The following is a 265,801-nucleotide window of genomic DNA, read 5'->3' as shown; positions in this document are numbered from 1 at the left end:
AGCTATCCTCATGAATTAGAAAAGTGATTGACGAATGATACTTGTGAATAGGTAGGAAAAAAAGAAAAAGAACAAGACAAAAAAAAAAAAAGAAATAACCCTCTCTTACCTCCGATAATTGCAACATTCGGGGTTGCCATTACGTCGTCTTAGTTGGACAAGCGATGCTCAGTGAGTTTCGGTTCCTGACTTGCATATGTCTTACAACTTAACATACATCTTCATCAGTAAGAAGCTTCTGATGAGCCGAACAGTCACTAAGAGGTATACTCGTCTTTGTGAGAGCCTCACAAAGCAGATACTCAAACAATGGTACAAAGTACCTACTTTAAGTATTATTAGACAGTTCAATTGTCAATGTTGGTAATTTTCCATTTTTAGAACTTCGGGGGTTATGGACCCTGGTAGAACGCGCCGACTTGGATTTGACGTCGGCGACCGATCGAATGCTTACCTAGGTAGGTAGGTTTTACTTGACCGGGCTAAGAGGCTCAGCAGCTTATTAAATGATGCCATATTTTTGGATATACCTTCATCCTTCGTATATAGGTACCTAAGGGAGAACGTAAGTAAAATATGATTGGAAAAACAATGCCATTGAGTGGCGTCGGCGTCCACGAGACGGCGATATTAAATGCAAACGACGGCAGGAATGATGTCGACCAAAACGACGACCGAAACAACGAGTTCGCCTCGATTATAATCCAAGCGACCTCGACGGTACTTGGCGTGAGTGTGGATGAGATCCATTACACCGCAGATACCATTACCTTCATCAAGCTTGGAGGCAACTCACTATCCGCAATCCTCATTTCTGCAGAATGCCAAAGAAAAGGAATTTTGATACCGGCGGGCGTATTCTTGCGGATATCAACCGTGAAAGAGGTCATAACAACAGCTACGAGCTTGGCTCAGCGTATATCAAGACCTATACCTACAATTATGGTAACGGGGGATACCAGCGACGATGTCAACGATGATATTAGCGGCGATGGGGCATCATCTATATATACCGCGATCACGGCACCGGACCCGGAGACGGAGACAGAAGACTTGTCTCTATTTAGTTGTGGAAAGGAGGCTATCACAGCAGAAAGCCTCCTGAGTAAAATCGACACTACCGAATGGACGGAACCGCAGCTGCTTCTTCTTCGGGAAACCTCTCAAAATCACAAGTTAAACATATTGACAATATACGAATCCTATACAGGCGAATGGAATGCTCAAGACGTCTGCGACGCCTGGTCGAATACGATCCTAGCGGAGCCGATATTCAAGGACCTCCTTCGCGACTTAGATGTTTTACCGCAGCAACTTTTACTCCGAGAGATAATTCAGGTTGAGAGCGAGGACGATTTCCAGAGAGAGATTCGTCATGCTGTTCACGCTACCGGCCCTATATCCAAACTCACAGTCGTACAATCCCCTTCGCCTTCGGCATCGGCATCGGGGGAAACGGCGAATTCTACTGCTGTCATCTGGCGCATACACCATGCGTTTATGGATGGCTACTCTGCTCGAATTCTGCGCGATAAAATTACTCGCACCTTGAAAGGAGGGGAGTTCGGCGTCCCTGCAGGCCCATCATTTAGGGAGATGGTACATTCGCTGCGAGTCTTACGAGAAGAGAGAAGTGAATCCACAAGGCGCTTCTGGGATAAAAAACGCGAGCAGTTTCCCGCCGCAGCTGGCGAGTTACGCTTGAGTCCGCAAAGCATAGCCAAGACCGCAGAGGTCCCCCCTCAGAAATCTGTTACAGTTCAATTTCCCAGCGAACAGCTAGCAGAAGCCGTAACGCGGACGGGATATACCACGACGGTGTTCTTCGCCGCAGCGTGGGCTCTGACACTTGGCAAATTCGTGGATGCGGACCAGATCTGCTTCGGAGTGGTCTTCTCAGGGCGCGACTTGCCGGTTCCAGGAGCTTTTGACGTCGTTGGTCCTCTGATTAATATCCTGCCCCTGTTTGTACAGGTACCAGCCAAAGGCGACGAGACCTCTGTCGAAACCTTCCTACGGCAAATACATGGTGACATTCTTGACTTGAACAATATCCAACATTCGGACACTAAGGAGGGATTCGACAGGAAGTTCCACTCCATCATGGCTACGCAGTTCGAATGCCACGAAGAGGAGGTCCCAAGCACAATGCCGGTAGATCGAAACCGACCCGATATGCGGACCGGAATTCCTCTGAACATCGTTATTGAAGAAGACTGTCGATTGCAAATGCTGTACTCTACTGCTCACTTTGCAGACGAGGACATGAACAATCTACAAGCTGTGTTCAAAAACAGCATGAACTGTCTTCTGCAAGGAAACGATGATACAAGTCGATTAGTATCGAGCGTGAATAGTGCTCTATTACCACAGGATATGGAGAAGATGATCAGAGACTGGAGTAACTGCGCCTCCTTGGAGACATTGGATTCATCCAAGGGGGACGATCTAGTAACGCTCTTCGAAAACGTCGTAGAGAGACAACGGAACGACCCGGCGGTTATTCACGGTGAACTCGAGGTATCTTACGACGACTTAGACCAAGCGGCTGCCATCGTAGCGCGGAAATTAAGCTGGATTGAACCCAATGAGGCCGTCTGCGTCTACGCCGACCGATCGGTAAACTGGCTCGTCGCCATCTTCGGCGTGCTAAAGGCAGGCGGAGTGTACGCCCCGTTGGATCCCTCAGCGCCAGTGTCCATGCAGCAGGCGAATTTCATTCGGAGCGGGGCGCGTGCCGTGCTTGTTCCTTCACGAGCTACATCTCAGCGCGTCGTTTCATCGCGACAGGAAGATGATGATGATGCAGCTCCGTTCCAATGTCTACTATTGGGCGTTGACGACCTGCTCGCAGCAGACAGCGCCCAGGCGCGCAATGGGTTCTCGGCGTATTATTATTATCCAAGGAGGCGTATTGCCCGCCCGGATGATCTCGCCTATATCTGCTTCACGTCCGGATCGACCGGCCAGCCCAAAGCCGTACAATGTACTCATAAGGGCCTGGTGGCTTTTCAAAAGGACCGAGTTGTTCGTCTAGGTGCTTCGAAAGGTGTTGTGGTTGCTCAGATAATGTCTCCCGTTTTTGACGGCAGCATACATGAAATATTTTCTGCGTTGACACATGGCGCCACATTGCGATTGGCGTCGCCTGATCATCAGGGAGACCCTTTTTCGCACCTACGGGATAGCGATGCCGCCATCTTGACTCCCTCTATCGCCAAGGCACTTGATCCAAACCAGTATCCTCGGCTGAGAAATGTATGTAGATACAGTGTGCCTGTGCCTTTAACTAAAGAGAAAGCTAATATTTATCTAGGTCTACCTCGTCGGTGAAGCCGTTCCCCAGTCTCTTTGTGAGACGTGGACTAAGAACCGCTCGCTGTACAACATGTACGGACCGACCGAAGCGACTTGTGGCGCAACAATCAAACAACTGTTCCCGAACGAAGCCGTCTCCCTTGGTCGGCCGAACCCGTCGAGCAGAGTGTACATCCTCGATCGTAGTCTCAGTCTACTCCCGCCCGGTGCAGTCGGCGAGTTGTATATTGCGGGGATACAAGTATCGCGTGGATATATCAAGCTTCCGGAGGAGAATGCGAGTCGCTTCCTAGAGGACTCGATCATGCCCGAGACCGGTCAGAAGATGTATAGAACTGGCGATTATGCTTATTGGAATAGCGCTACTGGGGAGATCTGCATCCTCGGACGGAAAGACCGGCAGATAAAGCTGAATGGATTCAGGCTAGATCTCAATGACCTGGAAGCGCGAGTCGTAAAGGCCATTCCTGGATGTGGCAGTGCTGCTATATTCCGTCGTGACAATCATCTCATAGCAGCGTACCAAACTACTTCACCTAATACATTCAGCGCATTAGATGTAATGGCGCTTGTCAGTAATGCATTACCCCCTTATGCTATGCCCCGGAGGATCGTCGCATTTGACGAGTTCCCTCTTACCGCGGCGGGCAAGCTCGATTACAAGACGATTGAGAAATCCATCAGCGCGAGTCTTGCAGATACTAAGATGGAACCCCAGCCGCAGAAGAGTACTATGAGCGCGACTGAGATTATGGTCGCGGGTACCATTCGCGACTTGATGAAGCTCGACCCGAGCGTACCTGTAGGTCAAGGCTCGAATCTCACGGAGCTTGGCTGCCATTCTATCCTGCAGCTACAATTAGCGAGTCGAATATCATCACTCATTCAGCGGCACTTTCCGGTACGAAAAGTCATCGAGAATCTTGTAGTATCACGCCTGGCATCTGCTATTGATGATACACGAAGGGAAGAGAGTGTGGTCGATGTTGTCATTTCAGGACAAGGGCAATCATCGAGTCTCGCTTCTGACAGTATAAAAGAAAAGGCTCTTGGAGAAAACGGGGTATCGCCTATCGAACGAGATTGGTTTTTGAAATACCAGCGAAATCTTGGGACATCTTCGTTCAACGTATCCCATGTCTCAGAGTTGGACGCGTCCTTTGACCGACATCAGGCATTGGTGTCAGCTTGGAATGTGGTCCTTGCGAGGCATGAGATTTTACGCTGCAGATTTCGTCAATCAGCAGACGGTAGTGTGGAAAGGTCATATGCGGCCGAGCCTCCCAAAGCTATATACGTCCAAGATTTCGATATTCGAGCTGCGATCAACAAGGAATTCTTACTTGAGACGGAAGACCCCATCCGAGTACTGGTCTCGAAACGCCACATGCTGGTTTGCGTAAGCCATATCATATGCGACTATACAACTCTCGACCGCCTATTTGAGGAACTTACGGAGGTATATTTCAACGTTGATAATAATGAATCAGCCCTAGTCTCTCCGAAACGATACCAGGACACGACCTGTTGGAATCTCAACGTCGATAAAGCCACAGCAGATTTCTGGAAGTCGTACCTATCCGGCATCGATTTTGCAGAAATGCCACCATACATGAGAAAGCCTCGTACCTCGTACCACGGTGAATCGCTATTATTCCGACTCTCAGAAGACACAATGCCAAGCCTTCAGACAGTCTCGCGATCGCTACGTCTTACACTACATCAAATCGCGCTAGCAGTCGTATCTATAATACTTCAGACCGATAACCCGACAAAGCAAGACTTGCTTCTCGGCAGCCCTTACCTCGGGCGACAGGAAGAAGATATGCGTACCATTGGACTATTCCTACAACCGCTCCCGATTCGTATCCGGAGACAGTCGGACCATCAAGACGGGGGTAATTTCAAGGAAGCCTCTTTGGCCACTTTCCTTGGGGCCGTGCAAGAATCCTCGCGTTCTGCCCTCGGCCATGCCATCGATTGGAGTTCTCTGATGGATATTCTCGCATCTTCAGAAGATGAGAAATTGCGAGCAGCTGCGGCTACAGAAATCCCCAATAATCCGCTGTTCGACGCCATGGTCACTTTCCACGAGCTCGACACTACCGGAAAATCGTCGTCGTCGTCCACTATTCCCGGGATCCAGCCGTTGGTGAATTGGGCCGAGGGCGCCAAGTTTGGCATCATGTTTGAATTCTCAGCCGTCAGCTCGTCGTCGGTGACGCTCCGCGTCGAGTACGACACATCGCTGTTTTCGTCAGACGAGGTGCGGCTCTTTGTTGCGCGGATCGATGCTGGGTTTAAATATTTCCGTGAGAGCCCGGAATCTTTTAAACTTGGACAGTTGGAAGGCAAACTTTTGGATGTTGGAGTTGGGGGTCTGTCTGGCGGGATCGAGGATGTGGAATTTGGTACCCCTATTGCGGCTTTGACATAGGGGTAGTCTACGGGGGTTCATTAGGCTTAATTGCTACGGCGTTTGGGGTTACGATTAGGCCCGTTTTACAGTAGGGACGTGATACCATTATTCATATTTTTAGAGTAGAGGGCATGATTTATTATGATATTTCTACTGCCTCAAGCAGTCGTCCTCCGTCTAACCCAGATCATCTGCTCCATATCCGGCCCCGTCTTCTCGTCCTTAACCCAGTTCTTCGGCCTCTCCTTCTGCCCGTCCGGAAACTTGAATTCATAGTCGATTAATAACAAGCATAGTACAAGTTTAATCTGCGCACTCGCATACCACCGTCCCGGACAAGCCTGTCGCCCCGCTCCAAACCACGAGTCGCCGGCCGCAACAGAGCTGAATAGATTTGAGGTGTCGACTTTAGTACCGGTTTTAGTTGACGGCGCGTAGAACCGTAGCGGTCGGAACTCTAGAGGTGCCTGATATAGCGCAGGGTCGCGCGAGCGAGCATCGGAGGCGGCGCAGATATGCGTGCCCGCCGGAATAGTGAAACCGTTAGATAGGGTGATCGGTGCCAATACGAGACGCTGGAATGAGACAACATTGGCAGAATTAATACGGCCGCTCTCCTTAAGAAAGCTCTCCATCTTGCGCAGCCTCAGCAGCGAAGTTTCAGTCCAGCCATTAGCACCGGTCTCCTCGAGTGCCTCAGCACGTAGCTCCTCCATGAACTCCGGATGAGCGCAAATATCGTAGAGGATGTGGATTGCGGTGATGGCACTTGTGTGCATCGAAGAGACAATAAGGAAGAGAATTTTTAAGGCGATGGCTTCGGGTCGGGCGTCTTGGCCTTCAGCGGCCTCAGACAGCCAGCGTACGAAATCTTTTGGTTGATCATCAGACTTGACCCCCTTCTTCCCCCCACTAACTTGCTCCTGGCGAGCTTGAATCACAGGGGCCAAGAGTTTCGTCACTTGAGCAATATCGGCGCGAAGTTTCCGGCCGCATTGCAGAGTGTACTGTGCTATGGGACGCAGAGTGGGCGAGATGCGCCTCATGGTCATGGAGAAGATGGCTACTGATGCAGTGAAGCCCATGATAGTCTCGAGCCATACTGGGTCTCGCGATATGGCGGGGTCATCAATAACCCTGCGGGAGGTTATTTGGCCGATTGCAGCAAAGATTATAGAAGACGCTTTGACGGGAGTGAAATCTAGTAAGAAGTTAGTATGATGATAATATTGGTGATATTTTCACTCGGCGTTTTGAATGGATGAGTGACTAGTCGAGTGAGAACTACCTTTTGAGTTGCATTGGCTGAGAACATTTTTCAGAGCTAGATCTGCTTCTTCTTTTATCTGAGGCAGCAAATTCCCTGAGAAATTCCTTATTAGTATATTTCATTCCCTTTTTATAAAACATACGAAGTGGTAGTACCTATGTTCTTAGTTAATTGATGCCTCACGATATCGCGATGGATAGTTGTTCTTCGGACGGCATCGAGCTTGGTGTATTTCCCCATAAAGCGATCCAGGAGCTCTTCCTTGAAGCTGATCCGGTTTTCCGGCAGGTTCTTCAGTTCCTCGATAAACTTGTCCGGAACCACGAGGCGCTCGTTGTCACATGTTTGTATGACGTACGGAGTATCTTTGTGCTATATGATTCTCCCGGTTGGCAAGGAATGGTTAAGAGATAATATTAGAGAGATGTATTAAACGAACCTGCTCGTAACCTTCCTCTAGCAACTGTTGTCCACGGGCATAGAATTCGTCCTTGGCAGCTTGAAGCTGCAGACCGAATAAACCTGGGTCGATCCCAACTCGTGGTAGTCCCTCGAACCGCCTTCTCGATGCTATCCTCTCCCTTACCCAGGCCGCTAACAAAACACCCACCAGAGCAATGACGGCAGAAGTAGCTAACAGCATACTGGTTACAGGTAGTTATGTGCGTAAAGTAGTACTATTGCAATAAATTGGCAGATTTGATGTTTACTACGGCCTTTCGATACTCTAGTATGACGCGTTAAGCGATGATGAATGTCTCATATGATTCACTTACCTTATGCGTCGATATACCAATTAATCCTTTGTCTCATTCGGCGCAGTCGGTATCGCCGCTATGCTTAAGTAACAATACACTTCCGTACACATCTTATTAGCGACACTCATCACTCACATACAAGCCCCTCCGTCTCAAGGATACTCAACTCACTTCAACTGATTATCCTATCGAAACGTTAGCAACTTAAAAAAACCAAAGAAAAACACATATAACTACCGTCATAATGGTCTTCCGCGTATACATGCTCGCCGTCAAGGCTCCCGGCATCACCCTCGAAGAATTCAAGGACCACTGGGACAACAAGCATCTCAATCTACTTAAGGAGATCGCCGGTGACGCCTACCCCGACGTCCACGTCCACCGCTACCCAGAAAAGGTCCAGGGCCCTGCGGAAGCACACTACGATGGCATCGGCTACCTAGAGTTCAAGGATAGGGCGGGATTCTTGAGGTTGAAGGAGATTGCGGAGAAGCCGGAGAACCAGGCAAGGTTGGACAAGGATGAGAGGACGTTTTTGGACAAGACTAAGACTCAAATGTATGTGGTGGATGATGAGGAATAAAGGAAAACCTGTAGTCTCTCACGCGTGTGATGGATGTTACGGAAATGAATATCAAAGAAACGCACAATATAAAATTTCCCTTTCTTGTGACTCGCGCAATCATTTACCTAGTAGTTATGATGAAATAGAAAAGATTTGGGGTTACCAGAGTTCTGATAAACTTGTATTCGTCACAGCGACGTTATAGGAAGTTTGATTGTGAAAATAAAGTAAAATTTCATAAAATGCAGATATCGACGTAAACCATCAATGTGAGAGCTATTCTGCTGTTCTAGCTTATATATACAGGATATAAATATGAATTATGATAAGCAAGATTGAAATGCACGCTCCTAACCAGTTCGCCGTCCCCAAGACCTAAATTTCCAAGGTTCCCCTTTATTGAGCATGATATTGATTTTGAATATATTGCTCCGGGAGACCTTGCGGCTTCCCGCTGGGATGATACTGATTTGTAGCAGTGTAGTTATACGTCGGCCACTGGTTTTCGGCCAGCTTCGTCGTTGAGCCCATGTTCCCCATCGGGATATGGCCCATGGGGTTTGCCTCGATATCTACCGAGTACTCGACCTTGCAGGAGATGCTTCCGCTCTTGTCGCCCTTGGTGCTGCCGAGACGCATCCACGTCGGCCTTAAGCCTGAGGCTTCGGAGCCGCTAGCGGGGCGCCATGTTGAAAAGGAGATGAGCCTGAGAAAAGGAATCTTGAAGATTCGCTGCAGCGCCGCGGGCATGACGGGGAGATACGTGTTGATGATGCCGAGGTTGATCTCGAGTCCGGACCATAGGGCATCTTCGACGACCGTCATGGTGAAATTTAATCTTGCTTCTGGGGTGGAGAAGTGGACCACGTTGTATGTACGCCATGCTGTAGCAAAGCAGACACTGAGAAGGTTGTTAGTCTTATAGATACTATCATGCAAGTAGATGGTATTAGTTAGGTACTTACAAGATACCAAGACCGAATACCACAGTCAAGGCGACCTTCTTGCGCGATGAAGTCGAGGATGGACAACCTCACGAAGGTATTGGCCCACGCTTGCAGGAGCCATGCTATGACGAGCGACTGGAGATGAAGTTCGTTGATGTCGGACAAGAAATGCAAAGGAGTGGATAGGATTTACCTTTTGTGTAAGTGTACGCTGCGGAGGAGCCACTCGTACAAGCGGGAAGCCAACGCCGCCTTGTTCAGCCACTATGCACACCAGTTAGTCGATCGATCGATCGTTCGTTCGTTCATATACAACAGGGGTAAAAAAGAAGTCTTCTTTTGTTCTTACCTAGCCAGCAGATAGATAGATACCCCACCGAAAAGACGGCAGCAACAATGATAGCGTAGTCAGTAAACCGAAGCGAGATCTTCTTTATGCGCTTCGCCCACAGTCGAAGGCCGATACATAGTATCGCTAAGATGAAGAATGTGGTTACGGGCGCTACTAGGAGCACGGCTCTGGGAGGCAGCGACTCTTTCGCCGGGTCGATAAACGGCCCTGTTGGAACCGGCGGACCGCTGGGCTGCTCATTGTGTGGTAGAGCGATGGGGAGGATAGACACGGCGAGACAACGAGCGAACGGCCGGCCAAACGAGCGACTCGGACGAACTGGAGATGAGGAGGCTAGTGTATAACACAATAATTGGACCAGAAGAGTTGGGGATACATAGATACCTGATATTCTTCGAACCCCTCAGCCATACCTGCGAGCGTCAGCCATCTCCATGTAGGAAGGTATGCCATCATGGCACTAATGGAGCGTCCATCTACGGTTCAGTTAACAATATTGATAAGCCTAAAGCGACTATGCATGGTTCTAGATCTGCTTCATATATTCGTACGGTCCTGGCTGCAAGCTCGTTGTTACGGTACTTTTGTACCCTGCCAGACGTATCAAGTACCTATACGCAGTGCCCTCGTGGAGTTAATTCACTACCTACCTAAGGTACCTAAGTTAGTTCAATACTATTAATAGACCTAGCCGCTGAAGATTGAACTCTTGTCGTGAGGCAAGGCTGTGCCCTACGTACATGTATGTAGTACCTATTCGACTGATTAGCGTAAGGGGTTTAAGTAGCAATTTGCTCCCGCACTTTACGACATAAGGTAGCATTGTCGAAGCAGCGTGCGATTGAGCCTGGGGTTGGGAGCAATTGAACCCTTACCACGTTTTTCATAGCTTTCTATCAGGAACATGTGAGTGGCTCAATTGATACACTTGACTTGCTGAAGGATTTCTGGAGTTAAAGGTGATACCTACATGAAATGAGCGCTGCAGTAGGTATGATGAATTGTTATCGCTGCTCTTATAGTCGACTTCTCGTTTGAATGTGAGATACCTATGATATAAGTGAGATTTTCTTGTTCTTTTTGTCTTTTTTCTCATTTTATTCATCATTCAGCTTGTCTTGTGTAACCTCAAGACCAAGCTGAAGAATCTGAGAGTGTCTTTTTGCAAATAAATCATATTCCTCGTCGGACCACGTTCTATAGTAGGAAAAGGTTGAAGAAATTGTAGATCTTGGCGGGGCTAAGTTGGGCAGGTCGAGCGGTAGGGGACCGGGGTGACGGACGAGTTCTGGGTATGATATCACCACGTGGTTTTCCGCACATCTGGTGAAATGAATCTGTGTGTGTACTACCCAGGGACCTGCAAGTAACGGTTGTACATACTATGCGTCATGAATTATTCTGATTGGTAGCCTCGCACACCTGAGGATATTGAACCTCCCGTATTGTTTTATTGTCAGTTTATCGTAAGTTCTCTTTTATTATTTGCTTACCAATTGATTAGAATATTCCCCACGGAGATATACCTTGGTTGGTTAAATTCTTTTGTCAATTTGTTACGTTGTCGCGATTGAAGGACTATTTGACTACATGATTCCTACGGACGGAGATAATGCAGAATTGCGGCGAAGCATGTTTTGGAGAATCTGAGAATTATATCAATTATGATGCCTCCTACATACCTACGGTAGTTCTTGAAACCCCGCAGATCAGGTATGTAGGTTTTTATGTATTACTCTTATGGTGACATTCACTACTTCAGTGGTTGTTGGTATACTTCGTATGCCACTTTAGGCCGCTTTAAGCCGCTATAGCTAGAGAAGGACCACCCAATCGGTCCTTTCGTTCAGCCTCATAAAAGCGGGACTTTATCGGTCTCTATCTGTTGCCAAGCTTACTGCCTTACTACTCTGCTACTACTCTGCTGCTTCATCACACGTGCCGTTAGATTCAATCGTATATAAAATGGCTTAGTTACATATTAACCTTCATTTGTAACACGTACATCAACACGTACATAGATACTTGCCTATTTGAGCCCAATCACGCTAAACTTTAAATAAGCTTAATCAATCCCTCGGGACTCTGAATCGCCTCTTTTCTCCCCCTTTTCTTCATCTTTATTAGTTATCATTCGTAACGCAAATGATAACTTCGAGGACCACTTTAGGATGTATGTATGCAAACCGGTTATGTCCTACGTGCATATTCGTAGGTCGAGCCTCGTCTTACATTGATGCTGTGTTACTCGCCCCCAACGCCCCCGGCTCTATTGCATCGCGCTAGTAATAAATCGACTTCGGCAGCCAATCGCCAGAGGTCTAAGCTGGCTCCCTGCATACCTGTTAGTTTGAATCTCTCAAGTATTCAAGCTCTTGTGTAATTTTCCGTAGGAGCTATACGATACCTACCTATTCTCCCCACCCCCTCTGCGACCCCATCCTAATCTGCCCCCCGGTTGTCCTATAGGCAAACAAGATCGGCGAGGTTAGCGAATAGAAGAGCTCGGCGAGGTTGAAAGACAACGGCCAACGGTTCGGCGCGGTCATCCGTAAGGCTGAGTAGCAATGAGGATAATAAGGATATCTCCTGCTCTCTCCTTCTCTTCTTCTCTTTTTGATCGATCCGTCGAACCATCTCACATTTCATTTGCTGAGTACATTATTGGAAAGTTTTGTTTTTTTTTTTATACTGTATATTCGACCGAATCCTCTGAAACCCACCAAATTTATTTCCGCACTTTTCGTCATCCGTAGCTAGGATTTGTGCTTTTTCTTCCCTACCCACGTCGTCCTCTCACCATGGTTCTCACCGCCCCCCCTGCCGAAGTGGCCATTATTGGCGGAGGTCTTGCCGTAAGTAGTCTGGCGACTGTCTCTAAGCCTTTTGAGTCGATTAGCGTCGATCTACGCCGTCTTGTCGCACCTTCTCCTTACCGTTTGTGGTTGTGGCTTTTGCTGATGCCCCTTACTCGTAGGGCCTAACCCTCGCTCTGGCCTTGCACGATCTGAATATCCCCTCTACGGTCTACGAGGCCCGCTCCGCGGATTTCGACCAAGGGGGTGGTATTATGCTATCGCCCAACGCCCTGCGAGTCCTCGATAGCGTGGGCGTCTACAAACGTGTTCGCGATAACTCGCTACAATTCGACATCCTCACCTTCAAGGATGGCCAGGATCAGACTACTGATGTGTACTACTTCGGCTCTGAGAAGTTATACGGCTACAATGCCATCCGTATCATACGCAAAGAACTTCTAGATGAGATGAGGGCCATGCTACGGGAGCGCAACATCCCGATCCACTTCGATAGTAAATTGACTGCCATCACATCCGATGGCCCTGACAAGGTCGAGTTTACATTTGCGGACGGACGTGTCGCATCCGCTCCTCTCGTAATTGGAGCTGACGGAATCCATTCGGCTGTACGTGGGACCTTCTTGCCCCAAGTGAAACCTATATACGCCGGTTTCATGGGCATCAACAGCGTTGTGCAGAGATCTCAGCTTCGTATCCCTGAAGGATACAGCCTACCTGCGACTGTCTTAGCCAAGCCGGGCGCGTTTCTGCTAGTCCCCCAGAAGCCGGACGGGTCCGAGCTTTTTATTGGCTCGCAGAGGCGATTCCCCGCGCTGGACGCGGAAGGTTGGGAAGCTCTGAGGAAGGATAAGCAAAGGTTGTATGACATGCTTCAAGAGAATAAGTCTGACTGGCCGGATATTGTTCAATCAGCTCTGGAGGCGACGCCAGTAGACCGGATGGGATTTTGGGCCTTCCACATTATACCGCCCCTGGCATCGTGGCTATCTGAGTCCAAGAGAATTATCCTAGTTGGAGACGCAGCGCACGCGATCCCGCCAACTGCCGGTCAGGGTGCCAACCAAGCTTTCGAGGATGTGAGAGCACTAGCCACTCTGCTCTCTAAGCTGTCGCCCGAGGTGCCGCTAGACAAGGCCGCCGAACAATGGCAGACCTATCGCCAAGCACGAGTTAAGAAAGTCCTCGATCTAACTAACCAAATGAACGCAAAACGTCTACCGGAATCAGAGCGAGCTAAGCTGCCCCCAGGCGCTATTTGGAGTGACCAGTCGCTCACACGTGGTGAGGGTGGCGAGTTAAGTTGGCTGTATGATCCGGATTTGGCCCAGGAGGCTGACAAGTGGGTGGAAGAGCTCAAACAGGCTGCTAACCCTTAAAGGCATAATCTGTTGGTAATAATATAAACAACGTACCAACAACACATTATTTGTACATGTTATTGGTTATACCAACCAACCAACACTGCTTAGGTACTGTTACCGAAGCTACTGTGGAGCGGCTGTCGAAGGATTTTAAATATAGCGTTTCCCGGAGGCTAATTCGTTAGTGTACAATACAGCCAAACTCATAACGAGATAACAAAGCAACAAGGGTATGCTGATTCGTTTCTGTTCGTTTACTGAACAAATATCCTCATCGTTACTCGTTACTCGTCACATCGCGCGCATCTCTTGTCAGCGAGCGGATCCACTATACCACACTCTTCCCTGCTGCGCCGCCGTTGGTCTTATTAGATACTCCGGAACGCCAAGCCAACATTGTCGTACGTCAGCTAACAGGCACTGCACGGTGAACGCGAAGGAATCTAGACAATGTCTTGTAGGTCCCGCAGATGAGCGAGGGAGCCTAGGCTTGCATTTTGGCATCACTGCTAGTGTAATTATGCCCCTGTCGACAAGATGATAAATCTTAAATCTACGATTCCATGATTCCTGGATTCCTAAAAGGATACCTATGTACGGGGGAGAATACCTGCACGACGTCCAGCTTGACAATACGCCTGAGGGTCTCGTCGAAGCCAAATCGCTTTACCTAGCAGCAGGAAAGACGACCAGCCTCTTCTTCACATCTCGCTGCAACGTGCTTCACGATGACAACACTAATTGGTGGTCGTACGGTCAATGCATCAAGTGCGTCGCCAAGCACTGATCGCAAAAAGCGTCTAGCTTGCGATAACTGCCATCTCTCAAAGGTGAGTAAGTACCTAGAGACCTAGAGGGCGATGATATATTGTTCAAGGAACATGAAATAAAAGGCAGCTACTAACAACTTACCATAGGTTCGCTGCACCGGAGAGCTTTCTGGCTGCCAGCGCTGTGAGCGCGGGAACAAGACATGCCACTATAGCCAGTCAAACATGGGCCGCACACCAGTAGATAGAGCGAACAGGAGACGCAAGTCAAGCGTTCCGAAGCCCATGGGTTCATACATCACCAGCCCTGCTGGTAGTCACCATCAGCAGCAGCAGCCACACGACTGGAATTCGTCTAACAGCCTATCTAGCGGAGTTGGCGACGCTGAGCAGCAAATTGAGCAGAACGGGTTACAATTACCTAGTTCGTCAGTAGAGAGAAACTATAACCTCCATCATAACCGACCAGCAAGTGATTCTATGAGTATCTCAGACGAACCCAGTGGTCAACAGCAGCGAAAACACTCGGCCACATCCATGTTGCTAGATAATATCGGTGATGAGCTTCAAAGCCCCGGTTTTGACCCGCTCATTCCGAATTTCGAGGATATAGACTTTTCAGATATCGATGATAATCATTTTGAAGTTATCGGAACTCCTTTAGATTTAACATTCCCTCGACTCATTAGCCCTCAGTCTCCTCGAGGTTCACCATCTCGACAACAACAACAGCAGCGGCAGCAGCAGCAGCAACAACAACTTCAAGCAACACAACTCTCTGGAACTTCATCTTCAACAACGACATCAAGCTACCAGGGCCCTGGTTCCGGCCAAACGCCCGGCACGCCGCATTCTTCCGGGGGCGATGTCAATTACTGGACGACGCAACTTGAAGAGCTCTCCCGTAGACCACACAAATCACCCATGCCGCTAGACGAGGTGCTTCATCAGAGCTCACAGCTCCTTCCACGCGTCACTGAGGCTCTCCGCGCATTGCCTTTAGCAGACCCATCATCATCTACGCATATGATTCTCATATTAGTCTGCCTCACGCAGGTAATTACCTTCTTCGAGCAATGTATGCCGTCCATAATCTGCGGCCTCGCAACCACTGGATCATCCGGAGACCTCTCACTACACCTTGGCGCCTACCAAGTCGATCGTGAGGTTCAGCAAGCCTTACAGATGCATATTGTAGGAAAGGAATTATCAACAATCCTTCAAGTGTCCAAGCTGATCAAGCAGACACTGCTACAACCGGATTGGAATAACGTCTCCAAACGCACCCACGATCTTCTACTAGAAGACTTGCAGGTCAGGACGAAGACGTTGATGTATCAGATAAAGCAGAAATGGAGTTCAGCGCGGCGTCTCGTGTTATGAGAGCGATTGCCATGTATGTAAATCAATATGTAAATTGCCTAACCAGTCACGATAACGTACCGTAAATCGGTGCGTAAGGTTACGCTTATTTTTCACTCTTGTCGGCTGCTCCGCAGAAGCAATCTACTATAAATAGTGACTACTAGAATCGTGTTCTGCATAATATAGATAGTGTCCCGGGTTCTCGCAGCTTAGCAATTCTTAAATGTCAGTAGTGTACGTCGGCGTGATGCGTCTTTATTTAGTTCCCGAGAGTTCGGCTCCCGGATCGGCGGCCGACAGACGCTCGGCCCGGACTCCGTACGCCGTAACGTTTGCTTCACACGGTGCGGGGCTCGGAGGAATCAGCCCCTGGATATGGTTCCCGGCACTAAGATAGGATCTGTCTTACTTGTAGTTCCTTTTATCATAGCCCAAGGGGCCTCTTCGTTAATTTCTAATTAGTGCTCGTAATCCGTTACTCCAGAGACTTGGAATATCTATCGTAGTAAGTAATTAGCTGCGGAGTGCTCCGTACAAATTCGTAGAATGTCCTCTTTCCAGGCTTACATTCCCGCCAACGTTCCCTTTCCTATTGAAATTCTCGCTGCAGCCGTCGGCCTTGTCTTCATATTACGAAGCCAAACAATACAGACCTGTCTTAAGTCATTACTTTCCAGGGTAATTAACGTGAGTACTTCTAAACCTTATGTAGTCTTTTCACTTATTCAACTAACAGCCAACCCCCAGACAATCTTATCTCACCGCTACCAAATTAAACATGTGAAAAATGGTTCTGATTTGCCATCACTTCCATATGTATTTCCTAACGGCCAAGGAAACGTCGAAAAGTTTCTGAATGGACGCACAAACAGCGCCAAGTGGGAGAGTGAGCATGGGAGTCTCTATCGCCTATGGTCAGGAATGAAGGGGGAAGTGTGAGTATCCTAATTCTCCCTTCCAACCTCAATCTTCATAACTCAATACTGCTATCAAGATGAATACCAAGCGCATTTCTAACATTTATCATAAGCGTCTTAACCAAACCTTCCCATGTAGAACTTGTATTTCGCGATTCCCACACGCACATCAAGGCCCACGCGAATGACAGCGGCTACCTTATGGAACGTCTTCTGGGATCTTGCCTTGGTCTTATTAGCGGCTCGTCCTGGAACGCCGTTAAGACCGGCGTCGAGGCGCCGTTCCTGCACCGTTCAACGAGCGCGTATGTCGCCGATGTACAGGACTTCACCAAGTCGTACATGCGCACTTTAAGCGCGGAGAACAAGACGCTCAGGGAACAAGGAAAACTGCATCCCGTGCGTGACCTAAAATTGCTCCCATTCCTCTTCGTCGCAAGGGTTGTGTATGGACCGCTGGATGCGATGCTAGAGCGAGAACTTAGGGATTTAATTCCGGATAGAGAAGATTTATTTAAGAACGTGATTAGCGGCGGCATCACAAGATTCCCTATCTCGCGATTCCTCCCTCTCCCAGCCATACGCGCGCTCCGCCACTTCAAAGAGCGCTGGGCCGATTGGAACGACCGAGCATACGCGCACGCTCTCAATGCCAAGGGATCCGAAGCAGCCCCTATTATCGCGATGTACGAAGCCGTTGAAAAAGGAACCATGTCGCGCGAGGAACTGCTGCAAACTCTCGACGAGATGATGTTTGCTAATATCGACGTGACTATGGGCGGCATGTCGTGGACTCTGGTGTTCCTAGCAGCCCATCCTGCTGTGCAGGAAGCGCTGCGCAGCGAGATTCGTGCGCACTCCTCAGATCCGGCGACGCGAAACGCTTACCTCCTCTCGTCGTGGACGACGACACCAACTCTCCTGGGCGCGTGCATTCTCGAGTCCGCACGCCTGCGCCCGCTCGCCGCGTTCTCTACGCCCCAAGCGTGTCCGACGCCGCGCGTCCTCGACGGCTACGAAGTCCCCGCGGGTACCAACTTCGTCGTCGACTCGTACGCGCTCAACATCCGAGACCCGTTTTGGGGCGAAGACCGGGAGCGATTCCGGCCACAGCGGTGGCTTGAGCGGCAGAAGGGCGGGCGCGACTTGCGGTATCGGTATTGGAGGTTTGGATTTGGTCCGCGAACCTGTCTGGGGAAGTACGTCGCGGAGTTGGTCCTGAGGAGCGTGGTTGTTGAGATGTTGGAGAATTGGAATATCGTGTTGGATGTTAAGGTAGGGGGGCAGGAAAAGGAGAAGAAAGCCGGTGGCCATGGAGAGGAGGAGGAGAATATGGATTGGCCGTGGGATGATGAGATGTGGATTCATCATCCGGATCTTTTGTTGCGGTGTGATTCTTTGACGAGGTAGCCTGTGAAGGAGGTTGGGTTGAACGAGAGGTTAAATTTGAAAGAACAGGGTTTGGCATAAGCTATTGGCTACCAGGTACTCATCTATGTAGCTCTAACCATTTCACAGGCATCTGATGTTTCGATTTGTATCCTGCGACTCTCATGATGATAGAATATCATGAAGTAGGTAGTATTCAGAATTTCAACTCTAAAAGTTGGCTTGCTGGAAAGGAGCAACATGTTCTTATCATAGTCCCAGCTTTCCCACTTGCTTCTTTCGCCTCCTTGCCCGCATCCTTCGAAACTCGAGCTTCTCCCTTTAAGATCTCTACCTCACAAGTCCCGCAATCGCCCTCCCGACAAGCCGATTCTGGGCTTTCCCCTCCACCATCTCGTTCGAGAAGTTCAAGAAGTGAGAGCGCTTCAGATTTCTTCCATTTAGCCTCTTTCGTTCGAAACCGGACGACTGATTCCTCTGGAAGATCTGTCCCGTCCGCCGCCGAAACTGATAGATCGTCAGGTTTAAAATCCGAATTTGACGAAAACGTTTCGTAACGTATAGCTGGTGGTGGGACTTTGCAGCGTCCAAGGTAGTCCCGTATGGTATCTACAAAGTCTGGTGGACCGCAGATATACGCGTTGGAGACGTTACCAGGTAGTTCGATTGGAGTGATTCCTAATGGATCGATAAAATACGATGGACTCAACAACGTGTTAAAGAAGTCGAACGTAGGTCGCCCTGTATGGTCAAAGTCTCTACCCTGGACGTCTACACCGGCAATAGGGGAGGTATAAAATGTGATCATGCGGAATAGGTCGAATGATGAGAGTTCTGATTTAAAATGGGATGTATTTTCCTCACCATTCCGGGCGACGTGGATCAGAATCGCAGGTGTTTTCTTTAAAGCCGGGTGAGAAAAGTGAGACTGGACCATGCTAAGAATCGGAGTCATGCCTATTCCCGCGCTGATGTATATCTTACGAGGGGGGAATTCCCGGCTTAAATCAGGGACAAACGACCCAGACGGTGAGCGTGCTAATATCGTGTCCCCAGTTAGGACATTGGAGTGAAGATAACGAGAGGCAGCCGGTCCTTTCTTAACCGTAATGCGGTAATATGGTGGGACTGAGGTAAAGGAGGAGGGCGACCAAGAAGAAATGGACCAGCGGCGGATGTCACCGGAGGGCAATTTTACAGTTAGGAATTGCCCTGGGAGGTAGGATGCTAAGGGCTTGTCATCAACGGCATTCAGATAGAAAGACTTGACAGTTGCAGACTCATCGACCACCTTGACGACCTTTAGAGACCGCCACCCAGCCCATCGATTCTTCCCTGTAACTTCTTTATCCTCAATCATCCCTAGCTTGCGAGCGATGACATGTCTGTTCATCTTTTGCAAGTTAGGCACACGCAGGATACGCTCTGCCAATATACGAGTAGCAAGATCTCCGAGCGGTGAGAACACGCACTGGGCAATGCTACCAGCCGGAACCGTGTATTCCTCATGAGTCGGGATGATTCTTGCTGTGGCACCGGGCGCGATGGAACCTCCGCGCACGACTTTCAGGTAGACACCGCAAAAGCCGGACTTAGCGACCTCGGCTAGCCAACTGCTCGGCTGTCCGCATCGCCATGCGAGCCGTGAACACGGACTCCGTCCCCCTACAACCTCGAGAATAACCCCTTTGTTCTTAAATCCTTTGTCCTTGCTCTCCCCCTCATCATCAGGGGACGAAAATACCCATCGATCCCCTAAATTAATGCTCCACTCATCAAGTCCATCCGCCGCTTTCAAGGTCAAGTTCTCTCCCCAAAAAGCCCAACTCCATTCAGACCGCTCGATATTTAGCCGTGACGTCCAGTAATCATAATGATGGGCAAAGAATGCGTATACCTGCGCATCATGAACAGCAGACTTGTGACCTTCGATTCCTTCTTCAGGGGTGAGTACCAACGGCGTGGTCGAAGGCGATCGAACAATAGCTGTAAGTGTTGGCTGTGAGTGAATATCGTGGGTAGCTGGTCGCGAGCGCGAAACCGCCACTACAGTAAAATCTGAAGAGGTGGAGGAGGATGCAGGCATGTTATATGATGAATGAGGTTTGGTGTTGCTATAGTGTTACACTAAGAAGTAGAGTATCAAATAAGAATAGGGAGCGAGGAAATATATAGAAATGCGCATCCTATAAATACATCCTATAAATATTATAAGTACTAGCAGGTAACTTCGAGGGGCTAATGCTGCCTTGTTTGGAAGGCGATTGGCTGCGTTCCAATGACGAATACTCAATTCTTAAACAAAGAAATAGAGTCCGGGGCACTTATATATAGAGACTCTATATATAATCTAGAGGCAAGCTTCGGTTGGCACCGGATGATCATCACATCTCGCTAAACTGCTCACGCTTTCTCACCACTACCTAGCGTGCCATTCCCCTCAACCTTTACTTCAGTCCCCCTAGCCCTCCTCGACGTCCTTCGTCGGCTCTCCCTGAGGCTTTTCAACCCTCTTGAATCCTAGCGTCAACCCGGTCAACAAAGCAGCACCCGCAAACGCAATAGCCATAGCCCACGCGGCGTGCAATCCGTCCAAATAACTTTCGCGTATTCCTAATAGTTGGTCGCCAGGGAACACGCGTTGGAGGTCAGTAGCTCCAGTGGCGATGATGGTTGCGCGGTCGGCGTCTGGGACACGGATAGAAGCAGCGGAGAGCAAGCGGTTTATGAAAAGGGATTGAGCCGCGGCCACGGACATGGCACCTGATAGCAGTTGAAAGACTGTTGGGCGAAAGTAAGATGGTTTAGTAAGTTTTCTTTATATGACTGCATCTCATGCTCGTAGAGATACTAAGACCGGGATAGGGGTCTGACCACAGAGAAGGGTAGACATTGACGTGGCCAAGTCTTGGGGCTTAGAAAAGGCTTGCACGACCGTAAAAGGGATCTGCTGGCACGCGCCATTACCGATACCGACTACGAACTGATACCCCAGGTATGCTCCTGCGTACGAGTCTACTTCGAGAGTGTAAAGTAGTCCAGCACCAATTGCTGTTAAGCTGGCACCAATGAGGAGGTAAAGTTGATAAAAGGGGAACTTTGTAAAGAGAATACCGCTGATTATAACGGTTACAGCTATCATGTGATGTTAGTGAGTATTGAAAAGAGGGCCTAGAAGACCTTACAGGCAGAAACAATGAGTGGCAGAACTTGAATACCACTCAAAGTCGGACTGGAACCCTTCACAGATTGGAAGTAAAGCGGAAGGTTTTAAATCATCATGAAGTTGGCGCAACTCAGTCTAATTTTCACCTGTTAGTTAAAGTTGAGGGAGTAGAGGGAGTACGTATCTCGATGACACTTACAAGAACATGAAAGCCGCACCACCACATACGTGTCGTTGCGCGAGGATTCGGGGGACGATCGATGCTCGCTCTTTGAGGAACCATTGCACCACACCAAAAGCGATAGCAAGAAGAATCCAGCCGACGAGAGTCCCAACCACGTCCGCGCTGCTCCACGCCTTCGACACGCCGCCCCATTCGAGAGCGAGGAAGTAGCATATGATGGACGTAACCGCAAGAATCGTTCCTAAGGGATCCAACCCTAGGAGCTTCTCCCTTAGAGTTGCTGGCTGGGGCGGCATACTTGGCTTCGGGAATAGAATGAAGAAAATGATGGATGCAGCACCACCAATGGGTAGGTTAATGTAGAAACTGCAGAGCAGTAAGTATCATGACCACAAGTAATCAAAGACAGACGTACCACCACCTCTACGTAACTTCTCCAGTGAAAGCTCCTCCTACCAACGGACCAGCTACACTTGCAATGCTAAAAGCAGCGCCTATACCGCCGATAAAAGCCGGAGCTTTTGCAGCCGGAACAAGATGAGCAATGATAACATAGGTACCTACCGATAGTAATACCTGCGCCTCCGCAGCCGGTGATCACACGGCCCGCGATGAGCATCTGGCTGTTCCTCGAAACACCACAAATCAGACTTCCGAATTCGAATATGAAAACGGAGACGGCATAAGCGATTTTGAGCGGGAACTATTTGTAGATGGTTCCCCATGGCGCCTGAAAGGCTGCTAAGGTCAGGAAGAGCGCCGAGCCATACCATCCAACCTGGTCCAGACTCTGGAATTCTTCGGTGATCTTAGGGATAGCGGTTGCTACTATGGTCTAGGGGTAATTGTTAAGATAAAACTTGACGGATAGAAACATTAAGTAAGGCAGTCAATTGCATACCATGTCAAGCGGTACCTATAGAATAGACGCGGTTAGCTATATGTACCTAATCCAGCCAAGCACTATCCAGCCAAGGATATCTACCCACAAGAAACATAGTTAGCAGCGTCGCGACATAGACGATCCATAGCTTCCATTCTTCTGGGTACACTGCCTGTGGAGTGTCAACAACATCGTCGTTCGCAACAGTAGCAGCCTCTTTCAGATCCGCCTTTTCATTCAGCGACCTTGATAGCGATGCGGGTGGAATAGACGTCCTGGCGCTAGTCGCTTCAGCGTCGGCACTAGTTCTTTCCTGAGACGCGGCCATCATGAATAGCTCTCAACGCGGGGGGGGGAGAGTGGTAGACAAGTCAAAAGAGCGAGGAGCGAAACAAGCGCCCAGAGAAATTATTCTAAGGCGGGCGATACACTAGGACTATACATATCAAGTCAATCCGTGTTACACGTGGGAGATCTACAACATAGAATAGAGCAATGTAGCAGTTTACACCCTATGTGCCTGTTGAGGACCTATAATTAGATGCCACTGAGCAATCATAGCTCCCGACTATAGAGCTTTACATTATGGAGAAGCCAGGGTTCCGTACGGCTCTCGCATTTGGTCGGTTCGCCGATAGATAGCGGCTGCCGATGCCCTGCCTCTTCAAGCTATTAAGTAGGATGGTCTGCCCTACTCGGAGTGTTCACCAGAATAAGCTCCGGCACTTCAAAGTGTTCCTATACTAGAGGCGGCACGGCACGCTGTAAGTTTGGCATGCCGTCGGCCTCGGCGAGGTCGGCGAGGTTAGTCAATCCGCCACGTCGGTGGGGTCCGTGAAGTTCGGCGAGGTTGAACAACGCCAAGAAAACGTATTTGATTGTGTTATATTCCATTTATTGATACTGTATCAGCCACATACTAAAGTAAAGGACGGATAGTGGCTCGTACAATACACTAAATTGAAGTGGCTTACTCCAGAATCCTGACATCGTGGGGGGGTCTTCGAAATCTTGATCTCGACGACGATGATATGCATCTACCCTATGCAGCCTTATTATATGCCCGGGGCCCGTCCGGCTTTTCCGAGAAGCTATTCTAAAACGAATCTGTTAAATTTAAATGTAAATGTAGCGTTCTACCGTGGTCTCGTGTGTTAGGATTCCAGATGAGACATATGGAATAAAGGACTCTGTCAGTACCTAGGTATGTATGGATTGCTAAGGGGACTGATTAAGAGAACTAATCATAGAGAATTAAAGGAAGGCTTGGAATATTGAGAATACGATATCTCTCATGATTATCTAGATACCTTTGTCCTCCCTTCCAAAAAGAAATTGGGGTTAAAAAGAACCTTAGAAACCGCTTACTTGGGGTTCGACGTGACGACAACCTAGGACATACCAAAGCCACTCTAGCTAGACGGCAAAAAAGAAATAAGAATAAATAGACAGCTGAAACCATCCGTCTATATATCGTTTACAGAAAGTAGCAAGAATTTTACCTAATACTGAAGAATCAGTAAGTCGGCTGCCTATACTCGAAGTCGTATGCAACGCCACTCACTCTGATAGATCACCAACGATGCATTATCCGGTGGAACTTTTGAATTCCGCTGAACTTTTCGGAAGAGTTGTTCTTGGGCTCCCGCGCAGGACTTGTTGATGGACGTCAAGTTATCAGAATGGCTGCTCTCTAGGGCTGCTGCTACGGCTAGAATACTACATGTGAGTTACCAGATATGACAAGAATATGTCCATTGAACTCAAATGCCAGCCCAGGTATATTTCATTACTGGGAGACTCTCAATGCGTGATCTCGATAGAATACTCCACAACTACTCCTTGCTTTTTGCGCTCGTTATCGTATGGGTAGAGGTACTATAGTAGTCCCGCCAACCCCCATCCACATCTCACCACATCTAAGCCAGTACGACGTCGTTTAACGAACCCCCGCACGATACGATAGCAGATAAACAAATGGCATGCCTACATGCCTATTCAAGCTAGACGACGCGCAGTATGCAGGCCCCAACGCAACATGGCAGATACGATGTGGTGCGCCGCCAATGGCGTCAGCCCAATACCACGGCTCGTTACCTAGAACAGCCATTGACAACAAAAGAAAATCCCAGACCGGTAAGACTCATCCAGGCACCCCGGCGATCATCGCGGCTGTTACCGAACATTCCTTATAAATCGTGACTTGGCGTCCGTTGATTATTCCCTTCCTGTCTTCCCGCTTCTTACGTGCGTCGTGATTCGTGATAATTGCCTTCACCATGTCTTCCTTCGTGCGGCCGTTGTTGCTCGTAGCTGCGGCATCTCACGGATTAGCTCAGTTCGTTGCGCCACCGACTTCGCTCGAGAAGGTTGTCGGCTACGCTGATATTCCAGTTCGGTACAAAGAGGTGCCTGCAGGGACATGCGAGTTGGACCCTAATGTGAAGAGTTACTCGGGATATGCCGACGTGGGAGAGGACGAACACATCTTCTGGTGGTTTTTCGAATCCCGCAACCAAGATCCGTCAGAAGCCCCATTGACCGTTTGGATCAATGGCGGTCCTGGCTCGAGCTCTATGATCGGCCTCTTTGAGGAATTGGGCCCGTGTCGTGTTGATTACTTCGGCAACGTCTACAACAACCCTTACTCGTGGTCTAACGTGAGCAATCTGCTCTTCATCGACCAACCCACTCAAGTCGGCTTTTCCTACTCCAAGCCAGTCAATGCTTGGTATTCGGACGGCAACATTGTAACCGTGCCAGACGCTACGTGTCCCGACTATGCGCCTGCTGGCTCGTGCGGAACCTATTCCTACCCGAATCTTACGCTGACAGCAAATTCAACTACCAATGCTGCTCCTAATTTCTGGAAGACCCTCCAGGGTTTCATGGGTGCATTCCCCAAGTACTCGCGAAACGGGTTTCACTTCGCGACGGAAAGCTATGGCGGCCACTACGGACCTGTCTTCAATGCCTATATCGAAGAGCAGAACGCCAAGCAGATCCCTGGAGCGAAAGAGATTCAGCTGGAGTCGGTCCTGATAGGTAATGGATGGTATGACCCGATAATTCAGTATCAAGCCTATTACAACTTCACCGTCTTTCCCGGGAACACTTATGACTACGCGCCCTTCAATGCGTCTATAGAATCCATGTTCTATAACAATTTGTACGGACCCGGGAACTGCATCGACCGACTGAATGACTGCAAAGCTACTGGTTTGAACCACATCTGCAGCAGCGCCGACAGCTTCTGCGCTAACATGGTCGAATCCGTATACGATAACGTGCTCGGCCGAGACGAGTATGATGTGCGGGAGCTCGTGCCAGATCCGTTCCCATACGGATTCTACAGCGACTACCTAAACTCGGCGGAGCTGCAAGCCGCAATTGGCGCCTTTACCAACTTCTCGTCGTTCAGCGACGCCGTAGGCCAGGCGTTTAGCGGTACCGGCGACGACAGCCGGGAGATGGGTACGATCGAAGACCTCCGCTACCTGATCTCCAAAAACATAACCGTGGCAATCTACGCGGGCGACGCGGATTACAACTGCAACTGGCTCGGAGGCGAAGCCGTGGTAGAAGAAGTTGCAGCGCCGGGATTCTCGAAAGCCGGCTATACGGACATAATCACGAGCGACAACATAACGCACGGCCAAGTAAAACAATCTGGCAAGTTCAGCTTCACGCGAATCTACGAGAGCGGCCACGAGGTCCCCTTCTACCAGCCCTTAGCCGCCCTGGAGTTCTTCGAGCGAGCCATCAAAGGCCAGGACATCCAGACCGGAAAACAAGTGGTGGACTTGGAGTATCTCACGGAGGGAACGAAGAAGAGCACGTACCGCCAGGGGAATTCCACGATGCAGTGGGAAATTCTGCCGGCGAATACTACGTACGATGTCAACACGAACAAGCCGGGTGGGCCTTGGCAGCAGCAGGCTGTGCTCATGAAGAGGAGCTTGAGGACACGTCTGGGACGCCGAGGGAGGTAAATGAATGTCGCTACAAGATTTACGTGAGATATGAAGCGTATGCACTATCGTGATAGCCTTGATGTCTTAAATAAAGTAATATTATTACAATTTACTACTACATTTTACGTGACGTCTACATTACGATGAACCAACGTAGGGAACAAAATGTCATGAGAAGTATCCAGCTTTGTTCTGTATCGCTCCCTCTCAAGTAATCTGCGGTAACCAGATCTAACCCGATAATTCAACCTTGACCACAAAATCTATATTTATCATCTACCCGTACAAATCATAAAAGCCACCCAAAGTATTATCCTCCCTTTCTTCTAGCCTTAATCTGGGTCTATGGATAGGTATACCCTTAGTATCCCACATCATGCCGAGGCTGATTTCCCAAAATACCCCCTCGTAGCTTTCCACACGCCCTTGGCACCTTTAGCAATCTCGCGACGTCCATCGTACAGCGGATACACCGCGACGGCAAGGAATGAGAAGAACTGCCAAGCGATAGCGACGGTAGTCCACCCGCTGAAAAACGGCTTCGTGAAGATGTAGTCGCGGTACAGCGGCATGGGCCACGCCACGAACGTTACTAGCACGATGAAGACGAAGAAGGCCCATGCGATACGATACCATTTCCGCAGCTCCTTTAACGTTTCTTCGCTGAATGGATGTTGGATCTGGTCGAGGGGGATTGCGGTTGGCTTGTTCCGCGGCGAGATCGTGACTTGAGGCGAGCTCTTCTCCGTATCGCCAGGAGCGTGCTCTGGGTTGTGTGATGGCACTTTAGTTACTTCTTCCGAAGACGATGCCTGGGCTTCGCGAGGCAGGTATACACGTTCAGGAGTAGCTGGGTGTTTTTCATCATCATTTTTCTGGCCGGCATCTTTCTTCTCGTCGCTAATTGACGACTCTTCCGATTGCTCTGCGGAAGATGCGCTATCGGGATCGATCCGGAATTCGTCAGCAAGTTCGATGCGTAGGAACTCGCGCCAATCGAACTTGTAAGGCTTATACTTGGAGATCAGGAAAGAGTAGATTGCCGGCGAGAATAGCGATCCGCACGCCCCGTATAATGCTGGTAGTCCAGCTTCGGTCGTCTCTAAGCTGATAGTACCATACAGGGCTTTCGCCGTACCTAGCCATATAGCGAGGCCGGTAAAGAAACCTAGGACTGGAGATAGGATAGCAGCGAGGCGCGTCTGCCCGGACCAGCATAAGGTCAAGGCTAAGGGGATGATGCCCGGGCACGAGAGGATAGGACGAAAGTAACCGATCCAAGTCATATCCGCACCGCCATAGTTAAGAGCTAGCGAGACACCCGTGATGAAGATGGCATGGGCCACCACAGCCAGATGGCTCACTCTCAGGAGTCGCTTGTCATTTGCCTTGGGATTGATATAGTTCTTGTAGACGTCGAACGACAGGATAGAGCTCACAGCAATCATGGACGAACTCACGGTTGACGTTAACGCCATAAACAACAGCACGAAGAAAGCAACTATACCCTGGTCGCCGATTAATGCCTTGACCGTGTACGGCATGACAAGCCCAGCATTGACTTCGGCGCTCGTGAACAGGCCTGGATACGACGGGAAGATAGGGGTATCGTGAATAGCTCGCGCGGCTAGACCAATAACAGTACCTAGTCCCCAAGGAATTCCGAAGATGGCGACGGCCGCAAGGTTATAGCCCGGCACGGTGGCAGAAACCTCGCTAGCAAAAGACTTCTGCCAGAAGGCCGTGTCCATAACCACAAGGGCCAAGTTGCCAAACTTAAGGATCAGACCCCAGATAATAGCATCCTTGGATTTCATAGTAAGGAGCGAGCCCTCGAAGTTTCCAGGGATGTAATTCTCAGCCGCCGTCGCCATAACCTTGTCGTAGAGACCCCCAAGCCCGCCTACGGCTTCGTGTGTTAGAATGCTCAACGTAAAGTACATGATAAGCACCAGAGCGATGGTAGTATGGATATAGTCCGTAAGGAAGGTAGCTTTAAGGCCACCTACAGCGGTATACAAGACCACTACCAGACGGTTAATCAGTCTCCAATATCCATATTTCAATTTCAACGAGTATAAAAAGAGCGTAGTTAACTTACCACCGAGGGGAATGAGAACAGTGGCCGCGACGAAATGCATGCCCGAAATACCGTATATGAGCTGCGAGCCCGTGAGGATCATGGACGCACACCCAAACACGTTATTAGTTAAGTTCAGCACGATAAACACCACATGCCCAACCCTGCCATACCGCATCTTGATAATCTCGAGCGAAGTATGCGCGTAGGGCACGCGTATCTTAGCCAAGACACCAAGCGCCGCCATCAGCGCGATCTGGAAGCAGAGGCCCGTCGCCCACCACAGCGGCACCGCCAGCCCGAAACGATAACACATGGCCGCCGCGAACACCGTCTCGTTGATCCACATCCACGAGGAAAACACCGCCGAGGCCGTGAGCCCGATCCCGACGGACCGGTTCGCCACCATGAACATCTCCGAGGTCCCCGAGTCCTCGGACAGGTACGCGCGCTGGATCTTGATGGCGACGAGGATCACGGCGCAGAAGGCCACCCCGAGCCCGATCAGCAGCCCGTACCCCGTGCCCTGCGGCACCAGCGTGATGCCGTGCACGCCCAGCTGCAGCTGCGACATGGCTTTCTCTTTTCTTTTTCCGTTCCCTTCCTTTCCTTTCCTAGGTACCTAACATATGCTGGGATCCTCCTATCGGGGCTTTCGTACTGGCTGGCTGGCGGCTGGGAATTGGAATACAGGTAACCTAGTAAGTAAGTAAGTAAAAAACGTAGGTATTAATTAATTACTACACCGCACAACATCAAACAGCTAAAGAAGGAAGGTCGCGACGGTTTTATTTAATCAAGTAGCCAGCCAGTCAGCCAGTCAGTCAGTTCAGTGAAGCCTTCTCCTCTCGTCCACCTACACCTACACCTACATACACCACCACCCTCCACTCCGTTTTCGCCTCCCGTCCGGGATGGGATCCCGGGAACACATACATCTCCGAACCCATGCTCGCGCGCGTCACGCCGTGGGGGGGAAGAATTGCGTTATGGCGATAGCGCAGGGGAAGGATGGAGGGAGGGGCGTCTGCAAGCCACATACATATATGTCAAGCTTTTCGGCAGGGTCCCGAACCGCTGGGACCACTTCGTGCTGTGTGGGCGGGCGGATGGCGTGCGATGCGTGCAGATGACGGAAACAGCCCTGGTTGGTGTATTGGTGGCAAGGGGCTCCAACCGCGAATGGCAGGTATTTTGGGGAGACAACAATTTGGTGATACTACTCTACTAATATGTTTTAGCTCTGGGTATGTATAGTGGGTAGAGTCGAGGGTAATAGGAGGATCTTTTGAGTTGGTGGATGTTAGTACGATAGGAGTTCCTGTAGTCATTGACCAGGAATATGATGTGAAGATAGCTAGCTACCTACCTCCTAACCAGGCACATATTATATATGGGGGCAGATTTTAGTTACTAGTTTCTATGACAGTCACTTCATACCATATAGTAGAACTACTCCAAGGCTATCGTCAATATCGTCAAACAAAACGTGTAGGTATTACACTGGAGGGGGTTTGATAAGAGATAGAGTCATAGTGTTTGGAGTATGAATACGTTACAAGAGTAGCAATTAATCAGCAAGAGATGACGCTGGAGAATCAGAAACATTGGTATCATATTTATATTTATATCTTTATTCATTCATCAGATATAGAGAAGAGCCTGTGAAGTAGCAGCAATATCACAACTCGTCAACCAGGTACTTATCCCTTTTCATACAAATCTTCCTTGCTTAACTGCTAGAAATGATCTTCTCTATCTCATCGGGGTCCTTGATCGCATCGGTTAGATTGATTGAACCGTCCTTCGTGATGAGTAAGTTATCCTCAATCCTATTTCATTCAAATTAGCTCTTATCTCATAACTAGAATAAAAGTAATCTCAGCTCGTTTTCACTTACCTCACACCACCGACGTCCCAGTATTTATCCAACACCTTTTCGTCGATAAATTTGGCATGTTTAGGGTCCTTCAGGTAAGGTCTGATGATAAACTCGCAGAAGTAGATCTATCATAAAGTCAGTCTGGTGAGAGTTTACAAGGGTATAGGTACTCATTTCACTTACACCGGGTTCGACAGTAATCACGCTTCCTGCAGGGAGGTTCGCCCGGACTCGCAAGTACCTAAATATCGGGTCGGGATCCGAATAGTTAGGATGGCCACCGGTGTCGTGAGTATCTAATCCGAGGTAGTGGCCCAGGCCGTGGGGGAGGAATGCCGTGCTTGTCCGAGCATCGAGAATCTCCTTCCTGTCTCCTTTTAAGACTCCTAGAGAAAGTAAGCCGTCAATGGCGATCCGATGCGCTAATAAGTGGACCTCATCCCACGACACGCCTTCTTTCAGAGCGGCGATGGTGTCTGTTTGCATCTGGAGAACAATCTCGTAAATAGCTCGAGACTCTTCGGTGAATTTTCCGGAAATCGGGAAGGTTCTCGTCTAAAATATCGTCAGTCTAACGCATTCTTCTTTTCATCAATGTCTAATAATGTGATAAAATGCTGCACTTGGCTACTCTGGCTACTCACGATATCAGAAGCATAGCAGCTCCACTCAGCTCCAGCATCTAAAAGTAACAAATCCTTTCCAGCTAGGTCTCTGTTATTATGCACATAATGTAGAGTAGCAGCGGCCCGTCCACTGGCGACTATGCTGGGGTACGCTTGCTTCTTAGCCCCCTGAGAAATGCTCGTGCCCACGAATACTCCCTCCAATTCATATTCGTTCTTGGCCTTCTTCACCCTTTCGAGGACGGCTTTGTGGGCAACTCCGCTAATCTCATTAGCTTTCTTGATGAGAGCGATTTCGTACTCGTCCTTGATAACACGGCTCTCTTCGATGGCTTCGCCTAGAACAGTGAAATCTTTGTTGGTAAACTCTAGGAAGGTCACGGCATCCGAGACGCGATCGGCAATGGCAAAGACTGTGGCATTAGGAGCGGCTCCCAGCCTAGCCAGTGTAGGGTTGAGCTCGGTAGAAGGAAGGACAGCATCGACATCGTACGTCGACAGAGCTTCCTCGGGAGATAATGGCAAGCCAGACCAGATAACTGAGTCCGGGTCTATAGGAGGGATAAAGAGGGTCGAGTGCGCGGTGGCTATATCGTAGATGAAGAAGCAGTCGGCAACGTCGACACCGGTCAAGTACATGAAAGCCCTCCGTTGTCTGCGCAGCTTTCGCGGTTAGCGTCGCCCTTGGAAAAGTAAAATTCGGATAGTTTTTTTCGGATAGTTTTACCGGAAAGGAATCGGCTCGTCGCTATCTTCCAATAGCTTGTCTGATCGTCCCTCTAGATACAGAATACCGGTAGCATCGGGGATCTTGGACCTGATATACTCAACCACGCGCTTCGCATGCGCCTTGGCCGGGTACTTCCCCTGCAGTATTTTCTCGACATCGATATTCGCCTTGGACATTGTGAACCTCGCGAACCTCGCTGGCGCTAGCGTTGGCGTTGTTATATGTCTGGTTGCGGGGGCGAAAAAAGCTGTAGGTGGTTTAAGTGGTTTAGATGTTCTAACAGTTCCAAGTGGGATGATTTCGCAATATGAACGTGAATGCGAATGCGAATGCGGGGTAGTTTGAATAGTTTGAATATCCGTGTAGAGCTTCGGCGCCACACGTGCTCTTATGCTTATGCTACTTCTAAGAATTCCAAGGGAAACTGGTAGAGGTATCTTTCTCAATATTCTCGTATCGCACATATTACCTACATGTATACATTCAGGCTAGGTAGGTGCAAGCAGCACAGTGCGCCGTACTTGAGCTCTAGCATCGCAAAAGCGGTATTCCGTATCTTATCTTGGCTAAAATTAGTATTGCCCGGCGCGGCTATCATCGGAATACTATACGGGTCAAACTACCTATGTATAAATCCTTCCGGTCCGTCACGGCCGGACCCGAACTATAACACGTCTTGGGCAAGGGATACTTGATTATAGTTATATCTAAAACCACCAGTCAATAGCTTAGTATGGCCATAGATACCATGTATATAAAAAGCAAGCATCTCGTAAACTCGCCCTTGATATCAACTGAAGATGACCAATACCTCTATTCTCGTAATCCACGCCTCACCAGGCCCATAGTCAATGCAATCCTGAAAACTGAGAGAGAAAAATCCCTTAAATGCTGGAGTAGAATGCTCAATATACTATGTATGAGTAGAAAGAGTCGGGTATCAGGTATGAACGAGTTCTCCACGTATGTCTCCCTTCCTCGATGATGCCCTTCGAAAAAAAAAATGCTTCAGAAACAACCGCCGCCCATATAATACAAACGCTACATAAATATGTCCCATGCGCATATAGACAATAGCCAAAATTTTATCACCAAGGCCCTATATTGTCGCTCCTCAGTGATTCCTGCCCAGAAAACGTCTTTATCGCTTAGTCTCCGCATCGGTTGTGTCTACCCCTAGTATCTACTAGACCTCCTAATCCGAATTCGGGTATAAATATTGTAGCCAAATATCCTCAATCTGAGTACATGGCCTGGTGTATAGATCGTTCTCTTCACAGCAGAGCGCATGTTCGAAACCCCACGTCAGTTGGTTGCAGCTGGTTGCCCGAAGCACGCGTCACGTAGGCACGCGTCGCGCAGCAACGCCCCTTCGTAACCCCTCTCTTCGGTACCCTCATAAGTCTAAAAATCGATTCGACTTTCACCCGCTAGTTAGTCAAATTGAAAGGCCTCGAGCAGCCGCAAACCAATATGCTCTTGGAGGAGCCGGATTCGAACCCTACGGGGGGACTTTTCGGACGACCCCTGACTTTGACTGCTACATACACGACCCGTTCCCCTGCATCGCGGCGAATACCTAAATTGGCGAGGAACGTATCCGGTCGAAACATAATATCCCAGTAATCGAAAGTAGGGAGGCGCAGTAGCTGACACCCGGTGTTAAACATAGGTGTTGGGCTGGGCCGGTGGAAGGTTTTTTTGTCTTCTTTTTGCTCTTATTCCAAACCGCACATTTAATGTATAATGATGGTGCGACATCGCAACATCGCAACATCGCAACATTGCCTAAAGTAATCGCCCAGATCCAGATTTCACCCCTTTTTCGGTGTCTCGTCCAATTTCAAAATCGGTATCGCATCATCGTCCGACTGTGCGAGTTCGAAGCCCACGAGGCCATGGCCGTGCTTCAATGTCTCCCAATGACTCTTCAAGGTATCTTCCCCTATCACCAATTCGAAACTGGTTAGAAAGCAGAAGCTAATTTCTAGCCTCGCCAGCTCGATCTCACTCACTCCACCAACCCGAGCGACCTTGGCGTGCGGGTAACTTAAGTCCTCGAGAGCTTTCATTGCTACTCTCAGACCCGCTAGAAGTAGACGGTGGCAATTCCTCCGCGTGACAACGATGGCCCGCTCCACAACAGCGAGCCGGAAAATATAAAACGATGTCGCAAGATACACGGCAGTTGACATGGGACAGAATCGATGTATCCGCAACAGATAATCCTCGATACTGATCGGCGGAGGCTGTTTGCTAAAGAACTTGCGCGTGATAGCGCTGTGTTGAAGATTGAGCGGCTGCGAGTTGGCGCCGATGATTATATACGGCTCTGGGGTGCTCTTTGGCACCCCCGGGGTTGATGCCTTCTTAAGATGGACGCCGTCGATGGACTGGTTGGGTGTGGCCTGCGCGGGATTCTGAGTCTGAGCTTGAGCCCGAGCTTGGATTTCGGCCTGTTCCCGCAGTCGAACCAGGCTCTTTTCTGAGAGATTCCTGACTATTTCCGCCTTTTCCCGTTGCATACTGCGCATATTAGGAATGGTTGGGCTCGTAGGGGGAGGTGTCGGAGGTATATCGCCTGTAATGTGGACAAGCGCTTCGACACTGGCACCGAGCAGTTTAAGAGCCGCAATAGGGGATAATTTGAAGAGGTCGTGAGAGGAAGGACTCGGGGCGGTATGGAGCGGAGGCGGCGTTCGAGCTTGAAATACCAATTTCGGATCTGCTGAAGGAATGGGGGGTGGAGGAGGCGAAGTCGGTGTCGCGCTGTTACTTCCTTTGTCCTCGTCTACATGAGACGCCGGAACGTCTGACTGGCCATTGTCGCTTGCCATTTGAACTCTACTCGCCTTTCTCCCCTCGAACTAAACAGCTGACACCTAAAACTACTACTACTACTAGGTAGTCCTATGGCGGATCAACCTCGGACGGTACAGGATGACTCGAACCTATCGCTGTCGAAGAAAGTAGTTCGGCAAAACCTAATATCGCTCAGGGTTCGATTAAGCTTGCTAGTAGATAGTACCGGGTGCTATCGAGCTGAAGAGAGCTCGTGATATTTTGATCTCCGGCCCGTTGCTTGACTCATGGTCTCTCATAAAAATAACGAGGCAGGCAGCGCAAAATCAGCTACCAATATACCAAAAGATGTATTACACGCCCTGATCTTTCGGTTGGCTTGTCAAAGAGCTAGGAGCTATATGTTACCTAACTTAATTCGCCGGCTACAGGAGCTTAACAGATCTAATAGATCTGTTTTGATAAGGGATGCGGAACCATATTGATGCCGAGTTTGTAGTAGCTAAGAGATCGTCGGTGGTAGCATCGCCGCTCTTCAAGACGGAGACCTATGTATGTATGAAAGGCGGATTTGGCCGAATTCTATCCTAGTACAATAATGAGACGCGTGGTGGACGAACCAGAAACAACTAGAAACAAGTCTAAACCAAACAAGAATAGGTGGCGGTCGAGGTTAAGGTTAGATGGAAAAGTCAAACATTTAAGATGAGGAACCAGATTCCATTATAAAAAAAAACGAGAAACTAGATTAAAATGATGGGAACTCGGAGAAGTAGCTGTCCGATTTAAGGTTTTCCTCTTTTCCCGCTTTGTCGTAACCCAAGCCTCTTTTTTTAGCCCCTGTAAAATACCTACCTCATATCTGGGAATAGGCTAGTACCTAGAGTATTTCGTACCTGTACCCAACCCCTCTCACGCTAGGAGATTCTAGCCTCGGGCGAAATATGGATTTCAATTCGGGCCTGAAGGGCATAATTGTACATATACCTAATGCATTAAGTACCTAATCAGCTAATCTAAGACTAACGTAAAATAGAATTTGCATTTATTAGGACTCTTTATGTATTAGTTCAGACTGTTATTAGTTGGGTAATCCCTTCAATTATTGATATCCCAATTTCTTACCAGCTCCATATACACTACACTAGAAGAGGCTCTCTATCCAATCGCGCCTCAAGGGTCCAAGAGCACTTGCAGCTTACATGCTTGCTTACATGCTTATACTAGGTACCTAATACACACGTACAATACAGGGGCTTTTCTGCAGGTTCCAAAGACCTGTGACCATATCTAATAGTCCCGAATTGGAAGACCGCAGGACCCCGCCAACCCGCCAACCCACCCAAGTTATCACGTTTATCATTATTGAAGCGGAGTCTGAAAAGATAGGTGGTGGTGGTGGTGGTCGAACAAAGGTGGCCAAGAGTAAAGAGATACGACAAAGATGATTTACAGATTACCAAGGAGACAAAGCCGAATCAAGTCTCCAGTAGGACATGACTCCGTGTCGAGGTATTAATGGTACGTTGAAGCTGGACCGTACCTCTTATCTTGTGGTAGTTATTGTACAATACAAGAGAATTTCCATGTGAATCGCGAGCGTCCAGTAACATGCGCACTAAAAGCAGGTACAGCATCTTCAAAATATATTAATCTGGGAGGCTTATGAGCTATTACTATGTAAGAGAGCCAATGGCCCGAGGTTGGGAAGTATTCGCGTCCAAACGGGTACGAATAACGTGTCCCAAGTCGATTAACGGCTCTATGAACCAATAGGCTATGTTCTATATAACTTGCTCTTATTCTAATAAATACGCGAATACATGTATGGGATGTTACGTTTGTTGCCTCCAAAGGATGCAATGCAGAAGAGAGTAACAAGTAAAATACGACTAGAGGAGATCTACAATTTTGGGGAAACATCTGGACAGGGACAGCGGTAGGCCTTGCGTGGTATTGTAGGGTAGCATTCGGCATGTACCATCGCGTCTTTGAAGTCTAGTATAAAAACGGCATGATAGAAAATGAATAACTTCATGAGAAAGGAAAGATACTTACCTACCTAACGGTTAGGCAGCAGACCAGCTGATACTAAGAGATTTTCGTGAGACGCATGTTCAAGGTCCAGAACTTGACGAGGCGTTTGAGATACCCACTTGAACGATTTAGTCGATGCGTTCTCGATCGTTTGTATCGTCTCAGGTATGTATATCGAAGGTATTACAATAAGAGAACCGGCAGTCTCCGAATTTAATATTAATATCTTCATGTAACAAGTATTAGTAGTACAAGTATAAGCAAACGATGCCATGCCTAACATATCAGATATCATCGGTTCAACATTGACAATTTCATTCCCATAAAAACCACATGCAAGGGGGAAATAATATAAATCCCGTACCTAATTACCAAAAAGACCGGTGCAAGTTGATCCATCCATTCCCCACGACCGTACATACATACATCCCTAACCTAGGCATCATTACATGAACAAACCAACCAATATAACCCATTCCCCTATCCCCTATCCCACGAAAGTAAATCATAAAGCATACGATAGCCCCGCGGTGTCCGCCCAGGCTACGCTTGGCATTACCCCAGACGTACCGGTGATCGACAATCTCTCCAGCGCAAACCCCACGGCAGCCTGTATGCGTTCTGCAGGGCTTAGCCTATAAAAGATCAGAGGTCATGTTCGGTCGCGGCATGCCATTACCTAACAAACCAGCAAACACGCCCAGTTTCCATATTATACGCCAAGACCGTAGATCAAGCGCGGCGTGGCTACGTCCATGTTACCATCATATAAAGACTAATAGACATAACCCTAGGTACTCACTAACTCACATCCCCCTTCACTTCTTGACTAACTATATAAAGTCAAATCGTGACATATCTCAGGCAGAACATCCATATCAACTCCCTCGTTTGCACGTCACTACAGCGTCAGCTATGTAGAGCACGGCTCCCTGCGGCAGGACCCTTCTTGCATGGATAAGGATCGACGCGGTGATCCTTCGGGAACACACAGGTATAAGACTCGCATACCTACAAGTCCAGGTGACTCGCTCCAACCGAAAATACCCTATCAGCACGAATACCTACCTAGGTAGGTACCTAACCTATATAAGAATCCAATAGCGCTAGCCCTAAACTCGCTTGCTTACCGACAACCTGTCGAACAAACAAACCGCCATACCACTAAAAGGTTATTCGGTAACAAATTTTATTCTATTACATTTCATATGTCGGACAGATAGAATATCTAACACAACCTAACCGTTGAGCACGTCCCTTTCCCCGTGGGGAAAAGAGTACCTACCTACCTAGATATGTAGTCCTTGAGCACCCAGAGTCTTATAGATGTACTTGTATAAAGACAAAGTCGCTCTATACCCATATGCAGGTACAATACCAAAAGCTTCTCTATAGCGCAAGCCCGAGTAAAAGGGACCATCCCCGTATACACCATAACATACCTATGTACATAGGTGCCCAATATATATCCACTCATATACACGTTTCTTCCTACGATGGGTTCACATAGTCGAACCACTGATAAATCATACCACGATGGTGTGTCACTACATATAGAATACAAATTTATGTATATGGATCAATTTCTGCTATAACTCGCACCAGTGCACGATTTCCCTGCCCGCTCAATCAGCGCGTCTATAGTATATACCTACGTCCTCAGTAATTCATGTGACATAACGTGATGTTAATCTCAGCTTTCAATGCAGAAGCAGCTGCTCCTATGTATGTATGTATTCCGGTAGGTCTAAGATTAAGATCCAAGATTGACCTTGCAGTCCAAGACAGCACTCTGGCCGCTTTCGACGGCTTTGATGGCGTCTTTGATAGTACGTTCGAGATCGTCTACCTTGTCAACCCTCGCCGCGAACAAGTCGCCTCCGGCAGCCGCCTTGGCAATACCCGCGTAATCTGGGACGGGGTCGAACGAGATGTTGATTTCCTCGTTCGTTGCTGTTGACCCTAGACCGTTCGGGTGTACAAGGAGCATCGACTTTCGAGGGGCGTTCCAGCCTGTTTATTATGATTAGTTTTGCTCACGTGTTATTTCTCTTTGGATGCCTTGTAGGTTTGACTGGGAACTCACCCTTGTTATTTAATACGATGGTTAATACCGGGATATTGTAGCGCTTGGCGATCCAGTATACGCTGCCGGGGACGGAGAATAGGAACGTGCCGTCGCCCACGATTTGTACGACAAATTTGCCTTTGCCGCCATTTTCCGCGTCCGTCGCCAATTTGATCCCCAATGCACCGCCACCAGACCATCCCAAACCGCCTCCACCGCAGTTGATCCAGGAACCTGGTAGTTCCGGCTGGAGATTATCATGCACGAACCCGGTATTTGTTACTGCTTCGATAGCCCAGATCGTATCTTGCGGGCACAAGGATCGTAGGGTTCTGGTGAGATACCCGGTGCCGAAGGAACCGTCCTCGGCTGGCTTTGCATTGGATGCTATGGTATCCAGGCGTTCTTTGTACGATGCCTGAAGAGCCTCCCATTTCTTCGTAGCAACTGCTGTATCGATACTCGAAGCCTGACTTTTGGCTTCGGAGACGATCTGCTCGACTGCGAGTAGAGGCTCCGCGCGATACCGATGCTGAGCCGGCACATAGAAGAGCGGCATGAGCTGCTTCAGGGGGTCGACGTCAATGTGGAAAACCTTTGTACCATCCTTCGGTTTGTTTAACGTCGGAATCCAGGGGACGTCGCAATCCAATATTACGATAGCGTCTGCTTTCTCTATCCATGGGTCGATACCGAATCGAAGGCCGATCCAAGCGGGGTGTGACGCGGGGAAGCACATATCACTACCACCTGTATCAAGTACACGCAGTCCTTTCACAGTGTTAGCGAGCTCTACTAGAGCAGCGGGTATTTTATGATTTCGACCCGAGTATCCGGTAATAAGCAGTGGATTTTCAGCACCGAGCAATGCCTCTGCAATTTGCTGAGGGGCAGCTGGCGGCAAACCACCCAGCTCAACCGAGTTCCAGACACCCTGCTCTAGCGAATACGGGTTAATTTCCTCTTCCATCACTTCTCTCGCGCCTACTAGATGCACCGGGCCCTGAGGAGAGCTCGTAGCGAATTGCAAGGCGCGATTGACCATCTGTTTGATATTCTTGCCCGTCTTGATTTCCTCCGCATATCTACAGTACTGACCGATGATCTGGGTTTGATTAGGAACATTCTGAATCCAGTGGATATATTCGGTTCGCGACCCGCGCATCTCTCCCTCAAGCGTAAAGGGACTCAAGCCCGCAAAGACCAGAACCGGTGCGCGCCCAGTACTGGCGTTGTGGACTGCGGCTCCTAAGCCCTGCGTACCAACATCGACGTGGACAATGACGCACTGTGGCTTACCCGTTAGACGCGCGTAGCCGTCGGCCATTGACATGGCTACCATCTATCGGCGCAGAGTTAGTTTTAATTATTTTGATTGGCAGCGCAGATGCAAGCCAGTCCCATTCTATCGTTACCAGATAGTACCTCTAGGAGGTTAAGTGCCTAAGGTATCTACGAACGTACCTCATTAGGGCATGTAATAATACGTGGGAATTTACCCTTAGCCTCCCTCTGTCCCTTTACCATAGCTTCGATAATACTGGGATGATCCGAGCCCAGGTTAACGAAGCAGTGCGTGACACCTGCCTCCCATATCGCCTCGAAAAAGGCAAACGATGCTGTGTACATGGCGGGCTTAGACGTAGAGGACGCGCGGGACTGCTGCTGTTTCAATATGTCTAAAGTGATGGACTCTTGTTGAGTATTTCCGATTGTTGCTCTGGACCTAGGAAGGCGTTGCGTGAGAGCTTTTGTACTGTATGATCTAGTGCCGGCTGCTAAAAACTTGGAAGCATTCGGTGTAGAAACAAAGCCATTATACAAACTTTTGCTACGGTGGGAGGTCTTATTAACATGGCGTTGACGCACACTTAAGACACTTACTCCACGGCAAGCCAAGTTTTTGCCGAATAGTTCCCCTCCGTACCGATTGCATGCGCTATCGACAGGTGCGGTTTCGGTCCATGAAGTCGGGATGGACAGTGGGAGATCATCCATCCGGTATTCCCGTTGCGGGGATACTGGAGACGCTGGGGACGATAGCGTGAACCATAGTGAGGGTGGAGAAGCAGAAGGACGAGTAGAATAAGGGGTACGGTAAGGTGGGGGAGGGGAAGGGGGAGGGGGAGGGGTTAAAGAGAGGGATGAAGAGTTGGGGATTGGCTTCCGAAGACCGCTTCGCCTGAGCATTTTTGGAGATTTTAGGTTAGGTATTATACCAATATACCTTATACCTAGGTAGATTCCTTCTTAGAGATGCGGGGGAGGGACGCTGGATTCGCTGGTTATTGCTAGCTATGCCGAATACCTAGGTATGCTGACCAGTACGGCGTACCTGTCCGTCCGAAGCCGTTGCAAGTGCCACCGCTTAGCAAAGGAAAGACGCGGCGATACAGAACTGACAAAAAAAAAGATGAAGCAATCGACGTGTACAACGTGTAAATTGTCGAGTGAGGTCTCAGATGACAATAGGGCCAAGTTGACAATTATTTGACAAGATACGGCTCCATTAATCAATTAACATCGAGAGGATCTTTTCTTGCCGATGTCTTCTTTTTGGTATAATTGTTCAGGTTGATTCAATCAACTGTGGTGTGAAAATACGTGGTTTCCGGATCGGTCGTATTAAGAATTTAGAATGGGAATGTTGAAGGAAGTAGAAGTAAATTTGGGGATTCCTGGAATGTGCGTATATAGAATACATTAATAGACTTTATGCTTTAGGTACATAAGGTAAAGAATCAAGTATTAGGTTAGTAACATACGGGCACTTACATACTTTAGGTATAGAGATATAGATGGTTCACCTTCGGCTTAATAGGTAAGTTTGTGTACTACATGTAACACCCCATATTTTATGTATGTGCATCCTTTCCCCGGGTATATGTAGCATGCAGTTGAGGCCATGTTATTTCTGAATAGAGGCTTTTTTTTTGGCAGACGATAAAAATCAAGTAGGTATAAGTCCAATGTAAGTGTTCGCAGATAGTGTGTAACAGGTAGGTACTCATAAACTAGACTAACAAATAACAATATATAAATTATAATATTTCCCCGTCATTTCTATACCACTTTCTTTCCGAATAACTACCTATACAAGATTACTCTACCAACTTCTCTCAAGTATGACATTTATACGTCACTTCTGTGGATATGACAATTATGTACGTAGTACCCCACGATGCGCATGTAGTACATACCTACTAACTTGACATAACTACCGCTTATTATCGGCAAGGTATAGAGTGCCGAGATACTACTATATGTAATTATCAAACAATGGGTCTTTGTTGATGACAACGCGGACCCTCAGGTTTAGTGAGAGGTGTGACATTTGTTTATGACGTATCTAAGTCACGTTGTTTTATAAAGCAATCTACTACAATTGCGATATCTGAGACTTGGTGAACCCCGAGATGCGGCTCTGCGTGACGCATCTTGGCAAATTTAAGCTGCGTAGGTTGTACAGGTCTCTAGGATAATAGATAGTAGGGCGGCGCTAGGTAGGGAGTTTGACTCTAAGTAGATATGGCTAGCAGGTAGCTTGACATATAAATTTATATGCGATAATATAGAACATCAATAGAAAGAAAAACCTAAATACACTGGATTAAAAAGTGGTACCTATTCGAAAGCATGATATTCAGGAGTTCTAAAAGCGTCGACACTCTATACTATCGCATATAAATTTATATGCAAAGCTACCTACTAACTACCTATACTCAGTTAAATTCTTCACTCAGCGCCGCCTTACTGTATGTACCTACCTGGTGTTTTTCGTCATAGCTACCTAACAAACAATAAATTTGTCATTTCCCCCATCCGGTGTAACGTGCCGAAGATATATCGGACAATTGAAATACGTTGTTTTGGGCAGACATATATTCTTAACGAATACGAGTAATATGGAAAGATAAAAAATATAATATAGTACGGGGATGTTGGATTTAACTGCCGTACTCGTCGATTTAAATACTAATACCCCTGTGAGAGTCAACGTTACCCCCCAATGAGGTCATCCTTCAACCTGACGAATCAGAGACGGGCGATCCGTCCCCAGGATACATCGGGGACTTTTGGTAGCTGTAATTGGCTAAATTGGCGCCGGTCTTCAAATTTTACGGCACTTGTGGTTAATGCAGAAAACACCGAAAGATATGGCACGATACTTCTAATTAATACACATGAACACACCGTAAGCCAAAAGCGAGCCGGAAATCTTAGTCGCGTCTCGAGGCGCCTCGGACTGCGAAAGATAAAGCCTATTCTTCTCTGTGGCTTAAGCATATGGCGGCTTATATTCATTAGAGCTGAATGTTAGGTGGGCTCTTTGCTGCATATCTGTCGATAGCTTGATTTAACTGGCGTCCTTCATCCAATCCTGGCGACCCAATGACAGGATTGGCTCGTCGGCGGCGTTGAATATACCAGGGAATCTTACATATAGACCAAGCCATCAAGACATATGACAACGGAATACTAATGATTCGGAGCGGTATCACCAAACACTGACAAGACAAAGTGGTGACTGTGGATCAAAGTAATTAACGCGATGGACTTGGCCGAGGGGCGCGATCCTTGCTAAAGCTCCCTTGAGTCCCTATTGGGCAAGTAGTTATCTGGAGTAACAGGGTAATCATGGTAATAAACCTGGAAACAATCAGATATAGGCAAGGAAGTGTAAGGTAGTTTAATAATAAAAGAATTCTTGTGTGCGACTTCTCTCAAGTCGACAAACACAGCCCTCTCTCTTACTCACACGGGAGTCAAGCTTTCTCAAAGCTCCTTTCGACAAACGTCATTCCTTAAAGACTTTTTCCCTTTTGGATCTGAACATATTCGAAAGACCAAAACACCTCAAGCTTTTAGGCTTGCCAACCCTCTTCACCCTCTTCGCCTAGAACACCTCCCTACCTCTCGTAATAAAACATACCTTACGTTGTATCAGTCTATCTCGGATATAATGGGGCAAACACCAAGCACTCCACTTGCCGACTGTCTCAACGCCGTCTGCAATGGCCGCAACGACTGCGTCGCATTTCCTGACCATCCGCTTTACCAAGCATCTTGGGTCAACCGATATAATCTCGATATTCCGGTAGAGCCGATCGCCGTAACGAGGCCGGATAACGCCCAGGATGTATCGGATTTTATTAAATGCGCCGTTGCGAATAACGTCAAGGTCCAGCCCAAGTCAGGCGGTCATTCTTATGCGTAAGCTGCGCTCCGAGTTATCGCATATTTGCCGTACCGGGTATTACCTACTAACACTTACATAGAAATTTCGGTATGCGCAAACACTAGAGAACACCTCGCGCCGTGAAGAGTGAGAGCTAATACGCAAGAAACAGGTGTCGGAGGACAAGATGGAGAACTCGTCATCGATCTCGTACATCTTCAGGATTTTTCTATGGATAACAACACGTGGCAGGCTTCCATCGGCGGAGGCACTAGGCTCTCTGATGTGACCGATAGGCTTCACGAGAACGGCAAGCGAGCCATTGCTCACGGAACGTGTCCCGGAGTCGGTATTGGCGGCCATGCCACCATTGTAAGCACTGTCGTTTCCGCTTATAAGGGAGCTCTGCTAATACTAGCGTTGCCACAAGGGTGGACTTGGTCCTTCGTCTCGCATGTGGGGATCATGTCTCGACCACGTTATCGAGGTAGAAGTAGTTACCGCAGATGGCTCTATCAAACGGGCTAACGAGAAGGAGAATAGCGATCTTTTCTTCGTGAGTACTTAACATATATCATGATCCAACTTGGGTGTCACTCACTTACATCAACAATAGGCATTAAAGGGTGCAGGTGCGGGTTTCGGCGTCATCACCGAGTTCGTCGTCAAGACGCACCCTGAACCTGGTAACGTTGTGCAGTACTCATTCTCACTATCCCTCGATAAGCACGCCAACTTGATACCTGTATTTCAACAATGGCAGGATCTTATCTCAGATCCCAACTTGGACCGACGATTTGGTACCGAATTTGTCATGCATGAGCTTGGTGCTATCATCACTGCCACATTCTACGGAACCGAGGAGGAGTGGAAAGCTACTGGAATTCCCGACAAGATTCCCGTTGGAAACGTATCCGTAGTTGTCGACGACTGGCTAGCCGTCATCACTCAGCAGGCAGAAGACGCTGCTCTCTGGCTGTCGGAACTCCGCGTCGCATTTTCTGCAAAGAGTTTAGCTTTCCGTGCCGACGAGACGCTGTCCCCGGATACGATCTCTAATCTTATGAACTACATCGACGACGCGAAACGAGGCACACTTATTTGGTTTTTGATCTTCGACGCGACTGGCGGTGCGATCAGCGATATTCCCATGAACGCGACCGCTTATTCGCACCGAGACAAGATCATGTTCGCTCAGGGATACGGAATCGGCGTTCCTACCTTGAACCAGGATACGAAGGACTTCATGAGCGGCATGATGACCACGATCAAGAGCGGTTCCGCGCAGGCTTTGACCACCTACCCCGGATACGTCGACCCGTCATTGACAGACGCTCAGGCATCGTATTGGGGCCCGAACTTGGATACTTTGGGAGAAATTAAATCGAAGTGGGATCCGAATGATTTGTTCCACAACCCGCAGAGCGTGAGGCCGGCGGAAACTGATTAGGAGTCAAAAGGAGAAAGGAGACGACTTTGGCATTGATACCCCCTCTTCTGTGTTCTCTTCTGTGTTAATAATTTGATAATACCTACTTACATACTGTAATCTGCCATTCGTATCAATTATTGGAGTCGCTCCGGCTAATCTGCTCCGTCAACTGATCAATATGACTGATCAATACTGCAAGTCGCAACTAGTCTACCCCGTGAGGCTTTTCGCAGAGATCGCCAGAGACGATCCATCGTAAGAGCATCTCTTTGTCGGAAAATCCCGGGCACTGCAGTAGAGCTCAGCTCGTCGGTGACTCCGATATTCGCATCTCGATGGTCTCGATGGTTCCCTAACGCCTTCGTGCAACTCGAACAAAATGCGTTGTGTAAAAGTATTGTCATGAATCATGATACGACTTGAAGCCCGTAGACCATTAGAACTGCCATCCGAAGCCAAGCATAGATAGTGCTCTCTTCGTCGGGTATTAGCCCCCCCAGCTGAGGCGATTCGACAAAAAGTTGTAGCCCAAGCCTTGCCCAGCCTCCGCATGATCGTAAGAGGAATACCGTCCGCATATACATGCACGACATCCCGTCGGGTCGCACTAGTCTTTTTAGCCGATGATCATGAGCAAAGCCAAGTATCAAATGTATTAGATTCTAAGACAACAATCTCCAACATCTCTATAATATCTTGAAGTGGACTGACTCATGAATATGGATGATGAAGCCCCCTCGGGTGCATATATCAACAGGAATTACTCAGTGGGGCGGTGGTGCCGGTTGGTCAGCGTGGACGTGATCTTTGCCGTGCCGTTCGGCCCGTGTTAGACGGGCTCGGGTCGTACGCGTATGCACGCTGGGTTAGGTAGGTAGTTAGTTATTCAGCTCGCGGTGAGGAGCGGTCTGGTAATTTATGTCAGCAATCCTGTTCGATGAGGTGATTTTTTTTACCGGTATTTAGAATAACGTTTATTGGATTTCACACGTACGACAACCTGTGCTTATGGCGCACCGTCATATGATAGACTATTAACTGACTGGTTGACCGACTGGATGAAGTTTACGAAGCCAGCCAGACATCTACACTACCGACGAAAGGAGAATGGGACGCATGAAGGCGGCGTCATATGCTCAGCCAAGATACGCATGTTTATCTGCGGCTAATCTGCCGCTCCGAGAATACTCCCTCTCCGAGCCATGGTGTGAATAAGCGAGTTTATCGCGAAATATCACCACGATGGCTACCTAGACATTGGGTATGAAGATCTGGTAATAATGGTGTAAGTGATGTATATACGCGGGTGAATAAGCGTGTTTCAAAGTAATGCTTCAGTAGTAGATAAAATCTCAGGGTTGCAGTGGGATTCCGTATTCATCAAGCGAAGAGGTTGCCCAGATGCGACGCTACAATTACCGAAGGAGAAGGCGCCCGTCTCTACGATCTACGTGTGGGCCTGTGTGTCTTGGACGAAGTGTTGGATAGAAATCTGAGAGATAAAAAATACATACACGTATTCCGTTGGGGGCTGGTATGGGGATCAACTTGTTCATACATCTTATTCATATATAGCAATACTGTTATGTAGATGATATCCATTCCAACCGAATATACTCGAGTTCCCTTGTTAATTAGTTAGCCCCCAATGTAATTGTTATTTTGTTATCATGAGGATTAATAGATTGCTACCATTAGAATTAACAGGTAGGTAGGTTAGTAGTTAATAGATTAACATGTAGATCTCCCCTATCCGAAGGCTAAGTTAGTACTTTACATCTTCCGCAGAGTACGTCCAAGATAAAATCAAAGTCAATGCAGGCACGGCAGTGAGAACAGTACGGAATATGCACATACAAAACCACTTCCACATGGCAGATGTGTATCAGAGTTGTAAAGGTAGGTCTGCATCGAAGTGACCCCCAGACTTACTGCAAGACTTTTGAACATTAACTCGCCACCCACCACCACCCATTCACACCTTTTGAAACCCAATTAGGCTTCTTTATTCGCTCGCATTATATTGTTACCGCCTCCACGCGAAACTAGTGTATTTAATATACAGCTGCCGGGCCAAGGAACAACTCACCATCATCAGCCTGGCGAATTACACAATTATTAAGCGAAGGCTTTCTATCAAGTCGAATCGCATAACGTTGAGACATTACACAGGGCATAAATGGAGCAAAAAGGGGGCAAAGACCAAGACCAAGGCCAAGACCAAGACCGGGAGTTCCGCCGTGTCCACGGACATATCCGCCATCTATTTTTGCGCCGGGTTGTCCAAGAGATGTTTCTCAACGGTAGTAGTGTTTCTTGGCGTACCAGGTTACTTATCTCTATCTTATAGCTGAGCATCTGTTTGGTATAGCCATTTATAGTTACCCGACGATTTGCTTATTGGAGCCCAACCCATCCTTACCATGCCTTACCCTCCCAATCCTTGCCTATAGCGGTATGGTGTAATTAATACGTACGTTTCGAGTTTTAAGATCGGAACCTCTCCGTAGTCTTGGTACGGTGTCTGGGTGTCGGACCTGGTTGCAAGGATCACGCTACACTAAGCAAGTGGCTAAGCTGTTAAGCAAATGTCAATCTCTTGTCAAAGAGCCTAACGCTTGCCAAGCATCGTGAACTCGATGATTATGAGCCATCTTGAGATTGAAGATAGTATCATTATTGGTTTATTGGCTCTATAGCTAGGCAGTGCCTGGAAAAGGACAACATGATGTACAAAACACAGACTTAACACAGAGTTGCAATTGGATAGGATTTGAGGCCAAGAAATCAAATGCACATTTGATCCGGTGCCGCAGCCGATCGGTGCCGCGGTGCGTGCCTCTTCAACGTTTTATCCTATCCGTGGTTTCTCTGCGGAGCCCTCATTCGCTCCGCGCACAACACTTTTTTCAACTCGTACGTACCTAAGAACGTAAGAAGGGTTCCATTATCGAATGACACTATAGACAGCGTAAACGCCTAAACAAGACAAGAACGAAGTAAAGTCAAATCAAGGAACTGAATCCCAGGATCCCAGGGTGGATGGCCGATATCGAAATAGCCTACAGATCCATCGTGAGGTGCATCAACGAACGAAGATGGGAGGAACTGCCAAGATACATGCACTCACACTTCGTCAAGGATGGCCAAGACTTCACGGCCGAGGACTATATCGCCGAAATGAGGAAGACTGGCGATGTCGAGCTTACCATCGATGCTGTGACGGTTGACAAGTCTCAACAGTGCATGGGAGCAGCAGTCTTCGTGAGGTTCAAGCCTGCGAGCGTAGATGCTGGTGATGCCGCTATACCCGGCAAAACCATCTCGTTCGCGGAGCAATCGATCAACTGGTTTACAGACGGCAAGCTTTCCAAGACATTCACAGTGGCAGATTATCTCGAGATGCAGCGCCAACTTTCAAACCCCGATGCAAGGTACACGCCAGACCCTATCACCGAAGAAGAGAATCCGCCAAGAGGCTCTCTCGACGGGGGACTATCCGCGCTCGAGCTAGAGAGCACGTATAGGGCATATTGTGATTGTGTCAACGAGAAAAGAATGGAGACGGACCTGCACAAATTTCTTCACCCGCAGACGGTCTTTAACGCCGAGACCCTGACGGAAGAGGGCTACCGACACATGGTACAATCGCTCTTCGAAGCCATCCCTGACCTCGACCTCAGCATCTCCACCATCGTCGTAGACGAGCGAGCGCAGCGAGTAGCGGCGCGGATAGCTATAAACGGGACGCCCACCGACACGCTGGCTGGCGTGAAGCCCAACGGCGGCGCCGTCAGCACCCACGAGCACGTCACCTACCGCTTCGAGAAGGGCAGGATCGCGAGGGTATGGAGCATCGTCGACTGGGCGTCCTACACAGAGCAGCAGATGTCAAATTAACCATTCGTTATCTAGGTACCTACCCTACCCCGTAGCACAAGGAAAAAGAAGGCCCGGGTTTTCTTCTTCGGTATCGTGGTTAAACATGTGCCCCCTGGGGAAACACAAAGCTCCAGACCATCCGTTACATAGTCACTATGTATTGTACAATGTGTAGTACCACACATACTAACTACCTACCTAATGTACATACACACAGCATAGTTAGTTAGTTAATACAATACAGTGTAGGTAGGAGGTAGTCAATACTAACATCAGACATACCATTGTAGATCAGCAGCAGTAAGTAGATTAAGCATGAAGCTCGAGAAGATAAAAATATCTGGTGCGTGTATCAAGAAGCACTCCGAGATCCATATCGTCTGTTTCGCATGTGACGGCTCCCCTGTTCGAATTGGAAAAAGGTAGCGTATCGCATCGCAGGGGTACAGGGGCCACCCCCCTGGTGATGACAACGGCGGCGGCTTTGATATCTGGGCGTACATGCCTGATCCACATGGCTAATGCCTCTTAATCTTTTTTTTTTCTCTTTTTCTCTCTTCCTTCCATGTACATACATACCCTGCTAGCATGTAAGACATGGGCATGAGCATGGGCCTGGCAAGTGCCGAGCGAGGCGTTTCTTCAATAGTGTAAGACCCGATAACGTTACTATCGACGGTACGTATTTTACGTACAGGGGAAGGGACCCAAAAAAATAAAAAAATAAATATAAGAAGAGGTCTTGGCTTAATTCATCCGCTTATTGGTTGCGCGTCCTGCTGCTGTGCTGCTTGTGCTAGTGCCAGATGGTGACCAGTATGGACCAGTATGTGTGTATATCATTCCCATATCTGTATTGTACATCTTTTTTACTCTGCCACTCTGCCTACTGCCACTTTTCTGCCACAACGGCTTAGCTGGGCTGATTCTAGATTGAGCAGTAGAACGTTTGCCACATCGTACAAAAGAAGAGGTGAAGCAGACCAAATAGAACAGAACAGAATATGACAGACCATAGACCGGGACACCTGTCAGATTGGGCATTGCAAAATTTGGCCATTTGGCCGAATCCATCCGATGAACCAATTTTTTATTTATTTTTTCTATGCGATGTCGTCTTGGCTGCCACGGGTCTTTTCGGGTTGCTTCTGCTTCTGTACATATGCAAAACCTGTTACCCTTTCAAGCCCCCTCCCCTTTCCACGTCCTGTTTTGTACAATACCTGAATACGATACGTACCCCCACTGCGCCGACAAGCCAAGAGCACCGCCAAGCGTCGATATCTATCTTCCGTGTGAGGCTCATGCCCAAGCGGACCAGGGCATTGGCCGCTAGATCTATGTTAATTTGGCTTGGATGGCGGCCCACCGGCCTCAATCATTTTCACGTTTGACGTTGCCCAGTAAGAGAAACATGGACAGGGATGACGTTGTTACGGCCCAATAGAGTCGTGGCTTGGTGCCATGAGGCTCCATGGCGATCTCCCTTGCGCCAAGTCGCCGCCTTGTCTTTACTAATAACCAAACGAGATATCGCAATGAATTTTTTTTTTTTCTGTTTCTCCTTTAACGCCCGACTCCTTACTCGTTGCAGAAAGATGAAGCCAAGCTGGGCATGACAGGGCATAGCTTCTATTTTTGAAGTCATCGTCGTTTCCTGTAGCGCTCTGTGGAGTTTTGTGGAGGAAAGGTTTAAACACGTCTTAGTGTACAATACATACTGACATAGTGTAAGTGACCATGTGTAAGTGTCCATGTGTAAGTGTGCAAGTCAGTGGTTCCTCGCACCTTCGTCTGATGGTTCTGCAGGGTGTGCAAAGTTTCGGAAACAGATACTTGGTTATTTGGTTGGGTTAGATTGAATCTCAAATACCAAGACTTTGTATGTATAATACCAAGAAACTTGTATAACTCTATACGTCGGAGGTGTACACTATGTACGGTTAAAAGTGTCTGTGGATCCTACAGACCTGTGTCTCGTCGGGCAGCGTTGAAGATCGCAATGGAAGCTCGGTCGTAGACGGCCGACCTTCATTCGACGATCGACCTTATCGCGACCCTGCCGTGTCATTCGGATCCCGGGAAAGCCCATCATCTTCTATCATTAGTTGTTTCCTAGCTGTTTCCTACTTCCAGATGTCTTCTGCTTTCTTGGCTCGAACCAACAAGGGTGGCTGTAGTACCCATTACTCATAAAGGCTTCGTAATTGCCCAGTCACTCCAGTTCATACCAAGAGCTTCTCCATTTGGGTGACATTTCGCATTTCATTTCTTCTGACGAGGCCGGTACTCTTATTCTCTACTTATAGTTCTTTTTTATTCTCCTATATTTTCCTTGGAACTTTCCCTTTTTCCTCTCTGGTCTGGTTCATCTGGTTCTTGTTTATCTGTACAGTTCTCCTTTCTTCTCCTTTTCTCTTCTTCGCCGTTGCCTCTACGACACGGAACTATTTGTTGGTTATTAAGATTTGTTTTCATCACAATGGAGCGGTCACCGACACACGCTCTCCTTTCTCAGGAGACTCTCTCCTATCCGACATCATCGACACCATCTTTATCCTTTCGCACCTCGGACCCAACGGCAGTACAGTTTCCCGTATTAGACGAGAAGAAACATAATGAACAATTACCGGGGACGCAAACGCAAGCTAGCTCTGCTGCCAACTCGATACTCGAGGGTAAGGAGAACCACACCGGCGACTTGGAGCATGGCAGCCGCGAGCACGGACAAGACCACGTAGATATCTACGACCCAAACCGACCGAAGCTTGGAATCCGCCAGCGAATGCACCACTTCACATGGGCCTGGTTTACCCTACCCATGAGCACTGGTGGATTATCACTTCTTATCTTTGCCCAGACCCATCAATTTCCTGGGCTTAGACAGATCGGTTTATTCGTGTATATCGTCAATCTTATCCTGTTTACAACGTTAACCTTTGCCATGCTATCGCGGTTCTTCCTTCATCATGGTGACTTTTACAAATCTCTGTCGCATCCTCGCGAAGGCTTCTTCTTCCCGACGTACTTCTTATCCATCGCCACTATCATTACCAGCACGCAGCGATATGCCATTCCGGATAACGACACGCCGCTCGTGTGGGCCATTCAGCTCGCTTTCTGGGGCTACGTCGTTATCACCCTAATAGTGGCTATCGGACAATACAGCTTCGTGTTTGCGGCTCACAACTTTGGCTTACAGACGATGATGCCGACATGGATACTCCCGATCTTCCCTATCATGTTGTCGGGAACTATCGCCTCGGTCATTTCAGATACTCAACCCGAAATCTCAGCTATACCCATTGTGATCGCTGGTATGAGCTGTCAAGGTCTGGGACTCTTCGTTGCAATTATGATGTACGCTCATATGATTGGACGTCTGATGTCAGCCGGTACGTACTTGATATATAACAATGATATATAACAAATAACAAAAAGTGTACCCAAAGATAATATGATGAAGCTAATCAAAGAAATAGGTCTTCCTAACCGCGAGCACCGACCTGGTCTATTCATGAACGTGGGGCCCCCGGCTTTCACTGCCCTTGCGTTTATCGGTATGGCGAATGGTCTTCCCGATACTTTCGATAGGGAGATGGACGGGTTCATCGACGTACACTTGATTAGGACTTTTGCTATGATCGGGGCCATCTTCCTGTGGTCGTTGTCTCTCTGGTGGTTCGGTATCGCATTCATTGCTGTAGTCAGCTCGCCCCCTAAATATTTCCACTTGGGATGGTGGGCAATGGTCTTCCCTAACACCGGTTTCATCTTGGCGACTATTTCAATCTCAAACGAGTTCGGGAACGAGACGGTGAAATGGGTGACGACGGCGATGTCCATCTGTTTATTGGCCACGTATCTCTTCGTCCTCTATAGTCATGTGAGGGCAGTAATTGTTCAGGACATTATGTACCCTGGACGGGACGAGGATGTCGAAGATCATTAAAAAAAAAAGAAACACATCAACAATTATTACGTTTCCAGAAGAGGCGAGAAAAGGAGGCTATACAGTTAACGTATGATGTTCTTTTCCTCTTTAAACATAACACACTCTCCCTTAAAAGATTATTCTCTTTTTACATAGACTCTACGGTGTCCGGGCGGGCGCTAGGTTTGGTCGGACACCTAAAACAACTGGCTGGTTTTCCTTTTGGCATTTGAGATATCCCTAGCATATTAGAGAGGCATGGTTCCTTGGTTGGCGCCCTATCAATACACGGGGGCGGGCAAGGACCGAGCCTTTATTTTCGCATAATATACATAGTACGGTTATATAGGAATAAAAATTGTAATGTTTGCGAAGTTTGAGACTCGGTGCTGTAAGTGTTAGTGAATGTTGTAGTTGAAGGGTACGTGCCCTGATATGTGTGAATAAGATGTAATAAAATACACTTGCGCAATGAATATTCCTCTGCTTGAAGTCACTATTAAGAGACTAGTCATATACCTCTGCAAATTCCTCGCGCTCGATCCCGGAAGTCATACAATCCTACCCCGATTCTAAGCTGTGCCGGTTGCGGCGGCAACCCGGCCTCGGGGCTCGTACTCGCGGGAGCACTGCGCCGATTTCATTCTCGTAGTAGGCCGTGCGCATTTTCTAGTCGATGTACCACAGCTTCACAGATCGAGTTGTGTTAAATATAGTCCTTGCATTCTGTGGTGGCGTAATGTGCGCCGCTAGGTGGATACAGTACAAGTATTTACACTACTTAGCTTCCGTCCGTACATAAAGACACTATATTAGTATATACCTTATGTAGGGCTTAAAGTGCTTGGGGTAGTTATCGTTGCTAGCCGCTGGTGGAGGAGGTGGGCTCTATACCTATCTACTCAACAGCTAGCGAGTACTAGGCAAGTATTATATTGAAACTAAAATGCAGGTCCCGTATGTATGCTTTGATCTATAAATTAGCACCAAGGAAATGAATCCATCAATTCGTCCAATCCCGCATCCCGCATCCATAATCGTAATGTTACTATGGTATTATGGGTAAGTAAAACCCCTGTCACAAGTCGTGCGCTAAAATGTGGCCTATGTTGCTACTTTACTTATCATAGACTCATATACGTACAATAGCAAATTCAAAAGATTTCACCACTTTTAGCATTTAAAAGTTGAACTATTAAATTGCTGCTCTTTCAACGATTATTTTGATACAAGTATCATTTTTAAAAACGTATGGGATGTTGATGCATCGATTATTTTCATTTTATTATGATTAAATGTATCTTTTGAAGACCCTGGACAACCTAGTACTGATTTAGTATGATGGCTTGTCTAGCGTATTTTGCGGTACCTGACAGGGTAGTTTTACTTATGCCTGATACCATAGTAAATTCGTAGGATGCGCCGAGACCTCTGGATTCACACGCCTTACCGAGAACAGGTAGTATAAGTCGACGAAAAAGGTATAGCCAGCATCTAAACCACACTGCCTGCCGATGATAGTGTAGTTAGCGGATTTTACCGGTGCGCTGGTACTTCGTAGCGTCTCCCAAATAAGGAGGTCTCCATATTGTTACTGGACTGGAGAAGACTTGATCGCGTGCGTTGTTGGTAGGTACCTATTATACAAGGTCTCCCACGTTGCCTATTTCTTTGTGAGAGCCGCATGGGAGATGTTGTGGCCCGGGGATTCTAGACCTCGTCGCTCAAACCGAGTATAATATGGTGTATGGTGAATATATGCAGTTGTGTGATAGGTAGTATCACGTCGGTATCGTGTTTGCCTCGTGGGTGAAATTAAGTAGTCATTAGCATAAAGCACGACATCGACGGGGTAGCATTCGCATTTTGACCTGGTAGGATGTTAGTTTCTAAACCTCTCCTACCATTAATACGGGTTGTTAATCGGGACGCATTGCCGATGCCCAGACTTTTCTACAAGAACCCCAAGTACTCCAAGCATCATTTCTACAACATATATTTTCTCAATGTCACTATACCAGTTCTTCTCCCCGCATTGCGCGCATTTAACAAACCACAAACCACTACATAAGCAGCGACTCGTGTGTGTAACTTGTGACATCCTGTTGGATTTGTTGCTTCTTCTCGTCTTATCTTCTTTAGCTACGTCACCGTACCACTGGCCAAGTCCCGAGATATCTACCCCAAATGGGCTCCTCGCGATTGTTTTCCAAGAAATGATGCGATTAGACCCCGGACCCCCCTTGCCTTAACTGCTTATCTTGCTCTACCTCATAAAAACGTAGGATGAATAGGGCAAGGCAATAGACTCATGGTCATAAGAGTGAAGAATATATTTGATCGATATTGTAAATATCCCTAACTAACTCACTAGAACGTCGTGTACCTATTCGCCAAGTTTATCAGCAGAATTCACTTGCATCTGATATCTCCGTCTCGCCTCTTTGTTACGGGAAAACACAGATTACCACGAGGAACATGGATATTTCCACCAACCGATAAAGCATTGCCTAGGTTAATTCGTTCCCGGAATCTAGCCCACAATCGGCAAACCCCCCTGCCAAGCTTCTCCAGGTCAAGGAACATCTGTGGCTATCCACCTGCCTTCCCTGTCCGCCCTGCGTCTCTAATACTACTACGGAAGCTGGGTTGACAATGGCGAGCGAGTAAATTGGCCAGACATGTTGAAGGCTTTATCAACCCTCACTTTTATAATGCAACGCGAGTGCGCGGCGCGATGGCACGTCCAATCTTGCATGCGTTGATCCGCCATTTAGCAGGCCATGGTCCCTCGCTGTTCCCCCAGAAGGCTTGCCAAACAGCTACAAATACTCATAGGCACTCCCACCTTTGCTTGGAGGTTTAGGTCCTTACCTCTTCTTAACCCTTCTTCATCGAGTGGTTTGGTGCCCCCGTACCCTCCTTCAGTCTTTCGTTTCTAAACACTCGTTTGCCGGCTTCACCTCGTTGCCGCTCTGCTTGTCCAAGATGGTTCGGGGCTCTTATTTGCTGCCGCTCCTCACGAGCGTGCTGAGCATCTTCTCAACCGAGGCCAGAATAGCGGGAGAGACAAGACATCTTCCTGGGTCTTACATTGTGGAGTTTGAAGATTCCCAGGTACTTTAGCCTGAACGCGTAGTGAAAGATGTGTGAGCCATACTAACCGATTACGACTTGGGGTTAGGACTCGGCGGAATTCTTTAACCACATTGGCTCAAAGGCGAAGACGCGCATGAATCTGGATTATAAGTTATTCAGAGGCGTATCTATCCAATTCCACGATTTGAGAACGGCCGAGGAAGAAGCAGGAAAGCTTGACTTGCTTCCTAGCGTTAAGCAAGTATGGCCAAATAGGGTATACTCGTTACCCAAAGATGAAATCGTCTGGACGGGACGAAGCGGCGGGGAAGACTATATGAAGAACGTCAAGAGGCAGCTTGGAAATGACACCTTCACACCACACGTGATGACCCAGGTGGATAAGCTTCGGGCAAAGGGGATCACCGGAAAGGGAGTCAAGATTGGTATAATTGATTCGGGCGTAGGTCATCATATCCAAATGATACATATCAGCGGCTTACCATCCTTAGGTTGATTATACCCACCCCGCATTGGGTGGCTGCTTTGGTGGTCCCGACTGTTTATTCACTTTTGGTACTGACATCGTTGGCGATGACTACAATGGCGACAATACACCAGTCCCTGACGACGACCCGTATGATGGATGCGGTGGCCACGGCACGCACGTCTCGGGAATTATCGCGGCCCAGGCTAACGAGCTGGGGTTCACTGGCGCTGCCCCCGATGTCACCCTTGGCATGTTCAGGGTTTTCGGCTGCACTGGTGGTGCTGGCAATGACGTCTTGATCGATGCCTACATGAAAGCGTTTGAGGCCGGATCCAACATCATCACAGCGTCAATCGGTGGTTCCTCCGGTTGGAGCGAAGATCCTTGGTCTGTCGCCGTATCTCGAATCGTCGAAGCCGGTGTTCCTTGCACAGTGTCGGCCGGCAATGATGGAGCGGTTGGTCTGTTTTATGCCAGCACGGCTTCTAACGGCAAGAAAGTTACGTCGATCGCTTCCATCGACAACGAGGTCACACCTTTACTTCTCACCGACTCCAACTTTACTGTCGATGGTGGCGAGCAAGAGCAATTTGGCTACGCTCTCGGAGAACCAGGAGAATGGGCCGACGTCAGTCTTCCGCTGTGGACTCCCTCCTTCGATATCACAGAGGCTGATCAGGGCTGCGCGGCATTACCAGAAGATACTCCTGACTTATCAGGTTACATTGTACTGATCCGTCGCGGCACTTGTACCTTTGTCCAGAAGGCAACCAACGCGGCACAGTTCGGAGCGAAATACGTTCTATTTTACAACAATGTCCGAGTTGGGGCAGTAGGTCCTGCTACTTCTGAGGTTACCAGCATCCAGGGAACTGGCATGGTAAGCGAACGAGCTCTAGGTTCCTCTTAATATCTAGCATCGTAGCTAACCTTTAAATCAGGTGACAGCTGATCAAGGTGAATCGTGGGTTACTTCACTAAAAAACGGATCCGAGGTTCTTCTTAACATGCTTGATCCCTCTACCGCACCTGTTAGGTAAGAATTTGACAACGAACTTCAGCGTGTATTATCTAACAGTCAATAGTTTGACTTACCAGAATAACACTATCACTGGTGGATTCGCAAGCTCTTATACGACCTGGAACCCAACTTTCGAGCTGGATATCAAGCCACAGCTCGCTTCTCCTGGCGGTAATATTTTATCGACATGGCCGATTCCTTTGGGTACTTACGCCGTCTTGTCCGGCACTTCGATGGCGTGCCCTTTGGTTGCCGCCATTTATGCTCTCGTCTCGAACGTCCGCGGTACTCTCGACCCCGCTACCCTCGAAAACATATTATCGGCGACGTCGAACCCGCAGTTCTTGAATGACGGAACCGAAACTTATCCGTCGCTCGCGCCTGTTGTGCAGCTCGGTGCTGGCATTGTTCAAGCCTACGATGCTGCTTATGCGACCACTTTGCTGAGCAAGTCCAGTCTTGCCTTCAATGACACAGACAACTTCGTCGACACGCTGAACTTCACCATTAAGAACTTGGGTTCTGAGGAAGTCACTTACGAATTGGGTAGCGTAGGCGCTGCGACGGGATACACCTTCTCCGACTCCATATACCCGGATCCTTTCCCAGGTCTGGAGTTAACAGACGAATATGCCACTATCGCACTTAGCGAGTCTAAAGTGACCGTTCCAGGCGGGGAAGAAGTTGTCGTTTCTGTTACGGTTACTCCACCTGCGCTTAATGCTACCCGCTTGCCTGTCTATTCTGGCTATATTACCCTGAACGGCACTAATGGCGATAGCCTGTCTCTGCCATACAACGGAGCCGTTGGCAGCTTACACAGTACGAGAGTCCTGGATGTCGGCTACCTCTCTATCTCGACAAACGAGAATCTGGACCCCGTCACAGCTCACGCTTCATTCGCGCTGCCGAAGTCCAACAGCACCGCTGTCAACGCCACATATCCCGTAGCCGTAGCGCTGCTGGCATTTGGATCACCCCAGATCAACGTCAAAGTTGTTCCGGTGAATGCTACTGCTTATGCGGGTGTGGATGCCGGCAGCCACATTTTCGGTTCACCGCTCCGCTACGCTTCTCGTGACCCTTTCGCTTTGAATTGGGACGGAAGGCTTGCGGATGGCACATGGGCATCGGCAGGCGCATACAAACTGCGTTTCGAAGCACTGCATATCTTTGGTGACGCCGCCGATCCGGCCGATTATGATATTGATGAGTCTGTAGACTTTTCCATCCGGTTTATTTGAAGATGTGATATTTGTATATTAGAGAAGAAAAGACATAGCGAGCATCGTATCCATTGTCACAAATAGGGCTATATCTTAGCGAATTGATAAAGATAGAATACGGTTCTGACTCCTTGGAATTTACTTGAGATGTATGTGGATTCGGGTTGGAATAGATGATAAGCTAATTGTTGCTGTATTTTTGGACGGTATATCGTCTGATTTTCTGATACTTCAAACAGTTATAGTTGGTAAAAATATTAGTAGGAAAAAAGGTTGAGAAGGGGAAACAGGAAAGAGGAAAGATGATGTCCCAGCTATGAAAAGTTAAGTTTATGCGACTCTATCACCTGGCTTAGTACATATACTTCTCAATGGAATATTCTAGTCTTAATTCCGTATGTTTTCCGTATGTTTAATTGCTTTAGATCGAATGTTCACTTAAGACGTCTAGCCAATCAATGGCCGCGGGATGACAATTACGTAGAATTACGTAGGTACGTACCTATCGATAGACTGTTATCGTGCATTTGGATTTTTAATATGTCGACCTTTGCGATTTTGAACGTAATTTGTAATTCCTAATTCCCGTAATTCCTCAACATCTCACTCACTCAACTCCCGCCTTCACATAATACTGTATAACAGATACGGCAAACCTGATTCCTTACTATATAAACTTCCCTCTGGTGGTAGTCTCTGCATTTCATAAACATAAGGGGCTTGTTCGATTTAATCCTCGTCATGCTGTGTCACCGTTGCCGTCGCCTAGTTGCGATAGCTCCTAAACGAAGCTCTGCCACATTGTCGCGTTACGCCCAGCCGACACATATATCTTCGATACAAACCCAAATACGAACATTAGTTCAGCCAGCCATAAACAACCATTTTAGTATTCGACACTATTCCTCCTCTCCCGATTCTGCAGCAGCAAGCTCAGCTAGCACCCCGCCAACCGAGTCACGTCTCCCCGAAAAGCCAGATTACCTCGACGATGCCGAGTCGGCAATATGGGACAAACTAACAGCCGAGTTTGCACCGACGGAGCTTATGGTTCAAGACATATCAGGTGGTTGCGGGTCCATGTACGGGATTGAGATTGCGTCGGAAAAGTTTCGAGGCGTGAATATGCTAAAGCAGCAAAGAATGGTTAATGCTGTGCTAGGTGATCAGATGAAAGGCTGGCATGGCGTCCAGCTACGCACCAAAGTCCCTTAACTCCGATGTATGAACAGCAGTTGGGCCGCGAGAATTACAGTTCACCTATCATAGGCTTTATACGTGGTGGAGGCAAGCCACAGGGTCTCGGAAGCCTTTAATATCGGACATACTCATAGATGGACATGAGAAGTGTATATTCAGGCATCAAGAGGGGGTGTTGTACATATCTCGATACTAAGATGCGGTTGACTCGACCTCCCGTATCAAATCCAAACTCTCCAATCCTCGGTAATATTGCAGATCAATATCTACTGGAATGAGTACCTAAACACATAATTACCTATATAAAAGTGTACAGTAAGTTGAGCTACTCTTATTCTATAATACCCAACGTATCCGAGCATAATAGGGTACGAGCATGATAATAAGCCAGGGTTCGGATCAATTTCCAGTATTATATTAGTTTGACATGTGTTTGGCTTGAGGCGCCGCCGGCTGCAGCCATATCCACGCCTGATCTTTCCTATATTGCTTTTCAATGAGCTGTAGTATCACATAACGTGATAGCCGCTAATGAATTAGCTCCTCGGGAGAATATTTCTAGAATATACAACGTACGCCAATGTCTATGCCCAAGCTTCGACGATGACGATCTAGGCCCTGATTATTGATATGGGGATGACGTGTCTAATAGAGTTAACATCTTCATTATTTCCCCATATTGCACGCCTTGAATATCAGTGCTGATTGGCTAGTGGCCGCCACCAAAGACACGGAATGAGAAATTCCCGGCGTCGTACAGCATTGTTATAATAGACATACATAGTATGGACTTGACGTTAATATGACACTACGAGCCCAAGGTAGGTAACTCGTATATGCAGCGATATCCACATACGATCTCCTTACTTGCCAAGTGAATATCTGGTAGCTAGCGTGAGGCAGTTATCTAGGGTCGATATTAGAAGGGGAAATGGATTAGAAATATGTTAGGAGGAAAGTCAGAGCGAGGCCAAATTTATCCGGCCCACCCCCTATTTTACTCCATTACTCACATTTGTCACTCTGCGGCAGCTCTTCAAGGATGAATCATAATTCTTAAAATTCATTTCATCTCATATGAAATTGGCCATTTCTAGGCTTGAACATGAAGATTTCACTGTATAATACGTGCTTTGCGTAGTGAGTTTGTTTAGTGATGGTTATGGTATATGCGAGTGAGTGGGATCAATTCATTGTGAACCTGCTTCGTAAAGTAGGACATTTACAATTATAGGTTTTGAAAATAAACCTATAGTAAAATTATCTATAGTGTTCAGCAAGTAGTACGGGTAATTTGGCTGGATTGTTAGGTTGATGTTATCTAAGAAGCATCAAGGAAATCATACTTCAACTAAATATGACACATGACATAACACCGAATTCTTGAAGAGAGTCAAGTCTAGTATTAATTTAACGAACTATTCAATCCACCGTATGCCGAATCATGACTGTCAAGTTAAGTAGAATTAGTTGGTAGAAATGATAGGAATAGTCAAACTGATTTCTTATGTTGTGCGAGTGTTCTTTAAAGAATCAACCCGTCTAGTTATAAAGATTGACTTCTAATAAAGCTCTAAACATCTTGTACACCCACTCCTGCTCTATACCACCTCTATCTTTTCACTTCTACAAGTTAGGTTCCAATTTATCACAATTTCTTAAATCCAAGCGTGCCTCCATAGATGTACAACAGATTTGGTGTTGATTTATCTGGGCGCCCTAGGAACGCCAAATCCACCATCTCGTCGTAGTTTTCGTAGAAGAGACTGCTCATCAGGGGCTGTCAATGTAATGTTAGTATTCGATGTAACACTGATATAATTTGTAGGCTTACATGGAATCTCCGTAGCGACGCTCTGATCGTAGGCAATAATTTGTGTTGTCGTTGTCGACGCGGCGATGATTGCCGCCGCACCATCAGGTGATGCATAATCCATCCGGATGGCACTCACTTGAAGAGCGTAAACGCCGGCATAGCTCACGGCGAGATCGGGGAAGACAGAGTATTCCTTAACTCGGCTGCTTCGAGAAGCGGATCTGTCATGCATACTCTTGCCGGATGTTGTTAGTGTGCCGTATAGTTGGTCCTCGAGGACGCGTCCGTAGGAGTCGATGAGGGCAACCTGTATAAAGTCGTAGGCATCATCGCTCTTGTAGCTTACGACGAGCGGTGGGTACATGACTGCTCCCGCCTGGACTTGCGTCGGTGGTTGGACTTCAACCTTTACCATGGCTGCGGCAGATTTACTTCGTGTAGAGAGGATCTTGGTGCTTTCCTAACTCGTTCGGCTGCAGCGAAACCCGTATGCCGTTGACGCTTAAAAGACAACATCCCACCATCTTTACGGAATCTTGCTCGAGCTTTTAAACCTCGAGTGCTTGAGTGGCACCAGCAAAGTCTCAGAAGCATCGAAACCTTACCAATGCTTTCGTTTACTGTGACATAATCCCTAGAGTCTTAGCAAGGATAAATTATTCCAATGGGGCTCTATGTGACTTGCGGACCTTTCCGCTGGAACAGGGTCTGCGCCTATGTCATTTGTTACGTGTCAACGACTTATGTGTTTCTTTGATATATCACCACAGGGGGTGAGGCTCTAGAAACACGACTCAAATAGTAGCACAGGTATCTACCTATGTTTGATGTAAGGTATCAAGCCCGAACCTCACTCCCAAGGAAATAGTCATTTCGTGTTGTCCCCACCATGAGCAGAGTGTCCCTTTCTTGGACAGGGAGCCTCATATTCGCCTGACAAGGAGAGACGTGACGCCTTGTTCCTTCTTTGGTGTAGAGTAACTATTTTGATATGCTCGATTCCTCCGCGGAGATATTAGCCTAGGAAATGCGTCGATAACTACGGTATGATGCTATAATCACAACGTACGAGATCGAATATTAAGGGATATGCTATGTTCAGGCTTAGGCCAAGGCTGAGGCCTGTAAAACGGGGCAAAGTAACTAGTTTCTGTAGAATGAGATGGTGTAAGACTAGTGAAATATGATCAGTAATCAAATAAGGAATACTTTACTGGAGACGAACGCACGGCAAATCAACGGTCTATAATGGTCTTCCATTGCACACGATCTTTAAAGATCTCGGACAGATCTGAATCGGAGGTTTTCACTTGTCGTTAGATCTTGGGAAGTACAACAAACATGTCGACAAGGGTCAAGGGTAAAAATATTGTGCATATCTACAGGGTTCTTTGCAAGGGTTACCACACTCCTGGGAATTTCCGGGGCGCGGAATACGTCAAGTAGTCCGGGGCTATCATTTACGCTCCCCTAGTCCAAGCCTCACCTAGGCTCGCCAGATCGTCATAGTGTAAAAATAACATCTAATTTAACCTAAAGATTTGCCCTTGAACGTCCAAGACGCGAGTCCTTACATTAAGATCGTGAGTATTTGGCTACGTCACTTTTGATGCGCCAGCACAAATCAGATTATCAGCTAGCTAATGGGGATAAAAATTACGTAGAAATAGAAGGTTACGGGATGGAGAATAAAATCCGCAAGTCCTAACAGGGCCAACAGCCGCCTTGGTAAATGACGCTGCTATTACCTATTGTAGAGCCTCATTTCGCTAACACGGGGCTCACTAACACAGGGGTAAATCTACGCTGTTGACATTAATGAGGATAGACACGCGCCCGGCACGCGAAGTTATTTATTCACGCTTAGATATTTATGAATTATGCATTTTCTAAACTTTCCCATGGCAGTTTATGGGATTCCAGAACACTGTTAGGCGCTCGCATGGCCATCGTCCAGAACGATAATTCGTCGTCTCCCTGACGGAGGGCGTTCCGTTGTGGCTGGTATATGGACACTTAAAATCAATCGTTCCACAACGCCCTCTAGCCTTATGTCTTAACAAAGTCATCTAAAGATATTCGAGGTCGCCAAATCGGAACAACTCGACTTACGATGGTAACCACACACAGGCGGATTTTCGCTGCATACTACCCGAAACATACCGCACACACCAAAAGCTTCTTACATGGACAGACTTATACTTCCATGCAGCAAAGAGGCGCGGCGATCTCGAACGGCTCTTCTTCATTAACTGTATTTTTTGCGGCCGGATGTGCATTAGCGCAATTTATTTCCGAGGCTGATCAGATCCCGAGAAATTCTGAACCAATGAACCAAATCCCGGGCGGTTTTTTTTGTTGAGGCTGTCGATAGTCGATCGATCTACATTTTGTGTAGATCTTGCATAGTCTGCCGGTAAGGTCGATGGCAGGGTCGATCGTAGATAGGGCTGATGCTTTTAAGGTACCTGCAAATAAGCAAATAGGTTAGGTAGATACTACGTAACGACATAGCTGAGTAGAGTTTTCCATCTTACAGATGAGGAAACCTTTTAAACTATCGCTCGGAAAGTCGTGCTGCCGATAGACTAATGGGTTGATAGACGAATCTTTCTCAGCTAACACGATTTTAAGCCTCCCCTATTACGTTCTCGTGGGTAAGATAGATTACAGATCGATACGATAACCCTCATGGTTTCACGACAGGGGACCCTGAAATGGCTGTGGCGTACAAAGCTAGGCGGAAGATTTGATTTGAGCTAGTGATTTTGTGCTTTAAGCCATACATCTGACTTCAACATTTGACTATATTTGGTTCAATTCGAGTTGAGACATGTAGATGGTTGTCTCATCTGGTCTTGTCTTACGAAACGGTCATAGGTCTATTAACATACTAAATGGTGTTCCAAAGTATATTGGGCTCGATCCCAGCCTGAACGTAAGGTTACCCAATATCCGTTGGGCATCGGAATTTACCTACCACAAATCTTAGGTAGTGATACTTTCGGGGTCGGGACGAGCATACTACCGCCACCTAGTTAGACGCCCGGATAATATTACCGAAGTTAGGACCGGAGCTCTAGGTCGACCGTCATCCCGGATACCTACCTACCTACCTACCTACCTACCTCATTACTATGTAAATTTGACTTGATGGATATCATAGGTGGATATTAAATAATTAATTGTTCTCGGTATATCTTTATCCTTAATAACTTCAATTCATTGGTTGTACCTAATAGCCTATCTAGTCTCAGATATATTGTACATACTTTACAGGAGATGAACCACTCGGCTTCTTCCAAACAATGCCGAGTAGTCCTGCTGCTTGTCTAGTCCAGGTTCAACAAACAAGCGTACCATCGCACGCCGGCTGTAGGACCCTAATTCTCCTTCTAACATTACCATATACACTACGTGGCGGACGTTGCTGTCGGGTGCGTATCGAAAGGACAATCTCTCAACCACCAAAAAGTCGAAAGTCCCTTGAGGTAAGGTATTTTTATGGAGAAAGTTGCCTTCTTGCAAGATTCCGAGGAGAAAGTCTGTTCCGGGGATATAAGCGTTGTTGAACGGCTCGTTCCGCACCTCTAGTCGTATAAGCACGCCATCGACAGTCAAAATCGTGTCCTCGAATCCAAGATAACGTAAGATCTGATCGGCCACTTCGTCAAATCGTCCACCGGTACGCCCAGTTGCAAAATCCAGCCTATCGGTATAAGCTATCGTGCCTTCCCATCCAACATATGACCAGGATGGGAAATCTGGGCGACGGCGGGGCTTAACAGCTCGAGGATGATACCACCGCATGGACTGCGGGAACTCTTTCAGAGGTAAACCCCAGATAAATCCCTGTGGCAGAAAAGTCTTTTGCAGAGAAGACAACATGCCTCTGAATGCATTTAGGGAGTCTGAATCATTTGTCATCGTACGGTTCGTATACAATCCAGCCAGCTTGCGAAAAGTAAAGTCCGCAAAGTCGCATTGAGACTCTAAATCCTCGCTGTGTTCCGTGCAGTCGGTCTATAAAAGAATGAGTTACTATTATAGACCTGCGCAATGTTTATGTGTACTGACCAGAATTAAGTTGGCTTGCTTTGCACCTATATCTAGAAGTCCTCCTGGATCAACTGTGTCATCGATCGACTCGCAATAATTTCCAGTATTGCAGAGAAAATGGATCTGATGCTTGCCGAAGAGGATACGGCGACTACCCAGCAAATACTCTTGGAGGGTCCAAGCCCGTGTGAAATATGTTGTCCCAGTTAGCTCCTGTGGTAGAGCTGGAAATAGACTAAGAACCTTGCTACCGTCGATGCTCTCGCTAGCTTGAGGTTCTCTGGGACTTTTCGCACTCACCCCGCGAAGCCCTGCGTTAGCATCATTGCCATCAAGGGCAACTATAGTCGCCCAAGAACAACTATAAATAATATCCATCATGCTCAACTGCTGGGCCTTTTCCGGGCTAGGAGTCTGGTCGATGCATAGCGCATCCACCTTGGATATTTCATCAGTTACGTACAATATTTCATCCCTTACTTCTGGATTGGCTTACCCAAAGATACCCTATCCCGAGAGCTTTGGTGACCGTTATAGCGTCTTCAATCGTCTGAGGGAGTTCTCTGCTCTCTAATGCTCCATCTTTGGGGCTCACGCCACCCCAAACGTAACTCAAGGCAATGTACCGGCAATGTGGAGGGCAGCTAACAATTTGACGAGATGATACATCGATCATCTTGCATATAAGAAGTTGATCTGACCATTCCACCCGACATCGCGGGTGTTTTTGTTCACATCGGCTCATCCAGGATTTCACAATATCCGGTTGCCATGTCACTCCTCTCTCGCGAGCCGAGAATCCCGGTCTAGAGGGGGCGGGTGTCTTGTGAGAAAGGGCGAATGCCAACTCAAAGCCATATACCGCCTGATCTCTAGGTTCTCCAAAATGCCGACTGAGAGTGGACATCGCGTCCTCTCGACTATCAACAACGGCATAAACTGCGTATTTATCATCTGGTTCTTTCGAGGAATCCTCAGGCGGTGCAATACTCTCGCCAAGTCGGTTGTAACTCCGTATGGGCCGTATGAAATACTCAGCGCCCCAGTCCTCTTCATCCTCGGGGATTAGAGGGAAGACTCGAGAGATCATTCGGCAGAGCGAACATGACGCATCTAAGAAAATCGAATGGAGTGGACCTAGGCCTAACCTGCGGCCGGAGTTGTGATTCTTATTCTCCCATCCCTGCGAATTTGCTCCGTCTCTACCAATAACTACTTCATCCCTAATATCTTCGTTTGTAAGCCAGTCTATAATTCGAAATCCCTTGCACCTTTTGCAAAGTTGACTAACTGGACTAGCAAGTCCTCCCGCAAGCGGCTCAGTAGCAAGGTGATCTGGCTCCATTTTAGGGTCGCTATTGTTGTCATGTCCTTTCAGAGTCGGACAATCTAACATTTTGTGGCCAATTCCACGGCACTTAAGGCAAATTATAGCCATCCCAAGATTGCTGTATTAAAGCAATTTTCTCGAACATCAACTTATATTTTGCAAAAGCAGAAACCAAGAACGTAACGTGATAGAATCACCAACTGGATTAGCGACGATAGTAATATATGACACTAATTTTGGCCCCCAACATTAAGAGTCTACTAGGGCACGGATGCGGCCACGTTATTCGTTGGCTATAATAATCTGGACCATCAGCTAAAGCATTGCGCAAAATTACATTGATAATCCTTTACCTAGCATAGATAGCATGTTTCAGGAGCCTTATATTAGATATATCCTATGATCGTTCAAAGAGCTGTACATATTAGCGGGACTACGGGACAAGAATGTCGAAATAAACTCAGAAACGAATGTTACTAAATCCTATTCTGAAATAACGCCACAATTAATCCTTCATGTCATCCCAGTATACCTATATACTTAGCCCCTGGCATCGTCGTGACGAGCGGCTTGAAATAGGTCGAAAGGATAGCATCGGCTGATTGGGACATTAAAACACAATCTACGCATACAAAGATTTCTGAGGCTGTAGTTAATAACTGTGGTTATTAACTGTGGTTATTAGGTACACGTTTTGGATTTCTTATCAGAGAGGATACTTAAATGGATGGCTGCTCAAGTATCAAGATGCAGGCGCCAGGGCAGATGCTGGTCTGTGACCATATATGAATATGTATTGACACTCCCAACTTTAGGACGACGGGAAATTGCGGCAGATACATGAGAGAACTACACTTACCACATGACGTCTTTTCCAAGATCTTCTAATACCTACTACTTAATCTTGATAAATCCTCTAACAGCAAATATCTCCTTAATAAGAAGTTCCCGAAAATAAACGAAGCGAGGGATCTCATGCACAGCCTTTAGATTGATAGTGAATGAAGTACCGAATATTCTTTAGGTTAATCTGTATCCATGGTCACAATGTTTTAACTAGATCTTGTCTCGGTATTTAACGAACGGATATAAGAAATACAAGTACGGGACTTGACATATAATTGACTTATTATATCTGGGGAACCCCATCAGCCCTACATGCCTAGATGCATTTCCCCAGACTTTGCCCAAAGCTGCTAGGCGGATTCTAGAAAAATGTCTTGGGGGAAGAGTCGAGTATATATAATAGTTGGTGAGATCTAGTCTCGGGTAGTTAAGCTGTAGAAATTGTTATTGTAGTTTAGGTACATAACTAAAAAATAACTTAAACAACCAATCCGCCTTTTAACCTTTTAAGATCGGCGTAAAAGGCGGAGATTAGCTTTCGGTATCGTCTAATGATGGATTGAATTGAGTGAAATAACATATCCGCCTTTACGGGTTTATTTATCTTCAACCGGAAATTTCTATTGAATGGTTGGTATGATGGATACTTCGTTCTAGTACGGATTCCGGAATAGCGCCTGTGAGATCTTGCTGGAGTGGAGCCGCAGATGAGCGACGAAGTTGTGTAACAGGTAGTTATATGACGAATGCTAAGGAGGCTTAAGGAAGATGACCCCTTTATTCTTTTTGTGGTTATGTATACGTACGAGAGTGGGCCATTCTTGTTTCCCTACTTTTCTGGTTCCTCTTTTCTTTTTCTATTTTAATCCTTCTCAACAACATGGTTAACTACCTAGGTCCCTAAATAGCTAACCCAGATATATCTTGCGAATTTCATCTTTATCTTCTAGGATGACGATATGTTAATATGGAAAACCATAAAACTGGTGCATTATGGGACTGATATTATGGAGATTGGGATCTGTGCCAGGCCTGATACGGGCAGACCTGAGAACTTGGCAATGCGTTCCGATCTGTGGCCGAGCGTCTTTAACCCCCCAGACTGTTCCCAGACTGTTCTACCCCATGAAGGCCCACGAAGTTGGGTACTGATGAAACACTGCACAGAGCATGACTCACCGCTCTGGTCAATATAAAATTGTCTCACGCTTCTGCAGCATAGAATTAAACGCCCGTTCGCATTGATTTCCTTCCGTGGGCGTGGTATCAACTGTATTACAACTGTATTAACTGTTTGAATAGGGGATGATTGGTTCGGATTAGGTTAAATTATAAGGTAGATAGGAGTGATTTAATACTTTACATTGCTTCTGTCTTTATATTATATTAGAAGTATGGAGTATGGATGCATGTAGTAAAAGATAGGTATTTTAGGTAGTAGTTATAATGTATATAAGTCACAGCACCTGGTCACATGGAGGTTATAAGTGGCGCTTCATCTGTTCAGTTGATACACTATTTACCCCATGTGTTAGGTAAATAGTGTATGTAGTAGGAGGTACCTAATGCGCGTATTTGATAATCCACCACTGTATCGTGAGATAATAGAATCACTCTGCAAAAACGCCCTCTTTCGACCCGATAACAATTAAAAGATAGGTAAGGTAAACATACGATGTAAAAGTTACATAATACTTCAACAACAAGACGTATACATTTCATATGCTGTGCGAATACTCGTAATGTAAAGTATATTCTCGAATTCTGCAGGTATTGGTGGGGAAGGAAGAGACCGACCAGGTTGTCATGGTAGCAGCAACAACTTGTCCCGCGCTAAGCCACGTTCGGATTAGCTCGATGCCGTCTGAAGGGGGGAGACGTTCGGATGTTGACAGTTGAAGAAACCGCCAACAATTCCCATCTTGATTTCTCGGTTCATCGTCAACAACCCGAGTCCATCCTCTTCGACGGACAACAACAACAACGACAAATGGCAAACGGTAAGTGAATCGGCAAACTCGATATACCAGCGACGGCGACAACAACAACTTCGATACCTACTAAGACCTTTTTTCTATACACCCCGACGGATATTCTATTTCGACCTGTTTTTTTTTCTCTTTCTCTTTTGCGACACGACTCATAAACACGTACCCCCCCGACGGTGGAAAATAGACACGTAAGTTTGGGCTCGCATATCTTTCGCATATATTCCTTATGCACCTCATAGAAAGAAGATCTCCGCGAACAAAGAGGAGTAAGTTCTGCTAACATTTTAAAAGAATCAAGTTCATAGTAGAAACCGTCGTATCCATTCACAAGTACCATTATCGAATTCAACCGGGCTTCTAACTGACGACGATACTCTTCAACATTTCATATCTCTTTTGTTGCATTACGATTGTTCATTTAATCTTCTCAAAGGCCGGCACGATTAAAGAAGTGTCGGATAATAATATATCGCGTTAAATCACGACATAAGACTTTTAAATATTCGTGATACCCCCATTCACCGCCGATGCGACAACACCTTTTCTAATCGGGATTGATTTGCGCATACCGCAGTCTACCGAACTAGCAAATAAACATGGCCGAACCGCCATCATCACCTCCGAACGAGTCCGCTACTCCCGAAGAGTCCCTAGCCTGGTACAAGAGACAATATGAATTATTAGGCGACGAGCTAGCAGAGTTTCGTGAATCTAGCCATGAGCTCGAGGCTGAACTCGAAAAGGACTTAGATGCGGCAGACAAGAGGCAGCGCGAACTACAGCAAAAGGCCGAGGCGCTGCAATTCGAGGTTGATGAGTGGAAAGTAAGTATATGTTTGCTGGATCGCATCTTCCTATATTGCCCGTAGGCCTGTAAATCTAACCATGTGCTCCCAGGAAAAATGCAAGAAGGCAAAGGCCGAGGCCAATATGGCACAGAACACTTTGGAGAAGGAGATTACGAATCTCCGTGACACGAACCGTACCTTGCAGTTGAAACTACGCGATATAGAGGTAGCCAATGATGATTTCGAGCGCCAGGCGCGAAACACGACGTCGTCTCTCGAAGACCTGGAGTCCAAGTACAATGTCGCTATCGAAAGAACCGTCATGATGGAGGAAGAGATCAAGATAGGCGAGCAAGAACGAGAATCTCTACGAATCGAAGCCCAAAGATTGCGCGAAGAATTATCCGACCTCAAGGTCGAGGCCGAGATCATGCAGGACAAGATCAAGAAGGCAGAGAGTCGCCACCTATCTACTATCTCTACGGACATATCTATTCCCGAGTCGCCTACTTTCGAAGGCTCGCCTCGTTCCATGGCAAGCTCTCCTCTCATCACCACGCCCCCCGACGATATCATATTGCCTCCTACGGGTAAAGATGCGCCTATACTTAACGAGCCTCCGTCGCCACCCATGTCTGATGCATCGGCACCTCTACCCAGGCCCTCTTCCAAGGCCAAGACACCCGGGCCTTCAGCGCAGAAGAAATCCCGTCTTCCATCTGCGGATCGCAGCATTACACCGAAACCGAAGGGCGCTATTTCCGCCAACTTACGGGCTCCAGGCATGCGCTCCGCTACTACCGCGCGCACGCCCGCGCCGACACGCACTACGAACCGCGCGGCCTCGCACAGAGTTCCACCATCGACGTCTCTTACCCATATCCGTTCCCTTACCGCCCAAATGCAACGACTCGAGGCTCGCGTCCAATCGGCGCGGTCCAAGTTGCCTGCTCCTCTTAACACACCTCCGCGCTCGTCTCCTAGGTCATCGCTTGTGGGAGTAAGCCAAGTTCCATCCACTGTTACGATGCGTTCAAGGAAGCGTACCGTCGGTTCTACTGCTTCCTCGGTAACAGATGAGACACCCACTACAAGCAGGCACGTATCTAGACTCAGTACCTCAGGCATATCAAGATTATCCTTTGGGCCATTACCCAATCGAACCAGTGGCTACGACCCTGATAGCTCTGCTGTTAGCATCTCGCGACCTAGTAGTCGGGCGAGTGTTACGAGCTATCCAAGGCCCGCCAGCCGTACCGAGATTGCTCGTCCATTGTCTCGTGCTAGTTTCTCGAGTGCAAGGACACCTTTGGGAGTGAGACCTAGAAGTTCTCTTACTGGTAGCTTACATGGCCACTCTCAAAGCATAAGCCGCGTCGATCTTGAAGACTTCGATGAACGTTTCGAGGATCGCACCCCAAGTCGCCGAGGAACTTACAGCAAGTTTGATACCGACGGTTCCACTAGCGGCATCCCGACCCCCAGTGCGATTCCGATGCCTAGGCGGCAGAGCGGCGGGATGCATTCGGCTCGTAGAATTAGTGGTGGCGCGTCGAACGAGCCCGCCACTGGGAGGCCCAGGAAATTAAGCGACCTCGGAGAGACTTACTAGTCCAGCCCCCTCCCCCCCTTTATAACATCTTCCCTTTACTCTTCTCTTGTATCTGTTTGAAGTGTCGCGCATATCGCACTGTCGAACGTGGTGTGGGGGCCACTAGCATTATAACATCGCCGCGGCGTTGTGCCGAGGCGTCACGAGTTACGGACGGATTTGCATATCATATTCGCTAGCATGCGTGCTTGCATTTTCATCATTATGGGCAAAGGGGAAATTTTTCGGCTGGATGGTGCTGGGCAACGCATCCTGCTCGGTACGGTGAACGATGGTGTTTCGAGGCAGGCGGGGCGTTACGGAACCCAGAAAGGGGCGATACCTATTTTCTTCGGCCTCTTCAGATTGACGTTGGCCTTTTTTTTCCCCCACTTCTTCTTTATTAAACCACATACCATGGTTGCGGTAGTTGTTGTTGTTGACGATTCCCTCGTGTTGTGTGCGCGACCGCAAGCGTGGTAATGGGGACCTTGTACATATATGTACGGCTTGAGATGAAACGAGATTCAAAGACCGAAGACCGCCTGAGAGTCGGAGGATCGAGACCTGTTGTTGTTGTTGTTGTAGTAGTAATACCAGCCTGAGCGGCAAATATATTCCCTTTGTTAAATTGCACGCATTACAAAAATTTTCAAGTCTCCGACGCTGTTTTAGGTATAGACAATGCTGGATGCGGTAATCTTAGGAATGGCTTGTAGAACACGGTGGGTATATATAGCAAGTGTGCCTGGATAGGAGACCTATGTCGGTGCAGTTGGGTAGCGAAATGTGTATATGTATACTATATCAGGTGTAACTAGGGGATTTGCTCTTTTGATGTTGTGTGCAACAAGGTACTTAGACTAAGCTTAAGAAGAGCTATGTAAATCCTAGAGAGGTATACATATACCTAGGGGCAAATAAACATATCTAGGTATACAACTTATCATGTTTGCAAGGTAACTATAGCTTTTCGTAGCTAGGAAGCGAGGTTTGATCTGAGAGTAAACTAGGGACCTGGTATATAGAAGATACCTAACTAGACTAAGAGGCAAGATGTTTAGATTATGAGGTTCATGAGATAGAAGACAGAACATAGGTATCAGTTATTACCAGTGTTTACTATCGGAAGAGATTCAACTTGGCGAAATGTCTTGGCTGAAGCCGTGTATTAAGGGATATAATTATCTTCACGTACGTATTCAAAATAATATAGATAGGAGTAGATCAATAAGCGAGTGTTAATGATTTGGGAAAGGCTACCAGAATGATATTCGTATTGCCTCAGTTGAGGGAGCTTGGTCTATATGCGGAGTAAGCCCTATGCTATTTGTAGATATTGCATTCCGGTGGTGATAACAACCAGTACGGGTCTACGGCTAGAGTTCATGGAGGCACATATCCGGGCACATGGTCGGCTCTTTTTTTTACCACGTTTGATGCCCTTAGTAGAAGCTATCTGTCGTGTTCTAGAAAAACGTTGCGCATGGCTGCAGAACGCATCGACGATACATACCTAATAGGGATGGCGTAAGGCTGGCATTACTGTAACTTGATACTATTACTATTACTGTAATGGGCAGATGGGGACGGTCCACACGTGATAGACGCAGGCATCTCTCTCTGTTCGTCATAGGTGCGTCTGAGATACCTAGATCGTGGGTGGATCACTTCACAGCTGTGCTGCTGCAGGATGACAATTTCGTGTTAGCAGTAAATCTAGAAGCGGACTCGTCCCGTCGACGTGCAGCGAGAGATGAGCTTGACAAATAGACTATATATCTAAGTGTTTAGACAGACTTCTAGCGTCAAATTAAGGTAGGTTGGAACTAGACCCGACCAATCACTATTATTCGTCACTTTATTCGTCAGATCGTCAGACGGCCGTGCTCTCTCGATAAACACGCCGAGCTAGTCTTGGCCAGATCCAAATTGGCTAACTGACCTTCTATACGGTTCGAAAGTGTATCTCGATGAGGGCTAGCGAGAAGAGATCACTTGTCCTTGGTCCTGTCGGGGAACTGAAGCCCAGTGACGATCTTCTGGGGACGGGCTTACATCCTACAGGAAGTGCTTCCAGTACTGGATAGACTTGTTCTCGGGGAAAGGAACTTCCAACTTTTAATGCTTACCCGGAGACTATATACAGGAGCCGGGTGCCTTGCCTAGCCCCGTACTGATAAGCAGTCAGTCTTGACGGCCTATAATCTTACAGTGGGTTGTTTGACAAGGCCGGATTGCTTCGGTCACCGGGGCGTTTCACTTGCTTGCTGACATGGATCGCGGATGATAGAAGGATCCTCTAGGATTTGCTTAGTTAATCAATAGAATCACGCGGATAATCCCATTGCTTGAATCAAGAGATATTTGATTCAAAATGGAGATAACTGATAAGATACAGATGCACGATTGAGCCGTAAACGGGCATGAATTTATGCATGCTTACGCGTGTAATATTTGATTGCTCCGAATAACGCCGGACATGATGTTGGGGACTTGCGCTTCCAGTCTTTGGTGGAGATGAGAATTCCGAATTCCCAAATTTTGGCATTGGCAGCGGTGGATGGATATGACGATAGACGAGCGAAATAAAATAAATAGTTCAAGAGTTGGGAAATGCCGGCTTGTTGTGCTAAACCGATTTAGCATACTGGCATTATTAGCTGCCCGGTATATTGAATCGAGTAAAACAACAAAATCAAGATCGTGGTTCCACAACTAAAGTTGGCTGTAATTTGGGCTTGACTCGTTTAAGCGAGCAACTCGATAAACTACTAATTCGCCCACAAAATAATTAGCCAATCTGCCAATTCAGGAACCGTAACTGAACCGGACCACTGGAATGACCGACTTGTCGCAGACTATGTGGCTCCCTTTTTTTTAGTGTCGAAGTTTACCCCAACAATTGAGTTCTTTTTTAGATCTGTAACTCGATGGTATCTGGGTACATGCTGAACTGTCTCCTGCACGATGATATAATCATAGTCGTTATTGGTTTAAAAAAAAGGAGATGGAACTTGAAGATTATTCTAGCGTATTTAAGTGTATGTACCTATAATTGACGATGGCAAGTGGAGTGTTATAGAAGTTAGAAAACAAATAGGTAACATACGGTCCCCGGAATATTTGTCGATCCTCCGGAATGTTTGTCAATACAATACGGAACAAGTAAGCAGATTTCGCGATGATGACCCAAGATGATTACGATGACGGATGATGGGCGTGCACTGATAACGCCGGGGGATGGATCATGCACAGTAAGCATTGGCCACAGTCCTGAGGGACCCTAGGGACGTGATTGGGGGCTGGCAGGCTGGAAAGTAAATGGGTGTACATACATATCTTGGGTACCTAGCTATCGAGATATTAGCGGCCCGGCGCCGGCCCAAGGGGAATATGTACGGAACAAAGGCAAGAAATTATAACTAGACTATCATCGAGGAGTAAAATAAAATAGATGATGGGATTCTCACCCAAATTGTCCCACTTCCCGAGGAGGCTCTTACTGGATTAGGAAACATTTGTTGAGATTCGGGTAACAAGTGGAGAGAATCCACCGGGACATCATTGGAAAAGACGTCCTCTTACTGTATTGTATCTTTGATGTAGTTATAGAGTTAAATACTACTACTCTGGTAGAAGTGGCTGTTGAGCGGAAATAAGATAAAGAAGTAGAAAGAAACTTGTGATTGGGACTGGGAAGACGATAGATATATTCGTGGGAGTGAAGTTCGGATATGATGTGTTGGTTATAGAACTATAGACTATGCAAGACAGTTTAGGTAGTAAATAGAGCATCGAGATAAATACACTAACCCTTGGCCATTCTTTTTTTTTTATCTGTCTGCTGAGCCGAATAAACTAGAAATCTGCATTATGTTGGAACTGCGGTGAATGTTATAACTGTAGGTAAAATATAATTCAACACATTCATCATGCATGCACCATGGCATCTAATGACTAAGGGGCTTTTTCCATAACTATCATGTCTTAGCCGGACTTAAGGGACGCCAAGGCCCAAAACAAAATGGAACATAACGTCCCGTCTCGATCCAATGTGACCCAACTAAGTCTAAAATCTTATTCAGCCATGTGGGAAGTTGGGTCTGTACTTACTATGACGGTATCCATCTATATGGAATATATGGGACCCAGGCGAATTTCGGTCTAAAATGTACGTAAAACATGTCCTTGGATTTGTACCTGTAACTGTACCTAACCCGGCCGCACCTGCCGCGCCTGTATGTACTATATGTACCTAAGCAATTGAACCTGACCCGAGACGTACCGGCCTAACTTTAGAGTACACTAGGAGATCCCCAACACCCTGGAGGTAATTATGATTGGTCGAAAGGATGACTTAGGTGTCGATCATAACAGTACGATTAGGTTCATTCTAACGTATCAGCCTCGTTCATTCCCCGAACTAATCGTTAGTCTGTTAGTTTAGTGTAAGCTCCGATCCTCTTTTTTTTTTAATTGTTATTTTTCTTTTGTCTTGGGGCCTGGGGCTTGCTGGGTCGGGCTTGTCTGGGACATGTACATCACGGTATCCCTCTCGTCCAAAAAGGCTTGAACGTCCGGCCAACTTCTTCGCCAGTCCTCTCCGAAACTTTCCAGCTTTTCTGCTTTCCTCCCAAGTTAGTTGTAGTCGGTGCATCAGCGCTTGATGTCTTCTTCCATCTAATCCTAATATCTCGACCAAGAAGTCAATTGCATGGAACTTCAAGGTTAAATCTGACTTTACAAGAGTACTCTATTTATGTGTAAGTGGTAACCCTTGTATATGCATATCCAATGTATATTCAGATATTCACTTATACCCCGACCATTTTACCGTTCCTTTACTCCTGCGGCCGTGTCTCCCCGTTCTTGATCGACGAGGGTAGCACACAAGCTCAACAACGATATTTCGACTGTGGATCATCAGATAGGAACCCAGCAATTCTCGCAGATTCCGCGAGTAGCTGACTTTCCTGCTGACCTTCGCAATTTTTGCCATGATCCTGATATCCTCTATTCCCTAGAACTTCACTCTTAGTTTTTCCTCAACTCTAACATTAACTCTGTGCCTTGAACAGAATTGCTGGAGGTCAGCCGAAACATCTTCAACATACTTTTTACTCTCCTACTCTATCTGACCTCAGCTTCAGCCATAACGCACGTACCACAATCGGAGCCTCCCCCCACTCCGATTCTTCCCCGCCTACGTATCCTTCGTTAAGGCACAATTGCGAGTCTCTGGCGTTGTTCAGTAGCTCGATTAGGGCGTCCGCTGTGCTTTCATGACCCCTTAGACATTTTATTCCGAATCATCAGTCCGGCAACCATCACCTGCGCCGCTGAAGCACCTTACATCTACCTCTCCACATCCCACACAATGTCTTCCACAGAAGTCGCCAATGGCAACCGGACGGTGCCCGTCGCCAATGGCAAGCCCACTTATGCCGAGAAGCACAATATACCAGAGCACTTTATTGGTGGCAACAGGCTAGAAAATGCTCCCGCGTCCAAGGTTAAGGACTTCGTAGCCTCGCATGACGGACATACCGTCATTACAAACGTAAGAAGACTGAAATTGAGTTAGAGGACATAGTGTAGGATTTGTTAACACTTATCTCTAGATCCTGATCGCCAATAACGGTATTGCCGCCGTCAAAGAAATTCGATCTGTGCGAAAATGGGCGTACGAAGTTTTCGGCGACGAGAGGGCTATCCAGTTCACGGTGATGGCCACACCGGAAGATCTGGCAGCCAATGCGGACTATATCCGAATGGCCGACCACTACGTCGAGGTTCCCGGAGGCACAAATAACCACAATTATGCCAACGTCGAGCTAATTGTAGATATTGCCGAGCGGATGAATGTTCATGCTGTCTGGGCTGGATGGTGAGTTTATAAATATTTCGAAGCTAAATTTGTTGTAAAAGTCGAACTAACACGTCATTTCTAGGGGTCATGCTTCAGAAAACCCTAAACTCCCAGAGTCCCTAGCGGCATCGCCAAAGAAGATTGTCTTCATTGGCCCTCCCGGTTCCGCCATGCGGTCACTCGGTGACAAGATTTCTTCTACCATCGTTGCACAACATGCTCAAGTACCCTGCATACCGTGGTCGGGAACGGGCGTTGATCAGGTCGAGGTAGACGATAATGGTATTGTTACCGTGGCCGATGACGTATACATGAAGGGATGCGTTGGCTCTTGGGAAGAGGGTCTGCAAAAGGCCCAGGAAATCGGCTTCCCGGTCATGATTAAGGCTTCCGAAGGTGGTGGTGGTAAGGGTATCCGAAAAGCAATGTCCGAGGAGGGATTCGAGGAGTTGTATAAAGCTGCCGCAAACGAGATTCCCGGCTCGCCAATTTTTATCATGAAGTTGGCGGGCAATGCTCGGCATTTGGAAGTGCAATTGCTGGCTGACCAGTATGGTAACAACGTCTCGCTTTTTGGTAGAGATTGTTCCGTGCAGCGAAGACACCAGAAGATCATTGAAGAAGCTCCCGTCACGATTGCCAAGCCGCCCACATTCAAAGGCATGGAGGAAGCTGCCGTACGTCTTGGTCGTCTCGTAGGTTACGTCTCTGCTGGTACGGTCGAATACCTTTACTCTCACGAGGACGACAAGTTTTACTTCCTAGAGTTGAACCCCCGTCTTCAGGTAGAGCATCCCACGACCGAAATGGTCAGCGGAGTCAACTTGCCGGTGGCCCAGTTACAGGTTGCCATGGGTATTCCTCTACACCGAATTAGCGACATCCGGTTACTATATGGTGTTGACCCGAAACTTAGCACACCAATTGACTTCGAGTTCAAGGACCCGGAGAGCGGCAAGACTCAGAGGCGGCCGCAGCCTCGTGGCCACTGTACAGCCTGTAGAATCACGTCCGAGGATCCCGGTGAGGGTTTCAAGCCTTCTAATGGTGTGATGCACGACCTGAACTTCAGGAGTAGCGCCAACGTCTGGGGTTATTTCTCTGTCAGTACTGCCTCGAGTATTCACAGTTTCTCCGACAGTCAATTTGGTCACATCTTCGCTTATGGAGAGAATCGGGCCGCCTCGCGGAAGAACATGGTCGTCGCTCTAAAGGAGTTAAGCATTCGTGGTGACTTTAGGACGACCGTTGAGTATCTCATTAAGCTGCTCGAAACTGAAGCATTCGAAGATAACACTATCACGACTGGTTGGCTGGATGAGCTCATTACAAATAAGTTAACCGCTGAGCGCCCCGATCCTATGCTTGCGGTTGTCTGCGGAGCCACAACTAAAGCTCACATTGCTAGCGAGGCGTGCATAGCTGAATATCGTTCTGGGCTCGAGAGGGGTCAAGTTCCTTCCAAAGATATCCTCAAAACGGTATTCCCGATTGAATTCATATACGAAGGTTACCGATACAAGTTTACCGCTACACGTGCGGCCGTTGACAGCTACCATCTCTTCATCAACGGCTCCAAATGTTCTGTCGGCGTTCGCGCACTTAGCGACGGTGGTCTTCTCATTCTTCTAGATGGACGAAGTCACAGCGTCTACTGGAAGGAGGAAGTCGGCGCAACCCGTATTTCGGTAGATAGCAAGACGTGTCTGCTGGAGCAAGAGAACGACCCTACACAGCTGCGCACACCCAGCCCCGGTAAGCTTGTCAAGTACACCGTAGAAAACGGAGGACATGTCAAGGCTGGACAGACGTTTGCCGAAGTCGAAGTCATGAAGATGTTCATGCCTTTGATAGCCCAGGAAGATGGTATCGTGCAACTAATTAAGCAGCCTGGTGTTACCATCGAAGCTGGTGATATCCTCGGCATCCTTGCCCTCGACGACCCTTCCCGAGTCAAGCAGGCGCAACCGTTCCTCGGAGGCCTTCCCGAATTCGGCCCTCCCCAGGTTGTTGGTAGCAAGCCGGCTCAGCGATTCAGCTTGACGCACAACACTCTCAAGAACATCCTACTCGGCTACGACAACTCAGTAATCATGCAACAGACATTGAAAGAGATGGTTGAAGTATTGCGGAGTCCAGAACTTCCGTACAGCGAATGGGCTTCTCACCATTCTGCTCTCCACTCTCGAATGCCGCAGAAGCTTGACGCTCAATTGACACAAGTTGTTGAGCGTGCCAAGGCTCGAGCCTCGGAATTCCCTGCTAAGGCACTGGCCAGAACTTTTTCGAAATTTTTGGATGACAACACTTCACCCAGCGAGGCTGACGCACTGCGAACGACTATTGCTCCCCTTCTTGAAGTTCTCGAAGAGTATGCCGATGGTCCGAAAGTGCGCGAGCTGAACGTTATCGCAGGCCTCTTACAGATTTACGCTGAAATCGAGGGACGTTTCTCGGGTCGTCGAAGCCAGGACGAAGAAGTCATATTGAAACTTCGTGAAGAGAACAGAGAAGACTATATGAAGGTCATCAGCATCGTTCTATCTCACAGCCGTGTCGGCTCTAAGAATCATTTAGTCTTGGCACTTCTTGAGGAGTATCGTCCTAACAAGCCCAACGTCGGCAATGTCGGCAAATACCTACGACCAGTTCTGCGCAGGCTTACCGAACTTGAATCGCGGCAGACAGCTAAAGTATCCTTGAAAGCTCGAGAAATTCTCATCCAGTGTGCGCTACCATCCCTCGAAGAACGAACTGCACAGATGGAACACATCCTCCGCTCATCGGTGGTTGAAAACAAGTATGGTGAAACTGGCTGGGACCACAGAGAGCCCAACCTTGATATTATCAAAGAAGTTGTGGATTCTAAGTACACCGTTTTTGACGTGTTGGCGTCATTTTTTGCTCACGAGGACCCATGGGTTAATGTTGCTGCTCTCGAGGTGTACGTCCGCCGAGCCTACCGTGCGTACAACTTGCTGAAATTGGAGTACCACGAGGACGAGTCTGATTCGGCTCCTCTCTTCTTGTCCTGGGACTTCTCTTTCCGTAAAATCGGACAGACTGAGTTTTCGGTTCCTCTTCAGTCGGCTAATCCTTCTATCCCTGGCACTCCGACCTCTGAGACTGGTACCTTCGGCCGAATAAGCTCAGTTAGTGACATGTCGTATCTCAACCGTCGTACCGAGGAAGAGCCTACCCGCAAGGGAGTTGTCGTCCCTTGTCGATATCTTGATGATGCCGATGAGATGCTCCAGAAGGCCTTGGAGGTTTTGCCAACCAGGAAGCGCCCCGGGCTTATCCCCGACCTCTCGGGCAAGCGCAAATCCTTTGCGCAAAAACCTCTTGAAGAGGAGTTGACCAACGTTGTCAACGTTGTAATCCGCGACGTAGAGTCCTACGAAGACGAGGATATTCTCGAACGCATTCACCCTATAATCGACTCGTTAAAGAATGAGCTTGTTAACCACAGAGTTCGTCGTGTCAGCTTTGTTTGTGGCCACAACGATGGTTCGTACCCGGGTTACTACACTTTCCGTGCACCCGAGTTCCGTGAAGATGACAGTATCCGTCATGTCGAGCCCGCTTTAGCCTTCCAGCTGGAGCTTGCGCGACTATCTAAATTCAAGCTTTCTCCCGTCTTCACAGAGAACAAGAATATCCACGTGTACGAAGGTATAGGCAAGGGAGTTGACACTGATAAGCGATACTTTACGCGCGCTGTTATTCGACCAGGCCGTCTTCGGGATGATATCCCCACAGCCGAGTATCTTGTTTCTGAAGCCGACCGAGTTATCAACGACATTTTTGATGCCCTTGAGATCATCGGCAACAACAACTCCGACTTGAACCACATGTTCCTGAACTTCACTCCTGTTTTCCAGCTCAAGCCTCAGGAGGTCGAGCAGTCTCTTCAGGGTTTCTTGGACCGGTTTGGACCTCGCGCTTGGCGCCTTCGTGTCTCTCAGGTTGAGATTCGTATTATCTGCACGGATACGACTACAGGAATGCCTTACCCTCTGCGTGTTATCATTACCAACACATCTGGATATATTATCCAAATTGAACTCTACGCGGAGCGGAAGTCGGAGAAGGGTGAAATGGTCTTCTATTCGATCGGCGGCACAACAAGGATTGGATCGATGCACTTATTGCCTGTCTGTACGCCATACCCTACCAAGAACTGGCTCCAGCCTAAGCGTTACAGGGCGCATTTGATGGGTACCCAGTATGTATATGACTTCCCTGAGCTTTTCCGCCAAGCTGTTGAGAACACTTGGTCGAGGACTACCAAAGCGCTACCGTCATTGAATGACAAAAAGCCTGCCCAGGGAGAGTGTATTGATTACAGCGAGCTCGTACTCGACGACCGTGATAGGTTGATTGAGATTTCTCGTGAGCCTGGTACCAATTCGTGTGGTATGGTTGGATGGCTCATCAATGCTCGTACCCCCGAGTACCCTGAGGGCCGGAAATTCATTGTCGTCGCCAACGACATCACTTATAAGATTGGATCTTTTGGCCCCAAAGAAGACCATTTCTTCAACAAGTGCACGGAATTGGCTCGCAGCCTCGGCATTCCGCGAATCTACCTCTCTGCCAACTCTGGTGCGCGACTTGGCCTTGCAGAGGAGCTTATCCCGCACTTTAAGGTAGCTTGGAACGATCCGGAGAGGCAAGAGTCGGGCTTCAAGTACCTCTACCTAGACGCGGATGCTAAGAAGCGGTTTGAAGATGGTGCTAAGCGCGACGTCATCACCGAGGAGGTCACTGAAAATGGCGAAAAGCGTCACAAGATTGTGGCCATCGTGGGTGCCGAGGACGGACTTGGTGTTGAGTGCTTGAGGGGCTCTGGTCTTATTGCTGGTGCCACAAGTCGTGCATACAACGACATCTTCACAGTTACCCTCATCACATGCCGGTCTATCGGTAAGCTTAACCGTTTGCCCAGTTCATTGAGATTAATTGCTAATTTTCTATAGGTATTGGCGCATACCTCGTCCGCCTTGGCCAGCGTGCCGTTCAGATCGAGGGTCAGCCCATTATTCTAACCGGTGCTCAGGCCCTTAACAACTTGCTTGGCCGTGAAGTTTACACCTCTAACCTACAGCTTGGTGGTACTCAGATCATGTACCGAAATGGTGTGTCTCACTTAACTGCTAATGATGACTTTGCCGGTGTGTGCAAGATTGTCGAGTGGCTTTCTTTCGTTCCTGCTCGGCGTAATTTGCCTGTGCCGATTACGCCTAGCCTCGACACCTGGGATCGTGAGGTGATATACACCCCGCCTAACAAGCAGCCGCACGATGTTAGATGGCTCATTGGCGGTAAGCAAGATGATGACGGATTCCAGCCAGGTCTCTTTGATAAGGACTCCTTCGTTGAGACTCTTGGTGGTTGGGCCCGTACCGTTGTTGTTGGTCGTGCCCGCCTTGGCGGTATCCCGATGGGTGTTATTGCTGTGGAGACTCGAACGGTTGAAAATGTTACCCCCGCCGATCCTGCGAACCCCGACTCCGTTGAACAGGTCAGCAATGAAGCTGGTGGTGTTTGGTACCCCAATTCCGCATTCAAGACCGCCCAAGCCATCAACGACTTCAACTACGGTGAACAGCTTCCCCTTATGATCCTTGCCAACTGGCGAGGTTTCTCTGGTGGTCAGCGAGACATGTACAACGAAGTCTTGAAATATGGTTCGTACATTGTCGATGCTCTCGTCAAGTTTGAACAGCCTATCTTTGTTTATATCCCGCCCTTTGGCGAATTGCGTGGTGGCTCCTGGGTTGTGGTCGACCCTACTATCAACCCTGTCGCCATGGAGATGTATGCTGATGTCGAATCCCGTGCCGGTGTCCTGGAGCCGGAAGGTATCATTGGTATTAAGTACAAGAAAGAAAAGCAGCTGGAAACGATGTCTCGCTTGGACCCTCTCTACGCCTCGCTTAAGAAGCAGATTGCCGACAACAACTTGTCCAAGGAGGAGCATGCCGAGCTTAAAGAAAGGATGACAGAGCGCGAGAAGCAACTGCTACCTATCTATGCGCAGATCGGCCTGCAGTTTGCAGACCTACACGACCGCGCTGGCCGCATGAAGGCCAAGGGTACTATTCGCGAGGTGTTAGAATGGAAGAATACTCGCCGCTTCTTCTACTGGCGTGTCCGTAGACGTCTCAACGAGGAACACATTCTCAAGCGCATGGCTGCTGCCTCATCTTCGAAGGTCATTGACCCGAACAGCGCTGCTGCCATTGAGAACCGTCAGCACCACCTTCGCCTGCTTGCAGCTTGGTCTGGGGTCGCCAATTTCGACCATAACGACAAGGATGTAGTGACATGGTACGAGGAGAACGCTGAGACAATTGAGACCAAGATTGAGCAAATAAAGTCGGATACTGTTGCGCACGGCTTAGCTGATTTGATTAGATCAGACAAGGCCTCGGCTCTTAAGGGTTTGAAGGATATGTTGCACGTGATGCCCCTCAGCGAGCGGGAGGAGATTCTAAAGTACCTACAGTAAACGAGGTGACGATACGTGTTAACGCGGAACGAAATGGAACAAAGGGGGATTACGGATGGTCTAAAAAGGGCCAAGCCTACGTCGTGTATATTTAAGTCTGTTTGGGATCTGGTTTAGGCGTCTATATTCGTTGCGTCGGCCCGGTTTAATCCTCATCTGTTCCTTCTACTTGGTGTAAAAATCCTTAGATAGATCGCTCATCCTATATGTTTGGACATGAGGATGACAATTCAGAGTTTTCCTTGTTTATTTTACCTAAGGTTCAGTTTCCAAAATGGAATTTCCCAGCACCTGTCTCGCCTCACGCTTGGGTAATAATAGTGTTGCTGTACATAGTAAGAAAGAAGTCCTTTTTGGTAGGCTTGTAAGGTGTAAATGTCGATACTGGACTGAGTTGAGGAATACCACTTTACGTTGTTAGATTGATTACTTGCTATACGTATTGATATACTTAGCGAATAGGCGCGGACGTTGCGGAAGATTATGGTTACTGGGTACCTAGGTAAAGCAAGTTGTGTTCGATGGAGTTCACGCAAGTAATATTTCACAAAGTGCTTAAGAAACAACGCATTATTAATTAACGAGGCAGTTCTACCTAATAAGCCCTTGCAAGCAGATTAACTTGAACAGCCATCCGAGGGCGACATACTAGGTAGCTAAGCCGAAGTATAACTTACAGGACACGCATAATGGTGCCGTCCCAACAACCTGTAGAGCTCATCCAACACCCGGGCCGTATCCTGCGGTAAATTTGTCTAGGATGGCATCAACGTAGATATAGTCCCATGTCCTTAGGCCTCCTTTTTCTTTTTTTTTTTCGTCATTCATCAAACCCCTGATACCTCGAGGTCCTATTACTAATATGAAGATAGGTGATCAAGACCCTCGGATCGGTATCGTGTAAAACAAATTGAGCAAAACTGCCGGTATGCTGGGAGATGCTGCCAAATAGAAAATGGAAAATACAATGGGTAAAACCTCCTATTTCTTCCACCCCTGATTGATTGCTTGAGCTAGTCTGTCTAGATTCGGTTCTGTAAATACAGGCTGTGCAATGCACGCAGTCGAGCGGAGCATCTGGTGGACCTTAACTGGATCGAGTTGAGGGTATATAGTCTGCTGGTGTCCGCGAGGGTTTGGTACATCTCCCTTGGTTACGTTGGCAAAGTCATCCAGGCTATTTGCTATACATGCCACATCGAAGAGGCCAAAATCTGCACAGAGAGGCGAATTTCGGCTCAATTCATACTTCGCTGTTTCAATCGTACCCTCTTCGTGCTGGTAGCCCTCAGAGCGATTAGGGTCGTTGTTTTTATTGGAGGGGTACTCGTATGCATATACGATCCATAACGACTTCCTGGAATTGGTGACATCCATAAGCAAGAAGAAATTTGTGCCAATAAGATCAGGTGGTGCTTTACCAACTCGCGGTTGGTATACGTGAATCTCTCCTAGAGGTAATGCATAGCAGAGCGGAGGAGCGAGGACGGAATTCGAAGCAGGGTACTCGACTTCGCAGACGTTGCTGCGATATTGCAGTAGTGAAGGTAATCGCCTCGCATCTAAATGTTGGTCGCCATCGAGGTGTCCACGTCTGTATCGCGGCAGCATTAAGGGCGCTCGCTCGTAAGGCTCATACTCAATGTTCCACCATCCTTTCTCGCTGGTTCCTAGACGTACGAAGTATATCGTACCGTCGTTTAGCGTACATAGACGATAGTCTCTCGCTGTAACTGGCGTGTTGACAAACGCTTCCATCCCATAAGGTGCACGAAAGTCGAGGCTCTTAAGATAAGGCACGAAATTGTCACGGGTAATGGCCTCCAGCTGGTAACTCCCACGGTTGCTATGGTTATTATGAATATTAAAATCACTATCTTGAAGGGGCCGTTCTCCTAGAAAGACAACGTCATCATCACTATCATCGTTGCCGTCGTTAATAGCTTTATCCAGCTCTGGCATCCGTGTTCGCGCCTGGGTTGCTGCGTCTTGGTGGATTTCGGATTCGGTATATTCGTCATTCACGTTGTCTGCCTCGGTGGAAGCCTGCAGATCATGGAGAGTACGCGACATTTCGTGCACACGTGCCTCTAGCTCATTGGTTTGACCCTCGAGCCTTGATAGATTATCTATATCTCGACGCAAGCCGCGAATTACGGCGGCTCTGGGCAACCTGAAATCATTATATGATCTAGTCAGTGATTTGACAAGCGCTTCGAGTTCAGCAACACGAGCGTGGAGATGGTCTGGGCCTGGGCCTCGTTGGGGATTCTGGGCTTGAAAAGAGTCTTGGAAATTATACGTAGGTTCCCTAGGTCTTGAAGGCATTGTGTTTGATCTAAACCGGTAACCGGTATGTGAGGCCGGAGGCGGATTGAAATCATCGTATCTCTCCCTAGGGTATTGTCGTCGAGGATTGGGCAGATAATCTGGCAGATGGTCAAAATAGTCAAAATGGTCGAAAGGCTGCGCGAAAGTTGCGTTAGTTGGGTCCCGGGGCCTGGACGACTGTGAGCTAAAGTGATCAGGATAGAAGCCGTGATCAGGATGGAAGCCGTGATAAGGTGCATCTCTGTTGAAGGTAGGTCTAGTAAAGGGATCGTCGAGAGGAGGGTCTTCATATGTATAGAAAGAGGACGAAGGTCTTGGCCTTGGTCTTGGTCTTTTGGGTGGCTCGTCGTAGGGGTCGGCCGTGAAAGGATGAGCGCGCTTATGATTTGCGTTCGCCATGATGGCTTGACTGGTGGTTTGACTTGTCGACAATTTGCTCGATGGGTTCAAGATTAATTCTGTGACGTGAAGAAGAATGTTGTTTGTTGTTAGGTTTTGAAATAGAAAGGTTGAGTCATCACCACCACCACTACTGCTGACTATTGGCTACTAGTTTAATTCGTAACGACGGCAGTGGGAAGTCGTCGTTACTTCCTTGATATATTTGAAGAGAGATTGGGATGGAAGGCATCAACATCGTTGTTTCCTACATGATCCACAACTTTGGGCCGTGGGAGGAGATACATACATACATACATGTAGGTACCCAGTGCTAGGATACAGCTACTAACCTACCTATATACCTTAATGCGGTTTCAGGTACCTAATAAGATTTATATAAACGTGGCCTACATGATGCACCTGGGTTAGGTAGGCAACTAAAGTTGGACCTAAGTTGAGAATAGTTAGTTAATATACATTACATAGGTATTTTCCCCTATTCCACCCCCTTTTCTTTTTCAACTCCCCCCCACTAAGGTTCTATAACTCTATCACTGTATCTGAACTATTTACCTACCCGTATATACAGTCGTATCTTCTTCTTAACCTAGGTACTTAGATAGACCTAGTAGATACCTGGTACAATCTTGTACTTTACAATGCTCTTGTACTTCTCCCAGTCCTCTCCGTACTTCTTCGCACACTTCTCGTCGTCTCGGCCATCGCGATGAATTAGAAGGACAGCAAAGTAGACAACGTAGAAGTATGTGAAAATCATACCCCAATACTTGGCTGGGCCTTGTATTATTTCCCTCCCGTCGAGTGTCTTGATAGCACCTTCAACATTGCTGCCAGGTGGTAGGATGACATATCCGGCAAAACCAGTAGGCAAAGCATACGGCCACGACTGCAGCCAATCACCGAGATAATTGATGTGTCTCGCGACACCCCACCAGCCCGACGTCATCAGTCGCGAACCTGTCTTGGTCTCGATGTACTTGATATGCGCAACACGCGGGTCGCTAGGATTAGTGCGGAAGATGTTCTTTTGGAGGTTGCTTAACCGGAAGATACCGAAACCCGCAATCAGGAGAATGGAAACCCCCGCAATACCTAGCCAACCGAGAGTCACTGGGTGTGTAGATAGGTACCGTGTTTGCTGGCTATAAATAAAGGGAACCCAGACGAGATCTCCGAAGGACAGCATGAAGCCGAAACCATCGTTGATAATATCAATGGTCGTAAGAATAGCGGGTTCCATGTACACCGCATCCAAACAATAAACGGTCTGTACGATGGCGATGAAGACAATGCTGTCAGTCACGTAGCCAAAGGTACGGTACTGCTTAGCGATGAAAGCGCAGTTTAAAAGGATCCAGCCAAGCATACCGGGGCGTAGCTCCATCCACTCCTTGATATCAATCTCACCGATGATTGGAAGGGTAACACGAGGGTTGAGCTCCCGTCCCATATAGAAATCGTAGATCAGGTTACCAGAGCAGCCACCCTCGGCGAGCTGTCGAAACTGAGGGTTACCCGGCTTCACAGAAAAGCTACGGACGTAGACGAACGCTGCAAGTGCGTAAGCAATGAGGATGTTGGCGGTCAGAATCTGTATGTAGTTGTCGGTAATAAAGGTCCATACGGGAAACTCGGCCCCCTGTGCAACAGTACCGGCAAGGCAGAGAGAGAGGGTGAACATGTGCGAGGAAAAGGCTTTGATGGAGTGTGTTAGCTAGCTCTATCCCGTGAAGATGAAGACCTTCTAAGCTAGAGAATACTTACCGTTGAACCTGTACTTCAGTCTTCCACCCGACGACAACTCCGTACCCTCAACTTCGGTAGCAGGGAGAATACGGTATAGAAGAGCGCTGAAGAAATAGTATGCCAGAGTCCAGCCGGTAGCCTCCCAGCTAGCCAGACCTAAGATACCGTTCTCGGGCCATCCCACCTCAGCCTTCAATTGCTCGATAGATAAAGTTTTTGGACTTAAAAGCGACGGCGCAGGGCAACCGGAAATATCGTTACATCCAAAGGCGAAGATGTAGCAGAGGACGGGAAGACCAAACGTGATGGCAGCGGTACCGAATCTAAACGGTATATATTATTAGCCCTACGCTTCTACCAACTTGAAATTGGGCCTCTAGAATAAACACTCACGGTCCGCCGAATTCATAGCCATGCGAGCCATGAGAGCCATGCGCTGGCTGGGGTTGCTTCGACTTGGGCGACATGTTTGAAGTTGTGTCGCGATCCAAAGGCTAGAATATTGTTCAGAATGTTTAGAAGAGGTGTTTGTGTTGTCCTCTGAGAAGAACTCGGAGAAGCGCCTGAAAGCTCTTTTTATAATCCAACAACTTCCTACCTTGCCCTCTTCAACTCGTCTCGATCTTCAATGCACGTCTATTCGAGGCGGTGCGAAATTATGGAAAGTGACCGGCTCCCGACGTCCCGCATGGTACGATGGTAGAAGTTTTGTAGATAGGAGAGCTTCCCGGACATCTTGGCTTCCGAGTGACACGATTTTTGACTTCGTTACCTACTATGTACCTCCGACTTCCCCAAGCTCATGTGGAGATGTCAGCCACTAATCCAGGCACCTAGGTACATTTGGACCAATGTAATTTTAAGGTTCTCTCGCTTCAATGTCATTTTAGCCAATCAAGGAGAGCAGAATACTAAAGTTCCACTACTAAGCCACCAATGACGAAAGAGTATATCCAGTACGGATTAGCGGCAGCTAAAACGTGTACAAACGCAGTACGTACCACCAATCTCTAGGTACCTGGTTAGAATCTTCCATTTCAGGGGTCCGTGAATGTCGAAGTGCGCTAAGAGTACGCTAAGAATACGTAATAGCGGCTTGAACGGCAAATCGACAACTTGGCTTAATTGAATCTTTGAATTGTTCGAGACAACTTTGTGAGAGAAAAGACACGAACTTTACGAATAAACGAACGATTGAATCTACGCTCCATCGTAACCACTTCGATCATATTAGAAAGCCTCGATATACAATAGTTTATGCCCAGGTTCTTTTCAACATATACGTAGCGCATCCAGCGCATTTTCTCGACCGAAAGGAAAAACCAGCCTATCTTGCAACTATGCGCTTCTCTTCAGCCTCGACGTTTATATATCCGACATTACTCTCCCTCCTCTCCCTCACTTCTACCTCACTTGCCGCCGCCGATGCCGATAAGACGACAACTTCAACAGCGTGCACCGCATCGTCGACGTCGGGCGCCTTCTTCGACTTGCGGCCCGACATAGCCCTCAAGAAGAATCCCGATGGGTCCAAGCCCACGCATAGTAACGGAGCCCCGCTAGTGGACTACCATGCCAAGGGCTACGACTACCCCTTCAACTTCACCTTGAACATCTGCGCAGCCGTGGTAGAGCCTGTTGACGAAGTGATCGGCGTGGAGCCGAGTCAGTGGAAGAATGTCAGCGCGTACTATACCTCCAAGGGCGACGTATATAGTCTGGGTCTGCAGTCCGGCGCTCTAATATCGAGAGGCAAGGAGCTAGTCCTACAATACACGGGAGGATCGCCATGCGGAAAGAGCGTGAAGAGGGAAGCGCATCTTGAGAGTAGGAGTTCTTCTTCTGTCCACGAAGGCGCAGCCCATAAGGGATCCGATTTCGAGCGCGAAGAAGATATACCGGCGCCTACGAAGACAGCTGTCGCGACTAACACCCGGAAATCATCTAAAGAGACGGACGAGCCGAAGCGGAAGAAGTCAACCACCATATTTTTCAGTTGTGACAGGGACGCTGGCGCTGGCGCAGCTCAAGTCTCCTTCATCGCGACAGATCCGGAAGAATGCTCATACGTATTCAAGGTCAAGTCGCAGCACGCATGCGCGGGCGTAGAGCCGCACAAGCCGGGAAGCGTGGGGCCTGGCTCCGTGTTCCTGATCATTTTCGCCATCGCCGTCCTAGTCTACTTACTCGGCGGCATATTCTACCAGCGCACGGTAGCACACGCCCGAGGCTGGAAACAACTGCCTAACTACTCGCTCTGGGCCAGCGTCTGGAGTTTCATATGCGTAAGTGCTTGCTTGCCCCATTCTACGATCACGATTACGATTACGACGGGAAGACGTAAAACAGAACTTGAAGCTAACTACTGCTGCTAAACACAGGATTTCGTCGTCATGGCCACCTCCTCTTGCGCTCGGCTCCTCCCGAATCGGAGAGGGTACCGCTACGTATCGGGATCACCATCCGGAAGAGGTCGAAGTAACCGCGAGGACGAAAACCGGTTGATCGACCAATACGACGAGGAGTGGGAGGATTGATGGATTTCTTTTTTATAGGTTTATTATTAGGTTATGGTTTTCTTGATTGGTTTGCATGTTATTACTACATAACTAGACTCTTTACCAACGTGACCTGGTTGTACTACTAGAACTAGACGTTCGGATAGAAAACACATGGCATATGTTTTATTCTTAATTCTTTTTTTTCTTTCTTTTTAAATAACTACTATGTATGCGTGTAGTTATGAGGGTTTGTATTAGTTAGCGGTCTAGTGTAATCATTAACTGGGATAAAAGGTCACGAAAGGGATGATGGAAAACGTCGGATTCTTTGGGCATTACTTGATTGGGTTGACTGCAGCCGGGCGGCGCAGTTGGATATCTTGGGAAGCTGGCAATTTTTAGCATATTTCAAACAAATGTTTCAAGGTCTCAAAGTGAGCCGCCTCGTAATAAGTTACCTACCTAAACCTAGGTACGTACGTGCTCCTGTCTAATTTTTTATAAATCTATCCATATTTGAGCACCTAAGTAAAGAGTCGGGACTATGGAGAATATCATGGAAAATAATATCGTCGCTAGTTTGCGGTAGTTACCGTTTAAACTGTAGTTAACTCTTAAGCAATTAAAGACTTGTCATATGTCTTTCGTTGGTAACACGACGGCTCGCAACCAAAAAGAAAAAAAGGCGTAGAGGCTACGCCGTAGATAGATGTATGAGATCAACATACCTTGGTAGGTTAACCGTTAACCTATTCGGTCAGGTCGTTTTAGAGGTTTGCCAAGTCTACCTCTCTATATGCGAAACGCCGCAAGTATAAACCTCCTGAAATCCCACCCGCCAAAGTGACCGATCATGGGCTCACTCTAACCCGATTACGCGACCTGATGGATTGATTATTCCCTTTATATGACTGATGCCCAGTGATGCAGGACATCCTTCGCCGAGAAGATGGGATTGCCGTCTGCATTTGTTTCCTTGATTCGTTTCCTTTAGCCTTACTCTCTCAGCTATCATCTATTTTCTTTTGCATTTTTTTTTTTACTACAATCTCACATTCCATTCATTTGACGGCGGGACCTTCATTCATTTCATTCTCGTTCTTCGCCTTTCGACTCTTCTCATGTTCAATTCGTAAGAAGCTTTCATTAAGAAATGTACTTTAAGAAGTCGATTTTCTTGTTGGCCGCGGCGCGTGTTGTCCTTGCAAAAGTTCAATTTCTAGTATGTAGCCACTTACAACTTATAAGACGCTCAACGCTAACATGATATCTCAAGGGTGTTTCTATTGCGGGAGGCGAATTCGGGTGCAAGGACGATGTAAGGATAATCGAAGTTGTAATTGAAGTTCCACGTTAACATAATGAAAGGGGACATGTCCTTTAAACTCTACAAAGCTTCCGGACGATGGAGTTACTCAGATGTGGCACTTTGTCGGAGATGACGCCATCAACATACTGAGAATGCGTATGACCACCATTCAAGATATGTTAGTTAACTTGAATAAGACTAACGAGCCTACTCAGCGATATCATGGCAGTTTCTCGTCAACGACAATTTAGGGGGAAAGCTCGATAGCAGTAACTTTGATAAATACGACCGGTTAATGCAGGCTTGTCTCGCCACCGACGCATACTGTATGATCGATATCCACAACTACGCCCGATGGAACGGCAAGATCATCGGACAGGGTGGACCAACGAATGACCAATTCGTCAATCTCTGGGAACAGTTGGCGGAGAAATACTCTGACAAGGATAAGGTTATCTTCGAGCTCATGAACGAGCCGCACGACGTCGACGTCGAGACGTGGGCGAAGACTTGCCAGCAGGTTGTTACGGCTATCAGAAAAGCCGGCGCGACGAAGCAGATGATACTGCTTCCTGGGTCAAACTCGGATGGCGTGGCGACACTAACTGAGGACGGCGGTGCGGACCAATTGCTAAATATCACGAACCCCGACGGATCAACAGATAATCTGCTCTTGGATATCCATGCATATTTGGATAAGGATGGCTCAGGGACGAACAAGCAATGTTCAACGGATAACACCGATGCGTTCACAGACCTTGCGAAGTACCTAAGGCAAAAGGGGAGGAAAGGCCTCGTCAGCCAGACCGGGGCGTCGCAAGATTCTTCCGTAAGTCTTAACAACATGACTTCTCGTTCTGTCGTCTAGGCCAGCCGTTGCATGTTTCTAATAAGGGTTATCAGTGTCTTAAAATGTTCTGTGCGCAAAACAAACTTATCAACGACAACTCGGACGTCTTCGTCGGCATAGTTGGTTGGGGCGCCGGCAATATCGAGACTTCCGACGTTCTAAGCTTGACACCATCAAAGAAGGATGGACGTCTAGTCGATAACCAGTTGATGTCTGAGTGCCTGGTCGATACATGGGCCAACGCTACGGAAGTAATCAATCTGTCGAAGCCGGAGCCGGAGTCGACGACAAAGGAATTCATTCCTACTTTCACTACTTCCCTGTCGAGGAGCATTGTTACACCACCCGCGCGCACATCCTCGTCTGCAGACTCCGCAGACTTCGAGGAGCCTATTGTTACGGTCCAAGTCCTCTCCGATGTAAGTATACTACAAACAGCGGGACTCCCCACCCTCACGACATTGATAACCGCGGCCGGGTCGCCGAGCGACGAATCTTATAGCATTGCATTGGAGATGCCGACTACCACACCAGTAATAAGCCAGACCTCAGTACCTGGCCCGACGCCGACGGGAGATGCCCCATCGACGAGAGCGATGACGCTCCTCCTCTGGGGCTTCGCACTGCTGCCTCTACTTTTATGATTTCAAAGATCATGATAGTTTAAATTTTGAAAAAAAAAAAAAAAGAAAGAAAGAAAAGTTGACTGCCGTAGTGTCTGCGACCCTATAGATAATGAGGTCAGGACCTCACAACCGGTAGCGTATGATTTCACTCGATGGGAATTTCAATATTTGCGAATGGTCGCTGGAACATGAATCGTCAGGCGTATGAGATGGGCTATTCTTATTTTGGGCTTCTGATCAGAATTTGTGTCATATTAGCCTTGAACACTTCCTTGTATATACTTGCATTGATACACCGATACCATTAACACGATCCTCGCTGGATTGCTGGCAAAGAATGTCTTGGATGAGTTGTAATTTTGAGTGAGATGTGAGAACCGAGAAGTGAACATTGTTTCAATATGAAGTCTTGGGTGAAGTTGACCATTCGGAGTTTCGGTATTTAGTAACTATAGTAAAAGGGGTATGATTATGATTAAGATAGGTTCCTGATCTGCCTACGAATTACTTTGTAGGAGTTAAGAGAAGACGATCACGAACGGATAACTGCATCTTTTTCACACTGTATCTGTATACCTGGAAGTTGCGAGATGCGGGCGCTACTGCAAGGGAAACGCACTTTTTTTGTGGGACTGTATACACTGTTCTTTGTACCTGTTTACACTGTCCCCTCACCCACGTCATTGGAATTACCTACAACTAAGGCTAACAGCTTCCAGCCAGTCCGAGTCCACAAACATCCAGTTTGTTCAACATCAAGCCACAAAGCCTCGTTTCTAACCCGCCGTGTCCATCTCTTACCATAATTACCAATTACCCAATCCACTTCGACGAGACGGCACGCATTATATATTTATATATGTTGCCAAATATTACATTAACATGTCTGAACTGTCGGAATCCATAAAGGCTATACAAGAAGCATCCAAGGAAGATCGCTTCACATATCTCACTATCCTCCAATACCATGTTACCTCTCCGGAAATCTTACCCGCCCTAAATGAAGTCCTCCAAGATGCCGATCTCACGCAAGAAATTGGTTGGGATCTGGTGCAGATGCTACTGAACATCGATGGCTCGGAAACATGTCTCGAGACGGTGGCCCGCTTGGGAAACCCCCGCGAAGTCGTCATCAAGGTTATGGAGGCATTAGAGGGTCTTACTGTCGCCTGGAATGACGAAGTAGTCGTCGATGTGGAGGAGCCCGGAGTCATCCCGGACTCCAAAATACCGGGGAAATTCATCACTCTACTTGGCATGCTCGCGATTCTTCACCAGCGTATCAAGACAAAGTACCCCTCTCGATTTCTGGGGCCATCGCTAGTGAAGGTGTTCGAGGCCTATCAGCCCACACCGGAGATGACTGCCTCCGTAATAAATCTAGTCTATTCGCTCTCAGGCCGTAAAAGGCCGCCTCTACCCTCTAGGAAATCTAGCATTAACGTGGCCAATCCCGATCAGGACGGAGATGATTCTAAGAATGCGCCCGATCCCGAGGCTGAGCAGGAGGATCCGCAAGAGGAAGCCATGCAACAAAAGCTACTGCAAGCTTTTGTCACGTGTATCTTACAGCGATATGTAAATGCATACGACATGCTATGGTCACCTCGACTTCTCGAGGTATACAGCCCGCAAAAGAACGTCCCAGGTAAGAAGACGACAATTGAGGCTTTCAGGGAAAATGAGGAGCTGCAAAAGCGGGACGCAGTAGTAGGCCATCTTGTTGTAAGTTTGCCCACCATCTCTCCTCCTACTCAGTATTCCATTGGAGCTAACATCTCTTAGGCCTTACTACGTGATCTCGGTCTAAGTAATTGCTCAAAACAGTTCGTAAAAAGCATTTCCGAAGGTCCAGTACATAGAGACCCCCTCGCAGCTTTCAACGACTTCTCCTCGGCGGACGATATACACTACTCCCCGGGTGGGTCCGTGTGCCTTATCGCCTACTGGTTATTCTCGAGGGACGTCTTCGGCTCAGATAGCCCTTGGCCCGAGATGCACATATTCCCGGACCACGCCTCGATACTCGGGCGATTTCTCGGCAGGGAAATGCAGTCGGAGATTCTTGCCAGTCCGGGAATCGCCGATGCTTTACTAGCTATCGGACTCGGACTCGAACATCGGAAACTAGTAAAAGCTGAAGATTATACGAATTTAATGGCCTATCACCATAATTTGACCCTCATCTCAGTATTTCATCCCGACATTCAAGTCAGGAACGCCGCCACGTCCTTTGCCGGCATTCTTCTCCACTCCGAGCCCGACGATCATAATCGGTTAGAAATCCTCGAGGATCTATTAGAAAACTGCATGTTCGCGTCCCTCAAAGCATGCGCCATCACGTGGCTAAAAGAAGAGCTCATCGCTGCCAGGCAAAGCAAGCGATCCAATCAGTTTTCTTCCCCTGACGTCATTGAACGACTGCAATATTTCTTATTCCCCGACATGTTGTCTTTGAACGAATCGAGCCCCGAGGCGCTGATTGAGTTTTGGGCTCAAAACAACCTATTCCTCCTACAAGTTGCCAACTTCGCCTACTTTCTATTTACCGGCTTTAAGGAGCTCGTGCCGGCTGGTATGGGAGCAGCGGTGGGGCAACGGTTTGTGGAGCCCTTGGTAGCCGCGGCGGAGAAGCTTCAAAAGGCGGAGGGAGTAGACGGCGAGAATCAGATGCAACTCAGCATACTTACGGATAGACTTCGTAGTCTCGGCCTGCAATAGGCCTTGTGCGGTTTGGTAGTTTGGGGGATATTGGTGGGATTAGCGGGTTGTTGGAATCTTGCGTGATGTGAGGGATGCGTATGATTTCTATTAAATAGCCACGTCTTGATGAGATAAATACTAGTCTTAGCTTAGATTAGATTCAATGATTACTTGAAGTTTTCGATTGCGTACGCGAAATTCATTCTCAAATATCTGGTCGCCGGTTACCAAGCCTGGCGACGACACCGGTTGTCCCCTGCCCCGTCCATTGCCGGGTAGATCGTCCCGACTGATGCACTCTTATAACGAAGCCGTATACATGGATCATCAGTAGGAATATGCTACATAATTATCTGAGTGAACGTCTTCCTACCTGAGTCTGATTGTTCTCCCTAGCCGTTTCGACCGACCAAACCAACTTCCGACTTAAAGTGGAAGAATATAATTATCAGGTATAGTAGGTACCCCTTTTTAAAATGCCGTAGTTAGTGCTCGATAAGAAGTCTTCTATAGATTGTGGCTATCGACGCCAAATATTTATCATATGGCTGATTCGAATTATATAAACTTTTCAAGGGATACTACTAACTATGTAGTACTAAAAGTATATAGATCATCATTGCTTTCGGCGTCTTTCTTTCATCATACAGTCGATGCTCCAGCCAATCAATCATAGCATAGGTCCGTCTGTCTTGGGGAACTTCCGGTAAATATCACCAACTTTATCAATAGGAGCGACCAGTAGGGCCGCGGCCGCCTCGAGCGGCAGAGTCCTAGGCAACCGCGGATGGCTACGTGTAGGGACTAGGGACTTGGTGCGCTCGAAAGAGTTCCTCAGTCGTAACAGCGAGTCTTCGTCGAGCTTGGCTTCGAGTTCTGGTATGTCATGTTCCTCCTCCTCTTTGACGTGTTGCTGGAGATTGGAGAATAGGCTCCGGATCGTCGGCTCGAAGTCCGGATCTTCTGCCTTTAGGTTCTGTAGGCGATATAATTGGTCCTTTATCTATACGGGTATAAAACCACTTTCCGTTAGCACTATTATACGCGAGTTTTGCACACTTAAGAATCCTCTCTCCCTTCTTTCCTTGCTGGGAAGATAGATAACGAGTGGTGACTTGGAACGTTTGCATACGCTCTGATGCTGATCGCGATCTTTGCTTGCTATGTCTCGCCCGTTATTCACGTGTCTTTCTATCGCCGGATAAATAACTATCTCTTCGGCTACGGAGTGCCGTGCTAACTCCCACACGAAGAGATTCCGGTATCTGGTCCGCTCGTCTGCGCTCTTGTCGCCGACGATATGAGGGTAGTATGCTCCTAGCTCGTGATGGTCGTGTTTGAGTATATTTAGGACGGGGCCCCTTGCTACTGCGTTGACAGAAAATGAGCGGAGAGATGGTAAGACTCGTCGCGAGCGTTGTGGTCTTGGTGAGATGGAAGAGAAGCTCAAAAGGGGGGATGCTGGGTATCGAATCATTTCTTGATCAAGTCGTCGGCAACTTGTAATAAATATTTACGAGTTCAGCATTCAAAGCAGGCCTGGAAATCGGGTTCTTAGAACATATTCCTTATTTAATTCACTTATTGGTTAGATACTTTGATTGGTTCTTATCACCTATTACGTCTTGATTAAGTATGACTTACGACACCAATGATGCATACACTATGTGACGAGGAATAGAGGTACACCAACTTGGAGCCAAAATTATTTTTTCTTAATATACTTCTTCAAGCATATGTTCATTAATTTACCAGTTATGTTCGAGTTCTTCAAGTAAATTTCAGAATGATATGAGTTTTCACGTTTTTGCTTCTAAATATATACAATAAAGCTTCGTGCGCTCGTTCAGTGTGAGATTTGCAGGGATTTACGTTCATTTCAATTACATGCTATATAACTATATGATAAAAGGGTTTAATGGCTAAATAACTTATAAGATAATTAATTTGGTTTTAAAAGATTTAATTAGAGGTAAAATGATATTTTGTTATGTTATTTGGATTTTATATCCCTTGTATAAGTGTATGAGTTTGGGTGTAAAACGGGGAGCGCACGAAGACTTTTGTTTTCTCAGTGTATATATATCTAAAACATCTACTTAAGTGGTCTGGTTAAGTCTTACAACATAACGAATATGAGAAATTGAAAGGACTTAGGCAAGCTGGAAATTATCCCACTAGAATGGGGTAGAAAATAGCCACCACCAGGTAAAGCAGTAGCTGCTTGGGACGAACATATTTCCCTGTGCAATTGCGTCCTTTCTATGCTTAAACTGTACTACAGGCCCATGCACCTCACTCACGAGTCGGCAGTAAAGCTGAAACTCGTCTTTTTTCTCGCGACCTTCAACACCTGTTCCCGTTCCTTCTCCTAAGCGATTTTCTGGATCAAGTCTCGGGTCATTCGTATAGCTCTGGGTGTAACAGTTACTATTGAATTGTGCCTCTAACTCACACAATACTATTTGAGTTTCCTATAATAGAGATGTAAAGGAATATATCGAGAGGTCTACCTAGGAGGCAGCTTGGTAGCAAAAAACCTATGTATTATTCTCAGTATATTAAAACGAGACCATGTAATCTCAATGTTTGTTCTAGATAGCCATTAACTAGCAAAAACGAAGTTCCTTAGCCGACTCGGATTAAATTTCACAGTGATTCAAATCCCCTCTAAGAGTGGCCCTGAAAATAGCACTAAGGTAATTGCCTTCTAAGATCTATCCATATCCCACCTAAAAAAAGTATTTATCGTGCTGACTTGTAGTCTTTGTAAGTGAGAATAAATGATATGTCCGATAGCCGCCTTTGTCTAATTATAGGTACATACTATCGCATAAGGTATTAAGTAATGACATTTATGTGATTACAAGATACCTTTTGGTCATGTGGTGTCACAACCTATAGGGTAGGAGGTATATTATTAATTTCTACATACATCTTATAAGCTAGTACAGTATAATAAGCCGCTCTTTTCTCGGCTAGATGATTATAAATATCTACCATCTACCATTAACTACGGCTATCTTGACTACCTGGGTAGTTGATCCTTTCAAAGCCGTATAAAAATATTGCTACTCAGTAAAATCATACGACACAATGGCTCAAATACCCAAGACTTGGCTAATTACCGGCTGCTCCAGCGGTTTCGGTGCTCTATTTGTGCGCCAACTTCGCGAGCAGGGAGACAATGTCATTGCCACTGGTCGCGATGCCGAGAAAAGGCTTGCTCACCTCAAAGATACTGGGGCGACTATCTTGGACCTCGACGTGGCGGCGCCACCAGACGTTATTGCGGCTAAGATGGCTGATGCTTGGAATTTGTACCCGTCCGGTATTGATGTAGTTGTTAATAATGCCGGCTATATTCTAAGCGGCGCCATCGAAGAATTGACGTGGGTATACTTATCATAGATACCAGTGCGATTAATTACACATTGTGACCCGCTGACAGAAGGCAGACAGGAAGACATGGAGAATGTCTTCAAGACTAATTTTCACGGTCCGCTGAACATTACTCGCGCGCTTCTGCCTCAAATGCGAGCCAGAGGAACAGGCACGCTTCTATACATAAGCTCACAAGCAGCGTGGCATGCTGATCCCAGCGCTGCTGGGTATTGTTCATCTAAATTTGCCCTTGGAGGTGCGATCGAATGTCTCGCTAAAGAACTTGCCATTTTCGCTCCGGGATTGAAGTTATTGATTGTCGAGCCTGGTTACTTTCGCACGAGCGCCTTCAAGAACATAAGGAACGTAGACCCACGCCAGCAAGACTACGCCGGCTTCAATACTGCTGTGCGAGCTGCCGAAGCTGGCATAGTCGGCAATGAGCCGGGAGATCCTTCCAAGGCAGTTTCGGTCATGATTGATTTGGTAAAAGGCACTGGCGTAGCGGCTGGTAAGACTGTACCACTTCGGGTTCCTTTAGGGACGGATGCCTGGGAAAGGATCAGGGCCAAGTGTGAGGACATGTTGAAGGTCTGTGATGAATGGGAGGAAGTGGCTAAGAGTACGGATTTGAAATAACCAATAAATGTACCATTTCAGCCTAAGAACCCAATCCTGTCAAGAGTCCTGCTGTCACGAAGTAGAACCAAAGGGATGAAAGCAACTTGGTTGTTATCCAAGGAGCTCTAACCCTTGGTATAGACTCTCAGCGGGTCAGTTTACTTACAACAACATTCGAGGCATCAAAATTGCACATCATATCGAACTCGTAAGTCATACGAAGGGGGAATGAGTCCAGGTGCCGGACGAAGAGAGGTTTGGGCAAGTAAGTGATAGGAGTATTTTATCCACAGAAATATGTTGGATTTTTACAGGACCTAGCCAGGTACTCATTCCTATATGAATGGAATCAATTAAGTCTGCAAGATCGGTTTGCTTATTATATAGCATCTATATATTAGGGCTAACTAGGGGGGCTGGAGGGCGGAATCGCGTCTAGGTACTTTAAAAGGGGTAAGTAGTTACAATAACAGGAGTAGGGATTTCCCGTCCTACCACGATCTCGCTCAGCCTGACCACGGTACTCAAGATAGACACTATTTCCCCCGATCTAATAAGTGATTTATCAGCTATCGGATGTTTAAAATAAAGAACTCTTATCCGATACTTGGCATCATCTTATTGCCTAATCGTACCAACTTGTCTCTTGGAGACGTAGAGATAAATCCCTTAAACCCCTCAACGGTTGTGCCTGCTTCCCGGCGGTTTATTGTTGAGCTACTCGCACCTCATGAATTGACTTATCGTAGATTGCGTGATGACGAGATATAGTCTTCTACTGTTGAAAGCCACGAAAAATGAGTGGCTGCAGGGGGTCACAGCAGATGGCTTAAGAAAATCTTCGCATTAATAGTAACTAAGCTATAGTACGGCATAGGCGAGAGCTTCGACTATGCCATAACATATATTTACGAAATCCTAGGGACTCTGCCTCGCGGATGAATTGGCCTAGTGCATCACTAGGCTGCGACACCAACGATGGTCCGTTCCTCTCGATTTGCTCTTGACTTGTCGATACTAGATGATCGCAACCGAAGCCAGCCTCTGCTGCTGCCAGTATTGTTTCTATCTTATGAATCTCTATTTTGATGTATGTGTGTAACCCTCGCGGTAATAAAAATCTGAGATAACTCTGGATGTACTGGTTGGCTATTGGCCAACATGTCGAGTCCTCTAATATGTGCTTCTCTTTTTCGATGGCGTTGCTGACTGGGTATTCTGCCGCCTAGACCTACGGTACTATCGGCTTATAATGACGTTGAAGTATGGGTGGGAACTTAAGTCTATCTTCTACGGCTACTTACGTGCCTTAGCGTCGCAAGCTTGACTAAATCCTCTAGATAAGCCGTATCCTGCGCGCGATGATTAGACACGTTGTGCAGAAGAAGATAAGACATCCTAGGATGACGAGGAAGGCGGTGATGTTCTCGTCATCCTGGAAAGGAACGTGGACGTTCATGCCGAATAGACCCGTGACGACGTTGAGCGGGACAATAATAGTAGCCAAAAACGTGATCTTGCTCAGTCCTGCATTGGTCTCCGTTCCTTGCGTAATACTATCCATGGTTAACTGGGCGATGTAGTTGCTGTGAGCGCGAGATAGAATCTTCTCGAAGTGAGTGAGGTTGGTCATCATCGTGACGACGTGATCTTGGATGTCGCCAAGGTACATGCCTATATCCATCCGTGGCGTGACTTTGTAGTCTTCATTGCAGCGTTTAGTGAAGCCCTTTAAGATGTCCGCTTTGCCACCGAGTCCTCGCATGAGAGCCAGGGTATTCTTGCGGACGTTGCCGAGTTTGCGTAGGAACAGATTGTTGTCAGTTGGCCGGGCGACAAAGATCGAATCTTCGATAGACATGGTGAGCGACTCCACCCTATCGATCGCGGGAGCGAATGAATCGACGATGTTATCACTGCGAATGATGTCAACATCTCTGTATTTCTATGCCTGCGGATCTTAAGTTACAGCTTGTACTTACATCAGAGCGTAGCAGATCCAATCACTGCTCAAGGAAACGTAATCCTTCAGGCTTGAGATTCTCTTTCGGACTAGAGAGGCGTGGGTGTTTGGCAGAAAGCTGAAACTGAGAGTACCTTCGCGGAAGACCACGACGTAAATATTATACGGTTCGTAGTCGGGACCGTCATCGTCTTGGACGACGTTGAAAGACCGAAACGAAGCAAAATAATACGATGGGAAAATTTCAATCTTCTCGCGGGGCTCCTGAGTCGTGATATCCTCGATCGTTAGGGGATGTACTCCGAAGGCCTTGCATAGAGCCCGAACCTCCTCTTCGGAAGGCCTGTTGACGTTCAACCACCATACGCCATCCGGCTCGTCCCGAGGCAGAGTAAAGAGACCGCGCAAGTCTTCGCCGGGAAGGACCAGGTCTCCAAATTCGGCGGCATGGATAGTAGATTCCCATGCAGAAGAGAAAAAGCTGAAGCGGTTAGGGTCTAGGTGCTCCTTATCGATCGGTTTCGGCATTGCTTCTTGTATCTCGGGCGCCTGTGGCATTTTCTCGTGGTTGACATCCGACGAACCGGATGGAATATTGATGAAGTCGCCATCGACGGTAATCATGGGCGGAGGAGGAGTTACCGTATTCTGTCTTAGATTTGGGAATACTCGAACGGCCTCTTGGGCGTCGAAGCTTTCCTTGCGTGCAGCGTTTTCAGATGCGATGAAGTTCTCAAGGTAGTCAAAATCGATATGTAGCTGGTCGCGGCGATGCTCTTCTTGCACGGGAAAGCACACATCGTCCTCCGCAGTTTTGTTGGTTGCTAAACTGGCTCCATCATCGGCAAGAAAGGTACCAGGCCTACTACGGCCGGAGCGTTGGCTTATACGGCTGTTACGGCTGGTAGAGGAGCAAGTCCGCTGAAGAGTCTCACCCTCCTCAGATTTTTGCGCGCGAGCATCTGTGATGGAGAGGGCACGTTCGCGGCGGCGAGCTTCAGCAAATGCTTTGACCGAGTTCGGGGGAGACACGGCACGCTGCTGTTCGTTGGTAGAATTAAAAGTAGGCCTGCGGCTGTGAGATGTCAACGGGGATACGCCTTCATCATCCTCGTCGAGTACTGCTTCTTCGAAATCTCGTACTCGAACATCGGAAGGCGAATAGGGAGCAGCCGGCTGCAGATGCTGGCGGGACCCATATAGGGTATCAACAGTGCCGCGGCGAGGACGCTCAGGCTTTTGAGCGGATGAAATCTGGTGGCGGTGGTCGTCAAGCTCTGGGACGGGGGTGTTATAACCCGAGCCAGAGGCAATTTCCTCATGATCAGACATGATGCAAAATTATCCCAATTCCTCTACAGTTTACTCGGGGTGCCGAAGCTGTTGGTATGAGAGCGCTGCTCTATATTGATTCAATAAGCTTGACTCGGCCAAATATTGAATACCGGTCGAGGGAAAGCCTTCCGCGTGCTGATCAAGGGAAGGCAGACATACTCAGCCTAGCAGCATCAGTAATCTGCAGCAGGCGTGGCAGCACGCCGACTGCAAAGGTGACTTCGGCGTGACGTTCAAGCCAATGCCGGAGAATAACTGGACCAGGTTCCGGGAATAACCGAGTCGTATTAAAAAAGTGTTGGGCGGATAGACTGTTTAAAGTCAAAATAGCAGGCGCGTCGGTAAAGTTAAGGTGGCTTCTTGTTGACGCCGCTGTAGACCCAGCAAACGGGGCCGAGAAGCGGTCGGGAAAATGAGAACTGATCACAGCTGAGGCCCGCCAATTTGGTGGTTTCCGAGAGGGTGGCGGTATTTACCGCAAAGGAGAGCTTGGTGTGATGAAAGAAATAGCGCAGCTCGTAAAGCCCTCAAGAATCTCGTTTGGTTTAGATAACGTCGAGTAGGTCGTTAACTAGCACGTGTTTGTTTGAGTGGAGGGTAGGGAGATGGATTGTTGTTATGCGACTCGACGAATTCGTGCTGGTAAAGACGTGAAGTCCTTTTTGAAAGTGACCAATGTTAGGATCGACAAAGGGTGTCGCGGATAAGCGTAAATATTATGAGTCTGGGATTGAATTGAAAGCCGAATCAAGAGATCGTCCGATGCGAAGATCTTGATGAAACAGTGTGATTCACTAGAAAAGTAGACCGCATACGCAGTAGTTTGCAAGACGTATGGGAATTGCAGTGTATTGTTTGCTGGAAGAATCTGAGGAAAGAATTTTTGTTGATGTTAAAAGAAGACGTCAAAAGAGAAGGGGTAGGTTAGGTTAAAGCATCTAATAATGAGATGATTAGCTGAGCTTTGGCCTTGGCTGCCCTAAAAAAAATTATTGCCGGGGCCAGTCATGCAAGAGGGGGATTAACGTTCAAAGTTGAAAGGCGAAAATTCCTGCAGGAAATCTCGACTTTTTGAGATCTACTGACCCACATGTACTACACTATGTACATACTATCGTACGGGTAAGGCAGGTAGGGCAGGTAGGGCAGGGGCAGGTAAGGTTGGCATGACTTGCTCTTTATATTTTATATCCACCTTACGTACTGCAATGCCTATTCATTCTATTGGAGATTTAAGCAAACAGTACTTTCTAACCTACAAGATGCTTAGGTAAACAGTAAATTTGATATTGCTTGGAAGATACTGTTCCTGTAAGCGGATAAGATCGTGCGAAAGAATTGATTATTTTACATGAGTTGTTACAGTGAAATTAATATATAGGTGCCTAATTCACAATATAGGAGAGTCACGAAGTAGGAAAGTAAAGAAAAGTCTAGGTTAATAAAGACTCCAGTATGATTATGTCAAAGAGCCAAAGAGATATCAAAAGTACTTGGATCCATTGATGTTTCGATGTGGCTTAGTTACTACATAAGGTAGCTCGTGTAAAGTGGGGCACGGAGGCTAGAAATACATTATCTCCACTTTCTGATTGGATACCACGTATAAGGTCACGTACAAGGTACCACGCACCCCAAACAGCCTCACCAAGTTGCTTCCTGCCAGGTAAGCATCTTAGAAATCCACCACAACGTCAACTTCCGCTAATACAAATTGTTGTTAACCTCCTAAACGGCAAGTCCCTCAATACCAGAAGATGGCGGAACAACTACTGGATCAAGTAAGAGACGCGGTGGATGGCCAAATTGTTCGTAACTACCTAATCTACCTAATCTACCTACTCTTTAATCAATTTGGCATAAGACATTATGATTGACCAATTATTATCTGTAGGACTTTGAAGGCCAGAAGCTAGCCGAAATATTAGCGACAGTTGTCCTCTCGATTGTCGGAGTACGAGAAAATCCGCTCTTTTATCTTACTTATTCCCATTTGCGACAATTAACTAACCATTATTATTAAATAGGGAATTTCGTTTCTCGTCGGCTTCTTTCTCCAAGACATAGCTCTAGCCCTCAAGATCGGCCTTGCTGGTACAGCACTCACCTTCCTACTCGTTGTTCCTCCCTGGCCCTTTTTCAATAGACACCCCGTCAAATGGCTTCCCGTCGGAGGCGACCCGGCAATTACGAATACACAGCAGAACATAGTTATTGATGAGAAACTCTTTACGAAATAAACTGTTGTTTTATTTGCGCCTCGAAGGCGTACTAGCTATGGACTTCTGCCGTTTAGCAGAAACGTACTGGACATAGATGTTGTAGTCCGAGTAATACAATCTATTCCGCAGTACCATTCCGAATCTTTCACATGTGATATGAATGTATTCTTGTGATTGTGATTTCTAGGCGGTGATATCACAACTTTAGGTGGACGGCGATGGTCGGGGTTGCCCGTGCGATATCGACTTCAATAAAATATCCTCCTCCACTTAGCGGCCGTACTTTTGGAATTCCCAGTCTCGGTTGTCCAGTGGACAGACTTGTCGTGCCTTGAGCCATCTTGAGATGCAGTGGAAGTGGAAGGCATGCTACACAGTATTAGTTAACAGTCTGAGAAGGGTAGTTAATCGTTACTTCAACTTACGTTACAGATGCCCCAGGCTACAGTGCACTCCTCACTCGCAGCGGAAGCCTGGTTGGCTTGACACTCGATACACAAATCCATGATATGATTTCGGCAGATAGCGCAGTTGTCGACAACGATATCCCAGGCCCAAAGCGCCACGGCATTCCACTAGGTATCAGATATTAGCCCAAGCACATCGCTAAAATAGTTTAGTTAGATTATTCCTTACCTTCTTTACCTCAAAACGCTTCTTCCCATCATTCTTTCCGTCAGCGTCACCGCCCTTGCGGTCCTTTTTGACGACAGCCGAGGTGCTGGGTGCATCGGTCATATCGACATCAGCCATAACGTCTATATTGGTCCGAAGTCGTTGTGATATGAAGGTGTGTTATCGTGATAGAGCCGGACGTAGTACCGTTGATTGGATTAGATCGTGCTAGATTGCGGGTTCGTGGGAGTATGGAGAAATGCTAAAGTTGAGGTTGCCTTACGGATCTACTAATGCTTTTTGTAGTAAGTAAAGCAGACAAAACAGTAAATACGACTAAGGCTTTGTTCTTTTTTTCTTGTTGCTCCTAGGTTACTTCAATGCGCGATTGTAAGGCAATGTGAAGGTAGAAAGTCCTTGGAGCCTTCAAGGTTGCGGGATAGCGGGATAGCTGGATGCGCGTCAGGGAAGTTGAGCTGTGCAAATGCCCCTCCAGTTATGTACTTAGGTACCTACCTACCATGATGGCCAACGGAATACATAGATACTTTAGAGTTACTTATAATTTGAGTAAATTCTCTAAAGACTTGGAGTAGCGACAAGGTCGATTGATATTACGCTAGGCTTTTACCAATAAAATAGAGCCATGCTCCTTACATCAGCAAGACACATACGTACACTGTGTACAGCCACACATGTGTCACGTTATGTTGTACGAAGGTCCGGGCTAAAAGTCTTGCACATTTAATGTTGGCAAACCACGTGTGAGTTAAAAAGGACCGCACGGTATTACTTAAGCTGTAGTGGCTAATGCCGCTATAAATATAGTGGTAAACCATCTAAACTTAGCGTACGAGCCACTATCTGAATTTTATTTTAGCAGGTGGCTGATACAGTATTAATAGAAAGGGATGACGTTCAAATACGGTGCTAGGAACCTCCACATGTGCAAGACTTTTGGCCCGGACCTTCGTACCCAATATTGATTCCTGTTCTGTGACTGGATGGCTATCGCTGCCGACGACTCCACTGACCTAGTCACTCAAGTGTTTTCCCTGGGAAAAGACGATCCAATTCCAATCTCTCTCTCAATCAACAATCAAACACAAATATGTACAGAAACGTTGAAAATCTCACAAGCCACAGCCTACGGATGTCACACTTTCCATCAAGAAGAACAATTTTCTCGTCAACAATACGCCGACCTCCTGTTTAATCCAAATAGATTGCGAAAGAAGTAGCTAGACAGATTACTTCACTTCCCCTTTGCTTCCCATCTTCGTTGTCTCCACCCCGCATTACGTCGTCGCACTGACTCTAATCTCCTGGAACCCGCGAAGTCACCAACTCACCTTTGGAGTCTCTCGGAACTTTATACTACCATCATCACTACTCCTTTTTCCAAATACATGCCTCCGAAGCATGCAAGAGGGACTACAGCAAAAGCAGACACCTAACCGTCGCCGTCAGGGCGGTCGGAGTCGCAACACCCCCAAACAGACGACCTATGCTTCTGAGAACGATGTTCCCAGATACAAATCCGGCCATGATGGCAACCCTACCACACCCGTCTCAGAAGCAGTCGAGGTGTTGCGTGCCAGTTCGACAAGTCAAAAACAGCGCAGCAAAAAGAAGAAGAAGAACAACAACAACAACAACAAACAGCCCAACGCGAACGATGGAGCTGTTTCGCCGGGCCGAAACAACCCAGACCCTTCGAGTCCCCCGGCTCCTATATTCGCAGGCTCCACATTTCATGCCTCGCCTGCGCCGTCAGCACTGCCAATTCCGAGCTTCCTCAATAAATCGGAGCCCGATTCCCCGGGGATAAAAGCTGCTTCGAGCCCAGAACAAGAGCTTTCTTGCACGACATCCGACTCGGACGAGGCCAGCTCTCCTAGTCCGATCACGCGGGCCACCGAGTCGCCCTTGGAGCTCTTCTTCCGTGCTGACCGAGCCGAGAGAGAGAAGGCCGGAGGACGCCGCGCTAGTTCTTTTCACGCTGCTGCGATCAATATGGGTTCGCCCTCACCATCTCACCAATCTCCAAAAGGATTTTATACATACCCCCCCTTAGGAGCGACACCCAACCAGACGCGCCGCCCTCATTATCAAAAGCGTGCTACCGTCTTGGGCATTTCCGCGGATGAGCTGGACGGAAATCCTGGTGAACCAGTCGGGCCAGCCTTTTCCACCCCCTACCAGGAGCGCATGCGAGCTGCTCGATCAAGCCAATCCTCCGCACGGTCTACCAACAAAGTACTTCAGAGCCAGGACGTTAATCATTACGATGATCTCAAGCGTTATCTCTTTACGGGTCGGCTAGATGGTAACGAGGAATCCTCACGACAACTTTCCGGCCCACCAAGTCAAATTGATCAGAATCATTCTCCGCAACACCACAAGCCATCTAAACAAATACGGCCTTCTCAGGGTCAATCTCCACAATCCCCACCACGTCATTTACCTCGCGGCATGTTTCCCATGTCGGTTCTGACGGCTAGCGCGCAAAACGGGCAAACCACAGCTCCGCCTGTAGATGCGCAACTCACGTCCTACCGCCCCGATGAAGTTACTTCGATGGAAGATGAATTACGTCGGATACTCAAACTTAATTCGAGCCATGCCCTATCGTTACATTAACCGACTTTACTTTCCTCTGTAAGCTAGTAAGCTGAGACTCTCAAACCGGTGTTATAGGCGTTGGTAAACGGACACTGGATCTTCTCCAGCATCAAATTGGCTATGGCCATTCTTCACATTATCTTCCCTTTATATCTGTTTTACAATCACTCATCATCACATATTGTTTTCCTTTTTTGTTCTTGTTAAGGAAGGCGGTGTCAACCCAGCTATGGTACATAGGGACGGTCATGGTCGCGTATTTCCGACATCTAGACTTCATACAGGAAGACGGTCTAGGGAAATGCATTATCAGTCTTTTTTTTTTTCTTTCCCTGTCCATTTTTATTTTCTATTACTTTCATCAATCAACAATGTATTACGGCATATGAGGCCCGAGGAAGGCTCGGTATAGCCTGAGATAATAGCTGGTGCATCGGCGATTTATGTCTTGAACTTTCGGAAACCTTTCCTCGTTGGTGGGTTGGAGTCTTGGGACCCGCCCTACTCGTCGGAATTGGCGTCAGATCTTGGGTTCAGATTCTAGACGGATGGGGATCAGATCCGGTGCACGGAGGTGGCATGGAAACTCGGTACGAAAGGATGCCCAAGTTTGGACGGTTTGTTATCTCGTCATCACTTACGAGACGACGATTCGAGACGGCGGTGGCTTCTAGAGGTTAAACTGAGGAATGTTGTTTGGGCATCCGTAGTGATGCGCCGACACAGCATTACACGGGAGGGGAAAAATGGACAAGTCATAAAAATTTTCTGATGATATATCCCAGTAGCCGCCGGTCTTATAGCTTATTCTATACAGTAAAGACCTGGAGCTATTCAATATAACAGACCTTCTTGGTCGCAATATATCATCAGATACCTATTTATGTTGCACACTCGTGATCGTATGTACCTAATGTAGCCTTGCAGCCTTGAAAGTCTGTCTGTTTGCTTTCTAATACCAAAGCCACGCTCATGCTCAATCAGAATTGACTAATAATTTATTTTCAAATGTTACTTTTAGAAACGGACAAGAATTATATGTTTTCTATACCTGATGTTTTAACTCTGTGAGAATAAAGTACCTAGGTATTCCCCCCCCTTCGTCTCAGGCAACTGACTTTTGAAGTGACGTCATTTTCCAATAATTCAGTGCACGTGATTTCGCGCTCACCTAACGTTTCCGGCGCGATTGATTCCACGTTAACGCGATTCCTAGCAAAATCCCCTTGTTACCCCCCGTTATTCCACAGAATGAATCCGTCTTGCTATCATTATTGGAATGTTTCTTGACTCTCGACTCTTTAAATGGACGGACTTGACGCTTTTGGGGGCGACGAGGATGCTGCTTTGCGCTACGCAATCGCTTTATCGTTGCAAGACGCCAATAATCCCTCGTCTAAAAACCCTATTGAAATCGAGTCCGACGGGGACGATGATGATCTTGACAGAGGACCAAAATATCCCTCTGTTACAAAGGAAATTCAGAAGCAACATGTAAATCACGAATCACAATCTACCCCATTGCCCGAAATATCACCAGTCTCTCAGCAATCTAACTCCACGACTCCATGTAGCTTTACAGCTCTAGGATTGGATAGGAAGAAGATGGAAGAAGAACGACTAGCGAGATTAGGGAAGCGAAAAGTTCCCGATTCAGAGCTCGAGTCTCAGAGTCGCAGGCAAAGGCCAAAGCTCGATATAAAATCCACAGTTACAGCTAACCCTGCTAATAAGAGCGAACTTCATCTTCCATATCCAAAGGGCGTCGTGAAGAAGACGTGGGCGAAGGGCTTTCCTCGCAAAGACGATATAACAATCGAGGAAGTTCTACAAAAAGACGAACTTGAGCTCGCTGTAATAAGCTCATTTCAGTGGGATGAGCGGTGGATGCTATCTAAAATTAACTGCAGGAAGACTAAGATCGTCTGCATTGCTTTTGCTTCAAACGAAGCACAGGTATGATTCCGGATTTGTTGATTCACCTTTTCAATTGTAGAAAGCTAAAACTAATGGTTTGTTGTAATGTTGTAGCAAAACGAGATAAAAGCCAACGTACCCCCTGGGACGGCCATCAAGTTCTGTTTCCCGCCCATGATGCCAACGGGAAGCATGCACTCAAAGTTGCAGTTGCTAAAGTACCCTGGATACTTGCGAGTGGTCGTGCCAAGCGGTAATTTGGTCCCTTATGACGTGAGTTGATAACTATTTCTCCCAGTATCATGTTGTATCATTGACAAATACGAACGCATAGTGGGGTGAAACAGGGGTTATCGAGAACATGGTCTTTCTCATCGACCTTCCTCGACTAAGAGATCCCGGATCACAGTCATCTAGTAAGCTTGGCTCGTTTGGCGAAGAGCTCTGCTATTTTCTTCGAGCCCAAGGCCTAGAGGAGAGCTTGGTGAGCAGTCTAAAGAACTATGACTTTACAGAAGCGGATCGTTATAGATTTGTCCACACAATGTAAGAATCTAATGAGGCCACTCTCTCTTGCCATACACGACTTTTACGACTAACTCAGGGCAGCGTAGGGTCACACGTGGATGACAAGTGGAAGCGAACAGGTAGGCTCTATCTATAAACATTTTGATATCTTTACGCTAACTTCTTCATAGGATATTGTGGGCTTGGTCGAGCCGTAACATCGCTTGGTCTCAACACCACCGAAGACGTCGAAATTGACTTTCTAGCCTCGTCGCTCGGGTCCCTAAACATGGATTTTCTATCAGCAATATATTATGCTGCCCAAGGTAACGCTACGCCCTCGATATTCCCCTCCCTTTCCCCCCCTTGCCTTTTGTCTTTTTATTGATGAGATAGGTGACGACGGTATGAAAGAATATGGGATGAGAAACGCCAAAGGCAGGAAAAGTAAAGCCCCGATGCAAGCTAAGCCAGACTTGAAGAATAAGTTTCGAATCTACTTCCCGTCTCGTGAAACTGTGGTGCAAAGTCGGGGCGGCAGGAATGTGAGTATAAGCTTTTTGACCAGAACTCAAGAGCTTCTAGGACGCAATACTGACTAATGGTCCTCCAGGCTGCGGGCACCATCTGTGTCCAATCCAAATGGTGGGATTCGGCAACGTTTCCTCGTGAACTGATTCGCGATTGCAAAAGCGTCAGATCAGGCCTTCTTATCCACAGCAAGCTCATGCTGGTCCGCCACCACTCTGATTCGAACAAGTCAAAAGCTGCGTTCGCCTACGTCGGGAGCGCAAATTTATCAGAGAGCGCCTGGTAAGTTAATAGTTAATAGTAATGGAATTTTAAAGGTGTTGACTAATGTGAAATTCTGATGTATAGGGGGCGCCTGGCAAAAGAAAGGGGAACTAGCAACCCCAAACTGACCTGTCGCAACTGGGAGTGCGGAGTCATCGGTAAGTTCATGCATATGTCAAAGTGCCCCATAGCCCACTTCATCCGCCTTTGAGCCTCCTCGGGAAATATGGGTTATCAATGGAGCCTTATGGCGCATTATGAATATTGGGACCTTGTGTAAAGGGCGTTTGCTGACTGCCGATTCTATAGTTCCTATTTCGCCTCAACAACCAGGCGAAGACTCGTCTCGACCTTCTAGCGTGTCCGATTTTAATGACTCTATCCCAGTGCCGATGAACATTCCCGGCGAGGCATACGGCGACATCAAGTCGAAACGTCCTTGGCTCTTCCTCGAAAATTGATCCTTTAGTTAAACTGGATTGAAGTCGACTACCTATCCCAAAATGTAAATAGTGTATAATCGGCAGGCCAGTTTTTTAGCGTCTAACGGGCCGGATACTATCCTAACGCCGCGATCGTAGTGCGGATCGCGGGTGATCCGCGCCAGGTTGGTTAGTTGAGTAGCTTCAGCCTTCAGCTCAGGTGATAAAGGTGATCACTTTACTAATAACACTAGGTTATCAGTTCTGAAAACATTGTTTGTCTCGAGGCGCGCCCTACATAGGTATTTACAAACACACAACTTCTAGTCAGTTGTTCGTCGTGCTGTCGCCCTTCTCTAGTTGAACGCACATGACGTGACAGTCCTATTTATTTTAGAGAATTTAGTGATATCGAGTTATAAATGTAGGTCCACGATAATTGCATACGGGATAATCGAGGATGCCCCCCAAGACTTACTAATACTTACATTCACATGGGAATATTTGAGGGGTTTAAGAGTACCTAATGAAGCGCAGGCCCCAGGGTAATACCATGTCGCTCCAGCATCATTAAGGTTTATGCTACTCGTCAGTGTCCTGACTGCTGCTTAGGTCGGCTTGATCGATCCATTGAACCGCAACCGTTCCATACAGATCGAGAGGCTCTCAACCATCACCTATTTAGCTATCAGGTTAGTGATCAGCTATTCCCTTTAGGGGTAATTTTCACAGACACACAGACACATTTTCGCCGAGGGCTGTTCCTCGGTCGTTCTTTGATTAGTCTACCGACCTCTCGGTTGGTTTAGAATAAGAATAAAGTTTTCAGTTTTTCGGTCTTGTACCTGCATTCAAGAGGCATTAACGAACAATGAGCTGTCAAGAGAGATACCGATCTGCCGATAAGGCTAATTGGAATCGGAACTACACTTACTCAACAGCACAAGTGGCGAATGTAGGATATAAACGAAATGACGCAGGAATCATACAGGAATCATACCACAACTATCAAGGATTACTTGGGGCATGTTTAGTATTCGGCTTTTTAGATGCCGGTATAAACATGTGTTCTCTTCGCAAATATGAAATAGTTAAGAGCAAGACACTCCGAAGCAGAGGTGAGATACCTAGTGACTCGCCACCCACACATATTCTAATTCCTACCTAAGTAGGAGTGCCGCCTACATAGGTACTTGGTTCTCTAGAGGTTTAGTCTGCTAATAAGGTTTGTTCCGCCGCCTCCGTTAATAGGGGCCACCTAGTAAGAGAGCCAGAACAGGTCTGGGCCCCGTTCGTCGTCACTACGGTGTATGGGTCATTGATCACATAGACCACTAAATAGAATAGCACCCCTTTTTCATCGATCTTTTATCCCAGGCTGGATATTACCCCATACTCCACGAGATCTTCGATTTCTCCAGTAACCCCATTAATCTTTAATCGTAAGCTCTTCCCCGACAACGGCGACTTTTTTAGACAAACTACTAGTAGAAAGGGAAGACAGCATCCATAAGGCGATCTCCCCGTAGTATACCTAAGCCCTAAGGTAAAGCTTGAACCTTAAGAGCTCCTATTTCTGGGTACCTAGCCTAGACTAGCACTAATACGACCCATTATATCAAAACTCGCCCAATCATTCTAACCCGGCGTTACGGAGTCGTAGAAGCTATAGCGATCAAAGCCTGAGACACATGTTAGGGCTAGCATGGCCAAGTCACAGTCGAGCCTAGGCTTCACGAACGATTGCATAGGAAATGACAGGGATAAACCTATGAGAATTTATATTGGGCTATCGATGACGGGCCTGCGGCAGCTATACGCCGCCTCAAAGGAGGGTATCCAGACTTCTAAGTAGTGGATAATCCACGACGGGTAGCCTTGGTTTATCTGTCAGTAGTCTAAGTGCAAATGTCCTCCTATAAGGATAGCATATCTTTTATCTACCTATGAAATAATATGAAATAATGTTTTAACTTTGGCGGGCCGGATAGACAACATTGACTTTAACTAAGACAGGTACGATTAAATATGCATGGCATAAATATCTGTATTATTATATATACAAGAAATCAAACATTTCCAAGCTCATCTCATTCGAGTTCTTCGATAGATGATTAAAACTAGTCGCTAGAGGAAATATACTGGACGAAACATGTGTTCCCACTTAATAGAAGCTTTTATGTTTTTATTCGATATATTTCCTAAACATTACATATTCGGAAAATGGCGGGTATTAAATCTTGTATATCCTTGTCGGTAGATGGCCAGTCGCAACTAATCGAGACCAAAGATGCCATCGCAATGCCAATTGGCTGGCTGCCCTTTGGGATTTGAAATCAATTCACAAGCAATCATTTTAACTACGTAGAGGATCTAGGATGAGGAACCCATCATCCCTTCGTCACATTGCATCAACTTCATAGTCGTTAAGGCCGATAAGGGGTGGCGGGTACGACTTATCTACCTGACAGCCTGGGCATTCACAACTCAACCGTTGCCGCCCCAAACCCTGGGGCCTCATGTAATTAGTAATCTTTCTCATAATCTAATAAACTACCTGATGGTTGCTTATGGCTCCCCTTTTGTAATAAATACCAAATAGAGAAAGATACCAGGTACCTTATTTTCGCACATGGAGAAAACACCATATTTCATAATGACTATTACATATAATATGGATACATAGAGGGCAGACGGCATACGGCATACTAGTAAATTAGGATATCTCTGCAGCAAAGTAATAGCATGTGATTATCTCAAGTTCTAGACTTAACTCGGACTACCTTAGGGATACCGACTCTGCCTATCACATTTACTTCACTTTTAGCTTGACGTACTCTCTCCACACCGTCAGCCCGTTCGCATCTTGCTCGGCCCTCGATCATACAGAATAATCCGAGGCCGTAGAGTACCATCCATGAGCGCAAAGTAGCCACCTAGGTTAGACGATTGTCAGGATTCTAGATGAGACATCTAGGACAAAGAACATGTATGTATATACGAGCCATGAGCTCGCCAGATAGGCTAGAGTTCCTCGCGGAACAACGAAGTTGTTTCCATGCTGTTTGGTTCCACCTCGTGACAACAATCGACTAGATCGTGCTTCAAAAACAATACACTAAGGAGTTCCCGCACACACGCGGTAGGATTGTTACAGACAAGAAAGGCGATCTGAGCACCTAAGGAAAGTGAGGCATCTCGAATTAGCGTAAACAAGATATTCATATACGGCGGTGGCGATAGTAAGAAATGCATATTAAAGGTGATAGGGTACATAATCCCTAAATCCCTGACCCCTAATAAGATAGTGGGATCCAATATTCCATTCTTTCTGATATGTTAGTGCATTGGGGTAGAATTTCTAATTTAGCGTCCGCGTTTAAGTACTTGTTCGTCTATAGTAAAGTTGTTGAATCTTTGGAGACGGCATCAGGGGAGGGATGGTAGGTTGACAGGAGGACCGCACTAAGATGAATGACAACAGAAATGATGAGCAGTTGGGGGAGGATAGCGGAAGGCGAAAAAAAAAAGCCTCGACTACGACGTGGTCCCTTCAATCGGGGATAGGATATTGGAAAGATTGTTGGATGAGAAGGTATAAAAGTAGAAAAGTGTCACAGCGGTAACTAAAGTTTCTAGCTACGAAACGGCAAGCGCTGTGTGATCTTTCCTTAGTTCTCTTACCATACCTACCATACTTACCTACCTACCTCATAATATACTACAAGCATCGACTACCTGAACGGAGGGACCTCTTTCCTTCAACTAGTTACTTCCTACCTACTTGACTATATCGTTCCATGTTAACAATAGTAAAAGTAAGAACCCTCTGCTCGTCCCTCTGCACGTCCTAAAGAAAAAGCATCTCGCATTTAGCAAAAGCCCCTCCCGCTATGATTGTCAAAGCAAGAACTATCCAGCCTCCTAACCGTCAACTATATATAGGTGTATTTCCCAATTGAAAGTAGCTCACTCCCACCTACCTCGTCTTTTCCTATCCTCTCCTAAACCATTCTTTCCCCGTCTCTATCTATCCACTCTCCTGCTCTCCTGCTCTCCTGCTCTCCTGCTCTCCTGCACTACATGTAGTGTTCCTTCTCAGATATTCAATTTACCCAATTTCGGACATCACATCACGTCACTCTATTTTATCACTGCAACATCGACGTCGGCCAATATATCAGTCGCGTTCCAAGTGAAATTTCACGTGTTGCGATTCCACCTTCTCATTTCTAGGTGCATACAGAAATCGCAGCATAATAGGCACCCAGAAAGCTTCAACTTATATCTCCATTATCCCGATTCCAAGTATTAGCACCAAAAAGTTCCCATTTCGACGACAAAGTTCACAGCCTCAACTCAGTGTCTTTTGACGCCACATTTAACCCCTGGGTTTTCATTCGACCTTCAAATACTACAAGTTGAACCCGTTGTCGGTTTAACGGTTCACTATAGTACCGCTATCCTTCTTTACTATCGTGAAGTTTGACATCGCAGTCTAGATCCTGGAAGCACCTCAACACAAAAACGTGAGTCATTCGATATAGCGCCTAGAGGTCATCGGTTGACGACGCAGGTCAGAAAAGTTGTGCCGCAGCGCGGCAATTCGGGGTCCGTTCCCAAATCCTCTGAGCAACTGAAAGTTTAAAGACGCCGGTGGTGCCACTTGGACCACCACTTGAGCTCACCTAGCTACGCACAGGTTGGGAGGGGTCACATATAACCTCTCTGGTGCGGCAGCCACGAACTCAGTCGTGAGTCCATTCCTGTTAGTCCACGACACGTCTCCCGGAGATTTACCTACCGTCAAACGAGGGCTCCAAGTATACAACAAGACGCCCATAGTCCTAGTCTACCTACCTTCGTTCCCACCTTTATTAAGGTTCGCTCGGGCTAGAAACGCCAATATTCTACAGTCAGGAACGCGTACCAACCCTTCATTGCGTTCCCCCTACTAAGTGAAGCCAAGAGTCATATTCTTTTTTTTTTCTCCATACCGGCCTTCCAGTCTAGACGACCATCGCCAGATTGCAGAGAATATATACAAATCCACGCATATAAGTTAATATCCTACGCTGCGGTTTAAGAAAAGAGCTGCCAAGTTTCAAGCTCAGGAGCGAAGGGATTACACGATATATATAATCCGTATATCGGAACAAGTTCCTCAATCGCCAAGATTTGGTGAACCTTTCTGCCGGCCTAGGTTTCTACGCTGGTCTCACAATAAAGTATAAATACTCAGTCGAGGTAAGATTAAATTTTACTATACACTCTTACCCCTCTTCACTTTCCGTTCAAGCTTGCGATTCTTCCTTGCTTCCCTATAAACACTTACTTCCACAGCCTACACCTTAACTCTCCAAGGCGACTAGGTCTCAAGGTGTAGACTACCGCTTTCTGTTTTTCTATCAGGGCGTCCTGCAGCGTGAACACTTGGTAAACGAAGCAACCCACGTGCCGGAATATCTCTACAGAGATATAGTTTACTTTCACTTCTTGACACTGCTTTTGGCTATTATACGAAACGCTTTCCTCTATTAAGCTGCCGCTTGCATTTCAGCTAACGAGACTCAAATTCTATTGCAGTTTACGCCTAATTTCAAAGGCAATCATGTCTACTGGAGGCATCATGTCAGGAGCTGGCGGCGTCGGGGGTGGGGGGGCCCCTCTACTCCCAACTTTCCATGGCTATATTTCAAGCACTATGGACGCCCTCATATTGTTCGAAGCCTGTCTTAGTGGTCGGCTTAGCCACGTACCAAGACGACCCCACGACAGAGAGCGATCCGAGCTTATCGCCAGCGGTAATGTTTTCATGTATGAGGAGCACTCGTCTGGAATAAGACGCTGGACAGATGGAGTCCCTTGGAGCCCTAGTCGCATACTGGGAAACTTCCTCTTGTATCGCGAACTCGACAAGCCCTTCCAACCAGGCGAGAAGAAACGAGCTATGAAACGACAGAGGACCGATTCGATGATCACGAAATCCAGTAGCCACTCAAGGGCGAGCTCAGTAGGCAACTATGCCAGCGCTATGATCGATGGAGGAGCCTCTATGTCAAACCTTGATAGCACGGCAAGCGCGCGTAATGATGCTGAACGAGCTCTCGTCGGCTCCCTCGTTGATTCGTATCAATTTCGACCTCATGGGCTCATAAAAAAGACGATCAGTGTTACATATAATGGTATACAGCACCATCTTGTTTCGTACTACAACATCGACGACGTTATTCATAACAAACTTCGCACTCCGACCCAAGACCCCAATCTGCGAGACGTTTCTCCTCGCGCGCCCCTCATATCTTCAAGCAGCTTTAGGGCCCCGGTGGACGATAATGAAGTCATGTATGCTGAACCGCATTTCCGGGGTGTTATGAACCCATCTTATAACGGCTTCAGCATGAACGGAGGATCAAGGTCGTTTTCGGTGCCGAGCATGCATACTTTTGACTCGGTATCTTGGACAGGCTCTAGTCAATATGCTCCACCGTACAGTGCAGGCCCAACGTTGCCACCTCCGGTACCTCCGGTGTCCTACACTTCGGCATCTTCGTATAACTATGATCACAATGCTACGATCCCGTACGGCATGGCTCCACGGCCTCCCATGCCGTATCCTCAGGTAGCTATAGTACCCCGAAGGCACTCGGCCATGAACGGCACGAACGGAAATATTGACTATTCCGGACTCTCGCACCTTGATAGAACTCCAATGAGCACAAGCCAGCTCATCGGCAATGACGGTAGTCTCGGAGGCCAGAATCTTCCAAACCAATCATCGTACGCAAATGGGTCCATGTTCGAAACATCAGCTACTGTCGCCGCCGCTGCTGCTGCCGTTGCAAGCGCTCCTTCTAGTTACCACCGAGATACGTATAATAATAACAGCGGCAACCAAAATGATGGTCTTTATAATAACGGCGTCGCCATGAACACATCTTCTGGAATCGACGGCCAAGTAGAGAATGGCTTCGATGCTAGAGCTGCTCATCACGCCTCGCATGATTTCAGCACCTCGTTACCGGAACCCCGCGGGCACAATTCAGTTACTACCAGCCAGGATGATACATCCGCTGCTATGCAGCTCGGACTTGGGAATGCAGATCCTACATCAAATTCCATGACGGATGCCGACTGGGCTGCTGGCTTTATGCCCAATGAGAGTTATGAACAGTGGGTAGATCTGATCTGTAATAGCATTCCATAAACAATCTTCTAACTTCTTAAAGGGACGGGCAAGATGACGATAATGTGGAAGAATCACCTGCCTTGCAGCTAGCTCTACGGCGAATTAACATCCAAGATGCAGATCGGAAACTGATCAACTAATTCATATTAGGATAGCGGCACACCACTTCTTACCAGTGCTTTTGCACTCACGTTTTTATATTGCTTTCGAACCCATTTCTATTCCGATCTCCCAGCATTACGTTATTCGACTATTGTCTTATTGTGTACTCCGGCTCCAGGTAGCGGGGTTTTCAGTTTTGAAGGCAAAGTGCCAGCGACAACTTTGGAGCTCGCGTGCGATCTGGAAGATTAGAGCGTTGGCGTCCGGCGCAGTCAGGGAATATCGCCTTTTCGATAATTGATACCTGTGGTTCTTTTACCACCGCGATCGCATATCGCCACTACAGTTGCCACCGGGCATGACTCGCAAGTAGAAATCCATTTTCTACCGATTATACGAATCCGGCCAGTCTTAGTATGGAGGATGGAGGTGGCGATCCTTTGATTTGTCTGTCTTTATTTGATTTGTCTGTTTTTATTTGATTCCCTCCCCCTTGTCACTTTCCACTGCCCACTTTTACCTTTATACTATACCATAGCACAATAGCATCATACAACCGCATCATACAACCTCTTATTTGCTATTGTCTTCATTGTTAATTCTTCGTTGGAACCCAAACTTGTTGATAGGCCAGTTGTGCGAAATCTGTGATGTATGGGTCGGGTTTGGTTCCACTAGCGTAAACCGGGAGTTTTTATTTGATGATGGTAGCAGTGTTTCGAAGCAATAAAAACATTTATCTCGGCATGGATTATCTCAGGCGTCGGGCGTGAGGAGTTTGCATATGGTTAATTACCTGTCTACTGTGCGATAACGTCGGTGCTCTAAATGAGACACCTAGAAAAGGAGACCGACAGTATGTATAGTCGTAGGCTCCCGTAGCTAGCTTAGAGGTCCTTGCAGAATAGCGAAGTTGTCTTCTAGCTTCTTAGTCCACCTCGCGATAGATAAACGTGTTTGGCGGGTCAGAAAGAAGCCAGACCTGGCCTGGTACCTAATAGATCGTTATATTAAAGAGGCATCTGACTCGGCCTTTGATTCTTTTTGTCTTGTCAGTAGACAGGTGAAAATGAGGTTTATTTCATATATACTTGGGGCAATATCACTGGCTTGTGGATAGGCAGGTGGTTGTATAAGGGCTTGCAGGACGATTTGACGATACGGCTAGGTAGACCTATTTTGCCAGTATATCCGACCTGGCTTGGCCTGGGCTACTGAACTCGCTGTCTGCGATATCAATAATATAATAGAAATCGAAGAGGTTTTGCAGAACAAGAAAGCAGGAACGAGGCTGTCTATATACATGGCTTTCTCCCAAAACTCTACCTATTCTTCTAAGGCCAACAAAACCATGAAGACGAAGACATGATTACTGTGCCGACTGAGTTAGGTTGCGGAAAAAAAATTATTTTTTTCTAAGGTCATAGAGTTGCTTTCATACTTGTTTGGTTTGTAACGAGAGGTTAATCTAGGTACGAGGCTTGGGTAGAATATGCTCTTCTTATTACGAGGTAGGACTGAGAAGGGGGAATAAACTGCATTGTTCTGCGAGGAACTCTGAAGACTAAACTTAGCTATGGAGGCATAACATTATAACTACCTCCTAAGGTACGTAATGCATAGGTATGGATAGTTAGTATTACTATTAGGAGTATCCTTCGTTTTAGATGTCTCCTTTCGAACTAGAATTAGGTATAGCATTCACATGAGCTCAAGTTAAAGGACTAAAGGAGCTCTTTTACAGAGGGTTGGATTTTTATATTAACCTACCTAGGGTTAGGATAGTTACGGACATGTAGTGAGTGGCTTTATCATTGCATATTTATCTACAACGTTGACGTCGAACTATTGATTGCTCTTATCAATTATTCCGCACATAGGGGATTTATTACCTAAGCCGCGGCTCTCTGGGTGGGGACCTGCTGTGGAACATGGGGTTTACCTGGCGCTGGGCAGCCAATGACGTCGGGGATATGGTTTAACTCCAATTATGTACAGTACATACACGGTGCTGGAATACAACATTTTTTTTTAAAAAAAAACTGGGGGCTCCAACGACCCCTTTCCAACCTGCTGTTTCTTAAGCTAAATCACGAGCTTGCGGTCGACGCTGTAATACAACTACCCCCTTGGTGATACTGCTTTTTTTCTGATAGAAAGGTTATTGTTTAAGGCCGTTCTCGGACTATTGAGTCGGCAGTCTTCGGTCGTCGGCGCTGTTGATTCACCATCTGTCGCAGCTCGCGTTGGATGAAACAACGTACTGTTAGTGGATCGGTTTGGATTGGTTCGGGTTTGCTGCGGTCGCGAGTAATATGATACGCTCGATATGACTTCACGGGCTCTATGCGGTGGCGCGCGCGCCTCTCGCAAGTGTCCGATTTTGAGTTCGACGAGCTTACTTTGCGCAGATCTGGCTGCGATGCCTGGGAGACTTGGGGCCGCTCCTGCTATGTTGAGGTCTGCGCATATCATGCGTAGCTCTTCGTTGAGACCCGATGAGTCCACGCGTCTAAGTTTCGCATTGACTAAGGCTAGCAATGCTAGAGTTAACCTCTGGCATGGGTCCGGGTGTAGGAGGTCTTTTTCGCGGACTAGCATGGTTCTCGAGGAGCAAGACAAAGCTAAGGGGAAGGGCCAGTACGTCTTTCTCATTTTGTCACGGGCTCGCTTCTTGTTGAATCCCCCCACATCCTCCATGACCTTTCCTTAGCTCTCTAAGCTGACGAGTCGGCCTCGTCATCGCGCTCGTAAGCTAACATCAGACACAGAGTTCCCCCTGAACCATCTTCAAAACCAACTATCGAGGAACCTAGAGGAATCCGGAAGGTCATTCCCAAAGTAATACCCGCGCTGACGCAGCACGAGAACATCTATACGGTTCCCAACCTGCTGACGTTTTCGCGTCTTATCGCCGCACCATTCATCGGCTACGCCATTGTGCACGACGCGCATGCTTTGGCCCTAGGCCTTTTTGCTTACGCGGGCTTCTCGGACCTCTTGGACGGCTGGATCGCTCGCAGATGGAAATTGCAGACCGTTGTTGGGAGTGTGGTCGATCCCATGGCGGACAAGATGCTTATGACAGTGTTGACTGTGTGTCTTGCTTACAAGGGGGCGCTGCCTGGTAAGTGCTTAACTTTATTCTCTGATGTCTTACGTGCGAAGTGTCACATGACTGGGTTACCTCTACTGCTGTTGAGTTGATCTTGAACATTACTATCATGCTTATGTCATGTCGGGATTACTATGAGAACTGGTGTGCTAACATACAATCAATAAAGCATGGCTAGCCGTAATAATCCTAGGGCGTGACGTCGGCCTGGGCATTGCCGCCATTTACTACCGGTGGATATCTCTCCCGCCGCCGAAGACCTTCACGCGCTACTGGGATTTCTCCCTACCGTCGGCGGAGGTTCGCCCCACTACTATTAGCAAGTATAATACGTTCTTGCAGCTGGGGCTGATGGGAGCTACGATGGTTACGCCTGTTTTAACCGCAGATGTTGGAATGGCCATGACGGCGTTTCAGTAAGCAACTTCCTTTTTCTTTACTGCGTTTATAATTGGCAAAGAGTCGGATATACAGGTGCCAATAGTTGTTCCGATTTCTAACTAAACGTAGGTATTTGGTTGCCACCACGACTGTTTGGAGTGGTCTGAGCTATGTGTTCAGCAAAGATGCGGTCAGGATCTTGTCTGAGAATAAAGGCAAGTCCAAAGGTCAGTAGCTTATTAAGCACAACAACCGTTTATGTGGTATTTTGATCATATCGAAGCTTCAAGCAAGTTTCCGCTACCTAAAGAAGAAGCCTAACCCCACTTGTGGTTCATAACGTGTACATTATGACGAGTTATATCAGGTGGATGAGAAAATGTATCGGTATGCAATTTTGGATCGGCATGGAGCGTGTTAGTATATGCATGGCATGGCATGGCAAAGAAAATAAAGTATTTCATTATTTCCCATCTAATTTCACCCTTTTTAATATTTTAACTTGCTAGTAAAGAGCTATGGGGGAGCACGTGACAGGACTAAAAGAATCTACACTTTCAGGCCCTGGCCAAAATAAATGAGCCACACATCCCACTTACAGACTCAACACCATAGTATAATCGTTGAATACACTACCTGATTATAAGACAATTACAGGTAAAAACAATGCATTTTAAACGTTCTAATATGTAATCCTATCTCCTTTAGCCAATATAATATTATCCTACCTATTTGGCATTGAATCCCAGTCCTTATTAGTGCGTTTATCGCTTAGATTCCAATAGCCTTTTTAAGGGTATCGTTGATTGGGGGTAACTTCATGTTACAATTACAACGTGAGTAATCAATTTGAGACAATAAAAAAATAGTGTAACAATCGTCTCCTTTTGCTCTATCTATCTGTATAAGTTTTAAATGCTGTCTACTATGAAGTTGTGCGTAAAATCATATATGAAATCATCGTGTTTTAGTTGAAATTAGGTGGGCTTTAGTGGTGTGGCTCATTTATTTTGGAGTATTGCTATTTCAGTAGTAATGGTATTTCAGTAGTAGTCACTTTTAGACCCACCTTTTTAATATATCCCGCATAATCGCATGAACAGCGGGATAGGCAGGTATCGCATAAGTATTACATGTATTTCCCATACAATTTACCTGGCCGCGCATGTATCTTTTATGATAATCCCGCTAAACCTGCTATTCTTATATATGTATTAAGTTATTAAATAGCCTCGTATAATATAGCTGCTTGATTGGCCAGCCAGCCAGCCTTATACCTTTAAACCTTACATCGGGACCTCGTTTTTAGCCTTTTACCTCGTAATTGATGCATGCGACCGACTTAAATCGAATTTAATTAATTGAATTAAATAAGAGGCTGTACGAGAGGGTGAAAGATAAGGGTATTGCCAGACGATACAAGTGTACAGTAACGAATTTGTATGAGGGGCAAGGTACTTGGTGGTATATGATAGCCCCGTATACTGCTTATCTACCAGTGTTGCTCTTAAAAGTGACTACTACTGAAATACCATTACTACTGAAATAGCAATACTCTTATTTTGGCCAAGGCGTGACTTTGAAAGCGTTGATTTAAGGTAGATTATTCATCCGGCAGGGGACCCCACCGCCTGCTATAGGTAATCAGCCGCATACCCCACACCGCCTGCCAATCTAAGTTTATTTTCCTTATCGCCATTTCTTATCGAGAAATTTTGAGTTCGAAGACGACGACGTGAAAGTGCAGAATTCACGAATTGGGTTCGCTGCTTATCATATCGTATTATTACGAGTATGAGAAAAGCTTGGAGACCCCGGGGCTTAAGCCGGCCCAATAGCGCGATCCGAAGACCTTTGGCCTCATTAGGTCTTCATCGGAGTAACTTTGCCACTGTCGCTCAGGACGCGAGGTTTGTATACGAAGCCATTCTTGAATCTGTAAATGAGTGTAAGCTAATTTGGAGGTGCAGACCATTTGATGTTGTAGTAGTTGGTGGAGGTCATGCTGGAACAGAAGCATGCGCAGCAGCTGCTCGAAGCGGCGCGCGAACGGCTCTGGTTACACCTAAACTTGACAATCTTGGCGTCTGCTCGTGTAATCCCAGTTTTGGCGGAATCGGAAAGGGAACGATAATACGTGAGATCGACGCACTAGATGGAGTTTCAGGGCGTATCATCGATAAAGCTGGCGTCCAGTTCAAAGTCTTGAACCGGAAGAAAGGCCCAGCTGTGTGGGGACCGCGCGCCCAGATTGACCGGGCGCTGTATAAAAAGCACATGCGTGAAGAGCTCCAGTCATATCCGAACCTATCTATCATAACTGGAAGTGTATCGGATATCGTTCTAGGCGAAAGCGTAGATCCTACCAGCGGTTCGCCCAAGAGCAAAATTACCGGCGTGCGCCTCGAGTCCGGCGAGGTATTACCCACCAATGCCGTCGTTATTACTACCGGGACTTTCCTGGGTGGCGAGATACATATCGGGCTAGATGTCTACCCATCGGGGCGGATGGGCGAAAAGGCTACATTTGGTCTCAGTAAATCTCTAAGAGATGCCGGTTTTAAGCTTGGTAGATTAAAGACGGGTACACCTCCCCGTTTACATAAAGGGAGTATCAACTTCGATATCTTAGAAGAACAGCGAGGAGACGATCCGCCAGAACCTTTCAGCTACCTCGACGATAGGGTGTCGGTACAGGACCAACTTCTCTGCTGGGCCACATATACGAATGACAAATCACACGACATCGCACGCGCTAACTTGGACAAGACGGTTCACATCCGCGAGACTGTAAGGGGTCCACGGTATTGTCCGTCGCTAGAGTCTAAGGTTATTAAATTTGGCCATAAAGAGAGGCACATTGTCTGGCTAGAGCCCGAGGGCTTCAACAATGATACTATCTACCCAAATGGTCTATCCATGACAATCCCCGCCGAGGCACAAGAGCAACTACTACGCACGATCCGCGGACTTGAAAACGTTCAGATGACCCAGGCTGGCTACGGTGTCGAGTACGACTACGTGGATCCGCGAGGTCTCAGATCGACCCTCGAAACCAAGGCTATTTCAGGCCTCTTCCTCGCGGGCCAAATCAACGGCACTACAGGCTACGAGGAGGCTGCCGGCCAGGGCGTTATCGCGGGTATTAATGCGGGGCGCACGGCTCAGGGGTTGGAAGCTGTCTCAATTACGCGCGCCGACGGATACATCGGTATCATGATTGACGACCTAATTACCAAGGGCGTATCGGAGCCATACCGCATGTTCACTAGCCGCAGCGAATACCGCATGAGCACGCGCGCCGATAATGCGGATCTTCGACTCACAGCCAAGGGCCGCGAGTGGGGCGTCGTAACGGATACACGATGGTCCCGGCATACGGACGAGAAAGCGCAGATAGACGACCTGACACGCGCTCTGGAACAATACACACTTACCGCGCCGGCATGGAACGCAGCCGGCTTCGCCAACCGCAATGATAGCAGAAAGCGGAATGCGCTAGATATCCTATGCCTTCCAGGCGTTTCGATCGGGGATCTCGCGGCGCAGGTTCCGGAGATCTTAAGACATAGCGAGCGAGTCCGCACGCGCGTGGAGATCGAGGCGCGCTACGCCCCGTACGTTCATATACAAGCGGCTGAACGTGCGGCGTTCCTGCGCGACGAGGGCCTTCGGTTACCGGCGGATCTAGACTACGACTCTGTGGCGGGGTTAAGTACCCACGAGAGAGCGGTGCTGAACGAAGCAAAGCCCGAGAGCGTCGGGCAGGCTAGGCGGATTGAGGGTATGACGCCTGCAGGCTGTGTGCGGCTGCTGGCTTTTGCGCAGAAGAGGAAGGAGTTTGCGAACAGCGGTGTGAACGGCGTGGGCGTCGGTGTGATTGCGGATGAGGGTGTGGTGGAGGGTGCGGTGGCGGATATGGCGCCATTGGGGGGCGAAGTCGATACTCTGGATGCGGAGGCGCGCAGGAGGGAGCTGTAAACCCCTAGATGATGCAGGTAAGAGTGGGTGAGTTTAGATATGTATGTGTATATGGGCTGTACTTATACTAAGCGACGCATAATGAAGGCGTTGGGGCTAGAACTATTGGCATTGTATATATCACCTTATTTATCTAGAAGTCTACTCGTTTTAGGTAGAGTCAAGGTTGCATATCATGGTAAGCACCCAGGCCCCCGCCTAGGTCATCATTCTGGCCACCTAGATTGGGTGCCTTCGTATATAATCTTCTTGAATCAGCAAGGCTTTCTGCAGGAAATCGGTGTCCAATGCGGGCACATATGCTGTGCTATCGAAAATTCGAATTTCCCCTGATATAGAGGCTACGAAATATAAAATGTTTATCTAGTATGCGAGCTGTTGGATTGTGCGCGTATATTAAACAGTTTTGAATGTTCGGCATTGTAAGTTCGACTTCCACTCATATCCTCCTCAGCGATGGCTATTTTGATAGTTACCGTATATGTTACTTCTTCCTATTTAATCTTTCGTTAGCTCGAGTGTCTTAACCTAATCGGCGGTTATTACAAGAAGAAAAATGAAGTTTTCTGACTACCTACCTTCACGTTCCGGAACCTCCTAGGAAAGTTTATCATGTCTCGACAGCTTATTATGCGGTTCTTAACTACCTCCAAATCCTCCCGTAGGACTGGAAGGCTAGAAATCCATGACCTCTTTTGACCGACGCATTAATACCCAGTGCTTGCCATCGATTCCATTTCCCGGGCCCATTGAAACCGCCGCCCGTACACTCATCTACCGTCTTCTACTGTTGAGGTGGATATATTGGTGGCGGAACGACGGTAACGGCCTAGAATGTGATTTTTAGCAAATCTAATCGTATAGCTTGTTGTGGAGATCTACAATACCCTGACGCAGATGTGGAAAATGAATAGTAGCTTGGACCAAGACAGAGTTAACAGCAACCGCTTGTTGGGTCACATTCTTGTTCCCATATGTGTTAGAAAGGATTGATGTGCTCTCGGTTGCCCTCTCTCGAAATAGAAGAATAAGAAGGAGCGTTTGTAAATGAATAAGAATAGGCCTGATGTCTATTTTGATCTCCTCATTTTGTATATGAAGACAGCTAAGGCAGCTAATGATAGCAAGTAGTAAAACAATTGCTCGAGTTTGCAGGTTATTTCTGTAGCATATCTTTGATCTACGGTAGAAGCGAGATTTGGCGACGAATCTAACTGCATATAGCGTGGACCCAGGAAATTTCGCTGTAGCGATTCGGCTGCTACGAGGTAACTGGCCTAGCCATGAAGGATTGACGGCTCCATCCGAGTAGTGGGTAAGGTAGGCTGGTAAAGAAAGAGTTCTCCGAGGCCTCGACGAAATAAACAAACTTCGCTCCGACATGGGGATAGGGGATAGGGGATAGGTCGTTCTTTTCGGGGCGATTTTAGTACCAATACCGCATGATACGGAGCGAAAGTGAAGACCTCCGCAATATAACGCGGACCAATATGAAGATTTAGAGTGCTAAGGTAGCTATATAAAGGAGGGCGTGATACTTAAGTAAGATAAAGGATTATGGTGTTGTATACCTAGAAACCTATGTGTCCTGCACAGCCCGAAAGCTACCGAATGCGTTGGCAAGAAGCCCTTCGAATATCTCATAAACCAGGGCTATATATACCTCTCTAGGAGCTAAAAAATTTGAGCAACTCAGCATAGCCTTCCACTGCCAATGCTCCCATGGTAATCTGCATAGTTTTATTGTTGTCCCCATCTTGTTCGCTGTAATTTCTATTTCCCATTTGATGAGTCATATTAATGTGTCCGTAAATATCGCTTTGATTTCCATCACCACTCTGAAAAATGGTGTTCTGGTCACCGATACACCTGGACACGTTACCTTTATCCTCAGCCTCTATGGGGGCTGGGGTTTCCCGTGGAGAAGTAGCGTCGTTAACCATCTTGACTATATTAACTGCCACTTGCTCATATCTCGGATCGTTTTCGCACTCAAATTTGCATAGATTCCTATGGTCAGTGTCCATCGCTATTCGTTTCTCTCGGGTCCCTGATAATCCTAGGATCGCAGAAGACGGGCTGACAACCTGATTATGATATTAGGTGAATTACATAAAAAGTGACAATCGGAACCACTCACGATGCCGAATGAGCCAAGCGGTTTAGTCTCGTAAAAGGTCAGAATTTGAAAATCTTCCAGGAGTTGACGAAAATCATCTGCGATCGTGTCCAGAAAGAGTGTCCCCGCTCTGATTGCACTCATGAAGCTATTGCTAGGATTTCCGAGCAAAGAACGAGCAATTTTGGCTATTACATCAGCTAGTCCTGCATTGTTCCCTCCTTTATGGGGGGTGCCAAAAAACGCAATACCAAATGTAGATTTTCCAATCCTTTCATATGTCGTATCGGTCTTTGAATGAACGAGAGCCTAATTATAGTTATAATTATAGTTAGAAATGACACAAATCCAGAGATATCTAGGTTACTTAAACCAGAATTCCTCTGCTCATCAACGTAACTTACACGCTTCACGATGATGCCACCCAAACTGTGGCATATGAACATCAACGGACGATCAGGATCCATCTACCCAGTGTCAATAATCCATTGGAATACTTGAGGTAGCGGGTCGTACTCACAACTCGGGCCGCCTCTAACTGGTTCAAGAGGTTCTCGGCTTGTTCCCTGACTCCTGCAGCTGCTGTCTGGAATGCCACGTTCGAATTATATCCAAAGAGCAATACCCTCGCACTAGGAACTCGCTTAGGAAGGAAGTCTCTGAGCCATAGCTTATTCCCAGCTGTCCAAGTAGCTTCTGCATGTGATGGCTTATCCAGGGGATTGAGGCCGTGGACAGCAACAATGCTTATTCCGTTCCATTAGCAAACTCCCAACTCTAGTGCCGAACTCTACATACTCGATAGTAGCTCCTGGAGGGTCGACAAGAGTCTTTAAAAAGTTCCTTGAGGTGTCGCTTGGCTTTTGAAACCTCGTTCGACGCCATGACCTCATTTTAGGGGATGTCAGTCAGAGGATCCTGAATCTATTAGGTAGTTTAAAAGTGTTCGTATGCTTGTTACGTTCTAGCTTGGATATCTAGAAGAAAGTTGGTTCTTTCTGTCTCTTTTATCTCTCTAGTTTTACCTCTTTATTAGCAAGGTAGTATCAGCAATTGGCAACATGTTTTAGAAAAGCCAGTTATGCGGCCTAACCCCTCTCTAAGCCACTGGCCACTGAAACTCAGCTTATCTTACGATTGCCGCCGACAAGTATATCATCCAATCAAGCCGTATTAAAATCTCGTCTCCGTGGCTTGGGCCTTTTTTGCAACGAGCCATTGGTAGCATATTAAAGTACCTACTTAAGCGCCTTCCATTTTGCGCATCGTACATAAATATACAATAAGCCTTATACAAATATCGATTTAATGACAGCTCACATTGAATATTTAGAGAATATCGTAGCTTCAAATATAATACAAGTATCTATGTATACCACCATTCCACAGGACATCCGTAGATCCTATCCGAGTACAAAGCAAAAGTAGCCGTCCTACAACGATAACGTAAGTCAGCTATCGGCGTATTTTACCAGCTGAAAAAAATTAGATTGACATTCGTTGACCTTAACCGATATCTGCAACACAGCCTACAAATGATGTAGTATGCACAAGTAGCGGCGATTATATAAGAGGGAGAAGTTACGCCAGCGAGGCTTGTACCTCTGAGGCTGAGCCCCGAAGCGAAAAGGTAGGTAGCCGGCACGAATCTGTGATAATGCGGAAACCTGGAGGATGTAACATATTGAATGCCGTCGCTGGAACGCTCTACAGCCTTAGCTAGCAAAATCGAAGACAGTACGCAAAAGAGAGGTTTTCAACTTTACTAGTTTGTTCTGATCATTATTGTATGAACTATAATGATGACACTGGGAAAGGCATCTGGTCAGAATAGTCTATTGTATGGCCGCAAATATATCCCAAGCCCCGCCTCGGTAGATTAGAATAGGTACTTAAGGCGCCCCTATCTACTGCCTTGCGGGATTTAGACACCATAGTCATCACAACGTATTAAAATGCCGGGCTCTAGGTACTGTCGGTGTAAGCGATGACAGGCATCTTTAAAACGCCGGTCTACATGTTGAGATTAGCGTCACACAATATTGACCGAAGGCGTGTAAGCAGGCGACGAGATAGTTTGCAAAGTATCCGCTGGTTCCCCAATACTAACACTTACATCAAGTATTAATGACAACGTCAGCTCTAACTTAAAGAATAAAATATCAAACAAAACATGGAAATATTATTTATTTACGAATAATATAACCATCTTATTCAGAACGTAAATCGGAACATTAATAGCAATAGAGGACCTCCTTGAAATATAATATATGTTAAGAAGGTTCAAGCTATGCAAACCATTCTGTCGCCAGCTTAGCATGACGATGCAGATGAAGACTACCCTACATGTCATCAACACCAATCAGATAATATATCACACCGAGTACTATCATATATCATACCCTTATCGTTCTTCTCTTACACATCATTCGTTCGGGTACCTACGATGCAAGACATACATGTGCAAATATTCTGTACGAGTCCCTATACTCCAAGAACCCAAGGCAACCAGGCAGCCCCGACACTAGTGCCTTCATGTACCGGATAGATTTTCGAGCAGAGCCTCATTAAATGTGTAATGGTAGGCTACTAATTGTACCCTTCTGCCTGGCCATATTTCTCTAGGGCGAATATTACTTAGAGACGCCCGGATCTGAAAAGCTAAGTATCCAACCCTATGATCTCGACATACTTGACTCCTCCAGTTACAGACACCAAACATATCTTCGTTGTGGAAAGTTAGTGTTAAGTGCCATTCTCTACTTAATTATATATACTTGGAATACCTACTGTCATACTGACCTGACCCAGCCCCGCAGACGCCAAATCATTAAAGCATTTCCCAATCAATAATCATGGCCGTAGAGAAGAAAGATCCGCCGCCCCCATACGGCGTAGAATTCATCACATATAGGGACGACAGTGAGGCCGAATCTCGAGAAGGAAATTCATCTCGAAACTATGGGCATGAGAATTCAACAAGCCAAGCAGGAGAGGGTACGAACCGATCTCTCAATCATGGAAATCGAAACAACGTTCGGCAGATTTCGAGTATTGCAACCGTCATCACGGCCATTATTGTCTTTTTTGTGGCGTATATATTTGGGTCCTTGATTACCTTGCTACTGAATCTTCTCAAGGAGCGTACCACGGCACACCTATACGGCAGAATGTAGCAAAGGATCTCGAGGGTGTATTCGTTATTCATGCCTCCAACATCATTTACGCAGAATAGTTTGAATAGTCCAAAACTATATACCATCCCCCAAACCACTACTTCATCTTTCTAGATACATATATTTCATCTAATCGCGAGCACCACTTACCCACTTCCAAGCCAAATCCCACGCCCATCCCAAGTCCCATTTTAATACCCATGAGCCGTCCCGCGAGTATTCCTCGATACCACCTTCGCTGAAAGATGGCCTTTCGGGGTTATCCTTGCTATCATGCTTGTGATCAACACCAAGCAAAGTACTCGAATAGTTATGGCGGCTGATAGTGCTTTCGTTCCCCCTACCACGTTGACCCGCCCGGTTTCCGTCCCCCGTCATCTTGGCAATATTTTCAGCACCAAACTGAGCTGTACCATTTTTATTCCCTATATTCTTGCTGTTCTCATTTGAACCTTCTTGAGCGACTTTATTGGAGTCTCCCCGATTTTCGCTCTTGTGGCCACTGCCAAATTGAAAAACTCCATTATCGTTACCGTAGTTTTTGCTATCATGTCCCTTCGCTTGTGGCCAACTAGCAAGTTGATCTATAATGTCTGCGAAATCCTTAACAAGTTTCGCCATCGAGTTTGCGGTTTGTTTTTTGTATATGTTGAGTGAACCTCGATTATGTAAGGTACCTATTTCGTTGTAAGATAAGTTGAATATCAGTTAGGAATCATAGTAATACCGTACAGTAGCAACTTTCTAGTGAGTTACTCGCAAGTAGTGGCTGGGATGACCAAGTAGCTCTTCTCTATCGAATTTCATACCAGGACGTCATTTCGTAAACCCTGGAGTTTTAAAGACGATATTAAAAGTCTAAGCAGGTCGTATTTGTTTTTTATGCTTTAGTACCTACTTTAAGGACTAGTTAAGCTTGATGGTGTGTAGAAGCCAGGCAGCTTCTATGTGTTGGCGGGTTACCTCAGTTGCCTATCTATCGTCTACTCATCAATGCTAGCTCTATGCTGGCAGGCTGGTTTGCATAATGGTGCGCGAACTGCTTGGGCCGCCATGTAATCATGCAAGGTACAAAGGATTCAGTTTCAACGAGACCTAATTTCATGTGATTGATAATAAAATCAGCCATCGACGTCATGATTTCCACTTTCAAGGTATACCGAAGCCCTGAAAGGTAGACGGAGCCGCGTTAAAGAGACACACGATTTCTCTATCGGGGCTCGGAGAGATGACTCAACGGCCAGCTGGTGTGCCATGACCATGCTACCTTTATCGCTTAGGTATATTGAGGTAATTTCGGTCAAATATTAGGCCTTTCATACGTTAAGGCTTTATTATAACTATTTCTCGAACGAAGGCCAGTAGCCCGCAGATAGGCAATATATAGTACCTAAAACTGTTCCCTAGAGCGGGTGTGTTCGATGTTTCGAGACACCAGATATGGGAAAGTTAATTTAGTTACATAGGTAAGTAGGCTTGTATTAATAGTTATTCATATTGGTGTAAGTCCTAGAAAGGAAAGTATAGACGGGATCAAACAGGACAGGACAATATCCAGGCTAAGGACAACGGAAAGGGGGAATCAGATATCAGTTCTCGCCCACATAACCGGATTCTGTTTACCACTACCACGTTATATCTAGGGTTACCTTGGCCCCTATTACCCCTCCGCCGTCTTACTAATATGCAAAAGCTTCTCATTGCCATGGGTGTTTTAATACATTACCAAATGCAACAATAAGATTACCTCCTCATAAATAAGATTCTGACACTAGCGAGGATTCCAAGGAATGTATCAACGGATATACCTATGACAATGTATTTGGTTTTATTAAACGAATTATCGGGAGGGGAAATATGGTTTAGTATACCACCTTAGAGGCGTTGATGCTTGTAAACCGACTGCTGCATAAAGATGCCATACTATCAATTCTTTTAGCCGCTGGTGCTACGCTCTTAAACCCGTCGTTTGCAAACGCCCATCACATTCAAGAATCGTTTGGTTTTCGGATGTGTTGCCTCAATATACCTACGTGAATCGCATGATCTTGATAAATATAATCTATCATATTCTCAATTCTATAGCCGCGCGCAATTTTTAATATTTAAGGCATTAATACCCTTCGCTGCGTAGTGAGTTGCTCAGGCAAGTGTCACGTGTATATAACTTCTGCGGGTTCATACGCACAGCCTTATCCACATATGTGTAGCGTGCCAGTGGCACTTTGCTCAAAATAATGGTCCTGGATTTTATTCGCGGCATATTAAGCTAACTCACAAAGGGTGTGAGACTGGTACATAGATATTCCACCAATCCTATTGAAGGTAATAAATTGCAAGTTACTATCATACAAGCCATCGTGGCTTATGATTTTGCTCAGATAGCCCGCAGAACTTCCAAGTCTCCAGCGGGAAATCCTCTCATATTAATTATTAGCCTATCTACCTCCTCCCAAGCTCCTTTCTCAACCGCCCCGCGGTCGTAGTTGGCGGCGGCTCTGGCCACGAGGACACTGCATCATCAACCTCCTCGAGGAACGTAGCTGCGTTATGGATATTAGTCCCGCCCAAGACGACTCTGATGCCAGGCGACGAGGCGTTAATACTAGCAACCGTCTTCGCCTCCTCGTACGTCGCGCCACCAATCACAAACACTATGATATCCTGGGGCTTGTCCCGCGTTGTACCGCCGCCCTCGACGAACGGGTACTGCTGCTCGCGGAGCCTCCCCTTAATTAGATTCTGCAGCGTCGTCTCCAAGTGCGGCGAGTGCTGCGTGTACACGTTCTCGACGCCTTTTAGCCCCTTTATGGCCCGTGCGCCCGAGAAGATACCCCCTGACTCGAAGATATCCGCGATGCCGCCGGCTGCCTGGGACTGCTGTAAGGAGTGGCGGTAGATTAGTAACTTCGCGACTAGGTCTGCCTGTCGCGCGGGTACACCACCAGCTGCTGTTAGCAAGTCTACTAGCATAGCTAGCGAATTTGATGGGTGCTTCTCATATCGTAGGGCATATAGCGCCACGAGTCCGACCTTGTTTTCAGGGGTTACGGACGGAGACTGTATTAACTTTTGGACATTCTATGTAAAGTTAGCCCTTAGAGCCTGGGTTTTAAGAAATTAGGTTACCATACCCTTAAGTCGGTAGCATGATTGTCGTTGCAAGCCAAGCTCTGCTCGACCTCGCTGACCTCGAGCAAATTCTCGGCGCCCACTCTCCGGCTAAGTTCCGAAACCAGAGTAACATGCTTACTAACGTTTCCGGAGAGTTTCCTGAATTCAGGATATTCTTCGATGAATCGCTTCATGTCCGTGATTGACTCGATGTTGGCGTTGTTCTTCGTCTTGGACTGGTACTGCTCTACGTAATCCTTGATGTTGCCGCCGAGGTCACCAAAATTCAGGTACATATTCTTCTTAAAGAATGGATCTTGGTCCTGCGAAAGTACTATCTCTCTAAGTTCTGGACGGACATCTGGAACCTCGTCAAGGTTAACTCGTCCGTTGTGAATCCCGAGTAGCTGGTGTACCATGGCCTGGTATGTCCATTGATTAAGTAGTGGCGTAGCAGGATCCTCTCTCCGGTCCAGAATAAGAAGTATCGGCGGCGTGTCTACTTTTCTGAAATCGAACAATTGCTCTTCCTGGGTGATGTGATATCTCACTTCAGTAGCTAATTTCTTAGCCAACAAGCTATTCCTCTCATACCGAATGAGTGGCTTTTTCTTAAGCGACAGCAGGATAGCTATCAGCCCGTCGGTAGTCCGCTGCAGCGAGTCGGGGTTCCATAAATCCGGATTGCCGCTCCATATCCTCTGCTGTGGTAAGGTAAGATTGAGTGAAAAGAGGTCTGGGTTGATAACGAGGTAATCGGCAAAGTGCTCTTGAACCTGCTTGACGACCTCATGATCATCGGCTTCGGCTAATCTTTCTAATGACGACTTCTTTACAACGTTGCTAAAATACAAGTAGTATTCGCCGTACTTGGGGTCTCGTAGCTCATCAATTAGAAATTGGATGGAATCTGGGGATGGCCGGACAAAGCACAGACATCTCAGATGTCGCATTTTCTCTCGATTCTGGTTATCCAGTCGATCGGTAAGATAGACTTCATGATTGAGTAGAGACGATTGTGTAATGGCGGTAGATACGATTGGCACTGTGTCCTTATCTAATAAGAGTATCTTCATCTTTGCGGATGGAGTTCCCGATGCGCTGTCCCCGGCAGACACCATCTTAGAGATGTAGCCGGAGACGGCTTGAACAACATCCATCTTGGTCGGCTCCGCAAGATGTTGCACTAGAAAGTGTTACTGGATCTAGGATTGTACCAAAATTAATCTCAAATAAGAATCAAGTTTGTTTGCTCGTTATTAAATGAATATGATTGCAAGATCGCAAGGTTTCTACTTGTCGCTTATAAGTTGTTGGTGGACGAATTAAAGGGAGGTTTAAGCTCATGCGGCTTAGAGGATAGATCGTCATTATAGCAGGGGCCTACTAGCGTACCTAGTGTACGTTGTATGTAAATGCTAAATGACGTTAACGTATCCGGTACTTGATTCCACTTATATGGGCTTAGTAAGTTGGAGTAGCGAGTACCTCCCCGATAAGATAAAGGCTTGAGCTTATGCAGGACAGCTCTGAAAGTTGTTAGATTAGAAAAGTTTAAAGCTTCCATCCTCCCGCTTGAATCTCGCAATTGCTTCACTTTTGAATTGTTCAAGGTTTTTTTTTTCGAAGTTTCGCTCTAAATGTCATAAACCAAGATGGCTGCGGCTACGGACGTGTGTCCGATGAAGCCTGAACCGACGTAGGTGAAGCTACTAATTTCCGCTCGTTATTTATATTACATACCTGTTATATGATCTGATAGTCTAACTTCATCACCTGGAAATAGCTTGTCGTTCACCCAAGGGCTCATCGTCGGCCAAATCTCCGTCGTACTGCTCCTAGCCGCATTTATAAAATTCTTCATATTTGGAGAAGCTCCATCGGCCGAAATAACGGCCTCCATGCGAGCTGCTGAGCGTCGATCCCGTACCCTCGCCCACCGACAATCCATTCTTACTCTACGATCGACGACACCAACTACGACGAGGCCATCCCTACCGCCAACGCTGAACAAGAAGAAATCGAGTATACTCCGGAGCCCACCTACGCTTACGATAGGTTCCATATTAAATAAGACGTATTACAACGTCGACAGCCACCAGCCCGAGTCGCTGGATTGGTTTAACGTCCTTATCGCTCAAACAATCGCTCAGTTCCGCAGTGATGCCCAGCAAGACGATGCGATACTTACCTCCCTCACCAAGGCCCTCAACGGCACCTCGCGCCCAGGCTTTCTTGATGAGATTAAGGTCACCGAGCTGACCCTAGGAGAGGACTTCCCTATCTTTAGTAATTGCCGCATCATACCCGTAGACGAGGATGGTTTAAGTCTAAACACGGGCCCCAACGGGGAGAAGCGCTTTGATGCCAACAGTTCTCGGGCAAAGCGTGAAGGGTCACGACTGCAGGCCCGGATGGATGTCGATCTCAGCGATATGATTACACTGGCACTCGAGACCAAGATCCTCCTCAACTACCCGAAGCGGCTGACAGCCGTATTACCTGTTGCGCTCGCCGTCAGTGTTGTGCGGTTTAGCGGCACCCTAAGCATCTCTTTCATCCCGTCAAACCCCTCGCAGTCAACTCCAACTATGATGGCATTCAGCTTCCTTGACGACTACCGCCTTGACTTCTCTGTGCGTAGCCTCGTAGGTAGCCGGTCGCGGCTACAGGACGTGCCCAAGATTGCCCAGCTCGTTGAGTCTCGTTTACACCGCTGGTTCGACGAGCGTGCAGTCGAGCCCCGCTTCCAGGAGATCGCACTGCCCAGCCTCTGGCCGCGCAAGAAGAACACGCGTGGCGGTGACGATCCTCTAGAGGGAATCTCGACGGCGTCAAGCAGCATGGGCAAAGGCAAGGGCCGTGAAGTTGCCAAGGACGTCAGAGAGGAAGCCTTTAAGGAGGTTCAGGCCGAGGCCGCGGCAGGACAGAGACGTGAGCTGACCCCACCTGATAGTCTCAGGTACCGACGGGCTAGGGGCCGGGATGACGCCTCTAGTACGGGTGGATTCAGCATGCCGGGAAGTTTACCGGGGATGTCACTTGATCTACCAACTTGAGTCTAGCTAATTTTGCTGTTACGGTTTTAAAATCGACGACACGGTTAAGATATCGTACCAAACATCAGGGCTCCACGTAAATGACACTGGGCCGTGAGCTCATAAGAGGACGAGGCGACAATACCCCACAATCGAGACATTGCGGCCAGGTTACAGTTGTTCACTCCTTTATCTCCTAGCAGGGCTATCACCAAGTGCTGGGCAAATACTCCCTGCATGACCACTAGGAGGGACGAGGTAAGCAGGCCGCTCGCCGAGTCAGTGGAGCCTCAGGAAGCATCTTGTATGATTTATCCATGTACAAAACGTAGAGAATACGGGCTCGGTCCCATAATAGCTAGCTAGCTAGCTAGCAACACTATGTATATACCGCAAGCTGCCGAGTAGGTAGCTATACGTGCTGTATTAGATCTGCCGTTGCCAAATAGAGAGGCAACAATATAACGATGTATATTAGATATAACTAATATATTTTGAAGAGACGCGAAGCTTTTACAGTGCCCTTGAACTCGTCTGGGAAATATATGAAGATAAGTAACACACTACTTAGAAGACTTACATGCTATCAGGCTTCGGCCAGAATTATTGAGTAGCTAGAAATCCTTGCATTTTTCCTTGCATTTTATATGATATTTAGCCCTAGCATCTATCTAAATCCTCCCGGAGAGAATTAGTCAATATAAAATATCAGCTACTTATGTACAGACAAACGACCACCTACACAGTTTAGATCCTCGACCACGCTTACAAAGACCCGGACGTAGGATATGATGAATTTGATCTGGATTGACACGTGTAGTATATATAGGTATAGAGGATAAGTGATTTGAAAGGCTTTCAAACATAAGACGTTGATATACAGGCCATGCTCAACTAACGAGAGACTACACCCCATCACATAATTTTCCGATTTCTAATTTCCGCATACTTGCCATTGGTCTAATTATCAATATTCAGTATTACTTAACCTTAACTGGACATCCACATCGAACTATGGCTTATGTCTGTAAAAAGCTAATGTAACTAACAAGGTAAGATAAAGAGTCGTACATTTATTTAAGTTGAACGATTTGGGGATTATTTATAGGTAGGTAGTTTATAAGGTGACATGAGCTGTACGTCCAACTCCCCAAACTATCGAGAGAAAGCTACCTATTCATCAATACCGGGGATAGTGACGCCTGGCCTGGAAATACACAAGTTTGTTTATAAAGAAACTCAAATATGCGAAAAATGAAAATGAGTTGTAGGGTTAGAGGTTAGGGAGATTTTAAATCCTTTAGTAGCCTGCAATATAGTATGTCGAGTATAGCTTTGTTAACAATCCCCTTTGCATATTATTATAAGTATACTTAAGCAGTTACTCATAACTAGTATCATATGTCCCCGGTTGGTTACCAAGTCCAGCGAGCTGTAAAACTACGTCTTGCTATGTAAACCGGGTGGTTTAAATCTAACATTAGAATCGAGAGTGATGGTTTCGAGATGGGCCAAGTTTTACGGATGCTGTTTGGCATATATTACCTATACTAACGACGTCTCCGTGACACGGAAAGTACCACTGTATGCACAGAAAAAAAAATGCAAATGTTGCATGGATATTTGTTTCATTGCTATATCATTGTGATATTGTAAACTACTTAGCCACATTACTATTGCATAAACACTGTTACTTAGAATAGTTTGGTATGCAGCGTCGTACTCGTCAATATTTATTAGGCTATATATCTACCTAATCATCATATATCAACGGAGACCAAAGCATTACTGCTCTCCGTCAGCAAGCCCAGGTTCCTATACCACCCCACTGCGCCAGCAACTAGAACTATGTAGTAAACTACGGTCCACATAACGGAAGGTCGATACGACTGCCCCCTCTCATCAATGACGACAGCAGGATAGACCCGGCCCCAGACGCGAGGCAGACCCATGCAATTACAAAAAGCGTGGACTACGAAAACGGCTATTAGACTACCAGAGCGCAGGTACAGAAACGTGGCGTAAGCACCGAAAAGTGATGTGTAGCCGAGCTGCATTAGGGAACGCAAAAGCCCGATCGACACAGGTACTTGCGGATGCGTAATACGGAATTCAAGGAAGTGATGCAGATGCGCGAGCCCGAAGACTAGTGGCGAGAGGAAGATGGTGGTTGTTACAGAGGTCTGCGCTGCGAGCATAAGCGGCACGGAGGCTGAGCGGAAGAGAGCTTCTTCTGTAAAGGGACCCTGCGATTGTTAGAATTTGCTTATTTGGAGCTTTCTTAACAATAAACAGGCGATAAACGGGATAGAATCAGAGTTGCACAGAGTGCTATTGTATTGTCCTCACTGACAGGTCTTGAGTCTGCTCAGAAACACGGACCAATGTTTCTCATCATGATGTAAGGGGATGTTGGGCTTGACTAGCTTGGCATTGTAGCCTTTGGATTATATGAGACAGGAAAATCATGAAACTTACCGCTATGATGTTACGCCAGATCGTCAACTCACCGAGATCAGATAACGGCTGTAAAGATAACCAATCTCGCCATCCTTCGTCGACAATGAGACGTTCGTACAATGGCCCAGCGAAAAGGATAGCGGTGAGCAAGAAGCACTTCGCCGTCTCCACGAGGCCGAGGGGCCAGTAACCTAGCGTATGCAGCGCTTCGGTTGTCGTAGCCCGACCCTGCGACGTTAAGATCACAAAGGTAATGATAGAGCACACGATGGAGGCCAGCGAGACCGAGGCTATCCGCGCGCGGATCACAGACGGCGCGTCCCGCGATAGAGTAGGAGATGGCCTGGTAGTGGGTGAAAGATAAAATGGTATCACGTAGATGAGCGTATAGATTACCTTGTTACCAGTCAATACCTCAAGCGCTTCTTTTTCTGCCCGATGCTAAACGCTCGTGGGAGAGCTGCGTCTAGCCGCATGCATAGATGGGGACTTACGTGTAGGAAGACCGCGGTTCCGATGCTGATTGGTGGCGGTCTTGCTAGAGCGTCTAAGTTAGAGAGATGTAGTCGGTAAGATGGATTAGGTGATACTTACGTTGTTCTTTAGCGAAGTAACGGGCTATGAAACCTGGTATCGAAGGCATCTTGGCTACCTATACTGGGTTTGTACCAGTGTTTTCTCTGTAACCTGTAACTTGTAACCTGTAACCTGAAGAAGCTCAAGATTATGACAAGAAAACGACTCCGAGGGTTGCAAAGCTGACAAAGCTTTTCGACTTAGTTGCTCTCGCTTGCTTGCTCTTTTACTCTTTGATAGCTTCAACTATGTCTTAGACAAACCCCCAAAGCATAAAATGAGATTCCCATAGACACAAGGATGAATGAATCGTCGGGTCGCATGAAGGAGATGACCATGCTCGATCGGATTATGCCTTAAAGAGTGGATGAAGGTGTGTGTGGCACGCAGAAGATTGACTCTACCTTTACCCCCTTGACCTGGTCCAATTCTCCGACTGCCGACTGCCGACTGAAGAAAAAACTGACGACAGCTCAAAGGTCAAGGTCAATGCAAAACGACGACGACATAATTCGTTGTAATATCCGGTCTTCTGCAGGAAATGAAACGGAGATTGGGTAAGTGCTTGTTTACCTTATGTCATGAGAAAAATATACGGCTGGTTGAGCTGCTTCCTCGGCATCTATTGGCGCTTCAACCTGCAGGAAGCGTCTCGTCAACCTACGAGATGAAAGTGTAAGCGCGAGCGGCTCTTGAACCCAGTTAAGCCATGGGTTTCACGGGTTTGAAGACAAGACAGGCGCCGTATCAAGGTTGGCTGCAGGAGGTCATCCTTATATGGATGAGAGGAAGAGAATCTCTGAAAATCTACTGCATGTTCGACGTGTGCATATGTATTTGTTTGACCCTCTGAGAAAAAAATGGGAGCTGGTAAAAAAAAAACTTTTCAATTTAGGTACGTATGTACCAGTGTACCTATGTAGCCTCAATCCACTTAGTGTACATATTACCCCCGTCAATTGGCTCATACAGTATATATAGCGTCGTATAGCACTGTCACGCACGGTCTTTCAGGAGCAGGTTTCTTGTGGAGACAAAGACGTAAAGGTACCTAGGTACATCGTACTGGTGGCTTGCAAGGACGATTCGTGGCTCCAGTAAGCATTCAGTTTGCGAAATAAACGTCGCATCGCTGCCATCTTTTTCATTCGTTGCTTGAATTCCAGAATGGTCGGCAGATAACCGAATATTAAAATAACCATTTTCAGCAACGAATGGACTATTAAAGGGAAAACACGAAATGCACGCGCTTATCAGCTATTTCGCGCCAGCCTTCTTAATAGGCTGGATACAAACCAAAAAGTACTTGGGTACTACCTAGGTACATAATCGTACCAGTAAGATGGGGCTACCTGGACAAATGAAAGGACTTGAACTGGAAGTTGGAATAATGGGGGCTGCAGGTTCCGTTGCTAAGCCACGTTCTTCTTTCTTTCTGGCAGTCTGGCCCATGCTTTCTATTTCCTTTTTAGCATTAGACCTAAAGCTCCTTAACCGTCGGAATTTTCAGTTGGGTCCTTTGATCTTTTGATCTTTGGTTCTACTGGGATTCCATCCCCAGACTAACCAGATCTCGGCCAATTGCAACTTGCTATTCCCAACGTCTAATTTACACAATCTCTTCACCGATCTTTTGCCCTTGCTTAAATTTATTCACCTTAGCTTGTTTCGTACCTATGTTGGTATGGTAACAAGTGTCTCTGTCGAGACGGTATGGCCACGATGCGACCAAGATGTCGAAGATGAGAGAAAAGAAAAATTCCGTCTGGATGGAGAGTATTATGGCGGGCGTCTTCTGAGACGATGCTAACTTCCTGGTTAGATTTCAGTAACGAATGGCTGGTTGACGTTTTGCAGACGATGGGGTTGTAGTCCCCGGCCTCCGCAGTAGCCTTCAGACTGCAACTGTGGTAGGCTTTCTCGACCGCTTTTGTCCACAATTCTTTTTTAAACCTCATTTCAACTTACATCCAGACATGCATACGTACTGTACAAGAATGCTGCAGGCGGATGGATCCTACAAAGAAGCACCGGTAACCTTAGCAGCATTAGTGGTATCGTACATCGCTATTGTCTTTCTGGTGGCATCTTGTTATCATTTTCCATCGTAAGGACAGAATCTCAAGATGTATTGTACACACAACATAGTGTACGCGGTGAGATGCCAAGCGATGCGGTACATGTGCGACTCCTTGTCCATGTCAGCTTTTTCCCCTAGGCCGGTTTTAGTACTAGGGCTCCGTGAAGCTTCTCCCTGGTCTTGATCTTCTCCAGCACTCCCCCTTCGGCTTCTATGCCCGCGCTGGCTCGATGGAACCCTGGACGCTCCCTTTCGGCTGCATTGCATAGCTTGCTAGGTATTATGCAGCCGCCTTTAGATATATGACTCCAGCCGCTAGCCAATCGATCATCGACTCGGCACTCCGGGGCACCTGTCAAGAAATAATACCTCTTCTTGCCCGTCTTCTGACAGCTTCGCTGCTTTTTGTCATCCCGATCTCGTTTCTTCCCCGCGGATGCGTGTGTGTGTGTGGTCTGTATGTAGTGTAGGAATTATCCTTTGGGCCTCTCTTTGACGACCCGTCCCACTCCTTTCTATTATTATTTCTCTAAAGATCCAAACTAAAGCTTGTCTATGTGACGCTTGTCCACAACGTCCTTGTCTGGATTCTTTGTTACGCTATCTTCATAGCGATATAATATTTCTACGAACTTCACGTCTCTCTTTGACATCCTTGGCTACTTTTTAGTCCCTCGGTTTTCGTTATATTTTATTTATTAATGTCCTACACTACTCGCCTGTCTTTGACCACGATCTCCGTACCGCTCGGAAAATACACTCGCTATTACACTCGCTTACATAGTATACACTACTCGAAACGAAGTTCTACGTCGAAACATACGTCGCCTGTTCCCGGATCTGCATATAACATCACCGTTTACGTAAATCGTTATGGCCTTTGTCGAAACACTTTTATAGCTGCTGGACTTAGGTAATTTTTGATTTCCCGCGACTATTTCCCGCATCACCGGGCCACGCCCGCAGTTGAGGATGTCTTCGACTTCGTCTTCGTCAACCCAGTTGCCGAGGACGCCGTTGCACGAGAGGTCGGACTCGGAAAATAACAAGCTACAAATTCGCATGGTCCCTTACTCGCCGCCTAGGCCTCTCGATGAAGAAGATAGCAGCAGATTGTCTCATGCAGACGAACAAGTTGGAGAAGAAGAAGAAGATGATGATGATGTTCAAAGCACAACCGATTCGGCAACTATCGCAACACCAAGAACGCCAAAAGCCACGATTCGTATGAGGCAAGGCCATGGCGCCGATTCATCACGTTCGCCATCATTTTCGACACCTATCTCACCATTAGCTGGGATCATGGGTAATGATGTTTCAGGGTCGAAACTCGCTTCTGGCTCAGGTGGTGTTGAACACACTGCCCCACAAACCCCTGTCATTAATAGGCCTTCATATGGAAGCAATATTAGGCGTATTAATCCCCAATCGCAGCCATCACCATCGCGCCACGATGCCGGACCTTCGCGGCCACGGAGAGGAACCGTATCTAGACGAGAAATTAACATCAGCGTACACTCGGACAAGACTTTCTCAATCGTACTCAAGTCAACGAACCCGAACCCACGCCATTCAGACAGGTCGGAATCGACTGTAAAATCGCCTCCGCTTTCTAACGTCTCTACCAACGTTTCCACTATCAGCTCGCATGAAGAGAGCTCGTTTGACGCATCTACCGAAGATCGTCACGGCTCTCCATTGAGCTCTGCGCTCGAGCGCAGCATCTCGCCTAATACATCAGGCTCCCCCTCCACGATCACGGCGTTACCGGAAGAACCGGTCGAACCTTCGCCCTGGAATTACCGCATGGTTGGTGGCTTGCGTAAAGTTCCAAAAGTCCCAACCACTCCCGATCCCAAAGGCAAGGGCAAACAGAGAGAACTTTCGGATTCCCCCTTACCACCATTGCCGGTAACGACCACCCCGTCGCCAGAACCTTCATCTCCGCTCGTGACGAAGCAATCATTCAATTCCGAACAGACCGCATCGACGATCGAAGAGACTACGAACTACAAAGTTGTAGGTCGTAGTTCTCCGCCGCTACCAGACACAGCAAGCATTGAAATACCGTCTTCATCCAGTAGTGCGAACTACAAACTTCTCGGGCAATCATCCCCGGCCCGGACTCTTGCCTCGACCGTTGGCCCTGCAATCGCTGACACTCCAGCAAGCAAGAACTACATCGTTTACGACGCCTCCTCATTATCATCGTCGAGTACCCCTTTCCGCGGACACCGTTACCATCGTTCCGACGACAGCTCCCAACGCAAAGTACGCGAGAGGTATTCGCAAGAAAGCCTCCTCGTGCCTCCGCTTAGACCGCACAAGCGATCGTCATCTGAAAGCATCGGTTACCACGGGCAGCGATCGGGAGAAAATCTTCGGGGCCGAGCGAACTCATTCTCGTCTCTTTCGAGTATAGTTAGCCACGATACTGGGTCCCTTTTCACTGGCTCAACCCCGAACGTCGTTCTTTTACATCACACGCCTTCCGCCTCGTCTATCCCGCAACCTACACATGCAGAATCTTCGAGTGTGGCGCAACAAAGAGCACAGATGGATACGCATCAATGGAGCTCACAGCTCTCGACTGTGATGTCCGAATACGAAGGCAGCGATCCCGGCTCTCGTGGGGCTTCTGCCGGCTCCATGGCGGATCGGGTCAGCAGTCTTCTCGGAAGCAGGGACAGCAGGCACATGCGCAGTATTTCGTCATCGCTAGTTTTAGATAACTTGGAAACCCGATTGTCGCATTCGAGGTCGCATTCCCAAAGCGATTCCTTAGATCGCCTAGGTGCTGTTTATTCGAGGGGAAGAGAACTACCCACTTCTTCGCCTCGTACGATTCGAGACCACGATGAGCACGGCGACGGATTAGCGGATCTCCAGCATCTCCAGCACAGATCGTCCCGAAATCGCCTCGGCTTCTCCAGACAAGCTTCGGATAGAAGTCTCCGCTCCAGCGTGAGCTCGCGTGCCGGAAGTTTAGTAGCCTCCTCTTTCCCATCTTGGGCAAGGTAAGATATTGAAGTAAAAGACTAGAAATACTGTCAATTACTAATAACTATCCTAGGCTCTACTATAGCAGTCCAGACAGGCGTTGGCTCGCGCCGCATTCCAGATCGCCTTCCGAAGCTAGCGATACCGCGGGGAGTCCCTGGGGAGGTGGTGGATCGCCATCTCATGACCAGTACGCCCAGCCTATTTACAACCCACGTCGTCGACCGAGAGATGTATCAGATCCCCGGAGCCAGCAATCGGTAGGTTCTATGGAGATCGCACCGGTTATTGAAGCCGGGGATATGCAACGAACTCCCAAGAAGAAGTCCTCAAGCCTATGGTCGCCACATCTTCGTCAAGATACCCGCGCTAGTAATTTTAGCATGTGGAATACGCCCTCCATCACCTGGTCTGCCGACAGCGGCATGTTTGGGAAGCGCAATCTCCAAGTATCTCTATTCGTAATGGGATTTCTATTTCCCTTTGGTGAGTAGATTTTAAATGGGTGGATTTTGCATTTATTGACTTATGATAATAGCTTGGATGGTTGCAGCGTTCTTACCACTTCCCCCGAAGCCAACGCTCGCTATGGAAGAGCGTGCTTATAGTACGACTCAGTTTCCTGCTTCGGACCAGGCGGAACCCCCCCGAGGACGAGTTGTTCTTAACGACGATGCCCGGTACCAGAGTGCGCGATGGTGGAGAAACATAAATCGTTTCATGGCCGTCGCGGGACTTATAATTGTCGGCGCAGTTATCGTTCTCGTTGTGGTGGGCGTTCGGGAAAAATGGGGCCGATCATAACGACGACTCCTATGCGCTCAACTCATAACCTACAACCCCGATTATCTTTCTTTATTTTATCCTGGAAACGACGAACTATGATCCCTTTTTACGTAATATGTAATCACGATCTCACGAGCCATGCGGCTGCACATAAACACTCACCCACCTTAGACGATTTCGGGTCAACACCCGATATCATCATTCTCACCATCTTTTTATATTCTCCGCCGCCACATATTCGTCCGTCTTCACACTTTCTTCTTCACGCTTTTAAACTTTACGAATTTTTTATACCTTACGATGAACTCTTTACGATATTTCTCTTCGATCGAAAAACCCCCCTTTTTTATATTTTAACTTGTACTTTTTGTGGAAAAATTAGACGGGAGCAAACGGGACATGATACCCTCGAACCAAATTCTTTGCTTTGGAGTCGGGACGTACGGAGTGGAGTGTCTGGAGAACGAGACAGCCTCCCCGGGTACGCGCGTTATTTGTTGCTTTCTTGTCGGCGCGGTTGCTTGGCCATTTGGCTAGCTACCGAGGTAGTTTTGCGTTTGGGAGTTGGCACGAGGGATGAGGGAATGAAGGGTTTTACTTCCTGCTCAGCGAGGCGTTTGTCATATATGGAATGATATGAGACGTGGAGGAAAAGCTACAGCGGTCTGCAAAATGGAGGAGGAGCAAGATTCGCAGATGAGTTGGGTTACGTTACGTTATGTTACGTTCGCGCCGGGTATCTACAAATACCCGAGCATTTCGAGTAGGAAACTCACTAGGTGCTGAAAAAAAAAAGTTCGGATTCGATGCCGTTACGGATATCTGCGTAATAATGTCTTTCACGCCTGGTTTTAGTTTTTTAAAGCTAGGTAGTTGTAGACGGAGACGTACGAAATAACGCCTGCGATGACGAGATCTTACGAATTGAAAAATCATTTTTGAGAACTAGAACATTCTTTTGACTACCTATTGCATTTGAAATTGTGATTAAGTTTCTGTAAATTTTTATATATTATATTGTATATATAACTGAAGTGATGGTAAATTATTCGTAGTTATTGCATTAGTTATGTGTAAATGTTTATCTACATCTTCCTCTTTCTCATGCTCAACGCTAGGCTTTCGCTAGAGGGAGGCATTACTACTGATGTTCTTGTCTCATTCTATCGTCTCATCGCATCCTTTCGTCCGTTGTGCGACATACTTCCCCTCCACTTCACATTAGCTGATCGTTGGATTTCCCGGCCTGCTTCCGGACTCCTCAGTAGTTAGGTAGACAAGGATTATAGACCGCCAACCTTGATCATGCCACTTGAATTCGACTCTCACCAGTACCATGGTTGATATCTCCATTAGCGTCGAGCCCACTCTAAACATGAGAATTGGTCGATCTCGCAGGACGTCAAGAAAGGTGGCGCACCTATCAGGATAATTGTTAGTAGAGGTGCGCCAATTATTTTGACGCCCTTATGTCTCGGCATTAAATTTCTCGGGGAGTTGACCATAAGAATAAATCATAATTCCTTCTTCCCCTCGCCATTCCCGTTCTGACTCGCCTTCCCGTCAACATCCTTCTTCACCCTCTCTACCTCATCTCGTAACTCCTGGAACGCCTCATCAATATCCTTACCCGGGTCGGAGCTAAGGCCCAACACCGGACTTGTTGAACTATCCGCACTTGCGGAGCGGGACGTTTTGCCGCTACTAGTGCCGCGTCCGCGCGCGCGTTCTTCTAGCATTCGGCGAAGTTGAGATTTAGCTGGAGATACGAAGAACGCTAAGCTAGCGCCCGTGGTGATTATTCCGTAGTAGTACACGCGGCTCCAGGCGCGAAGGGAATCGTCCAGGCGTAGGATGATGAAGGGGGCTACTGCGAACGAGAAGGTTGTTTGTGTTGCTATCCACGATGCTATGTCGTAGTATCTTTTGCTGGGGAGTGGCTTCTGCGTGGCTGGGTCAAGGAAGAAAGGTCGTACGTGACGGCGATAGTCTAAAAGGCCTTATCAGTTGAATTTTCTAGAGGGAGAGAATAGGAGAGGGATTTTAAGTTAAGAATATAAATGTGACATACTCTTTGCGGCGGTTTGAACGAAGCTAGCAAAGACAAATGAGAGGTAGTAGCCCGGGTAGAAGCCGTGCCAGAAGGCACTGGTCACAAAAGTAGCCATGCTGGCCCGGAAGCCTGGTTTTTTATTTCGCGGTGTTACGCGGAGGTAGATGTAGTAACGTAGCCACTTGTTAGTGTTCATATTCCAGTTCTCAAGGTAGGCACGGCTGTTTTGTGCCAACTCCACACCCCACGGGTTGATATTCTGTAGTCGGTTCCATGAGACTTTACCCGTTACGGGATCCACGCCATTGAAACCCAAGCCGGCTAGGATACACGAACCCTCTGCTAGGGACCACACGCCGTAGTACTTACACCGGGCGGTGAAGCCTACCATGTGCATAATTAAAACGCGGCGTAGGAAACCTGCCGCAGGAGAACGGTCGATGAGGAGGGCTTCGGGGCCGTACCACTTGCTCAAGTTCAAGAAGACCCAAATCCACCCGAGGCCGCTCGCTAATTTCAACATGGCGGGCGTACCACTCCTTGGAATCTTGCGCTTCTTCCTAGTGGGTGGCTTCTTGGCGGGGTCGATAGTGGCCGGGACGTCAAACATAGAACAGTCGATCCAGGCGCGGTACTCGTTGTAATCGAAGGCCGGACCGGTCAAGAGTCCCGGGAAAAACAATACATATCCCGCATAGTCTAGTAGGCTGGGAAGCTTGATTATTCTTCTGCTCTTCTGAAAGTCGCTGAGTTGGTCCTCGGGTAGGGTACCGTCTGCCACGTTCCAAGCGAAAGCAGATAACTTCATAACAAGTACCATTTGTGCACCGGTAATGTCAACTGCAGAAGGGTTACCGCTAAATTGTCGACTGAGCTGGTTCACAGCCATGTGGCTCATAAGGAACACGAAGGCTATCCATGGCATGTAGGCGGAGGTTCGTAAGTAGTAGGTGAGGCCATATGTGACGGCGGACGAGATGAAGAGTGTTCGAACGCCGGCCCATAGCGAGAATAGGCCTAGAAGATAAAACAGCCCTCCGCTATTCATTAATAAGCAACTGATCTCTTGACGACTCTGTTACGAGATAGCGCACGATCGGGGAAGTGTTCGTACCCTATGTTAAACAGATTCTTGTATTCGGGGCGAGCATCTGGCACTCGCTTCAAGAGGCCAGCAAGCGGGTAAGAAGCGAGGAGGGAGAATATGAGCTTGACTGTATATCCAGCAATCTTAGCAACCTGTGAATAGCAGACAGACATGGAGTCGGGAATAACCTACGCTCATCAGGAGAAGCCCCCACCACTCCAGACAACCACTCGAACGCTACGCAGAGTCAGCGCAATTGGTCTTCCAAGAGCAAACAATACCTGGGTAGTCATACGTATATTAATGTAAGGAAGCATCCTATATGTACGCAATCTGTCTATCTCGATAATCGATCATAACTCCAGGACATCGAGTACGGGGGAGGGTCTAATCTTGAACGGAGGACAGGTGGGAACTTTAGAGAGTTGGGATCGGAATTGGAATTGGAATCGGAAACGGAAACGAGGAGCAAACTGTGCTACGTGCGTCTAATAAACTCGGATTAAGTGCCGGGCGAGTGATGTTAAAGAGAGAATCCCACAACCATAGCTGGACACTTGGGAAATACAAGGTTTTGATTTGGAAGCTTTAAGAAAGCTTAAAAAGCTAAAAAAAGCTAAGAAAGCTAAAAACCCTGAAAATGTTTAGGTGGGCAGCGTGGTGATGTCACCCGCCAAAATCACATGAGTGGGTCCCCTCGGCCATGTGCCAGTTGGCGTTCAGCGTTGGTTGGTTGGTTGCATGTGCTAGCTTCACTGGCTGTAGCTATTCCCAGCCGTGCTGGCCGTGACTTATAAGTGGTCAATTATACAACCCAATGGCCTCAACGCTAAATCAACTATTGTCTACTTCTTTAGTAACCCTTTTTGATCCCAAGAGAATTAGTTCTCATTTATATTTTTCATATAAATATCTAGGTAATCAGCTAGGCAGCAATATCGTTATAGCGTTGCTCTTCACCTACGTATAAACATCGTCAAGATGAGGCGTAGGTCCGAGTCTTTTTTATAGTAATCTTCACTCATAAGTCATACCCATCTCTTCAACTCCTACCTGCAAGCCACACTCCCCCCTTTAAACCCTCTGCGATACTCTCTCTTAACCATCCCTCTCCGCTCCAACTAAGTTCTTTCTTCTCATTACTATTATCCTTCGCACTGTCTTCCTTCGCCCTCTCTTCGGCTTGTGTTTTCCTAGCTCTCCATTCGAACCACTCAAACAGCCCTTTCAAGCCGAGTAAGTCATCTCTGTTCCCGCTAGAGATCACGTCCTCTAGAACTAGCCGGGCGTCAACTGCGGTGGCCGAACTATTGCTCACGTCGGGGCCACCCACGCCACGGTCGAGTACGATATCGCGTTCCGCGTGCGTGAGTTTTCGTAATCCCGGCACTGTGTCGAATAACCACTCGAGAGGTTGAGATGCCGCGTCCGTAGATAGAGGGCCGCCAAGCCCTCCTTGGCGGCCCAGCGCGAGCATAGTCGTTGCAAACGGACTGTCACTAACGGGCCGCCTGCGCAGGTATAACGCTTGTGAACGCTTGAATGCTTCGGCATATTCTGGATGCGCCTCGAAGTTCAGCTCGAGGTTCCAGAAGTCGGGTGATATGGTCCGGACTCTCTGCACATCGCTGAGCGGAGGTAACAAGCACGGCGTCATACGCACTTCTTCCTCCGTCGAGTTCTCTAGACGGATGGCAATGGGAACACCGACGGGCGCGTTCGTGGCAACGTCCTTTGTGACGAGGCACCTAGGATCGGTAGCCAACACCCAGAGATGCCGGAACGCTTGTAGGTGGCTCTTATTATCTTGTACTGAATCCGGAAAGACGGGATAGAATGCAACAAGCAGTGAGGCGATGGCCAAGTTTGACGTGTTAAAAGTCTGTGTGCCACAGCCGAGCGATAGCGCACCCATAGCCATATGTGTCGCCATGTGTGAACCATAGGTTGTATCTGGGTCGTTACGGCCATGGAGCGAGCGTAAGTAGCGAAGGACTTCTAAATCGCATGTGCCGGCCATAACAGTTGCACATGAGAGCCCAACTATGTCGAGGCACATGCATGCCGTTACGTGCACAGTCCTTTCGTCGAAGCTGGCTTTCGGGTTGGGATGACGGCACTGGCTATAGTATCTGCGAATATAGGAGAGTAGAAGGTCGCGGACTTTTATATTTCCCGATCCAGCAAACCGAAGCGCTATAGAGAAGCAAAGGCCAGCTAATATTGTGAGGAATGGTAAGTGTGTCGAGTTAAGCGGTCCACGGGACGGATGATCTGAAGGGTATTGGGGTGGCTGTAATCTGGAATGGTATTGCCGTGGAATATTCTTACGGACCCAGTCCTGTGTCGGCTCGATCTCCGACCACAGGATAAGGTGTTTGGCAACAGTACGCAGTAATAGAATGTCGGGGCGGATATAGTCGAACTGTAAAGATGCGTCAGGGACGTCAATCTTCCTGGCTACTATATGGTCTTCTGACTTCATATAGATGAGCGCGATGGCTACGACGGCAGCGGCGGTGGACCTATCCAAAATATGTACATGCTCAGCCTTCTTCGTAGCTGAAGCTAGAGTTAGCAATTTTTCGGTGATGCGCATGTCATGGAGACCTTTTAAGTCCGTCCCTTTTCCTAAGTTGATGAAACCGAGGGCGAAACCTGCAGCTAGCCTGTAGCATTCAGTACGCAACGGTTCTTCGTCCTCTTCCGATTCGATGTGTTCAATTTCGGACATCATGATTTCGCTCATGCGCCGATGTTGGCTATTGCAATAAAGCAAACCGATCCCCATGATGCCCGTTGTTTGCGTTAGAGGAGATAGATTCAACTCGGCAGCCCCCCGTGGGAGCATCCTCGTAACGTGGACGGACAACAGACGGGTGATGAGGGAGTCCATGGTTCCGATGTAAGATGCGGCCAAACCCAAGAGTAAGCCTATAGATGTCATGGTATGCTTCGGTGTCAGATATTTGAAAGCAACCCATTTAGCCACACCTTTAAGATGCCCATTAAGGCCCAATGCTAAAAGAAACCCAGCGTGCCTGTTACTTAGATCATTGCCAGGCTTGTTGTACAGAATCCATGAAGTGTCTATCCCCTTTGCCTGACGAGAGATGGATAGCCCGCCAGCAACACCAGAATGGAAGAAAGCCCACGCAATTCTCTCTTCTGTAAAGAGCGACTTATCGACACCTACCGTCACATTATTTGGCTGAACGGTGCAATTCAGAACAAAGCCATTGATGTGGAACTTTTGAGTTAGGAGAGGGAACCTAAGTCCATAATTCATCAGACCACGGCCAGCTGGTATGGATAACGTATTGTTGGCGAGCCTCGTTACCATATCCTTTTGCTGCTCAAGATAGTAAGCTTCCGTCCATTCGGGTAGCGGATCTAGACGCATGATTCGCGGCTTTGTCGTATTTAGCATCGATTTAGTTTCGTCAAGACGTCGGTCATCCTTGAAGATGGCACGAATCACCGCCTGTTTGTCGCTCTCTGCGATATCATCTGATGGGGCGTCACTAAAATCCATGACATTCTGGCAGAGAGAATTAAAATCCCACGAAGCAACATGAGTTGGTGCCTAAATAACGTCAATATGGTAAATCGTGGCAACTGATTAGAAAGACTCACAAGGACGCTAGTTGAATGGATGTGAAGATTATTCGACTGCGTTAGCACCGAGCCGACGTCGCTTCTGTTGACTAAATCCAGCATTCCCTTAGACCACTTTGACGGAGGAGCCGGTTGGCATTGAGCGATTGCATCTTGGAGGGGGACAAGGACGTGTTCTGGTAATGACTCCAAAATCGTTGGTGTGATACCGCTTTGGTGCATAGCTTCGACGAAATCCGCTGGTGATCTCCTTCGAAGAGAGAGGGTTTTAAAGAGATCTTCAAATATTTTCGTACGAGGGATTATCGAGTAAACCATGGTCGATCTGATCGGTGGCACGAACGCTGACGGGTTTGGTTGTGGTGATAGATTGGTTCGGATCCAGTCAAAAACGTTCCAGTAGGCTGGCTCTGGGGGTTTAAGTGACACAGAAATATTCATAGACCCTGGCTGTTGTTCGGGCCAGTCCAGGGGCATTTCGAGTTCATAAGCATTTATCCATTCAAACCACTTCAAGCAACGAGCAACTTGGAGTAATACAGATCGTAGGTTAATCGAGCCCGGTGATAATAAGTGGCGAGACGCAATATCAAGCTTCTGTTCCTCCAGTAAAAGATGCAACGCAAGAAATATGTCTTGAGCATACCGTGTCCTACTTAAGTAGTCATGACTAGCGGAAGTTGGAAGATATCCGTCTGGACCGCAAGCAGCGTCTCCGTTGCTGGAGGACAAATACGCCAAAGCGTACTTTATATGCGCGGAGAGAAAATCCGTGCTATCTCGCTCAGAGCTAGGCCGAAATATCGGCGGGGAAGAATTGTCTTCTTCCATCATCCACTGCCATGCTTTGTTCTCGATCCAGAACGGATGTGTCAACGATCCGGGTGTTTCGTAACCGTTCATCGCGTCCCAGTCGCCGAGATCGATCTGTGCTCCGCTACTTGACCTTAAGTAGCCTCTGGATCTTCTCCGAGGTGTATTATCAGCTGGCAACGTAGCCTCGTCGAAATCAAGCGCAAGAAATATAGAAAATATTTGAATAACAACAGCCGACCATTCAACATCGGTAACCTCGGCGTCTTGTTGCCGAAGCCATGCAATAATCTCCCACCAGTTAGAAACTAATCGTTCACTGGAAGAGGTTGGAAGAGCTGTTCGTAGGGCTTTCAAGACTTTCGAAACTCGCGGAGATGTGGGTTGGAGTTGAATACGTATCTGGTGATACTGTTGGGTATCTTCATCCAGAATGTCTACAACACCACGCAGTTTGGGGTGCCGTAGACCAGCAATCTCTCCGATCGCGGGAGTTACAGCTCTACTAATGCCGATCTCCCGGTTGACAAGACTGCCGTGGTAATCAAGACTGCGTAAATTTGCAAGTGATAGCTTCGACGGGAGGTTCACAGATGTCATCTGCGTCCATGGTGCTTGAATACTAAGCTCACGTTGACCCTCAGTAGATTGTGATAATACGAGGATCATTGAAAGTTCGCCGTCGACGAGTTTGCACGAGTCTATGACATTTTGCGCTTTCCTGAGTTGTCCGTAAGTTACGACCGTTTTATCGGGTCCGGGGGAGGACACCGAATTTGAGCTGCTTGATTGTAGGTGAAGTGTAAGTAGTTGTAAACGTTTCTCCATCGGGTCTTGAATCCCGACTAAGACTTGCTGGCGATCATGTCCATCATCTGTAGATTCCGGACCGATAAGACAGAAGACTTTACATTGTGTTCTGGCCGGTTGTTTGGAGAGCGAGTACCGGACATTGCTATTATCGATGGGAATGCTGTGTATCTTTGTAAACAAGATCTCCTGAGTAAGACCATCAAATTCATGATCATCTATACCCATGCTATGGAAGCCCTCGAAATCTCCACCTGCGCGTAGCTCCTCTAGTAAACAATCGACTGGTGCTTCCAGGAGGGTATTCACCCCGTGGTTAGCAGTCCCGGTGAAACTCGGGCCAGAAAATACGCCGCTTGCTCGACCTCGATGACTACCATGCGAAGTATCCCTTCTCGTATTGGGATGGTTAGAGGCCTGGGCCTGCTCGGAAAATGCTGTTCTATCCTGCGAAGCAGAGAGATCGGCTCTGGCAAGCATAGAGCTCACACGACGAGAAGTGCGACGGGTCACGCCGGATTCCTTTTCTATACCTAGCGATGATTCGAGATTCTGTAGATTCTTGTCATTTTTTTCGATTCTCTCGCTCTTACGCGACCGCTTTCCAGGTAAGGGGGCACCAAAACTCTCTCTAAATGTTGGGTGCAGCGGCGTCGTGGCGCCGCTAGGTAAGCCTGGCTGCATCGAGCTGCGGCGCCTATCCGCCTTCGCTTTTGTGGGTTTCCGCCCATTAATGAAGGGATCTTCATTGGAGATATAAGTGAGCTTCCAAACAGTGTACATGCAAGTTTCTTTATTGACGGTCACTGCAAGGACCAGTTTCCCTTTGCCTTTCTTATAGGTTTGGTGATGTGATATCTCTTCAATGTGAACTATCTCCTCTGCCCTATCAAGGAAATTGGGTGACTTTTCAGAGCCTGGACGGTTCTTGGGCTTAACAGATTTATCTGTCTGCGTGACAACTAACCCAAGTTCTAGCATGGGGTCCGTGAGAGCAACTAGGCGTGGCCACTGGGAATCGTTTCTGGCTTCTGGGATGTCCCATAGGTTGTCAAGATTGGCGTTCAACCTGAGAGGAAGTGCCTTGGGCTTGCCAAGAGTCTCGGTGGTGAAGGTACTCAGCTGTGAGGACCTTATAGACGCCGGGGAGAGTTGATTTGAGATAAAGGAATTATGTGGTACCCGAGGAAATTTAAGACTCGCAGCCAGGTTAATATCAGTCCGTTGTCTCCGTTGGATTATAACGCCTTGAGGAGCTGCGCAGGCGGATTCGACTTCAAAAGGCATATGTACTACGTGACTAGTACCATCGAGGAAATAGACGTGAGCTTGGGTCTTAAGGAAGACGACCAAAGCTTTGGACAATGCCCTTTCATTTTTATTGGTGTTGGTGTCGGACTGAAAACGAACCCGCTTCTCCCCTGGCTTCTCATCTTGAGTGTCTTCTGTGAGTTCTGAATTTGGAAAATATGTTAAGAGAGCCTGAATGATAGGCTCATTCTCTAACTTGAAACCAAAACACTTGCGAAAAATGCAACCTCTCGACCATACGACGGTATCCTTGGTAACTAAAAGCTCATCCTCTCCTTCATCGTTGCCGTTATGGTTAACAGTAATGCTCCAGTCGTAAGAGGAAGGAGGTGGATTTTCCGGCAAGAGTTGCTCTTGTATGGCATACTGAAGTGCTGTAGGCTCGTGCAGCCCGAGCGATGTCACCGAAGCCATATTAAGTGTGTTAAATCCATTGAAGACAAATTAAAGTGTCTTGGTCTTTTTTATTGAGAAGCCAAGTAGGGGGGGTGATTGGATAATTCGAACCTATTCCCTGTCGACTAAATTTTTATAAGTTGTATGAGTTTTATGAGGTGCTTCTTTCTTTGGGATTTAATGGATTTAATTCATAAGAGCTCGAGAAGCGCGCTACCGAAAGGGAAGTACACGCGACGAGGCTAGGTGCTTGCAGACAGTGTAATCGGAGATTTGGGGCTGGATTTTTGGAGGGGTTGAGGGAGCAATAGTGATTGGCTAGGAAGTTTTAGCGGATCTTTTTAGGTATCTACCTAGGTACATATTGCGGGTACCGACGCGAAGGCAGGAAGGTTGCATTTCCGCAATTTGATCTTGAAGCTTCAGTGTTGAGCCTGTGAGCTTGCCCCAACTGACGTAGCTTTTCTAGCTTCGTCTTACCTAATACTTATTCCCCAATGACTGCTTGCTACGTAAGGTACCTAGCTACAAAGTATACCTACATAAACCAATCTACTTATCGGTTATCGTCGACTCTAGCTTCCCTCCAAAGCTCTACTTATACCCACGTCAAGCCCATACCCAGGTAATTACGGTCAAGAGATCGCAAATCTACAGCTTTGGATAGGCTCACGCGTAACCTTCAAGCTCCAAAACCTGTAGTTGTATTTATAACCTGTCTTAGTTTGTCTCATCATCAGTTTGCCCACTTAGCCCCTGATGTTAACGTCTTGGATTGATCGCCTGTCATGACAGAAGCACAGCCCAGCTTGGGCGACAACGACACCAACGATGCCAACAACATCGACAATCACGACGGCGCTATACTGGAGAATAGCCTTGACGAGCGGGAACATGAAAAGGCACCCCACTACCCAGAGTCGCATCATTCAGAAGAGAGTGGAGACGCAACAGTAGATACAAAGGATACAAAGGTTACCGGCGAAGCTAACGCCGAAGCTGACTCCAATGAAGATGATGAAGAGGAAGAGGAAGAAGAAGAGGACGACGTCGACGACGATGATGATGATGAAGATGAGGATGAGGATGAAGATGAAGAAGAGGACGAGGACGAGGACGAGGAACCGAGATTAAAATCCGTCTGCTTGACAGAGCATATGGGCGCCGTCTATAAGAATGGCGACGCTACTAGTACATTTCTTGTCGCAGGAGACAAGATGATAGTCGGAACGCACAATGGAAATATCGTAAGCAAATATTATAGCAGTGGTCTTTCTACGAATCGGTTGATGCTAAAGCACATAAACAGCATGTTATCCAACTGCCAGACTTCCAGTCTTTACTTGTCTACCAAGCCCATACCGCCTCCGTTACGAGCATTTCGATATCCCCATACCCGCCTCCCTCTATTCCCGCAGTCCTTAAGCCTGAGGGCGTTAATAGGGTCGTGTCGCAAACCATTAACCGACCCTCCTCTAAGCATTCAAACTCGCCACCAGGTAGCCAGCGGAGATCGCGCGAGTTGCCACAAGTTCCCAACATCCCCTCGAACAATATCTTCATCGCGACCTCTTCTATGGATGGAAACGTCCGTGTCCAACCCCTTATCGAGCTTCGAGATGTGCAGCTAAGGAATTTTGCGCGACCAGTTCAAGCCGTAGCCTTGTCGCCGGATTTTAGAAATGACAGGACATACCTCTCCGGTGGTCTTTCTGGCAACCTGGTTCTCACAGTCGGAGCGCCTCAAGGGCGAAGTACGTCATCGACTACGGGAAGCGCTGCCGCTACCGCATCTGGCTGGCTCGGTAGTATTGGGATAGGTGCAAATACTGGAAAGGACTCGGTGCTTCATTCAGGAGAGGGGACCATCAGCACAATTAAATGGTCCTTATCAGGAAAGTACGTTGCCTGGTTAAACGAGCACGGCATCAAGATTATGCGAACGAAGCTGCACCTAGATAGCGCAGACATAGAAGATGCCTGGAAGCGAGTAGGACATGTCGATAGGCCGCAGACGGACGAATGGGAAGAAATGGCTGGCGTATGGAAGGGCAGGGCGGAATGGATTGACGACCAGGCCATCACAAGCGACGACGCAGAGAAGACGAGCGATGCATCAGGCGCTTTATCTCCCGCTGCCGTCAAGTTAAGCCAGCAGGCGCTAAGACATGATAAGAGCATCGAACGGCTATTAGTTGGATGGGGAGGTATAATATGGATCATCCATGTCCATCCGGGCGGCGTTGGTGTAGGAAAGGATGCGGGGGAAAGGTCTATTGGAAGGGCTGAGATTGTGAAGAAGTACGTATGCTTATTCGAGTTTCCGCAATTTTTACTAACATCCCTAGACTTCGCATGGACTGCATTATATCCGGCATTTCCTTATATACCCAATCTTTACTTTTAGTCCTTGCATACTGTAAACCGGAGGGTGAGGAAGAAGAACCTGGTAAATCAACAAATAAAGGTGAACCATCTGGTGGGATAAGACGCCGCCACAATGCCCAACCTCCCGAGTTAAGATTAATCGATCTCACATCTCAAGTCGAAATTTACAAGGATACCGTCCCTATTGGTCGTTATGAACGGCTTTCTTCCAATGATTATCATTTGGGGGTATTGCCTGCGAGCAGAGCCGCTTCTGTCGTGGCTTCTCGAGGAGCCCTGGAGGCCTTGGCTGGTTTTGGCACTGATATGTGGAATGCTGCTATCAATCCGAAGTCTCTATTTAGTTCTGGTGCAAGCATTCGAAGTAAAGAAAGCAACGATGCCGCGTCGAGTTTCAGGGCCACCAATACCGGGGGAAGTGTTCGAGCCAGTCTGAAACCAACATCACGGACGGTACATCCTAACCTCATCAAACCCGGGGCCAAAATATTCATCCACAGTCCGTATGACTGCGTTCTTGCAACGAAGAGAGACCTTGGTGATCACCTAGAGTGGTTGGTCGAACACAAAAGGTATCAAGATTCGTGGGAGTTATTAAATGACCACCCAGAAATTATGAATGCCTCGACGGAAAGACTTCCGGAGTTTGTCCCATCGAGTCCCGAACGAAGACCATCGACTACAGACGACTTTTACGAAGAAACTTCGTCTCAGATAGACGATCACATTAGACTTATGAACACGTCGGCGGAAAAAGAGAAACGCCGAATTGGCGAGCTTTGGATTCAGGAGTTGGTGGAAAATAGGGATTGGGCCGGTGCTGCTCGAGTTGCAGCAAGGGTATTCAATACTCCTCACCAGTGGGAGAATTGGATATATATTTTTGCCGGTGCAAATAAGTTCGACGAGATCGTCGATTATGTACCCTCGGAACCAATGCGTCCACCCATTCCGGGGACAGTATACGAGGTTATGTTGGGCCATTACATTCAAACTGACAAAGCGCGGTTTAAGGAATTACTCGACCGGTGGGGGACCGAGCTCTTCGATGTTAGCGAGGTCACTATTGCTCTAGAAAACCAGCTCAATTTCCGTGACGTGAGAGAAGACAGCATCGAAGATGGAGAGAAAGGACGTGACTGGCGAATTGTGACGGAAAGCTTAGCCAGGCTTTACGAGGTAAACGGGCGATACCGAGAAGCTCTAAAGAGATATATCAAACTTCAAGACGCGGATTCTGCCATGCGTCTAATAAGAGATAACCATCTCGCGGAAGCCGTCATCGACGACGTCCCCAGCTTCATCGCTCTTAGAGTACCAGAAGCAGAATTAAGTCGAATGAGTATCTCGGAACTCGAAGACGCTACATCAGAAGCTATCGCGCTACTTGTTGATGAGGCAGCCCGAGGCCTCATCAAACCAGAAGTTGTGGTCGAGCAACTAGAGCAGAAAGATTTAAATCTTTACCTCTATTTCTACTTCCGCGGTCTATGGCAAGAATACCGCGAGCGGCCCGTGGACGAAAGCGTGTCTCTGGTGGATAATTTTGCCGATTTAGCTGTTCATATTTTTGTGGCATTCGACCGTGAGCTTTTAATGGATTTCTTAAAGATATCTACTTCGTACAAGTTTGAGAAGGCGGTCGAGGAGTGTGAACAGGCTAATTTTATACCTGAACTCGTCTACCTATACTCCAAGACCGGAGAGATGAAACGGGCACTATATCTCATTATTGATCGTTTGGGCGATGTATCCCAGGCTATTAGTTTTGCAAAAGAACAAGACGACCCGGACCTCTGGGAGGATCTCCTCGACTACAGTATGGATAAGCCACGCTTCATCCGTGCATTACTCGAGGAGGTCGGTACGGCTATTGATCCGATTACCCTAGTCCGACGCATTCCCGAGGGACTTGAGATCCCCGGTCTTCGGGAAGGCTTGAAGCATATCATGAAAGAACACGAAATCCAATACAGTATTTCGTCTGGTGTGGCGCGTGTCCTTAGATCTGAAGTAGCCGCCGCTCAGAATCAACTCCGTAGCGGACAAAGAAAGGGCATCAAATTTGAAGTGCTGGTTCATGCGGAAGATCATGTCGATGTTGAAGTCAAAGACGTATCTCTCCCACCAGCAACAGGAAAACAATCATCCCCGACTGCGACGCCGCGTGCAGGTGGGACTAGGACTGGAACACCCAGTGAGACGGCGGATACTAACACGCTGACGGACAACAATCCTACGGGCAAAAAGCAGCAAGAGCAGCAGGGACACGATCACCGGGAGTTGAAGCCAGGTCATTGCGCCAGATGTCTCGAGCCGTTTACGGAGTGGGAGGTAGAGACACTCGTAGGATTTGCGTGCGGCCATATATATCATATGACACATCTCCTGGAGTACTTACACCCAGGTCAGGACGTAGATCCTAGCGTAATTGCGAACGGCAGCGAGGATCGAACGAGAGGAGGTCGGTTTGTGGGTAGTAAAGTTACGCATGCGCGGTTATTAAGAGATCGTATCGAGGGCGGCTGCCCAGTGTGTAGGAATAAGAGGGAAGTTGTCGAAGGCGGCCACGGCTAATGATGAATATTAACCATTGATCTTTTTTTTATTCGATTATAGCTAAACCTGCATAGTTTGGAGTTTGGAGTACATGACAGATACATATCATTATCTGGGATTCTATACGAGATGAGCCAAAGGTTGAACCGTGTTATAGTTGCCAAGATGATTCGGTCTAGGCTGATGACGACAGCGCGAGTTATAAATGGGATCAGAACCATTCAGCCGGCAAGAGTTACAAATGTAACCGAGACTATTCGGTCATGGTTGATAGCGAGAGAGCGAAACTTATATGATCAGCAAGCAATATAAGAAAAGATAATGCAACCTAGTGCTTTATTCAGGTATCTATATACGTATGTCTGCAAGCAGTAGGGTCACGTGCAACTTATACGAGCGAGGGAGTTAAAATCGAGTATATAATTATAATTCTATTACATAAAGAGACTCTACATAAATCCGCTACGCTAAGTGAACCTCAACATCACCACTCCTCTTCGTCCCGAAATCACAATATGGGAGACCGTCCAAGATACAGTCATGACCAGCTCGAGCAATATTTCAACCGAATTGCGCTACCTGAGCAAAACCGCTTATACTCGGTAGCAGCATTCTCAGACGATGCTAAGCTGAGCTACTTGGCTCTCCTAAATAAACATAACATAGTGCGGATCCCGTTCGAGAACTTAACGCAGCATTATTCGTGGCATAAGACCGTCAATGTTCGGCCTCAGCATTTATTTAATAAAATCGTGCCGCCACCCAGTCGCCGCGGCGGGTACTGCATGGAGGCTAACTCTTTGTTCCACGCCGTGCTCCTAAGTCTTGGATTCCAAGTCTACATGGCGGGTTCCCGGGTCTATAGCAAAGAAGCCGGCAAATATGGTGGGTTCTCGCACTGTGTGAACATCGTTATCATCGGCCAAGACCGGTACATGGTGGACGTCGGCTTCGGCGCCAACGGCCCCACTGCCCCGGCCCGTCTACGCCCCAACGAACCGCGGACGCATATCGAGGGCACGGAGGCGCTTATGCGATTTGTCCACGAGGCGATACCGCAGCACGTCGACCGGGGCCAAAAGGTGTGGATCTACCAGCACCAGATCAGCAGCGATGCTGAGTGGGTGCCCATGTACTGCTTCGTGGACATCGAGTTCCTGCTCGAAGACATCCGCGGGATGAACCTAAGCCCCTGGAAGAGCCCCAGCTCGTGGTTTACGCAGAAAGTCGTGCTGTCGCGGTTTACTACCGATGCGGAGGGTGAGGCGCACGAGTCTGCGTTTATGAGTGATAGGGCGGTGGCTGTGGGGAGGATTGACGGCGCGTTAATATTGTTCCAGGATACGCTGAAGTGGCGCCGCGAGGGGCAGACGGTGCTGATAGCGAGGTTTGAGACGGAGGAGCAGAGGCTGGGTGCTATAAAGAAGTATTTTGGTATTGAGCTTGATGAGGAGGATCGGGAGGCTATTCGGGGCACGACGGCGGAGCTTAGTCAAGTTAATTTCGCTATTTAGGGCTATGCCGTGGGAATTTATTGGAGGGCAACCCTTTTCTCTTTGATGTAGAGGTAGATAATATCTATAACTATAAAGTAGTAGAATGAATGGTTTACATGTCTATGTAATGACATATATAAAAGGGGCTACCCACTACTTCCAGTTATCGAGAGTTCTCCTATCTTCGAAATAACTAAATAATCTCCTATAATATAAGCCTCTACTTAGAATATACCTTATGGCCAGTCTTGGACCATCAGTTTCGTATTCTTGTGTCGCAGAAAAGGGGCTGAATGGCACATCTGCCCTATCATTCGGGCAAAGCTACGGCTTTAATAATTCCAGTGCCGAATGCAACAGGATTCAGCCCACATAAGCTGTTTCGCTTACATAGTACACTATTTGCTATTCGCCAATAACTCTTCCCCTCTTCTCCTCCGTTTCTTGCAAAAAAACAACAGGCCCCTTCGATTTACACATATTGCAGAGTTACCACGAAGCTTTTTTGCCACTTTAATACAAGCTACTCAATGTACTTGGATAAATTTACAAAGCAACCTTTTATTTCAAAATGCTTTGCGAAACTTGTCGGAGGTCGTATCAAACCACGTACAAAGTACTTAGCACAATAGTTGACAAGCCGTGGCCAGAGTTAAATTCAAATATTCTGCATTCTACACCCCAGAGTCTCTATACATCAATTCTGGCGGGATGCCTCATCTGTCGGAAGCTATGGACGTCGATTCTAAGATATAGAATTGGGGTTGAATTTGAAGGTTACTTTCGAAGCGCACTTGCTGGCGATATGCCCAAGACCTACGAAGAATTCCGCGTCCAAAGTGGAGTTCAAAAACATGGCATCGAGTCGCCATGGATAACATTCGATATCAGCGAACTTCGTCAATATAATAGACTATTCATTGAACTGAAAGAAGATATGGAGTATTTACTCACAGTTCGCTTCAATGAAGTCATCTCAGTGAAACCTCCACATAAAATCGGACGTCGCTCGACAGCTGAGGCGGTCGAACTATGGCAACACTGGTATCGTACTTGTTTGGAATCCCACACCAAATGCCGTACACGAGGAGAAGACGATGCGGCATTCACGCCTGATAGACTCATAGAAGTACGTCGCGACAATGACGGAAGTGCTTGCAAGTGGCGACTTGTTTGTTACGACCATGTTGGCACCGTGCCATATTTGACATTAAGCCACTGTTGGGGATCTTCTAATCACCTATGCTTGACCAAGCGCGATTATTCAGGGTTCTTGGAATTCTCGGTTGATTCGCGTTTGCCTAAGACATATCGGGACGCCTTTCAAATTACTATGTCACTAGGTTTCCAATTTATTTGGATCGACTCTCTGTGTATCATCCAGGATGATGAAGATGATTGGAAAATTCAATCCTCTATGATGGGGTTGATATATAGCAAAGCTCATTGTAACATTGCCGCGACATGGGCTGCTGACAGCACTTACGGCTGTTTCACTAACAGGGACCTATCAATAATGGACTATACTTCGCTGAAGTTGACTTCTGATAATGGTCAAACTACCGAATACGCTTTTGCATGCTCCTACCCCCAATACCGTTTGATGGCACAGGTCCCACTGACTACACGTGCATGGGTTATTCAAGAGCGATACCTATCGAAGAGGCAGCTAAGCTTCCTGCATCAAGTTTGTTGGCGGTGTCCGGAGCTTATTGCTTCTGAGCAATACCCCGCGGGCGTCACAGACGATTTCTTGGAAGAGACTCAACTTAGTGTGCCCGAATGGCCAATCGTGAAAATTCGAAATCCCGACGAGTTTCGGAGTGCCTGGGAGGGATTGGTACTCTCCTACTCGGGCTGTAATCTTACTCAACAATCCGATAGATTGATCGCGATTGCAGGGTTGGCTGGGGAAATGCGAAACATTGTACAAGACGAATACCTCGCTGGCATGTGGAAAACAGATCTTATTAGTCAACTTGGTTGGCACTCTCATGTGGGACTTAAAGGAAAGCCAAACCGATTTAGAACAACAACCTATGTTGCCCCAACATGGTCATGGGCCAATATATACGCGCAGATTTCCACAGATCCAAGTTATACGTCCAAATCTCCTCTCACTCAGTTGGCAGAGATCATAGGAATTAATGTCGTTTCAGATGATCCTATGAAGTTGCATAGTTTTACATCATCAGAACTGATACTGAAAGGGATCGCCGTGTTGGCTTATGCGTCAGCGTTGGGGTCAACAAACTTTACTCTGGGTGAACGATACGAGCTTCGACTTACCAATCAGATAATAACGGGGAGGTATATAATGCCGGCACATATCGAAGTCGAAATTATCTGGGATGAGGATGTCTCCGTCATGGCCACTGACCCAGATGAATGGTTAAGACTTCATGAAGAACGAAAACAGGAACTTTTATTCATGTGCATAACTTATGATCATTATTATTTAACATCTCCATCTGGTCTTCAAGGACTGGTCCTTAGGAGGTTCCACTGCCCTAAAAAACAGGATTTATTTATTAGAATAGGGAAGTTTACTGCAGATGAAAGGAATTCTTTTAAACGATACATAGCTAAAAGAGTTATAGCACCAGTGACGAAGGACAAGGTCAAGAATGGAATAGTGGACGACCCATTCCGTGGGGAAACCATAGACCTGGAAAACCCGGAGCTTTCTGATTTGGTCCATACAGTTACTATCGTTTAATACAGTTGCTGAGATTTTCCCTCCGCACTAATTTGTACCAGGACGAGGTTGATAATAAGCAGACGGCTGTTGCGTCGTCCTGTACATCGGCACAATTTGTACAATACCATCATGGGGGATATTAGCCACATTAGCCTTGCAGGCCGAGCAGACAATACGAGTATTCTCAAACCACCCGCCTATGCATGGCAGACAAGCGAGACACAGGCAGACGCAACAAAGCAAGGCCCCTACTACACTACAGGCATAAATTTTAGCACAATATCAAGAAAGAGTTCGTAAGATGAGACTGTCACATACAGTTGCATTCCACTTCCCTCCTCAATGACTTGTGTCTTAGTCCGCTGCTTACAAGCAGGACAGTCGATCCACCGAGGTTGCCTATCGAGCCTTTCTAGAGGCGTTACCATTGGAGGGTCACGTTCTTTGATGATTTGAGGCGGTTTATTATCCCTTACTGCCATGTTTGGCGGCTTTGAGGGCCTATATGAATATTAGTATAAATACCATGTGATGATGACGTTCCAATGCTGGAAAATTCCTAGTTACCTACTCTTCAACGATTATGTCAGGGATCGGCGGCTGAGTGTTGATTTGTAGAGTGTCTTTCTCGTTCGTATTTTTCGATAAGTCTGGCTGCGGCGCTGCCCTTACGGGAGGGGGAACTTGAATATGCGTGTCAATAACACCCTCGACTTGTGAGTTTTCGGCCATTTCTAGTCTCTATATTAGGACTAGATATCTAGCTCCTTTAAAAACAAAAGATTGATTTTGCGATACTACGGAGCTTCACTCATTAGTATCTTCTCAAACAGGGCTATATCGTACGCGAGAAGATAATATTAAATATAAGTTGGTATATGGGCTTAGTTATAGAATTATTGCTTCTCCTTTTTTGATCGCGTGGATAAAGTTCTGGTTATATGCACATTCTCGCCAAGACACTGCGCCGCGCTCGAAGTCAAGTGTGTAACCCATATTATACAACGTGTGGTAGTCTACCGATGTATGCGTGACACAAATCCTTCTATTTATGGCTTATTGGTTACTTTCTAATCTCCAAGTGTCCCCTTAATCGGTAGACGAGCTGAACATCGGTCAGTAAAATTGAAACACAGCCTACACGATACCCAGCAAATTGGAGGCGTAAGACTGACACGAGATATTATGATTCGATAGAGTCGTAATATCAATAAACTCTGGTTCTAGGACTTATGTACCCCTATCTAACCCGCCCTGTAACCACACTCAAACCTTCACATAGTACCGACGAAGGAAGAAAATGCGCCTCTTAGAAGCTCGTACCGCTAAAGAGAGCGGGATTCTAAAGCTCGTAGAAAAGAGAGCGAATGAGTTATTCAGATACGCCATACTATCGCATACCTGGGAAGACGATGAAATAACTTTCAACGATATTGAAAACGATAAGACGACTTATGCCTCAGCCAAGACGGCTGCAGCCCACGCATCGCTATCCAAAATTCTAGGCGCGTGTAGCCAAGCTGCTGCTGATGGCTACGAATATATCTGGATTGATTCGTGCTGCATCGATAAACGCAGTAGTTCTGAGTTGTCCGAGGCCATCAATTCCATGTTCGCGTGGTATCACGATGCTGATATCTGCTACGCTTTCCTGCTCAAAGCACCGAATGAACTCGCCACAATAGAGGCCAAAGCCGAATTTGCCACGAACAAGTGGTTCACTCGTGGCTGGACGCTGCAAGAACTTCTCGCACCCAAGGATGTGATATTCTTCTCCGGCGATTGGGTTCCGATTGGCGAGAAGAAGTTTCTATGCTTGCTGCTTGCAGAAATTACAGGAGTCGATTTCAAGATATTGCTTGGTGACGAACCTCTGGACTCAGCAAGCATTGCGAGACGTATGTCGTGGGCTGCGCAAAGGGTAACCACACGACCGGAGGATAAAGCCTATTGTCTGATGGGTATCTTCTCTGTTAACATGCCCATGCTATACGGCGAAGGCGGCGAGAAGGCATTTCTACGGCTTCAAGAGGAAATCATGAAGCAGTCAGACGACGAGTCGTTATTCGCGTGGGTCAACCCTCACGCGCTACCAGATGCGAGGGAGGGCCTCCTAGCAGCAGATCCATCATACTTTTTGAACTCAAGTAGTATAATTCCGTACCAGGACTGGGAACCTCGTGAACCCTTCGCCTTAACTAACCGCGGCCTTAAAATCGGTCTTCATCTTACGGCACTCGACGGCGATGAATATGTAGCAGTCCTCGACTGTCCTGTGCCGCCTGACTATAAGGACCCGACTTTCTTGGCGATATATCTACAAAAGCTGTCAGAGCACAACGACCAGTACGCACGTATTCGGGCAGGACAGCTCGCTAGCGTCCGTACACGTGGATACCTCCGAACTGTCTACGTCCCTCAGAAACCTAAGCCACCATCATTAGAGGGCGCCTTTCTTCATCACTTCGTCCAGTTAAGGGACGGCCCCCCTCCATCGATCTACCAGCTCGTACGCATCCTAAGTCCAGGTTTAAGAATCGACATCCCCCAGCCGATTATATCAAAGACTTCAGCCAGAAAATGGGTCTCGAACAAGTGGGCCATCAACTATACTCTATACCGGAAGCCAGAACAGCTTTCCGCGGCTCTGATATTCAAACGCACAGACGGCGCGAAGGTGACTGTATTGATTGGCACGCTCAACGGGTTCAATATTGCCTATAGCGCGTGTGAACTTGGCGCCTGGCTTGACTTGGATCGCGTGCAGTTCAAAGAAATGGAGGCTCTCTTCAAGCCTACCACAGTAGGGAGATTTGAGCTGTCTTCCCATAGCGTCCGAGTGTCCGCCACTCCCGTGCTGAAATCGTCAGACAAATACTATATGGTTGATATCGGAATCGAAGCTATAGATTCTACATGGACAGATATAATGAGAGAAGTATTTGATACTGCTGCTGGTTTAGGGCACGCTAATAATGCAAATACGCCGGCGCCTAGAAAGGAGGTCGCGGATAAACCAGACGAAAATGATAAACAACAGTCGTTTTGGAGGCATTTCAAACGTTTAAAGTAACCTTTCATACGCCTTGTGCTCTTGTATACACCGCTGTGAGCTTTTGAAGTCTCTACCTGGTCCAAGTTCAAGGAGCCTTTTTAAACGCACTATATATTTCACTACAAAAACAGAACATCTAGTGTATTAGTATCTGTTAGTATATAACAAGGCTATCACGTTGGGTGGTCGCCAGATACTAGGTCTATATAAGGAGGCCATTCGCCACCAACCCCACCCCCTTTCCAGCCCCTTATTCCTGGGAGGGCAGGGTTAATATAAACACCAATACATATTGGTATTCCGAATAATCGGATCTATGCCTAGATAATAGATTTCTACTCCCCTCCCGAACTTTTATCCCTAGGTTAGCTCCTATTATTATATTTAGCCCGCTGAATAAAATATGTACGTTCTAAAATAGGACCCCTGTCCCGCAATGTGTGGTCAAGGGAACTGCAATATAAGATACCTTAGCGAAAACCTGTATATAAGTCAGGTTTCCCCTTTCGCCCATGAAACAGCTCAGTTAGTAAATCGAGTCACTGGGGCTATTCACGCATCGTATGTTTCAATACTCCGTGGAAAGCTACGCTTTACATTTCATTGGGCAATCTAATCACACCGTTATTAGAAAAGGAAACGCATGTGCCTTATTCTCTAACTCAAGTACCTAGACACACGACCTTGTGTCAACAGCCATAATGTAGAGCTCCCTTTCTGTTAAATCAGAAGTGGTACGTGATCGGCGGTCCTTCTATTATTGAAAGGTACGATAGGTAGTCCTTTTCGCCTTTAGTAAGACGACGACGGATCATATCCAGGAGGGTAGTCGCAAGCTTCGAGGAAATCGTCCCAACTCATTACTTCGCAAGGCTGGTAGTAAGAACGATTAGCTTTCGTCTTCTCCTTTTCCTTTTCCTTCTCTTTTTCCTTTTCCTTCTCTTTCTCTTTCTCTCTCTTCAACGCTAGCTCTTGGGCCTTTGCCTTTTGGCGCTCTTCTCTCTTCTGCTTCTCAGTCTCGTACTTGACTAAGGCATCCTTAGCCCAGGCCGCCAGCTTCTCACGCTCTCTAAAACACCATAGCACGATCTCTCGGGATGCGAGCGTATCCTCCAAGCAGTCGTGACCAGGTTTGGACGACTGTATTGTGATGCCCAGCAGTTCTTGACACAACACTTTCAGCCCCCATTGGCGACATAGTCTATTGCCCCTTCCGAAAACGGCTTCCGCAACTAGGATGGCGGAATCGACAACTCTGTTATGAATGACATGCATGCTCTGCAAGTCATGGTTGAGCGCGTGTCCTATGAGTATTGTGTCCGCGTCAGCAAGCTCGAAAAGCTTAGTCCTCGCGGTTGGCCACCCGTTCAGAGCCGTTCCATTGAGCCGAGCCTGAGTCATCATAGCTGGGGTTATGCCGCTGTACGGTGTTCGCCAGTCTCTGACGATCTCGGAGGGAAGCACAAGGGAGTCTACAAGGACTTCCCTGGTGAAAAGGTCGACAATGCAAACACGGGCGAGTTCGCTTCTTCCTCCCGAGATCCCAACCATCTCACAGTCGATGACAAGAGCCTTACGTTTTGCTATCCCTTTTACTTTCATAGGGGTTGGGAGGAATCTTCCGATATTGATATGCTTCCATTTTCGGCCTGTCCAAGTGCCTGTGTAATAGTTCTCGTCTATCAAACACGCTTCATCGTGACAACAGGGTGATAAAGACTTGATCAAGGTTGGGGTTTGCTTCTCTGACGACCACGGATATTTGCTTGTAATAGGATCCGAGGGCACGGCTAGGGCCGGCTTTGGGGGTGTATATACACCTGCCGTTGAGCTCTGCATCGTGGTGCTTTTACTCGAGATAACGGCTAGATGAGTTAGTATACAGGTACGTATGTAGAATTAGATATGAATGTGATATTTGGTGTAGCTTAAGTACCTTTAGGACCCTTGGAGAGATTCTTTCCTTTATCGCTCTGAGATGGCTTAGGAGGTTTAGTAATGGTAGTAGCGTTAGTGGTGGTGGTGGTGGCAGTGGTAATTCCGGTAGGTTTGCTTGAGGGTTTATTTGCAGGTTTGTTGGAAGTGACGGTGGGTTTATCTATCTGAGATTTATTATCGGAGGCAGTGGCCTTAGCCTTAGCCTTGGACTTAACGTTGGTCTTCGGTATGGCAGTCGCGGTGACGGTCGTAGTAGCACTTGCAGTTGCAGTTGCAGTTGCAGTCGTATTGCTCTTGTGTTTTGCGGCAGTCGCCTTATGCAGTGCAAGTGCATCCTTAGAACCAAACAAACGAGAGCATTCCGTGCACCATTTCGCTTCCATATGTCCCGTATCCTTGATATGATTTGTTATCGCTTTTATATCTTTGAAGACTCGTGCGCAATCGCACCGTCTCTCGCAGGATCCCGTAGCCTGCGTCATGATGATGATGATTCCAGGTTATATTAAATGGAATGATATCGCGTTCTATTATTCAGAGAATAATATATTGAAGTGAATCAGCAATAATAAGCAGGAAGTTGCAGGAGTCATGAGCTTTTTAAATGGCATACGTGGATCTGGAGGCCTACAGACTCAGCCTGACTTGGGTAGTGAGTGAGATGGCTGGCTGAAGACTGCGAATTGCGGACTACCAAATACGTCGCATCCGAAGCTGATCAGCGAATCAGACACGAAGCTTCTATGCATCTTTCATACCGAAACAATTTGTCCACACGAGCTTACATTGTTTCACAGAACCAGTTTCATTTTGTTACCTATGTGCCACCACGGCTAAGTTGTTGGATGCTTTAATATTACTATCTCGTTCTCTCGTTTGCCAACACCGTTTGTTACTCAAATATGAGGTGATCAACAACATAAGACCTGTCACAAGTACTTCGTCGAATAAGTAGATCGGCTTGACCCTTTCTCGGTGCGAATCTTAGAAATTCTATAGTACATATCGTTTAAGTTGTCGTCTATTGAGTTGCGAGATGAGCGACACGCAGCCGGATTGGTTGAGGCGCAGCGGCAAACGGGAATGTCAGTCAGCAACCTTGTCCTGTAAAAACATGGGGTCGAATTTCTAATGTAAAAACCACCCCAGAAGACCCATCGTTTGATTGTTCCATTATCTTCAGGTATAAGCTTACTCGCTTATTCTATAATTATAAACAAGAAGTGAAAACATAATCTAGTCATTGCATAAAGAACCATGAACCTGTCTTAGCATTTGGAACTATCCAACTACTAACAGGGCTGGGGTCATGTTGTCTTGTATTATATAAGTTAGGTATTTGCATACTTTCAAGGCCGCTCCTTAATAAAAAGGGGCTTGGTTTATAATGCTTAAGTAAAATGTTAGGAGAGAAGAGTAATAGCTGGAAAGGTAAAGTTTGAATAGAGTATTATCTACTTGTTTTCAACCTCTCAAATACGTACGTACACGTCGATATTTATATCACAATGTATGTAAAAATTATGTAGGTATATACTTTAAGATCTTAACTTAGTAGGTATCCCTATATTCAAAGCGCAATCATTCCTTCTCAGGCACGATGAGATAGACTGTTCGGTCTACTATCGTCTAGCCACTCCATCTTCTTTTTGCTAGAAAGCCCATCACGGCTGCTTCTGAGCTAGTCGCTATCAAATAACCTAGTGGCTTAGAGTGCTAATCGTTCTCTTTCTTTAATATTTCAAAGGGGGTTTAAACTTTAATATGGATTAGGCTATCAATGAAAGGGGGGCGAATGGTTACTTGGAACACCGTACTATACAATAGTGAACTGCGTCCGAGTGCACTTGCATATATGCTATTGGTGTCGCTATTAATCCAACTTATGCGCCCCGCCGGTGTATTCTTTAGCCTTGTGTAAGTCTCAGGTATCGATCCAGTCAGTGTCCAGGTATGGTGTATGAGGAACATCGGTAGGCGCTGCGGTAAGACTTTGTAAATTTCGAGGGGACGGATATAAGAATCAGATAAACATCAAGACATAGATCAACTTAAAACCCATAATTCATTGCTAATTAAACTCGCGAGATACCTGATCTACACCACATATTGTATAACAGCTGCTTTCAAGCCTTGACCATTTCCTCCAATATGATACACCCAACACCATAAGTCATAAGTCATATCTTGTCGTTCCCTGTCAAGAGTACTGATACAAGCAAGTTGCCACCGAAGCCAGTATTCTGTTGTTGTAATTCCACAAGTCTCTGCCCTAAAATCATGCAGGCACCAACCTGGTGGGCGCCGATATGTCGGTTAATTAGGTAGGTAGGTATTATAAACCCGACGCCCCAGTCAAATACGACAATCCATCATACAATTCCTGCAATAACAGCCATCACAGCGCCGTAAAGACCAACACAAATAGAAAGCTCCCAGGTCCGGACAGCGACGATACCCCCTTGGATTAGAGCTCCCAGGATACCAAGACCCACCAGGAATACCACTGTCAGTCTGCCTAGATATCCCGGTATGATTAAAAATGTCAAAATCGGCAGAATCACAGACACCGTGATCCCTATAGACAGGGGGACGATTGGTGACTCTTCATACATGCTGATGACGGTCTCGGTACCGATTTCCTCTTGTCGGTAAGGCGAGGTAGGCCGAGACTTGATAGGGGATGGAATAGGAGACACGCTTCTATGTTCGCCAATGGGGTAGTCGTGATGTGGGATTGGGGTCGGAATGGGATCCTCGTCAACCACTTCTTGATATTCGTAACTCGGACATACCAAGTCATCCGTCTGATCAAGGAAACGGGTCTCGACCTCGGCGATTGGGGCATGGGTTGCAAGATAGCTGCGATACTCATGTATGTCTTCCATAGTTGGGGCCGGCATCCCCTGCGTATCTTTAAATGATGATAGTATACGGTCTAAATAACAACTTGTATGAGTATATTGTGCTTTGCTGATAAAGGACGCGTGGTTAGAGAACTTACTGTACTGGTCCAGCTTAAAAGCGATCTTACCGAGGATATCGGTCTTGTGCCAATGGAGCTCGCCACTAGCCATATACTCTGCTCTTCGCGATGCTGGAAAGATGCAATTCGGCAAACGTCTAGATTGCGTATCCGCTGCGTCAAGTCGATGAAGTTGCTCTTCTAGCTCGCAAAGTTCATCTTGAAGATACAGTAACAGCCGATGATTTAATGTCTCAAATCTACGATAAATAGGTCGGAGATTGTTGGCATGATCGGATGAAGACGTAGATATTTTCGAGGCGAGAAGCTGATAACCTGTGACTGGCAATCTCTCGGCCCTTGGAGCGTGTTGCGGCCGGCCTCGGCTAGGCTCTCGCGGTGCGAAATCTCCTGGTGGTCCATGCGAATGCTCAGAGTTTCCCCGAGGGTTCTCTGTAAAGTCGTAGCTACGCTTCCTATTCTCGGTTCCCGCTGGTCGAGTTCCGTTGTGTGGTGGCGGATGACCCTCATCGTTTGCCTCAGGACCACGCTCTGGACTGGTGCTTCGGTCGGTCTCATGCTCACCAGTTAGCTCCGAGGTATCGTCTCTAAAGTTACTCGATACCGAGGATGCACTACGCATCGAGGGCGATTGGCCTTGAATAGAGGTTGGCGATCGACTGGCAGCTTCTTCCATTGATCTGCGAATGCTTTCCGGCGTGACTGTAGGAGAGTCCGAATCCAGAAAATTAAGCGCATTAGGTTGTTTGTTAGGGAACCTCTTTCGTCGAGAGCCCGCTTTTCCCGTAGCGTCCCGATTCATAAAAGGCTTTTCCGTGGCTGATGAAGCACTCTTATCTGAGCCCCCTGATCCAGCCTCGCTCGGGGCTACAGTCGCTAAACTCGTCGAGGCGACTGACGGGGAGTTTAAACGAGGAAGGGATTCGTTTTCCGATGCGATGTTGAGACGGGCGGCCTCTTGAGCGACGAAACCAACTCCCGGTTGGATAATTCCCGGTTCTTCGGTCAAGGTGGGAGTTAATGTGATCGGCCTGCCGGGACCCGGTATAGGATCAGTCGCGTTCAAGACGCTCGAAAACCTCCTATGGGCCTGGTTCGGATTGCCGTAGCTTATGATCGGAGTGGGCTGTTTGATATCAGTGTTACGTCTAGGCACGCTTCTCCTTGTGGATGGGGGGTAGGGATAACTGGGTTGGGTATGACCCTGATTATCAGCCATGTTGCGCTCAACGGCTCGCCAAGGGGTACCTCGATCGATCGCGGCCGGGACGGATGATGAACGATAATGTCTTGTGGACGACATCAGCAGGACTGTGCTTTTCGATCTTGAAAACTCTTAATGAAACGGATATTTGGCCCTACAGTGGGAAGAATAAAAGAAAAGATGCGAAAACAGCGTGAAACACGCATACCTCGCAGGGTCAATCTGCAGGTAACCGTCCATGAAGACGATGTAAGTATACGGAATTTTCTAATGGGACGCTAGCTTTGACGAACAGAATGATGACAAATATCCACGTTGGTATGTGGTAACCACGAGTCGAATTAGGAGGCTACTAAACGGCTATAGACGATTACTTGAAGAACATGTGGCCAGGCGCTGATGAGAGAGTACGGCGCTAAACGGCCATGGTAGAATTTTGAGACGCCAGAGGGCATACCACGAACTACGTGAAGGTATGTGGTCCTATGGGACGGCTCGATTGATATTAATGGAAAAAAGAGTTAAAGAGAGGAGACTCTGATGGGAAGGCAAGATATCCAGAAAAGGATACTGAGCAGCCCCCTATGGCCCCAAGTTGGTTAACCGACGCAGCAGTGGTATCCCAAACGATAACGAGGAGATCCCACCACACTGGTAGGTCGCATGGGAGTTGTCCAGATATGATACGATAAATGATTGGTTGGCTGGTCGAGAGATGTGAGTGACTGTGAGTGACGCGAATAAGTCTGGAAGTGATCACGGCCACATGGCGCATTCGGGTACGGTGATGAGCCGTAGTCGGCAGTCCCTTAATTTCGATTTGAGTCAATATCCATCCTTTAGAGGTTTTGCCATGCTTTCTATTTTCCAAATTGCGACGTCTGCGTCGATATGTCTGTATGTTCCAAATTTCCTTGTGATTTGGAGATGTAAGATGACGAAGGCCAGAAAATGATTTGGGCTTGAAGATGCGTTGAATGACAAGGATGAGCTCCATAAGGAATGTACTTGTACCCGCAGATCTGGCTCGGTGGTTGTTTAGTGGGGCTTTACAGCTCTTCAGCTCTTTCAGCGTCAAACGTCATAAGCCGTTGTTAGGTAAGGTTGATACTTTGCTGATAGGATAGCCGAGTTCACCCGACAAACAGTGTTGCCGATCCCTTGCAGACTGCAGGTGCCCGGACCCTTATCTGTGCGCTGTACGATAAGCTGTACAATACGATAAGCTGCGGGTAAAGTGAATATCAATTTCGAAATATCGAAGTCGAATCATCGGGCTTCCGTCGTCTCGTCTCGAGCTATAACATCCGCAATCGGTATTACTCACCTCGAGTAATCCGATATGCCGCGACTTCGATTCTCGACCTTAAGCAGGTATCTGTTTAATGGGAAAATATCCACACGAGGCTGTTTAAAATATCAAGCACAGACCATCCCTAGAGCTGTTCAAAATTCTATCCGGTCGACAGCCTTATGGTCTTCCCAGATCAGAGATGTTCACACCGAGTCTGCTTCTTCTCCCCTCTCCAATAATACGCCCTCTCCTGTTCATGTTCCCTTAAGGAAACAGTTGAAAGATGAAGCTAAGAAGCAAAAGGCTCTCGGAAAGAAGAAGAAAAAGAACGCGAGCAACCAAGTAGTGGACGGTTGGGAGTTGACCGTAGGAATTGAGATACATGCTCAGTTAAACACGGCCAAGAAGCTCTTCTCTCCTGCAACTACGTCATTCAACGATGACCCAAATTCTCACGTTGCGTTCTTTGATTTGGCTACGCCCGGTAGCCAGCCCATTTTTCAAAAGGAGACTCTTATCCCAGCACTAAGAGCTGCTCTAGCGCTCGACTGTAACATACAGAATGTAAGCAGGTTTGATAGGAAACACTATTTCCACTGGGATCAGCCGTCAGGCTACCAGATTACTCAGTACTACGAACCATTTGCGCGAGATGGTAGGATTATACTACAAGCTAGAGATGGAATCGCGGCAGAAGATGGCGATGGTGTCTCGGTCGGTATTAAGCAGATCCAGATGGAGCAGGACACAGCCAAAACTCTAGCACAGCCAGGTGAAGTTCATTGGATCGATTTCAATCGTGTTGGCATGCCCTTGATCGAGATTATTACTCTGCCCGATATTCACCATCCCGCCACCGCCGCTGCTTTGGTTAGGAAAGTTCAGGCCTTACTTAATGCCGCCGATTCTTGCATCTCGGGTATGGAGGCGGGTGGTCTACGTGCAGATGTGAACGTGTCCGTCCGAAGAAGCGATGATCCCTCCGCACCGCTAGGCCAGCGTACTGAAATCAAGAATCTAAGCAGCTTTAAGGCTGTTGAGGACGCTATTATCGCCGAGCGGGATAGACAGATTTCCGTTCTGGAGTCCGGTGGAAAAATCGAGAGCGAGACTCGCGGCTGGTCGATTGGGTCGACTGAGACTCGCCGACTACGTGGCAAAGAAGGCGAAGTTGACTATAGGTATATGCCAGATCCTGATCTGGCACCTGTTATTATTGGTAATGACCTGGTCAGCCACCTGCGAGAGGGCATGGGCGAACTCCCCGATGCTGAAGTCGATGAACTTATTCAACGCTTTGGGCTTACTCCTAAGGATGCACTTTCTTTAGTAGTGCTTGATGGAGGCAACCGAGTTGAATATTTCTGGAATGTCGTCGATCTTCTCACTAAACAATTTGGACCAGATGCCGCCTCTCCTGAATATCTATCCGGATACCAACTTGCTGCTAATTGGATCCTGCATGAGTTAGGTCGCCTAACGTCGGGCCGTAGTGAGGATGACGCTCAGGACTTGGGATTTACAGAAGAAGGCCAATGTGATCGTGTACCTGCCAAACACCTTGCCGACATCTTGTTATATCTATATCAACGCAAGATAACTGCAAAGGTAGCCAAGGAACTTCTATGGGCCGTTTTTCGCCGGAGAGTGCCAGATGAGTATGCCACGATAGACGCCGTTCTCGACGAGGAAAATCTATGGTTCGACGAGCTCAACGAAGACGAATATGTTCAGCTGGCATTGGATGCAGCGGAAGGACAGGATGAAGTTGTGAAGCAGTTTATAGATTATAAACAATATCCTCAAGGAAAGCTCATGTTCCTAGTTGGTCGAATGATCCGGCTAGGTGCTGAGGAGAGAATCGACCCAAAGGAGGCTGAGAGGGTCATGAAGCGTGTACTAGAAGACACTCTAGTTCCAGCTATTAAAGATTGAGACTAACCTCAATTTTTTATATCGTATAATCCTATTATATCAAGATACCCGCCCATATATGATTCAGAACTCTATATCCGAGCGAAGGCCGATTTACATGAGTCACGCAATCTTGGCAAGTCGAGCACGACATCTACATTAAATACACTGCATAAATACCTGTGTACTGAAACGTCCCTTTGTCAATCCGTTAGCTATCACAAAGGTAACCATCACCACGTTACAAAATGTCGTCTCCAACTACCCCGCTCGTTGATCACATCGTGATCCTGATCCCACATTCCTTCCTCTCCGCCCCGCCCTCTTGGTTTGCAGACCTATTCCACTTCTACCCCGGCGGCCAGCACTCCGATGGCCTAACCGAGAATACACTCGTTCTACTAGCCGACGGCTCATACCTCGAGTTCATCGCCTTTGTGCCGGGGATCGACCCCGCAAAGCGCGCCGCGCACCAATGGGGCAAGAAGGAGGAGGGCACGGTTGTGGATTGGGCGGTTACTCTGCCGTCCTCGTCTTCCCCTTCCTCCGTAGAAGGGGAAGCGGGGTTCCTGGAGCAGGAAAAACAGTTCCGCGAGATCCAGAAGAGGGTCCGCGATGCGAATGCCGGGATCGCGTATGGAGACCTACGGCGTGGAGGGAGAACTCGGCCTGATGGTGAGGTGTTGAAGTGGGGGGTTGCGTTCCCGAAGCACGATGACGGGGGTCCGGTTGAGCCGGGGACTGTGCCCTTTTGGTGCCTGGATGTTACGGCGCGGGATTTGCGGGTGCCGTATACTGATCCGGGAGTCACGAAACACCCGATTGGCGCGGTTGGAGTTGCGAAGGTTGAGGTTCTGCCTGGGAATCGAAAGACTGTTGAGAGTGCAGGGGTTGTCTACGATACCATTCTTGATACTAAGGGAACTGCGGAAACTGGAAAGGCGTGGAAGATCGGAAGTCCGGTTGGCGAGAAGGTTCATTCTGGGGGGGTCGTTCGTCTGGATACTCCGGATGGACCAGGTGCGGTTAACATATCGTTTTTCACGGATGATCCAAATCTAGTTGGGAAATCAGTGGGAGGTAAGGTTGATGCGGATCATAGCCTTACGTTCCACTTGGCGGCTGCATTTGATGGAAAGGTGTAAGATTAATAGATCATAGGTCATGTTAGACTTATAAATAATAGTAGAATGCGGCATATGTATACTCCAAGGATCTAATAACGTCTAGAAGATTTAGGCACTGATATAAATACTACCTCTTAAGATTGCCTAGGTGGTAGTCCCATGTTCGAAGGTGCGAGGGAGACACGATAGATTAGGTATATCCAATGACATCAAGTTTAAAATCGTTACATTAGGTAGGTAGGTACTTAGATCAAAAGCAGTGAGTGATCCACCATGTCTCCCTCGAAATTGAGTACGTAGGATTTATTAGATAGAGACTCGCTATTGAGAGTCGGGATCTTATTTCTCATTGGGGGCCGATATTGAGCGGGGGATTTCCGTCGTGGCCAAAGCCCAACCCTCCCTCTGTCGCAGGAAGCTTTCCACTCTCTCATGTCTGTTGAGGGTCGCCTTCTCGGTCTGACGCTGTCTCATATCGTGACTAATAGTCGCATGACTCTTCTCCCTCATTTCTTCGAAGTTCGTCGCGTTTGAATTTGCGCGGCGTGCTTGGCCCACACTTCCAACAACTACGAATATGCATAACACACCCGCAAATAGCTGGTTGGACATATAAACAGGACTTTGCTTTTCCTTCTTCCCGTCCCTTTGATTGTACCATCGTTCCCAATCCTCCCATGTGGCGTTCATGCTCGGATTTCCAGGAACGTCGCGCCAAGACCTGTCGACGGATCGGTAAAGATTTTCCATGGTTTGTATTCCACCCCATCCCGCGCCGTACAAATCGTAGGCTCGTCGCTTGGACGGGTCGCTAAGAATTTGATTTGCAGCGACGACTAACCGGTAACGCTCAAGCCGGGCGGAATGCGACAGCTTGTGAGCTGACACGTGATGGTGCCTATCGGGGTGATAGAGCTTGACTAATTCATAGAATTTGGTCTTGCTGTATGGCGCACTCTTTTGTTGGTCGAAGATCTCGTAGGGAGTGGGATGTGGCGACTCAGGCCAGGCATGCTCCTTAGAAAAGCCAGCCGACTTCTTGCGCCCGTCAGAAACCGTAGCATAGAATCGTTGACGCGAGGAGACGTGGCCGTGCTCTTGACACGGAGGCCGTCGCGTGTCCGTCCTACATGATGATGACGTTATGCCATAACAGGGGTGTGACGATGGAAGCAAGGCGGGAAGACTGGAGCAAAGGGCGAAAGTTGACTTCTTGAAGATCATAGTCTACAGGAGAAGGGCATCACACATGAAGCCCATTAGAAAAGGCCTCATGACGGAGAAATTAGACTGGTGGAAATAGGATCTCTAATAAAGACTCTAATAAAGAGGGATGAATTGGAAAGAGGCAATATTGAATTGAGTTTGGGTGTTGTTGTAAATGTTTGAAATGGCTCAAACCCGCTCAAGCCGACTGACCGATGCGTTCATGCGGTACGTAGATGACTTAAAATAGTCTTGCCGTTCAAGCCATCATAGGGGTCTCATTCGCTATAAGGTTAGCGCTAATTGATGCTATGCAGCTGGGATATTGCAGTCCCTGGCATTATGTAACGCTCTCTGCGCTTTGCCTCAGCCTCAAGGTTGCGGGGTCGTCTGGTCGTTCGGGAGGGCAGGAGGGTCCCGCAATGTCGGGACAATACCGGACCGGCACCGTGTGGCTCGTGCATGTTCCTAGGTTCTTACTACACAACTGCAGGCTTCTTTTCTCGGCTCGACCCCATTGAAAAACAATTTGTGGTGCGCATCAGATCAGATCAGATAAACAACCTCTTCCCCTTACAACGCAGAACCGGCCATTTTCACGAGGCACTTCTTTCCACACCCACAAACCACATCTGCATTCTTGCCTCTACCTCTTTCCTGCACACGAACCTCCACGAATATCTTTGAGTGCATCGCACATATTACTACAGCTCCCTTGATCTTCGTCCCTCCCCGTCGAAAGGACTCAGAGCTCACCCCAAAAACCCCTCCCTCGCGAATACACTATCAAAAACCTATTTCCGCTATTGACACAAGGTCATCTCGATCTTTTGTTATTCTCTACTCGCGATCAACCATTGAAACCGACTCGTTCATCTTTATACACCGCGTTATCTCGCCTCATACGAAAAGACCCCTCTAAATATCCCACTACGTGATTCCGTTTTTTTTTTACGCCTTAGGTGCTTAAAGCGTCGATCGTATCCATTATTTAGCCAGCTGGAATTTCCCTGGCTGCAGGAGTTACTATTTGGCGAAGGTACGTCTACGTGTCTGTACGCGGTACGGTTGTGGCGCTCCCACATTTGGCCTAAACTTCTTGTTGGAGCTATCTATGTTATTCGTTTTGGTCTTGTTCAGATGTCTCTCTCATTGGTGCCTTATTTAGGTGCTGAGAACGTCTCCTCATTAACAAGACCCGCTCTCTACTATTTTTGAATGCGCTTCTTTCTACCGCCTGTATGCTGAGTTGTTTGTCAAATTTAAACTGACCGATTTCTACGCTCTAGCATTGCTAAGCCCTTGACATACCCACCACTCTATCGATTTAAACAAACAGGAGGAAAGCTTCTATTCTCGTCCTAGACGCGCATACGAACGACCTTCTTCTGTACCAGCAAACAGTTCGCACCCACGCCTACATTCTAAATTAGGCATATGAAAATCTACTTTTCATAGAGCCTCGCGCCCCACTCACTCACACTGTTGCCTCCTACAACACTATCACCCTTTCCCTACTGTCTCTCAGCAGTGCATGGTACACGCTTGGAATCCAACGCTACCCCGTGAATTACATACAAATATCAGATCCACGAGTCTCTTTCACAGTCAGGCCTGACATTCATAGCAAAAATGACGGATGCTTTAACAGCGCAACTGAGGGCTTCAACCCTGAATGATGCCCCTCAGAATGAAGATTGGAAGAAGAGTCTCAACATCCCTACTCGTGACAACAGACAACAAACCGAGGTCTGTATTTGACTTGTTGGAAGGGCGAGAGACAAGCTAATTTGATCTCTAGGATGTAACAAACACTAAAGGTCTAGAATGGGAGAACTTCAATCTGAAGCGAGACCTACTAATGGGCATCTTTGAAGCTGGCTTTGAGAAACCATCACCTATCCAAGAAGAATCCATCCCGGTAGCCCTAACAGGACGAGATATCCTAGCAAGAGCCAAGAACGGTACCGGCAAGACAGCAGCTTTTGTCGTGCCCGCTCTAGAACGGATAAACCCGAAGGTCAACAAGATTCAGTGTTTAATATTGGTCCCTACACGAGAACTCGCAATGCAGACGTCTCAGGTCTGCAAGACCCTCGGCAAACACCTCGGAATCAACGTCATGGTCACAACTGGTGGTACTACTCTCCGCGATGATATTGTCCGTCTACAGGATCCCGTCCACATAGTAGTGGGCACTCCCGGCCGTATTCTCGACTTGGCAGGCAAGAATGTTGCTGATCTTAGCGAATGTCCCATGTTTATCATGGATGAAGCCGACAAGCTGCTTTCGATCGAATTTACCCCAGTCATCGAACAGCTGCTCCAGTTCCACCCTAAAGATCGCCAAATTATGCTCTTCTCGGCCACATTCCCCATGTCTGTTAAAGATTTCTCTGATAAGAATATGGATAGGCCTTATGAAATCAACCTGATGGACGAACTCACCCTGCGGGGTATCACGCAATACTACGCCTTCGTCGAAGAGAAGCAGAAGGTCCATTGTTTGAACACTCTCTTCTCTAAGCTCCAAATCAATCAGTCCATCATATTCTGTAACTCGACGAACCGTGTGGAACTGCTAGCCAAGAAGATAACAGAGCTTGGTTATTCATGTTTCTACAGTCACGCGAAGATGGCGCAGCATGCGCGAAACCGAGTGTTCCACGACTTCCGCAATGGCGTCTGCCGTAATCTTGTCTGTTCCGACCTCCTCACTCGTGGTATCGATATTCAGGCGGTGAATGTCGTTATCAACTTTGATTTCCCCAAGAATGCTGAAACCTACCTACACCGTATTGGACGATCTGGCCGGTACGGTCATCTTGGTTTGGCGATCAACCTGATCAACTGGGACGACAGGTTCAATCTGTACAATATCGAAAAAGATCTTGGCACGGAGATTCAGCCAATCCCTGCCACTATTGATAAGAGCCTTTATGTGTACGACAACCCCGAGAGTATCCCTCGTCCCGTCAACACGTACGCCCCGAAGCCCGCACACTCTGGCGATTTCCCTTCGCAGCAATCGAACAACATCCCGTCATCTCAGAATAGAGGACAAGGCTTCCAAAGTGGTCGTGGTGGTCATTTCAACGAGTCCCAGTCGTACCAATCCAACCGTGGAGTAGGCCGTGGCGGCGGTCGCGGTGGTAACCGAGGTCGTGGACGCGGTTACAACAACAATAACTATGGTGGCCGTGGTGGTGGTGGTGGTGGTGGTCGAGGTGGCCAGAATCAACCTCCGCAATAAGCTCGAACTATTTTTGAACGTGCTTAGACCCCACGCCAGAAACTCAACATTCACTGGAGTTTCTTGGGCTCCATCTCATTTGCACTGTACATATCTTCTGGATTCTTTTGCGATTTGTAACATACCCATTATGACTTCGTTGGTTCCTTGGCTTCCAATCGTTCCTCGATCTCGCGAAGGAGATTCTTTGAGCATTCGACGACATGAGACCGAGTTAGTTGACGTTTGGACGAACCGGGGAAGGGGAAAATTTTGGCGTCGGGCGTTTTTTTCCACCTGGATTCGGTGGTCGGCATCGGATAATTCTTCGGCGGCATAGGGGGTGTGCACTCGGTGACGAGGAATGACCACGAGGAGAGATTATATTATGTTGACGGACTCGTTTCTACCGTTGTCTCATAAGCATTTTTCCCTTTAACTACTCATCCCCCTCTCTATCAACCTTTGTTGAAGTTTTCGTATTCAACTTAGAGCAGAGTTTGGCGAGCATTGTCGCGAAACTCACCGTACCCGAGGACAGCAGATGCTAGGACAACAGAATACTTCTGTCTGGGCCCGGGCTGTTCAACCTACACAATTATTGCACTGCGTCGGTCCACCGCAGGAGCATTGGTACCATCAGTTGCAACATCTTCGACTCGGATTGCAATAAAAACCATTCAATATGGAGGAGGAATCGTCGTCTACAGATGGCCTTTCCGATTCACCCAATACAACTGACTGGCTAATATGTTTTGGAACTGTTCCTGGTTACTGGCGGCTCTTGTCTCCGTGGTCATGAGCTGTCACACTCTACCTATTGGTGCTTACTTGAAAATTTCTTGTGCATCAGGGGGCTCGAATGTACGTCCATAGTCGCACTTTCGCATTAGGATAGTGTTTTCACTATTCCGACAACCTCAGCTCCTGGGCAGTCTTGCAAGCATAGTAACACAGGCAGAAAAAAAGAGAAAAGAGAAAAAAAACCGATTTGGGAGGAAACGCTGGATGAGCTAGATGGCTTTTGAACTAGTCAATATGCCTCTTGGTAGGTATATAGGACTGGTGAGTTAGATAGTTTACTGAGCAAGATGTGGTGACTCCTAGTCACCATTTTCCTTTCACTTGTTTGCGTTCATTGATGTACCGTGACTATGTGCTGTGCTATCACCTAGTGCTATCACCTAGAGCTCCTCGCTATATATAATTCGGCATTGACATGGCTACAATCTTTTCCCTTTGATTCTTGCGCCAAGTACGATGAGATATATCATACCGAGCTTGTGGTAAATTTAAAGGGATGCAGGCGGAGAATCTCGAGGCGAAGCTTGCACTCTTCGGATGGAATGGAAGCCAGATGACATTGAGATATAGTCAAACAAGCTCAACTTAAAATTTGATGAATTCGTAGACACAAAACCAACTAAAAGAGAGATATACTTGGTGTAAATGGTAAGATATTAAGGATTGAAATATTAACATACTACTTATCTTCTTAAAAGCAACTACCTACTTGCAACTTAGGATTATGGAATTTAACCATACCTAGGTACCTAATGTGATACACTTGAAAAGGAGAAGATAGGCGATGGGTCTGCAAGCAATAAAATAGTTTTACTATTTTCTCAAAACCAATAGCATCCCTACTTGGTACTTTGCCCCCAAGAAGTAAATTAAAAGGAAAGAGGGAAAGAAAAAAAGCTTTTTGCTGGAGATATAGCTCCGGAAATAAATTTGTAGTTAGGTTAAGAAAGAGAAAATTGCCTGTTGAAAATCTGTGGAAATATTCGGCCGTAGACCAATCAAGTTCTTGCTTGTGTAGGAAGAGATTTCATAGCGGCAGGTCTCGCCCCTACGCGTTTGCACACGTGAATTTGAGCATGCAGCCACATGTACAGAAAAAACTTTATAAAGGTACCTTTTGTATGTACCTCCTAAGATACCTACCTACATACATATATTAAAGAATCATCAAAGATCAAAGAAGTTGTAGGAAGGTGTGAGTTGCTGCGGCTACCTTGCAATAAAATGACATTGACGCAAGTACCAATAAAAGCTAGAGCAATCTCACAATTTCTCAAACTACGTCCATTTTTCTTTCCATTACAACAACATATTGTCCGGTTTCAGCATAGAACTTTCACCATGACTATGCAAGAACCACAGGGTCATTCTCGTTTTCGCACGCGTGGAGGAGGTAAAAAGCGTGGGAATAATGCCCGAGGCTCAAGGCATATCTCAAATCATCCACGGTCAGCTGCGGCTAATGGCAATACTGAAGTTGATGGTTCGTACGCGCCTTCAACCTCGGAAACACCTCAAAATGTCACACCACAGAATGCCACTCCGAGAATCTCTGTGCCCGCAGATACTCCAACATTTGCAGAACTCGCGAAGGATAATCTGATTCATCCTGTCTTACTGCAAACATTATCGGAGGACTTGAAATTCAACCACATGACACCGGTACAAGCAGCCACCATCTACCCGCTTTTGAAGGAAGGCTGCGATGTTTTGGCACAAGCAAAGACTGGTACAGGAAAAACTATCGGCTTCCTGCTACCAGCCATCCAAAGAATGATGCATCGCCAGGGGAAATCGAGTAAAAACGTTTCTCTCCTTGTCATTTCACCCACCAGAGAGTTGGCAATGCAGATCGCGGAGGAGGCACGTGCCCTACTACAGCGTCTGGAGCAGTACAAGATCTGTATCGCCATTGGTGGTACAAACAAGGACACGGAAGAGAAACGCATTTTAAGAGGCTGCGATATTCTGATTGGTACTCCAGGTCGACTATATGATCATCTGAGTGGGGAAGATAGTAGGGTTGCCAGCATGCTACAAAGTCTTGACACGCTGGTGCTAGATGAAGCCGACAGACTTCTGGATATGGGCTTTTTGGACTCCCTAAAGAAGATTATTCAGTGCCTGCCGAACAGGGCCGTCCATCAGAGGCAATGCATGCTCTTCTCCGCAACTGTCCCGGGCCACGTCCAAAAAGTTTCCCAGCTGGTCCTGTCGAAGGACTATAAGTCTATCTCTACCATCGCAGAAGGTGAACTGAGCACGCACGAGCGCGTCCCTCAGCATCTCATTGTCGTCCCTACTTTCTCTGATATGGCAGCTGGATTACTCGGTGCACTACGACAAGAGCTTGCAGTTGTTGGCCCCGAAGCCTTCAAGGTGATAATATTTGTGCCTACCGCACGGCTAGTAGACTTTTACCTGGAAGTCCTACAGAAATCACCCGGTTTGCCGCCAGTCATGTCCCTCCATTCTCGAATGTCACAGAGCAAGAGGACGAACGTTACTGAAGAGTTCCGTCGAGCTCAAAGCGGTATCCTAGTGGCAACAGATGTCATCGCTCGAGGTATGGACTTTCCTTCGGTAACAAACGTCTTCCAAGCAGGCATCCCTTCCGATAGGGAATCCTATATTCATCGGCTGGGGCGAACTGCCCGTGCAGGCGCGGAAGGAAAAGGCACCTTCATTATCACGTCTCACGAGACCTCATTCGCAAAGCAAACACTAAATAACATTACGTTTGTGGAAACACCCGCCGACTTAAGCGCCCGCGAGGATGTATCGGAAATTGCTACGAGACTCGATCCAGAAACCCAAGCGAAAGCATATCAAGGCTGGCTTGGTTACTACAAGACCTACGTCAAGCCACTGAACTGGGATACCGCCCGACTTGTCCGCGAAGCGAACGAGTTTGCGCTAAATGGTCTTGGAGCGGCCGAGGTTCCACCGCTGCAGAAGAGCACAATTGGGAAAATGGGTTTGAAGGGCGTCAAAGGACTTGTGATTGGCCCGGACATTCGAAACTTGAACATGCAGAAGCGCGAACGGAATGGCGGCAATGAGAGCGACATTGGTAGCAGACAACCGTCCAAGCGACCTCAGAGGAGAGGATGAAAGATATCTCCCAGCAGGCCGTTCTTGCAATCATCAAAGTACCTAAGTAACAATGCGAGCAGGTATCCCATGATACCAAGGCAGATGTGAAGTATCATCAATCTTCAGGATTCCGAATTCGATCAACTATCACGTTTGCAAACCTCAAGAGACTTGGTAAGTTCTACTACAGTCTGTTTCGAGCATTCGCAACAACAGGTGCTTACCACCTAACAGTGATAAAAGAGGAACACTATTATTGGCTAGTCTACGTAGCATTTACGGTCATCTTAGCCGTCTTGTGGTAGCATAATAAAATTGTATAACAGTTGACATAATGCATCCCCTCGTTAATAGCAATGGGGGCTAATCGTTGTACTTCTATAGCTATTAATCTAAACTGCTAATAATAACGCCCAAAGGGGACCTATAGGAAATTTGTGATAGGTAAGCCTATAAGATAAGTGACTGTATTGAAGCTGAAGATAGGTATCTCAGGTCTTTATCTAACTGTGACGCGCAAGCAGAGTCCATGATGTCCACCCTTCTTTCTCTAGCTGGCGTCCTAGCTTAAAACTATATCGACTTGTCTCTCAGATATGTCTTCGTCTATCTAAGCCACACACGCCTCTTACACCATGCTTCCTCTAAACTCAACGGCTCATACGTATCCGCTTCACTCCCCCTTCAATCATCGCACCCGAAATGGTCTTCGTCATAGTAATAGTTCGACACTGGGAATTTACGCGAGGAACTGGTGTAACCGTCGAGTAAGCCCAGATGGTCACCGTAGCAGTAGTCGTCTTTTACGACGAGGGCTTTTTTGTATCGTTTAAGTAGACGAGGGTGTTGGAGCTTGGACCTTTTCAGTCTAAGTAGGTAGGTAACTACTGAATTGATCCTGCTCAATTAGAGTTATATGTTATATATGAATTGAATTAGGTGTGTTAAGATTGCCTTTGGGTGCGTGGTGTTTTATAGGAGTCTTCAACCCTAATGTCATGCTGTATCTCGTTCCATATCGTAATGTACATGCTTGCGTTCCTCCTATTTTTGGGTATTTATGTGTATCAACAAACCATCCCAACATCCCTTCATAGTCCGCGTGACTGACTCAACAGGCCTGTCTCAGGCTAGTGATATATCTCTCTACTTTCTCTATGCGGGGACAAAGTCGTGAAAGGTCTGATGTCCGATGATAGCTCTAGAGAATCCGTTCTTTCGATATCGGGTAGCTGGGGAGCCAGTTCCTGTATCTCTTCATATGGGTCCTTAGCATATACCCGATCTATCGCATAATCTACGAGCGACACGCGGGAATAAGTCGGGCTCGGCTGCTTTAGACGGTCTTGAACCATGTCCGTCTCTATAAACGATATATTGGGATATTGGTTGAACCTAGCATTACCGTTTCCTTTACCACTTCCACGCCCACTTCCGCTTCCATCTCCGCTTGGTGTTTTATCAAGGTTATAATTATCACTCCCGGACTTTCGTCGCCGAGTCAAGAGGCTGCTGATCTTGACGATGAGGTACGACTGCGCTATTTGGATGGCAAGGGGTCTGAATATGGGCAGGCTAGCGCACAATATAGCTATGCTGGTATGCAAGGCCGCCCATATTTCGGTATTGGCGTAAGACAGCGCCCGCCTTCCCGGCTGGTAAGCGAGGACAGTTTTGGCGATGCCAGAACCTATGGAGCTAGATGGTCGTTAGGAAGGTAATCAGAGAAGAAGTACCTAGATGAGGGGGACGTACAAAGCTCCTAATAAGAAGATCCCTGATACGACGAATTTCTGTCTCAGCGAATAGTGCATCCTCAACACCACGCTTAAGGGCAAGGTCAGGATCCAGGTGTCGAGAAGAATCTCGCATACCCCGGCCGCCATCCAGTAGACATTGAAATTGATACAATACTTGGGATCGTTTAGAGTACTATTCAGTCCGGTTTCGAGATCCTTGCACTTCCGCAATGCGGCAACGGTACACCCGAACCACCAGCCGATAACCAAGGCGCTCACGACGAATAGCTGGTACCGAAAGACATCGCTGATGGCGAAGATACGGTGGTACATGACTAGTACTCCCATCTTAGTAGCACCGGCGACGGTGAAATAGAGGATGGTAGAGGCATAGGATAGTCTAATGTATAGATGATCTAAGGACGAGTAGACATAGTCCTTATTCGTGTTATCCGATGCACGAAGTCCGTTCGGGTTGACAGAGTTACCCCAGATGACTAGCACCACTGTCGTCAGAGAAGTGATAAGGGCGAATAGAATTAACCAGTCGTCGGCTTTCAATCCGGCGCGGGTGAAAATACGGGTGTAGAAGCGGAGCACAACCGAAAGTATAGTCAGTACGATGACGAACCCATTGATACCCCACGTGGCGTTGTGCCGACTATCGTAGGTGGACTGTTGAGCGGAAGCCATCGTTTTATTCCCTAATTAGCTCCCGTGCTAGAAATATCGATATACCTATCGATGAAGATGATGTCGTTATGGTTGAAAATATATCGGTTTTCTTGTCCCCTACAGGAACAAACCGTCGAGCAGTCTATTACACTGCTGTGCTATCAAGGCATGTTGTGAGAGAAGTTTGAAAAGCGTGAGATTACATAGCTCGCGCAATTGTAAGCTACAGCTACAGCTACAAGGCAGAATTTCCCAAGTATCCTCGAGGCCTGCAGATCTCAGGAGGCAGGGGGCGTAATATTTAGCCGTCCATCGCTATTACAGCCAAAGTCGTGGCGGCCCCCAACGTTACGCTGTCGGTGGCAGAATGCCTATCATGATTTTCTAGATGAAAAGCTGGACCTGTCATCTTTTAGATCTCGCCTCTAAGAGATGGGATAGAATGTTGCTATCAATCTACGCCTATAGCGATGGATTAGTATATCGGATAGTATGACTACCATTATTCGTAGAAGAGTATAATAAACCGCAAACTAAGACAAGCCATCGAGACTTGGAGACGAGAATAAACTAAAAGTCGAAGATATTTAGATCTTGTTATGTGGTATACGTGTGGTGTGTATTGATTGGGAGAGAAGGATTTGGATCCTTTTCTCGTGTGTTACTTACGTAAGAAAATAGTATGCCGTAACTAACTTAATTCAAGATTAGAATCCCACAGCCATGTCTTTGTTTTTCCTTGGCTATTCTATATACGATGATATACTCTCATCCAATAGCATGATTAGATGTGATTTGTAAAAACGACGTTGAAAGTACAAAGAAATTAAATTTAGGACGCAGCAGTGTTTAAAATATTTGTATATGAGATTTGATTGGCTAGTTCCTTTTTTGGTGTGAACGGTGGGGTAGGGCTGAATCCGGGACGATAGCTGGAGTTGGTCTAGCTCTAATGATCTGCTAGATCCGTACCTTAATAAGCTAAATACCGTGTATAGTAAGCTTGATACTGTTTATACGCACTGAGTATACACAAATACTTAACCTAGACCTTTTCCTACCTTTACCTTTTTTAGGTTAAGTTAGTCACCGAGTTTGCTACTGCTACCTACCTACAGGCTACACTATGTATACCAGGTAGGCTAATACCAGGTAGTAGAATGAGGCGAACCACTAAAGATAACTAAACAACCACTAAGGCAATGCTGCCCAACTCTGAAATCTGCCGGTCTCACATGCTCAACTTTGGACGTTCCAGACACCTCACCAAATGCAGAACTATCGTAGTCTCAACCAAAGTAAAAGATAATAAAAAATATTCGCCTCATTCTTGTCGATGAAAGAAGAAGGCACTCAAAGTGATGGGCAGGTATAATTCCCTTTTCGTCTCCTTATACTTTTCTAGCTGCTTCTTAGCATTCCTTTCCTAGATCGTCTGATCGTTTAATGTGACCTCTTGGTTGATAGATACTCTCTTGTCACCAATGGCCAGAACGGTTTCGGCCTGTATACGGCTTGTAAACCGACTTCCGTGATAGCATAGTCTCGTAAAGATATGAGCAAGTCACGGGAACGTCCGGCTTATAACCCGGTGCGGTACTACTTACGGTACTACTCACGTTATTACTCACGGTATTTACACCGACATGACCTCCGAGAGTCGGGTTTTACCCGATGACTCACCCGGAAGTCCGTTCACTTGACCTCTATCCATGTCACCGCGGGTATGATTGCGGTGCCCGAGTCGGTGCGCGAGATGATAGAGGCTGGGCCGTAAGGAACCGCGGTTCGAGCGGCACCAGTCTGCTTATACATGAAGCAGAAGCAGCTCTTCCTTTGTCTACATGACGCATACTGCGCCCCACGTTTGGCGACTACCATCGCCAGCGAAGCTATGATTCGTATATAACGGAGGAGAACCAACCGCTCACCCAATCCTCACCGAGATCGGCGGCGGGTCTGCGGACCAGAAAGCGCTTCACCCAGGCTCTCAAGGGTGGCGACCAGATCCGAGTCCCAACTCCGGCTCTTATCAGGGCTGGTCATGATGTGCTTTCTGGGGCGCAGTGCGAATGAAAGCATGTGAAGAGGGCCATGGTGGGACATGATGCTAAGCTGATGAGCTGGTGTTGGTCAATTATCGTCACGATGGCACCGATAGTGGGATAAAAGACGTCAAGGTTATGGGGAAAATGAACGAGAGAGAATGGGTTCAGTCGGATCTCGAAGGAAGAATGGATGCCTAGTGCTGGTGGAGATTAGTTACGTTTGAACGATGGGGCCTGCGGAGAGGTGGATTCTCGATGCAGGGACCACAGCTAGGGGTGGTAAAAGCCCAATGGCCTTGCTGAACTGGCGACGAAAGCCAGTCAAGCAGTCAGGCCAGCCTCTCGACAGTGGGCGAGACGCGGTATGCACGGTTTGGGCATACCGGGGGGCCCTGTACTGGCTATCATACGGTGAGCCAGATCATCGTATGTACCTATTCCCTCCTGCTTGGATTAGAAGAAGTTATCAGGAATCCAATTGATGCGCTCTGTATCAACTAAGCGGGTCGGAGGGAAGGTAGATCACTCCGAATCGTAGCATAGGTTGCCGAATTTGAAATATTAACTAGTTAAAGGAAGAGATGATCATATTACGCAAATCGAACCAGTTGTTTTTGGAGATTTGTCTTGGGTATTGTAGACTTGATTTTTACTTCATCAATTGTAAGATGGTGGAGAATGGATTGGATAAGATACATAGTATGCATGATATGCACAAAGAATAGAGGGAGAGGTTGGGTTGAGGCGGTAAGTCGATAGTGTAAGTGATACACTACCTAAGTAGTTAAGTAGTAACTAAGTAAGGTTAGTAACTATGTAAGTAGTAAGTATAACTGCATTAATTAGTAAAAAAACGTTTAACGATAACAGGAAAAATAATAATGATACGATCTTTCCCCCCCAATCGTATGCGTTCCATATGCATCAACCCATGTGATCCTCTAATGATCCCTAGTTATTCTTATCCACTCTTCCTTCTTTTCCCAGTCGCGGCTTCGCCTCTGCGCGTGCCACATCGCGAACCTAACTCGAAGCATTCGTGGCCGTTTAGTCCAAGACCCGCCTATTGGTTTTGACGGCTGCCAACTCGACAACGATGCTTTTGCGTTTCGGGCTCGAAACACCGTGCGTCCATGTGTCGGGGGGATAGTCCCGTTAGACAAGAGCATGTCAATGCAAATGAAGCAGCCAATAAGAAGACGAGACGGGATATGCTACATGCAGGCGTTACAGCTCATCGCTGTGAGGTGGCGGGAACAGTAGACACATGGCTGGCATTAGCAGAATGAAAATTATGAAAGGAAAAAAAAAAAAGAAAAGGAAAAATGCATCTTGTATGGGCCCTGGGGAAATATTATGGAGCCAGATCAAGGTATAATAATATGTCTGGTCCTGTCATGGCGATATTAGAGGAATTGGGATTTAGTAGACTCAAAAATACGTCAAAGATCAAAAGGTAAAGTCATCATTTCCGACTGGTTGTTTCTTCTACTTCTTCTATCCAGACGAGTCTATATTCAGTCAGATATACAATACAGACTAACACACCGAATAGAAGCAGAAGAAGAAGAATAGAGAGCTCACAATGGCTTTCTCGCTGACTTCGAAGCAAATCGAGCTTCGCGGCTCGTGGCTCGTCGCCTCGGTGCGAAAACCTGAAGATGGCTCTTGGACCTTCTCCAGACTCAACCTCAACGAACACATTGGAAACAATAATGGTACCTTCGATATCACCATGGACCGTTGGCACAATTCCGCTCAGGAATGGTCGGTCCACCTTCGCGGTCCATACCTGTATGCTCGACTGCGAACTATATCTGGTGCATATGCCGAGGAGTCATGCATCAATCTAGATCTGTTCGTCAGGAATCGGGACGGCGTCCTCGAGTTCCAGCAGCTGTATGTTTTTATTTTATTTAATTTAATTCACCAACTAAGAGTCGGAGTTATTATGACGAATATCAGTAACTAATTGTTCCGTAGCGGCGATTCCCTTCTACTCTACACCGCGGGCTTGACGCTCGATAACGCCATTCTGCGGGGCCTGGTCGTCGGCAGGGATGGCAAGTTCCACACGTCGGAGATCGATCTCGACGAGTACTACGGCAACATCGGCGGCAAGTTCGAAGTCGACGAGAGGCATTACTCACGATCTGGTCGTAACTTTAGCCTCCAACGGGACTCGAATAGCCTCAGGCTCACCGGCGAACTCCAGGATTACGAAGGTGTCCATCACCCGGCCGAGATAGACCTCAGCACCTGTGTCGTGAACCGGAAGGGACGCCTAAGCTTTTCCAAGCCGTATGTTTGTCACTATGTATTACAGGCCTTTGCCCGTCTTGTCCTGGCTCCGCTCCCCTCCACGTATTTAAGCCTGTGTTATGAGTTCAAGTCTAGTATAGGTAGCTTACCATTTCTTTCCAGTGCCGACTCTATCGAGAGGGAACATTGGACGAGCGTTGTCGCTGAACAAGTCCCAGTCTTCGGACCCGCCATCGCCGGTTTACATCGTTCTCACGACGAGAGCCGAACTGAGGTTAGTCAATTCACCTAATCCCTATCCATTCAGCATTCAGATAAGTTGCTAACCAGTGTTGAATATTTAGAACCAGTGCTATTACGAAATAGCAACCAGCACAAATTCAGCTACCTTCACAATTGGTGTTGCTATCGGCGCTTTCATCGGGCGCGCCTGTGAAAGCCCAATCATTGGAACAGTCCTCGGAGCTGCACTCAGCAACTCTGCCGATGTTTTCGTCGAGGACCAGATCGCCAACTCGATTGAAGATCCCCACGCTCGAAGCCAGATCCAAGAGGCCAAGCTGGGAAGCTTTGTCTCCGAGGCTCTCCGCAACTTAATTGCTACGGAGCAAACTACTGCAGCTGCTGAATTCCTCAGCGCCTCTTTCAACCCTGAGATCGATGTATGGAAGAAGGGACTCACAGCTTGGCTCGAGAAGCAAAACTTGAACCTCCTTGCTGACCTTTCCCTATACGCCACCATGAAGAAGTAAGAATTTCTTCCATAAATGATTCAATTTAACTACACATAACTAACACAATGTACAGGGTCTTCAAGCAATTGCAAGGCGAAACCATCGAGGAATGGCAAAACACACTCCTAGAGGTGGAGAGCCTGAAGCAGCGCACCCAGACTCTGGAATTCAAGCCAGAAGACCCCCCTGTGGTCATAGTGGAGGAGCCCGAGGTTGTTGAGCCCGAGGCCGCCGAGGCTCCCGAGACAGCAACCGAAGCCGAAGCATCAAATGAAGCCGAAGCTACAAACAAGACTGACGGAACCAGCGAGCTCGACGCAGCCGACAAGGCCCCAGAAACCAACGGTGCCGAAGCCCCAGCCGAAGCTGCTGAGCCCGCAACAACCGAGGCCACGACAACTGAACCCGCAAAGGCCGCACCCGCACCCGCACCCGCACCCGAGACCTCGAACACAGCAAGCAGTTCCACGCGCGCCAGCTTCGACAAGTCGGTTCACAAGGACGTCTCCAAGAACGGGTCCAAGACCAACGTTCCCAGCTCTACCAACCCCAACGTGTCGACCAAGCGCTGGCACAGCGTCATCGGCATCCCAGTCTGGCGCAAGAGTTGGTCGCGGCCGCGACAGCAGCGCGTCGTATGACTAGATGATCCTTTCACGAACGAGGGTTATCGGCACTATACCTACGACGCTTGTTAGTTAGTTACCTAACTTACCGACTTGATTTGATTTGATGATACGAGACCACACACACGCACGACACGGATACGAAGGCACGTAAAGGCCTGCAGGCAGGGAAGACATGAAACGAAACAACGAAACGAAACGAAACGGACAACTTTCGGGATAGTTACGCATGCATATATGGAAATTATACATAACGAACACAAACACAAACACAAACACCATCAAATACCACGTCCTCCAAGATTGAGGCGCAGCGCGGGGACTTACAAGCAAACCATCAAACACAAACAAATCTTTTTTCATGGCTGGCTGGCGTTATTATATTTACTGTCGTTTCATCCCATTCATCCATCTATCTACCATTCATCTGTATAAATACTAGGGCACAGGGAAATACGGCACAAACCACAATCACCACCACAACAACATCATCATCATCATCCAGAGAGAGTGAGAGAGTGAGAGTTACAACGGTCTTGTTTTGATTTCATACCATTTACCAAATCAGGTATCTAGAGGAGTTGCACGCGTCCGCCGAATCACCACGGCCGAAACAAAAACTCCAAGTTCTGCAAAGAATAGTCATTTTCGAGTTTAGCTGGGTTATTATGCGAGGGAGGTCTCCGGGAGGGAAAGGGGGAAACAGAGTAGTTTAGTTTTTTATTTTATACACCCAAATCAGTCGTGCTTGATCAAACCGCAGTCTCATTACTTTACTTCTCTCGTCCCGTCTCGTCTCGACTTGTCTCGCCTTGTCTTTCTACCTAACCTTTGTACAGTACATGCTTGAAATGAACCCGTAAAGCTTGTCGAGTCCTATTTCGATGAGTCTAACCTAGAGGTACTCCGAGAAAAGAGACAATAAAATAAAAACTAAAACTAGAAAGTCTCCGTAACGCCCATGCTATGCAGTATGCAGTATCGAGCCCATCCCATGCTGCGCTAATCAGGTGGCAACAATCTAGATAGGTATTATCAAACAGAAAAAGGAACTACGCCAATCAATCCTCTTTAACCCTGCTGCGGGTGTGGTTGGATTCCAGCCGATCCGGGCACCGGTTCGCTCCCCGAGGGCAGAGAGCGCATACGAGCAGAGCGCATGCGTGCACGCCACAACCCATCCCATTAGACATTATGTCCTAAAAGTTCTTGTGCTGCACGGTGCTGTTGCGGGCGCCCGGTCGGAGATCATGCACGTCGAACTCCAGCTTGTCAGTCTCGTAAACGTGACCCGGTGGAGACTGTGCCTTCGTATACAGGTTATCCATAGCGTGTGGGTGGAAAGTGCTGGTCTGTGTGCAGCCAAGGATGTAGTCTAAACCAGGAGGCTTGGTGAGGCGGAATATGCCATAACTATAAATAACCTGTTAGCAATTACATGGGCGGTGAAAGAGGGGAACTTACGAAGGCTCAAAACTCGGAGCACAGACGATAGCTATGCTCTCCGGCATCATGATCTGATAGCCAGACTGGGTATGCAGGTCCCTAGAACTCATGAAACAGGTTTGGGTTGGGTGCGTGTGAATCCAACCTAATATTATTAGGTCATTGTCCATACAGTACTCCAGCATGGTGTTTTCATTTTCCGTCTCGCACGTATCCGAGGTGCTGGTCTGCTCGGGAATTAATAGACAGCGTACGAACAAGGCGTTCTTAACGGCGGTTCCGCAGAGGATACCGCACATCTCGAGGCCACGCCGAGTGTTTTCCGCAGCGATGGATAGGAATCGGTTGCGTAATTGACTAGGTAAGAAGACGGAACGGAGTGGTTCACCGCTCTCGAGGTAGGCCGCCGGTTTAAATGTAAGGCGTTGCTGTTCCTTCTGGGGCACAGGAGGCTCTTCACGTATCTTAGGTGGAAGAGTAGGGAGTTCTTGAGATGTCTCTGGAGTTGGGAGCGCCCTTTCGGGGGATGTGTGTATTTTAGCAGGGGGCTCTGGTGCATGAGTATGGCTCGGACTAGTCTCAGGCCGGCGAAAGATCTCTTCTTTGGGTGGTCGGAGAGGTTGAGGAGTTGACGGTTTTCTGGCATGGGCGTGCTCGGCTTCGTATTGAATAGGCTGGGACGGGGAGATAGATGGGTATCGATAGCTTGTTGAAGGACTCGCTATTGACGAAGGGCGCGAATGTTTTCGTGCATTGTTGTTTATGTAGTCACTCTCATCCCCATCTAACGTCTTCCTCACTGACTCCATCTGCCTCCGGAAGACTTCTTCATCTTCAGCTTGTTTATCAGCTAGCTCGGTCGTCCAGTTGTTCCAGAAGCCCGCGCCGCGTGTATCTTCCTCATGCGATACGCCGGTCTTTCTAGTCGCACCCCTATTTGTATCCCTGCGGCGAAACTCCCTCTCGGCCAGCTCAACTGCGAGATCCTGATAGTCACCGGCATTGAGTAATCGACGTGTGGAAGATAAGGCAGGGTCTCGGGATGCGCGCTCTTCGTATGTCAATGGCGACTTAGACTTGGGATGACTAGCCTCCTGCCTTTGACGTCCCTGTTTCCTAGACTGTGCCTCCCACGCATTATAATCCTGTTCGATAATTGGTTTAATCCTCTCGAGATTGGACATGACATCCCCGAGGGACTTGTACAATTCATTGAGAGCCCTTTTTTCCTCGGGAGCTTTAGCGCCGGGATGTTTGGGTAGTTTCTTCGTAACGAGGTCTAAATATCGCATATAGATGAGGTAGGCTTGAGCAAAGTTACCATCACTCAGATAGCTTCTACCCTAAGAAGAATCAAAAGTTAGTACTATATCGAAGGAGATAGGCCATGCATACAGGACGCTGTTTACCTCTAGGAATAGTGTGTTGGCAGTGCGCAGCCAAAACTTCAACGGTATAGCAGGATCCCACTTGAAGCCCTCTGCCTCACCAACTATCTCTTTAATAGCTAGTGGGCGGTTGGCAGACGGGAACGTGGGATTAGTTGGGGCCATCTTCGCATCATCTACACTGCTGCGCAGCAGGCTATACCCCAGGGAGTAAGTAATATAGCGAATAGAGCTTCATTCGATTTAGTGGATAAGTATTTATTATGTCTCGGCGTAGTATATGAGAGGAGCTCTTCTTTCCGGGTGCCTAGTATCAAGCTTGCGTGTTGGTTTGCGACGGGAAAAAAGGATGTTGATGTTGAAGGGAGACGCGGCTTGTAAACCCTTGTAAACCCTTGTGACCCTTCCCGCTACTAAGCGCTAGAAATTAGTTTTAGGTATCAAGGTTGTAACCTACATACCTAGGTAGGTACCTAAGATATGTACAATATGTATGGCAGGCACGGCGAAAGAGTGTAGGCGGGGTCGTATCGGAATGGCGGGGTACTCTGGAGATAAGTCGCAATTATATTTCTTTTTTTTTACATTTTGCAGTGCACAAAAGGCATGCCTGTTACGTCATGTGTTAACCTACCCATTGTAAGGTAGTGTAGGCAGCTACTTTGAATTTATAGCTGTTCTTGTGGCTTGATAATTCATGTGATACCTACATTCAAAGGTCAACCTTGTATGTCACTTAGAGGAATTTTAAATCCATAACATATCTGAACACGTCCAGAGTTGAACATAATAGCCGCTTAACCCTCATATTTAATTTTCATTTATTTCACTCCTTATGAGAATCTTAACTCTTTGACTCTCTTGCGAACTAGAATTCTTTCATGATTTCTTAGCCCTTTGCTGCCACTTTCCCTGGTGCGCCACCTCCCGCTTGTAGTCCTGCTTGGGCTTGGATGATCTCCCCCTTTTTCTTCTCGATTTTCTCTTGTAACTCCTTGATCTGGTCTTCTGTCCTCTCACTATGCAAGTAATCTTAGCTTATGAAAAGCTATGGATAAGAGAATTGAAAAATAAAATAAAACTTACAGCTCCTTGCTAATAAATTCCAAGCGTCCGTTGACTGTGCTCTCGGCCTCAATTTTATCTTGCTTTAACAATACTGGGCCAACTAGTTTGTAGATGTTCTCGCCATCCTTAAGACGTTCAAATTCCTATCTCCTATAAGTCCTTTGGTCACCAGCTATGCGTGATATGATATCGCCCTAAACTGACTTTTTGCACATTTGTGTTCTCTTGTTTCTGAGCCTCAAGCTTTTGCCGCGACTGTACGGCAATTTGCAACTCCTGCTGTAGCTTGGTGAATTCCTCAGAAAGACTTTGAAGGCGGGCTTGAATTTCCGCCATGGTTTGTTTGTCTTAGCACTTCCTGTCAGAGATTTTGCTATGCTGTCGCAACCCCGGGTATTGGGGTATGGATGATAAAATAAATGTCGTATGCCTATGCCAAGTTGCAGTTGGCAAAAAAACACCCTTTGTTTTAATTTAGCGCTATGCACAGATTCAAGACTGCAGATTTCCAATGTTGTAAAGACTGACACTGGCAAGCTCAAGTTTGATGCTACCTCTTCTTTCAATGCTGCCTGTGGCTGCTGTAGGGTTGTTGTGGCTTAAGTGGTAGTCATGCCAACCAATCGATAATATTAACCCCTCTAAGATAAGATATTATCTAGTTAAACCTTGCCTATTGCTATCACTGAAGGGGTGACTTGTATTGAGTACCTCTTACTCCACACATCTTACTTGCCGCCCAAAGGTACCTCCTACCGCCGGTCCTTTATTAGACGAGAGTAAGCGGACCTTCTTGATCGTATCGTAATTCGTAATTCGTAGTTCGTTGTTCGCTGTTGCAATTCCAGCCCATTTCAGTCCAGCGTCGAAGTTTAAGACTCAACAACAAAATAATTTACATTACAACATCTCCACCAGCTCCATACATTTGCTTCCTCTTCCTCTCCGCCTGCCATATACCTCAATCCCCATCGGTTAATCGACACACGGGCTCGAGAATGTCCAACACCGATTTTCTCAGTCGAGCGATCGACACGGTACATCGCGCTGTGACCGCCGACAAGGAAGCCGAATACGAAAAGGCCTATCAACTCTACTACCAATCCCTCGAGTTGTTTATGCTGGCTTTAAAATGGGAGAAGAACCCAAAGTCCAAGGAGATGATCCGCCAGAAAACTGGCGAATACATGGACCGCGCCGAGAAGTTAAAAGCTCATCTCGCCGATGCCGATGCGAAGCGTAAGAAGCCTGGTCTGGTCGGTGCTAACGGCTCGTCGACAGGCGGGACGGGTAAGGGGAAGCAGAACGGTGAAGAGGGCGTTGATGAGGATAATAAGAAGCTACGGAATGCCCTCGCTGGTGCTATTCTACAAGATCGACCGAATATCAAATGGGACGATGTTGCTGGACTAGACGGCGCAAAAGAAGCACTCAAAGAGGCTGTATTACTGCCTATTAAGTTTCCTAATCTATTTCAAGGGAAACGCAAGCCGTGGAAGGGTATTCTGCTCTACGGCCCTCCTGGTACGGGTAAGAGTTATTTGGCAAAGGCGGTCGCTACAGAAGCAAATAGCACATTCTTCAGCGTGAGCAGTAGTGACTTGGTGAGCAAATGGATGGGTGAGAGTGAAAGGTACGCTTGCTAAGACCATATTTCGACCCGAGGGGCCATAAACTAATATTTTCTTGGCGTATAGATTAGTCAAGCAACTCTTTGCTATGGCACGAGAAAACAGACCCTCTATTATTTTTATCGACGAAGTAGACGCTCTTTGCGGTCCTCGAGGCGAAGGCGAGTCGGAAGCTTCCCGAAGAATTAAGACTGAGATGTTGGTACAGATGGACGGTGTTGGTAAAGATTCGACAGGTGTGCTAGTATTGGGTGCAACCAACATCCCCTGGCAATTAGACGCTGCCATTCGAAGACGATTCCAACGAAGAGTACACATCAGCCTGCCGGACATTGCTGCAAGGACTACTATGTTCAAGCTAGCTATTGGAGAAACACCTACTACACTGAAGAACGAGGACTATCGAGAATTAGCAAAGCTCGCTGAGGGTTATTCAGGAAGCGATATCACCATTGCTGTACAAGACGCCCTCATGCAGCCAATACGCAAGATTCAACAAGCCACACATTTCAAAGAGGTAACCATCAAACAAATCCCTTTATGGGTAGTCTTCTCCGTTACTAATATCCAACCCCTAGGTACAAAAAGACGGCAAGACACTCGTAACACCATGCTCGCCAGGAGACCCTCAGGCGAAAGAGATGACGTGGGACGACATCGATCCAGAGAAGCTACTCGAACCACTAGTCGACTTCAAAGACTTTGTAAAAGCTATCAAGTCGTCAAGGCCAACGGTGTCGGAAGAGGATCTTAAGCGTAATTCGGAATGGACTAAGGAGTTTGGAAGCGAAGGGAACTAGGGGGGAAGGCTACGGAGCGCACCGGCATTACCAGGCGTTTTGGGCGAACTTCATCATTGTTTGGGCACTTTGCGACTACCTGTTCGAGTTCGTTGGCCGTTGAAATACGTATGATTGTTTGTGCTAGATATCATAGTAACCAATAATTACTCATACCTCTACATGCTGGTGGAGGCACCGTGCAATCGGGCTCATCCATGTCCTTTTATGCGATGTGATGATCAAATTCTGGGCCAATCTGAGACTATTGAACCTGTCCAATTCTGGCGGGAGGAAATGGGACAGGAAGGGTAACAAGAGAGAAAATATGACCAGCGAGGACATCATACAACAATCTCGTGTGAAAATATCTTATTTCCAAATCACCGGCTCATATTGATAAAACATATGCACAAGTATCTAAAGGTACCTCAAGTTACGAGTAACAAATCATAGCAGCCAGTAGCATAAACATGAACAGTAGAAACAAACTATATTCCCCCTCGACTCGTTGATTCATAGACACCAAGTTCCACTAAAACCAGCAGAATAACGATGGGTATGAACCTACCCTATACACAACCACGCCTAGAGAAACACCTGCAAATCCGGAACGCCCAACCGATGCCTGGTTCAACCGTGTATCTTTTCAATGTCTGCGGGACGGCACATATTCTTACGCGTCCGCATGCTTCTTCTTCTTTTTCTTCTTCTTGTCTCCGTCTGCCTCCACTTCCACCAAGCCGTTTACGTCACTATGCTTGCGCTTCTTTTCCTTCTTGTCCTTGGATTTCTTTTCTTTCTTAGGCGTAGCAGCGTTGGCTTGGGGGTGGGCATCGATCATCTCCGTGTCGATGGCCAGACTCTGACCATCGGCGAGGATATCGGCCATTGCTTGGTTCTATTCGTGCGTTAGTAAACTTGAGAAGCAGGAAAGCTGAGGGGCGGACATACCATCGCATCTGCGTTCTTGGTCGGCTTTTTGCCAGTTGCATAGAATTCCAAGCGGTCTTCAACTTGTCTTCTTAACGCATCTCCAAACTTCTTTGACGGCTGCTCAGCAAAGTTGTCGATTCGACTGGCGATACTGCACTTGTTTGCAAGATATCGCGAAATGCGTCCCTTGTCCTTTTGACTTGCTCGGCCAATATACGTGCTGTGGTATATGAGACCAAACTTAGGAGTGTTGCCCTTCGTTTTCAAGGCACGGAACAAAGCCTTCTCTGCACCAAGAATCTGAAGCGTAGAGGCCGGATACTTGGACAAGTTTGTCAGAGAACCAGCCTTTTGAATGAGACGAGCAGCAACGACTTCGCCGATGAGCGCAGCCAGATTAGGCGCAACCGTGCTCATCTTATCGACCAAATAGCTGTAGAGCGTTCTTCGGTACTCGGCAAGTTTAACTACCTTGCCGGCGAAGGTGGAGATGTTATTCATATCAACTTCTGACAGCTCTCGCCCCATGGATATCTTAGCCTTGGAAAGGATCTCCTGCGCCTTCTCTTCGTCATCGTTGACCAGAGCGGCAATCTCGTGAAGCTTGTCCTCTGACAGGGTAGATTTGTCGCCAATGAAAAGAGCCAAGCGTGAATAGGTCAAGTTGTCGGAGACGACGTTAAAGAGCTCAGGGAAATGCCAGCCGTACCACTCTCGTACTTTTTGAGAGAATAGATTGATACCCTTGTCGAGATTGTCTAGGGTGGCAATGGCTCTGATGATGTGGTTGTCATTCTTGTGAACGTTGAACTTAACCTTTCCACGCGAGTAGGCGTGGCCAAGACCCAGCTGGGCTCTCTCTACATCTCCCTCTTGGAGACCCTTTAGCAACTTAGCTGCGTGAAGACGGATGCCTCTTAAGAGGTCGGCAACGACCTCAGACGTATCGCCAGTCTCGCACTCAACACCGGGGAAAGCAGCCTTGATGGAACCAGCCAAGTTTTTATCGGCGACACCAAGGATTATCTTGCTCTTCTTCGATTGGGGCAGGTTCAATTCGAGATTGGACTGGAGATAATCGGGGAGTATACCCTCCGAAATAAGATTAATATTCTCGAGCGCGTCGGCGGCATTTCTAGGGATCACGGGGTCAGCTACTTTATCATAGAGCACATCCGGAAATCATAGTCGGTCGTACCTCCAAGGCGCAAAGTTGACCAATTGCACCATCTTGCCAAACTTGGAGAGGTCCTGACCAGCCTTCTGGACCTCTTTCAGGTGCAGACCAACAGTGTCCTGCTGGTGGACAACCTTAAAGATAGCATATCCGACAGCGGATTCATGCAGCAGAAAGTCTACTCGCGTCATCTTGCCTGTTGAATAAATCCTTGCGTGGATTTGCGCATACAAGATTGTCGTGTTAGGCGTGTGTGATGGGATGAAAAATTGAAGCTCTGCAAAGAAAAAGGTACAAAAAATTTGTCGAGCTCAGGTCCCCACTAGAAGGTACGTACCATTTCGGCAAAACACCGGAATACCTGAGTACTGTCCTCTATTGGTGTCTTACGGAATACAGGGATTGCATATAAGTACCTAGGTACATACTTACGTAACCAAGCGCCCAGATATTCTCGATTAATTCTTCGGCGATTGAATATCACCACCACGCCTTAGGGTCTATTCTGACATTTCGGAGGGGCATTCATTTGGTAATTATAGTATGCATTGTCAAGTTTACCTACTTTGTTGAATATGTGATCTAAGCTACCGAATAAGTCCTTTCCCCTAAAGAATAGGTACTCAACCCACACTATTCCTGGTAGTTGGACACGATCATAATAGCCAAGCCTCAAACAATCAGGATGTAGGTAAGTGTTTTGGATGAAGACTCTCCAACTACAGTATTATTGACTCTAGTGACAGTATACCAGTATATGTGAACTATCCAAGCTGATATTTGCCTCCAACATGTCATATTTATCAATTAGTAACAAGAATGCCGCCCAGTTAAGTTGCAAAGTCTCTTCAACTCTAGCCGAATCATCCATATCCTTCGTTATACCTACAAATTACCCTGGAAGTCAGATCCTAGAGACAATGAGGTCGCAAAAAACACCGTCGCCTCAAGACTAGCCCAGGCCAGATGACTAGTTTTAGTCGGCGCTCTTCTACTTGGAAGCTATCATCCGTCAATGCTCAAAGCTTGTCTAGTTGCTTCGCGAAATTGTCATAAATCCAACTGTTCTAAGTATCCCTGGTTATATGACCAACTGAGTGTCTTTTTGAGGAGTTCTGCTAAAATTCTACCGGACAGCTTTATCCTTCAAGCTCCATCAGCATACCGTTATCCTTCCAGACCCAGGACCACATGGCAGCGCTCCTCAACGTGATAGAGCTCAATGATAGATATTTACAAGCAATACCATCAATCCTTCTATTGGTATAATTACTCAATAAAGCATTACCCGGTATCCTCCCCTATATTCCATTCCATTCAACAAGAACCATATTTTCTTTATATCCATCAACTTGACAGAACAACAAGCATACCGTCGTGCCAAATATTGTCTCGATTTTGGCTTTTGTTTCAAGTATCCAGGTTCTGTATACCTTGTCAGCTGTCTAAGCAGAGCTGTATAAATATTCTGGCGACGTAACCCTAAAGGTATAAGACATAGCCCTGGATGAATGCAAGTTGATCAATTAGCACGACAGGGCTAGCTACGCTACGCTGTTTATACACCCATTAGATAGCAGCTAGAACTTACGCTCTTAGTCATACAATGCTTATACAATACCCTCACTCTTTACTAACCCTTAATACGGCGCGCATCGCTGTTGGCCCTTACCATAGCAGTCAACCACGACTGTTCAAGATCCCGTACAGACGGTAACAGCCCTTCACCGTAACGAACAACATAATGAATGCCTAAGGTTTACCTTAGGATGTTGTGTTGAATGCGAGTAAAAATTTCCTATTTGGGACACATGCCTTGCTACCTTACAGATAATTTTCCTGCCTTATAAAGCAGTAAATATGAAAGGAATAAGTTTATGCATCTGTTTGAGGCTTCTTTATTATTTAGGTTTCGAGGGTATTGAAAGTATTGTCCAGCCATGTAATAGCAGTAAATTCGGGCTATTGTAGGGGTGTCGGTCGACAAGGTCTAATCCATATTATACGTACGTACGGACTAAAGGGGGGGGGGGGGGGGAGGAAAAAGACACGATGCAGCAAGAGACCTTCTTGTATTTAATGATGTATGACCGTAAGATCGAGATAGATGCGGTTTCGTGCGGGACGGATTATTATCCCAATAAGGGGTGCCCTCCAGTTTAATAGGGGCTACGTTGCTAATATAACAATAATAATTATAAAAATAATAAAAATAGTATAGAAACATGGTGCGGTGTAAACCTTAGGCTTTTGTGTTGCCCGGGGGGCAACCTCTAGTGTATATCCATCAGATTTTTCTTTTACTGACTTCGAAAAAATATAAATTTACATGTTACTTATGGTTTATTTTGGTAATAATAAGATTAAATAGAACTTTCTTTACTTCTTTAGTTTTGCCGATTTCGCCGATTTCGGCGTTTTCCTGGACTTTATGGCTTTCTTTTCTTTCTTTTAATTATCTTCTTATTCTTCTATTCCTGCCTGTGATCTCTTAACGGCAAGAGCTCTCGGAATGGTCTCTGATCTTGTAAATATTAATGGAATTAATTTTATTAAACCACATAAGTGCACATAACTCCTTAGCCTTAATTGGAATTCACATATTTAATATTTAAGCCCTTGATATTTAAGCAGATAAATATATTTACTGTACTTTATTGGCATGGAAAGTTATCTAAAGAACTCTGCAGGAGATGCCGGTTCATGGTCATGGGTCATTGTCATAGAAACGTACCTAACACCTGGCCAGAAGAGGCCAATCACACACCGGTGAATGTTCTTTACTGGCATGGAAAGTACAGAAACCTGAAGGCATATCGGATGGAAGGTATAGCAGCTGGCGGGACATAATTGGCGGCAATGGTGCACCTAGTGCTGTGCCTTCTTTGGATAATTAATAGGGAATGTTTGATAACCTTGATTGTACCTAGTACCTGGAGTGTGATGGAAGGCACCTAGTGACTTATTCACTTTGGTCCCATAGACATGATACCTTAGGTATCCTCAGGCATGTTTGCCGCAGGGGACGGCCTAGGTTGGGATCAAACTTGTTTCATAACAATCTACAAAGCTCATTGGCCCGCATGCCATATAGCAAGTACGTAGCCTTACTTAGAGTAATCTAAAATTTTCTTATTGGTCGTGATATGATTGTGAAAGTATTCCCTTAGGTACGTATAGATAGACTACCTAAGGATAGCAGTTTTGGTACCTTAGGGGTTGTCAGGTGCTAAGGTGTTCATGGCCGCTCCTGCAGTTTTGACTAGCTACAACATTAGTGCAGCACCTTGATGTCGTCCTGTACCTCGATACCCGCGATAGAGTCGTTCCTTCCGCTTCTCGAAGCGTTACTTGATCAAATCACCGCCTTTGCGGCAATATATAAACACGTCCCCCCTCCCCCATCTCCAAGAGATTTTTTTTCCAACAGACAACATCTTTAACATCAAACATAAACTAATCTTACCTTACTTATATAATCTTCTTACCAACGCCATTACCTATAAACCCGGCATACTACTTAACAACTATCATCATACAACACGGATAAATATTCCTTACATTAAATTATCCTATTAATATCATACACCTATTACTCTCACACTACCCTTAACATCCTCTACTCCAGCTACACTGCTGCGCTCCCCACGCCATTAAACTATCAACCATCTGCGAGAGAGAGATTAGGGATTATTAATACCTTCAGCCATGGCGCCTAATCTTGTAAGTAAAGATCCTGTCTCTAATTGTCTTTCCCTTGATCCTACTATCATAAACCACATCATATCCCCCCCCCCCCCCCCTAAACACCGCATCATAAAGCACATGATGGGCGTTTCCCTCCTGTTACCCCCAATTGTCCCCTTCTGCTACGTTGTCTCTGAGGTATACTATATCGCGATGATGATATGCTGGAACCGGTTTTACTAACCTCGTCCTCGTCTTACTCACTGGCATGATCAAGAGCTGTACTCTCTAGTAGAGAAGACTAGCTAATTACTATTTCTTCATAGGACGCCCAAGGCAACGAGATTAAGCATCCGAATGCGCAAGGAAATATTCTCGCTAATGGGAAATTTTCGTGTGGGATCGGCAATTGTAACGCCGAAATGACGAACGCCCACCACAACATCAGTTCTCATATATCTAAGAAACACCGTGTTAACTCGGCGTTCCTCCAAGCGGATGCCATCAATAGGCGTCGCTGCGGCATTTGTGGTTACAGTGCCATAAAATTTCATCTCCTGGTCCATCATGTCCGCACCAAGCATGGCTTTCGTGGTAGCTCTAAGGTCCTTAAGGATCAGTATGCCACTACCCAGGTTGGCGACAAGATCCAAATTCCGGCCGATCAGTGTACCGCATAAATCAACGGTAAGCAATTATCTATCCCGTTCTAGCCCTGTTAAGATGGTAACCTAATATCCAACCCAAACAGGCCAAGTACTAATACGCATAATACCTGCAACACTCGAATCTTTTACAGCGAATGCATTATCGGTTATTAGGAGTTTGGAGCGATATGGATTGGTCCTATTCTCGAAAGTTACATAGTTTGTTTGTTTGAGCTTGAAGAAAGTTAAAATTAGCGTGTGATTCTGGTTTGGCACTTACGAGCGCTTGAATTCCCTCATGTACCTAATCTACCTAATCTACCTAGGTACCTAACCTCCTTAGTACCAACCTTACAAGGCAGAATCAATGAAGACTCTCTAAAGTCCCCTTATTTCAAATGGCATATCTCAAATGACCTGTAAATAATATTTTCTCATAGGCAGCCAGGTGTATCATAACTCTGTAGCTGTGATATTGATACCTAAGATGTAACTGAGCAACTAAAAGTGAAGTAATGTGCATCATGTGACACAAGGTTTAAGGTTCTTTTGTTATACTTCCGGCTGCGGGCCGGCCCGAAGTGGGCCAAACATGTCTAATCACGGACCGGGCATTTTAATACCCGGTCCGGTATGGCGGACAATTACTCATCAGGACTACCTAATTGGGAAAACACCCAAAATTTGACTCCGTATTCTCCGAGAGGACAGGGGCTATTGGTCCAGTTTGTTTGCTAGGTATTGGTGATGGACTCCGCATGCTCCAGAGCTAAGACTGATTTGCCAGCAACAAGTTCCGACGATGTAACTCCGCATTCTCCGCGAAAGAGGATATCGGGTGATTGATCATACAATACCGGGCAACCGGGACAATTGGTCCAGCTATCTAATCGTACTCCGTTTATGTTATAACTAACGTAGGCTAACGGGTCGTTGATTTACATAGTACCACTGTAACTGGTTCTGGCCAGACCACAGGACCATCGCGACATCATTTAGCGTCCCCGATTTATCCCCCACAGCGCGATTTTGCATCAGACAAGTTTTATCGGATAAATATCACCCAACATGTATCGAAATCAATGTGGATTTTTAATTCTGATTGGTGATGTTGGTCGGCACTTTGTAATCCCTGTGTGAAGCTAGCTTACACTCTCGGAGATATTTCCATGAGATAGTACGAGCCCCTCATTTTTGGTAGCCTTTTACTCTCCTGAGATGGTTATGGAGGGGCTCACCACCATAACGCTTAGTAACGCCAATGGCATGCAGAGTGGAAAGGTGGACGTATGTTGTTTTGCGATAGCTCAGCATATATAACCTGGCCGGCACTCCAGCTCGATATCACAACTTCTCGCCATGCAGCATCATCATTCAATATCAACGTTTCAGCATCATACCCTATAGACTTCGTTCTTCACTATTACTACCCAGCATTCTTATTCAACTGTTTGATATATAATTCACTATAGCAAGAATACCCCCAGACCAAGACAAATATGTCTACCGTCAACGGTACTAAGGTCAATGCCTTAAGCATCCCTAACAAGGCGGCTAAGGGTGTCCCATTCTTCACACCGGCCCAAGAGCCTCCTGCGGGAACCGCTCTGGATCCTCAGCCCGATGGAAGTGCCATCCCGAAGCTCTTCACTCCCCTCAAGATCCGCGGCCTTACTCTTCAGAACCGTATTATGCTTTCTCCGCTATGCCAGTACTCGGCTGAAAATGGCTTCCACACACCCTGGCACCTAACTCACCTTGGCGGTATCATCCAGCGCGGGGTAAGTCTTTTGGTCGTGCAAAAAATAACTACCAAGACATTGCTAATCACTCCTACAGCCGGGCTTAACCATGATCGAAGCCACCGCCGTCCAGGCTCGCGGACGTATTACCCCTAATGACTCTGGACTCTGGCTCGACGACCACATGGAGGGCATCAAGCGCACGGTTGACTTCGCGCACTCCCAAGGTCAGCACATCGCCATCCAGCTCGCCCACGCCGGCCGTAAGGCCTCTGCCCTCGCGCCGTGGTTGCACAGGGGCGCTACGGCTGCCGCCGATGTAGGCGGCTGGCCCGATGATGTGGTTGCGCCGAGCGCTATCCCTTTTGATGAGAACCACGTGGTTCCCAGGGCGCTGACGCTGGAGGAGATCGCGCAGCTCAAGGTCGATTTCGTGGCGGCTGCCAAGCGCGCTATCGCGATCGGATTTGATGTGCTGGAGATACATTCCGCTCACGGATATCTCCTTCACGAGTTCCTGTCGCCTGTTACGAATCACCGCACGGACAAGTACGGTGGTAGCTTCGAGAACCGCGCTCGACTACTTCTTGAGCTGGCGGATGAGTTCCGTGCTGTTATGCCGGCTGACATGCCCCTATTCGTACGTATAAGCGCCACCGATTGGCTTGAGGGTGTTGAGGGTTACACTGGCGACAGCTGGAAATTGGAGGACGCGGTGCGCCTGTCCGTGCTGCTCGCCCAGCATGGTGTCGATGTTATCGACGTCTCTAGCGCCGGAAACCATCCCCTTCAGAAGATCACCACAGGCCCCGGTTATCAGGCGCCGTTCGCCAAGGCCATCAAGCGAGCTGTTGGCGACAACGCATACGTGGTTACTGTCGGTACTATCATGAGCGGACAGCAAGCTAATGATCTGCTTGTGGGCGGCAAGGACGCCGATGACACTCCGGTGGATATCGCGGGCGTTGGACGCATGTTCCAGAAGAACCCCGGTCTTGTCTGGGCTTGGGCTGAAGAGGTATGTGATAAATGTCATAAAGGAAATTGTTTCATTTTTGGAATATGACTGCTAACATTCCGCTTGCGATTTACAGCTCGGCGTAGCAACCTATGTTGCAAGCCAGATCGGATGGGGCTTCGGAGGCAGGGCCACTAAGCAGCGTAAGGCTCAACCGACGAAGGAACAGTGCCTCGGTCCTGTTCCGTGATGAGGAGAAGGAAAGGATTGGATACTATGTCGATTATCTTTGCCCTATGCATTTACATGCTCCAGCGCTTTTCCTCTCCCGTTCATAGATTCGTTAGTTAGCTAGATAGGCATTACTGGCGTTTTACATATAGAGGAATCTTATTATCTTGAATTTTTCTATCTATCTTGATCGATATAGTGCTAACGATATGGGTACCTGAGATACTAGTATTCTAAAACAGATGAATGTTAATACGCAACTCAGATTTGGCATCCGATAACCTCGATGGTGATATCTCATCCTACATACTGATATTCTTCGCGCCCTAAATCAAGTACTCCTACATCAGTTGGGAAGCAGACGGAGGCGACAGAATCCTCTCAGATCTGTCCAAGTAGCGTAGAGCCGAACTATGCGTATTGATAATACTGGGCCATATATGGTGGACTCTTGTACAAAGGCTTTGAAGCTACATGAGCGGCAATCGTATGAGGAAAGTTCCACGCAAAACCATAGTGTACCAATATTTACTATATATTTCATATACTGTATTTATAATGTATCTATTTCGCTGCTTATGAACTTTTCCTTTGGCTGAGTCTTCGAGGTCAGACTGCTTACATACCTGACTTGGTCTATGAAAAAAGGGGTTCGAGAGGCAGCCAATCGTGAAATATGCACAAGCCACATTAGACACTCTGATTTACAGCTTCAGCCACACTGCCACGCAAGACAACTTCCCGATACTTGCCGTGGCTGCCGTGTTATCCAGTTGCCAAGCTGGAACTCAAAACTATGAGAAACGACTGCATGAATATCCAAAATATGATTGGTTACCGGAGAGAGCTATGAGCTAAGAGGGTAGGCAGGTACGGTATCTCGCATCGCCACTCTGCTGGTTTCAGGCAAGCTCTCAGCTCTAAGCCACACAGCTCAACCTGAAATTGAACCTTATTGCATGTTACATATGAAATTGATTCACTAATTTCACTTGAGGATAAAGATAGAAAGACATACATACATTATAATTTATACCATATGCCACCACTCAGAACTCTTCTCCCTTACATCTTTGCTGTGACAGCATTGCTTGCGGCCTTCATATTTACACATCACTGCCCCTCCTTGTTCTCATCATCCCACCTCTCATCAGCTCTCCTTGCCTTAGCCTACCGTATTCTTCCGGACTTCCTCACTTCAAACTCGCCTTCTTCCCCTCCTCACACCGCAGAAGTGAACATGGCACACCAATTCCGCACAGTCGCTTATTTCGTCAACTGGGCCATCTACGGCCGTAAGCACCGACCTCAAGACCTACCCGTCGAGAAGTTGACGCATATTTTATACGCCTTCGCCAACGTGCGTCCAGAGTCCGGCGAGGTCTATCTAACTGATACCTGGGCCGACACAGACATCCACTGGGAAGGTGATAGCTGGAATGACGTCGGCACCAACTTATACGGCTGCCTCAAGCAGCTTAACCTTCTCAAGCGTAGAAACCGACAACTCAAAGTTCTACTTTCAGTCGGCGGTTGGACCTACAGCAGCAACTTCAAGCAGCCAGCATCTACACCCCAAGGTCGCGCCAACTTCGCTAATTCCTGCGTCGAGCTAATCAAGAACCTGGGCTTCGATGGCATCGACGTGGACTGGGAGTACCCACAATCGCCAGCTGAGGCCGCCGACTTCGTCGCCTTGTTGTATGCCGTACGCGAGGCCATGGACGCCTATAGCCGCACCTTGCCCACACCGTACCACTTCGAGCTGACAGTAGCCTGTCCAGCCGGCGCGCAGAACTTCATTAAGCTTGATATCCAGGGTATGGACCGGGTGCTCGACTTCTGGAACCTGATGGCGTACGACTACGCCGGGTCGTGGGACTCGGTAGCGGGGCACCAGGCGAACCTATACCCGAGCGCATCAAACCCGCGCGCAACACCCTTCAGCACCGTCGCCGCCGTCGATTATTACCTATCGCGGGGCGTAGCGCCTAGCAAGATCGTTCTCGGGATGCCGTTATACGGGCGCGCGTTCCAAGGTACAGACGGTCTAGGAAGCGGGTACAGCGGCGTCGGCGAAGGAACCTGGGAGAACGGCGTGCACGACTACAAGAAACTGCCTTTACCTGGGGCTACGGAGTATTTCGACCGCGAAGCTAGGGCCAGCTACTGCTACGAGCCCAATACACGGACACTAGTCAGCTACGACACGGTAGACATGGCGCGGATGAAAGCATGGTGGATCCGCGAGGAGCGACGGCTAGGTGGCGCCATGTGGTGGGAGAGCAGTGCCGATAAGGAGGGAAGGGAGAGCTTGATTGGGAATGTGGTTGACGTATTGGGTGGACCGGGGGCATTAGATCGTAGGCCGAATTTGATCGAGTATCCGTATAGTAAGTACGAGAACCTCAGGGCTGGGTTTCCTAATAACTAGGATGGAGATGATTAAGTTGAAAACACGGGCGGAATAAAAGGGTATAGGGGGTCTATAAAATGTCTATAGAATGTCTATGGGTTACGTGGATTCAGTGCTATAGAATATTGAGCGGTTGCTCTGATAGACTCGACATATACCTAAGATAGACGACTGGTAGTTCACCAGGTACAAATGGCCTGCGTACGCGCAACTTGGTACCGGTCGGGTCTGTGAATAAAAGGATCAATAATATATCTCTGGAAGTCTTGTCCTTGCAAAGGGAAATATCTGTGCTATCGTAGATGTGAAGATAGTGCATGGCTAGAACTTCACGATAGCTTCGGATAAGCATTGCGAAAGATGGAAGGCCAGGACTGTATTCGAGAGCAAGTAATTTCTATTATAGATCCTACTTGGTCCGTGGCTTGACTACTTGATCGTAAAGTACACAGACTTAATAGTCTGAGATTGCAGATTGCATATTAGCCAATAGGTATTAGAACTAGGAGTATTGAAGGCCATGCAACAACATTTCACAATCTGGAAATAGTAGTATAGTAGTACTTGTGCATGAATTCGTATTCATAGAAACTGAGCTAAGTCATCCATGTCCTATCATGATTCCCGTAAGCCCCGTTCCGATATTCCGAACTCCTAACCGTGTACACTCCAAAACGACCCGATAAGCATTTACTGCTTGTCGAAGACGTAGGTAAGGTGGCATCGGCCACAGTACTGTCGGTCCTGCATGGCGGCCATGAAGATACCAGCACCGCACTGTTTGGATAGCATTAGTATATTAACTCGTAACCATTATAGGCAGGGAATAACTCACGGTATCAGCAGGGCACTCGCGGCGGAGACGCTCGATCTTACCGTCGCCGTCGACCTTGTAGTACTTGAGCACAGCTAACTTGGTCTTCTTACGCTTGTGCTTGATCTTCTTGGGGGTAGTGTAGACCTTCTTCTTGCGCTTCTTGGCACCACCACGAAGGCGGAGCACAAGGTGGAGGGTGCTCTCCTTCTGGATGTTGTAGTCGGAGAGGGTTCGGCCATCCTCGAGCTGCTTGCCGGCGAAGATCAATCGCTGTTGGTCAGGGGGGATTCCCTCCTTGTCCTGGATCTTAGACTTGACATTGTCGATGGTGTCGCTAGACTCCACCTCAAGGGTGATAGTCTTGCCCGTGAGGGTCTTGACGAAAATCTGCATGATTGCCTGTTGGGGAAAGGATTAGATGTTAGAGATGAGTGTCATTAATAGTTAAATTTGAGGATATTCGTGATGCGCGTGGGGATGCGACCAGACACTGCGGCGACGCAATTAAATGCGTCGAAGCACGAATGGCATTGCGAAAGGAATAATAAAATCATTGAGATTGTATGAATAGATGCTTGTAATATGAGAAAACGTACCTAGACAATATCGCTATTGCCGTCCTAAGCAACCAAATAAGTTTTTTGTTTGGGAAAAGAAAAAGAAATTAGGAGGGGAGTTAGAGCCTCGAAAAGTTATGGAAGTACGATCTGGTGGTGGTGCAGTGGGTCCCCATCAAAAAAGAAAAAAGATTAGGTAATTGATCAATTTGGAGTACCGGTAAAATCACGTGCTAGGGTTTCTTATCCTACTTGCCCTGTCGCACCTGTTTTGCAGCAGCTAATTTTGCCCCTCCATCGGCTAACTCCACTCTGATTGGCCCAATTCTTTCTCCTTAGCAGTGGAGCGCCTCTAAACAATTTTGGACCTAGACAAAGTTGCGCGCACCAATTTCAACACGGAAAACAACTCCTACAATCCACCAGCCCAACTTTCTCTTTTTGACAACTTCCAACCAGAAAGTCCTGTACGTGCGAATCTCGTATCCTTCTTGTCAATTACCATTTTCTAACATTATAGGATAATAGAGAACACCGTCATCATGGTCAAGAAGAGAAAGAACAACGGCCGCAACAAGAAGGGCCGCGGCCACGTCAAGCCCATCCGATGCAGCAACTGCTCGCGATGCACCCCCAAGGACAAGGCCATCAAGCGCTTCACCATCCGCAACATGGTCGAGTCCGCCGCCATCCGTACGTCTTTTCCTTCCTTCCCAAAGTATTAGTTATCAACCAAACTAACTGGCTTCTCTCGCAGGTGATATCTCGGACGCCTCCGTCTTCTCCGAGTACACGGTTCCCAAGATGTACCTCAAGCTGCAGTACTGTGTCTCTTGTGCTATCCACGGCAAGATTGTCCGGTACGTCGTCCCGTTTAGGAGACCGACTACGCGCTCATCAGCGGGCAGCGTATGCGCCTGAGATGAGCCTTGGTTGAACCTCGAACGAAAACCCCCTCCTATTCCTTCCCTCCTCCTCGATCTCGAACTATATCCGCTAACAATTTATCTCTAGTGTCCGATCGCGTGAAGGCCGCCGAAACAGGGCTCCTCCTCCGCGTGTGCGTTACAACAAGGATGGCAAGAAGGTGACTCCCACCCAGACTGCCAAGGTTGCCTAAATGCTTCTTTTCGGTGTCTAGGGGAGTGATAGGGTCTGGGACGATGAATCTGGTCATCTGGTCATCGGAAATGGTTTCACTTGCATGAAAAACGGTTTTCGGTATGATTACTACCTCAGATAATGACTTATGAATCAAGTCATATTGCCACGACGTAAAACAACTGCTTTTTATTGGCCATTCATAATTACGGCTTTTACCCTCTGTGACCTAATTTTCCCATCATCAAGTACATTTGAGACTTCGGTCTAGATGGCTGGGCTTTCAAGTCTATCATATTAGTCAAAGGCTTTATTCAACTGGACTGTCTAATCACCTCTTGAATTCAATACCGCCGAAGGCTTCGTGACCTGAATGATCCAGTAAACTTCGTAATTAAGATAATTTTACGCTGGTCCAATAGGGTGAAGATAGAGACAATATATCTAGTATTACTTACCTATTACCTAATCTTCCATGCACAATCTAGCGTTGGATATTCGTGGAGTTGGGTAAAATGGGGAGAAAAAAAATAAGGAGTGTCATCGCAGATGAACAGAGCAAAAAAATGGACGAGCAGGGAGTCGAACCCTGGACTTCTCGCATGCGAAGCGAGCACTCTACCACTGAGTTACACGCCCTTTTGGAGGGGTCGGGAAGCTTAATGCTTCCATGTCACTGGTTAGCAGCTTTGCTAATAAGGTATATATAGTTAGCTAAATTAGTTGGATCGTCAGAACACTGGCCAATACAATTGAGCCTTACATGATGCTATATAACAGAGACATTTACAACACAGGTAAGATGGTCATTACGCATAGCTTGCTTCCTAGACTACATCTTTGAGAAGGTTCTGAGAGGTAACTGGCGGGTAACCTAGGTCTACTTTACGCCGATCATGATATAAGACAGAGGAATCAATCAAACGTATATTCCTATTCCAAACAAGCTTCGCTCCAGCGCGCATTTGGATATTCATACCATTACGCACCCGCCCACCATTCATCAAATCCGTGACAGACATCTCGTTGACCGCCAGCCCAAACATCGTAGCCCCATTGCGCTCCGCGCTAAAGCGTTCATTACACGAGCAATAAATATCATACGTATTCTAACTGAAGTCATATATCCCTTCATGAAGCCACGGTCTGGTCATTGTGCTGTTGTTGCTGCCTCGCCGTCGCGCCGCGAACGATGAAATCGCGGTTCTCGATCGTTACGCTCTTAGTCATGTGGTTGACTTTGTATACGCCGACTAGTCGGGCTGCGAGCTCGAACATGTTGTTACGCAGCGAGATGACTACGAATTGTGCGTTCTTTGTCCGCTCCTTGATGTAGTTGGCCACGATGGACACCTAGTTAATATCTCTGTTAGCAAACATTTCACAGGACTTAATGAGAAGGTACAATTGTAGGGGATACTCACATTCCTGAAATCCAGGGCAGCGTCAATCTCGTCCATGACGTATAGGGGCGTTGGCTTGTAATGGTGCAGCGCAAACACCAACGCAAGACTAGATAATGTCTTCTCACCACCACTGAGGTTGCTAATGTTCTTCCAGCTCTTCTTTGGCGGCATGACGGAGAATAGGATTCCTTCGCTGAAGGGATCCAAACTATCGACGAGCTCCAGCTCAGCATTACCACCCATTGTGATCATCTGGTACATTTCCTTAAGTCGGAGAGAGATGATGCTAAAGCCTTCCATGAAGCCTTCTAGTCTCAACCGGCGCAGGTCATCGCAACGCTTCTTGGCGGCGTCGCGCTGCTGAACGGCACTTGCCAGATCGGAAGATCGAGCTGCATGCTCCTCGACTCTGCGGCGGTACTCCGACAAGACGCTGACATCCACGTTGACATTCTGTGTCTTTTCTTCAAGCGCAGCAATCTCGGCCTTAAGAGTCTCCTTGTCCATATCTTGCAGCTCATCCTCCGTGAAGCGCGGAAGTTCCTCGGGTTGCTGTTCAGGCTCTTCCCCTTGCTCGTCTTCCTCCTGCTGTTCTTCCTCTTCGCCTTCCGCTGTTTCTTTGCCTGCCTGTCTCGTCGGCTTCTTGGCAGCTGGGGGTCCGCTCAAATCGCTAACGTTCTGGAGGACGAGTTTTCCTAGCTTCTCATCCCAGTAACGCAGACGCTTCTGATTTTCAACGAGTACTTTCTGGTTCTCCTCTAGTTTGTTACGCATCTCGATCTCGACCGCGCGCGTTTCGTTAAGTTCAGAGGTCTTCTCGTCCAATTCGGATTTTAACGTAGACAGTTCCTTTTTCTTTTCTGCTAGCTCTTCTTCCGCCTCTTCGACACGAGCGTTCAAAGATTCGGATTTACTACCTTGATTCTCGACCTCTTCTTCCAGCTTCTCAAGGTCGCGTATCGCGGCTTCCAGCTCCTTGGTGGCCTTGGCGTGGTCTTTTTCAAGCTTCGTCTTCGATTTTTCCGCTTTGGCCTTCTTTACCTCGGCATTCGATGTTTCCTCGTTATGAGAGGCAATCTCTTCCTTGATAGCATCAACCTTTGTACGCTGAGCACGAAGCTTCTCTCCGCCGACTTCCATGATCTTGTCTTGAAGCTCTTTGATCTCTGCTTCCAAACCTTCGGTTTCAGAGTGAAGTTTTGACATCTCCTTATTTAACTTGGAGATCTCCTTTTGGAGCACAGCGGCTCTGTTGTCGTCAGACTGTGATGGTTGCTGCTCTTTGCTGAGCTCCTTGATGCGTCGCTGAGAATCCACAAGGTTTTTCTCGGCGCTTTGAATCTCTAGGCCAATTTTTTGCATCTTGGTATCCAGCTGAGGGATCTGATCTTTCAGATACCTCAAGCGCGACTCGAGCTCTCGTTGATGATCCTGGAATTCCTGAAACTGCTGCTCAATAGCGTCGCGGTCGTTCTCAAGCTTGGCGACTTGCTCCTTAGACGTATCAGCCACGAGCTTACTCGACATCAAGCCTCTCTTGGCGGTATTTCCACCACCAGACATAGTACCGCTTATCTCAATAAGTTCTCCATCAAGTGTGACAACCCGCCATCTCTTGGCACCATACGCAATCCGGTTTGCCTGAACTAGGTCTTTGGCGACTAGGGTATCTTGTAGCTTGTCATAGAAAGCAGGGCGGAATTTGTCTTCTTTAGCTTTAATCAGGTCGAACAGGCGTGGCACATTCTCAGGTGTTTGAATAGGCTGCAAATCGCGCGAGCGTACTGCATCCAAACATATAAAGCTACCCCACCCAAGGTTGGTCTTGCGAAGATACTCGATGCATTGCTCACCGGCCTTTACTGTGTCGGTAACGAAATTGTCGAGAGCCGGGCAGGCCGTAGAGATAGCAACGTCATATTTCTCATCAATCGTACCTAGATTCCCAAGACGGCCGTGAAAGCTATCAATTCGTCCCGATTCCTTCATTCGCATTAGTGCGGTAAGCACATTGCCTCGAGTTTGTGTCTGAGAAAGGCTGGATCGCGCTTCTTCTGCCTTTTGCCGAGCATTTGAAACCTTTGCCCGAGCCTTGGGTTCCATCTGGACCAGGCTTTCGAGGTCGGCCACAACCTCTTTTGCTTCTTTCTCTAGCTTTACTTTTTCAGCTTGACACTCCTTAAGTTCTGCCAATTTAGCTTTCCGGCCTTCTTCAATATTAGCAATCTTCGTCTGCATCTCCTCAAGTGCTACAGCGCCAGCATTGGCCTTCTCTTCGAGAATGGCCATTTCGGACTCAGCAACGGCAATGGCAGACTGCTTTTGGTTTATCTTCTCTTTCCAAGGCTCTAGGGATTTCTGCTTGGCCGCAATCTGGTCCGAGAATCCTTGCGTCTTGCCTTTTAAGCTATCTCGTATCGTTGCAAGTTCTGCCTCCTCTTCCTGCATACGTTCCTCAAGAGCGGCGATCTCTTCGGCACGCGAAGCAATCTCTTCGGCGCATTGCTCAACAGTTTCCTCGGCTTCTGCTGCAGACTTTTCAGCATTCAAAATCGTCTTCTCGAGTTTCTTCTGCTTGTCAGTCAAGAATTTCCGTTTCTCGTCGAACTTGACTCTCTCCTGCTCGAACTTGGAGACCTCCTTAACGAGGGCCTGGACATTCTTTTCTTGAGCCTCAAACTCCTTAGAACCCTTAGCATAGGCTTTTTGCAACTGTCTAATAACCTGCTCGCTGCCTTGATGTTTCTCAAGTTCAGCGTCAAGCTGAGCCTGCATCTGGCTGATTGCCTCTTCAGTCACGCTCACGTTATTATTGCACTCGCTAATGTAAAGCTGATAGAGCGCTGACTGCTTCAGAGTCAAGTCGTTTTCGTCGCGGATAAAGGCCAAAGCTTTATTCTTTTTATCCTCGAGACCGTTCTTCTCCTTTTCAACATGCTGAACTCGACCGCTCTTCTCCATACAAACTTCATTAAGGGTTTCTACTTCCGCTGCTGCCTCTTCGATAGGCGTTTTATATTTAGAGGTGCCAATTATATCTTCTAAATATTCTAGTAGACCGTCCTCGTGCTCGTTGCCAGCCTTAGGCTTCATCTGGGCAATTGATTCGACCTCACCTTGCAAGATGAGAAAACGCTTATGGTCGAGATCGATTCCTCGGTCGCGTAGTAGAGTAGTCACCGTTGTGAAATTAGACTCCCCTCCGTTGATATAGTATTTACTCGAGTTATTCTTGAATGCTTTTCTCGAGATGATGATTTGGGAATTAGGAATTACTTCCGTTCCGCCCCCGGGCTAAATGTAAAATTAGCATGGCATCCCCTATGTAATATCATATTATATCAAACTAACCAGGTCCATGACCTCTTGGAAATGAACAGCCACTTCACAGTGATCCAGGTTCGGGTGGGCCGCGGAGTTGTGGATCAAAGCAGATATCTTGCCCTGTCGCATCTTACTTGCCCTGAATCCGAAGACGAAAAGAAGTGAATCGATGACATTCGATTTACCGGAACCGTTGGGTCCTACTACCGAGGAGAAAGAGGAATGAAACGGGCCAACCTCCTGTCTTCCGGCGTAACTCTTGAAGTTGGTTAAGATCAGGTATGTGATAACAATACGAGCTTTGGGGCCTGTATCTTCAACGACGGGCAATGCCATCTTACGCGACTTTAGAACAATATCCATAGGCCTCTCTAGGATAGTGTCCATCGCCTGAATAGGCTTGACCTGAGTAATGGTCTCATCTGGGTCCTGTTGTTGCTCGTTTACGCTCTGGGCGGTGATATCAGCTAGAGGCGTGCCGTGAAGCTCGGAAGGTTCCTCAGACTGAGCGGGTGTCGGTATATGAGGCTGACTACCGGATGTGGCCTCGGGGGTAGGTTCCTTAACAGGTGTAAGCTCCTTGATAACTTTTCGCGGCGCAACGCTCTTCCGTTTTCTTGGGGTAGCTTTATTGGGGGTTGGCTCTGGGCTGAGTATGGAGGTAGCAGTACGGTCAGGATCAGGGATCTGACTCTCTTCGATGGATGGCTCTAAGGCGACGCTGGCGGTGCTCTTCCTTGGACGGCCTCCGCGCGGTGTCGCAGGTACCGTAGACTTCCTTCTGCTCTGTGTTTGACGGCGCGAAGTCCTAGCGGTTGATGTCTCAGGGGCGAATTCTTCCTCGCTTTCTTCTTCTTTTATTTTTCTAGTAGTATTCGCAACCTCATCCTCTTCGTCTTCCGATTCAATAATAGCTGTGCGCCGAGCCGCTGCGGCACGACGAGTCGGTCTGGTGGACATTGTTGATCAATTTGAATTACTCTAGGGGGACGAACGCGGTTATACTTGGGCCACAAAAAATTGGGGCGGGATAGATTTGTCGGCTAGTCGTCGTCGTTGTCGTTGTCGTTGTCGGTATTGTTGTCGCCGTAGCACGTTTGACTACTTAATTGATAATTGATAGCGGGCGAAAATAAATTAGGTGCCCGTGTCTCGGGTAGAAAGTAAACAAAAACAACTTGCAGGTTTATCCCCCCACAAACCCCCACTACCACTACCTCAATCGCTAGAGCTACCTCAGGTACAGGTACCTAACCTCAGGTACCTAATGTATTCCGTACAAAATCACCGGAATTAGAGTTATTACTAAGCCGATATCAATCAGTACTACAGTAGCGCGTCGTTAGCTTCCTTTCAACAGCTAAAAAGCTAAACAGCTATCCAAACGCGGTTGTTTCTTACCATCTTAACCGATGAATTGCCGGCGCATCTGCATTTTACTGTCTTCCAAGGTTCCTTTTACAGCTCAAGTTATCACGATATCAAATAATTACATGTACAAGAAGATTATACTCTAAGATACTTATTCGTTCTTTGAAATTTTCTAATTATCCAAAATGCTCGATCCCTCCAAGTTCGACCGCATTTTCGGTTCTCTAGATCCCTTTCCTTATGACCGCAGTGTTACCCAACACCTTGAAGCTTCTCGACGAAGTCTTGAGGGTTCCCTGTTTATTGATCGAGTAATGAAAGCTCTGAACTTATCAAAAGGTGAATATTTATCTTACCTAGCATCTCATATTCTGGTTAGTTGCTAATCTTGTTTCTACGTATAGCTGCTAGCCACTACCCTCCCAAGAACAGCGACGCTCTTCGACAATTATACAGTCAGATATGCGAGACCAAGAATGCTACCATTCACCACAAGCTCTCAGTAGTATTCTATTTACTACTAGACGTTGACGATCGAAATGGGTCTAACCGGGCTGAAACCCACGCTCAGCGTACCAGCATGCCTAAAAATTACAGGATCTTCATGAGAGGATTATGGCACATGGACGCACTGCAATTTGATCTCGCATTACAGTATCTTACACATCCGTCGCTCCAACCCGATTTCGTCGACGATATCATCACTGTTCTTGTACGCAACGCTAAGAATGGCGACTATAGTCTGCCTCTCGCCTATTACCATACAGTTCAGCCTATTATTCAATCATCTTCGGCGTTGGAACTATTATTCAATGCCCTGGCGCGATCGAGCGTTATTGATGCCTTCCAGTTTTCACGATCGCATGCTGAGTTCATGCGTCGGCAACTTTTCCAGCGCCTTGTCTTATCCGTATTGGAGTCTACTCATGACGACGAGTCAGCCGAGCGGGCGCTCGAGTTAACTAGCTTACCGTTTGACGACCAGGAAGAGCAGTGGTTCAGAGAAAGCTTAGAGAGCGGTGAGGGAAAGCGGCTAGCTGTGGCGAAGGATACGCTTCTCATGCGCCGGATTGCTGCCGGTTACGCTGGATTCGGAGGCGAAGCAGGTACTTGGGCTGTTGTTCTAGAGGGTGTCAAGACAGGAAGTGGTGGACGTGCCCAGGCATGACCAAGCCACGATGGTTGAGCTCCAATAATGATTTCGTGAATGTTGATCACATAGCGCCGGCGTTAGGTTTACGGTATCAAAGAATATTCCTATAATTTTTAATATCTCTCCTTAGCAGGGAGAGCAACTGGGTGCCATTGGACATCGGGCCTTTGTTGACATACTCAACTATATTTCACGTCCTCGAATTGCTTAAATCAAAACTGTCGGCCTTCGAAATAGAAATATAACAATGATAAAGTACGCAAAGTTATCTACATTATAGCGGGTACATAGTCGTAAACTGGCAGATGTTGTACATCGACGGTGGTATCTTTGCGAGAGAACAGCAGCTACGTGATGTGAATTAGTAAAGATAAAAGCATTGTTCGGTAATGGAGAACGGTCCGTCTGCTGGAATCAGATCATAGCTAGACGAGTTGCGCTTGATTGAATACCGGTTCTAACTCCCATTCTATATCATAAGCCCCTGAATAAGAAGCTCAACTAGTAACTAAGTAGATGTTCTGAGTTAGAAACAGAAGTATAATATAAGCGAGAATATTGGCTAGAACTAGAGAGCGCGAATTGGAAGCATGGAATTATGACAGCTGTCTTGTTATAACCAGCGAAAGAAAATACGAAGTCGCCGCTAATGGTCACCGCCTATACCTTCAATATTCGTACTTTACCTTCAACGAGAGTTTCGGCTTCACATCACTGCTGAGTGAATTGTAAGCCAAGCCCACAGCCTGTCGTGGGAAAGGCTATATCACTTGGCAGATCGGAATCTGAGCAATGATTCATGTTCTTCATGCAATTTGATTGCTTGCACGATTAATGCTGACGGCCGCCCTCTATCAGAGTCACGTCCCACAGACCCAGCAGACGTATCAGTTTTTCAACTTTTCAGCATAGTTAAACTATCCCACGGAGATGCATTTGACAACGATAGAATAACCCCTCCTCGATTCACTATTTCCGCCAAGGTAGATATTGTTCATCAGCCAAAAAGGAAAAAAAGAAAAAAAAAAGTAGGTCTTGCAAGACACAGAATAGTCACACAACATTTCAGCTCCTCCCTGCTGCATTATATTGATTGATTTGATATCACATGAATAGAATATTTACGTGTCATCATTTATTATGCCATGATTTCATGTCAACACATAACTACATCGCATATAGGAGTGGATTATACGGAACAATCGACTGTCTAGATTGGCTAGGGCAATGCATAGTCATTAAGCCTGCGACTGCGATCATGCCTGAACTCGCCGAAACCTAAGCTTGTGTAAAGAACAGTTAAGCTGAGAAGGCCAAGTTCTGGCTCTCTACGATAATCTTTTTCTGTCTTCGTAGAGTAAAAACGGTATTTAAGTCCCATGGAGTCCCTCAGGTTTGTGAAATTTAGCTCAGACCCAGTCCTTCTATAACCCAATTCGTTCTCCAGTCATCCAACATCAATATCTTGAAAATATTAGAGCGTTCCAACAAGAATTTATTATACTCACCCCAAGATGGCGTGTTTCGACTACAACATATTCCAACAAATCTACTGCCTCTCTTTCTCATCTGGCCTCGTCTCGAATAAGAAAGGCACAGAAACAAATCTCCAAGATGCACTAAAGATAGCTCTTGGAGACACACTCCCGCGTTTGCCAGGTGATTGGTCTATTTCCTGGGGGCCAAGAGTCTTCAAAGAGAAGCCTGATGACCCGGCAACCGGACCGGACAATACCTGGTTTGCTGCCATTAGTCGCACTCAGAAAGTCTGCGCTGTCGCCATTGCAGGTACGGCGTCTAATTCAATTCCAGACTTATTGCAAGATGTAAATGTTTATGCGGTCGTGGACTTTGATGCCTGGGTTGATTCGTGGTCTTCTCAAGGTATTCCTAAACCCGAGGATCACCCCGAGAAATACCCTTCCCGGTCCTATTGTGCAAAGGGAATCTGCGATGGCACGTGGAACCTACTGAGCAATGTTAGTACAGCAGTCAATAGCGGTCTGCGTATCGACGAGTACTTGCAGCAGCTTGACTCAGACTACACCGTCGTCTTCACAGGTCACAGCCTAGGAGGAGCCCTTGCTCCGACCGCTGCACTGGGGTTGGCTCGGTCTAAGCTTCGCTGCAATAGTACGATTAAGGTTCTGCCGTCCGCCGGGGTTTCTCCCGGAAACGACATTTTCGCCAAACAATATGCCGAAACCTTCACCAAGGACCCTCTGTCGGGCGAAGACTACAAGGTCTATAACACGGACTTCTATAACGTCTACGACATCGTACCTCAGGCTTGGTCCACGAATCCCGACCATAACAGAAATCTCAACAATATCCTAACCAGGATCCTCCATTGCAGCGATGACTTTAAGCCCGAAGCAAAAACCTGGGTAGACAGAGCTAGTTTTCTATCCGCAATTTCACACATGCCGTATACTCCCCTTCCGGGACAGGCCTTCGTTGGTCGTCCACCACCTGAAACCCCTATCAATAACTGGCATCAAGTGGGCGCACATTCCAATCAGCATCACGGTGTCGCTTATTATGATGAACTGGGCGTTGCCGAGTTCATTAAAATAATCGACGATAAACTCTCGAAGCGGCTTGGGGCCTCGTACCCTAACTGACTTAGGATTAAGTCTACAGGATGTAGTCCAAGCTCAGTAGCTGCTTTTTTAGTTATCATTAGCTTAATGAGTATATTCGGATGGGATCATCAAGAATGGGGGTTGCCACTCTTTATTATGATAGTCTAGTAAAGGCTACGTGTCTCTCTTTAATTAATCAGTCACCAAGTTTATCTATAGATAGGTAAACTTATATATCTGCCTATATATCCAAGCACTAATATACACAGTACTTGACCTCATTTGGGCTCCACTGACTATCCCTTGTCTATGAATATTAAGGATCAGTTTGTATTGGATAGGGAATTCTTGAAACAAGAGACGTAGTTCATATCCTAGGCGAAGTTTAAGGCCCTGTTTATTAGTTCTGTATCCTTTCATGGCAACTACTATATGCAATTTCCCATCCCATGGGCACGTTAAACGAATTCCCTTTTAGCCTATACCGACTTACTAACTTTTATTACTTAGATTGTTAATAAAATTAGATGTAAGGACGGAGGAGGGAGGATATTGGGAGGAAGGACAGTCGCGAAGGGGTGACCAAAAGGGACATGCTATAGTGGTGGTCACGTAGGGTAGACGTAGGGCATATAAATAGAAAATATTAAGCCCAACGGAGGAGAGAGGAATGAGGGAATGACAGCCAGAGTTACCAGCTGATAACAGTAGTAGAGAGTAGTAGTAGTAGTTGGATGGAATTTTCTGATAACTTTAGGTACGTATTACCCAGGGGCGGAAAAGAATTACTCAAGTGTCAATCGCTGGGTTACCGTTACACCAGTTTGGGTTGTAAGGCGATGCTTTAAGTTTCTTTTACATGCCTTAGGCCAGGAACTTTGTAGACAGCTAGGAAAGCCATGACATTTACTAAACCCTATATATGGGAGGCAATATCCATCCACTACTTTGTAACAAGAGGCACGAAGAGCTAAATTCGGTACTAATGTCCATCGGATCACCTGGGGATTCTAGGCGTAAGAGGGCACCCGAAAATCAAAAGGCAATTCAAATCCCAAGATTATCACCTGAAAGCCAAAAATGTACGAGGAAAGGTAGATAGAAAGACTTGCCTGGGCTCTGGGATGGGGTGTATTATGAGAGACTAGATGCGACAAAAAGATCCATTTACTGAGCCTACCTCAAAAAGTAATAAGTATACGAAAATACGAAAAAGAAACTCCGAATCGGGGAATCGAACCCCGGGCTTGACGGTTCCGTGATTGTTCAATCTTGAGAGCGTCAAATGTTAGCCACTACACCAATTCGGATTGAAAATTGTGCTTGACTTTTATATATATATGGCAAAACCTTTTATGACGTAATGTCGCCGCGGGGTTGTATTACGTAATGAATACTCGATCCACTTTGGTTGATTTCTCTACCACTACGCGAAGATTTGTGCAACTCCAGATCGTCGAGTAACTAAATCATTTTTAAGTAAAAGTGAAGTTTATATTAATTTTTATTCCTTGCTTATCTTTAATACTATAAACTTCAAGGAATTGGCAATTGTTATTTATTTACCAAGTTTTGCTCCTTGTGGTACCGGAGACTACGGCTTGGTTATGATCATGCAAGCTTGTTAATTTATTTTTATACATATTCAAAACTCTTAAATAACAACTTATTCGAGCCTCATATTCCCACAAGCAAAACCTACCCAACATACTAAACAACAACTCTTCATATCTGTACCGGCAAACGCATCGACTCACCCCCCACCCAGGTAGTGAACCATCATGCCTGGCCTTTTAATTTGAGTAGTCTTTATCGACGTATCAACAACTCCAGAAAGAATCCGATTCCGTTTAAAGCTATTGTTGGGTATTGTACCTTATGGACGGGATGGGCATACTGGAGAACAAAATCCTTTCGACCAATACGTCCATGTCGGCCTGAAATTGACAGGCCAGGGTTATTCAAGATGCTTGTGCATTAGGGTCCGGCGTCTGTGACCTAGAACATGGAAGAAGGGTCACTGCAGAAAGGGAATTTTACACTCACCTTGACTATACCCATCCTTTATTATCACCTAGTATTATAAACTAGCTTTAAGAAGCTGCATAATAGCTGATTAGAATACTAGACATTATTTCTTACGATACTTATATATGCATGGTTAATATTCATTAGGTATAAATACGTGTAAATTTTATGCGCTGACCAGTAAGCTAAGTATATTTTCTCAGCCGCATTCAACCAATGATATAAATAGCATAATGTAACTATATATGCGATGGAATGAGGCAACCTAATGCCGCAGGAAAGTGGCACTGCCGCAATCCTTCTGAATAATGCTTCAACGTTCAATGAGTCCTCTTGCATGCTGATTTATTATGAGTATCTTGGAATAAGATCAAGGGAATTCCATATTAACTCATAGCTATACCCTTTATATCACGATATTCAGCCATCTTACATAAAATTCCAATAATCAATATGGCCGATCCGTTGTCAATGGTTGCCAGCGTCATAGGCGTCGCTGGGCTTGCTGTATCTACATCAAGGGCCCTTATTTCGCTAATCCAGGAGATGACTGATGCACCACAGGAGATACTCCATATCCGCCGCGACGTGCAGAACCTTTCTGCGGTGCTTGGATCTCTCCAAGACATATGCGCTAAATATGATTTAAAATCAGAGGATCTTGCGTTAGAAAATAGTTTAACAGAGTGTATTAACCTATGCCAAGACAGCATGCAATCGATCCATATACTCATAGCGCCTCTAAAAGGGTCTGGTAGAAGAAGTCCGATAAGGATGGTTGGTTGGGTGATGCGAAAAGGTGAAATCAAAGCATTGAGGGAGAGACTTCAGGAAAGTAAAACAAGTTTGAACATCACAATATCAGTAATAAACGGGTTCGTAAGCCTTGACTTTTCATCATAATCACCCTATTGTCAAAACTATACTAAGTCAAGCACAGATTCCTCGAGGGAAAAGGCCAGGATGAGATTAAGAATGATGTCAACAAGGTCTACGAGAAGCTTTCTATTGAACTTCGTAACCGAGATAGCGGAAAGAGAGTTCGAAAGAGGATGGAAGATGATGTCGCGAGCGTTTCGGCCTTTGGAGGACGGCGTCAATCTATATCTCAATCAACAGACGTCGCCTTTCCTTTGAACAGATACTTCGATCAATTAACGGAACCCTCAAAACCTACGTCCCCATTAGATTATCAATCTAATTCGCAGGAATCTAGTGAAGTACTCCTCAGTCCGTTCTCAGCAGAGCCGACCACTTTGCTTGAAGCAGTTAGAGCCAGAAATGGCGATGGGGTTGTTCGTCTCATTTCAAGCGGTTATTCCACAGCTGAGAGGACGCAAGATGGCCAAACAGTGCTTCATTTCTGCGCCATATATAATGATGCGGAGATTGCCCAACTCCTGCTCGATCACGGTGCTGATATTAACGCGCGTGACAACCAGTTACGTTCTCCTTTAAACGTTGCTCTCTCTTCCGAAGCATTGACCGTCGCCAACGTCTTAGTGCAAAGGGGGTGCTCTCTTACGGGATCCATTGAAATGATTTTCCCCTTGACCCAAAGGGTTGAAGAGATACCCGGCATTAGGCCACTGCTTAAAACCATGGCGCCAAAATTCAACAAGTCGGCCTCTGGTCCATGCCTTGTCCATCAAGCTCTCGAAACCAACGACCTTCAGAGTCTAGAAATCCTTCTTTCTGCGGGATTCGACCCAAATATCAGAGACATATATGGTGAGTGGTGATTACCACATGAAGCTTGAACAAAGTTTGAAATTAACCAATATCTATTAGGCCTCCCTTCATTATATCAAGCGATGATGCAACAGCAAAGGGAAGCCGTTCGGTTATTATTAGCTCACGGTGCTAATAAAGACGATTATCTACCGCCAGAGACAGAGGATAAGCTTGATAAAAATATTCGCTCCCACCAGAAATTGGCGGCCTTTTTTAACACTGGATACGTCCCGTTAGAAGTTGCTGCGAGAGTACTAAGAGACGTTGAGATGACCCGCATTCTGCTAGAAAGCGGAGCTAATATTGATTATGTCTACCCAGGCGACGGTAAGCAATGAAGATATGCTTCTATGAAGTCTAGACTGTTGACATGTTTCAAGGCGGTGTGGTGCTAAGCGGTTTGGGCGACGAGGAGTATTTCGAATGTGCTAAGGTTTTAATAGACAGTGGCGCCGACATGCATATCAAAGGTTACAACGGAAGAGACCCCTTCCTCTGGGCGAACGCGTGTTCAAATACGAAACTGGCAGATTATATGCTTTCACACGGAGCCGATGTTAACCATTTCTACTACGACGATTACCCAACAGCTCTATTTTTCTGCGCGGATTGGGACTCTAGAGAAAATGCCGAGGTCCTACTAAAGCATGGTGCTGATTTGACGATAAAGAATAAGTCAGGACAGACTGTATTGGATATCGCTCGGTCTGCGCAACATCATGAAATGGTAGCGATACTGGAGCGTGCTGATCAATCGAGGCTTGATAGCACAAGGTAATGAATGACAGTCTGATAATGGGTATAGAATGCTCGAAAGGATACCGATGGTTCTCTAAGGCGATTGGTATGAAGAAATACCACGTCTCTATAAAGTTTAATAGGAATATCAAGAAAAGGTTGGGAACCCTATAAGGAAATGATGCCGCGGACAACATGTAGATATAATACTATTATCCAGCATGGGGTAGGATGGAGTCTTGGTTTTAGCAAGGCGTAATGGGCAATAATAAGACTATTCAGAAGAAATACACGTCTGGGACCTTAGAGTCTTAGAAAAGTTATTCCCAATAACAAAAGCGCTACGTAAAATTTATTTCTCTTTAGTTGAATTTGTACGTTAGTAAGGATTAGCCACCGCCCCCCTTTTTTTAATGCTCCTCTTATATTGACATTAACTACCAGCAACTACATAAATATTATATAGGGTAAATCCAATTCATATCGTACAATCTTCTGCATCTAATCCATAAATAAAGTGCTTCCCTAGCTATTTCAAAACTGAATTAGCTTGATCCCAAACTCCTCTTCGATTATATCGAGCGTTAGGGTATAAGAGGATCCAGTCTAAATAGGCGTAGATCTACATAGTATAAATGTATAAGGAGCACGCAGCACCCTCGAAAGAGGATAGAAGATAAAGCATTGATAGAATCATACCACTACGCGGCTACTATATAACAGTTTCGCTGCTGCTTCTAATATTCATTCTATGTGGGACATACATGAAGGGTTCTTTTTGACAGCGTAATGCCTATTATCCAGAGGCCGTTCGTCAAGAAGATGGATTACGAGACACTTCGACGGCGCGAGAGAGTAGCTACGATTCGAAAGAGAGCACCGCGACGAAAGGGAAAGACTGCGGCAACATCGCAGGAGGATAGGTGAGAGGGAACCAGCAACTTCCCAGGAGGCTTCGAAGTTAAGTATTGCTAGTCCACAACTATGGAGTTATTTTGATAAGCAGGGACCTCGTTAGGGACTCTTGGGGCGACATAGCGGCAAGACTAGGCAGTGGTGAGGGCGTGCGTATCTTATTATCAACACCATGAAATGAGGCTCCGCCGAGACGACGAAGTTCACGATATTTTTTACACGCGCCTTTCTTGCTACATGATTCCGAAGATGGAACCACTGGGGGAGATGGGTGACTCTGTCAGGGTAAAAGTGGGTTAGGGGTAGCTATAGGGGTATATCTATTATATAAGGGGCGTGTAGCGCCATCGTAAGAGCGTAGAAAGGCAGGCGTTACTAGTTCAATCTATTTATCCTGACGTTCGCTCTATGTATGACATCCATCACGGGTATAAACCCTATCATCGAGACCCGACTAGGATAAGAATAAAGTCGTCCTAGTCTCCTCAAGCGCAAGATAGCCCCACGGTGGGGGTTATTAAATATAATATAGAAGGACTCAATAACTCGTTGGCGTATCATGCGACCCAAATCGAGTTTTAATTGATGTCAGTGGTTGCCTATGTGCCAAATGGGGTGGCTCAGTTGCCCAGGTAAGGCTGAACAAACATATTTATCTAACCTAAGTACAGTAACCAGTCGACGAACGTGCGACCAAGTAGAAAGCACTTACCTAGCTAGTCGCCTGTTCATACAACTAGGTGTTAGACTTGCCGCGTATAGGGGTACGTAACTCTTCTGGTCTCTCCAGCGACATGGGATAGTAAGGCTACCTAGTATATCTAGAATCCCGAGCTATTGTCTAAAAATCTTCAGAAACACAACTCCAAATCTTATAAAAATTTTGTGTATGACAGAAAGTAAGTTAGTGGACTAAACAAGATTAACCAACGATAGCATAACATTAATAGATATCCCGTATCAAGCCTACCACCCTATAATGAATGCCAATGTACAATTTATATTAGTATCATGCAGAGGTGAGTAAAATCATTATAAATAAAACCTCAGGCGCTCCTATAATTAGCTTCATGGTATATTCTTCGAATTAATGCGTGTACGCAAGGTTGTTGTTGTTGTTGTTGCCACTCTTAGCAAGACGATAATTGGGGATTTTGAGTTTTTAGCACAAGAATTCATTTAGTATTAAATACCTTCTCAGAGATACGTACTTCTTATGATACTAAATCGACCTTATGAGTAGCCGGCTTAGCAGCGATTTACTCTCGCTATTCGTGCTAAGGACATATAAAACCTTCACCAACATATATAGTCGGTTACATAACTTTAGGGCCACTAGGAAGGGAGGTGGGAGTAAACTTTTATTAAAACCTAAGCTATTTATTTACCAAAATATTCCAATCATTGGTATCGTACCTATCTCATTTTATGGCTTTACACCAAATAGCCTCAATAGGCAAACACTGCAGAAACCAGTTACCAGACAAATTCGTCACCGCTCGTCCCAGACTCCCTATGACCAGGCCAACAACAATCTGAGAGTGATAATATTTAAAACCCCTGCTGTATGCATCTGATATATTATAAATCCCATGCCTTATTGCCTTAACGTATCGCATTCTATAAATATGCCGCAACTAAAAGCTGAACCGCGGCCTCCTGGGTGCCGATTGTGACATTATCATACGGCCCTTGCCACTGGAAACCATAAAAGTTAGATTTGTTCCGCGCATACTCGTACGCAGTGAGAGCGTTTGTTGCGATAAAAGAGCCATAGGGGTGATCATCCAGCACGGCGTTGAGCTTAGCCAGCTCCCGGATGAAGATACCCTTAAACGAGGTTCCGTTCGGCTCGCATGCTTTTTCGTCACTGCAGGGTTCCGTCAGAGTTCCATCCTTAACCAGTAGCGTGCTGCTAATCGCGGCGTCTGCTATCTGCTGCGCTTCGTCGAGGTACGAACTATCCCCTGTGGCTTTGTATAGCTCGACAAGGCCACCTAGGATCACACCTTGGTTGTATGTCCACGTTGTCCTTCCGTTGTTGACGCAGGCGGCGTCATCCGTTAGCCCGTCGTTAACAAGGTTTTCGCTGTTGATCATGCCGCTGTTCTTGAACCATTCCCACTCCTGTAGGCTGTGGTTTAGGTACGTCGTGTCTCCTGGGATGAGGTTATGCAGCTTGGCCGTAAGCTCTAAATAAAGCTCGTTGCTAATAGCATTATGGTAGGTCCGGGTGGGAATACTCCAAATGAGTCCACCCGAACATGTTGTCGTGTTCCAGTACTTGTACATATAGGCCTCGTCTTCCTGAGCAATGAGCAGGTATTCTTCATCATCTGTGAGCTCGTATAGACTAGTCATTGCGAGCGCCCACCAGGCTGTATCATCAGTACTGTCGGCGCGGAAGTCGCCATCTCCATCCGGCCACCAGCTTAGAGGTGCTCGCTGGATTTTGACTGTGTTTAGTGCTTGGGGAAGGTACTTGTGAGATCCCGACTTGGCCATGTATTCCGTGAGAGCCCAAAGAGCCACACCGCTCTGCCACCAAGATGATCCTGGATTGTTAGGATCCCAAAGGCCTGTTTTCTCATCGTATAACGCCATCATAGCATCTACCGCTACCTCAGTCGCGTCCAAGGGTACCAACTCCCGCCTAATTGCTGCCCCAGAAGCTAGGGGGGGTAATGAAAGGCAGCATGCCGCCAATGATAGTAATGGCAACATATCTGTGTAGTCGTAGAGAGGTGTTATACCAAGCTTGAATGAATCCTTGATAACCCAATGATTCACAGCGTGGTATTCGTAAAGAGTAATTTGTAAATATTTGGGTAGAATAGCAGATGGATCACCTCGTTTGAAGCCAAACCCAAGTGCTTTATATATAAACATTCCACATGCGCACCGTTTATATGTGAAGTTTAAACGCGGCGGGAGTTTAGCAATCCAGTCATATTACCCCAGCGCCGCCGTGGGCTCGGTGGCTTTCCCTCGATCGGATGCAACACTTAAGCGCCGCACGCAATGTCCGTCCCCTATTCAAGATTCGTGCCATGCGAGTCTATTGCCAAGCTTAAATAGTGTTCGCAGTCTGTTAACAGGACGAATACGAAAAAACCACCCGCCGCGGTCTGTTCCCTCCCCCCCGTCCGTGCTAAGAGATATAAGTAGGCACTTATCTGGTGGCATTTGAGTTATGGGGTCTAGGCTATCCTGCAGGAACATATGATTGGTAGGATCTACTCCGTGTACCTGACATAAATTTTAAATATTCGTCAGCCGTCATATATACCGGGTGACTTATAAACGCCACAGTATAGAGGAATAAGGGGCAGGTTGTAGTGAGAGGCTCGGCTCGAAGCATAGCTCCTGCTATCGAGTGTGACAGCATGAATACGGAGGGTCACAGCCCCTTGCATCAATATCGAAACTAGGAATTAAAATTTGAATCATGGTTTAACCTGCATGTAGGTTGCACCTCTCTAGAGCCCTGCGTTGCATATAGTTCGGATAATATTCAAATAATTATTTATATGTCTTAACGCACACGTAACTCTCCCTTTTTATAAGTCTCCATATACGCATTGCCGTTATTTAAATCTGAAAAGGAACGATCTTCAACTACAAATCTCGACGGTTAGACTGATCCGCGATCTACACTACTGCAAGTCATTTACGCGGCAATGCCGATAAGCGCCAATAGAGGAAAAGATCGACCAAGATAGCAGGTAGCATTCTTGGTGGAGTAGATAAATTGCCCAGTACGCATTATGAGCAGCGCTTACCTCTCAACCTATCAAGCGAATACGTATGGCCGTGGAACATTTTTCGCGATATCATCTAATATTGCAAAAATTAGCATTTATTTTAGTTGGGGAAACTTTGTGCATAGTTGTGTTTCAAAAGTAGTTTAACTAGGTTGAGCGAACTGACAAACTGATTAAACTTACATCGAGGCTAAACAGAGTTAAAGATGGCTCGGACTTATTAGGCGGAGTAAAATCGGTCCTATTATAGAAAACATCTGATCTGGGGAAAGCCACGTCCAAGACGGGCCTTCTCATCGATTCTTCAAGTCTTATATTAAAATGGGATCTAGGTTTAATATTTCATCATGAATATCAAGTTTAATTGAATTTATATAAGATAAGATACTTTAGTAAATTGCTGAACGTATCTAGATAAATCTTTTTTTTTTTTTTTTTTTTTTTTTTTTTTTTTTTTTTGGTATAAGAAAACTCCTCAAGTATATTTAAGTCGTTTCCTCTCAGTTTATGATTCTTCACATACTTTATAATCGAGAAGAAAACGCTTTCATTCCTTAACTACTAAGTGGTGCAAGCTATGGCCAAAGCTAACAGATGTCTAGTAGGTATAGACACAAGTGTTAAGAGAGACTTCTGTAACCTATTTTACACATTACTGAAGTAATCTTTTATTATTAGTAGCCTGTAATTAAGGTTTTCAATAACACTTAACCGTAGCCTCTTTACTCTTCAACCATATCCCTATCTAGCCCATATTTTTAACCCCGATGTTCGCATGCTCTTTTCGGTGCAGGTGTCACAAAGCGGGCAGACTTCGTGATTAATGCCCATTTACTAGATAGACATATAATGCAAACCACTCCACGCAGTGCAACAAGACGCTCAGCCCGGATAATCGACCGACCCGAGAGATCAGGGATCGACGGGTGATTATTGCCTCCCGCCCCTCGCAACCCCTATACTCTCACTTTCCTTCGCTAGCACGGCACGTTCTTCTACGTACCTGATTCCGTGCCATTGTGCGGATAGCTCCTTAGTTCTACATGCAAGGCAGCACAACCGGGGTTGACCATCGAGATTGAACAATTAAGGATGGTGATAGACGATGGCAAAGACTCTCAGCTAAAGCCACTATGGTAAGAGGCAGTGGACAAATACTCGAACGAGTCGAATAGGGGATCTATCACTAAGAAATTAAAGACGCTAGTAAACACGGTCGTTGACCTTGACAAGACAAGCCAATTGCAGAGCACGAGTCTGACTTCTTACAATTTCGAAAAGTCATGGAAAGTTCTGAAATATGTTTAAGGCTACGATGATACAGCTGCAGAGGTTCGGCCAATTTTCTCAGGCGGACATCGGTCTAACCCACTTCGCGTCTGCGTATATCATCGTCGAGGATGGTCTTTTTTCTCGTCGATTCTGGTTCGGTTGTCACTGAGATGTACGACTCGCTCAAAATGCTGTCCAGAAAGACCCGAGACATTTCCGATCGCCTAGACAAGTATCTCAGGGAGAATATAGGCCGCAAGCTTCACAAGGTTGTAGTTAAGCTCCTCCGCTCGCTCTTTGATATATTTTGCGAAGCTAAGGCGGCCATCAGGCGTGGGCGGGGACGGGGGATGATGCGGCATATCACTGGCAAAGAAAACAAAGTACGAAATGTATTGACCAACTTGACGAGATGTGAGAACAGAAATCGCTCTCATCACGTCTACGACCTATGCTACAACATAGCGTATATATTAGCAGGGAGGAGCCGACGGGGACAGAGAGCTACTTCGACAAGCCCTTGACATAAGCGTAGCTTAGGATAACGAGATATTCTATGCTGACATTACTAGTTTGATAGTCGGGCTATCAGGCGATTAGCTTCTAGAGCAGGCGCTTTTTTAAGAATGGGTCCTTATGAAATTTCCTGTGCTTTGGATCATGATAAAGCCGGGAACAGTAAATACATATCTAGCGCCTTAAGTCATCACGGAACTACAAAATCTAAGTTCTAGCATAGTGACCTTCTTTTAGAATAGAGAAGGCATGAAAGCCAAGTACACGGCCGAAGTCATCCTGAAAACAAGTGCCAATCAAATTGTCGAGCTCTGTGATGCCTACCGTGAATTAGCTATTGTGGCTTGCAGAGATGGCAAAAGCCTTTTCAATCCAATTTCGATATGGAATAGTTTATTTGTCACTGACAGTGTGATATCGAAACCTTTATTCCTCGTCATTAATGGAGTTGACGAGACTTCACTAGAAAACCAAGAGCTGCTGGTCAAAATGGTTAGAAGCCTTTCGGACTTCAGGTCCAATAGGCATAAGTTTTCCAGCCATTGAGCGACTGTTGCTAGTGCACGATGATCTGGGCTATAACGTGTTAAATGCATGGAGGAGGGGAAAATACACCTGAAAACCATATATGTACTCCTCCGTTATTTAAGGCTGACATCAAAACATTCATCCGGAAAGGAATCGACAAGGGTATTCCTCTTTTTGGAAAGTTGAAATAAAAGTCATCTAAAACGGTTAAAGAGGCTTAGAAAGTAAATCATTACAACGCTCGACAACAAATTTAACGATGTATTGATGCGCGCTAGACTCATGCGTGCAGAAATCAGGGACATGAACAGGCCGAGCCTCGTTTATAATGCTCTTGCTAAACCTCCCGTTGGCTTGGATGATATGTTCAGGTGTGTGATTGAGAGGCTGGCGGAGATGAGAGGATTTGATAAAGATCTCAACGAGATTATTATATGGGTTGCTTGTGCTAAGCGTGATTTGCTTTTCGGAGAGCTAGACCTTATTCTAAAGTTGAGGGACCTCAGTCAGGATGGCATTATAGGGTTAGCAGATGAACTAAGAACGAGATTTAGAACCTTCTTCAGCTTTGAAATAAGTGGAAGAAAGTAAACAAGGAAATGAATTACATTAAAATTGTTTAGCTGTGAATCCAGTCGCACGTCGAGTTAAGAGTGCCAGCTAACCAGTCAATCAGAGAGCGAGATTGGAAAATATCGAATTTCCTAACCACGTAATAACTACATAGTAGCCGATGGCTAGAACAAGACATCGCGAACACTATACTATGTAATTGGCCTCAATCATCAAATCCCCATTGTTGTTGAAAACCGGCTTCTCATACAACAAGGATGCGTTGCCAGGAATCACAAACCGAGCCGTGGTATTGAGGTCCTTCTCCAAGTTTTTCTCGGCGTCGCCAAATGAGACGTTCCGGAATTGTTGCACGAGGTTGTCCTGTAAGCCCTGGTTTCTTTCTTTGACGCTGTCCAGTTGATTAAAGCCCGCAGTGTCGCCCCTGAACTTCAGCGGATCCGCCGTCACTTGGAAGGTTTTGGTTAGATCGGCGGGCAGATTGAGAGAAAGCTTCAGGCCGCCGTCGGCGGCCGAGATAGTGATCTTGGTTTGCCAAGTGATTTTGATATGGATGCTGAATGGTCTCTGTCAGATTGAATCCGGTGAAAACATAGATAGGTAGGAATACACGCACGTGTAATCGTATTCCCAATTCATGGGATAGATTGTGCAAACCGACTGGCATACAATTTTGATGTCCGTAATGCCCCTCGCATGGATATTGCTCTCTCCGGGAACGGCGCTCAGCGTGTTAGATGTGGTGCCTGAACCGCCAATGTCACTAATTGAATCCCTCTAGTCCGTGACAACAAGGTGCATACTTACAATCAATGTCGAGCCTATTCCAGCCATATCCTTTCTTACTGTACGTGTGGTGGTAAGATTGTTCCTTGTTTGAGGGGGCCCATGTCCAGGTCAAGGGATTGGATGCACTTTGCTTCCACGCATAAAAGTTGGGGTCGTTAGAATGGCTCCCCGACGCAATTGTCCATTGCTCTCCCGCCATGTCGGGATTACTCGCACTGCCGACCCACGCGTATGTATAAACATTGAAGACAGACAGCAGCTGGGAGGGAGAAGTTCGACAGAGGTAGCTATCCCAGAAGATGTCCCGATCGATGATAATCGTGCCGTTGATGCCCGGGGAGACGTAGTTCCCCGAATACTCCAGAAGCCGGACATCTGGGAAGGATCGATTCTTGGTCATTTGCAGATAGAGGAGCATGTTGTTTTCGCCGACCGCCCCAAGACCTTCCCCCGGCTTCGTCTGATTGGGGGCGATGTAGGGGTAGGTTTGCAGCTTCAGAGACGTTGGGGGGAAAGATGGCGCCTCCTTGTTCACGGTCTCGGGCTTAGCCGTATGTAACGCATAGGCCAGAGTGCGTTTCTGGCGGTGCTGCCACTTACTATCCGCACCTACGTACCACTTACCCAGAATCAAACTCAGATAGGTCTTTTCGTCGTCGGTCACGTCCGCTCCGTTGAAGGAGCTGTGATACCGGCTAGAGAAATAGTGTCAGAAAAGAACACTCATCAAGCTGGCAAAGGCACCAAGGGCATGGTCGCTGACTCAAAGTTGATGATATGATCGTCTGAAGATAAAAGCAAGGTTGTCACTGATCAGCCTATCAATGTTCTCCCACAGACAGCGTGAACAACTCCGCCGCCGTACGTACTAGTGAAAGCGAAGAATATGGAGTTGATTGAGAAGTCCCCAGGCTGACTGATCTGGTTGGAAACTTGCTCGAACTCTTCGGAGGTTGGATCAATATCTTCCTTGTCGAGAGTGCAAGTCCAAGCCGTGGTCCAATCGTTGACTTTGAAGTCCTTATCCCTATTGACAAGCAACCGGTACATTGTTAGCCAAGCGATAAAAACTGCTTAACTTGAAGATGTTCAGACAGACCCAATGGCGAAATTGACCGTTCCAGACTCGAAGGTACAATAGTACATTAGTACATTGATGCTAGATTCTCCTGCCCGGTAACATTCAGGGAAAGCTGGCTGCTCTTCAGTGTTGCATCCAGAGTGCCGATTCCCTCGAATTCAGCCTTGACTTCAGTTAGCTCCGTATGCTTTTTCAACAGATCGGACATGGCATTGTTGATGGCCTTCTGTGACAGGGCGGTGATCTAATGTGAAGCTGTAAGTCTCTCTTCAGTATTGGCGGGTGAGCCACGGTTTCCAAGTACCTCATTGAACCTCCCTTTCTTACTGTCCAGGGAGGACTGTAGGCGCTTGCTAACTTCGGTTTCACTCATGATGGGCGGTAGTAGTCTCAAATTGGGTTGAGATGGTGATGGGCGTCAGACTTTCCCCGACGGAAGATGCTACACAGTATCTACGCATCCCCGTCCATATGTCTAATGTGCCGTCTTGGAAAGGTGTACGAGTGCGTTGGCCTGGCTATCGAGCGGTGTATGTATCTCAAGAACATCATGCGGCCTGTATGTCCGTATATTAGGTAGTCAGAGACCCATGGCCCCCTCGTCGGCTGCCCAGATAACCCCGTCCGTATAAAGCATGGTAGCTTGCCCTGCTTCACACATGCGGGTATCCAATCTCGTCTGGCAATCGACGTAATCATGTCCACACCGTACGAGCCCCAGCCGACTTGCCCGGCGGAGTGGCAGGATCAGTATGCACTCTCAACCGCGGTTGGTGCCGTGCCTGTGAAAGAGGATGCTGGAGACAAAGAAACGGTAGGTCTTGACATACGTACTATCAGGTGTGGTCGACCGTGCTGATGAGCGAGATACCGCATGGACTATAGTACACTGGCTATAGGCGAGCAGTGTATCTCACCTCTACCCAACTCGTCGACTCCCTGGTCTACAACGTGATGTACATCTACACCGATGTTCTTGCCTTTGACTCTCCAGAAACGATCCTTTCGCCTACGGCGGACAGTATGTTCGTACTCGCTGCGCGGGTCCTGACTGCCGATGCGCCCGTGACCCTGAAGGTCCACCCTGCCTCCCGCACGAGCTGTGTGATCCGTATCTACGCCTCTATCCTAGACCAGCCCGTGACTATACAGAGCCCCGATCCGTCGCAAAGTGTCCGCTTGAAGCTAGGACCGGAGACGAATCACATCGGGGCGGTGGTCACTGTCGAGACGGACAGTATCAGTGTCGCGTACTATCAGCAGTACTTCGACAGCCCGGATGAGATTTTCCAGGCCACACTAGCGACGCAGTTACGGGTCGCGCAAGCGCTATTCTGGCAGAAGCCATCCATTGCTATATCCTTATGTGCGCACGTGGCTACCGCAACGGCCCATCCCACTCTTTACCCGGCCCTCAATGCGCAGGCCGTCTCTCTGGGCCAGCAATTGGCCGCCCAGGCCATGACCGGCCTTGACACCACATATGCCCCCGCCTTGACCATCAGCCAGTACCGGCAAACCGTGGAAGATTCCATCGATGCCCTGGAAGCGTTCGAGACGCAGTACGAGCGATTTCAGGATCAGAAAAGCAATGTCGAAGATCAGAAGGCTGCCTGGCAGCCCATGCTCCAGCAGGCCATCAATCGACAAGCCCTGCGCGAACAGGCCCGGAATTCTGCCTCCGCCAAATACTCCGATGCCTGTGCCACTCGAGACAACTGTCTGGATCGGGTCACCGCGAGTCAGGGCGAGTTGGACTCCGCCCGAGAAGCGTTTCAAGAGGGCCTTTTAGCCTGAGAGGAACAAGCCATGTTCAAAGGCGTGTTTGGCATTCTGGGTGGGATCATCCGTGAGTCTTCAACCCCTTCAATGGCTAATATGCGCGCCATTCCGTCTCTCTTCGCTAAAGCGTCGGCCGCTGCTGGGCCTTAGAATTTGGCGTGCAGCTGTACCGTATCTCTACGACTTTCTCCGTTGACGATATAGCACAAGCGATCAATACCGCAAAAGGGGTCATAGACCAGGTCAGATCAGCAGAGCAGACAACGGCGCAAGAGGATCGGAAGATCTCCTCGGATATTTTGCAACAACTCACAGAGTGCATGGGTCCAGTGAGAACCTTGTACTTTTCCATGATGCTGATCGTCGCGGCGGTCAAGGAATGCGAAACCGATCCGAGTGCGGTGATTCCGCCCGTGGACGACATCTCCGGAACTAGCCAAGGCGACGCCGACGCGAAGCTGATCATCACGTTGACCACATGGGATACCTGGACCCTTGAGTCTGTCGCCCAGCTGGACTTTGCGATCGCCCATGCCATCGGAGGGGCTACAGGTTATCGGACGGCTCTGCAAAAGTATAGCATTAACGGGAAAGCGCTGGCTCAGGTGGAGGCTCAGGCCGCCAAGGCAGGACAGGAATACGTTCAGGCAGAGATGGCAGTAATCACATGTAACGAGGATATCCATGAACTCCAAGATCTAGTCGGCAAGTATACTGGGGAAGCGGCGCAATATGCTGCAGCCGAAGCTAAGTTCTACGACTCTTATCTTTCTATGCAGACCTCGGTGGCGATCCAGATGCGTAACATGGCATGGGCATATAAGTACTGGGCCCTGGAAGACAGTCCTCTGGTGCTGGATTCTCAAAAGACCACGGCCCAGTTTCGCACTGACGTGTATCTCATTGACGACGCGATGAACACCGTCAACTCAAAGTATGACCGAATCCTGCAGTGTAAGTCTCTATACACTGCAAATATCTATACACTTTACACCCAACCCACTAACAGATTTATCCCCAGTACTCACCCAAACGGTGTCATCTAGCGATGTAAGTTTTGCCTCCGCTTTAACAAATTCAGCATGGCCCCAGTATACCAACAGAACTATGTTAACATATCCGTACAGCTTCCATCCAACTTCGGCCCGTTGATCATCTCAGGCCTCCAGAGCAAGACCCACCGCGCCAGCTTCACCCTCACCCCGAGCACAGATCCGGCAAGAGATACGGGCTTCGCCAGCATCTTCACGGATGGGTCGCATTTCCGCGCAGCTGGCCTACAATATCTCCGGGGCGCCCGGCCCCGACCAGAGAATCTCCACAATGGGGTGTACCGTGTCGACCTAGATATCTCGACCTCGGCGCTGTATGCGGACATCCAAGATGGGAAGATCTCCCATTTCACCCGCGGGCCGCAGCGCGCACGAGTCTCCTACGATATGACTACTAGCGGCGAGATCGGGGAGGTCCATATCGACGGGTCGTTCGGAGACGAGGTCCATGCGTATCCGACTGTTTTTACTCAGTGGACGATCCATTTGCCCTGAGTTTACGAAGGGTTATTGTGTTGTATTTTTTTTTTTTTTTTCTATGGGAGTTGGGTCTGCTTTTCTTTCCCAATTAAACCAAATAGGAAAATAAAAATTATTGGAAATGGAAGTGCCTTTGTTAGTTTTGTATGTGTTGATTGGGTGTATCTTGTAATGAAGTGGGTTTTTGTTAAGATTTGATTGGGTACATTTTCGAGATTTTGACGAAAGTTGTTTATGTAATGGAGATTGAACTATTTAAGCCATAGTTAATAAGGGGTTAACGGAGCGGTTCGGCGAAGCCGAACCGCGGAGCTTAACCTGCTTATGAAGTAGGCAAAAGTGTATTACGCTTTTGTTTGTGTAGTAATGCGTAAAAGAAAGGATAGGATGCGAGGGGATGCGAGGTTAAGGATTTGAACCGTGGACCTAATCTTGGGATGTGGTGTGGTTAGGGGGTTTGTTATATGGCTTATATGGCCGCCCGCCGAGCTGCGTAGGGGTTACAGGTGCGAGGTACGTGCGAAGTACGTGCTAAGCGCCCGTAACCTCCGCGCGGCGAGGCAAGGCGGCCACTTTACGGGATTTAATTAATTAAATCAATTGCCTGGCCTGGTTGTAAACTTAAGGTTATTGTGTAATTTAACGGGGTTACTTTTTATGTTAAACGGCGAAAAGCTAGATTTAAATTAATTTACGTCGGTGGATTTAATATAAAAGGTTTATGTAAAGTTTAATTAAATAAATAAAAAAAATTTATATTTAAAAAAGTAATATTTATATAAATAATTAAAATAAAATACTTTAATAATTAATAAATATAATTAATAAAAAACTTTTAATTTTATAAAAATTAAAAACTTATTTTATATAAATAAATTAAATAAAACATTATAAATAAATTAAATATAATAATTTAATTTACTTTTAATTTAATTTTAAATAAAATAAATAATTTAAAAACATTTTTAAAAAATTAAAAAAAATTAATAATAAAATATATTTAATTTTTAATTATTATAAAAAACTATTTATAATTATTATATTAATTTTAAATAAATATTAAAAAAATATTTATTTAATAAAAAATTAAATAAATTTAAAATATATATTTACGTATAAAAATTTTTAAAAATAAAAAATTAAATTATAATAAAAATAAAAATAATAATAATTAAAATAAAATATTATTATTTAAGTTATATTTTAATTAATATTTAAGTTATATTTTAATTTTTAATAAAATTATATAATTATTTTATATTTTTAAATTAATTAATTTATATTATTTTAATTTATAATCGTATATATATATTTATATATATTTATTTATTTTTTAATTTAAATAATTTTATAAATTTAAGATTTTAAAATTTAAAATATATATTATTAAAAGTAAATTAAATTATTATATTTAATTTATTTATATAAAACGGGTTTTTAATCTCGTAAAAATTAAAGGTTTTTTATTAATTACATTTATTAATTATTAAAGTATTTTATTAATTATTTATAATTATTAAATAATTTATAAAATAATAAAAATAATGGTTTTAATTATATTAAAATAATTATTTTAATTAATTTTATATATATTAATAAATATCTTATAATTAAAAGTATATAATAACACGAATTATATTATATAATTAAAGTTTTATATTATAAATAATTTAATTTTTATATAAAAAATTAAATAAAATAATTATTATAATACGACCGAAATTATTATTTTTATTATTTTATAAGTTATTTAATAATATATGTTTTAAAAAACGTAAATATAAATTTATAAAATTATTTAAATTAAAAGATTAATATATTAAAATTAATATATAAATAAATGTATATAACGGTATATTTAAAATACGTATTTTATAATAAAATAACTTTAAAAAATTTAATTAATTAAATAAATGTAAAGTCGAATTATATAATCGTAAAAATACGTATTATAATTTAAATATTAATTAAAATATAATTTAAATAATAATGTTTTAAAAATAATTTTATAAAAAATATTAATAATATTATTTATATTATTATAATAATATATAATATAAATTAATTTTATAATAATATATTTTAATATAAATTTAATTAAAAATATTATAAATAATATAATTAACTTTTAATTAATTAAAAGTAATATTAATTATATAATATATTTATTATTAAATACGTAATATATAAAATATTTAAAAAATATATATTTAAAATTACTTATTATTTTTTTTATATATATTTTAATAATTTTATAAATATTATTTTAATTTTTTTCGAAAAAATATAATTAATTATATATAAAAATAATAAAAATTTTAATTTTATTTATAAATAATTTAAAATAACATTAATCGTGTAATATACTTATTATTACCCGTGTAATATACGAGGTATAATCTCGGATAATTTTAAATTACTTTTTACACTTTTTTTTAAATAATTTTACAATTTTTAATTTAATTTATATATAATTTATATTATAATTTAAATAAAGAAATTAATAAAAATATAAACTTAAATACACGTAATTCGGATTAATATTAATTTAAATACGATTAAAAATATAAATTTTAATCATAATAATTATTTTTAACAATCTTTATTTTTTATAATCTTTATATTTATTATCTTTAATAACCTTATTAATATAACTTAAATAAATTTTAAAAAAGTCTTATTATTTAAATAATTAAATGGTTAAAATTATAAAACAAACCCTAGATTTTTACTTAATTATTTTGTAAAAATATAACTGTTTTTATATAATAAATTAAAATAAATTAATAAGTATTAATAAAAAAGTCATTTTATATATATAAATACTTACTTTTTAAATATTTTAGCTAATTTAAAGCTAAATCACGTGCACATTAAACCGTAATTTTTCTTATTTTCTTATTTAAATTATAGTATAAATTATATATAAATCGGATTAAAATTTATAACATTATTAAAATAAACGTAAAAGAAATAAAAAAAAATAAAGTATATACCCCGTTTTATTACACGGGTAATAATAAGCATATTACACGATTAATGTTACTTATAATTTAATTTTAAATTAATTAAAATATTTAAAATATTTTTATTTATATATATAAAATAATATTTTTAATAATTTTAATTAATTTTTATTAATATATTTATAAATATAATTATATATTTATAAAATAAATATATAAAAATTTAAATTTTAATTTATAATATTAAATATTTAATTAATTAAATATTATAATTTTTTTAAAATTTATTTAAATTATATTAATAAAATTATTAAAATTATAAAATATTTAAATTATAAAATATAAAAATAATTAAAAATAAATTTAAAATAATTATTATTATTAAAGAATAATATTAATTATATAATATATTTATTATTACCCATATAATATACGAGGTATAATCCCAAGTAATTTAAAATTATTTTTTATATTTAACTTTTAATAATTTTATAAATTTTAATTTAATTTATATATAATTTATATTATAATTTAAATAAAAAAATTAATAAAATCATGGTTTAAAATATACGTCATTTAAATTAATATTAACCCGGATGCGGTTAAAAGTATAAATTTTAATTATAATAATTATTATAAAACTTTTTTTAATAACTTTTATTTTTTATAATTTTAATATTTTTAAATTTTAATAATTTTACGAATAAAACATGGATAAATTTCGAAAAAGTCTTAATATTTAAATAATTAAATACTTAATATTATAAAAAAAAACCCGATTTTTATTCATTTATTTAATAAAAATATGGTTATTTTTATATAATAAGTTAAAATAAATTAATAAATATTAATAAAAAAGTTATTTTATATATATAAATCTTTACTTTTATAATATTTTAATTAATTTATAATTAAATTACGTGTAATTTAAATTATATATTTATTAAATTTTTTATATAATTAATAATGTTTTTTTTTAAAAAAATCGGATTAATGTTTATAAAGTTATTAAAAAAGGTTTTAAAAAAAATGTAAATAATTACGCGTAATAACAGGTACGTACCCCGTTTTATTATATGGGTAATAATAAGTATATTATACGATTAATATTATTTTTATTAAAATTTATATTTTTAATTATATTTAAGTTAATTTTAATTTAAATTATATATATTTTAAATTATAATTTTCGTTTTTTTATTTAAATTATTAAAAGTTAAATATAAAAAATAATTTTAAATTATTTAAAATATATTATTTTATATTATATAATTAATATTATTTTTAATTAATAATATAATTAATTTTAATATATAAATATTTTTATTTTTTATAAAATAAAATTATATATTTAAAATTTATTTTAAAATGTTATATTAAATATAAATAAAAGTTTTTTATTTAAAATATATATTTTATTATTATATAAATAATTTTATTATTTTATAAAAAGTTATAAATATAAAAAAAATAAATTTATATATATATTTATTTAAAACTTTTTTATTATTTAAATTTTAAAAATATTAAAAATATTATTTAATAATATAATAATAATTATTAATAAATAAAATTTAATTTATTTTATATATAAATATATATAATTTAAAAAAAAAGTAAAAAAATAAAATACGATATAATAATAAAAATAATAAACTTTTATATTAATAATATATAATTGTAAAATCGAAATAAATGCGGTTTAATGGGAAAAACGCATTTATATATTTATATAAAATAAATTATTATTTAATTTAATAATAATAAATTTAAGTTATTATAAAAGTATTTTTTAATTTAATAAAAAGTAAATTTTTTTTTTTAAAAAAAAAAGAAATAATATAAAAATATAATACGGTATAAACTTTAAACTTTTATATTATCCGAAAAATAATTTTTAATATATATAATAAATAATTTTTTAAAAATTAATTTAATTTTTTATTTTTTATTTAATTATTATTTTAATAATTAATTTTTAATTAAAAGAATAAATAAAATATAATTAAATAATATATTAATTTTATAGTAAAAATAAAATAATTATAATATAATATATATAATTATTAAATATATTATAATATAATTTTTTAAAAAAAATAAAAAAAAATATATATAATAAATAAAATTTAATATAAATAATTATTATTAATATATTTTTATTTTATTATTAAAATTTATTAATATATTTAATATATTTAAATATATTTCATTTATTTTTAATTTTTATTATATTAATTTATTATATTAATTTTTATACGTTTTTTAATTTTTTAATTTAATAATATAATATATAAAATTTATATCGTTATTTTCATTTTAATTAAAACTTTTAAATAATATATATCGTAATTAAATAAATACGTTATTTTAAAAATTATTTAAATATATAATTAATTTAATATAATTAATTTAATATAACATATAATTATAAAAAAACTTTTAATAAAACTTTTTTTATAAAATTTTATTTAATTATATTTATAATAATAATTAATATATTGTTTTTTATTTAATAATATAATATATAAAATATATATCGTAAATTTCGTTTTAATTAAAGTTATTTAATAATATATATATTAATTTAATATAAATTTAAAATATAAAATTATTTAAATATAAATGGTTATAATTATAATTATAATAATTGTTTTTAAAAAAATTACGTAATACACTTTTAAAATAAAAGGTTTAATAAAAAGTTTTTTTATAATCGTATATTATATTAAATTAATTATACATTTAAATAATTTTTAAAATAACGCATGTATTTAATTAAAATATATATTATTTAAAAACTTTAATTAAAATAAAAATAATAATATAATATTTATATATTACATTATAAAATTAAATAAATTATATAAATAATTAATATAATTAAATATAAACGATTAATATAATTATATATAAATAAATAAAAATGTACTTTTTATATTAAATATATTAATAAATTTTTAATAATAAAATAAAAATATTTTAATAATAATTATTTAAATTATATTTATTAAAAAATAATTTTAATATAATAAATTTATAATTTAATTTAAGTTTTTTTATTTATATTATTAATAATTTTTATCGAAAGTTTATTTACATTATTATATATAAAAATAAAAAGTAATTTTATTAACTTATATAATAACTTTAAGTTTATAAATAAAACCAAGTTATTAAGTTAAATTAACCAATTAATTTAATTAATTAAATTTTTAATATAACCGTTTTACCTCGCCGCGTTAAAAGTCACAAGCGCTCGGCACGTATTTCGCACGTACTTTACACTTATAACCTTCGCGCGGTTCGATAAACGGCCACATAAGCCATATAACCCCTTTTAACCACATAACCTTTTTTAATTATACCATCTTAAAATTAAATCCACAATTTAAATCCTCGACCTTATATCCCGTCTTTTTTTTTACGCATTATTACGTAAATAAAAGTGCGGCGTTTTACGCGCCGCGTTTTTATTTATTTTATAAATAAATTTAATTTCGTTAATTTTTTATTATTATTATAATTAAAAACCGTAATAACGTTAAGTTAAAAATTAATTATATAATTATAATAAATTATATAACCGTAATCGTTTATAATTATATTTAATTAAAACTTTATTTTATTTTAAAATATATTTAATTAATAAATTATAATTAATTTAAACATTAAATTAAAAACTTTTATTATAATTTTTATTATAATTTTTATTATAATTTTCGTTATAACTTTTATTATAATTAATTACGTAATTATAATAAATTATATAATTATAATTATAATTAATTTAATTATTAAAATTATATAAGTTATTTTTATTAAAATTTTAATTAAAACCCACTTTATTTTAAAATACACTTAATTAATAAACATAAAAATAACTAAGGCATTTTCATTTTTAATAATTTTTATTAACTTATTTAAACTAAATAAAAAGGTAATATAAATCCCCCGCAAAAAAAAATGCAACACAATAACCCTTCGTAAACTCAGGGCAAAGGTACATACCATACGTACATCCCACAACAAAACTCATTTAATTACACCACAACATTTCAACAACCATTATAACTTCATCAATCTAACAATGCAACATATATGATCTATATCATTAGAATCGCCTCAATTAAGGCTTTCGAATGGTATATATCTCAATTGAATGCATGCGTTGCTTCGAAAGTTATTCGCATGTATAGTCAATTCAACGTGGCGCGCGACCGCAAAAGAGCCTCCCGCAGAGCCTCATTCAATTACACCCACAACATCGACCGATATATCGTATTTAATTCAACCATACAATACATAATATATATATCATAAGTTTCGCCTCAATTAGAGCCTTCGAATGATACAGGCCTGGAATGGATGCAGGCCCTGGCTGTAAAGTTATTCGAGTATAAGTGGTTGTGGTAGTCGCTCTTCGGGAGACCACGTGATACACTTTCGGGGCGAGAGGAGGCTCTTTTGCGGTCGCGCGCCACGTTGAATTGACTATACATGCGAATAACTTTCGAAGCAACGCATGCATTCAATTGAGAGATATACCATTCGAAAGCCTTAATTAAGGCGGTTCTAAGGATGTAAAACATATGGATTGCATTGTTAGATTGAAGGGGTTGTGTGGGCAATTGACCTTGTAATTGTATGCGGGATGGGGATGTATTTCGATGTATAGTAGTACAAATAAGCCCCCGATAACAAGCCATGGTAGTACAAATAGTAAAATTTATAAATAATATTTCATTATCCGTCGGAGACATTTTTTACGCTGGAACTTTTAGAAATTATTATGCGAAATTAATAAAAAAATAATAAATAATTGATAAATAATTCATTAATAAATGATAAAAAAATTAATAAAAGATTTAATGTTTTCGACGGATTTTTACGTGCGAGCTTACGAGCACGTAAAAACGTTTACGCGAGTTTATAAATACATGCGTTTTTTTAAATTTTAATATATTTAATAAAAAATTAATAACGTTTATATAATTATTATTTATTAATAAAAATAATATTTAATATATTAAAAATAATTTAATATTAAATTTAAAAAAAAAATTATAAAATTTAATAAAAAATTATAATAATAATAAAATAATATTAATTAAAAATTTTAATAAATTAATTTAAATTTAATAATTAAAAAAATATTTATATTTATAAATAAATTATTTAAAAATAATAAAAATTTAAACTTTTAAAAAGTAACATTAATTATATAATATACTTATTATTAAATATGTAATAAAAAAAATACGTACCCGTTATTTTTTTTTATTTATTTAACATTTACTTTAATAATTTTATAAATTTTAATTTAAATTATATATAAATTATATTATAATTTATATAAAAAAATAACAAAAATTATAATCGAAAATATATGTAATTTAATTTAAAATTAATAAAAATATTTAAAATACTTTTATTTATATATATAAAATAATATTTTTAATAATTTTTATTAATTTTTAATAATATATTTTATAAATATAATTATATTTTTATAAAATAAATAAATAAAATTTTAAATTTTTTTTTATAATATTATTTATTTAATTATTTAAATATTAAAATTTTTTTAAAATTTATATAAATTATATTAAAAAAATAATTAAATTTAAAAAGTATAAAGATTATAAAAAATAAAAATTATTAAAAAAAATTTTAAAATAACCATTATAATTATCATAAGATTAAAAGGTTAATAAGGAAGACGATAATATTTTAAGGAATTAAAATATTAATAAGTTATAAGGTTTAAATATATATATATATAAAGTAATATTTAATTTAAATATTAAGTCATGTAAGTAATTAACGAAATTAAGTAATTATATGATTTTTAACTGTAATAATATTCTTTCTTTAAAAAAGCATTTATTTTAAATGTTTAATTAATCTTTTATATAATTTAGTTATAATTTCTCCTTCGTTTTAAGTTTTCTTTTATCCGATATTTTTTAATTAATAAATTATTATAGCTTAAATTTATTTCTATTCTTTAAGTAAAAATCTTTAAGTTAACTTTTATTTCCGATTATATAATTTTTTTGGTTTTAAGTAAATTTATGTAATATTTATTAAATAAGGTAATTAAACATTCTTTTAAGTTATTGTAAGATTTTTATGTTTAAGATTTTTTTAAAAGATTATTTTAAATAATCATTTTTTGTTTTATCGTTTTATATTAAAATTTCCTTGTTTTTATATTATTTTTTAGTTTTATTATTAATATTATCTTATTCGGATAAAAAGTTATTTAAAATTTTAGTTAAAAAAGAAGTATAAAATATTAAGAATATCTTTATATTTTTTAAAAGTTTTAATAGGTAAGTGTTATTATAAATTTTTAAGATTTTATAAAAGTTTTATTATTTATCGTTTAACTTTTAGGTTAATTTTTTTATTTTAATATTACGTGTATTAAAAAATACTTAATTTCCCGATTTATATTATAAATGGTTTATTTTTTTCTTATTAATATAGTAAATTTATTATTATTATATTTTAACTATAGATTTTTAAAGGTATTTAATAATACATTTTATATAAGTTGTTAATAAATTAATTATAAGGTATTTTTATTATTATTAATTAATTATTTTAAATAGTGTCGGTTTTATTAATTTTATATTTAAATAAAGGTGAAACCTATAGTTAATAAAAAAGGGTGTAACGTTAATAGTTTTTAAAACTACATTATTTATAATAAATTTTATAAAAGGTAATTAATCTTTTCAATTATTTTATAAAAATATTACGTAGTTTTAAAAATAAACTTTTATAAAAATATTAAAATTTTTTAACTATTTATTAATTTAAGGGTGGAAGGTTAAAAATAATGTTAAAGTAATTTTTAATTTACAGTTAAATTAAATTTAAAAGGCGGATATAAATTATATACTTTAATTATTAATGATAATTATAAAAGTACCGTATAAATTTTATACGTAATAAATAAAAACGTTTATAAAGGCTTTCACTTTAAATAATATAGTAGGAATAAAATAACGCATTTTTGTAAATCGATTAATAATAATAAAAATATATTTATATATAAATTTATATTTTTTACAATCAAGTAATAGTATTATATAATTAATGTTTATATTTTTTTAAAATGAAAAAGGAATCTTTAAAGATTAAAATAGTTTTTAAGATGTGTTTTTAAATAATTTAAAATAAATATATTTATAACAATATTATATGTATTAAGAAATATTTTTATAAAATTTAAATTAAATGTAAGATCATATAATTAAATATAAAATCTTTATCCTTTTAAGGTAATTTACAAGGGTTAAATCATAATTTTTTTATAAAATTTAAATTATTAATTTATTATTTTTTAAGATAAATAAACGTCTTTAAAAATAAACCTTTCCTTAAATTAATTTATAATTTATAAAAGGAAATTATCGTAATTTATTTTATAAGTTTTTTAATTAAATTTTCTTTAATATATCTTTTAATGTTATGATTATTTATGAGATTAAGGGTAATTTTATATAAGCGTTATTAATTAATGTATTTATAAATATATTTATATTTAATTAATAAAAGGAGAAATCTTTATTAAATTTATAATAAGTAAATTTATTTAAGATTTGTTTATTTATATAGTTTTTTATAAGAATTATGCGGTACTTATTATTAAATCTTTTATTATAAACGGATTTAAATTTAGTTTTAAATAAGTAATTAAAGGTATTAAGTTGTTTTACCTTAAATTTAAGTTAATAAATAATTTAAAAATTAAAACGATTAAAAAACTTAACTTATTTAACTTATCAAGTGTTAAATTATTTAATAGTTATAAAATATTATAAATTCTTATGGTTAATAAAAACGTTAAACTTTTTTAAATTTTCAAATTTTAATTACTATTTTTTTAAAGATTTAATAATAGTTAAAAATTTTTTATTATAAATCTCGTAATTATATTTTTAAAAGGAATACTTAATTAAAAAATAAATAATTAAGTGTTATTTACCGTTTTTTTTTATTTATAAGAAAATATTTCCGTATATTTAATTAAAGGCGTTAACTTTTATTATAATTTTTTTATTTAAGTTGTAAAATATTAAGATTAAAGTAATTGTAAAAGTAGCTTTAAACGTTATAAAGGTTTTTTAGGTTTTTTTATTATTTTTTTAATTCTAGGTATGGCGTTTTTTAGTTATTTTTATTAAAGATTTTATAATTTTAAAATAACTTTTAATAAATCGTTAATAAAAATTAATAAATTTTAAAAAGCTTTTAAATTCTTTTACGCCTTTAAAATTTCTTTAATTAAAGATTGTTTATACTTTCTCGGGGTTTATTTTAATATTATCGATTATGATAATTATGTTAAAATATTTAATTTTTTTCGCGAAGAATTTATATTTATTTATATTCACTTAAAAGCCGGTATTTTAAAGGCGTTTTAAGATTTTTAATATATATTAAATATAATCTTTTTTAATTTTAAAAAATATAATCATATTATTAAAATAAATTAAATAAAATTTATTTAATAAATTTTATAAAAATTTGTTAATATAAAATTAAAAATAAGTTAATGCGTTAATTAAATTAAATAATATTATTTTATATTTAAAAAATCTTTATTTAATAATAAAAGTTATTTTCCATTTATTTTTTTCTTTTATTTAAATCTTATTAAAAATAATAATAATATTGATTTTAAAAAAGTATTTAACGTTTTATATCTTTTCGAATATTTTTCAAATTTATGGAATAGGGAATTAGTTTTTAATAATAACGTTATTTAATTATCGGTAATTTATATAAACACGAACTTTACCGTTTAATTTTTTAATTAATAATACTTAAAAGGTAATAAAAAAAGTAAATTATTAAATTTATTCTTTATTTAAATATTTTTATACGTATTTATAAATTATTTAAAATTTTTTATTATTATAAAAGCGGATTTTATGGTATAAAAGTTTAATATTAAGTTTTAAATTAATTTTAATATTATAAAAACGATATAAAACTAATTTATTTACGTTTTTTTTTATAAAAACGTTTATTATCTTACGGAATTTTAATAATAACTTTTTAAACAATTCTTTTTTTATATACTTTAACTTTCCTTTTATAAATTTTTTAACGTTTAAATTTATTAACTTATTTACAGTTAAGGTTTTATAATAATTATTAATAAAGGTATATAATTATAAGTTTAATTATACTTTAATTTTTTTCGCATTTATAATTTTTATAAGTATAGTTTTATAAAATTTATTTAATATATTATTTTAATTTATATTAATAAAATCTTTTATTAATTCTTATATAATAGTTTAAATAGTTTTTATATTTTCTTAACAATAATAAATTACTATATTAATTATAAATAAAATCCGAATTTAAAATTCTTTTTTAACGTTTTATTTATTAAATATAAAAATATAAACGCATTTACCGGTAAAGCTTTTTTATTAAACGTAAGGCCGTCCGAAATAACGTAATCCTACAATTTTAATAATAAGTAAAAGTAAAAAATAAAATTTTTCTTTTATATTATTTTATAAATTAACGTTAAAGATTAATTAAAGTTAAGACGTTAGATTTTTAAACATATCTTTAAGTTTTATAAAAATATTAATAAAAATTTATTCAATGGTTTTATTTATATTTAAAAAGATTTATATAACAGGATTTAAAATTAAATTATACAAGGAAAGTTTAAAAATAAAAAGACTTTACACTCGTAATAAATATCTTATTAATAGATAATAAATTATATAAAACGGGAAATTAAATAAAATTATATTAATAACTTAATTAATTTTTAAGTTATATTTACGCAATTATAACATTTTAAAAATTAAATTAACATTTAAATATATTAAATATAAAAATATAAATTTTATATAACTTTTAATAATAATGGTAATTAAAACAACTTAAGTAATAAATTTAACATTAATTAATTAACCGTTTTTTAATAATAATATTTTAAATTTCGATAAATTAAAGATTTCCCACCCTTTTACGCGTACTTTATTTACATTAATAAAACCTTTTTTAATATATCTTAAATTTATTAAAACGAAATACCGTAATATATATCCTTTTAATATTATTTAAACTTTTAATAATAACAATGGTTTACAATTATTTATTCTTAAAGTATTAAAAATTAAGGTATTTAATTTTATTAATAATAAAATCCATAACTTTTTATTATAATTTCGGTAAAAAGTTAAGCTTTTCCCGATTCATCCGTTTTCTTTATTTCGTTAAAGGTTGAAAAAAAAGGGTAAAAAAAAGCAAGTAAAAATAAGAAATGGTATCCGAAATTATATTTAAATTAATTTAAATATCGATATTAAAAAGGAAGTAATTAATAAAAAAACTATCTTTAATTTTAATAAAAAAGTTAGTAAAGATATTATTAAAATAAGTAAAAAAGATTATATTATCCATTATAATAACCGTATTTTATACTTATATTTGTTTTTAATACATTTTTTTATTTTTTATTATAACCGCGTTTTTAAATGATTCTTCGATTAATTAAATTAAATTTCGGACTTATATAACTTAAGTTTTCGTTTTTTCTTTTTTTTAAATAATTCTTTACATAATATTTTAAAATACTATAATAAAGGTAATTATTAATATTATAACGTTATTATTTTTTAACTTTTAAGAATTTAATACGTATAATATTAAAGTCCATTAAATCCCTTATTAATTAATTAAAGGTTTAATTAAAAGTATTATTATGGTTAAACTATTTTAATAATAAAGATTAACTTTAAAACTTTCTACGTACCTTATATACCACCACGTTTTTTTAAAGTGTTAAGAATAAATTAACCCATTTTTAATAATTGTTAAAGTTAAGGAATAAAACTTAGGCCTATACCAAGTCTACTAATTTATCGCTAATTCTTTATTTAAAGATTAAAACTTTCGTAACATTATTATATTTTAACTCGAAAATAACAACCGTAAATTTAAAGTAAAATTTTAAAAAAGAAATATTTTTTATAAATAACTGTTAAAACGTTATTTTATTTATTACTTAAACATTAACAAAATTAAAAACTATATTTAAATTTTATATTAATTTAATTAACATCTTTTAAAACTATTTTAAAATATTAATTTCACCACGGGAAAAAGGTTTAAAAATAAAGTTAACAATTGTTATTACGTTTTCGCTTAAAAATCTTATAACATAAAATAACCTATTAAATTTAATAAAATAAAAGTTACCGTCCATATACATCTTAATAAATAATATTTAACACTAATCGACATAATTAAACTATTTTTTAATAACGCTTTTTATACCGATAAACATAAACAAATTTAAGGCTTATAATTTTTTAAAATTATTATTAATTAAAACTATAATTAAATTAATAATAAAGTCGTTATAAAACTTATTATTTTCCACTACAAATAAATTAATTTTTTAATTAATTATAATAAATTAATTAACTACGTTACTTAATTAATTAATTTTATATTTAACTTATTTAAAAAAATTATTTATACCTTATTTAAACTAAGTGAATAAATTACCAATATTATCTTTAATTTCTTTATTAACATTTTTTACTATAATTTTAATACGTTTAATAATTGTAACGCTATTAACATTAATTTATTATAAAACAATATAAAAAGTAAAGATTTAACTTAAAAATATAAATGTATAAATGTTAACACTATCTTCGTTTATTTATAAAAAAGAAGTAACAAATATAATATTAAAGTCCATAATTAAAGTATTACTAAAAAAACAATTTTTAATTATAATAAATATTTTAAAAATGTTATAAATAAAGTTTAAATCTTAAACTAACATAATTCCGGATTACTTTTAACGTAAAAATAAAATATTTATATATTTAAATAAATAAAAAAAATTTTTAAGTTTAAAATTATAAGTAAATAACAAGAAGATTTTGGTTTAATTAAAGTTTAAAGTATTTTTTTTAATATATATATATTTAGATTTATATTAAAATTAAATTATTTATTCTTATTATAATAAAGGTTTTTTATAAATAGTCCTTATATTTAAAAGAAAGAAAATATTATATTATTATAAAATTAAAAGGTTAATAAAAAAGATAATAATGTTTTAAAAAACCAAAACATTAATAAACTATAAAGTTTAAATATATATATATATAAAATAATACTTAATTTAAGTATTAAGTTATATAAGTAACTAATAAAACCAAGTAATTACATGACTTTTAACCGTGATAATAATTAAAATTAATACTTTTAACCGTATTTAAATTAATATCAGTTTAAATCATATATAATTAAATTTATAATTTTATTAATTTTTTTATTTAAATTACAATATAAATTATATATAAATTAAATTAAAATTTATAAAATTATTTAAAAAATAATATAAAAAGTAATTTAAAATTACTTAAGATTATATTTTATATATTATACATTTAATAAATACCATATTATGTAATTAATATTATTCTTTTTAAATTAATTATAAAATATTTATTATTAATAAAATTAAAAATAATAAAATATTTATAATTATTATATTTATATTAATATATATATATATATAATAAATAAATAATTAAATTTTAACTTTTTAATTTATATAAACTTTTTTAATAAATTATATTTATTAAAAAAATTTATATAAATTAAAAAATTAAAAATTAATTAATTATTAATTATATATATGTATTAATATAAACGTAATAATAATAAAAAATAATTTAATTTAATAAAAATAAATAAATTATAAATAAATTATAAATAAATTATAAAAAATATTTTATAAATAAAATTTATATAATAATATATAATAAATATAATTATAATAATTAATTTATTTTAATAAATTTAAACTTTAATTTAAAGAGTTTTACTTTTTCTTTCCCCGTTATAAACGTTATAAAACTTTTAATTTACGTATTTATATTTATAAATTAAAAATAAAACGTTTTTTAAATTAAAATTTAAAATTATTATAAAATTATATTTTATTAAATGTAAAGATTTAATAATAAAAAATTAAATATTAAATTTATAATAATTTATTATATAATAATAACATATAAAATATCTTTTATTTTTATAATTTAAAATTAATATTTTATTTTTTTTACTTTTTCATTTTTTTTATATACTTATATAACATTACATTTTTATATATAAAGTTTTAACGTTAAAGTTTATTAAATATAAAACACTTATAATTAATATTATTAATAATAATAATTAACATTATAATTAATATAATATATAAAAATAAAATATTTTTTATTTTAATTTTAACTTAATAATATTATTATTATTTAAACTTTTTTATATTTAAAATATTAAACTTTAATGTTTATAATTATTATTATACGTTATAATTAACATATTACAATTAATGTTATATAATTATTTTTAATAACATTTATAATAACGTTTATAATAACGTTTATAATTAAATATAAAATATTATAAAAATTAATAATTATTATTTAAGTTTTTTTATTTTTTTTATATATTTATATAATATTATTTTCTTATATATTAAACTTTATAATATATATTATAATTATTATTATAACCGGTGTTATAATTAACGCGTTATAACCGTTATAATTATTTTTAATATTTTTAAAAAGTTTAAAACGTATAAATTTAATTAATAAATTTAATAAAAAGGTTAATATAATTATTTAATTAATTATTACTTATAATATAAATATATTAACGTAATTATTTTTAATAATATTTTTTTATATAATAAATTAATTTTTTATTAAACGGTTATTTATAATAATTTTAAATTAAAATTTCGATATATTTTTAAAAAGATTATACGAGTTATAATTAATTAAAAAAATGGTATAATTAAAAGAATATATCTTTTTAAATTATATTAAAAACTTTAATTTAAAGTTACTTAAAATAATAATTAATATATTAATTAAAATAATTTTTAAAAACTTTATTTTTTATTTTTTTAAATAATTATAAATATTAATTTTTTTATTATATAAATATATTATTAAATTTAAAATAATAAAATAAAATAATTTATAATTAATATAATATTATTATAATATTTATATAAAAAATAAAAAATAAATAATATTTAATAAATATAAAAAAAATATAAAAAAAGAAATATTTTAATTAAATTTATATTTAAATTTAAAATTAATAAAATTTTAAAAATATTTATTAATATTAATTATTATAAATAAAAGCAACATTAATTGCATAGTATGCCCATTGTTGCGTACGTAGTAAAACGGGGTACGTATCCGGTTTTTTTCCCACCCCTTTTATATTTAATTTAATAACTTTACGGATATTACTCTAAATCTTATATAATTTATATTATAATTTATATAAGAAAATTAGTAAAATTACGACTGAGGGTGCACGTAATTTAACCCTAAATTGGTTGAGATATTTAAAAAATAAACATTTATATATACATAATGACTTTTTTACTAATACTTATTAATTTATTTTAACTTATTAAATAAAAACAGCCATATCTTTACTAAATAAATAGATAAAAATCAAGGCCTTTTTTCTTAATTTAAGCCATTTAATTATTTAAATAATAAGGCTTTTCCGGAATTTATCGGGGCTATATCCATAAAATTATTAAGGATAGAAGGTATTAAGATTATAGGGGATAAAAGCCATTAAAAGAAGCCTTAGAACAGCTACTATAGTTAAAATTCATACTTTTAGCCGCATCTAGGTCAATCCTGGTCCAAATCACGTGTACCTTGGACCGGGATTTTCGTCATTTCTTTATCTAAATTATGGTATAAATTATATAAGATTCAGAGTAGGATTTGTAAAGTTATTAAGGTAAACGTTAAAAACGATACGGGGAGCAATTTAAAGCTACCCGGGACCATACCCCGCATACTGCGCACCCAGTAAATAGCACACTGCGCAACTAATGTTGCTCATAAATAATTAATAAAATATTTTAATATTTAATAAATATAATTAATAAAAAATTTTTAATTTTTATAAAATAAAAGATTTATTTTATATAAATATATTAAATAAAATATTATAATAAATTAAATATAATAATTTAATTATTTTTATAAAGATTTTATATATATTTTATAAAAAAATTATATTATTTTAAAATTTTAAATTTAAAATTTTATATAAAATAAAATTATTATTAAAATTAATAAATATTAAAATATAATAAAATTATATTATTAATAATATTATTTAATAAAATTATAAAATAATATTTAAAATTTTAAATTTTTAAAATATTATATTATATTATTTATTATAATAAAAAATAATAAAACGATTATTTAAATTTTAAATAAATTAATTAATATTAAAAAAAAGTTTATAATAAAAAAAATAAAAAATAAAATGAAATTAATTAAATTTTAAATTATTTTAAAAATTAAAAAATTTAATATTAAAAGGATTTAAATATTATAATAAATTAATTTAAAAATATAATAAATGAATTAAAAAAAAGTAATATTATAAAATAATATATATAATAAATAAAAATAAAAATTAAAAGAAATAAATTTAATTAATTATTTTAACTTTTATAATAATAAATAATTTATTTATACCGTTATTTATAATCAAAAGCTTTTTATTATAAAATTATAATTTAATTTTTTAAAAATTAATAAAAAAATAAAGTAATATTTAAAAAGTAATATTAATTGCGTAATATATTTATTATTACGTGCGTAATAAATAAAGTACGTATTTATTATTTTTTTTTTTAACGTTTACTTTAATAGTTTTACGAATATTAATCCGATTTTTTTTAAAGAAAATATAATTAATTATTTAAAAAAAATAAGTAAAATTACGGTTTAAAATGTACGTAATTCGGCTTAAAATTAGTGAAAATATTAAAGATATCTTTATTTATATATATAAAATTATATTTTTATTAATTTTTATTAATATATTTTATTTAATATATTTATATTTTTACGAAAGAAATAAGTAAAAATCCGGGATTTAATTTATCATTTTAACTATTTAATTATTTAAATTGTAAAACTTTTCCGGGATTTATCCGGGTTATATTAGTAAAACTATTAAAGATAAAAGGTTTAAAAATTATAAAAGATAAAGATTATTAAAAGTAGTTATTATAGTTAAAATTTATACTTTTAACCGTATCGGAATTAATATTAATTCGAATCACGTATAATATAAATTGTAATTTTATTAATTTTTTTATTTAAATTATAATATAAATTATATAAAGGTTAAATTAAAATTTATAAAATTATTTAAAAAAAAATACGTAAAGTAATTTTAACTTATTTAAAAGTATACCTCGTATATTATACATTTAATAAATAACATATTACGTAATTAATGTTATTTTTAATTATATATTATATATTTTTTATATTTAAATAAATTTATATAAATATTAAATATTTTTTTTAATATTTAATTAAAAACCTTTTAAAGATTTTTTAAAAAAATATTAAATTATTTAATTTTATTATTAATTTATACATTACTTTTTTAAATTTATTATTTAAAAATTTATTAATTATAAAAGATTTAATTTTAAACTTTTTTAATATTTTTTAATATATAAAATAATATTTTAATTAATATATATAATATATAAAATTAAAAATTAATTTAATTAATATTATTATAATTAATAATAATTATTAAAGGCCGTTTTAAAAAACGGCATAATCTTTAAGTTTATTAATAAAGTTTTATTATATAAGTTAAATTAAATAATTAACTTAATTAATTAAATCCCGTAAAACCGTAATAGCCATTTAACCTCGCCGCGCGAAAAGTCACAAGCGCTCGGCACGTACTTCGCACGTGCCTTGTACCCGTAACCCCCTACGCGGCTCGATAATTATATAAATTATTAATAATTTTAAAAATATAATAAAAATTAATTAAAAATATAATAATATTTATTTTAAAATAAAATAATTTTTAAATTTTTTATTTATTTAATTTTTTAATAAATATATAATTTTATTTAATTATATTATAAAATTATTTTATTATTATTTAAA

The 265,801-nt window shown here is 44.6% G+C and overlaps 77 protein-coding genes and 2 non-coding genes across 79 annotated transcripts in view; 44 read left to right on the top strand and 35 right to left on the bottom strand.

Annotated features, from left to right (window-relative positions):
* Nucleotides 1-433, bottom strand: part of F5Y00DRAFT_244309 (FAD/NAD(P)-binding domain-containing protein) — a gene marked incomplete at its 3' end in the record, with an annotated part of 1,697 nt that extends 1,264 nt beyond the window's left edge. Inside the window, exons 1-2 of the mRNA XM_048008803.1 lie at nt 110-433; nt 1-2 (exon numbers count right to left, since the gene is read on the bottom strand). The exon at nt 1-2 is cut by the window's left edge and continues 860 nt beyond it. Coding sequence (XP_047862280.1) covers nt 1-2; nt 110-140 — 33 coding nt within the window. The 5' untranslated portion in view covers nt 141-433. The remainder of the gene's footprint in view (nt 3-109) is intronic.
* Nucleotides 434-591: 158 nt separating this feature from the next.
* Nucleotides 592-5,865, top strand: F5Y00DRAFT_272165 (acetyl-CoA synthetase-like protein; the record flags this gene model as incomplete). The annotated part of the gene is made up of 2 exons (XM_048012927.1): nt 592-3,258; nt 3,317-5,865. The coding sequence occupies 2 exons, from the start codon at nt 592-594 to the stop codon at nt 5,753-5,755; spliced, it is 5,106 nt and encodes a 1,701-aa protein (XP_047862279.1). The 3' UTR covers nt 5,756-5,865.
* A 30-nt stretch (nt 5,866-5,895) lies between these two features.
* On the bottom strand, nt 5,896-7,650 carry F5Y00DRAFT_272163 (cytochrome P450; the record flags this gene model as incomplete). Its single annotated transcript, XM_048012926.1, has 4 exons — nt 5,896-6,938; nt 7,026-7,100; nt 7,163-7,379; nt 7,447-7,650. 4 exons carry the CDS (start codon nt 7,648-7,650, stop codon nt 5,896-5,898), a joined length of 1,539 nt encoding a protein of 512 aa, XP_047862278.1.
* Nucleotides 7,651-8,002: 352 nt separating this feature from the next.
* Nucleotides 8,003-8,348, top strand: F5Y00DRAFT_272161 (uncharacterized protein; the record flags this gene model as incomplete). The annotated part of the gene is made up of 1 exon (XM_048012925.1): nt 8,003-8,348. Exon 1 carries the CDS (start codon nt 8,010-8,012, stop codon nt 8,346-8,348), a length of 339 nt encoding a protein of 112 aa, XP_047862277.1. The 5' UTR covers nt 8,003-8,009.
* A 378-nt stretch (nt 8,349-8,726) lies between these two features.
* Nucleotides 8,727-10,082, bottom strand: F5Y00DRAFT_264728 (uncharacterized protein; the record flags this gene model as incomplete). Its single annotated transcript, XM_048011704.1, has 5 exons — nt 8,727-9,231; nt 9,303-9,412; nt 9,471-9,541; nt 9,627-9,947; nt 10,043-10,082. 5 exons carry the CDS (start codon nt 10,080-10,082, stop codon nt 8,727-8,729), a joined length of 1,047 nt encoding a protein of 348 aa, XP_047862276.1.
* Nucleotides 10,083-12,304: 2,222 nt separating this feature from the next.
* On the top strand, nt 12,305-13,933 carry F5Y00DRAFT_147161 (kynurenine 3-monooxygenase). The gene is made up of 2 exons (XM_048004455.1): nt 12,305-12,484; nt 12,607-13,933. Exons 1-2 carry the CDS (start codon nt 12,431-12,433, stop codon nt 13,822-13,824), a joined length of 1,272 nt encoding a protein of 423 aa, XP_047862275.1. The 5' UTR covers nt 12,305-12,430; the 3' UTR covers nt 13,825-13,933.
* Nucleotides 13,934-14,425: 492 nt separating this feature from the next.
* On the top strand, nt 14,426-16,173 carry F5Y00DRAFT_147154 (uncharacterized protein). The gene is made up of 2 exons (XM_048004454.1): nt 14,426-14,639; nt 14,727-16,173. The coding sequence occupies exons 1-2, from the start codon at nt 14,538-14,540 to the stop codon at nt 15,960-15,962; spliced, it is 1,338 nt and encodes a 445-aa protein (XP_047862274.1). The 5' UTR covers nt 14,426-14,537; the 3' UTR covers nt 15,963-16,173.
* Nucleotides 16,174-16,389: 216 nt separating this feature from the next.
* F5Y00DRAFT_147131 (putative cytochrome P450 oxidoreductase GliC-like protein) lies at nt 16,390-18,487 on the top strand. The gene is made up of 3 exons (XM_048004453.1): nt 16,390-16,631; nt 16,692-16,879; nt 16,975-18,487. Exons 1-3 carry the CDS (start codon nt 16,491-16,493, stop codon nt 18,269-18,271), a joined length of 1,626 nt encoding a protein of 541 aa, XP_047862273.1. The 5' UTR covers nt 16,390-16,490; the 3' UTR covers nt 18,272-18,487.
* F5Y00DRAFT_272160 (PK beta-barrel-protein domain-containing protein-like protein) lies at nt 18,447-20,336 on the bottom strand (the record flags this gene model as incomplete). The annotated part of the gene is made up of 2 exons (XM_048012924.1): nt 18,447-19,084; nt 19,115-20,336. 2 exons carry the CDS (start codon nt 20,334-20,336, stop codon nt 18,447-18,449), a joined length of 1,860 nt encoding a protein of 619 aa, XP_047862272.1.
* A 375-nt stretch (nt 20,337-20,711) lies between these two features.
* On the bottom strand, nt 20,712-22,811 carry F5Y00DRAFT_254735 (putative MFS transporter; the record flags this gene model as incomplete). Its single annotated transcript, XM_048010208.1, has 8 exons — nt 20,712-21,031; nt 21,125-21,385; nt 21,436-21,482; nt 21,616-21,966; nt 22,028-22,118; nt 22,165-22,250; nt 22,305-22,435; nt 22,590-22,811. The coding sequence occupies 8 exons, from the start codon at nt 22,809-22,811 to the stop codon at nt 20,712-20,714; spliced, it is 1,509 nt and encodes a 502-aa protein (XP_047862271.1).
* A 1,596-nt stretch (nt 22,812-24,407) lies between these two features.
* On the top strand, nt 24,408-26,583 carry F5Y00DRAFT_147100 (alpha/beta-hydrolase). Its single transcript, XM_048004452.1, has one exon. It carries the CDS (start codon nt 24,763-24,765, stop codon nt 26,473-26,475), a length of 1,713 nt encoding a protein of 570 aa, XP_047862270.1. The 5' UTR covers nt 24,408-24,762; the 3' UTR covers nt 26,476-26,583.
* A 248-nt stretch (nt 26,584-26,831) lies between these two features.
* On the bottom strand, nt 26,832-29,111 carry F5Y00DRAFT_254733 (Sodium:solute symporter family-domain-containing protein; the record flags this gene model as incomplete). The annotated part of the gene is made up of 2 exons (XM_048010207.1): nt 26,832-28,483; nt 28,559-29,111. 2 exons carry the CDS (start codon nt 29,109-29,111, stop codon nt 26,832-26,834), a joined length of 2,205 nt encoding a protein of 734 aa, XP_047862269.1.
* Nucleotides 29,112-30,269: 1,158 nt separating this feature from the next.
* On the bottom strand, nt 30,270-31,951 carry F5Y00DRAFT_254732 (peptidase M24, structural domain-containing protein; the record flags this gene model as incomplete). Its single annotated transcript, XM_048010206.1, has 5 exons — nt 30,270-30,369; nt 30,438-30,544; nt 30,603-30,974; nt 31,064-31,700; nt 31,773-31,951. The coding sequence occupies 5 exons, from the start codon at nt 31,949-31,951 to the stop codon at nt 30,270-30,272; spliced, it is 1,395 nt and encodes a 464-aa protein (XP_047862268.1).
* Nucleotides 31,952-33,175: 1,224 nt separating this feature from the next.
* Nucleotides 33,176-34,738, bottom strand: F5Y00DRAFT_147014 (cyclin-domain-containing protein). The gene has a single exon (XM_048004451.1). The coding sequence runs from the start codon at nt 34,610-34,612 to the stop codon at nt 33,590-33,592; it is 1,023 nt and encodes a 340-aa protein (XP_047862267.1). The 5' UTR covers nt 34,613-34,738; the 3' UTR covers nt 33,176-33,589.
* Nucleotides 34,739-38,136: 3,398 nt separating this feature from the next.
* F5Y00DRAFT_244262 (thiamine diphosphate-binding protein) lies at nt 38,137-40,774 on the bottom strand. The gene is made up of 3 exons (XM_048008802.1): nt 40,147-40,774; nt 38,701-40,024; nt 38,137-38,627 (listed from the first exon to the last, which is right to left on the bottom strand). The coding sequence occupies exons 1-3, from the start codon at nt 40,678-40,680 to the stop codon at nt 38,368-38,370; spliced, it is 2,118 nt and encodes a 705-aa protein (XP_047862266.1). The 5' UTR covers nt 40,681-40,774; the 3' UTR covers nt 38,137-38,367.
* Nucleotides 40,775-43,324: 2,550 nt separating this feature from the next.
* On the top strand, nt 43,325-45,407 carry F5Y00DRAFT_146877 (putative glucooligosaccharide oxidase). The gene is made up of 5 exons (XM_048004450.1): nt 43,325-43,896; nt 43,962-43,969; nt 44,034-44,233; nt 44,292-44,417; nt 44,478-45,407. Exons 1-5 carry the CDS (start codon nt 43,646-43,648, stop codon nt 45,309-45,311), a joined length of 1,419 nt encoding a protein of 472 aa, XP_047862265.1. The 5' UTR covers nt 43,325-43,645; the 3' UTR covers nt 45,312-45,407.
* A 2,455-nt stretch (nt 45,408-47,862) lies between these two features.
* F5Y00DRAFT_244253 (SnoaL-domain-containing protein) lies at nt 47,863-49,477 on the top strand. Its single transcript, XM_048008801.1, has 2 exons — nt 47,863-48,209; nt 48,264-49,477. Exon 2 carries the CDS (start codon nt 48,336-48,338, stop codon nt 49,191-49,193), a length of 858 nt encoding a protein of 285 aa, XP_047862264.1. The 5' UTR covers nt 47,863-48,209; nt 48,264-48,335; the 3' UTR covers nt 49,194-49,477.
* Nucleotides 49,478-51,657: 2,180 nt separating this feature from the next.
* On the top strand, nt 51,658-53,127 carry F5Y00DRAFT_254728 (malic acid transport protein; the record flags this gene model as incomplete). The annotated part of the gene is made up of 3 exons (XM_048010205.1): nt 51,658-51,853; nt 51,917-52,570; nt 52,658-53,127. The coding sequence occupies 3 exons, from the start codon at nt 51,658-51,660 to the stop codon at nt 53,125-53,127; spliced, it is 1,320 nt and encodes a 439-aa protein (XP_047862263.1).
* Nucleotides 53,128-55,441: 2,314 nt separating this feature from the next.
* Nucleotides 55,442-59,238, top strand: F5Y00DRAFT_272153 (subtilisin-like protein). The gene is made up of 5 exons (XM_048012923.1): nt 55,442-56,226; nt 56,294-56,650; nt 56,700-57,557; nt 57,619-57,713; nt 57,763-59,238. The coding sequence occupies exons 1-5, from the start codon at nt 56,098-56,100 to the stop codon at nt 58,940-58,942; spliced, it is 2,619 nt and encodes an 872-aa protein (XP_047862262.1). The 5' UTR covers nt 55,442-56,097; the 3' UTR covers nt 58,943-59,238.
* A 273-nt stretch (nt 59,239-59,511) lies between these two features.
* F5Y00DRAFT_244236 (bola-like protein) lies at nt 59,512-60,483 on the top strand. The gene has a single exon (XM_048008800.1). It carries the CDS (start codon nt 59,666-59,668, stop codon nt 60,137-60,139), a length of 474 nt encoding a protein of 157 aa, XP_047862261.1. The 5' UTR covers nt 59,512-59,665; the 3' UTR covers nt 60,140-60,483.
* Nucleotides 60,484-61,671: 1,188 nt separating this feature from the next.
* F5Y00DRAFT_272145 (uncharacterized protein) lies at nt 61,672-62,358 on the bottom strand (the record flags this gene model as incomplete). Its single annotated transcript, XM_048012922.1, has 2 exons — nt 61,672-61,904; nt 61,959-62,358. The coding sequence occupies 2 exons, from the start codon at nt 62,353-62,355 to the stop codon at nt 61,831-61,833; spliced, it is 471 nt and encodes a 156-aa protein (XP_047862260.1). The 3' UTR covers nt 61,672-61,830.
* A 2,855-nt stretch (nt 62,359-65,213) lies between these two features.
* F5Y00DRAFT_254726 (HET-domain-containing protein) lies at nt 65,214-67,437 on the bottom strand (the record flags this gene model as incomplete). The annotated part of the gene is made up of 3 exons (XM_048010204.1): nt 65,214-65,963; nt 66,018-66,437; nt 66,496-67,437. The coding sequence occupies 3 exons, from the start codon at nt 67,435-67,437 to the stop codon at nt 65,214-65,216; spliced, it is 2,112 nt and encodes a 703-aa protein (XP_047862259.1).
* Nucleotides 67,438-70,534: 3,097 nt separating this feature from the next.
* F5Y00DRAFT_146675 (NUDE protein) lies at nt 70,535-72,656 on the top strand. The gene is made up of 2 exons (XM_048004448.1): nt 70,535-70,990; nt 71,064-72,656. The coding sequence occupies exons 1-2, from the start codon at nt 70,763-70,765 to the stop codon at nt 72,564-72,566; spliced, it is 1,731 nt and encodes a 576-aa protein (XP_047862258.1). The 5' UTR covers nt 70,535-70,762; the 3' UTR covers nt 72,567-72,656.
* A 5,269-nt stretch (nt 72,657-77,925) lies between these two features.
* On the top strand, nt 77,926-85,499 carry F5Y00DRAFT_272125 (acetyl-CoA carboxylase; the record flags this gene model as incomplete). The annotated part of the gene is made up of 4 exons (XM_048012921.1): nt 77,926-78,108; nt 78,170-78,435; nt 78,500-83,346; nt 83,400-85,499. 4 exons carry the CDS (start codon nt 77,926-77,928, stop codon nt 84,932-84,934), a joined length of 6,831 nt encoding a protein of 2,276 aa, XP_047862257.1. The 3' UTR covers nt 84,935-85,499.
* Nucleotides 85,500-85,915: 416 nt separating this feature from the next.
* Nucleotides 85,916-87,903, bottom strand: F5Y00DRAFT_272121 (uncharacterized protein; the record flags this gene model as incomplete). The annotated part of the gene is made up of 1 exon (XM_048012920.1): nt 85,916-87,903. Exon 1 carries the CDS (start codon nt 87,662-87,664, stop codon nt 85,916-85,918), a length of 1,749 nt encoding a protein of 582 aa, XP_047862256.1. The 5' UTR covers nt 87,665-87,903.
* A 187-nt stretch (nt 87,904-88,090) lies between these two features.
* Nucleotides 88,091-90,197, bottom strand: F5Y00DRAFT_244214 (ERG4/ERG24 ergosterol biosynthesis protein). The gene is made up of 3 exons (XM_048008799.1): nt 89,807-90,197; nt 89,432-89,736; nt 88,091-89,362 (listed from the first exon to the last, which is right to left on the bottom strand). Exons 1-3 carry the CDS (start codon nt 89,878-89,880, stop codon nt 88,272-88,274), a joined length of 1,470 nt encoding a protein of 489 aa, XP_047862255.1. The 5' UTR covers nt 89,881-90,197; the 3' UTR covers nt 88,091-88,271.
* A 348-nt stretch (nt 90,198-90,545) lies between these two features.
* Nucleotides 90,546-92,345, top strand: F5Y00DRAFT_244213 (mannose 6-phosphate receptor domain-containing protein). The gene is made up of 2 exons (XM_048008798.1): nt 90,546-91,698; nt 91,795-92,345. Exons 1-2 carry the CDS (start codon nt 90,754-90,756, stop codon nt 91,948-91,950), a joined length of 1,101 nt encoding a protein of 366 aa, XP_047862254.1. The 5' UTR covers nt 90,546-90,753; the 3' UTR covers nt 91,951-92,345.
* A 17-nt stretch (nt 92,346-92,362) lies between these two features.
* On the top strand, nt 92,363-95,201 carry F5Y00DRAFT_244212 (glycoside hydrolase family 5 protein). Its single transcript, XM_048008797.1, has 5 exons — nt 92,363-93,136; nt 93,191-93,232; nt 93,283-93,379; nt 93,439-94,052; nt 94,127-95,201. Exons 1-5 carry the CDS (start codon nt 93,068-93,070, stop codon nt 94,715-94,717), a joined length of 1,413 nt encoding a protein of 470 aa, XP_047862253.1. The 5' UTR covers nt 92,363-93,067; the 3' UTR covers nt 94,718-95,201.
* Nucleotides 95,202-95,441: 240 nt separating this feature from the next.
* F5Y00DRAFT_244205 (DUF1760-domain-containing protein) lies at nt 95,442-97,612 on the top strand. Its single transcript, XM_048008796.1, has 2 exons — nt 95,442-96,424; nt 96,485-97,612. The coding sequence occupies exons 1-2, from the start codon at nt 95,582-95,584 to the stop codon at nt 97,418-97,420; spliced, it is 1,779 nt and encodes a 592-aa protein (XP_047862252.1). The 5' UTR covers nt 95,442-95,581; the 3' UTR covers nt 97,421-97,612.
* F5Y00DRAFT_264703 (HHE domain protein) lies at nt 97,608-98,879 on the bottom strand (the record flags this gene model as incomplete). The annotated part of the gene is made up of 3 exons (XM_048011703.1): nt 97,608-97,691; nt 98,124-98,405; nt 98,535-98,879. 3 exons carry the CDS (start codon nt 98,877-98,879, stop codon nt 97,608-97,610), a joined length of 711 nt encoding a protein of 236 aa, XP_047862251.1.
* A 1,546-nt stretch (nt 98,880-100,425) lies between these two features.
* On the top strand, nt 100,426-101,515 carry F5Y00DRAFT_272119 (NAD(P)-binding protein). Its single transcript, XM_048012919.1, has 2 exons — nt 100,426-100,794; nt 100,861-101,515. The coding sequence occupies exons 1-2, from the start codon at nt 100,499-100,501 to the stop codon at nt 101,423-101,425; spliced, it is 861 nt and encodes a 286-aa protein (XP_047862250.1). The 5' UTR covers nt 100,426-100,498; the 3' UTR covers nt 101,426-101,515.
* Nucleotides 101,516-102,743: 1,228 nt separating this feature from the next.
* F5Y00DRAFT_264701 (cora-domain-containing protein) lies at nt 102,744-104,702 on the bottom strand (the record flags this gene model as incomplete). The annotated part of the gene is made up of 2 exons (XM_048011702.1): nt 102,744-103,323; nt 103,390-104,702. 2 exons carry the CDS (start codon nt 104,700-104,702, stop codon nt 102,744-102,746), a joined length of 1,893 nt encoding a protein of 630 aa, XP_047862249.1.
* A 1,677-nt stretch (nt 104,703-106,379) lies between these two features.
* F5Y00DRAFT_146501 (SPC12-domain-containing protein) lies at nt 106,380-107,109 on the top strand. The gene is made up of 3 exons (XM_048004446.1): nt 106,380-106,513; nt 106,600-106,659; nt 106,733-107,109. The coding sequence occupies exons 1-3, from the start codon at nt 106,463-106,465 to the stop codon at nt 106,943-106,945; spliced, it is 324 nt and encodes a 107-aa protein (XP_047862248.1). The 5' UTR covers nt 106,380-106,462; the 3' UTR covers nt 106,946-107,109.
* F5Y00DRAFT_146492 (RING/U-box) lies at nt 107,056-107,838 on the bottom strand. Its single transcript, XM_048004445.1, has 3 exons — nt 107,564-107,838; nt 107,353-107,502; nt 107,056-107,296 (listed from the first exon to the last, which is right to left on the bottom strand). The coding sequence occupies exons 1-3, from the start codon at nt 107,678-107,680 to the stop codon at nt 107,198-107,200; spliced, it is 366 nt and encodes a 121-aa protein (XP_047862247.1). The 5' UTR covers nt 107,681-107,838; the 3' UTR covers nt 107,056-107,197.
* Nucleotides 107,839-108,874: 1,036 nt separating this feature from the next.
* Nucleotides 108,875-110,244, top strand: F5Y00DRAFT_146481 (uncharacterized protein). The gene has a single exon (XM_048004444.1). The coding sequence runs from the start codon at nt 108,965-108,967 to the stop codon at nt 110,183-110,185; it is 1,221 nt and encodes a 406-aa protein (XP_047862246.1). The 5' UTR covers nt 108,875-108,964; the 3' UTR covers nt 110,186-110,244.
* A 1,136-nt stretch (nt 110,245-111,380) lies between these two features.
* F5Y00DRAFT_146470 (phospholipase D/nuclease) lies at nt 111,381-113,863 on the top strand. Its single transcript, XM_048004443.1, has 9 exons — nt 111,381-112,123; nt 112,199-112,357; nt 112,419-112,630; nt 112,694-112,731; nt 112,783-112,917; nt 112,988-113,136; nt 113,205-113,404; nt 113,471-113,544; nt 113,696-113,863. Exons 1-9 carry the CDS (start codon nt 111,473-111,475, stop codon nt 113,845-113,847), a joined length of 1,770 nt encoding a protein of 589 aa, XP_047862245.1. The 5' UTR covers nt 111,381-111,472; the 3' UTR covers nt 113,848-113,863.
* Nucleotides 113,864-119,419: 5,556 nt separating this feature from the next.
* F5Y00DRAFT_264696 (Gti1/Pac2 family-domain-containing protein) lies at nt 119,420-121,137 on the top strand (the record flags this gene model as incomplete). The annotated part of the gene is made up of 2 exons (XM_048011701.1): nt 119,420-120,981; nt 121,038-121,137. The coding sequence occupies 2 exons, from the start codon at nt 119,420-119,422 to the stop codon at nt 121,135-121,137; spliced, it is 1,662 nt and encodes a 553-aa protein (XP_047862244.1).
* A 2,031-nt stretch (nt 121,138-123,168) lies between these two features.
* Nucleotides 123,169-125,181, top strand: F5Y00DRAFT_244192 (uncharacterized protein). Its single transcript, XM_048008795.1, has 4 exons — nt 123,169-123,739; nt 123,871-124,226; nt 124,384-124,630; nt 124,725-125,181. Exons 1-4 carry the CDS (start codon nt 123,429-123,431, stop codon nt 124,828-124,830), a joined length of 1,020 nt encoding a protein of 339 aa, XP_047862243.1. The 5' UTR covers nt 123,169-123,428; the 3' UTR covers nt 124,831-125,181.
* Nucleotides 125,182-126,289: 1,108 nt separating this feature from the next.
* On the top strand, nt 126,290-128,916 carry F5Y00DRAFT_244190 (glucose-inhibited division protein A subfamily). Its single transcript, XM_048008794.1, has 2 exons — nt 126,290-126,505; nt 126,566-128,916. The coding sequence occupies exons 1-2, from the start codon at nt 126,390-126,392 to the stop codon at nt 128,574-128,576; spliced, it is 2,127 nt and encodes a 708-aa protein (XP_047862242.1). The 5' UTR covers nt 126,290-126,389; the 3' UTR covers nt 128,577-128,916.
* A 1,163-nt stretch (nt 128,917-130,079) lies between these two features.
* On the bottom strand, nt 130,080-131,747 carry F5Y00DRAFT_244189 (uncharacterized protein). The gene is made up of 5 exons (XM_048008793.1): nt 131,494-131,747; nt 131,216-131,441; nt 131,100-131,162; nt 130,717-131,004; nt 130,080-130,663 (listed from the first exon to the last, which is right to left on the bottom strand). Exons 1-5 carry the CDS (start codon nt 131,586-131,588, stop codon nt 130,244-130,246), a joined length of 1,092 nt encoding a protein of 363 aa, XP_047862241.1. The 5' UTR covers nt 131,589-131,747; the 3' UTR covers nt 130,080-130,243.
* Nucleotides 131,748-133,550: 1,803 nt separating this feature from the next.
* F5Y00DRAFT_264692 (uncharacterized protein) lies at nt 133,551-133,871 on the top strand (the record flags this gene model as incomplete). Its single annotated transcript, XM_048011700.1, has 1 exon — nt 133,551-133,871. One exon carries the CDS (start codon nt 133,551-133,553, stop codon nt 133,869-133,871), a length of 321 nt encoding a protein of 106 aa, XP_047862240.1.
* A 129-nt stretch (nt 133,872-134,000) lies between these two features.
* On the bottom strand, nt 134,001-134,492 carry F5Y00DRAFT_264691 (uncharacterized protein; the record flags this gene model as incomplete). The annotated part of the gene is made up of 1 exon (XM_048011699.1): nt 134,001-134,492. One exon carries the CDS (start codon nt 134,490-134,492, stop codon nt 134,001-134,003), a length of 492 nt encoding a protein of 163 aa, XP_047862239.1.
* A 1,463-nt stretch (nt 134,493-135,955) lies between these two features.
* On the bottom strand, nt 135,956-138,295 carry F5Y00DRAFT_146446 (Sec1-like protein). The gene is made up of 2 exons (XM_048004442.1): nt 137,006-138,295; nt 135,956-136,952 (listed from the first exon to the last, which is right to left on the bottom strand). Exons 1-2 carry the CDS (start codon nt 138,143-138,145, stop codon nt 136,314-136,316), a joined length of 1,779 nt encoding a protein of 592 aa, XP_047862238.1. The 5' UTR covers nt 138,146-138,295; the 3' UTR covers nt 135,956-136,313.
* Nucleotides 138,296-138,544: 249 nt separating this feature from the next.
* On the top strand, nt 138,545-140,546 carry F5Y00DRAFT_244186 (uncharacterized protein). The gene is made up of 2 exons (XM_048008792.1): nt 138,545-138,684; nt 138,772-140,546. The coding sequence occupies exons 1-2, from the start codon at nt 138,641-138,643 to the stop codon at nt 140,042-140,044; spliced, it is 1,317 nt and encodes a 438-aa protein (XP_047862237.1). The 5' UTR covers nt 138,545-138,640; the 3' UTR covers nt 140,045-140,546.
* Nucleotides 140,547-141,783: 1,237 nt separating this feature from the next.
* F5Y00DRAFT_264688 (uncharacterized protein) lies at nt 141,784-143,126 on the bottom strand (the record flags this gene model as incomplete). Its single annotated transcript, XM_048011698.1, has 4 exons — nt 141,784-142,269; nt 142,502-142,924; nt 142,978-143,021; nt 143,078-143,126. 4 exons carry the CDS (start codon nt 143,124-143,126, stop codon nt 141,784-141,786), a joined length of 1,002 nt encoding a protein of 333 aa, XP_047862236.1.
* Nucleotides 143,127-145,860: 2,734 nt separating this feature from the next.
* Nucleotides 145,861-149,290, top strand: F5Y00DRAFT_146397 (uncharacterized protein). The gene is made up of 3 exons (XM_048004440.1): nt 145,861-148,156; nt 148,213-148,625; nt 148,678-149,290. The coding sequence occupies exons 1-3, from the start codon at nt 146,112-146,114 to the stop codon at nt 148,941-148,943; spliced, it is 2,724 nt and encodes a 907-aa protein (XP_047862235.1). The 5' UTR covers nt 145,861-146,111; the 3' UTR covers nt 148,944-149,290.
* A 590-nt stretch (nt 149,291-149,880) lies between these two features.
* On the bottom strand, nt 149,881-152,681 carry F5Y00DRAFT_244178 (MBOAT-domain-containing protein). The gene is made up of 5 exons (XM_048008791.1): nt 152,361-152,681; nt 152,258-152,302; nt 152,093-152,192; nt 150,997-152,018; nt 149,881-150,915 (listed from the first exon to the last, which is right to left on the bottom strand). Exons 1-5 carry the CDS (start codon nt 152,380-152,382, stop codon nt 150,440-150,442), a joined length of 1,665 nt encoding a protein of 554 aa, XP_047862234.1. The 5' UTR covers nt 152,383-152,681; the 3' UTR covers nt 149,881-150,439.
* Nucleotides 152,682-152,981: 300 nt separating this feature from the next.
* F5Y00DRAFT_244176 (uncharacterized protein) lies at nt 152,982-159,244 on the bottom strand. The gene is made up of 2 exons (XM_048008790.1): nt 155,702-159,244; nt 152,982-155,651 (listed from the first exon to the last, which is right to left on the bottom strand). Exons 1-2 carry the CDS (start codon nt 159,029-159,031, stop codon nt 153,108-153,110), a joined length of 5,874 nt encoding a protein of 1,957 aa, XP_047862233.1. The 5' UTR covers nt 159,032-159,244; the 3' UTR covers nt 152,982-153,107.
* Nucleotides 159,245-159,426: 182 nt separating this feature from the next.
* F5Y00DRAFT_244173 (uncharacterized protein) lies at nt 159,427-164,403 on the top strand. Its single transcript, XM_048008789.1, has 3 exons — nt 159,427-160,260; nt 160,323-161,314; nt 161,362-164,403. The coding sequence occupies exons 1-3, from the start codon at nt 159,802-159,804 to the stop codon at nt 163,976-163,978; spliced, it is 4,068 nt and encodes a 1,355-aa protein (XP_047862232.1). The 5' UTR covers nt 159,427-159,801; the 3' UTR covers nt 163,979-164,403.
* Nucleotides 164,382-165,616, top strand: F5Y00DRAFT_244171 (cysteine proteinase). The gene has a single exon (XM_048008788.1). The coding sequence runs from the start codon at nt 164,476-164,478 to the stop codon at nt 165,472-165,474; it is 999 nt and encodes a 332-aa protein (XP_047862231.1). The 5' UTR covers nt 164,382-164,475; the 3' UTR covers nt 165,475-165,616.
* Nucleotides 165,617-165,916: 300 nt separating this feature from the next.
* Nucleotides 165,917-168,457, top strand: F5Y00DRAFT_244170 (heterokaryon incompatibility protein-domain-containing protein). The gene has a single exon (XM_048008787.1). The coding sequence runs from the start codon at nt 166,028-166,030 to the stop codon at nt 168,173-168,175; it is 2,148 nt and encodes a 715-aa protein (XP_047862230.1). The 5' UTR covers nt 165,917-166,027; the 3' UTR covers nt 168,176-168,457.
* On the bottom strand, nt 168,409-168,889 carry F5Y00DRAFT_264681 (uncharacterized protein; the record flags this gene model as incomplete). The annotated part of the gene is made up of 2 exons (XM_048011697.1): nt 168,409-168,658; nt 168,729-168,889. 2 exons carry the CDS (start codon nt 168,887-168,889, stop codon nt 168,409-168,411), a joined length of 411 nt encoding a protein of 136 aa, XP_047862229.1.
* A 370-nt stretch (nt 168,890-169,259) lies between these two features.
* On the top strand, nt 169,260-171,230 carry F5Y00DRAFT_272107 (HET-domain-containing protein; the record flags this gene model as incomplete). Its single annotated transcript, XM_048012918.1, has 1 exon — nt 169,260-171,230. Exon 1 carries the CDS (start codon nt 169,458-169,460, stop codon nt 171,228-171,230), a length of 1,773 nt encoding a protein of 590 aa, XP_047862228.1. The 5' UTR covers nt 169,260-169,457.
* Nucleotides 171,231-171,948: 718 nt separating this feature from the next.
* Nucleotides 171,949-173,647, bottom strand: F5Y00DRAFT_272104 (ribonuclease H-like domain-containing protein). The gene is made up of 2 exons (XM_048012917.1): nt 173,149-173,647; nt 171,949-173,077 (listed from the first exon to the last, which is right to left on the bottom strand). Exons 1-2 carry the CDS (start codon nt 173,630-173,632, stop codon nt 172,005-172,007), a joined length of 1,557 nt encoding a protein of 518 aa, XP_047862227.1. The 5' UTR covers nt 173,633-173,647; the 3' UTR covers nt 171,949-172,004.
* A 1,875-nt stretch (nt 173,648-175,522) lies between these two features.
* Nucleotides 175,523-177,355, bottom strand: F5Y00DRAFT_254704 (uncharacterized protein; the record flags this gene model as incomplete). Its single annotated transcript, XM_048010203.1, has 2 exons — nt 175,523-176,088; nt 176,155-177,355. The coding sequence occupies 2 exons, from the start codon at nt 177,353-177,355 to the stop codon at nt 175,523-175,525; spliced, it is 1,767 nt and encodes a 588-aa protein (XP_047862226.1).
* Nucleotides 177,356-178,509: 1,154 nt separating this feature from the next.
* On the top strand, nt 178,510-180,682 carry F5Y00DRAFT_146103 (GatB/GatE catalytic domain-containing protein). Its single transcript, XM_048004435.1, has one exon. The coding sequence runs from the start codon at nt 178,683-178,685 to the stop codon at nt 180,567-180,569; it is 1,887 nt and encodes a 628-aa protein (XP_047862225.1). The 5' UTR covers nt 178,510-178,682; the 3' UTR covers nt 180,570-180,682.
* Nucleotide 180,683: 1 nt separating this feature from the next.
* On the top strand, nt 180,684-181,854 carry F5Y00DRAFT_146158 (glyoxalase-like domain-containing protein). The gene has a single exon (XM_048004436.1). It carries the CDS (start codon nt 180,797-180,799, stop codon nt 181,691-181,693), a length of 897 nt encoding a protein of 298 aa, XP_047862224.1. The 5' UTR covers nt 180,684-180,796; the 3' UTR covers nt 181,694-181,854.
* F5Y00DRAFT_146159 (uncharacterized protein) lies at nt 181,855-183,121 on the bottom strand. The gene has a single exon (XM_048004437.1). The coding sequence runs from the start codon at nt 182,897-182,899 to the stop codon at nt 182,015-182,017; it is 885 nt and encodes a 294-aa protein (XP_047862223.1). The 5' UTR covers nt 182,900-183,121; the 3' UTR covers nt 181,855-182,014.
* A 795-nt stretch (nt 183,122-183,916) lies between these two features.
* Nucleotides 183,917-186,156, top strand: F5Y00DRAFT_146161 (P-loop containing nucleoside triphosphate hydrolase protein). The gene is made up of 3 exons (XM_048004438.1): nt 183,917-183,920; nt 184,171-184,630; nt 184,683-186,156. The coding sequence occupies exons 2-3, from the start codon at nt 184,514-184,516 to the stop codon at nt 186,132-186,134; spliced, it is 1,569 nt and encodes a 522-aa protein (XP_047862222.1). The 5' UTR covers nt 183,917-183,920; nt 184,171-184,513; the 3' UTR covers nt 186,135-186,156.
* Nucleotides 186,157-188,258: 2,102 nt separating this feature from the next.
* F5Y00DRAFT_264673 (DEAD-domain-containing protein) lies at nt 188,259-190,031 on the top strand (the record flags this gene model as incomplete). Its single annotated transcript, XM_048011696.1, has 1 exon — nt 188,259-190,031. The coding sequence occupies one exon, from the start codon at nt 188,259-188,261 to the stop codon at nt 190,029-190,031; it is 1,773 nt and encodes a 590-aa protein (XP_047862221.1).
* A 1,112-nt stretch (nt 190,032-191,143) lies between these two features.
* On the bottom strand, nt 191,144-192,445 carry F5Y00DRAFT_264672 (uncharacterized protein; the record flags this gene model as incomplete). The annotated part of the gene is made up of 2 exons (XM_048011695.1): nt 191,144-191,711; nt 191,769-192,445. The coding sequence occupies 2 exons, from the start codon at nt 192,443-192,445 to the stop codon at nt 191,144-191,146; spliced, it is 1,245 nt and encodes a 414-aa protein (XP_047862220.1).
* A 3,356-nt stretch (nt 192,446-195,801) lies between these two features.
* On the top strand, nt 195,802-198,141 carry F5Y00DRAFT_146001 (CNVH-domain-containing protein). Its single transcript, XM_048004434.1, has 6 exons — nt 195,802-195,931; nt 196,034-196,374; nt 196,459-196,776; nt 196,900-197,011; nt 197,082-197,485; nt 197,545-198,141. The coding sequence occupies exons 2-6, from the start codon at nt 196,061-196,063 to the stop codon at nt 198,110-198,112; spliced, it is 1,716 nt and encodes a 571-aa protein (XP_047862219.1). The 5' UTR covers nt 195,802-195,931; nt 196,034-196,060; the 3' UTR covers nt 198,113-198,141.
* Nucleotides 198,142-198,871: 730 nt separating this feature from the next.
* Nucleotides 198,872-201,472, bottom strand: F5Y00DRAFT_244150 (uncharacterized protein). Its single transcript, XM_048008786.1, has 3 exons — nt 200,953-201,472; nt 199,562-200,886; nt 198,872-199,510 (listed from the first exon to the last, which is right to left on the bottom strand). The coding sequence occupies exons 1-3, from the start codon at nt 201,094-201,096 to the stop codon at nt 199,297-199,299; spliced, it is 1,683 nt and encodes a 560-aa protein (XP_047862218.1). The 5' UTR covers nt 201,097-201,472; the 3' UTR covers nt 198,872-199,296.
* A 134-nt stretch (nt 201,473-201,606) lies between these two features.
* Nucleotides 201,607-202,588, bottom strand: F5Y00DRAFT_244148 (Prefoldin beta-like protein). Its single transcript, XM_048008785.1, has 3 exons — nt 202,204-202,588; nt 202,018-202,142; nt 201,607-201,950 (listed from the first exon to the last, which is right to left on the bottom strand). The coding sequence occupies exons 1-3, from the start codon at nt 202,333-202,335 to the stop codon at nt 201,821-201,823; spliced, it is 387 nt and encodes a 128-aa protein (XP_047862217.1). The 5' UTR covers nt 202,336-202,588; the 3' UTR covers nt 201,607-201,820.
* A 194-nt stretch (nt 202,589-202,782) lies between these two features.
* On the top strand, nt 202,783-204,591 carry F5Y00DRAFT_244146 (vacuolar protein sorting-associated protein VPS4). The gene is made up of 3 exons (XM_048008784.1): nt 202,783-203,632; nt 203,697-204,147; nt 204,209-204,591. The coding sequence occupies exons 1-3, from the start codon at nt 202,998-203,000 to the stop codon at nt 204,428-204,430; spliced, it is 1,308 nt and encodes a 435-aa protein (XP_047862216.1). The 5' UTR covers nt 202,783-202,997; the 3' UTR covers nt 204,431-204,591.
* Nucleotides 204,592-204,644: 53 nt separating this feature from the next.
* F5Y00DRAFT_244145 (Nop domain-containing protein) lies at nt 204,645-206,790 on the bottom strand. The gene is made up of 3 exons (XM_048008783.1): nt 206,544-206,790; nt 205,364-206,480; nt 204,645-205,310 (listed from the first exon to the last, which is right to left on the bottom strand). The coding sequence occupies exons 1-3, from the start codon at nt 206,711-206,713 to the stop codon at nt 205,086-205,088; spliced, it is 1,512 nt and encodes a 503-aa protein (XP_047862215.1). The 5' UTR covers nt 206,714-206,790; the 3' UTR covers nt 204,645-205,085.
* Nucleotides 206,791-210,230: 3,440 nt separating this feature from the next.
* F5Y00DRAFT_264665 (uncharacterized protein) lies at nt 210,231-210,889 on the top strand (the record flags this gene model as incomplete). Its single annotated transcript, XM_048011694.1, has 2 exons — nt 210,231-210,245; nt 210,536-210,889. The coding sequence occupies 2 exons, from the start codon at nt 210,231-210,233 to the stop codon at nt 210,887-210,889; spliced, it is 369 nt and encodes a 122-aa protein (XP_047862214.1).
* A 1,172-nt stretch (nt 210,890-212,061) lies between these two features.
* F5Y00DRAFT_145915 (NADPH dehydrogenase) lies at nt 212,062-213,862 on the top strand. Its single transcript, XM_048004432.1, has 3 exons — nt 212,062-212,637; nt 212,696-213,616; nt 213,693-213,862. The coding sequence occupies exons 1-3, from the start codon at nt 212,356-212,358 to the stop codon at nt 213,804-213,806; spliced, it is 1,317 nt and encodes a 438-aa protein (XP_047862213.1). The 5' UTR covers nt 212,062-212,355; the 3' UTR covers nt 213,807-213,862.
* A 1,165-nt stretch (nt 213,863-215,027) lies between these two features.
* On the top strand, nt 215,028-216,221 carry F5Y00DRAFT_254693 (glycoside hydrolase family 18 protein; the record flags this gene model as incomplete). Its single annotated transcript, XM_048010202.1, has 1 exon — nt 215,028-216,221. One exon carries the CDS (start codon nt 215,028-215,030, stop codon nt 216,219-216,221), a length of 1,194 nt encoding a protein of 397 aa, XP_047862212.1.
* Nucleotides 216,222-216,612: 391 nt separating this feature from the next.
* On the bottom strand, nt 216,613-217,725 carry F5Y00DRAFT_145910 (ubiquitin family-domain-containing protein). The gene is made up of 2 exons (XM_048004431.1): nt 217,039-217,725; nt 216,613-216,980 (listed from the first exon to the last, which is right to left on the bottom strand). The coding sequence occupies exons 1-2, from the start codon at nt 217,411-217,413 to the stop codon at nt 216,894-216,896; spliced, it is 462 nt and encodes a 153-aa protein (XP_047862211.1). The 5' UTR covers nt 217,414-217,725; the 3' UTR covers nt 216,613-216,893.
* A 44-nt stretch (nt 217,726-217,769) lies between these two features.
* F5Y00DRAFT_244134 (40S ribosomal protein S26E) lies at nt 217,770-219,012 on the top strand. Its single transcript, XM_048008782.1, has 3 exons — nt 217,770-218,270; nt 218,335-218,437; nt 218,592-219,012. The coding sequence occupies exons 1-3, from the start codon at nt 218,120-218,122 to the stop codon at nt 218,695-218,697; spliced, it is 360 nt and encodes a 119-aa protein (XP_047862210.1). The 5' UTR covers nt 217,770-218,119; the 3' UTR covers nt 218,698-219,012.
* Nucleotides 219,013-219,245: 233 nt separating this feature from the next.
* F5Y00DRAFT_t127 lies at nt 219,246-219,317 on the bottom strand. Its single transcript has one exon. It is a non-coding gene; the product is annotated as a tRNA-Ala (tRNA).
* A 5,509-nt stretch (nt 219,318-224,826) lies between these two features.
* On the top strand, nt 224,827-226,389 carry F5Y00DRAFT_244129 (nuclear pore complex assembly-domain-containing protein). Its single transcript, XM_048008781.1, has 2 exons — nt 224,827-225,118; nt 225,184-226,389. The coding sequence occupies exons 1-2, from the start codon at nt 224,965-224,967 to the stop codon at nt 225,945-225,947; spliced, it is 918 nt and encodes a 305-aa protein (XP_047862209.1). The 5' UTR covers nt 224,827-224,964; the 3' UTR covers nt 225,948-226,389.
* A 1,026-nt stretch (nt 226,390-227,415) lies between these two features.
* On the top strand, nt 227,416-228,556 carry F5Y00DRAFT_272090 (uncharacterized protein; the record flags this gene model as incomplete). The annotated part of the gene is made up of 1 exon (XM_048012916.1): nt 227,416-228,556. The coding sequence occupies exon 1, from the start codon at nt 227,447-227,449 to the stop codon at nt 228,554-228,556; it is 1,110 nt and encodes a 369-aa protein (XP_047862208.1). The 5' UTR covers nt 227,416-227,446.
* A 1,180-nt stretch (nt 228,557-229,736) lies between these two features.
* Nucleotides 229,737-229,827, bottom strand: F5Y00DRAFT_t126. Its single transcript has one exon. It is a non-coding gene; the product is annotated as a tRNA-Glu (tRNA).
* A 1,171-nt stretch (nt 229,828-230,998) lies between these two features.
* On the top strand, nt 230,999-233,057 carry F5Y00DRAFT_272088 (ankyrin; the record flags this gene model as incomplete). The annotated part of the gene is made up of 4 exons (XM_048012915.1): nt 230,999-231,420; nt 231,486-232,276; nt 232,337-232,606; nt 232,660-233,057. 4 exons carry the CDS (start codon nt 230,999-231,001, stop codon nt 233,055-233,057), a joined length of 1,881 nt encoding a protein of 626 aa, XP_047862207.1.
* Nucleotides 233,058-235,433: 2,376 nt separating this feature from the next.
* F5Y00DRAFT_244128 (glycoside hydrolase family 76 protein) lies at nt 235,434-236,444 on the bottom strand. The gene has a single exon (XM_048008780.1). The coding sequence runs from the start codon at nt 236,435-236,437 to the stop codon at nt 235,553-235,555; it is 885 nt and encodes a 294-aa protein (XP_047862206.1). The 5' UTR covers nt 236,438-236,444; the 3' UTR covers nt 235,434-235,552.
* Nucleotides 236,445-240,720: 4,276 nt separating this feature from the next.
* Nucleotides 240,721-242,828, bottom strand: F5Y00DRAFT_272082 (uncharacterized protein; the record flags this gene model as incomplete). Its single annotated transcript, XM_048012914.1, has 7 exons — nt 240,721-241,141; nt 241,202-241,331; nt 241,393-242,069; nt 242,138-242,183; nt 242,244-242,401; nt 242,527-242,699; nt 242,760-242,828. 7 exons carry the CDS (start codon nt 242,826-242,828, stop codon nt 240,772-240,774), a joined length of 1,623 nt encoding a protein of 540 aa, XP_047862205.1. The 3' UTR covers nt 240,721-240,771.
* Nucleotides 242,829-243,152: 324 nt separating this feature from the next.
* Nucleotides 243,153-245,784, top strand: F5Y00DRAFT_272080 (uncharacterized protein; the record flags this gene model as incomplete). The annotated part of the gene is made up of 5 exons (XM_048012913.1): nt 243,153-243,269; nt 243,341-244,227; nt 244,365-245,191; nt 245,259-245,287; nt 245,365-245,784. 5 exons carry the CDS (start codon nt 243,153-243,155, stop codon nt 245,782-245,784), a joined length of 2,280 nt encoding a protein of 759 aa, XP_047862204.1.
* Between the last annotated feature and the right edge of the window lie 20,017 nt (nt 245,785-265,801).

Source organism: Daldinia vernicosa (assembly GCF_022497035.1).
Source record: "Daldinia vernicosa strain CBS 139.73 unplaced genomic scaffold F5Y00scaffold_45, whole genome shotgun sequence".
In the NCBI taxonomy this organism is placed as follows: Eukaryota; Fungi; Ascomycota; class Sordariomycetes; order Xylariales; family Hypoxylaceae; genus Daldinia; species Daldinia vernicosa.
Note: the sequence above shows the minus strand (reverse complement) of the source record. Positions and strands in the feature narration are given on the sequence as shown.

What these genes read in the sequence shown, in the direction of transcription:
- F5Y00DRAFT_244148 (XM_048008785.1), bottom strand. Translation starts at nt 202,335, where the DNA reads ATGGCGGAAATTCAAGCCCGCCTTCAAAGTCTTTCTGAGGAATTCACC. An exon ending in AGAACACAAATGTGCAAAAA is followed by an intron (nt 202,143 to 202,203) that starts GTCAGTTTAGGG and finishes TATAGGAGATAG; the next exon opens with GAATTTGAACGTCTTAAGGA. An exon ending in GAATTTATTAGCAAGGAGCT is followed by an intron (nt 201,951 to 202,017) that starts GTAAGTTTTATT and finishes TTACTTGCATAG; the next exon opens with TGAGAGGACAGAAGACCAGA.
- F5Y00DRAFT_146481 (XM_048004444.1), top strand. Translation starts at nt 108,965, where the DNA reads ATGCAAGAGGGACTACAGCAAAAGCAGACACCTAACCGTCGCCGTCAG.
- F5Y00DRAFT_244178 (XM_048008791.1), bottom strand. Translation starts at nt 152,382, where the DNA reads ATGCTTCCTTACATTAATATAC. An exon ending in AAGAATCTGTTTAACATAGG is followed by an intron (nt 152,019 to 152,092) that starts GTACGAACACTT and finishes ATTAATGAATAG; the next exon opens with CGGAGGGCTGTTTTATCTTC. An exon ending in CGTTCAAACCGCCGCAAAGA is followed by an intron (nt 150,916 to 150,996) that starts GTATGTCACATT and finishes AAGGCCTTTTAG; the next exon opens with ACTATCGCCGTCACGTACGA.
- F5Y00DRAFT_272104 (XM_048012917.1), bottom strand. Translation starts at nt 173,632, where the DNA reads ATGACGCAGGCTACGGGATCCTGCGAGAGACGGTGCGATTGCGCACGA. An exon ending in TCTCTCCAAGGGTCCTAAAG is followed by an intron (nt 173,078 to 173,148) that starts GTACTTAAGCTA and finishes TAACTCATCTAG; the next exon opens with CCGTTATCTCGAGTAAAAGC.
- F5Y00DRAFT_244212 (XM_048008797.1), top strand. Translation starts at nt 93,068, where the DNA reads ATGTACTTTAAGAAGTCGATTTTCTTGTTGGCCGCGGCGCGTGTTGTC. An exon ending in AATTCGGGTGCAAGGACGAT is followed by an intron (nt 93,233 to 93,282) that starts GTAAGGATAATC and finishes ACATAATGAAAG; the next exon opens with GGGACATGTCCTTTAAACTC. An exon ending in CATCAACATACTGAGAATGC is followed by an intron (nt 93,380 to 93,438) that starts GTATGACCACCA and finishes GAGCCTACTCAG; the next exon opens with CGATATCATGGCAGTTTCTC.
- F5Y00DRAFT_146492 (XM_048004445.1), bottom strand. Translation starts at nt 107,680, where the DNA reads ATGGCTGATGTCGATATGACCGATGCACCCAGCACCTCGGCTGTCGTC. An exon ending in AGCGTTTTGAGGTAAAGAAG is followed by an intron (nt 107,503 to 107,563) that starts GTAAGGAATAAT and finishes TCTGATACCTAG; the next exon opens with TGGAATGCCGTGGCGCTTTG. An exon ending in TAGCCTGGGGCATCTGTAAC is followed by an intron (nt 107,297 to 107,352) that starts GTAAGTTGAAGT and finishes AATACTGTGTAG; the next exon opens with CATGCCTTCCACTTCCACTG.
- F5Y00DRAFT_146446 (XM_048004442.1), bottom strand. Translation starts at nt 138,145, where the DNA reads ATGGATGTTGTTCAAGCCGTCTCCGGCTACATCTCTAAGATGGTGTCT. An exon ending in ATCATGCTACCGACTTAAGG is followed by an intron (nt 136,953 to 137,005) that starts GTATGGTAACCT and finishes AACTTTACATAG; the next exon opens with AATGTCCAAAAGTTAATACA.
- F5Y00DRAFT_146470 (XM_048004443.1), top strand. Translation starts at nt 111,473, where the DNA reads ATGGACGGACTTGACGCTTTTGGGGGCGACGAGGATGCTGCTTTGCGC. An exon ending in AAAGTCGGGGCGGCAGGAAT is followed by an intron (nt 113,137 to 113,204) that starts GTGAGTATAAGC and finishes ATGGTCCTCCAG; the next exon opens with GCTGCGGGCACCATCTGTGT. An exon ending in AATTTATCAGAGAGCGCCTG is followed by an intron (nt 113,405 to 113,470) that starts GTAAGTTAATAG and finishes TCTGATGTATAG; the next exon opens with GGGGCGCCTGGCAAAAGAAA.
- F5Y00DRAFT_146103 (XM_048004435.1), top strand. Translation starts at nt 178,683, where the DNA reads ATGCCGCGACTTCGATTCTCGACCTTAAGCAGGTATCTGTTTAATGGG.
- F5Y00DRAFT_244262 (XM_048008802.1), bottom strand. Translation starts at nt 40,680, where the DNA reads ATGGATGATCTCCCACTGTCCATCCCGACTTCATGGACCGAAACCGCA. An exon ending in TTATTACATGCCCTAATGAG is followed by an intron (nt 40,025 to 40,146) that starts GTACGTTCGTAG and finishes CTGCGCCGATAG; the next exon opens with ATGGTAGCCATGTCAATGGC. An exon ending in CATCGTATTAAATAACAAGG is followed by an intron (nt 38,628 to 38,700) that starts GTGAGTTCCCAG and finishes CATAATAAACAG; the next exon opens with GCTGGAACGCCCCTCGAAAG.
- F5Y00DRAFT_244128 (XM_048008780.1), bottom strand. Translation starts at nt 236,437, where the DNA reads ATGGCCAAGTCGGGATCTCACAAGTACCTTCCCCAAGCACTAAACACA.
- F5Y00DRAFT_244213 (XM_048008798.1), top strand. Translation starts at nt 90,754, where the DNA reads ATGCGCTTCTCTTCAGCCTCGACGTTTATATATCCGACATTACTCTCC. An exon ending in GCGTCTGGAGTTTCATATGC is followed by an intron (nt 91,699 to 91,794) that starts GTAAGTGCTTGC and finishes TGCTAAACACAG; the next exon opens with GATTTCGTCGTCATGGCCAC.
- F5Y00DRAFT_147131 (XM_048004453.1), top strand. Translation starts at nt 16,491, where the DNA reads ATGTCCTCTTTCCAGGCTTACATTCCCGCCAACGTTCCCTTTCCTATT. An exon ending in TACTTTCCAGGGTAATTAAC is followed by an intron (nt 16,632 to 16,691) that starts GTGAGTACTTCT and finishes GCCAACCCCCAG; the next exon opens with ACAATCTTATCTCACCGCTA. An exon ending in TCAGGAATGAAGGGGGAAGT is followed by an intron (nt 16,880 to 16,974) that starts GTGAGTATCCTA and finishes ATTTATCATAAG; the next exon opens with CGTCTTAACCAAACCTTCCC.
- F5Y00DRAFT_244189 (XM_048008793.1), bottom strand. Translation starts at nt 131,588, where the DNA reads ATGAGGTCATGGCGTCGAACGAGGTTTCAAAAGCCAAGCGACACCTCA. An exon ending in CCTCCAGGAGCTACTATCGA is followed by an intron (nt 131,442 to 131,493) that starts GTATGTAGAGTT and finishes GAACGGAATAAG; the next exon opens with CATTGTTGCTGTCCACGGCC. An exon ending in CGCTTGGCTCATTCGGCATC is followed by an intron (nt 130,664 to 130,716) that starts GTGAGTGGTTCC and finishes TATCATAATCAG; the next exon opens with GTTGTCAGCCCGTCTTCTGC.
- F5Y00DRAFT_147154 (XM_048004454.1), top strand. Translation starts at nt 14,538, where the DNA reads ATGACAACACTAATTGGTGGTCGTACGGTCAATGCATCAAGTGCGTCG. An exon ending in ATAACTGCCATCTCTCAAAG is followed by an intron (nt 14,640 to 14,726) that starts GTGAGTAAGTAC and finishes AACTTACCATAG; the next exon opens with GTTCGCTGCACCGGAGAGCT.
- F5Y00DRAFT_244205 (XM_048008796.1), top strand. Translation starts at nt 95,582, where the DNA reads ATGTCTGAACTGTCGGAATCCATAAAGGCTATACAAGAAGCATCCAAG. An exon ending in CAGTAGTAGGCCATCTTGTT is followed by an intron (nt 96,425 to 96,484) that starts GTAAGTTTGCCC and finishes AACATCTCTTAG; the next exon opens with GCCTTACTACGTGATCTCGG.
- F5Y00DRAFT_146877 (XM_048004450.1), top strand. Translation starts at nt 43,646, where the DNA reads ATGGGGCAAACACCAAGCACTCCACTTGCCGACTGTCTCAACGCCGTC. An exon ending in TTGGCGGCCATGCCACCATT is followed by an intron (nt 44,234 to 44,291) that starts GTAAGCACTGTC and finishes CGTTGCCACAAG; the next exon opens with GGTGGACTTGGTCCTTCGTC. An exon ending in AGAATAGCGATCTTTTCTTC is followed by an intron (nt 44,418 to 44,477) that starts GTGAGTACTTAA and finishes CATCAACAATAG; the next exon opens with GCATTAAAGGGTGCAGGTGC.
- F5Y00DRAFT_244190 (XM_048008794.1), top strand. Translation starts at nt 126,390, where the DNA reads ATGAGAAAAGCTTGGAGACCCCGGGGCTTAAGCCGGCCCAATAGCGCG. An exon ending in ACTGTCGCTCAGGACGCGAG is followed by an intron (nt 126,506 to 126,565) that starts GTTTGTATACGA and finishes TTGGAGGTGCAG; the next exon opens with ACCATTTGATGTTGTAGTAG.
- F5Y00DRAFT_244253 (XM_048008801.1), top strand. Translation starts at nt 48,336, where the DNA reads ATGGCCGATATCGAAATAGCCTACAGATCCATCGTGAGGTGCATCAAC.
- F5Y00DRAFT_244176 (XM_048008790.1), bottom strand. Translation starts at nt 159,031, where the DNA reads ATGGCTTCGGTGACATCGCTCGGGCTGCACGAGCCTACAGCACTTCAG. An exon ending in TCCATTCAACTAGCGTCCTT is followed by an intron (nt 155,652 to 155,701) that starts GTGAGTCTTTCT and finishes GACGTTATTTAG; the next exon opens with GCACCAACTCATGTTGCTTC.
- F5Y00DRAFT_244146 (XM_048008784.1), top strand. Translation starts at nt 202,998, where the DNA reads ATGTCCAACACCGATTTTCTCAGTCGAGCGATCGACACGGTACATCGC. An exon ending in TGGATGGGTGAGAGTGAAAG is followed by an intron (nt 203,633 to 203,696) that starts GTACGCTTGCTA and finishes CTTGGCGTATAG; the next exon opens with ATTAGTCAAGCAACTCTTTG. An exon ending in AAGCCACACATTTCAAAGAG is followed by an intron (nt 204,148 to 204,208) that starts GTAACCATCAAA and finishes TCCAACCCCTAG; the next exon opens with GTACAAAAAGACGGCAAGAC.
- F5Y00DRAFT_147100 (XM_048004452.1), top strand. Translation starts at nt 24,763, where the DNA reads ATGTCTTCCTTCGTGCGGCCGTTGTTGCTCGTAGCTGCGGCATCTCAC.
- F5Y00DRAFT_146159 (XM_048004437.1), bottom strand. Translation starts at nt 182,899, where the DNA reads ATGATCTTCAAGAAGTCAACTTTCGCCCTTTGCTCCAGTCTTCCCGCC.
- F5Y00DRAFT_146501 (XM_048004446.1), top strand. Translation starts at nt 106,463, where the DNA reads ATGGCGGAACAACTACTGGATCAAGTAAGAGACGCGGTGGATGGCCAA. An exon ending in ACGCGGTGGATGGCCAAATT is followed by an intron (nt 106,514 to 106,599) that starts GTTCGTAACTAC and finishes TATTATCTGTAG; the next exon opens with GACTTTGAAGGCCAGAAGCT. An exon ending in TTGTCCTCTCGATTGTCGGA is followed by an intron (nt 106,660 to 106,732) that starts GTACGAGAAAAT and finishes ATTATTAAATAG; the next exon opens with GGAATTTCGTTTCTCGTCGG.
- F5Y00DRAFT_146675 (XM_048004448.1), top strand. Translation starts at nt 70,763, where the DNA reads ATGGCCGAACCGCCATCATCACCTCCGAACGAGTCCGCTACTCCCGAA. An exon ending in TCGAGGTTGATGAGTGGAAA is followed by an intron (nt 70,991 to 71,063) that starts GTAAGTATATGT and finishes ATGTGCTCCCAG; the next exon opens with GAAAAATGCAAGAAGGCAAA.
- F5Y00DRAFT_145915 (XM_048004432.1), top strand. Translation starts at nt 212,356, where the DNA reads ATGTCTACCGTCAACGGTACTAAGGTCAATGCCTTAAGCATCCCTAAC. An exon ending in GCGGTATCATCCAGCGCGGG is followed by an intron (nt 212,638 to 212,695) that starts GTAAGTCTTTTG and finishes TCACTCCTACAG; the next exon opens with CCGGGCTTAACCATGATCGA. An exon ending in TCTGGGCTTGGGCTGAAGAG is followed by an intron (nt 213,617 to 213,692) that starts GTATGTGATAAA and finishes TGCGATTTACAG; the next exon opens with CTCGGCGTAGCAACCTATGT.
- F5Y00DRAFT_146158 (XM_048004436.1), top strand. Translation starts at nt 180,797, where the DNA reads ATGTCGTCTCCAACTACCCCGCTCGTTGATCACATCGTGATCCTGATC.
- F5Y00DRAFT_244145 (XM_048008783.1), bottom strand. Translation starts at nt 206,713, where the DNA reads ATGACGCGAGTAGACTTTCTGCTGCATGAATCCGCTGTCGGATATGCT. An exon ending in GTCAACTTTGCGCCTTGGAG is followed by an intron (nt 206,481 to 206,543) that starts GTACGACCGACT and finishes CGTGATCCCTAG; the next exon opens with AAATGCCGCCGACGCGCTCG. An exon ending in CCAAGAACGCAGATGCGATG is followed by an intron (nt 205,311 to 205,363) that starts GTATGTCCGCCC and finishes ACGCACGAATAG; the next exon opens with AACCAAGCAATGGCCGATAT.
- F5Y00DRAFT_147161 (XM_048004455.1), top strand. Translation starts at nt 12,431, where the DNA reads ATGGTTCTCACCGCCCCCCCTGCCGAAGTGGCCATTATTGGCGGAGGT. An exon ending in TTATTGGCGGAGGTCTTGCC is followed by an intron (nt 12,485 to 12,606) that starts GTAAGTAGTCTG and finishes CCTTACTCGTAG; the next exon opens with GGCCTAACCCTCGCTCTGGC.
- F5Y00DRAFT_272119 (XM_048012919.1), top strand. Translation starts at nt 100,499, where the DNA reads ATGGCTCAAATACCCAAGACTTGGCTAATTACCGGCTGCTCCAGCGGT. An exon ending in GGCGCCATCGAAGAATTGAC is followed by an intron (nt 100,795 to 100,860) that starts GTGGGTATACTT and finishes GACAGAAGGCAG; the next exon opens with ACAGGAAGACATGGAGAATG.
- F5Y00DRAFT_147014 (XM_048004451.1), bottom strand. Translation starts at nt 34,612, where the DNA reads ATGGCAAGCGACAATGGCCAGTCAGACGTTCCGGCGTCTCATGTAGAC.
- F5Y00DRAFT_244236 (XM_048008800.1), top strand. Translation starts at nt 59,666, where the DNA reads ATGCTGTGTCACCGTTGCCGTCGCCTAGTTGCGATAGCTCCTAAACGA.
- F5Y00DRAFT_244186 (XM_048008792.1), top strand. Translation starts at nt 138,641, where the DNA reads ATGGCTGCGGCTACGGACGTGTGTCCGATGAAGCCTGAACCGAC. An exon ending in CCGATGAAGCCTGAACCGAC is followed by an intron (nt 138,685 to 138,771) that starts GTAGGTGAAGCT and finishes ACCTGGAAATAG; the next exon opens with CTTGTCGTTCACCCAAGGGC.
- F5Y00DRAFT_146161 (XM_048004438.1), top strand. Translation starts at nt 184,514, where the DNA reads ATGACGGATGCTTTAACAGCGCAACTGAGGGCTTCAACCCTGAATGAT. An exon ending in ACAACAGACAACAAACCGAG is followed by an intron (nt 184,631 to 184,682) that starts GTCTGTATTTGA and finishes TTTGATCTCTAG; the next exon opens with GATGTAACAAACACTAAAGG.
- F5Y00DRAFT_146397 (XM_048004440.1), top strand. Translation starts at nt 146,112, where the DNA reads ATGTCTTCGACTTCGTCTTCGTCAACCCAGTTGCCGAGGACGCCGTTG. An exon ending in TCTTTCCCATCTTGGGCAAG is followed by an intron (nt 148,157 to 148,212) that starts GTAAGATATTGA and finishes TAACTATCCTAG; the next exon opens with GCTCTACTATAGCAGTCCAG. An exon ending in GGGATTTCTATTTCCCTTTG is followed by an intron (nt 148,626 to 148,677) that starts GTGAGTAGATTT and finishes TTATGATAATAG; the next exon opens with CTTGGATGGTTGCAGCGTTC.
- F5Y00DRAFT_272153 (XM_048012923.1), top strand. Translation starts at nt 56,098, where the DNA reads ATGGTTCGGGGCTCTTATTTGCTGCCGCTCCTCACGAGCGTGCTGAGC. An exon ending in TGGAGTTTGAAGATTCCCAG is followed by an intron (nt 56,227 to 56,293) that starts GTACTTTAGCCT and finishes ACTTGGGGTTAG; the next exon opens with GACTCGGCGGAATTCTTTAA. An exon ending in GCATCCAGGGAACTGGCATG is followed by an intron (nt 57,558 to 57,618) that starts GTAAGCGAACGA and finishes CCTTTAAATCAG; the next exon opens with GTGACAGCTGATCAAGGTGA.
- F5Y00DRAFT_244150 (XM_048008786.1), bottom strand. Translation starts at nt 201,096, where the DNA reads ATGGCCCCAACTAATCCCACGTTCCCGTCTGCCAACCGCCCACTAGCT. An exon ending in CCAACACACTATTCCTAGAG is followed by an intron (nt 200,887 to 200,952) that starts GTAAACAGCGTC and finishes GATTCTTCTTAG; the next exon opens with GGTAGAAGCTATCTGAGTGA. An exon ending in GCTCCGAGTTTTGAGCCTTC is followed by an intron (nt 199,511 to 199,561) that starts GTAAGTTCCCCT and finishes GGTTATTTATAG; the next exon opens with TTATGGCATATTCCGCCTCA.
- F5Y00DRAFT_145910 (XM_048004431.1), bottom strand. Translation starts at nt 217,413, where the DNA reads ATGCAGATTTTCGTCAAGACCCTCACGGGCAAGACTATCACCCTTGAG. An exon ending in GCGAGTGCCCTGCTGATACC is followed by an intron (nt 216,981 to 217,038) that starts GTGAGTTATTCC and finishes CTATCCAAACAG; the next exon opens with TGCGGTGCTGGTATCTTCAT.
- F5Y00DRAFT_244173 (XM_048008789.1), top strand. Translation starts at nt 159,802, where the DNA reads ATGACAGAAGCACAGCCCAGCTTGGGCGACAACGACACCAACGATGCC. An exon ending in GAACGCACAATGGAAATATC is followed by an intron (nt 160,261 to 160,322) that starts GTAAGCAAATAT and finishes GCACATAAACAG; the next exon opens with CATGTTATCCAACTGCCAGA. An exon ending in AGGGCTGAGATTGTGAAGAA is followed by an intron (nt 161,315 to 161,361) that starts GTACGTATGCTT and finishes TAACATCCCTAG; the next exon opens with ACTTCGCATGGACTGCATTA.
- F5Y00DRAFT_244129 (XM_048008781.1), top strand. Translation starts at nt 224,965, where the DNA reads ATGCTCGATCCCTCCAAGTTCGACCGCATTTTCGGTTCTCTAGATCCC. An exon ending in AGCTCTGAACTTATCAAAAG is followed by an intron (nt 225,119 to 225,183) that starts GTGAATATTTAT and finishes TTCTACGTATAG; the next exon opens with CTGCTAGCCACTACCCTCCC.
- F5Y00DRAFT_244192 (XM_048008795.1), top strand. Translation starts at nt 123,429, where the DNA reads ATGACTTCACGGGCTCTATGCGGTGGCGCGCGCGCCTCTCGCAAGTGT. An exon ending in AAAGCTAAGGGGAAGGGCCA is followed by an intron (nt 123,740 to 123,870) that starts GTACGTCTTTCT and finishes CATCAGACACAG; the next exon opens with AGTTCCCCCTGAACCATCTT. An exon ending in TTACAAGGGGGCGCTGCCTG is followed by an intron (nt 124,227 to 124,383) that starts GTAAGTGCTTAA and finishes CAATCAATAAAG; the next exon opens with CATGGCTAGCCGTAATAATC.
- F5Y00DRAFT_244214 (XM_048008799.1), bottom strand. Translation starts at nt 89,880, where the DNA reads ATGTCGCCCAAGTCGAAGCAACCCCAGCCAGCGCATGGCTCTCATGGC. An exon ending in GGCTATGAATTCGGCGGACC is followed by an intron (nt 89,737 to 89,806) that starts GTGAGTGTTTAT and finishes TATACCGTTTAG; the next exon opens with ATTCGGTACCGCTGCCATCA. An exon ending in ACTGAAGTACAGGTTCAACG is followed by an intron (nt 89,363 to 89,431) that starts GTAAGTATTCTC and finishes ACTCCATCAAAG; the next exon opens with CCTTTTCCTCGCACATGTTC.
- F5Y00DRAFT_146001 (XM_048004434.1), top strand. Translation starts at nt 196,061, where the DNA reads ATGGCTTTCTCGCTGACTTCGAAGCAAATCGAGCTTCGCGGCTCGTGG. An exon ending in GTCCTCGAGTTCCAGCAGCT is followed by an intron (nt 196,375 to 196,458) that starts GTATGTTTTTAT and finishes ATTGTTCCGTAG; the next exon opens with CGGCGATTCCCTTCTACTCT. An exon ending in ACGACGAGAGCCGAACTGAG is followed by an intron (nt 197,012 to 197,081) that starts GTTAGTCAATTC and finishes TTGAATATTTAG; the next exon opens with AACCAGTGCTATTACGAAAT.
- F5Y00DRAFT_244170 (XM_048008787.1), top strand. Translation starts at nt 166,028, where the DNA reads ATGCTTTGCGAAACTTGTCGGAGGTCGTATCAAACCACGTACAAAGTA.
- F5Y00DRAFT_244134 (XM_048008782.1), top strand. Translation starts at nt 218,120, where the DNA reads ATGGTCAAGAAGAGAAAGAACAACGGCCGCAACAAGAAGGGCCGCGGC. An exon ending in GGTCGAGTCCGCCGCCATCC is followed by an intron (nt 218,271 to 218,334) that starts GTACGTCTTTTC and finishes CTTCTCTCGCAG; the next exon opens with GTGATATCTCGGACGCCTCC. An exon ending in ATCCACGGCAAGATTGTCCG is followed by an intron (nt 218,438 to 218,591) that starts GTACGTCGTCCC and finishes ATTTATCTCTAG; the next exon opens with TGTCCGATCGCGTGAAGGCC.
- F5Y00DRAFT_244171 (XM_048008788.1), top strand. Translation starts at nt 164,476, where the DNA reads ATGGGAGACCGTCCAAGATACAGTCATGACCAGCTCGAGCAATATTTC.